This window comes from Amphibalanus amphitrite, unplaced genomic scaffold (genome assembly GCF_019059575.1).
Source record: "Amphibalanus amphitrite isolate SeventyFive unplaced genomic scaffold, NRLGWU_Aamphi_draft 000421F_arrow, whole genome shotgun sequence".
In the NCBI taxonomy this organism is placed as follows: Eukaryota; Metazoa; Arthropoda; class Thecostraca; order Balanomorpha; family Balanidae; genus Amphibalanus; species Amphibalanus amphitrite.
In genome coordinates, this window is record NW_024881915.1 from 153,026 (window position 1) to 425,343 (window position 272,318).

Below are 272,318 nucleotides of genomic sequence, written 5' to 3' on the forward strand. Positions count from 1 at the left end.
ATCGCTGCAACATGATTATAACGAAGGCCATTGCCGATACTGTTGGCGAATGGTGACCTTGACCTCACATGAAGTCTTATGTGGGGTGAAGTCAAGTCTCAATCTAAAACCGAGGGCAAGCACATAATGCGCAACCAATGTTTGAAATGCAGGTCACCTTCATCCCGCCAGAGCCAACATATACATAAAGCCGGCCGACTGGAACCGTCCATTGGTGACCAGAGCTCGTTCATTGGCGGCCAGAGGTCGCTGGGGCGGCTCGGTAAGCGGTGTCACGCTGCACAGAGGTCGCTCACTCCCCACACATCCCGGCGCGTGCTCGCGCGGCCGCTGTCGATACAGCGGCGCCGCCGGGCCTCCGACATCGACGCGCGCCACGATCAGCGGACGGCATCGATTGCGGCGCTGCGCGGCGACCGCCGCCGGCGCGCCGCCGGTGCCGCAGCCGCCGGCAGCTGGCGGGCCGGCGCGCCGCCCGTGCTGCTCAGTGCTCTCTCGGTCGCGGCCAGTGCACGCCGCTCCAGGCGAAATGAGGGTCGTGCCAAACAGCTGGAGGATGCTGCTGGTGATGTTCGCCTGGCTCGTCGGCAGAGGTAGGTTGGGGTGCGCTCGGGGGGGGGGGGGAAGGGTCAGACGGTGGGACCGGGGGGGGGGCAGTGGCTTCAGGTAAGAGGTCCATGTTTGTCTTCGACCAACGGTGTGTTTGTAGGGTCTTGTGTGGTGAGCAAACTCAGTTTGCTCCGCGTGTCCGATACCTACTCGCTGTAGTCTGCGCTCGGAAATGTCCAACAGGGCTCTGGAAATACTAACATCGGTGGATTTGGGACCCGTGCCAAATCAGCACATCATTTGCAGATCCCGTGCTACCACTGCTACCGAACATTGGCCTGTGTGGCCACCAGCCCATTGTTCGCCCCCTAACAAAGACCGCTAATGAATGAGCCACTGTCATTATGTTTGGCCTTTGTCCGGCGACAATATGCCTCGTAATAGAGAACAACGCTATCAATTATGAAAGGACCAAGACAGGGAAGCAACATCTATTCTGATCGATATATTCTCATAGCATGCGTATTGCGTAAGCGTAAGTTTGGTTTGCCATAATCGTCATTATTAAATATACTTTTCTTTTCTTTTCTGTGACGGGAACATAAAGACAGTTGGTAACCAGCGAGCGCAAAGCGCGAAGCGAGCCTCTTCAATATCACGTAGCAACTCTCAGTATGAGCGGCCCAGCCCGGCCCGGCCCGACCCAGCCCAACCCGGCCTGTAACGCTTTTGAGAGGCTTATTTTAACTCAGCAACCGCTAGGCCGATTGACCTGCGGTCTTTTTTGTTCGGTAGCCCATCCCTTCTACCCCGTAACTGACTATTCTTGATGCATCTAGGTGACCGTCCCGGCACATGCCACGTGGAAAGCTAAGGGTGTTCAAGCTGTTCTGCTGGAGTAGCGATTTTGAGAGGCCCATATCTCGGCAGCCGCTGGGGTGATTGACTTGCGGTAATTTTTGCATGGTAGTTGCGTCCCTTCTGCCAAACATCGGATACTCTCGAGGCATGTGGGTCACCCCCACTGCACGTGCAAAATGCAAAAAGATGTGTCAAATTTGTTCCCATTACAATAACTCGGGATTATTGGGGCAATTCGCTGAAACTTGGCATGTGGGTACTGCCCTGGGTAGGCACCCACCAGGTAATGCATTCTAATGTGTTATGGATAAGGTGCTACTGCACGTGCGCACGTGCAGAGGGCGTTTCTAGATCTCGAGAGCGGCTGGGCCGATTGCGCTCAAATTTGGTAAGCGGTTAGGGACCGGTTTATCTCTTTGGGCCCAGTTTGCACGTGCGCACGTTCAGGGTGCCACTTCCAGATCTTGGGAACGGCTGGGCCGATTGTTTTCACCGCTAGTGACCGGTTAGTAGGGTGCAGTGCACAAGCCAGTTGGAAGTATCCCTCGCGCCCTTCCGTATGTGCAGGACACTGTCTCGCACGCTCGTTCTTCGCCCAACTAAGGCGTTTGACTGGTATAATAGATATATGGGATAGGCGGCGATTGAAAGCTCTCACCGATAAAATTTAAAGACAAGCTCAAGTTTCTCCCACTGTTGTGACGTTCGGTGCCAACCGCATCGTGCGAGAGAGTGTTGGGGGGGGGGGGGGGAGCTCGCGACGCTGCAGAACTCTTATGAAATTAATTTCGAAACTGACGAATCATTTTTAAGATTTGTTCGAAGTAAGGTTATTGTCATCTTTAATGCCAGCGACTTTCTTTCTTTTCAGCGATTTTAATGCCAACGGCTTTCGGACTTTCGGATTCAGCGCTCCCGAAAAATGGCTTCATTTAAATTTGACCACAGATCAAGGCCATGATAAGGTTTGAAATATTGCGTTATCGATGAAATTATGCCTTACCGTTCTCGCTGTTTTTATATGATCGCAAGAAACTGGATTGGAATGTTAAAATGTTTCCCAGCGGCTCAAACACTGACTGCAAAAAAGGCATATTATCCGCGGCCAGTTAACTCTCGCCGTACGTATTGTTTTGCTACCTAATATCCAGCCAAGTGAGAGATAAGAGGAGGAGCGGGTTAGATATATGCGCCCCCCCCTCCCCCACCGTTTTTGCTCCTTATTAAGCCAAAGCTTTGCAGAAGAAACTAGAGAGTAGGCTGTCACGAGACGCTGCAAATGGTACCAAATTTTAAGTTCAGACGTCAACCTGTAAGTTCAGTGCGGTTTTTTATTCAGATAATGACCTCTTAGGTCAGATCAATGACCCAAACTGCAGCACACCGGTCCAACTGGGAATGTCTAACCCCGCACCTGCAGTTAAGAGTGCGTGGTGCCGCCCTTGATTCTTTTTTTCTCGTGAAGCTTAACATACTAAAGCTGGCATATACGACTTTTGATTTAACTCAACCTTTTCTCGCTTCAACTGCATTTTTCAGAACCTAATGTCGTCATGCATAAGCTATTATAAGCATTGGTTAATGTTTCAAACTTTCAATTTAAGCATTCTCTTTGCTCGCAGTGCCAATATTTTGCAGGGACATTAAAATAAATTTTCAGGAACGATAGAGCTCTCAGGCTGCTACAACTTGTTTATCACGTATTTAGTATACCTACCTATTTGTATAACAGCCAGATGAGATTAGGTCTATTACGGGACCTCCTCATTGTAACTCAATAAGAGAAATAAAAAACTTCTCTTAAATAAATTGGTAATAGGGAGGCCCGTGGTAGGTAAGAATAAATCTATCTACCTGATTTGTTCTTACCTAGGTAAGAATAAATCTAAATCTAATAACATGGAAGTGTAATAAAAAACGTGAACAATAATTTACAAGTTTCGATGCTCACCTAGCTAGTTTTTTCCTCATTTTTGCCGTTCGATGACGTCACTGTGTATCGTTCGACGCGGATGGACATGATAAGCACGATGGTAGCAAAATTGTTGCTTCGTGATCATCTTTGCCGAGGTCATTTACCAAAACAGTAAATGCACCGGTGCTGCATGCCCTTTTACTGTAACACATAAACAAAACAGATAGGTCCGGCGAGGCTTACACCACACTGCATATTAGACAAGGGTGTGCAATACATTGCATGAGTGCATCGTCGAAATGTCGCCGCTGCCAGCGTGACTCTCAGTTCGCTCGTAGTTTTAGTATTTATGCCGCGATCGCCATCACTGCCTTTTAAAGAAATGATTTTCCGATCCGTCGGATGGGATCATGAGTTGAAGAGGCTATTCGAGGGAGCGGCAAAGTGGCCGGAAAACTGATCGGACCGTCCGTCAGTCAGGGCTAGTGAAGCGTTATCGGAACTATTTGTAACCGAATATTGGCCACATAAGCTGACTATAATCGGGCAGCTTCACTGGCTTTGGACTCTCACATAGAGCAGCGGTTTGGCGGGACGACTGTCTCCGCGGCTGCACCGGTGCCGATCAACGTCACAGCCATTGAGATCAGTTCGGTCAGACAATGCGTGTTGTGGCGTGTTGTTTGCCATCGCTCGTTTCCAAAGTTTGCCAGTTGCCTAATCAGAGCTCATCTGGACTGCTTTTGTTATCGTTAGATCCTGCGCAACAGGCTGTTTCTGGTAATGTTCGTTCTGTAACACCAGTAAAACGCCTTTTGGGCGAAGAACGAGCGAGCGAGATAGTGAGCCCTGCACGTGCAGAAGGGCGAGAGGCTACTTCCAACGGGCTTGTGCAAAGCACCCTTCTAACCGGTCGCTAGCGGTGTACCAAATTTGAACGCAATCGGCCCAGCCGTTCCTGAGATCTGGAAGCGGCATTCTGCACGTGCGCACGTGCAAACGGGGTCCAAAATGACTTTTGCACGGCACCCTACTAACCGGTCCCCAACCGTGTACCAAATTTGAGCGCAATCGGCCCAGCCGTTCTCGAGATCTGGAAACGCCCCCTGCACGTGCGCACGTGCAGTAGCACCCTAACCGCAACACATGGGAATGCATTGCCTGGTGGGTGCCTACCTGTATGCCAAGTTTCAGCGAAATCGCCCCAGTAATTACCGAGTTACTGAAATGGGAACAAATTCAGCACCTCTTATTGTTGTATTTTGCACGTGCAGTGGGGGTCACTCACATAGATCAAGAATATCCGACCTTTGGTAGAAGGGATGCAGCTACCCTATAAAAATGACCGCAAGACAATCGCTCAACCCGCTGCTGAGATATGGGCCTCTCAAAATCATTACTTTTGCAAAACTGCTTGAACACCCTTGACTTTTCACGTGGCACGTGCCACGGCGGTCACTGAGATGCATCAAAAGTAGTCAATTACGGGGTAGAAGGGATGGGGCTACCCAGTAAAAAAGACCGCAGGCCAATCGGTCCAGCGGTTGCTGAGATATAAGCCTCTCAAAAGCGTTACAGGCCGGGCCGGGCCGCTCATACTGAGATTTTTCTGTTATATTGAAAAGACTCACTTCGCTCGCTGCGCTCGCTCGCTCGTAACTACCACACAGTCACCGAATGCTACTCGAATATAAACTTACATGTATGATATAATACTGAACTTAGATTTAATACTGAACCATATATTGCAAGTTTTTTTTTTCTTAGCAGCGGAGCACTGCACCAACATGAATCCAAAAGAAATTTAGAAAAGATGGCTAAAAGTATAAGATGTATAAAACAGAACGAAATGTAAGGAAGAAAAGAATATAAAAGCATGCATATAAGAGTTACACAATATCCTTCCAACCCCAGTCATCAAGGAAGCCTGGATACAGCCCTTCTCGATAGAGCAATCGTTTTCTTTCTGACCGCCGGCGTCCAATATCCGCCGGCGCTCGCTCGCCACTCTGGCCGGCGCGCGGCCTCGTCGTTAGCCGGCGCGCTGCGCGCCCAACTGGGGGCGTCGCTCATTTCCTCGTCTGTCTCGACGGGACCGCCCAGCTCCGACGGGTGGCCACCGCTCGTCGCGATGGACCATCGGCGCCGAGAGCGGCCGGCTCAGTGTGGCCCAGTCAACCGAGAACGTCCGCCGCCCGCCCGCCGTCTGCATCCGTCTGCCGTCTGCACCATCCGTCTGCCGTCTGCAGCATCCGTCTGCCGTCGGCACCATCCGTCTGCCGTCTATCTTCCTGCAGTATATCCGTCGCCGTCTGCATCCCTCTATCCGTCTGCATTCGTCTGTCGTCTATCTGTCTGAGTCTGCATCCGTCTTTCCGTCTATATCGGTTTGACGTCTATCTGTCTTCTGTCTATCCGTCTGCCATCTACCCGTCTGCCGTCTATACGTCGTCTATACGTCCGCCACCTATCCGTCTGCCGTCTTCTCGTCTATCGTTTATCAGCTTGTTGTCTACGGGCCTGCTGTTTGCCCGCCTGCCGTCTATACTTCATTGACCACTACTTACCTCCACCGTCCACCGTCCACCGTCCACCATCCACCGTCCACCGTCTACCCCTCACTGTCCACCGTCCACCGTCTATCCCTCACCGTCTACTGCTCGCAGCTTGCCGGCGTCTTCTGTCACCTCATGTCTATCCCTCTGCCGGCTTCCCTTCTACCGTCTCCGGTCTATCCGTCTGCCGTCTATACGCCTGCCGTCTATACGCCTGCCGTCTATACGCCTACCGTCTATACGCCTGCCGTCTATACGCCTGCCGTCTATACGCCTGCCGTCTATACGCCTGCCGTCTATACGCCTGCTGTGTATACGCCTGCTGTGTATACGCCTGCCGTCTATACGCCTGCTTTGTATGCTTCTTTCGGCCGTCTCTCCGTCTGTCCTTCTGTCGTCTATCGGTCCGTCCATCTGTCCTCTATTCGTTTGCCGCCCACCACTCACCATCCATCGCCCACCGTCCCCACGCTCTGTCCCCGTTCCCCGTCCTTGGTCGGCTGGGTGGACAAGCCTCCTATGATGAACACTCACAGATGTCATTCCGGCCGGAGAAATCCCGGGGAAGACGGCTCGCCGGGCCCGCCGGCCCGCAGCACGCCTGATTACGGCCTATGCGGACGTCGATTGAAGGAAATCTGACCGGCTCCACGGCCCAGAAATAATGAAATCCCCCGTCAGAGAGGACAGTGACAACCATTTAGGGACGTCTTGGCTGCCAAACGGAATGATTTATGGAGTTTTGTCTTGAGCCGTCCATAACATTCCACTCAATCAGGCTTAGTGATATTAGAACTGGATTTTGATAGTGTTCAGAAAGGCTCTTGCTGCTCCACAACTATTTGGCAGGGCATGTCGTTATGATGGTGCTACTGGGCTACTGCAAAGTTACCGCCAATCCTGCTCAAATCTCAAGAATAAGTAGAGGAGGTGGCTATACGGTGCTTTTCTTGTTGTGTTGTGGTAGTGTTTATTTCTGTCGTCTTTTTTGCCGTTTTTTTTTTAGGGTCTCGCTGCTCATCGTTGGCATATGATTATGCTGCATACTCATTACTCTCCTCGTTATTTTTATTGTAAATTGAGTCGAAATAACTACCTGGGTGGGTGGTAGTTCATGCATGAAAAATCATAACGAGGAATGTATTAAAAAACTCGTCCACCGGCCACTGATTTGAAGTCGTGGCATGGTCAGCCTTGAGTCGGTCCCCGGGGGATGCGCTGGCCGCTCGGCCCCGGACAATCTCTGTGAACGGCCGCCGCGACCGGTGACAGAGTGGCCAAGTGGCCGCCGATTTGGAGTCGGATGGCCGGCTGGCGTCTGCTGGACGCGAGCCGACCCCAGATGGGTGGCCGCTCCGACCGGCAGACAGCTGCGACGATGGACGCCGTTCGACGCGTCGACAGTCCATTGTGGCAGTGATATTACACGTCGACTGCGGCATTTGGCAGGCCGTGAATATAAATGGAATGTAACGAAACGAACTGATATGACTTGTGGTTCATTTTAATTCCGTTACTATGAGCGTTTGTAAATGTACCAATGAGAGCGTGACTGCTGAAGTGCTGAGTCCATACTCCATGAATCAAAGTCCATACTCCGTGTTTGAAATTTCGGGTTTAGAAATGATCATGCCTTCGAGCATTATGAAATGGTGTACCTACTGAGCAAGCACCTTTTATCACATAGCAGGAAAAGCTTTCATTTGACACAATATTTTGAAGTTCGTGACGCGCTGTGCTAAATTGCATCTGTCTTCAGAGTTTCAATTAAGTTATGTAACTGCATTGATCGAAAGACGTCGAAGCGTCATGGATAAAATGCGGTGTTTTGCAATGCACAGTTGCGAAATTACAAACTCGTTATCGACTGCAAATTGTATATTGTAATGATTGAATTTGAACAACAAGCATCTACCGGGTTTTCAGCCGGAGCGAATAGTTTCTGTATCGTCTAACTGTATTCCACCGTTCTGCCGTTCTGCGAAAAAAATGAGCTTGTTGCTGTCCCGACTAACGTCGTGTCTCCGTCCGCAGGCCTGTGCTCAGAGGACGAGGAGCGGCTAGTGTCGGACCTGTTTTTCGGCTACAACAAGCTTATCCGGCCAGTGGCCAATATGAACCGGACCGTTACCGTCCAGTTCGGACTGGCCTTCATTCAGCTCATCCACGTGGTAAGTGGCCGTGATTGGCCTTAACTGGGGCTATGAGGGTGCGTATGAAAGGGTTAAAATTGTATTGATGCAAGTGGTTTCACAAATAATTCAAGTGGTGGTCATTGAGCAGGCTAGCACAAGGCCCGAGACACTGTGTTGGATGTGTGGTGATAGGATTAGAGTGGAACTGATGCGTCGTTGCTGCAAGTGGGCGGAGATGAGGTTTGCAAGTCTATTGCCCAAGAAGTCGGACAGTTAATAAAGGAGTTTGCAGCTCATAAAACCGACTCACAATTCATCATTTTATACCAGTTTGCCGTTTGACTGTTTGCCCGAAAAGGAACATGACATTTCATGAATATGTGGACGAGCTGGGCTCACCGCCGGGCCCCTGTGCTGGCTATTCGCCGGCCGCTCTCCGCCGCGCCGCCTAGCAACAGCGGGACAGCCTACCTCCCGGGGGTAGTTCGTCAGCAGTGACCTTGACCTTCCGGTCGGCCCCGCGGGCGAGGTGCAGACAGAGGGACGGGAGAGAGAGGGTCGCGGTCTGGCCGTGACGACGTGGGGAATGAGGTCACATGTTGTTATGTTTCAGCTTATACTTTTACGATAATTACAAAACGCTTGCTACGCTGTATACGATAAGTATTGATGATGAAAGATAGTTTGAAATGCTTCATATGGGGTCTGTAATGATCAAAACTTATTCTCATGCCATTAGAGCGAAATACCTTCCAGCATCAACAAATAATGGGTTAAGTTTTAACTGAACTATGCTGATGCTGACAGTTCTGCCATGAGCTAGCTGAAAATCATCTTGACTGATGCGGCTCGTTTTAGATAGATTATTGATGTTAATGATCTCGCTGATGACGATGGCGACGCAGATGACGCAATGACGCATGTGAAATGGATGATGTCGCAGTCCTTTCGGACACCATCGTCGAATGTCAAATCAAGCGTGCAGACACCATTCACTTATTTATGAGCTGACTTCGCCCTGTCGAAAACCAGATGCGAAAGCCAGATGTTACGGACGAGTCAGACTTTACTTTTCTCGCAGCGCTTGAGCGCCGGTCTGAGTTAGTCACAGGTCGAATTGAAGATGTGTTTCAGACAGAAGGTCGGCTTGCTAGCCGACGTCGGGGGGGGGGGGGGGTGGCCGCCCTGGGCGGATGATGGCGGAGCTGACCGACCGGGGGGAGGGAAGGGGAAGAGGGTGAGAGCGCGTTTCATTTCCCGAGCGACCAATGAGGGCGATGATGTGCTGGTGTAGACTGCCGTGACCCCCATTTCACGGCACGGCTCCGGGCGTGGGGGGGGGGGGGGGGGCGGTGTCTGCAGACAGACCCCACGTTCGGTCAACAGACTGCTCAGTGAGACTCGGGACGGCAAACATTGGGAACGTGCCGGCGCTGCCGACACTTCCTCCGTTACACTGGAGGCAGAGGAATGGTCGCGGAGGCACGGCTGGAGGAACTGCTATGTGTCTACCGGCAGCAGCCACTCCCGATCGAATGGCAAATGTTCCATAGGTATTAAATCGCATCAAATATTCTTTCGAAATTAAAAAGACAATATGGAAGCAGGAATAAGAGAAAAGATTATCAGAAAAAGATGAATTTATCCTTATTAACCCGCGCCCGGCTGGGGGTCCTGGATTTCCACGCCCTGCTGGGGGGGGGGGGTGTTTGAACACCCCCCCTTGTAACTCGGCTCCTGGGCCACGTAGCGATACGCGGAAGGCGGCGTTCGAAAGAGCGTCAAAAATAATGACGAAATCACTACGGTCAATTTTTTTGGTCAGGTCAAAGGTCAGTTCACCAGAGGTCATTGGAGGCAAAATTTCGCCGATTTCCAGGTCGAATGTCGAAAATTTCCAAGAAGCCAACGCATAACTCGAGAACCAATAGAGCTACAGCGCCGCGGAAAAGCGCATTCGATAGCCCTATTTAAGCCCTTTCTGAATAATTCTCTCAGATTTGACCTAACGTCAACGGTTTTGCCTGCAGGGGGCAAAAATTGCAAAAATAGCCGATTTTTTCGGAAACAGTTTTTCTGCAATAACTTTTGACCCAAGCCTTGTACGAGCTTACTTTTACCGGCATTGTGTTCCTCTCGTCAAGACGCATCAAATGAACTATAAGTTGACCTTGAAAGGTCAACTTGAAAATTTGACCTCAGGTCAAGGTCATGACCTGACCGGAAAGGGTCATGTTGCATATCAGTCGATCCGTATCGTCGAGCTGAACACATCTAAGGCGTTTTCATCGCTCTAGCATGCCTCTATCAAAAGTTATTTGCGAAAAACTGTTAGATACCATTCGTGACCTAAGATGACCTCAGGGCATAAACAAGGGTCACGGACACCATTTTCATGTTCAGTGTGTCTAAACCACTTGTAATGCGGTATTTGGGAGTGTTTATAATGGCTTTTGTCCAAAAGAGGCGCATTTCAATTTTCTCCCATTGACTTATAATGGGGAGGTCGCAAAATTGACATGACCTTAGGTCATCGATATCAAAATTCTGAGATATACATTTTGTACATGCTATTGCTCTTAGCAATCGCTGAAAGTTTCAAAGCGATCGGTCACTCGGTGTAGCTATGACAGACATTGAAACTTTTTATGAGGTGAGGTCACTTCAAGTGACCTGGTGACCTGACCTTGAATGACCTTGGTCTGAAATGTTCACAACATGTGTAGAATTGATGTACGATAAGGTTTACCAAAAACGGCGGCGCTCCGCGCCGCCGTTTTTGAGATATTTGCGAAAAACCACAAGGGGGGTGTTCAAACACCCCCCCAGCAGGGCGCGGGTTAACCCTCGCCGGACCTATTGGTTTTCTACATACGCGCCGGCCGAGGGGGGGGAGCGGGTACGACCCCCCCCCTCGCCGTTTCGCCCCTGGTGGAGCTAGCGCGTCGCGGAAAAAACGAGCGTGTGCGCCGTTACGAGACGCAGAGATTGGTACCCGATTTTAAGGTCCTAGGTCAACCGGTGACCTCTGAGGTCAGGTCAAGTGCCCCAAGGTACGGTTCAGTTTTTGGCGAATAACTTCGCAAAAAACGGCCGCAGAGCGCCGATTTTGGCAGCATCGTGTTCGTCTCGTTCAGGCGCGTCGAATGATATACTTTTTGTCCGGGTCAGGTCAACTTGGGGTTTTGACCTCAGGTCAAGGTCAGGTCAGCACCCCCAGGTCACGAAGTTGGTCGAAAGAGGTCATGTCGCATATCATTCGATTCGGCAGGTCTTCCTGAGTCCATTGGTGGCTTTCCCCGACTCGCTAGCTCAATTTGATCAAGAGTTATTGACGAAAAACTAATATGACCTTGATGACGTCATAAATGACGTCACCCAAGGTCAACATGGCAAAAGTGACGCATCTAACCTTGCAAGGAGTGCATCAAATCACGATTCTGTGTGCTTGAGATAGTTGGAGATCGTTCCCGGCGCCAGAATAGCAGTTTTCATTTTTCCCCATTGACTTATAATGGTGGGGTCACGAAAATGACCTGACCTCATATGACCTTTAGGAAAAATCCGAGATATACAAGTTGTGGGACTCATAATGGATACTAGATCCTGCAAGTTTCATTTCCCTGTGACATCTCCTCTGGCAGTGAGGGCGTTGCGAAGTTGCGACATCTGAAGACCGTGCAGAGGTTCACTTATGACGTCATAGGTCAGTGACCTGACCTGACCCAAAAATGCGGTTGGTGTCAAAAGATGCGGCTTGGATCAAAGGTCAGGTATGCCAAGTTTCAGCACTCTATCGCCAGCGTGTTCGGAGCTATCGCGAAAAAACCCTATGGGGGGGCGGCACCCGCCCCCCCCCCTCGGCCGGCGAGGGTTAAATCTGTGAGAGTGTTGACATGCAGTAATTACGTATTAACATTTTTCCTTTCTTTTCAGAACGAGAAGAATCAAATTATGAAGTCAAACGTATGGTTACGGCTGGTCAGTACCAATTTATTATTTCAGTGTTACACGACATACCACTCCCGGGTGACCGACTGCATGCGTTGCAACAATGTGCATGCGATGACATGTACAAAAGCCGCCATTCTTTTACCTCTACGAGTATATTTTGAATTTGTTGTTCTTTTACTGTGGACCTTTTGCTGTTTGCTGTGCTTCTACGACCGGCATGTGTACTTGTGTGCTTTCTTTTCTGGGTATCGGATGGTCTCCCCATCTGGGACTGCTGCTGGGAGGGCACCAGGCTGCGAACGGACAGACTGCTAATTAGGTGTGAGGTGCGGCCTCGGCTATACCGTGCACTCTGGTAACGAGCATGTAACGAATCGTTTCTCAATAATGAAATATCGGGACCATTGGAAAACGACGTGTGCCAATATTCATTATTTGATTTTTTTAGCTACTAACAAACCTTCTTGAACACTCACAAAAAGAAATATAGAGCAAGCCTGAGGTTAGGAGATAGAATTACGAAAGACAGAAGAGAGAGAGAGAGAGAGAGAGAGAGAGAGAGTGAGAGAGAGGAGAGAAAAGGTGAGAGAGAGAGAGAGAGAGAGAGAGAGAGAGAGAGAGAGAGAGAGAGAGAGCGAGAGAGAGAGAGAGAGAGAGAGAGAGAGAGAGAGAGAGAGAGAGAGAGAGAGAGAGAGAGAGAGAGAGAGAGAGAGAGAGAGAGAGAGAGAGAGAGAGAGAGAGAGAGAGAGAGAGAGAGAGAGAGAGAGAGAGAGAGAGAGAGAGAGAGAGAGAGAGAGAGAGAGAGAGAGAGAGAGAGAGAGAGAGAGAGAGAGAGAGAGAGAGAGAGAGAGAGAGAGAGAGAGAGAGAGAGAGAGAGAGAGAGAGAGAGAGAGAGAGAGAGAGAGATTGTGTGTCGGAAACGGTGAAACGGTGTAAAAGCTATTCGATGATGTTAAAACAAAACGGGCCTCTCTGAAAACGATTGCCTAGCATGTAATCCGATTGGCGTTATTAAGATGACTACCGTGATGCCCAGTGGGTCATCATTTCGAGCGCTGGCGCAGTCACCTCACCAGTGCGCTGAGAGTCTCCGTTAAGAAACTGTGCCTCGTCCGCTCCTCAGCGCTGCCATTGACACCGTGTGCGTCCAAGAGGTGTTTATTTCAGTTTCTCCGACGTCCCCGCTGACAGTCGGAGCCACTCTCTGGCTGTTTGTCGTGACACAGACTACTCGAGGACGTTGGGGATTAGTCTACTGAGTATATAATTAGTCCATGGTTGTGATTATATGTAGACGCTGTGTTCCAATTCGCCTGCAGTAAATCGCTTATGACTATAAAACCGTGAGCAGACGGGCTTATCTAACTCCAATATCCGTTCAGAAGTTTGCTTTTTCCTGAAATCATGTGCTAACTTTCGAATAGAAGTCATAACACTCACATATTCATATGATGGACAGGATGTTCTTCAATTCAATTAAGCTGGCTATTTTTTATTCATGCCAGAGAGATCCCTTTACAAATGGTTCAGCCCATTCTATTTTCAGGCCTGGTTCTTTCATAAGCCCATCCAGCTCCTGCAAGTTTCTTTGTTCGCTGTTCCGGTACCGAGGCCTTTCCACCGAACTATGTATGCTCTGCTTACCGCACTGAGTACCATATCTGTATCAATGCGTCCATTTTTACTCATCAGAATGTGAGTAATGCGGAGCTCGAGGAACGCGCCTGGCGAGTTGCGCAGGTCACGCACGAGCGCAATGGCAATGTGGGGAATTTGAGCCTGCAGTGCTCATGACTTGTCCGGCTCGATTTCGTGATCAAATCTGATCAAAAGCATCAGTGATGGACATACGATTTCCATACTCAAAGAAGACAAAGGAGAGACATAGGGACCGATCCAGCTACTCGTGGTTGCGAGCGGACATTTGTGCCACCTGTTGTTAAAGCACCCTTCATTTCCCTCCTTCCACATGTGCTTTATTCGGCCTGGTTACCCGGTGATTTCCTTGCAACGTTTAATCTTGCTCACTCTACGCTTAATAACGTAGATCAAGCTTGTGCAAGGCAAACAAATCAGGCCAGAGTCTCAGCCGCATTGCTCGTACCAAGTGAAATTAAATCCATTTAAACATGGATCTGAGATGACAAATGTCGGAAGTAGCTTTAGGCAAGAAGGTGCGGTGTTCTGACACTAAGAAGGATTTGTTTTCCTTTCGTGGCTCCTGACGGCACGCCAAGCATGGACAAACATCTATTTAGATGGTGTGTGATTAAAAACGCATGCAGCATTTTTGCATGTGATATCATGTTTAACATGTGTTATATTTATATGTAGTACTTTGTCGTACTCTCTGCTTGAAAAAATGCGTCGTTGCCGTTTCTCTCGAGTTTAAAATGCACTGTCATTCGCTGTGTTTCAGAAATGGCGAGATTATCAGCTGATGTGGGACCAGTCCGACTACCGAGGAATCCAGGTCCTTCGGCTACCGCCGGACAAAGTCTGGAAACCAGACATAGTACTTTTTAATAAGTAAGTTCTTAACGCTGATGCCAGTTTTTCATTTGTGTTCCAATGTCACCAAGCTTTATTGTAATCAGTTGTCACCTTAGGCTTGGACGCCGGGCTGGTAACTATATCAATTATTGTGATTTATGCGCATGTTGTACCGTATCATAGGTGATGCTGTACAGTATACAGTGATCTATTGATCATGCACTGATAGTCGATATGATTTGGTATTAATTGCTCTGCTGTCTCATGTCTGTTTGGACAGTGCTGATGGTAACTACGAGGTACGCTACAAGTGCAACGTGCTTGTGCACTCGAACGGCGACGTCCTGTGGATCCCGCCGGCCATATACCAGGTGAGACGTGGTCGGGGAATGAAGAAAACCATTCAGGGAATGACACATGAACAGAGAGATAATAGGATACACTCTACATAATTCCCATAGGATGTTCAGGGATATAGGATAAGCACTGCTTTGAAGTTTGAACCTTGCCTTGGAATTCAAGCGACACGAGAGGAACAAGTTCGTACTTAGCATCGAAAAAGCTGATTCAACGTGACATTAGTTTTCAGCCGGGCTCAAACCAAAGATCAATCTCAAACTTAAGGCTTTCTGTTTGCATTCTCAAGAAGTTACAACTGAATCGATTCACCGCCGTCGCGTTCCAAAGCTACTCTTGAGACCGGCGCTCGTCTCCGGCGGCGGCGGCGCTGCCGTAACTGCACTGGTAGGCTGCGCCGCCGCGCCGGGCCGGACGCCTGCGATAGTAGGCTGTACCGCCGGGCACCGACGTCTCGCGCGGCCGGCCGGCCGGCCGGGGCTCGTCGGTGGCGGTTTGACGACGAGGGGAGGGGAGGGGTCGGGTGAGCAGGCCGGTCACGTCTGTCGGCCGCCGTGCCGATCCGTCGGGGCGGTGTCACGGCTCCGACGAGCGCCGTCGTCCCACGCCGGGGCCGTTGGAGCCCTGACCCCACCCCGCCCCTTCCTCAGCCACCCCGGTACGCCGGGCACGTCGTCGACCTCAATCGGAAGGCACTGAAAAGTGAACCCTTTGACTAAAAGTGCTTTCGTGAGGATTCTATGCTGAATGTTACATCGAGGCCCTGTAAAATGTTTAAGCAGAAGCGGTCACTGGACTGGGTGGCCTTCCCCGTACTGTCACCTATACGATATAGCTAGGAAGCGACGACGTCTTTGCTGCTTTGAATATGTGATATTCAAAGTCGCTCTTAAGGGTGCGATGTTAATCAGTCTAGTCAGTCTAGTCTAGTGGATCCAAAGAAGTGTCTAGTGGATCCAAAGAAAATGTCTTTAGAAATTCTAGCGTCTGCCGCGTAGATGAAAATCTTCATGTAATTATTATTTTTTATATGCACCAGTTACCAATTAATCGTTGTTTCTGAAATAGACTTGAAGTCTTGAGGATATTGCCAAGTTGAGTTTTGATGATGATCTGGTTTGTTAAAACGTCTATGGAAGTCATCGAATATAGCTCTGAATTCCTCTACTTCTGTTACCAGTAGCAGTCGCTGAATTACCTTCATTTACATAATCGGGCATTTATGCAAATCTGCTTTAGCCAAAGGTGTCCTAATGACATGCTAAATGTTGACAAAAGACGCCCAAATGTTAACAAACAGCGCACAATAGCATTAGTTAATATGATGTCTTGAATATTTTTTACCATTAGAAAGATGCTAACGATTCAAGTTGTTGATATTTCATATTTTTCACACATCACTGCTGCTTATCGTGTTAGCGCAATCCTTAACCTATTCACATTACGTCCAAATGAAAAGCTTCCCTCCTATCTTTTTCTCAAAATTTCTGACAATTGGTGGTTATTTCCTAGAACAAAACAACACACATCCGGCTGTGTACTTACTCTACCATGGATAATGGATACCACATGTATACCACATGGATACCACATCAGACTGTGCAGCAATTTAGAAAACATTTATCGGCGCACTTAATCAAATGTCAGATAAGCTGGCCAAAGATGTTTTTAATCGGAAAACTTTTTCGATTACGTCCTGGGGGCAGCGGTGAAGACAAATTGCTGGCGCACATTGGAGATACAGCGTCCCTTAGGTGCCATTCTCGTCTGTTACATAACAGTGGCTGATGTCGCCCTGAAGCATTCCAATGATTCCGCTCGGCTGTGTCCACAGTCTGAGAGGCTTTGGATTCGGCGGCGTTTGCCCATCGAATTGACCTTGTCCGGACAGGGGCCGCGCACGGGCCGGCGGCGCGGGGGACAGGGATGGGGTGCGGCGGCAGACGGGACGGCCGCGGCCGCAGGCGGACGTCGGCCTGTGGCAGCGCCGGAGCACTCTCTATCAATGGCAGCGGGCCTTCTCCGGACGCGGGCCGAGACCGAGAGCGTCGTTGTCATGGATACGGTCGTCGCCGGCGGTGGCCGGCTCGGAGAGAGGAGGAGCTATTGATCTGGCAGCGGGCCGGCCGTGCCGCGCCGCGCCGCGCCGTGCGCTCCAGTGCCGCGGCGCCGGCTCCGGCCGCCGGCGGCGGGCCGTTGTCGGCCGGCCGCGGCCCAGACACCATTAATAGTCGGCGCCGACCACTCGGGCCGGCAGCACATGGTCCCAATTAACGGGGGAGCCGGCGGCGATCAGCAGACGCCCCGCGCAGAATCAGCCGGCAATCACAGACACACAGACACACACATACGCACAAACACACCGACAAACAGACACACGTGGATAGACACAGTCCATAAAAACATCCAGGGTTACCTGTACAAATTTCTAACCAAAGGCAAACATATGTAAGTAACTGTATGTGCGCCCTTCAGGTATTAAGTTGTTGGTTTCCAGCATCACAATTATCGATCTGTATTGCTGAATAAGTCTAAGGGCTGTTTAACTTTTCCGAAGTGTCCGCACAAAACCTATTCTCATTTCTACGTCATTGTACTTGAGTGCGTTATTCGAAGTTATTATTCCAAAAACACATAGGCTGGCCAACCACTCTTGCTGGACGGTCGTACGTAACCACCGAGCCTCTGAACTTATGAGCATTTGGGCTTGCTGTTTAAATTGACTTACAAACTGTGGAATGTGTTTGTTTGCGCGGCGTGTTTACACAGGCGGTAACGCTAAATTGAACACTGGACTTCTCATTGGCCGTCAGGGCAGCACTGAATGCAATCCACCAGCCACAACTTGTTCTTTGAACTTCAATAAATCTTGGAGGTCTCTCCCTCGTCCAATACAACTAAAATTACTGCTGTTTTTGCGTGCTAATTGATGCTATCCATCCGCGTCAGATTTGCACGTTTGTCGGAGGATTATAAGAAATTGATTTTCTTTCGACTCTTATTTGTAAGTCACGACCTATCAACAAGCAATGTGAGCATTAATATTGCATTATATATATCTTCATAGTTATCAGGTCAATTTTTTAAGTAATGGAAGGAGATCTATATGCATCGACCTCTTTTGTGTAAATCTCATCTCTATCGTTCTGTAGCGGTTACTTAGAGCCACAGTGTATATAAATACTTAGAGCAAGGTTATTCCACCTTAACGTTTCTGCACCTTATTAATTATTGTCCCGATATATCGGGACTATATTTCTGAACGCATGTTTGAGTGAGTGATTTATATATGTTGAGTTCATAGGGCATGGCAGAGTGATTATACTATCGCGATAGTATTATCACTCTGCCATGCCCTATGAACTCAACATATATAAATCACTCACTCAAACATGCGTTCAGAAATATAGTAATATGTGAGTGAGAGTGTGAGCGACTAGCGACTAGCGAGTGAGTGGTTCAGTAAGCGAGCGAGCGAGTAAGCAGCGCATATTGCCGGTATGTGCTGAGCTAACGGCTGTTACCATGGACTATCCGTTATCCAGGAGCGGGGAATTGCCCATAAAGTGGGGCTCATGGCGATTATGGAGATTCAATTCCGACCGCACACCAGTAATAACACAAGGACCATATCAGTAATTCTATTTCCTTCTAATGGAGAAATAGCTGCAGAAAAGTACTTTGAAAGTAGAAAAAACTGACGCCATTGCGAAGGATATTGTCATAAATAACATGATTGTGGCATATCTGGGAGCATTACTTTGCTCTATATATAGTCATTTATGGCCCCGTATGAACGTAAGCGACGCATTGATGAATAGGGATGTGGATGGCTGGTCAGAAGTGACAGCCAAGTGGGGCGGCGCTGTCCTGTGCGTATGCCAAGATGAGACTCGGGCAGAATTGTCCGAGTCCGATCACTGGCGATAACTGCGCTCAGGCGTTCGGTCGATTGCTACCGAGGACCATCGTCCGCTGGATAAATTAGTTGGCTAACATCGATCAGTGCTATTCGCCATACTCATAAGGTAGTGAGACTCTTAGCACAAAATCATAATCAGTTCTTAATTCGACTGCCTGGCTACGATGAGCGATACCTATTTCAGCCGGACTGGGACAACACGCTAACGTGTCGAAGAGGCGATATACTTTGCTCCTTTTCAGACAACGGCAACTTGTGTTCACTGCGCGACAGGCCATCTGGTCAGCCGAGTGGCAAATCCAGCTGACAATAACAGTGGCCGCAGAGCTCGGGTGGCATGACTGCCGACATTCGTAAGCATAAAATCGATACGGCCGGCGCCAGTGGCTCCCTATCCAGCAATCAGTGCCATGAACCATGGCTGATGGTGTCATAACATGGCCAATACGAGTCATGTCACATTATTTGAACGCTTTGGTGTGATAAGCGATTAGTTAGACTGTGTCCGCTTTAGAATTTTTCCAGTGTCTGCCGCAGTATCCCCATGTGTTTTATTGCCTCTACTTTTACTGCTGCATGATTAATTTCCCCTATCAATCTTACATGCCACATCTATTGTATAGGATTCCTGTGCAGCATTGGCGACTTTATTATTTATATCACCATGCGTCGTAGCGAATTTCTTGGATTTATGTATGCATAATTCACAGAACTCGACCCATTTGTGAACACGGAATTCTTTGATCACTCCAAGAAAGACTTCAATAGCACCCGATTTAGGTGACGAGTGATTTGCACTTCTCTGAAATGTGAGACGTTTCAAAATGAAACACGTTGGTTTCTCCTTTTACTGAAAATTTTTCTAGCTGTGAGAACTTAGTTTCATTTAGTTCGTCAATTAGCAAAAACGTTGATAACCTAACCGGTCGAACGCCGTATCCCAGATAGACGTAGAGCCAACTACAACTGTATAAGCTCATCGAATGCATGTAATAGCTAATAGTCATTTTATACATATATCCCTAGCCCTTGGACAGTGGACATGTCTCAGCACAATTTTTTGCAAATAACCAGGCTTATTTTATCATAACGATTTCGCTTGTCGAATTCATTCTAACTTTGAGACTGACTTGCCACACCAACCGCGTTGTTCGGCGCGGCAAATCACAGGCATATGCAGCCATTATGAATGGTGCTTGTTCATCCTCGTTCTGCGCTCACTGAGTTATCATAACAGATGGGTGGTGTGAGACAAAGGCGTGCTCTGGCCCGGTGGCAGCCGTAATTAATCACACGCTCCTGCCTTTATACGATGAGCGATGGGCGGGGCGCGCCGGCCCTGCTCGCCGGCACTGCGTTCCCACGCTGATCGGAGCGGGCGACGCCGGGGCCAATCTGTCCCACTGTGATCAATGTGACGTCAGACTGGCCCGCAGGTAAGCAGATTATTTGCACTAAATTTGCTGAGGATAAACGGCGAGTAGCGGTTATTTTGCCTGCAGCTATTGTGGTGCCAGTGCGTTCCAACATAAAACTGAATTCTCAAGCATCAATATGACGACGCCCATATATCGATTGTTTCAAGACTAGCAATTATTCTCACTTCATTTGATGACGAACACTACCAGTGAGATCCTACCTAGCTTAATTGGTATTCTAATAGGCTAATATTTGGTAGTAGTTAGGTCTGCATAATGTTGTTCAGGAAAGAGACTTACATATAGGTAGGCATGCAAATGAAAAGGTAAAGTGTTCTTGAACTTCAATTCTTAAGGTCATGGTCACCCATAGCTGCCGCGCCGTATTCATTTTCAAAAGGTCGAGCTGCCTGGAAAACAGAATGTTCCCCGCGCTCCTCCGGTCGATATGCTGCAGGCTGCAGTACGAGCATGTGACCTGTGGCAGACCTGTTCGGGTGCTGCTATCGGAACATGCGTTCAGAGCAACCGCGTGGTATATTTCGTTCTCCTAAAACAATCTTGATATAGTAAAGCACAACAGCTTAAATCAATTGCTCCGAGCTTCTTTGCTGTTTAAACTTAGAAAGTAACATGTAGCTTACAGCTATACAACGCATGAGGTCTGTGCAAGTCCAAATCTTTTCTAAGCTGACGTCTTTTTCTTTGAACTAGAAAAGGGCGAAGCAAATTGCACTGCTACAGAAGATTGGTGCGCTCAGAGAGCAGCATTACTCAGTCTTCAATGGTCAGAGACTAGGACGCAGTAGTCCTCTTTGAGGGACAGTACCAGGCATCGATGGATTCAGCCGCAGCCTGGCCCCGACTCAGCCCATTCGGAGCCCGCAGAATCGCCTGACCCTTCTCCGAGCCGATAAAGCTGGAACAAAGCCGGAAAATATCGCTGTCAATAGCAGAAGGCTGAGAGCTCGGGCCAGATAAAATTATTCCGAATGGTATTGCTGTCAATAAATCTCTGATGAAAGCCAGACAGTGTTACCAATTTATTGATGGTCGAAAATTAAGCCGGCTCACGGCCAGCTGCTGCTCCGTAACAGTAATTCTCTTAAGCCGCGCTTTATCGACGTTGCCCAGACGCCGTTCTCAGCTTTATAGGATGCCAAAGGAAAAACGAGTAGGCGCGCCATGCCAGCGGAGTAGTGGAAGGCAACAGCGACTGCGGCGCAGTCTCATTGAGTAGCAGCTAGGAAAACAGTTGACACAATGACTGTGAGCCTGGCTAATTGTGAACATGCCGTGGGAGCTGTGTTCCTTCCTGAAAAGTGTACTAAAAAAGCTGCGATAAGCCGCTTTCTTTTTTCTTATACTGACTGCAACAGCAGCATAAATGATCTCACCGCGCTGATAGGATTTAGTTTCTTACTAACGCTCAACATATATAAGATCACCTCTAATGCAACTATATAGAATAAGACTCGAACAGGCTAACCATCATTGTGCTCATTTATAATAAAACTAGGCCTTAATATATTAAATAGCCTGGCATCAAGTTTCTAAGGAAGCTCTAAAAATATCGCAGTGTGCCTAACTAAAGCACAAACGATCGTGTCACGGAATGTTCCAGGGAAGTTATATCCACACCATTCTGAATGTTCAAAAATCGTCCAGCGTGAGATAAGAATGCAGTGAAAATGTACATCATTTCCGCAGTTGTTGCAGCTCCTATAAAAATAAGGAAATGGCTTTTCATGTTATTCAGTTTTTTTTTTTACCGGAAAGCATGTATTGTTCTCAATCTCTCAAAATTAGTACGTCTTATTATAAGACGATCGCGACAGTTAATAACCACGTAACAAGGCAACAAATATGAATTATATAAGTGGGGAGCACGTCTCAAGTCCCAACACCCCAATCCCCCGACATTGTGAGACCGGTGAGACCCACCCATGCATCGGGAAAGCTACGGGAGGCAGCTGTTTCCTGGACCGAGCTACTCAGCGACCGACACGCGCCGAATGTTTGTAAAATTTACACCCGAGGTCACACCTTGGTGTCCTTCTGGGAAGCTGGCGACTAACGCCCGGCCCGTTCGTTTTCAGAGCTCGTGCACGATCGACGTCACGTACTTCCCGTTCGACCAGCAGACGTGTGTGATGAAGTTCGGCAGCTGGACTTTCAACGGCGACCAGGTGTCTCTGGAGCTCTACGACCGCAAAGAGTTCGTCGACCTCTCCGACTACTGGAAGTCGGGCACCTGGGACATCGTCGAGGTGCCCGCCTACCTCAACTACGAGAACCAGACGTCGCCCAAGGAGACGGACATCACCTTCTGGATCACGATCCGGCGCAAGACGCTGTTCTACACGGTGAACTTGATCCTGCCGACGGTGCTCATCTCGTTCCTGTGCGTGCTGGTGTTCTATCTACCTGCAGAGGCCGGCGAGAAGGTGACGCTCGGAATCAGCATCCTGCTGTCGCTGGTGGTGTTCCTGCTGCTCGTCTCCAAGATCCTGCCGCCCACGTCGCTGGTGCTGCCACTGATCGCCAAGTACCTGCTCTTCACCTTCGTCATGAACACGGTGTCCATCCTGGTGACGGTGGTCATCATCAACTGGAACTTCCGCGGGCCGCGCACCCACCACATGCCCAACTGGGTGCGCGTTGTCTTCCTCCGCTACATGCCCATCTTCCTGTTCATGAAGCGGCCCAAGAAGACGCGCCTGCGCTGGATGATGGAGGGTCCGAGCGGGGTGAGCGGTCGGCCCGGCGGCGGACCGGCGCCCTCGTTCGCCGGCCCCTGTCTCTCCACCGAGTTCGTGCCGCCCAAGATGGACTCGATGGAGCTGTCGGACCTGCACCACCCCAACTGCGCGGCCAGCCACGAGCCGGCGCCGACGCCGACGGCGCAGCTGCACCGCGCCGAGAGTGACGCCTCCGACTCGGTGCTGCTCACCGCCGAGGCTTACAAGGCCACCGAGGCCGTCGAGTTCATAGCCGAGCACCTCAGAAATGAGAACGAGTATATACAGGTGAGAAGGGGTAGAATGGAGGAAGAGGGTGAGGGAGAGGGAGAGGGAGACGCAGAAGGAGAGGGAGAGGGAGAGGGAGAGGGAGAGGGACAGAGAGAAGGAGATGTCTGGAAAGGCAAGGCTGGAGAGAGAAGAAAGAGAGGCACCCACGGGTCCACTCCGGTTTACAATATTGATAGTCATGTCGCATGGGCATCGATTAGCTGTAGGGACCAGGATCCGAGCTGAAAACTAAACATGCAACAAGGTTCAAAGGGTCCATTTCTGCTGTCGATAACTCATTTTGAATGCAGTGTGACTGGAGGCCTTGACAACTGGATTGGCTCGATGATCAATTCGCAGCATGGCTGTGGGTCGTCTATTATGGGCGGTCGGACTATGCATAATGACGAGCGCTCGAGAAAAGCCACCGAATCGATTTGGCTTCATTTTCATTTCAGTGTCAGGGTGGAGCTTTTGCCGACGATATTCATTGACTTCATTATTCTTAGTCGTACCTTGGCGGCTGCTATTTATCGGAAGCTTAGAGCTGAATACAAAAGTAGGTAGCGTTGGATGACCGATTGACGTTATGGATAAGGCTGGCTTACGAACTATCACGATGTCTCCCTGTTTCAGATCCGCGAAGATTGGAAGTACGTGGCCATGGTGATCGACCGGTTACAGTTGTATCTCTTCTTCGTGGTGACCACGGCCGGCACGATTGGCATCCTCATGGACGCGCCGTACATCTTCGAGTACGTCGACCAGGAAACCATCATAAAGACGTACCAGGGCCGGTAGGGCCTGCCGACCGAGGCCGGTCCCGTCACTGCCGGCAGGGGACGCGGCCGGCGGCGCCGCACTAGCAGAGGTCGATAGTGTCGAGAGGGGCCTACCCCGGAGACGGGGGCGCAAACTCGGCTGTCCTGCGGCAAGACGGGACAGGGACGCACAGGGGCTGGTGTCCGCTGCCCTATGGCAAAACGGACATAGGACGTCCAATGGCTGGTGCTGGAATCTGACTGTGTCAAAACTCCGTGGTTCAGAGTGCAGCATCGGATGGGAAGCGGGCTAGACAAAAGACAGAGCTGGATGATCCCATGAAGCCCGAACTGTGCTTACAACTGGGATGGTGATGAGTCGTGGCGTATGCATGAGAGGTTCCCCGTCTGTTGTTACGTGAGAGCATTTAATACCGAATCTATGTAAGTAAGCCCACTTGTTTTCTTGCCGTTTTGCTAAGAAACGGCTACGTTTATCGGAAAATTGTGTGCTCTTCGGGCATTGATCAATGACCGCCTTAAGTTCACTGTAAAGGCACTCATACAGTTATACCAATCGAGCAGCACACAAATTCTTTAACAGTAAACCCTGCCAGTCTCATGCAGCATGGTTCTCATATGGCACTTGTGGCGCCTGGGTTACCTGAGTCTATGTCGGAATTAGACGGTTGTAGAGCTATTAGGAGGAACTGCTCAATGATGCTGATGCACGGACGGTGAGCGCCGTGGCACGGCAGCCAGCAAACGTCACGGACACGTGCTGTTCCGTGCCGTACCGTGCTGCTGTGGCGTTCCGTGCCGTGCCCTGTCACTCCGTTTTGTATCGCATTGTTTTGCGGGCGGGCGTTGGGTGCCGGCGGGATGCGCCCCGTGGGTCGTAGAGGCTAGGAGCAGCGGAGCGCACGACGACGTCTGTGTCTGTGTCCGTTCAAGCAGCCACTGACGGCGGACGTAGCGCAGTCGAGTGGCTGTTCACTCCGTGCTGGCGCTGCTCGCGCTGGCTAACGGCGGTCAGTGGTGTGAAGTGCGCGCATGCGATCACCGCGTCTCTGCGTGTCGTGGAGCGGCTGATATGATGTTTGTACCGAGATGAGTCCCATCCTCCTGTTCCTACAGCTCTGTCGAACTGCTCCCTATCTGTGCGGGCGCAGCTGGTAAAGCGTCCGTCTGAACGGAAAGGGTGGAGCTTTTGTTTGGTAACGTTTGTGAAAAGCTGTGTCTTTTTAAAAACGGGGCTTATCCAAGGTTTATCCGTTTAAAGTTCTAAATTGGATGCGTTGGCATGGAAAAGCTAATGCCATGTGCGCCTGTTGCGAGTAAAACGAACGTCACGCATTGTTATTTAGATGAAAACGTCACTCTTAGTTCTAAATTGAGTTTTGACGTAAGCAACCTAAGCATTAAAAGATATTTAGTTTTATTTCAAACAATGAGTTTCAATTAGCTCAGTTGCCCCTTTCAAAATTTTATGATTGTACACATTCCTTTGTAAAATGTGCGTTAAGGTGTTTCGCCGCTTGAAGGATTTGTTCGAATGTTTAGCTCTTGTGATCATCTTGACACGCATGGCCGATGATAAAAACTCAAAAGTAGAATTCTCAGTGTTGACAATTTTCTTGCTAGTTCCAATTGCTTCGCCCCGTTATTTGGTCCAAAAATGTGCCAAGGCAACCTATAGCAACTTGTCGAAAAACGTTTTGCTTTAATTCTGTCTCTAACGATCTCCGATCTTCTTTCAACATCGATCTAAATAGGTATTTGACAGAAATCTCCAAATCTCCATATCTGATGGAATTAGAGCTAACGGAAAAGTGCATAAGCAATTTCAACTTATTTTCGGTATTTAGCTCTTTTAGGCTAGGTATAGGGTCTACATCAGTGTCTAATAAAATGCCGTTTTAAATATTAAATCGCAAATTACGAAATTTGGCATAGGTTTGCCATAAGTAAGTCAGTTGCTTTTTCGACTTATTACGTTACAAAACTTTGGTGGTATTTTAATTGTTTGGATTTTGTCCTTACCGGAGGCGGCTTTTTCGTAGATCGTCTATGAGTTGAGAGCGAGAGAAATTAGGAACGTTGACAACCGCACCCAAAGTGGGTGGAAATTCATCAGCCTTGACGGGCACGGGTTGAGACAAAACACTATCTCATGCAACTACTGGCTAGTTACCAGCCTATCTGTCAATATCAATAGCATAGGCTATCACAGTATAGTGTGCTTTGTGACATTTCATTCTTCACAAGATGCAAATTCAAAGAGAATCACGTGTTTACGAGGAGTTCAGAAGCAATGCAATGGGCCTAACTTGTTTATTGTTTTCGGCATCGAAGATTTTCATCACCTTTATTGTGCTGTGGTTAAACAGAGAAATGCTGTTCCATGATCAATTCCAAGTAGTTTGGTCATTCTGAGCGGAATCGAGCCAGTTTGTCATTGTAAAGCCATGTCCATCCCGCAGCGTTTTAGCTGCAGTGATGTCACAACAGAGGGCTAGCCTGCGTGTAAACTGTTGTTACCGGTTGGTGCCAAATGTTGTCGTTCAGACTCAGGTCTGGTTCTCTGCGGTCAGCCTGCGCGCTGACCACCTACCCTAGTGAGCAGATGCGTGTAGCGGTTAGCCTCGTGGACGGGTCCGGCCTCCAAGCGCACGTTGCTCAAGTACCACACCTGAACACTCGCCTGAACCGGGCGTCGGTCTGTCGCCCCGTGTCGACTGTCCTGTCGGCAGTCGGCGGCCGCACCGCCGCCCGCTGCTTCAGCCTCTGTTGCCGCTCGGACCGACTATACATGCACCGTAAACATGTGAATGCTGTGTTTATCGTTGATCTGATATTGTTGCGGTGGTTGAGTTAGCTGTTTTTGTTTATTCTTTGTTCTGCTTAGCAATAAATGATAGAAAATGATTCGTGTAAGGTGCTGTGACGACGTGTTCTGCATTTTTAAAGGACGCGCTACGGAAGATGTTTTACCGTTAATGGTAAAGGTGTCTATGTAAGTTCTGTAGGGATTGATTGGGGAAGTGTCGGGGACTTCAACACTTTGCTGTTATACCAGTCAGGATATCGACGTAGCTGTTCCGTCTCCATCCAGCCTCCGACATAAACTGCTGTCCAATTTCGGCATCTTTTCTTGCGCAACATTAAGAGAAACCCTCGTTATTCATAAAACCATGGACATTCAAAGTCTAAGAACAATGCTGATATACTCGGAAGAACTTTCGCTGAAATGAGCCCAACTCTACTCTTAGCATGAAAGCGACACGGCTCTGTATAAATCCCTTGACAAGTATGTCACTGACGAGAATCATGATCAACCACGACCAATATCAAAACTGGGCTCTGTCAGGCATCTCTCTCACTCTCTCTTTCGCACATGCGCGCCTCGGTCACACACCTAAAACGTGAACCACTCTGCGCCATTGTCTGAATCGATATGACTGGAAATAAAACATCACAGAAGGCAAGGATTCCAGCGAGGCAGAGCACGCCTCTGAGGGGAATACGGACTCAGCCTTTAATACTATCGCGAATCACAGAGCACTCTCGTCAGGACGAAGGATAACGATTGCATACTCTGGCCGGCGCTCCAGTAGGGGCCGGGCTGACCTACGTCGGTATTTGGCACCTGGCCTTCGCCGGCTCAGGTATGAAGGAAGAGTGTCACTCGCACAGACTACCCGTAATGCTAAAAAATACTGAGTTGGCCAACGTGAGCGGGTAGGGTGGAAAGTGGGATGAGAACGGGCCTCTGGAGCTACAGGGTAACGAGACGGTGCGAGCGCCGCCGTGTCGAAGTCCGACGCGGCGGCCGGTGAGCAGACGGCGCGCCGGGCCGCCGGCTGGCACGTCCCGGCTCGCGCCGGCGGCCCCAGTCCGAGCGCGGCACGTCACGGCACGATGATGTGCGGCGCCGAGAGCAGCACGGCCACCGTGGCCACCACAGTGAACAGCGTGAACACTATGAGACACAGGCGGTCGACCACCATGGCGGCGAACTTCCAGTCGCTGGTCACCACGGCCTCCTCGTCGTCCTGGCGCAGCCGGTCGGTGACGGTGCGCAGCTCGCGCAGGATCAGCTGCAGCTCGCGCGCGCAGCCGGCCAGGCAGCCGGGCGCCGCCAGGTCGTCCACCGACTGGCCCGGCGGTAGGCGCGTGTAGTTGGCGCTGTTGGCGGCCAGTGTGAGCGGCCCCGGCGCCAGGCCGCCCCGGTAGTCGTCGTCCATGTCCAGCACGTTGGCCAGCAGCGACTTGGACGAGCGCTCCTTCAGCTCCAGCTCCTTCATCTTGTTGTTCATGATGATGTTTTTGCGTGTGATTTTCTCGCCGGGCCGTGACATGCGTAACAGCCACGGCATCCATTGCAGAAAGACGCTCCGAACCTGGCGGAATAGAAATGGGTATGAGAGGAGCGCCGCTACGGGAAGTGGCTCAGGGTCACGGCTACAGAGGGCGTCACTGGATCTGGGAGCTGCTGAAGAAGCACGCAGAGAGGGCGCCACTAGGTCTGAGAGCGGACAAAGCAGCACTCTCGGAACGGGCGCCATCAGACCTCAGAGCTGACACACAAGCACGGTTAGAAAGGTGCCATAGGAGGTGGTGGGTGAGGCAAGAGGTTTGTTTGTGAGAGTGCCACTAGTTTGAACCGTGCTGGAGGAACAAGGCAGGAAGAGCGCCTCCGGATTCGATCGTGCGTCGTATGCGGAGATGAAACTATAACGTGTGTCGAAATATGCTAAAATAAACGCGTACGATGTATTGACGTCTGTCAATGGTCATCCATCGACGGCTAAGGACTGTACATATAACGACACAAGTCTCAAGTAACAGGCTGAGTCGAGTCGTGACACTTATAAAAGACGAGAAGGATAGACAGTGTGCTTCTCACTTAGGGACTGTTTGGGCATCCAGGGGGAGGAAAGGGACTGTGTGCTCACTGCTCACCCAGGGTGCCATCTCGTGCGTCTCGCCGGAACGGTGGTGGTAGTTGAGGATGGGGAAGGGCAGTGTGCTCCCTCAAGGGCAGTGTGCTCCCTCAGGGGCAGGGCGCCATCTCGTGCGTTTCGCCGGAGCGGTGGTGGTAGTTGAGGATGGGGGAAGGGCAGTGTGCTCCCTCAGGAGCAGTGTGCTCACCCAGGGCGCCATCTCGTGCGTTTCACCGGAGCGGTGGTGGTAGTTGAGGATGAGCACCGTGCTCACCACCGATGACGCCACCATGAACATGATACAGTTAAAGTAGGTCCCTGGTGGTACGGAGGGCGTCAGACTGGGCGGCGGCGGCGCTCGCGGCGGCTGCGGTCAGAAATAGACCTGCGCCCCGCTGGACGGCAGCGGTCTGAACAGGGACCGAGCCCGAGCCGCGCCGACGACTGACGGCCACTAACGGCACACGGCCCTTGTCAACACAGGTGATTATTGATTCAGACGAAAACGTAATGGATGTAAGCTTTGCAAACAGCTCGTGCGCCGGTTACATTTAACTGGGCTCAGTTCCAGGTCCGGGAGCATAGTCAAACAAGCTTCAGTGGCTTAGTTTAGGCTTAATCGTATGCACATAGATAACAGCGGACCTGATTTGGTCCTATACTGCTGGGCTGGACCCGTTGTTACCGACCTGTCTATACATAGCAATACACGAGTCTGTTGCAAGCTGTATAATTCACCATATCATCCGTAATCTACAGTTGATTATTCTAATTTAGTGATCAGTTGTAGATTAACTGTGAGTCTGCGACGTTCAGTTGCTTCTTCACTGAATAAATATTGAAATATTGAAATTGAAACGTTTTTTTTTCATTTTACATCAAAACTTGGGAGAACTTTGTTTACATGAAGATACTGTCAGCAAAATCTTACTTATTGATTCAGTGCTTGGAAACTGAATGAATGTTCAAATAAGCATAGCTAATTGGTTAGTGCCTAACAAGTTAAAAAGATACACAGTTTACTTAAACAAAAATTAATTATTAGTAGGCTGCAATGTTGCCTCTGCCTCGAATTGCTCAATGCTTAAAAACTACCCTTACTTTACCAAAACAAAAGTCATACACACACATATTGAACACTGATAACACATTTAGCGACATTACACTTATGTGAAACAAGTTTTCACTTGGAAAAGCGACACGGTCAAATATGCATGCTTCAAACACGGTGAATGACAGGAGCCATGCAATAGCAATAGGCTTGTCATTTTAAAAGTGTTTTAGTCGGATCGTTTATCAGTTTAACGGAGTGCCTTAAGCATCCCTGTGGTTAATTGTCCGGTTTAATGCATGCATATTTTAGTTACATCTTTAACATATTTATGTGAGTTATGCAAAGCATATTTCCATCTGCAAACAAAGTGACGTGTAATCTATGCAAGCTCCATGGATAGATGCGAATGCTTTATGGCGCATCAGATGGGACATCACGGATCTCAGTGAGAAATTCCGCAGGGGATTGGACGGCAACAGCATCCTTTCAATGAATTCCGTCAAAGCCGGCGAGGGAGGCATGATTGGCTATTACCGCGTTCTGTTTAGGCAGGTCACAAGTGCGCCAGTTACCAAATTTAGACACATCTCTGTGCTGACTCAGAGGTATTGCACATACCTATTTTGGCAATAGGTATGTGTAAAGATAGCCAGAAACAGCTATCAATAGGCTGAAGTTTGCAAGGGAGGTGGGAATTGAACCGAAAATGTTTGTTATAGAAAGCCAATTGATCACGAAGCAAGAAGAAATAGTGCTTTGAAATTAAAAACAAATTAAATATTTTGAAAGCGGACCTGATTGGATGGCGCCCTTGTGCCTGGCTGGTTTAGTGTCACGTATCAGATACATTGCCCGTTATAACACGCGCGCCACGGTCACACTGCGGAGCGGGGTCACACCGACACAGAGGGGGGAGGGGGGGGCGTCGGCCGCAGACAGACACACAGACACAGAGAGGCGCCGCTGCAGCGTGCAGTGCAGCGGCGCTGACGCTGACACAGACCGGTGGCAGTGCTCGAAGTCACGGTTATCAAATGAGCCTGAGACATCAGTAGAAATAAGCTGCAGTGTAATGATCTTCGCATTGCAGGCTGTCTACGTGCTGATAATGTTGCTCTCTTGGTATTTGAATAAGGCAACTGTCAGATCCAGTTACGCCAGAATGGATTGCACGCCCGGGAAAGCAAGACTTCTTTGTCTACAAGATAAAATAGTTAAACACTTATTACGGAGCGAGCGAAGCGAGCGTAGTCTTTCCTTAGATTAACGGAAATTTCTGAGAATGAGCGGCCGGCCGGCCGGCCGGCCGGCCGTGGTCACGGTTTTGCGACGCTTATATCTCAGCAACCACTTGACCGATTTACACGCGGTAATTTTTTTAGGGTAGCTTCATTCCTTCTACCAAGTATTGGACTATTCCCGATGCATGTAGGTAACCCCTTATGCACGTGCCACGTGCAAAACGAAGAGGTGTCACTTTTGTAATTGTTGCAATATCTCGGTAACTACTTGGCCGATTGCGCTGAAAGTTGGCATGTAGGTAGGCACCCACTAGGCAATGCATATCCATGTGCCAGAGTTGGGGTGCTGCTGCACGTGCGCACGTGCAGGGGTCGATTCCAGATCTCGAGAACGGCTGGACCGATTGCGCTCAAATTTGGTACACGGTTACGGAGCAGTTAGTAGGGTGCAGTGCACAAGTCAGTTGGGACCCATTTTGCACGTGCGCACGTGCAGGGTGCCGCTTCCAGATCTCGAGAACGGCTGGGCCGATTGTGCTCAAATTCGGCACATCGCTAGAGACCGGTTAGTAGGGTGCCGTGCACAAGTCAGTTGGAGGTACCCCCTCGCAATTTCGCACGTGCAAGGCCCACCCTCTCGCTCGCTCCGTTAGTCGCCCCATAAGGCGCTATACTGGTTTATGTGAACGGATCTATTCGCTCTTTGCACCATACTCTTGTCAAGCAATATAAACTTACAAATTACGAATGTCGATGTGCTAATCTGAACGGTAGGTACGCAGAATTTCGTCTGCTAATTTCCTCTCTCCCATATGGCTCGGTCGGGTATAGGTCCAGCCATTTCCACTCTGAGTCAGTTTCTCATCTGCGCTGTCCCACGGGGAATTTATAGCACCGAGAAGCCAGTGATGGTTCGGTGACATTACGACATAAGTCATAGTTGCCGGCAGTATATCCGTGTAAATTACGGCCGGATAAAGGCACGCCGCGCCGCCAATACCTACAGCTCTCTGTCGGCAGTGGCGCACGGCCGGTCGCGGCTCGTAGCAGCGGCGCCGGTCAATAGAGCTCGCTCGGCCGGCAGCTCGCCGCAGCTCGCACAGAGCTGGCAAAGCTCAGTCGGCAGACGCGGCTGCACCGTCTGCCCGGATCGTGCGGGCAGCGCGCGCTCACAGAAAGGTAGCACTATCCTTTTCTGCACCTGCTGTCTGATCGCGCTCGCAAAACAAAACCCTAGCGACAAGGATGTTGTTTTTCAGATGATTGATGAATATCACTTGAAACAGTAATTAACGACCATATGTGAAGAGGCGGTGTGTATTCCCAAAATAAGGTAAAAATTCGGCAACTGATCAACAGAGCGCAAGTAAGAAATGACAGGGAGGCTCAGCAGACTCAAACTGAAGTACCGCCAGACAAGTGAAATTTTTGTGTCTGCCTTTCCCTTTACTTTTCGCCTCACCTCCTCATCGTCACACGATCCCTACGACTTTTTGTGTTTTCTGGAAACCCTATTAGTTGCATCTGACACAATTTACTGGCGAGTCAAAACGTCCTGATTGCAACGTTATTGCGCCATAAAAGGTCGTATAGTATAAGTTATGGGCAGCCCGTGATAAAACTCACCTTAGCTGCCGGTTTTATGCCAAGGGAAATAGATCGCGCTTTGCATGCAATCACTGTCATGTTTTGTGAGACATTTACGGGTATTCATAGCTGGTTGTTGCCAGAAAAGATAAATTTCCGATTTTTCAAATAGGTTAAACTCAAAGCCCGTAATGTCACGTCAAGCTACAAAAAGAAGCTTATTGACAAATGGAGAGAGTTCTATCGATTGAATTCCCGCCAACTCATTGCCTTTGCGGTCCTCGCTTGGTCTGAATCGTATTTTTCGTACACTGCAGTCTTGCAATCTGGACAACTATAGCGATCCTGATCTTTTCATCAACTCCCGCGGTAAACCATCAAAATCGTACTATCAGATTTTCTCAGAGCGTTCATCTGACGAGGAACAGGTAAGTGACGATGTGAGAGCGTTATGTATTTATCGATGTATGTAATGGTCAACTGCCATGCTACAGGGCGACTTGGTGTCGAAACATACGTCATCCTTCGCTCATCATGCGGAGTAGCCTCCTGTTGAGTGCTGGCCTATGATGTAGAGATCACAGCGCTTGGAGGGAGAGAGAGTGTGAAACGTAATGAGAATATCACAGAGTTGATGGAGAGAGAGGGCTGGGAGGAGCGCGACACGTTCTGACGGAGCGTGATGGAGGCACATCGAACACACATGCCAGCCCGGACAAATGCAGCCGAGTTGGGGTGGCGACTGTAGAACACAACGGGACGGAGGGCACACCGGGGCGGGGCACAGTGAACACGGACAGAATGGCCAGAGAACCGGCACACCAGCCGCTCAACAGCGGAGGGCAGGGCGCACACCGACACACAAACAAAGAAAGATGGAGAGAGACAGAGCGACGACCGTGCGGGGCGGGAGGGCCGGCGGTATACGCGGGGCGGCGGAGGCGGCGCCGGTCGCGGCTTCATCCACCCCTGGCTCTCTACCTAATACAGGCATTGCATCTGACACTTGCGGAAGTGTCTCCGCGACTAGATTGTGGAACACGGTCAGGGAAAGAAGAATGGTGACGCCTGAAATCACAGACAGACATGATGTGACCGTCACCGAGCTCATTGGGGCGCTCTGTGCGTCATACCTCCTCTCGCCGGGTAATTTTGAGATCGGGCTTTTGTGATGTCACCTCTGATGTGCCACAGTATTATTAGATAGTGGGCACGCAAAGGTTTTTACCTATCAGTGGGACTGCGTCGGATGTAGTGGGCATACTCTCTGCCACCATATTTAGAAAGACAGTGAGCGATAGCAAAATGGTAACACCTAAAACAGGAATGGGAGCAGTGAGTGGGAGCCGGAGCGGGCACGGGCACGGGGGACGAACGGGCCACACCAGCGCCGACGCCGGACACCAGTCTGAAAGAGAGAGACAGAGCGCGGCGGGTGAGACAGAGAGACGAGCAGCGAGAGACGGCGGCGGCGCGAGCGCGCGCGGCGCGGGCGGCGGGGACAAGCCAGGGCGGCGCCGGGGCCAGCAGGGACACCGAGAAAGACCGTGCAACATCGTCTGCAGTGCTGAAAGCGAACAGCTATCAAGCACAAAATTTAGGTGGTTTGATTTAGATGACATTGGTGGGGTTCGAGATCAGCTTTTATTGATTTATCCGACGCAAGTTAGGCACATCGAGTCGAGCAGAGACTCTAGCGGCGTCGCCGGCCAGCCGGCGGGTCGGCCGGCGGGTCGCCGTGCTCTGTGTTACCTAGTAGGGGCACAGCCTCTGAGGTCTCTGGCATATTTGCAGCGACTTGGTTCAGAAACACTGTCAGAGAGAGGAGCACTGTGACGCCTGGCGGGAGAGAAGACGCGGTCATCAGGCTGCGGCGCAGAGCTCCCAGATCAAACAGAGCACCTGCCTCCAGCCAGCCAGACAGACAGACAGACAGAACGAGAAGAGATTGAGATAGATAGGGCAAGAAAGAGCGCGCAGAGAAGAGCGACAGAGCGCTGCGGCAAGCGACGCGGAGAGGCTACCGGCCTCCGCGGCTCTGTGTCTAATGCCGCAGAGGCCCCACTGAAGCGGTTAATGGTAAACGAAAAGAAATAATTGTGAGCGAGTAAACGAAGCCTAACTCAGATTGGGAGACAGGCGGTGCAAGAGGAGACGACACCGATCAGCGGAGGACAGGGTCGGTGGCCATGCGGGCTCGGCGGCGGATGGGGGGGGGGGGGGGCGTGCGGCCCGCGGCCAGGGCAGGTCCCTCGGGGCAGGCCGGACCGGCCAGCGCTCGTGGCCTGCAACAGGTGCCGGTGTTAACCACACAACGTCTGCGCAGCACGCCAGCGGCCGCTGAGCGGTGGCCAGCAGGCGACACGCGCGCAACAACACTCGGACGCTCGGACACGCGCGTACAAACACACACATAAACGCGAGCGCGCCTGCGCCATTTCAGGTGTAGTGGTGGGATAAACGAGAAAAGCATGCTCTGGCGGAGGTTACCTCGCGCGGCCTGGAGAGCTGGGACGGATGGAGGCGGGATGGACCAGTCCCCGGGAGTGACACAGAGAGCTCGACAGACAGAGAGAGCGGGCGACTCGCGCGGCCTGGGGCCGCCGAGCGCTGCCCACCGGCGGTGGAGGTATCACGGCGACAGAGGCAGATAGAGACAAACCAAACATCACCAAAGCCTCTTCTGTGCTCTTGTTTGAACTGGGTTTCACACGTACCAAACATCCCTAGCATTGATTACGTTACATCAGCACTTTGTCAGAGTTGCAAAGTGGTGCACTCATGAGAACGCACCACTTCTCATGATTATAACAACCACGAGAGCGTGGACTATTATCACTAAACTGAGTAATCACAAAGCTGCAAGTAAATACTAGTTCCTGAATATGCCAGTAGGCTGCTCACAATAACTGGTGCCTAATGGACCAAAACAGAGGCCTCATGAGCCAGAGTGGCGGCCTGAAGGACCCAAGTGCCATCTGGGAGCCATAGTGGCTGCCTGAAGGGCCTGGTGGCTGCCTGAAGGGCAGCTATGTCGGCGAGCCCGTCCTACCTAGAGTCAGCTTCTCGCCCGAGTCAGGCGGCAGAGTGAAGGCCAGTAGAACCATGGTGGATATCAGGATACCGGGAAGGACCAGGTTGTGAAGGTAGTAGAGCGTTCGCCGACGGATTCTGACTGAGTACGTGATGTCGATGTAGGGTTGAGGGCAACAGGCGTACGATAGCTCATTGCGCTTCCCCGGAATACCTGCAAAACGTCACACATGTGAGCATGCGAGCGATACTTCAGTCGCGCGAACGGTTCGGACTAGCACTGCAGGCGAGGAGGGTGCCAAGGAGGACTTTTGATAATCAGCCATCCATCCGCAGTTTCAGCTGCGGCTGTTCCGATTTACGCAAGCCGCCACTGGGCTTTCAACTTGATCCTGTCGCCGAACCAGGATCACTGTCAAATGGTATCCGTTTGAGACGAGCCTTAGCCCTCGGAGAAGCTCTGATCATGTCTGAGGCTGATGAGTTCCCTGGCACCCTCCTTCACCCGGGACATACACTCGAGAGGGGCGCGCTCCGGCCAGGCCCGACAGCCGGCCGGGCGCCTGTTTACCTAGGCTGAGTTTTTCTCCGCTGTCGGGCGGCAGAGTGAAGCCCAGCACGGCCATGGAGGCGATCAGCACACATGGTACTATTAGGTTGGAGAAATAGTACAACGTCCGTCTTCGGATCAGTATTGTGTACGTTATATCAATATATGGTTGTGGACAACAGGCGTACGAGATTTCGTTACGCTTTCCAGGTACACCTAAAACAGAGGAGAGGTAACAAAACAGAGCATACGTTCAAACACTGGCTCTTAGTTATTCTCGGTTATTTATTGCAGAGCTCTAATTGAACATGCAATTATTGATCATTTTTAGAGCTATATTAGTTAATACTGAAACAAAACGAATAGGAAAGTTACGGTTTCTTCCACTAGCTTAGCAGAACATGTGCACGTACAACATTCAGTGTTCCGATAGTACGCAATTATCACAGCAGGTTTAACGGAGGCACACTTTTCACTTTATGCTAACGTCGTTAAACAATATCCAGGCTAGGAAGTTGCTAGTTAGCATACCTGTTGATACCTGCAACAGGTGAATTCCTGATCAGTGATCATATGGACTGTGCTTGTGAGCTTCTCTGCGTGTTTGTGCCTTACGTATACTCTGATTTACGAGTGATAGGAGTGCTAGATAATCGGATTAAATATCTTTTACTTTGCTCGTTGGAAGACGTGATGCTTTTGAGCTAAGCGTGGTACGGACAAAATGGCAATGTTTTGTCATCTGCTGCTCGGAAAGTGTCATAAAGACATAAACTGTGGAATGTTGAAATAGTGGTAGGCGAGACATCATAGCCATGATAGGCGAGACAGGTTAGAGTGCATATGGGTGTCGTACGAATACATATGTGTATCACTACATGTATGTCGTGACTCGTGTGCGCTTCATCATCTGTTTGCTATGTCGAGGCGGCGGTGTGCGGTGGGGTGACGCCCGCCCCGCATGGACTGCGATCTCACCGAGCAGGGTCCACTCCCCATTGGGGATGAAGTTGCTGGCATCCCCCTCGTCCGACGGCAGGATCAGGTCCAGCTGGTGACGCAAAACAAGACACACAGACACGCACACAGGGCGTTATGTTTGGTAGTGGTGGATCTCACGCATGGTGACAAGCTGTTGCACCCAAATAAATGTGCTTCCTTGCGTTACCTATGCGAATAATTTTCGCTACGGCCTTGGACATCCCTTTGTGACTGATTGGCGAATGGCAAGATGATAAAATCAGCATTCAAAATAACTTCAGTCAAGATCATTTGATGCTACACCTGTATAATTAATCTCGGATCATTTCCTGACAAAAATGGCGTTGAGAATATGAAGAGCAGTGGGATGCAATTAATCCTCCAAGCCCTGCTCCAAAGCAACTGATAGGAGAGGGGGCGAGTACTTACCTGCCAACCGTCGTACGTCCACGAACCGAATTTCATTTTACACTCCTGGTCATCGAACGGAAACCAGGTGATGTCGATTTTGCATGTCGACTTGAAAATACCAGGAGGTACATATAGACAGCTCCCGTTGTTTTTTAATACCACATTGGTGGGATACGTACTGTCGAACTTCTCGTCCGCACTGAAAGCCACACAAGACAAAGAAACATAGAAATGAAACTGGCAAACATGATCTCAAGCGTCACCCAAAACGTTACTTAGGCTTGGCTCGAAGTAATCGCATACAGTATTTAAGTCCTATAACTTGACTTAGAGAGCTTTAGTGTTCCCAGTCCAGAATATCACCAAAAATCGTTCCAAGAAGGTTCAGTGGGATGTGAGGATTGAGCATGTTCAAATTAGTTGCCAAAATTCTAAAAATGCATGTCACACCTCGGTCACAATAGAACGTACCTGTTGTACATTAGAACATCTGGTTTCCAGATGTTTTTCGGTGGTATCCGGAGGTCCTGAACGCCCCCGTACTCCGAGGCGTTCCACCTCAGATTCACATCATTCCATTCCTGGGTCACACAACAACAGCTGTAAATGACGTACGGGCAGCCTTCCATTGGCAAAGTTGTCAACTGTAGGTTCCTTATTTCTCAAAAGCGCACTTATATGAAGACAACAAACACTGACTGGTGCATAGTTGGTAAGAGGAGATGGCTGCAAGGGTTATTTCGTCTAAAGCATTTCAACTCGCAAAGGCCATGACAAGACCTAATGAAAATGGATTCAATACCCAATCTGTCTCATACCTTTTACTTGTAATGGAAGGAAAACGACAGTAAAAAGCTTCGAGTACGTATTCAAATTGGAACCAAAATATGCAAATCACCTAAGAGCGAAGATGAGACGGAGAGCAATATGAAGCAAGAAGGGATAAGAGCGGAGGGAGAAAAATACGAAAGTGAAGGTAAATTGGTTTCAATATTCCTCAGACGTGGAACATTGCAATGAAATACACAGCAGAATCTCGTGGGGAAAGCCATCCCATGCATGCTAAACAAGCATATGTGCTTGTACTATTCACACCTTGTATACCCTGACTGGCCAAAGTCAGGCGATAAAAGTGGTAGGTATAGTGGTGCAGCTAGCAGGGGTGCCTTGAACATCAAAAATCACAACCGCATTACCATTCACATTATTTACTAAATGCACTGAACAATCTGCTGACGAAATAACGGATAGCGTGGGTGGCCTGAGACATGCAAAATGTGATGTTGATGCATGCGGGTCTGATGAAGCGACAAGTGCAGGTATGGACTGTTATGAGAACTCACTGCCCACATATGTCAGGTAGTCGCTGCCAAAGAGAGTATTGCCCAACAGAGAAAAGCGATAGCAAAGCTTTTGATAGAAAGCTATTGATCGTGCCACCGGCAGCTGACTTTGAGAAGTCGTTCAAGCTGACAGGTGCGGACGGTCCCGACATGAGCAGACAGCGGTTCCATCTAGTTATCGGCAGGCCAGTCACTTACCAAATTTAACCACACATTCGTAATTAGCAGCTGATTCTTCTCATCCTACGGCGGCGAATCGGAAACAAACAGCAACAGTTTAGAGGACGGTGCGTCAGATGACAGAGGACTGCAGCCTCCCAACCCACACACCATCATAATCAACAAATAAACCTGTCACACCCCACCCACATGGCACACACGTGAAGTCTCCTACAGGTCCTTGGAAACAAAAACTGCCATTTAATAATTGTTTTAAAGCTGCCCTCTCATGATTTTAGTCATCGGTGCTTGCCAGTTGCGGCACTGTATAATAGACAGAACGTCAGCCGCCCTTACATCTGCCCGCAGGGCTGTAAATAATCTGCTCACGGCGACGACCAAATGACGAGTTCCACCCAGCACAATATGGGAAGCCGCGCGGCATTCACTGGTATTATACGGAGGCACGAGAAAATCGCTACTTCATATCTGACAGCTATGCGATCATAAAAGCCTTTCCTAAGGATAACTGCCAAGAGGATTTACCGCATCAAATAGCTATTCGTGCATAGAATCTCTCCGGAGGTGGGATCTACCCAACAGCAAAAGATGAGCTCAGCCACGCTTCACGCAGAAGTCGCTACACCACCGCTAACGATATTATCCAGATCATGAACTTTACCTAAGCTTTGTGCTATTCTTTGTGCTCTCTGAACAAATACACAGGTGGCTCACTTCTGCTACACCCGTCACAGGCACGCCCGGCCGTGTCAGGAGAGCTGGCCGGCCCGGGCCGCGGCCTGTTTCGGCGTGGCGCTCGTGCGCTGATCCCAATAAGCCCATCGTCAGCCAGGAGGTATGGAGCCATCCGGCGGTGGATTGGGCGCCTGCTCCGGCCGGCCGGCATATATCGCCGACCGCGCGCCGGCCGACAGCTCGGAACGCTGAGCGGAGCAGCGGTGGAACGGCGGGCTGAGCAGCCCTGGATCGGCGGGCGTAGTGGAGAGGGGCCGCCGCGCCGGGCGCAGCGGGCCTGAAACGTCGGGTGCAGGAGTGGCTGCGGAACCCTGAGCTGAGCGGTGGTGCTATGTGGACTGGCCAACGGCTCCGAAAGGCCTGCTCCCACTCGGAGGAGCAGTACAGCAATTATAGCATCCCACACTCGCAGAGAGAAATGACAGGATGTGAATAAGAGTCACAGAGAACCGACCAACAGGCTAGCTCCCACTTATCTCACTGAGCAGCCACAGTAGGTACACGTAGCGACCACCTGCAGCACAGTAAGCGGGCCAGAAGGCCCCCACACTCTCACAGAGGAGTAGCGTAAAAAGACTGACCACCGACTCCCTATACAGTATACATACATCGGCTACCATACACGGAAACGGCACCCATGAATGGCTCATACACCCACTGAACAATGACGGAAAGGACAACAACCGCAGCAGTCGTACAAAGAGGCGTGACAGGACGCGAGCCGACCGCAGGCTCTCGACACAAAGAAGCGGCAATATGTGGAGAGACCGACGATTGTGCACGTTTGACTGTCATTATGGGTGATGTAATTAGAGTTCTACTGCAGCTCACTCATTTACGCGATGTACGCTGTCTGTTAAAAATGTTGGCAATATTTTACACCGAATCGCTAGACTACCTGTACATTATCTTCCCAAGACCCAAATTAGATACAAGATTAATCGGATTTGGTTAGTTCCGTGTAGAAGCGGATCATATGATATTTATATTTGATTGCTAGTTGCTGTGATCCCGGATCCAGTGCTGTGCTCGTCGTTTATTGGCTCGGCGTCTGCACATGTGATCTCCGTTCATTTATTACATTATTTATATACGACACACGAGCCGCCACATGGCGAGCTGTATTTCCCGGTACATTGCTACCCTCCGCTGTGTGCCAAATTTGGGCTACCTATGCGGCATTCCCCTGTTTGATCTATTTGGCATTAGATTTATCATGTGGCCTGCGTGGCCGATTCTGTGAGAGCTGTCAAAAAGCAATCCCATCACATCCATTAGCTCTCTTAGCAGTAGCACTACAACACTTCTTGTGAGGTCTTAGTCCCCCGCCAACTCCTGTCGGCCTGCATCGGCCTATGTTGGCCTGTATCGGCCTGCACCGGCCTGTATCGGCCTTTTTTGGTCTGTGTCGGTCTGTATCGGCCTGTGTCGGCCAGTGCAGCTCTCAGGGAGCGGGGTCGGCCTGTGTCGGCCTGTATCGGCCTATACTGGCCTATGTCGGGCAGTGTCGGCTGTGCAGCTCTCGGGGAGCAGTGTCGGCCTGTGCAGCTCTCAGAGAGCGGTGGCGGTATGTGTCGACGTGTATCAGCATGTGTCGGCCTATATTGTATTGTATTGAACAATCATGAGCGATCCACATTCTGACAGTGCGTGGCGATTGTGCAGCCTCTCAGGGAGCGGTGTCGGCCTGTGCAGCTCTCAGAGAGCGGTGTCGGTCTGTGTCGACGTGTATCAGCCTGTGTCGGCCTGTGCAGCCTCTCAGGCAGAGGTGCAAAAACCTGCCAACTCGCCAACCAGAGTATGTGCCAGAGGTAGCACTTTTAGCCCATGAAACGTGACAGATTACGGTCAAGTAGACACCAATTAGAGTGTCAGTTTCTATATTCCATATAAATGCGAATAGTAAGATAGCTAGCTACTACGGGGCTCCACTTCTACTCATTTGTCATTTTGCAGTAAGTTTACTTTTTGCAGTAAATTAGCTGTGGATTATAATCGTAACGGCTGCGTCATAACTGTACGCATTTACGGGGGGCTGCAAAAAGCCGGCGGATTCTGTCACGCGGCGGCTGTCTCCATTGTAAATCCCCATTGCCTGGCCGTGGAGTTGGCGAGAGGCCGGCGGATTGTCACGCCGGCTGTGACAGTTTGTGACAGTGTGTTTTGAGTGTCTTAGCCGGGCTAGGGAGGTGAGGTGAGGCAGTATGGGATCCAACAGCATTACTACGGCTGCGCGGGCAAGATGTGCGGGCTGTTTGTATGCCCCCAGCACAAGATGTATGCTGTGGATAGTATTATTTATAGTTCAATCAGTCTTGAAGCATGTGGATGTAAGATGAAGACGAGCAATAGCCAATAACCCCTGAGGTGAGATTCAGCTAAAACTGTCAGCATACAAAAACTCAGTCAGAAAATTTGGCATAAGTGTATATTGATATGGGAATCCAATTTTGGCTGTCTACCCTGCTGTCAAAATTGAAATAGATGAGTATTCAATTAGGATGCATTCACATTTTTATTTGAATCATATGAATGAAATATTTTAGATTAAGGCTGGCATCACCATTTTTGTGTGCAAAACCTTGGGAGGAAAATTGATAAAATGTTGGGCAGCTCAAATGCTGCCCCTCCGTCGACCTTCAGGTTATGTTTGCATAATAACCTGCTTTTGTTTGTGCCGCAGCCTACACGTTTTACATAATCCAAGTTTTTCTAATGATTTTCAGTACCTATCCAAAATGTGCTTACCTTCTTTCAACTAGGCCATAGCTTTGACAATACCTGGCCTCTAGTTAGAAAATTGACAATGTTTTTGGTTTGCAGCATATAGGCACTTACCCATTTTCATGCTTTCTATTGTGTAGGGTGCCGTTGTGTACCAGGCTGTGTGTCATTTCTGCCTCTAAACCAACTTAATTTTATTTATCTCAAGTGAATTATCATAATAGTTAGTCTTATAAAAGTACTAACTATAGTTAATGCACACCTACTTACTGCATTTGCATAATCAGAGTCCGAAGGCAGGTGTTTTAAGGGTTTCAATATTTGAATATTGTTGAGAAAAGAACAGTAGAAATAAATGTCAGGTCTCAAGGAACTCAATAAGAAGAGTGCCTTATTATTGGAACCTGTCCTAAAATATGTTAAAATTCAAGAAATGATTAAAATTTCATAGATCAGGGAAAAGTAACATCCAGTCATCTCAACGTAAACTCCGTCAGCTGACATCACCTGGTGGATGGAAGCTGCGTGACAGATTCCGTGTGCCACTGGCAAAGTATGTGACAGCTGAAGAGGTTTTTGCACCTCTGCAGTCTCAGGGAGCGGTGTCAGCCTGTGTCGGCCTGTGCAGCTCTCAGGGAGCGGTGTCGGCCTGTGTCGGGGCCTATACTGGCCTATGTCGGGCAGTGTCGGCTGTGCAGCTCTCGGGGAGCAGTGTCGGCTGTGCAGCTCTCGGGGAGCAGTGTCGGCTGTGCAGCTCTCGGGGAGCAGTGTCGGCTGTGCAGCTCTCGGGGAGCGGTGTCGGCCTCTGCAGCTCTCAGGGAGCGGTGCCGGCCTGTGTCGGCCTGTATCGGCCTTTATTGGCCTATGTCGGGCAGTGTCGGCTGTGCAGCCTCTCAGGGAGCGGTGTCGGCCTCTGCAGGCTCTCCGTCGGGAGGCAGTCCCCGCGGACCGGGGAGGAGGAGGCGGCAGCGCGGCCCGGCCCGGTCCGGAGCCACCGTCGCCGGCTCGGACAGGTCGATGGAGGCAGCGGCGTCGGACGGCGCCGCGAGCCGAACCGAGCGGCTGACCGGTGCTCTCAGAGCCGGAGTGCCAACACGACACGACCGAAACCGGCCGGTAACACGCTATCTGACATCAACGCTCAGTCTTCGGCACAATGGGCACCACCGGACGGAATGCGAAGCGGTGAGAAGGTTGTTAGTTGAATATTTGAAAGAGACTTTTTTAATTAATAAGGAAAAGAAGCCGCTGTAAATACATGAATCTACGGTCATCACGCTAAAAATATGCATGGTAACATTAACGATATTCATGAGCTGAGTGCCGACTTATCCTGTGTTTTCCAGCGACTTTTCCTCACTTAATTACAACATAAATTGCATGCACGGTATGATCATTATTACCAATTGTGAAATACAAAAGTAATATATAGTGCACCATGTATAATGATCGTAATGAATGCCTGTGGAGGGGAAACAGCATGGAAAATTGATAAAAAATATAATGTCAGTGAAATAGAAACGTGTCAAAGGATGCGGCTTGATGTCTCAATCCGTCTGCCGTCCATCTGTCTACTGATCTGTTTCCATGCTGCAATTTTATTCGTTACGCTCGCTGCCATTTTACGTCATGTGCTTTAGCCAGCCCCGGTGTCATTCTCTCCGCCGAACACCCCCGCCGACTTGGGCCGTTGGTTCCTCGTTTGTTGAACGTAATGAAACGGCAAATCTGTCTCACACAGCCCTGTCGCAGCCATTATTGTGTAGTTTATGCCACACATGTGACTGCTCCCGGGGAAAATGGCCGCTCCAGCTGCTAACGGCGCAAAAAACGGTCCCGCGTGGGTGTAGATTAGACGGTGTTGGGAGGAGAAAAGAAAAGGAATATTGTTAGACGTTCACGAATGAAATGTCCAGGAAACGGTTATTTTGAAATTTAAAAAATGAAAAGTCCTTGCTTGTGCGATATAGGTAAGTCGTATTCAATGGATGGGCCAGAATTGTCTTGATTATTGGTCGGATTCTCTTGCAAGCATAATATCATTTAGCACTCTATTCTATTTATTTCATTCTGATGCTACCAAAAGAGATGACACTTTATAGTCTCCTTCACGTCATGAATCTGGAAGATCAGCTATTTATGAACCATACGCGTTCATGTCTCCCTGACAACACATGCGTCTCCTCATACGCCTCGCCCATGCACGGACTGTGAGTGTGCATCACGGGAGGGAACCCTTGACCCGGGGTCAGACCCTCTGCGCGGTCCTGCCGTCCGATCGTCACTCACCACGTCAATGATCTGCTGTAGTGTGAGCCCGAAGCTGACCACCAGCGGTTCGGACTCGTTGGCCACCGGCCGCTCCAGCACATTGTAGTTTTTGAGCAGGTCGTTGAGGATGCGCTTCTCATGCGGCCCCTGGACCGTACCTGAGGTCAGAGGTCAAGGTCAGCGTCATGGGTTGTGTCTAAGGCCTCTAAGGTGTCTGAGGTATCTAAGGTGGGCTGGTTGGGGTATAGTGTTACTGTGTCAGTAGGGGATGAGGGGTGGGCTGTGGGATGGGATGGTATGATACGGACAACACGGGGTTGGACTGTTTGGTGTGGGCAGAGCCACCACGCTATCGTCGGAAATTCGCTGCGACAGTTTAGTTTGAGACTCTGTGTCATGGTGGACCACTTCAGCAAATAACATCATGATGTAATAGCTTGTTAAAGCACTGATACACAGTCAAGCACACGACACTATTGCCGAAATGCGGCTCGCAAACAGAGCCTAAGAACACACGACATTTTTGCTATACTTTTCAAACACAAAGTACCCTAATTATTGCCTTTTTATATCATCTGTTTATTTAGCACTCGACATTTCAAAGCAGCTGGCTTTGGTATGCTTGAGAAATTATCATCAACTTCGTCAACAGCTGTTCGGCCTGCATTTAGAAGAAGCAGAAATTGTCAGCCAGACTCATATATTTACAATGGAAATTAGACTACAGCTGGAGCCGTCATAGCAAAACAAAAATTATTGTCTCATCAAATCACTCTGACACTGATTTCCCTCCCCTCGCACACAAACACACACCGTTCAGCTGCACATATCTCTCCGTCGGTGTCGACAGCCTAGACTGCCGTACTCTCAGCTCTGACCTCCCTGAGCAGCCCTCGTACCATGGCATGGCGCTCCCTGAGCCGACGGACGTGACAGCCATTCATATTTGGCGGCGTGTCGACTGAACCGACTCCTGGGCACCCCGCTCTCCGGCGGCGTGACGTCATGAATGATAAATGCACCGGTGCCTGACGCGCCCCTGAGAGCGCTATCAACGACCACACTCCGAGCTAGATCCACCGGGAGCCCGCTGCTTAGAGCGGTCACGTTTCAGATTTGGACTCCAGTGAGTGATTCTGGAACTACGCTTTAGGTGGTTTGTTCGGTTATAGGGGTTGTTTGGAAAACGGTATCCATCATAGTGTGCAGTGTTGAGTCTGCCAACATAATTTATTCGTGGTTTGATGCATGCATAGGCATGGACGAGCGATGAAAAATGCATTGTCTTCTGTAAAATGATTTACCTTTTCCATTGCAATTCGACTGATTCGCATCGAGCCATCCTGATCCATCAAATCCTATCTTTCCCTGACGCGCCGGTCCACACTGCAGCTTTCGTCGCTGGAGTATAGGCTGCGCCGCAGTACCAGCGTGTTGTGCGGTACAGTCTACCCTCCCGTTTCGAACGCTGTGAGCTGCCGGCGGATAGCGACATTACAAAAAGGGAGAAAGCGGGGCCAGCAGAAGTGGTGAGTGGGAGCCGGGAGGGAGACACGAATAGACAGCAACAGCAAAGAGGGAGCGGCATGGGGAAGCGACGGGGGAGAAGGCACGACGCGTGAGGCAATCGGAAGTTCGCGTGAGCATCTGGCCCTGTCAGTATGTAATCACCGCCCGTCAGGCATGGCGTGCTGTCTGTGACAGACTCTGCTGTGAGGCGAGCGTCGATAATTGGATCTTGACGTCGACTGAAGTCGTCCGAGCTCAATATCAGCGTCTGTTGTGACACCGTTCAGAAATTACGTGTAGAAAAATAACACCGTGTAGGCGTGTAGCCTACATCCAAGCTAGCAGCACTCCTCCCCTATGCAGAGAGTGGCTATAAAATCTGTGCTGCGGCGAAGATAATGACGGCGATGAGGACGTCGGTGATGATTTCGCCAAGCCCGCTCTCAGACCGGCGGCGGCAGCTATCAGCCAGTTAATGCCGGCAGCCTGAGAGGGCGCTCCGACTAAAGCTCCACCTCCCCGCTCCTCTCAGAACGCCCCGTGCCGGCTATCGGCCGTCGGTGCAGAGTCTCCAAACTAGCCCAGATGGAACTGTATGTACTCCTGGTGGCCCTATCACTTCTGATATCAGCTCCCATGAACGTGTATACGCGAACTGTTAATTATACCTGAGACATCTCACATTACCGAACAGCAACTACGCACCTCGGTTCTAATGACGTCACGGCCTCAGGTGACGTCAGCCAGCGTCCAAGAAGTTTCGCGCAAGGAATCCAGAGAGAAATAGTTATCGTCTCCTTTCAGCCAGACGTTCAACGTGACAGAAGGCACTTTTAAAGGTAGTGTGCCAGCTTTCTTGGACCGTATGGAGTTAACCCTAGAACGCCTAGGGGGGGGGGGGGTTGTATCAACCCCCCCCCTGAGTTTTTTTCGAAGTGCACGCTAAACGGCTTGTCGTAGCGGGCTGAAATTTTCAATACCCTCTGGGGCAACCTTTGCGCATCTTTTGCCGAAAAAAAATTGGTCGGGTCATGTCAGGTCACGGAGTTATGACGTCATAAGAGGTACAGCCTCCGGCCGGATTTTCACAAACTGAGTGCCAACGCCCGAGGTTTCCTGCCGGTGGTACGGACATCGGTTGATGGATCGTGATGAAACTTCCCATGCATGTTGGGGCAAGTATTGGCTATCATATGGTATAAAAAATTTGACCGGGTCAGGTCAGGTCACGGAGCTATGACGTCACAAGAGGAACAGCGTCCGGTACTATTTTTGAAAAGCGCCCGAACCACTATTTTGCTAATTCTTGTCACCTCAATGGGAATATGCAGCAATATTAGCTTCTATAGGGAGCAAATGGACCTCCCAAATCCAAAAATACAATCAGATTTCAAAAATTTAAATTGTGATTTTTCGAATTTCTGCCGCCAACTGTGACCTTGCCGACTTCCGGCGCTCCCAACGCGCCATTTTTAGAGCTAGGGAAACGAAATACATACCAAACGATAGAGAATTGATCAAGAAACACGATAGTGAAGGTTTCAAGTCGATATCTCCCACCGTTTTGCCGCAATCGCCGCCGAAAGTTGAAAAAAGTCTATTTTTCCGAAAATTTGACCTTTGACCGGTCAAAAGTAGGTCAAATGTTGATCTAGGACCAAAAAATATACCACCAATCGCGAGATCTCGTTGAGAGCAATCCGTTGGTTTTTTCCGCTAAGCTCTACGACCTTCCGTTTCGAAACGCCAGGGGGGGGTCGTAACAACCCCCCCCCTGGTCGTTCGTGTTATGAGAAATGGCCTGGTCGTGCGAGGGTTAATGGCCCAGGTAAGGAGAACCGGATTTTTAGAACTTATCCATACCTTCAAAACTCATGGAAACGTCTTAAATTCTTCAAATTTTGAGTACCCCAGTGCGAAATTCGCCCCGACGGGTTGTCGGTCGTACCCCAACCACATTTCACACCACTATGAACAATAAATGCACACACTGAAATCGCTATTACCGATATGCTCATCCAATCAAGTTTCGATAAACCCGTTCATCATCATCTCCTGCGGTTTCGAACACGCCTGTTAGGTGGCTTCTGATGCTCGTCGAGGTCGGAATTTCCAAATACGCGTGGTGCGTCGGGCCGCGCGCTCTGACTTCGGCCAAGAAAAATGCGTCAGCTGATCATTGTCATTTCTGCCACTTGCGTGTGGTGAAATGGGGTCATAACTTATAAGACGGCTTTTTCATATCAATTATTTTACATAAAAGTCATATTTCAAACCATAAATAATGTTCGACAGCCAAATAAAAGAAACAATACCAATACGGGCTTACAGTTTAAGGCTCGACATTGTGTTGTCTACGATTAGACAGCTGATAACTCATTCCCGTACGTCGTATGGTCGTAACACTATAATGACCTTTGCTTATTGTCACAAGTGCGCCGCATTCGCGATTGTTGCCCGACGCCTGTTTGCAGGTGAGCCCACTACAGTTGTTATACATATCTAAAAACCGAAAAACTTTTAGGCGAAAAAGGCACTATTCCAGGCCCATTTTTGATTTTTTTGCGATATTAGGTAAAAACAGAAGCTTCTTATCCTAGGAAAAATAAAATGGGAAATCTTTCAAAGGTGGCACACTACCTTTAAGCATAAAGGAAATGTGTAATTTTCATATCGTTTTAAGCTACGTGTGCTAACATGATATTTCTAGCGTGATACCTACGCTGGCGAAAAAAAGTTGCACATGCATGTGAAAAAGTTGCATGCATTAAGACGATAATTGTGCCTTTTGTCAATTAAATATTGACACTACAATTTGCATATTGATACGAATAATATTTGCTTCGATGTAAAAAAAAATTGATATGCACCATTATTGCTTCAATGCAAGTGTTGTATTGTTCCATCTGCCTAATAAGGAATCCCTTATTGAAATCCCGGGTAGCTTGCCGAGCCAAGCCGGAGGACGCAAACGTATTCAGGCTTCAATGCCCAATAATGCTGATGATATGAGTCACGAACTTCATAACTTTGGCTTAGTTCTGTGAAACTTGGAGCTTAAATTGCTAGTGTGACGGAAATGTCTCAAATTGCATCGGAGACTCGACCGCAAGTTAGGCCGAACTTATTCATGAGTTGACCTCACAATGGTTATGCGATTGCTTCCCGACCAGCCGCAGTCAGCATAAGGAAATGTTTGATAGATTATGAGACTTTCTGCTGTGCTCATGGTCGTTAGAATCATTTATACTTCTACACGACTGACATTGATCAGATATCATTATCTAATATCTTATAATCATATCGTATAATTATATAATCATAACTTATACTGGCCATTTATCACGACTCTCGCAACCGTAAGGAAAGGTAAAAATGTATGTAACATGAATATGTTCCTACCAACTTCAATCCACTGTGTTGCGGAGAATCAGTCTCAGGTTGCATTAGCCAGATGATGCACGTAACCGAGAGCCGTCACGTACGTGAGCTAGTTCGGTCGATGTCTATTATTAGCAGGTAGGCTGTGCTGGGCTTAGAGAGCCGGACCGACTCTAGAATGCTTGCACCACGGGCGTGAAGTTGCTGAAAAGAAACGGTGCACTCTAGTCATTGTCTGTTATTGCTCATTTCTGGCGACTGTTGAAGAGGCATGCCTGTTGCATGCTCATGGCTGGCTGATGCATGTGCCTTTGATGTATGCGCGCGTATGTAGTTGGCCTGTGCGCCAGTGTCTGTATGTGACGGCTGCTGCTGATGACCAGACCTCCCCCAGCCCCGCCCCGCCGGGGTCAGCGCTGATGGTCCGGGGCGCGCGGACAGACGGTCCGGTCGGCCCGGAGACCGCGGGGCGGAACGATCACCAGTCACCGGCGGCGGCCATTACTGCAGAGCGGCCATCAGCGGCACACAGAACCCTTTCTGCGTCTGCCGGCCGCCAGCGGAGCAGCGCAGGTCACCTCAGAGCGGTACGGCGGACGAAAACTGCAGACCCCACCAGACCTGACGGCGGCTCCAAACCGTGCCGTTGCTCGGCAGACCAGCAGCGGCGGCGCGCCGGGTCGTTTCCGCTCGGCGGGCGGCTCCGTTGTCTGGCGGCCGCTCTCGGCCGACCGACGGCCGCCGGAAGTGACCGACGGTGCCGGTCGAACGGCAATGGGTTGTCCGGCCGGTCGGAGCCGAGCCGTCCGCGCTCCGCCGGCCGCCGGCCGGTCCTTCCGGCGGGCGGGGCACCGCGCCAGGGGAGCTGCGCTATTATCGCCGCGCCGGTCAGCAGCGGTGGCCACTGTGCCGCTGACCCCCGCCGGTTACAGGGGTAAGCCGACCGGCGCCCGACTGCCGGCCACAGCAGCCGAGCGTGACCAATCGGCTCCGCGCCGAGCCGACACCAGCCGTGACGGTTCCGCGCACGAGCGCCGTGACGCCGCCGCGGCACATCTCTGACAGCTGGATGGCAGTGTCTGTGTCGGGCGATGGCCTGAATGGGCCGCGGGTGGCGGCTGGCAGCCGACCGTGCCTGTGGTTCCCGCACTGCGCCAGTTGTAAATAACGAGATGGGAAGTTTGTGAGGAGATTGCTAAGGAGCCTGCACCTGCCGCCAGTGCCTACAAAAATGGCGTGACAACTGACAGACAAGTCAGCTTAGCTGAAGAGGCGCACATCCACACAGTCTTCTTAAATAGCTTCACGGACGATTTCAAGAGTTTAGGGAAGAATGACATATAAAGGATGCCCATAAAAATACAAACGAAACAACATGCGTTTATTTGCCGTGTTTAGTCAGCCTGCTTGGTCCATGCCCATAAAAACTGAGAGCCAATGATCATTGTTTGAATTTAACGACAGATTACAATAGCTGCTGAAATCACATAACACACACAAAATGCTACCGATGGTGCTCGTACATAAACGGAATGATTTTCATTTGGAAACTAGCGCGTAGCTTGGGCAATTGACATATTTTACCCCTTACACCAAAATAACTTTCTATTTTAGGAGCTTTCATTGTGTTTCCTACCGGTGCCATTCATCATGTCTTTTTGGACGTTGAAATTTCCGAAAATCTCGTGACAGTGGGATTTGTATTCTGATACCCTGGCTTACACGAGCCGGGCCACTAAATTTTCGGCTGAACTGAATGAGTTATCAGGCTCGATTGGTGCGGTCGTCGGGCAGACAGCGTGATAGGCTTTGGGAGATTTCGGGCTCAGCATCGCGCAGTAAATCTATTTGGACGAGGCCTCCAGGCATTCGATATGCAAATTATGCTGATCTAACCATTTCATTGAGAAGCTCACAAGTCCTCTCAGTTTAAACGACGAGCAGTGATTTGTCCTTTTCAAAACAAAATGCAGATCAAAGAATTACGAGCCAAGTCAAAGGTTTCGAAACATTGGGTTGTCATGTTTGCAGTTCATCGTTTCATCCCAAGTCACACACCCTTAAGGCCACCGCACACTATCCATTCGGCCGGTTCATTCGGCCGTTACAGCGGCGATTTTCTCGCGCAAGTGTTTATATGGGCCGAATGACCGACACAACGACTGTGCATTCGGCCAATATTATGGAGGCATTCGGCCCAAACGATGTTCACGCGACGACCGAAAAAAAGTTCGACCGGTTGAACTTTATCGCGCGTGGCAGTCATTTAGCGACCGAAAATCAGCAGCCGCCATATTGTTTTTAGACAACCTTGACAATTCTTGTTTACATTCCAATCATTTTCGACGCGAGGGGCTCATGTGGTGTGGGGGTGTTTGCGATGGAAATGAAGTAAGTATTCGAAATGATATTCGTGTTGTGTTTTGTGTTAATTGCCTGTGTGATTTAGATTGAAATGTTGTTTAAATATTCGTTTCAACCATCTCTGCTCCACTTTTCATTTCCATTTCCCCATTTTCTCCATTTGCCATGATTATACAGTCAGTGGGCATACATTTGTCTACTACTAAATGCCACAGTAGGTGTTCTTGGAAAATGGCCATTTATTATTCATATCAATATAAGCAAATATTTTCTGTTTTTGCCAGTTAACTTGAAATGTTGGACACGAGTTCTAAGTTTCAAAGAGCTATTCTTAAATTATTCCATTAAAATTCAAACCTTGCAAGTCAGAGTCATTGAAAGTATAATGTTATTATATAATGTTCTTACCATCAGGGGCGCGGGAACTACGTTCAGACTGGGGGGAGGGGGCACACCATAATAGAGATCAACCTAGGGTAGGTACCCCCAAATCTGGTTTTCTCACTGGTTTTAGGCCACTTATTTTTCATCCCTTGGCTTTTTCAACAAAAAAAGAAAACATTTGCAAAAAAGTGTGGTATTCCGTCTCAAAGCTGTGGGGGCATCGTCCCCACGGCCCCAGAGTTGGGGGGGGGGGGGGAGGGCAAGCTGCTCCCCCGGCTCCCGCGCCTATGCTTACCATGCAATCTTTCTCATTGGTTTTCATTTATCATTTCATTCACATTGCCTCCCAACAGGCCACTGTCGCACTAATGTGTCACATCTTATACATATATGTAGGTACTTCATTGCATGGTTGGTGAAAGCGTTGAGCACAACTCTTTCTTATGGTACCAATACCATGAATCATAATACAAAATCTGAGTTATCAAAATTGAAATATAATAGAAATTGCATTTCTCAGAGTATTTTTCCTTTTTCTGTGTTTCTGCCAGATGTTGGTTGTGTCAAACGCAGGGCCATGAATGAAAAGTCTGGAGTAGTGTTAAGGCTTTATGGGATGCACACAAACACTTGCATGCAATTTTGCATTGAAAGAGTTTTGTGAGATCAGCATGCTGAATGTTTTTTTTTTTTGTCTGCTCTGTACAGGAGCTCATTTTATGTTAAATAAAATGTAATGGCACTGAACAAATATAAAAATAGCCACCTGTCCTTTCTGTAGTAACTATTCGCCATTTAATACTGTTGTGTGTGTCAGTTATTCCCCAGAGATCTGTCACAATAGTGATAGTTTTCTTCTCTGCCGGGTCAATGAACCAGGTAGATTTGTCCACTCCAACCAGTGCAGATCCACCTTTGTGTACAGTTGTACTATTGGTCTCAAGATAAGGGTCCAGGCGGCCTGTAGGTTTGATGCGGTGAATACCCTCACCCTCGCCACAGCTGGAGTGGGGGGTAGGGGAGGGGGTGCGTTCGGCCGGAGTCTGACAGCGGGGTCGCTCGCCGCAGTGTGGTGTCCAGCGGTGCAGTCGGAATTAGGCGGAATTATGCCGGCGGCGGTAACCGGTCGAAGGGCCTGGCTCAGTCGCGTCTCGAGACGAGTTACCGAGGAAGGTGTCAGCGATAGATGGGAGGGGTGTGGTCAGGGCGCTGTTTGATCACCAAATCAGCATGCTGTCAGTTTGCTGGCGTTTCTCATCTTCTCATTGGTCGTTGATGAACCACACGTGGTGTGTGCGATTGACCAATGAGAGAGTAAGAGACGCCTGTAACTGGCTTCCATATATTGGAAAACCGACAGCAAGCTGAAAACACGACAGTGCATGGGGCGCACTGGCTTTGAAGGTCGCTCCGCAAAAGCATAACTTTCCATAGATGAGGGTGACGGGTGTTACCTACCCCAGACTTCTTGCGATTGCTCTCAACAAGGAAACCTGAAAGCTGAAAAATAGCACACCTGACTTGATTCAAGCCGGTTCTTTGGTGACACCAACGACCAATTACATTTTCAATTCTTGTTGAGTCACTGACCTATGACGTCATAAAAGACTTCACTCGGTCCCAAAATATTCGGCGGCTTGGCAACTCCGCCATCGCTAGGTCAACTTATGCAGATAAATAAAACTCATAGGACTTCATATTCTTCCGAGACCTTGCAACTTTTATGTCTCGTAATTTCTAGAAGTTCACGTAAAGCTAGGTCAATGACGTGACCTCCCTCACCATCATAATTCAACAAGGGAAATATTAAAATTTATGTTGATGACAAAAAAAGATTTAAGACTATCGTTTGCACATGGAGTCGTGCTCGTGTCGCTTCACTCCTTGCAAGATCGATGCTCAACTTTTGCGTTGTGAACCATATGCAACGTCATAAACGACGTTACATAGATATTGGAGTTTTTTTGTCATTATCCCGCTCCGTAGACAGCGTTTACAATTGCTTCACGTGCAAAGAGAGAAAATTGTCAAATGTCGTTTACCTGATTTAATAAACGTCTAGACGTTTAACAAACTGTTAAACGTCTAGTAGACATTTCGTCTAGCCGGAAATATGCTGTATTTTACATTAAATGTATTTTTTAACTTAAGTGACCGAAAGATGCCGGCGGTACGGGATAGAATTATTAAACCACTCGTAGGTAGAAAAATATTTTAAACGTCTCGCCTATCGGCTCGACGTTTAAAAAATTTGTTATACCTACTCGCGGTTTAATATATATTAACTACCGTTCCAACTTCCAACTGAAATACAAGGTGATTATATATTAAACCGCTAGTAGGTAGAACAAATATTTTAAACGTCGAGCGGTTAGGCGAGACGTTTAAAATATTTTTCTACCTACGAGCGGTTAAATAATTTTATCCCCTACCGCCGATATCTTTCGGGCGCTTAATGGTAAAGAATACATTTTATATAAAAATACGACATATTTCAGACTAGACGAAATGTCTACTAGACGTTTAACAGTTTGTTAATCGTCTAGACGTTTAAAAAATCAGTTACACGACACCTGATAATTTTATCTCTTTGCACGTGAGGCAATTGTAAACACTGTCTACGGTGCGTGATAATTCCGCATTTAAACATCCACGCGCTTTCCTCCAAATTACAGGGCCATCAATAAAAGATGACATAAAGTCAGCCCCGCCAGCGGCGTAAGACATATTACATTAACAGCTCACCGTTGGAATGATAAATCTTAGACATTTTACATAGCACATACAGAAATCAGTTATGTCGCTCGAAGAAAGCTTGCTTCTCCGTGCGGCAGACCTCGGCCAAGACCTTCGCTCCGTGCACATCCATGTATGGAATCAACCTTTGTGGATTCTTCGGCGAAGGAGCCTGTATTATTCTTGCGGGCGCTTGCTGTAGCGCGAGCCACTTTTCGTCACTCAATATCACCCTTTCGAACCATTCTTCCGCTTCACTGAGCCGTGAGCCAAAAGGTGCACGCTTCCAGCCTCGACACCATGCTGTCAGGGGAGATGACGGTCATTAGGATCGGACGATAATGTTTCCAGTTCAGTTTCTTCTTGTGGAGGATTGTCCATAATCATATATTTAAAAATGCCTTCCCAGGTTTCTTAAGCCATTGCGAACGTGAATACTGGACAGATTACTGAAGAATTGCTAGACTCTCTTCACCTTCGAGCAATTGAACAGGATCCCAGCACCCCTGGTCACTCTGCAGTCTGGATTTTTCCTGCTTGGACTTCACCGTTTAACCTCAAGCAACTCAAATTGCGGAGCGAACTCAAGAGTCCAAGACCCTTGATGAACTGAACGCTGCCGTGAGTCGTCGAAGTTTTCGCCTGCACGATGGCCGGCGATCATTTGGGGCTCCAGCGGTGAGCGGGGGCTTACTTTACGCCATTCGCTAATGAACACCCTGCACTTGTGCACGTGACCTGACCTCAGAGCTGACCTCATGCTGATCTGACACTTTTAACTTGATTGTGAATCGCTGGGTGTTGTTTTTGTTTGCAAGGCTTTTAGCTTAATAATGGGCGAAACGGCGGCGCCTCCCCCCCCCCCCACACACACACTCTAGACCCCTCTCGATATTCAGAAAGCCGATAGGTCCGACGAGGAATAATGGATACAACGACAACGAGATACGTGCACTCTTGAATTATGTTTGTTACGTGTGGATTTGATTTTTGAGAACATTTCCTTGTCTTGTCTACAAGCTGAAATTCGCCAATCAGCCTTATGCATTACCTAGCTGCATCGCTTCGAGTCCCATCAGTGGGAATGGCTTCTACACTCTGCACTATTAGTGCTTTCTTGGAATGATATCACGTTTGATAGAATTATTAAGCGAACACATAGCGAACGGGGCTAGAGTAACACTTAACATCTTGTTTAATGGTTAACCCTACCGGAGGTTTAACAATGCAGTTATTGAAATGAACTGTTCAACACTTGTTCAGCGCCATAAATGAAATTATATGAAACAGTAGGAAATTAAAAGTTATGAAGGTTGAAATATGCAACCGTTAACCCGCGCCCCACTGGGGGGGGGGCTATAAATAGCCCCCCCCCTCCCGTTTTTCTGCAATAACTTCCAAACTGCTTGACGTATCGACGGCAAACTTTCAGTACCTTCGGCTGCATCAATTTGACACCTTGTGTCAAAATTTGAACTTCGTACCTACCATAGGTCGGCCAGAAATGACGTCAGAGTGACGTCATGTTCGGCCGATTTCGACGCAAAACATTGAACCACGGCAATCGCTCCCAAGAGCTCAGTTTTTAAGCTAGATCCAATTTCTTTGCATGAGACGACTCAGAATAGACTGCGCTATCAAACTGCTATCTCGGATTTTCGAAATTTTGAAAATTTCGAAAATTGTAAATAGTAAAATTCAAAATTTATATTTTTACATTTTTTCAAAAAGTCTTTGACTTTTCGAAAAAACCGGAATATATGTGATAGAACGCATTATTATGACTACCTCTAGCAAGTTTTAGCTAAATATCTTCAAAAATGGCCAAGTTATACGCATCATGCAAAAAATTAGCAATTATTGATTTTTCAAGTCAATTTTTCAGCACGAATTTGACATCGTACGCCAATATAAATAGCACCATCGTGTTCCTGTGCTCAAACGGCATCGGAACATCAAACGGAATAGACACCTTTTTTGTTGAAAAATTTTAACTTCAAAATTTGATCTTTTTTGACCTGAAAGTGACCTGACCTAAGCTAAATTTGACTCAAAATGACCTCGCATGACACAGACGACATCAAATTCGAAATGTTTGGCCTAAATGGACCATAAAACATGTGTCACGTGACCGACGGATGATATAATATTTTCGTGACCTGTGATGACCTGACCTTGACCTGAAAATCAAAGTACAAGTTTGGTACCCTCAGAGTATCTAGAGCATCTGTTCACGAGTGTGTGAACCAAAAATGAGCCTGATCTGACTTGTAAGACGGCGGCCAGAGCCCAAAACGTGAAGAAGCCAAAATGCTAATAATTTTTACTTTGACCTGACCTGTGACGTCATGAATGACCTCGAGGTCAATAAAATTAGGTTTCGCTCGACAGTTTTTCCGGGGCTATCAGACGCCGTTTTTATTTTGACGATCGGCCCAGTAGTTTCGGAGTTAGGAGGGGGGGGGGGCTATGAATAGCCCCCCCCCCCCCCAGTAGGGCGTGTTATACGCAGACCCCAGTGGGGCGCGGGTTAAGATAATGATACGAGTATAGATAGTGACGCACTCGGCGGTATGCCGATCATGACAACATTATTTGCTATGTCCTAAACAAATTGCCACGTCTTGCAGTCTAAGGTGAAACTGCAATGAATGATGCGTGAGCTACATGGTCCGGCAAAGTTTTATCCTTAAAGAAAAAAATGTTCTCTCTAAGTTACCACATAGGGGACAGCGATTCTCTTTAGCGTTCAGTTTATTCCCCACGAACAGGGACTTACATACGAACGCAAATTTGCATGTTGGCAACTAGGTTATGCAGTAAGTACGGATGGACTTTTTATCATGACCGTTTGAGCTGTAACGACAAGGCGCCGAGGTTGGCCGCCGGCTTCTGTTTGTCCAGGTCCTGCTGGACGACAGCCCGAAGTTAGTCGATCAGGATGAGGTCCGGAGGGCAGCCGGCTAGCATCTCTTTCCTTCAGAAGTCTGGCACGTTCAATTCGCACTACCGCTAGGCCTTGGCAGAGCGATGAGCTGGCGCGCCGTCCTGATTGAAAATGCATGTCAACATGTCATTGACCATGCGTTGGCTTAGTATTGGCCCGAAGGTAGGTAATGAGCCTTGGAGCTCTTCCAATAGCGTCTCACGGTCCTGTTTGGAGATGTGATGGCGCTTCAGCGCGAGCCGCTTGGCCAATTTTGTCACCAACTATTGGCCCCTCTTCCCGGTCGCCTTTTTCAATGCGATTTCTGTAACGTTTGAAATGGTAGGCGCACGCCGGCAAACTGGAACGATCAGCAACACTGCCAGCAGCCGTATGCTTATCCCACCAACACCGGACTGTGCAGACAGTTCGTCTATAATTAAGACTTGCAAACAAAAACAACAGGCAGATGTCCCAACCAATCAGCAATGACACGCTGTGTCATTTCGGCCTGGAGCATGCGGACTGTCTGGTTCAGCTCCCTTGATAGAAATTTCAGACATTCACGTAGCGACGCAGCCGTTCAGGTGGACAATCTCTGTGAAACTGGCCGTAGCTCGGTGATCCGTGACCCGAGATCCGTTCGTCACCTCATGTTCTGCGGCCAAGGACCGTGCAATGCAGGAGTGCAGCCTGAATCGTCATCCCTCAGGTGTGGACACGATTAGGAACAGGAAAGTGTTGTCATAGGTAGTGGACATAACTTTTGCCGAACCCTATATTGTCGTCCTGTAGTGTCTTTCATTGTCAGCCAGACGCTACATGGAGTTAAAATGGCGAGCGGCCCTACCGCCGGAATGGTGAGCGTCCTTCGAGCTGTCAAGCGCGGCGCTAGTTTCCGCCTAAGCTCCGCTGGCCCGCTCGACTGCTATGTCATGCGGCACAGTCTACAAGTACAGGTGACCGGTCGCGAGATCGGAGCTCCGTAGCACCGAGCGAGTGTGGCGAAGGCGGGGGTATTCACCGCATCAAACCTACAGGTCGCCTGGACCCTTATCTTGAGACCAATAGTACACATTTCAGTGTAACGACTGATGAGTGGACCTTTGGTAGCTGTTCCACCAACCCGCCTTTAGATGGCGCGCGCGTCTCCCAGCAGAGGCGACATCTATGTACTGTCGGCTCAGCCGGTGTTTAGGGTGTACTGAGTGTCATTACCAATATACCTATAAACACGCCATTGCAGTGGCCTCACTCGAGGTGGGCTGGACCCAAGAGGATGGATGACTCGGGCTAAAACGATGACGCTGGTCGTGGGCCCAGCAGCACAACAGGTGGCGTTCAAAATTAACAAATTTTCTATGTTTTCAGTCGGGTCGGAGAAGTGGATCTCATTCAAGCGGTACATAACAAGCCAGTTTCATGAAACACGAGTCTTCCTGGACGATGAGGCACCACCTGAACCGCAAACGGCCGGCGCACCAGCTCTGTCCCCGGGGCCGGCGCCCCGGCAAGCAGCACCAGCTCCAAGGCCGGCGCTCGGGCCAGCCCCGTCTCCGGAGCGGTCGGTGCCGGCATCACCAGTACCACAAGGAGCAGCCGTGCCCATGTCGAAACGCTCGCAGCACTTCAAAGTGTACAACAGGTGGCTAAACCGTTGAACGATGCCGACCTGGCTTTCGGTCAGTGTGTAAAACTCAAACTGAAAAAGCGGTTCGAAAAAGTCATCGCTCCCGAAACTTCCGCTCACTGGCGCGCAACGTCTCTTCCGTCGGCTCCGGCAGGTACACTGAACCGCGAACGTTCACGATCGCGCGACAGATGTACACCAACGCGCGCGTGGTCGACTCCGCGAGCCGGTAGCTCGGCGCCAGAGCGGAAAACTCCGCTCCCGGCGCCAGATAGTGTAGTGTCATCGCCAGCCGCAGCGGTGCGCTCACCGTCTGGAGGAAGGTGGTGGCCGAGCGGGTGATCTGACCCTCAATCCGTACTACGAGGAGGTTGAAGGCTCCCTAGCTCAGTTGGAAATACTGAAGGCGTCGCTGGGAGTCGTTGAGCCGAAGTTCCTGCTCTCGGTTGGCGTGCTCGTCCAGCTCGTCTCGGCGCTGCAGCACGTCGCTGACCCCATGCGCCGGACCAGGGGTCTGCGTCTCTCCTGCACCCTCTGGAGTGCCAGCTTGAGGTGCAGTATCGCGGTGCTAGTTGAAGTGTGTACGGGTTGTTTGGTGGCTCAGCATGCAAACAAGTCTCAGAGCACCAAGACAATGCAAATTAATGTTGCTCAGTTTGGAAGCCGCTTGCGACATGCTCAGACTATTCAGATATCAATAGTCGGTGTAATTTGCTCAATGTTTGTTTTTAACATCCAATTTGTTTTCATTATCAAGCAAGTTACCTGCTCAAACTGTACTTAGCCTATAATTTTGTTTCTTTTTTGACCGATGCAATAAATATGGAAGCTGGATTCTATTTACTCTTTTCAAATATTCGTTATAAAACATTCATTACCTGCGCTCTTGAAATTCGGTTACAACAGTTCAGGCGATATTTTAACGACGATATTTCTGCTCTAAGCGATTCGGCCATTCGGCCGATATAAACGCTTGCGCGAGAAAATCGCCGCTGTAACGACCGAATGATCCGGCCGAATGGATAGTGTGCGGTGGCCTTTATTGAACTCGTCACCTTTTATCACGATATGGGTGGATTTTTCGCTGCCTCCGTGTCAGTGAGTATCGGCACTTCATCCTCCCGACGCGCCGTGTGGTGGCAGCGCCAAAAACGTCGCCCAGCCAACCGGAAAGCCAATGAATCGTATGCATACTGCCAAGTCTAGAAGAAAATAGCGACTTTACTGGGAAGAGAGAAGACGATAATAAATATCTATTGTAACTGAACACCGCGAACTCGTAACAGCTTCGGCGCTGGACATATTTGATAGTTTTTCAGTCTGTGTTGTGGACTGGAGAATAATGAATTTTCTACATGAATGTTAATTGTAAAATTAAGCCAGGACACCCAATTACGTTTAATGTAATGCTCAAAGCACTATGTAGTTGATGGTAGATATATGGTCCAACGCTTGGTAGTTTGTCCAATGCCATCCTCCGTTTTCCGTCGTTTGGTCATGCCTGCATGGCATCGCATGCGCTAAATCTGTGTTTTAATATTTGAGGAAAAGGAAAATAAAATGATATGAAAATGTATCAGTAATACATATATAACCATAATATAAACGTTATTCGATTTCGAAGCACATCATCACAATGCGAATCGCCAGCAAACTAGTCTATTGCAAAAGGAAATCAATTATTTCCAGCTTACCTACATCACTTTGGGACTGTTGTGTGGTTGTATAGATAGCCTTTCTCGGGTGATTTCTCGACACCATTTGTTTGCTTCCGGTGCCGTGGCTCAAGTGTGCTCTCTAAATCAGGCTATGGGTTGATCTGGCGCGGACGACAGCGCGGCGCCATCCAGTCCAAGGTCAAGTGGGAGCTCCATTCTCTTGAGTCAGTGGTAAATCAATCCCACTTGGATGTAGTACAGGGCTGTCAAACGGCCGGCGACATGCCAATTTACACAGCCTTGACCGAAATATTCCAAAGGTCTCTAGGTCAGTATGTCTGTTGGTAAGTGGCTCAATCATCTTATTGATTTTCTGCAATTCAGTAGAAGCATGGCGGCATCCAGTGCGAGTATAGCTATTACAGCGAATTTAATGAATATAAACGAGGCTATCTTGAAACAGTTTTTTTGTGAATGCATCTTAGAAAGGTATAGTTTTAACCCTCGCCGGCACAGGCCATTTTGAGTCCTTCGTCGGCACAAGGGGGGGGGGGGCTGGTACGACCCCCCCCCCTCGCGTTTGGCCCCTGATCGAGCTAGAGCTTCGCGGAAAAAACGAGCGTGTTGCCCGTCACGAAAGGAAGCCGATGATACCCTATTTTAAGGTCCTAGGTCATCGGGTGACCTTCCAGGTCAGGTCAATGACCCAAAAATCGGGAAAATCGGGACCTGTTAGAAAGTCGTAAAGTGTGGCTGCTATGTGGTTTACCGGGGTGCTGATCACGAATATCGTGTTAGTTTTGATCATAGATGATGTCTTTAAGCATTTAGACCAGGTCGGGTCAGGTCAGGTCAGGTCAACCGGTAGGGGCTGTGACGGGTATTCGTAATACGTGTCAACCACCTCGGACAGCTTCGTTACATGTTACGAAGGCACCAAAACCACTTCGTAAATGTTCAAATGGTTGCTAAATTTGAATTCAGCTCCAAAAACTAGCCTAGAAACATGTAAAACTCGAAAAAGTGAACCGAGGTCACCCGAGGTCACCAAAGGTCAATGACCTGACCTGACCTTCAGGTGACCTTGACACCCACCCTAATGCATGGGAGCAACATCAAATCACATGTTTGAACGTTTGAAACCACGAAAAGCTTGCAAACGCGCGGCTAATGCGAGCCGACATGCGCCGAACCGCGATTTCGGCCAAACATGGTCACAGAAAAGAGGTCACAGGTCAAAGGTCATTGGGGTCAGGGTCATGAAATTTTCAGGGTAGGTGTAAAATTGATCAATGCGAGGGTACTGAAAGTTTCGTCGCGATCGTCCGCTTGTTACGCGAGTTATTCGCGAAAAACCTTAGGGGGGTTGCATCACCCCCCCTGTGCCGGCGAGGGTTAAGGATTATATGCCATACGCAGGAATCCTATGCAATTAGGAAAAAAACAAATCGAAAAAGGGTGAAATGATATGTGCATTTAATGCTCAAAGCAACAAATTAGTGTCTGTCACTTTTGCCGATGTCTGGTACGCATTAGTATATTATTTGATGACAATATTTGATAGATGGCATGACATTGAGCAATCATGGACAATGGACACCGACGAGTGGGAATGGTTAGAAGTTGTGTTGTCCTGATATAGCTCGTATGGCGACAAAACGGTAATCTTACGCCACCACTTCCCTGCGACCGAAACCAAGAAAGAGAACTGCTATGACTTGCAGTAAATGTCCTGAATAGCGTAATATAATCTTCATGGACGCTTCGACCTCGGAAGTAGCTCATGAATATCAAGCGACTGACGCTCATCCGGTAAACATCAACGCTAACTCCATTTTATGTGATCCCAAGTAAAAAATAAATATCCGATTGCAAAGGTTTTACGGGCCACTACCACGGAAATGACTACTACTCTACGTATTCCAAGCATACTACCGACTCATCTCATTGCTATTTTGCTTTAGTTATCTGTACTTTTGTAGGATATCAGGAGTTTTTGCTCTTGCATCTATAATTACTTCTCTATCATACCCATCAACTGTCAAACGTCAATGAATTAACTGTCAAAAATAATTTGAATGTTTACAACGAAAATAATAAGGGTTTAAAAATACTTAATGAACGCAAAGAAAATGGCAATTGAACCAAATACAAATAACTGCGCGATACTCGTTTCATAAGCTTCGTGAAATCATCTTAATTCGTGCTCTGAATGATAAAAGTTGACACAGGCACTATCTTGGGAAAAGACTATCCGCTCATTTCATGTTATGTAGGCTACTTTTTTATAAGCTGTCTGCAAAAGTCACTCCCCTTTCCAGCAATGGTATTGCTATTGTCTCACATAACATGAATGCCATTAAGCGAAATACGAGAGCCTAGCTGGCATGCAGATTGCGTCTCAGTATCGCTAGAGGAGAATCCCTCTGGTCCCGTGTGCCAGAGAGACCCGAGATAACCTGATCTGGCGCGCTGGCATCAGGAATCTCATCAACCGGCCCAGCGCCGCGGCTAAGTCAACAACAGTGGCATTCAAGCGCCGAACTTCGGACCAATCACCATAAAAGGCAGTCGTTTGAATACATCCCTAGCAAAATTGTTTAAATCAAGCACGCTCCAGCGGTCTGATGTATCAGCCCCTCCCCGACCAGCTGGCTGGCAGCCACTGCGAGTCTGTTGTCAGGCTGGACGGTGGACAGAGCCGACTCCCGATCCAATGTCCGGTCGGCCCGAGCTGCTGACGGCTGACGGCCGGTCAACACAGCAACCATCCGCACTACCGTCAGTCGCCTGTCCCACCGAGCGACCCGTCAGCAAACCCTTCCGAGCAAGCGACCCGTCAATAACCCCGCTCTGGGTGAGCCGTAAACAAACCGGCATCGCCCGATTTAATTAAAGCCGTAAGCCACCCGGCCATTTCGTGCTCTCTGATTTGATGACGGCCGGAGAATGAAAAGGAAGGCGAATAGGAGAGGAAAATGGCGCCGAGAAGGGTAAAGGAAGGAAGTGGATGATGAAAGGAAGAAGATAAGGGAAGTAAGCGAGCCTACAACTGGTACGCCATTGGAACACTCTTGATGTTGATCCGTTGATGCAGACATGAATTCAATAAGAGGGAAAAAGGAGAAGAAAGGCAGAAATGAGGAAAAAGAAAAGCAGAATAAAGAGGGATGAGAGGATGAGAAGAAAGATGACGAAAGGGAGAAGAGTGGAGTAGGAGGAAAGTGAGGAAGGGCTGAGGAGAGCGAGGTCGAGGAAGGGCTGAGGAGCAGATTAAGATGCAGAAGACGACGAGGAGTTGTTGTCACTGTGACTGCCCCGGGTCGGTCTCCGCGGCCCGCCGAGCCGCGTATGTAGCCGTGTCGGCCGCTGATGGAGCGCTCCTCGTGCTAACACGGTTAGTAGGGGAGCTGATCCCGTCAGATAGAGATGCCGCCGGCGGTGGCGACACATTGAGGCCAGACGCCAGTTAGTGGGCCCTCTCCGGACCCGAGCTCATCAAGCATTTATGCAAAACCTACTCTAGCAAGCATCAATATAATGAATAACAATGCAATATTGCTGGTATAGGCATATGAAATCGCGTGCCTTCATCCTTCTATTTATTCATTAAGTTCAGGTGTCTTGCTGTTGTTATAATAATTTTCATTCGATACAGATGCCACTGGAACAATCATTAATATCTCGACTACTCTTAGAAATCCGGTGAGTGGGAACAAATAGAAAACAAAAGCTGTCTGTGCGTTCGTTCAAACAAACAGCCCGTATTCAGTACAAAATATTTAAGTGGTCTCTCTACTTCAGGGCACCAGATGCGGTATTTCTCGTAAACGAGCAACCGGGCACATCACTTCTGAAGAGCCACCCATTCCATTTCTGAATAAAGGACCGGTGGGTATGACTTTCCAGCACCCGATCCCGCCACATCTCCTCTCCGACAATCAAGCGGTTTCTGACAGGCGCTGAAATTGTCCCATGTCACCGTCTGAGAGAGCCGCTCGGTGGCTGTTCGGGGCGGTACGCCGTCTCGGTCCTGGGCGACTCTCTTTAGTGGCTGATGGAACAGGGCCGGTTACAGCCGCGTCGCCGGCGGCGCTGCGAACCGATCCCGCTGGCCGATACCGGAGACGGACGGCCGCCGGAGCGGTGTCATTTGCCGGGATGGCCGACATGGTGTCGGCCGGGCCGCCGAAGGTCGCCCGCAGACTGACTGGGCCAGCGGGCCGCCAGCAACCGGAACTCGGCTGCAGTTGCACACGTGAAATGGGCCGCAGACCAGTGTCGGTCTGCTCATCTGTGTTCACGCATAGATGGTGGCCAGTTCTCAGGTAGGTATGCTGCTAAGACATAGCGCAAGGAAATTATTGAAATAATTGAGTAAACATTATATTGACCAAATAAATCGCTCAAAACAAAATTTTGTTACTCGCTCAAAACATACTACGGCAAATATTCGACCTAACAGAATGTCCTACCAACTATTATTGTCGCTCATAGTTCATTAGTTTCACGGTTTCAATGAATGGATCTCTTTGATGAACGTTTCCGAAACATGCAGCTGGTTCATTCGGGCACTTATATTTATCCTACATGCTGATGTAAATGCTATCATTTTGTCCGTTCAACCCATAAACACTCAACACTTTTCATAAATTGGTATCAGATTGCAGTTTTCCTTGAACTGTCTTCGATTGCTCAGGTGAGCTAGCTCGAAACATCCGACATTACTCTGCTCTTCGTCGGTTTCTCTCTTCAGAATGATCATTCCTCTCGGCTCTCACTCCCCGATCTGTGTCACAAACTTCATATGGTCTTCCCCGAAATCACGCGCATTGACAGGTGCCCCAAAAGGGAGCTATTAAAAGCAGATCTCTCTCAGCTGGGTTGAGCACGAATCTCGGAAATCGTGGTGCGTTCCTAGAATCGGGCTGAGTGCAGATGGGTTTCCGTCGCCCCGTGACAGCGTTTGATGCCGGTAGGGGTTTCCCAGCCGCCAATGGGCAGTCATCTATCACTGTCAGCCGACCCTCTTTGTTCGACGGCCGCCGGAGAAAAGCTGTTCTCTGCGCTAAAATAACGCCTCTCAACGGCCAAAAACGTTTGCTACCTCCCACGAAAAACGAAGTGACACCACCCAAAGCCATACCGAGATTGGGGACAGTTCCGGTGTCGCGCCGCGCTCCAATTTCTGTGAGACCCAGTGACCAAAAAATGAATCGAGGTCAGTGGTTGACGCGGGACGGTGGTCGCGACTCGCGCGTACTCCACAGAGGCGTGCTCTGCTTCCTGAAGTGCAGCCGAACCGCCCCTGCCGGAGCCCACGGCCAGTCGCTGCAGTCTGCTCACCTTTTGGAAGACAGAGGAGGACGCAGCAGAAGAGGGCGCCGAGATGGGATGTGGCCGGCGTGTCCGACATGGTGTGCACTAGCTGCTCGCCATGCTGGCTGGCGGAGGCGGCCCGGCCGACTGCCGCTGCACGTCCGATCGATGTCCGAGAGCGGCGGAGGGGGCGCAGGCGCCGCGCGGCCAGCCTCCGGCCGCCGCCGACCGCCGGCGCCGCTAACTCGGCCCGAATATGACGGCTGCAGGCCGTATTTCGCCGGCCATTCGCGGCCGATGGGACGGCGCCGGCCGCCGCCACCGACCCGGACAGAGGTGCAGCTGCAGACGGCTCGAGCTCTGCCAGGCCGACCGTGAGCCGACCGCACCGGTCCGCTGCACGGACCGCCGCCGCCGGCCTCCGAAACGGCCATAAAAACGGCCAACAAATAGCGCCGCAGCTGATCGCCAAACGCAGTTATCGGGATGGCAGTCACAACATAACCACAGCACTGATCGCTGAATATCAAAAGCCTAAGAGCTGATAAATCTGGTTACTGAAAAGGCCCATCAAATGATCAGCAGAATAAAAAGTAAAATAGCCCGGAGGCTTACAAAAGGACTGGGCGACAGGTGACATAAGAAACTACAAGACAAGTGAATCAGCAGCGGAAAGGGTTTTAATGGATAACAAAGGTATAACAAATGGTTAACAAAGGTAAATCGTGAAATCTGATAACTTTTATCTCAGTAACTTCTCATCACTTCAAAAACTTCTCGTGTAAGTAACCCGTAAGCCATGCGTCTAACAGTGTCGAGTTTTCAGCTGGAGGCTACATCATACACATAATATACAGAACTGATCATTTGAAAACTGCTTCAAACTGCGCTGAGCCTGGTTTGATAGCAATACTGGCTCAACGACACAGGAGATGAGAAAATGGCGGACAAAGACACCGACAAAGACAGCACGGGTGGAGATAAAAGTCAGTGACGCGCCCGGATAAAAAGGTCAGATGAAAGTCACCTCTGCAGCAGCGGTGACACCCATCCATCCGGCTGCAGGAATGCTGTCGTCGGAACTGTAGAGCCGTGGTGGATCCATGTAGCTGCCGACAGAGCATGGTTAATGCGCTGCCGAGAGAACAAGTGTAAAAATACTTCGAGTGAGGTGAGTTTTAGAATTTATTTTTGTCTGTGGCGAATAAAAATCAGATTAATGTAGGCTTTTGTTTAAAGCATTCAAACGAGACAAAGTATTCACGCTATAATCCTCAGCTTAGATAACAACTCGTGCACATATCTAAAAGCGGATAACTCTAAGCCCCGTTGCAAAAAAAAAAAAAACGGGGATCGCATCATCACCGAATAAGAAGGGGCTGCGGCTTATGTTTGCCGAGACAACATAACATTTTTCTTTATAGGTTTCATATTACATATGCGCTTAAAAGATGCTTCAATAGGCTTAGATTAACTGAAACAGGCCATATTTTAACAAATTTTTACTGCGTCCCAAAGTTGAGCAGAGGGCACGTGCTACGACTAAGGACACAGGGCAAGGAACAGATTAGGGCACTGAGGAGGGCAGAAAGTAGGACACGGCAGGTTACAGGGCATGACACAGGACATTTTAGAGGGAAGGGTACAGGTCAGCGCACACAGCAGGGCACAGGTCAGGGAACCGGACAGGGCACAGGGCAGGGACGCAGTGGGTCAAATCAGCAGGGGCTACGTCCCAAGGCGAGGGGCTGCGTCCCAGAATGGGACGCAGTAAGTGCCTTAAAATATGCCCTGAACTGAAATGTTTAAATGAAATTAAATAATCGTAGTCTCTTAATTACGTGCATTCTTCAAACATGATGTTAACAAAACGAGACAGTGTTTTCAGGCCATACTACTGCGGACCTGTAAACCAAAATCTGTTTCATATAGGTATACGTAGCTTTTTATGGCCAGCCGACGAGCAGTTCGCACGGGCAAAAGTCAGGATATCTTAGCAATCTACAGTGGCGGGGCGAGCGGTAGGGCGCGCAGCTGGATTTCTGGAGCTGCTTTACGAGAGTCAGCATGACAAATTGTCCCATTTAGAGCGATTCGCATTCATCCGGCGTTCGATATTAGTCCGATATGCATCTGCCGCTGCGCGAAAAACACGAGGCCGAGTTTTTATCTGATATTTCCGGCGAATTGAAAACAAACAGTCCGGGCCGATGTGCATATTTCCGCTCGGCTGCGTGCGCTGAAACGCTGACTCCTGGCAGAGCTATCGCAGCGGCTGCCGTCCGATACCTCGGCAGAGCGTCTTGTAGACTCTGTAAGCTCGACGGCCGGCTCAGCGGCGGGTCAGCATAGACTCGTGGTGCAGTGAAGGATCAGATAGAGATAAAAGGAGGTCTATAGTATGCTCTGCGTTTCAGTTGGTGTAAGAAACTAATGCTGCGCAGCGCAGAGAGTAGCGCTGGACACTCGGACGGCAGGCATTGTCACATAGAATGTGAAGACACGCTATAGCCTTCTGTCCCGGGCCCAGTAATCAAATAACACTGGAGGTGATTTGTTCCCGAGCCGAGTAGATTGGATGTCGCAGGTGCCGGCCGAGCCGACCAATGAGTCTCTTTCGGCGCTCCTATCGGCTTGTATACAACGCCTCACACAAAGGCAGAAGGTGAGGAGCGAGCCAGACCGATCATTGGCACCAGGCTGTGTTTGCCGTGGTCTCCGGCGAAAGGAATTGATGCAAATGACCGGATATTGTGCGGTGAGCCGATGGGCCGCCTGTATCGAAGGTCGCAGGCGGGTCGAGCACGGGTCAGGCCTCCAGTCGCCATAGAAGGACACAAAAGGTAATCTCGCACAGCACATTGGCGTCTCGCTGTGATGGCTACGTAGAGGGGGAGAGAAAGAGAAAGAGAAAGAGAGAGAGAGAGAGAGAGAGAGAGAGAGAGAGAGAGAGAGAGAGAGAGAGAGAGAGAGAGAGAGAGAGAGAGAGAGAGAGAGAGAGAGAGAGAGAGAGAGAGAGAGAGAGAGAGAGAGAGAGTGGAGGGGGATAGGGAGAGCTATATCATCCAATGGAACGCCCATAACGTTGTTCATTTTTAGATAAGATCTATGTAAATCTTACTTTAAAATTGAGGCATTTGAAATGTTGACAAACGCATTGCATCGGTTCTCGCTTAACCTTTAATCAGCAACCTTTAATCAGCAGACGTTAAAACACTAGAGATAGACAATTACCTAATGCAAACATATTCTGCATTTTGTTTCCTCTCTTTCCCATTCAGATGGACAGTTTTGGGATCTTTGTGACCAACCATATTCATAAGTCCAAGCGAGCCACAAACTTCAAGCGTGCTGGACCTTCCTGAAAGAGTTGAAAGAACAGATGACAGTTGATATCCGCTTTTTCAGTTTCCTTTGTTATGTGTTTTGATACAGACTCTAGACGAAAACGTCTATGGTGAAGCAATTCAGGAGAATTGGGTATATCAACAGGCAGTGTTTTGATATTCAGATAGAAATGTGTATTCTGTGCAGCAGGATCAAGGATGCCCATAAAAATCGTTCGGCCCTTGCTTTTTAAGTTTGCTGGAATTTAAACTAATTAAAAGTTACAAATTGTATCGTAGAGTAAAAAAAAATTAACTGATGTCATGGTGTCACTCAGCAGCATTTACCAAGTAGGTACTTATACTGGAAAAATAAGAAATAGGCACAACAAATAGAAGAGTATTGGCATTTCCCGTTACATATCACCTGACACCCCTGCTGCAAATTACAATCACGACTCATGCACACCCGGTGAGCGAGATCCATTCTGATGGGCTGTTATGAAACGTCTGCAATATAGTGGCGCGGTGTACGTGTACGGCGGCAATATCGGCGCGCGCGCTGCACCACCATCGACGCTCATCTATCAGCCGGGCAGGGCCGCTGTCGCGCGCCGCATTCGTCGCCGGTGCCGCTGGGAGCGTCGCATTCGTCTGCGCCACGACGCGCCGATCGCCGCCGCTGAGAAATGATGATGGTGGCGCGGTGGCCGCGCCGGAACTGCCGCCGAACGGTGGTCAGCGCCGCGGCCGCAGCTGAGGGTGAGGGGGTAGTGCGGCCGCGGGAGCAGCTGAGGGTGAGGGGGTGGTGGGCCGCCGGCGCAGCTGAGGGTGAGGGGGTGGTGGGCCGCCGGTGCAGCTGAGGGTGAGGGGTGGTGGGCCGCGGGAGCAGCTGAGGGTGAAGGGTGGTGGGCCGCGGGCGCAGCTGAGGGTGAGGGGGTGGTGGGCCGCCGGTGCAGCTGAGGGTGAGGGGTGGTGGGCCGCGGGAGCAGCTGAGGGTGAGGGTGGTGGGCCGCGGGAGCAGCTGAGGGTGAGGGGTGGTGGGCCGCCGGCGCAGCTGAGGGTGAGGGGTGGTGGGCCGCGGGTGCAGCTGAGGATGTAGCAGTGGGCCGAGACCCTCAGAGACCGCAGCTGGAGGGCATGGGTGAGCCCGGAGCTGTCTGACACCGCAGCTGAGGGTGAGGGGTGAGCCGAGACCGCAGCTGAGGGGTTGATGGGCCGCCTGACACTGCAGACTGCGGCTGAGGGCACGGCGACGGTTGTTGGACCTGAGGAGCTGACTGAAAAGGGTCGATGTTTTTAAGAACGGGTGTAACCGATTTGCCCACATACCGACTGATGAGCACGGATCGGGACTTGCTAGTTTTGGGCTCTAGATCTGGCTGTTTGGTCCAGGGGTCATGAGTGACAAGATGAAACGGAATTAGCGTAGGTCAAGGACTGCACTGGCTGGGGAATCCTTTTGAACAGCGATGGGTCTAGGACTGTAGCTGACAAAAATTTCAGTCGGCTGGTGCGTCCTCCAGTCGTTATATAACACCTTCAAAGCCTGTGAGCTGACTATAATTAGTTAGGTATTTTCGCTCAAATAATTATCACAAATAAAACCAGCTCACTTTGTTAGAACAGTAATAAAACGGTATTAGATTATTTTATGCTGCCCCAAACCCTTACAAGTTACAATCTTGTAGCCCTGAGACAATTAGCTAGAAAGAAGGCATGGCAGTAAGCATGATGGCCGTGTATCATCTCGCAATAGTCGGGACTGACTGGTGCATCCGGTTTTGACTGGTAAAAGAAAGCAGCACGGTTTGCTCAGTGAGTTGTTACTGGCGCTGTGGTTCACACTCAGTGCTCTGGGCCGCAGCGTGTCCCCCAATAGGTTTCTTGGACGCCCTATGTCACGGCGGCGCCCGCCCGGTTTCCTGCAGACCGTCCTCCGCTGCGGCAGCCGACAGCTGCAGACTTTACGGCCGCGGGCGTATATATCAGCGGGCGATCGGACGGGCCGAGAGCGGCCGACTTGGCCGGCCATTGAGGCGGCGGCCGACACAGCTGGGACCACCAAACGGCTGTCGGCCCGAGACTAAAGAGGGCCGCCTCTTCCCGACCGGTGAACGGAGAGGAGTGAGCCACGACCCGCCTCCGATGGTCGAGGAGAAGTGAGCCGCAGCCCCACTGCACCCCAGTGACTGGGGTATGGCGAGTCACCACCCGATCCCAGTGACCGAAATAAGCGAGCCACAGCCCGGTTCCACTGACCACGGAGTAGGGCTACCCGTGGCGCGGCCCAGTAATCGGAGAGAGCCTTTTCCAGAGGCGCCAGAAGCTTAGCCATGAAGCGGCATGCTATTCCCAGCCAGGGATAAGACCCCTCCTGGTCACGTAGTGGCTTAGAGACGTGATCACAAACCTTGGTATTGAACAGCTGAAACATATGTCTGCAAGTCCATTGGCTTGTTGCGCCTCAGCTGAAGCTCTTGGGAAGTCAATGATAAAAATGGTGGGGACTTATGCATGCTGTGCAAATAATGCAATGCTAGAAGGCATGGAACTCTTCATAACAATTAATATGAATATGTATGCGAATTGAATTTAAAAGTCGACTTCACCCACGGATATCGCCTTATGAAATTTATTGGTGGGCCTTAAATGGCTAATTTAGGATACCAGAGCCATCGTTTTGATACACCGTAAGAGGGCTAATGTTAAAATGCCGAAATAATTTAGATGGATTGGGCCCTAAATTTGTTTTAAAACATGACAGTCATGCCGTCACCTGAAAACGGTTTCTATGCACTCTCCAGAAAGCAGTGTCATGCCATCAAATGCGTCAAGCGTAATCCATGGAATAAAGCAAATGACACTGATCTCAATATCGATTTAAATGACAAATACCACCGACGAGCCTCGAAAACCGAAAACATAGGTTTGTATTGTATCGACATGTGTATCGACACGTCTGTTTTTAAATTTTGTCAAAACAAACTTCAATTAATTCCCTACAGGTATAGGTGTTAGGTATAGGTAAAGGTATAATAGGTTACAGGTATAGGTACAGGTAGGTATAGGTATAGGTGTTTATGTTTTGTAAAAAAATAAAATTAAGTTCACAGATTTACATGGAACTTATATTATGTTGCATGTATGATGTAATACGATTGTCTTTTCTACAGTTTCACAAGTGTCTATGTAAAGAAAGCTGAACTAGAGCTGTATCAGTTTCGCAAGCATTGAATGTATGGTCGACCTTGCTCTACATGATACTGCTCTGCAGGGCCACTCATCGTAATTGGGTACGACAAAAAAGTGTTCCCCAATCCGTTATGACTGATGCGGTCCGAGCACAAGAGTACACACACTGCCGAGATGCTATACCGTCGGCGGCGCCAGACCGCGCTGACCGGCAATGTCCCTCGCCGACGCCGCCTATTGAGGTTACCGATACAAACTCGGTCCGACGGGGCTATCAGGATAATTCGCCTGGATACTGAGGGCCACTTCTCCATTCACCGTGCTCGTTACGATGATTAGGTAGCACAGCTCGGCAATAGGATCGCGGCAGTAGCGGTAATGTATATGTCGCCCACAAAGGCACTTCCCAACTGTTGTTTAGTGTTCAGTCTCCAACGCACGCTTCTTTGTGTGGTGGGTAACGAATAACGATTCCCTGATTAGGCCCTGTTGGCTCTGGAGAGGCTGCAAGCCGCCGCCTGTCCGCCGCGGGTCGCCGTTAAGCGCGACACCAAAGCGCTGCTAATGAGAGGAGTGGCGGCGGGTGGCGAGTGCGCTCTGACTGCTCACAGACCGGGGAGAGCCGAGCCGTCAGCCGCCGGCCGGCCGCGCGGCGGGAGGGCGAGCAGCCGCCAGAGCCGGCCAGGTGGCGGCGTCTGGAGAGGCGGCCGCCGGGGCGACCGAGACCGACTGGCGGCCGGAGATCAATACAGCTCACTGGCGGACGCTCTGCCCGCCGCTCCCCGGCCAGCCGGCCGCTCTGCCGAGCTCGCCGCTCATTCAGCCGCCGCGAAGCCGGCGCCGCCGGGCCAATAGTGCGGAGATCGCAGAACAGCGGCGCGCGGGCGGGCCGACCCCGCGCCGCCGCCGCCGCTACCGCAGGGTCGGGGTCACGGCCTCCTCAGCGGGCCGGTCATGTGTCCGCCGGCTGCCGGAGCCGAGCTGAGGGCACCGAGAACACCCGCATCAACGCCGGACCCGGCCGGAGGGTTAGCTGGCGTGTATTGGGATCGATTACTGGCGCCTGGGCTCGGAGCTATTTGATGGCACAGTGTCTTATCGGGTGAATTAGATCTGGTTACCAAGTTAACAGGGAACAGTTCAGCCCTACTGTATTTATTTACACAGGGTAAACCCATTTAGTGGAACCATAGTGTATATAATTGTGCATCCAGTGACCACTGATCGGTTCAGACTAGCGCAGCATTAGGCACCTGACTATACTGTGACCAGCAGAGCCACCCTGCCCCCATATCCCACCGGCCGTGTCCGGCGGCGCCGCCAGAGGACGGACCGGGCCGTGATAGATGTGCGACGGTGCCGTGTCGCACTCCGTCATGTGTCTTGTTTATGCAGATATACAGGGTGTCCCATAAGTTCGTTCTCACATTATGTTTGCATGTGAAACAGAGTACATTGCGTTTTGGTATATTTATGACCCCTCAATGTGCTCCCCATTTAATAGGCAAACACATGAATACATGCTGCGGCATGCCAACCGGCATGTTTGGCTGCATAGCAGGCTTAAAGTTAACCCAGACTGACTTGACATGCGCCGTGAGCTCCTCGAGGCTGGAACAGCGCTACGCTTCAACGAGCCTCAACTTCAGCATAACCAACAAATTTTTATGAAATTTTGATCCGATGAGGTGCCTGGCATGTGATCTTGCCACAAACGCCTGTCACAGTCTCCTTGCACCTCTTTTAAGCTTTGCTTGACCTGTGCACTGATGCACTGTCTTGCCTGAAGATGGGCCTACGACCTCCCGGATGCCATTTTCTCCTCTATAAATGTGTTCATACTCGCGGTTCGAGTTCAGCTTGAGGGCTGAAATTCCTCCTAGATGTTCTTGGAAAAGCATTCTGCTTCCCAAAACTGTTTCCGGGTTGCCACTTGTAACTTGATCAACTCCAGAACGCCTATAACCCCACTACACAGTGACCCTGGCCTTTTGCATAGGAACATAACGGGACGAAATGAAGGCCTCCTCCTTCGCCCTTATGGGGTTGTTTTCGGGTTTGGACGGGTGTTTCATCTCGAAAGTGGACTAGTTAGTCCAGATGACCTGGTTGATGTCATCAGCCCTCTAGTTTTGTTTAGCCTCAGGCATAACGAAACTCATGTTTGGCCATTTTAAGACGTTTTTGACTGTTTTGAGCCCTCCGGTAAGCAAAGCTTAAGTCACCTTGAGTTATGTACCCCGAAAGAACACTCTTAGACAGCTGGTAATCCATCCTGAAAAGTCTGTTTACCAACTTTCTAACCCTTTGACCTTTTTGATGGCCACTTTGGCGCCACACAGTTTTGGCCACTTGGCTCATTCCTGAGGGCTGGCTAGAAAGAGGATAAACTTGCAGTTATTGACTCCCAACAAATCATCGGCGTCACTTGCTGACTGTGCGTCCAGTTAGCGATGGATATTGGCTACAGACTGGTAGGCCTCAATCACCCTCAATCGTCGCGAATGGTCACGTGCTGACTAAATACTGAGACGTACCCGTATCGGCGACCTCTATGTTGCGGCGTTAGCCGTCTCTGTAGGAAGCGGGCTCTCTAGCAAAAACTATTTTGTCTACAGAAATTAGCTACTGTGGAGCATATTTCTACCAGCCATGGCAACCATGTAAGCTCAGTTACGAACCAATTTCAGCGTGCCTTTAAGCAAGAAAGCCTAAAAACGTAAAATTTAGGTGAGAACGAACTTATGGGACACCCTGTAGTCCCCGACGCCTGAACGATGTAGTTGAGCGCAGATTGATGGCCAGACTGCAGGCCTGTGGCTTCCGCTGTGTCCTGGTTATTACAGGCGGGGACAGGCTTGTCGGCCATGCGGTGGCAGAGAAAGGTGATGTTTTTATCGTGCATAAACGTGCATATGACGTGTCATAAGCCTATGCATTAAGAACATCAAATAAACGGCAACCTAAGTGTAACCGGTAACGTTGCATGTGTTGCTGGGACTATACTTTAAAGCCTAACCATATGAATGTATCAAATATCAAGCTAAGATCTTAGATGAATGCTAAGTATTGATGGCTGACATAGCTCGATGCAGGTATGTATTTCTTCTAAAAGAGCGCTGACGTTTGCAAAAGTTTTCAGAGCCACTTAGCCAAGCGATATTTTAGGATTTATAATCAATCGCACGCGCGGGGCCAGCGCCAGCTGAATACGGTTTGAGTAGGTTCAGGTAAAGGTATGGAGTTCGGAGATGTCAGGTAAAGGTACGGACACAGAGAACTCGGAGAGCGAAGGGAAGAGGCAGGGTGAATTACAAGAAAACAAAGAGATCTTTAAAACATTGTGAGCTGCTTTCTGCGAGCTTAGAATTGCATACATATCAGTTTTGTGCAAGGCAATAATATCACTCGAGTCAGACTTCCAATTAGGGGAGAGTGGGGTGGGTTGTATCAGTTTTTACTCCGAGACCCATAACCTCGTAACTATCCATGATAAACTCATTAGGTATTTTCATACTATCCCCTTCCTTGATTCTTCTGCTTTTTTGTGCAAAGTAACTTTTCCGCTACCTCTACCAGTTTTTCTTCTACGGTCTCCCGAATAGAACAATGTTTTTGATACAACTTGCCCCATGGCTTGGGTGAGTTGTATCACATGGTGGGGTAATTTGTATCACTATTTCACGTTTCAGGGAGTGTGCTTGCTACTGGTTTTGAACATAACAACAACATTAAATGGGGTTAATAAAATGTATAGGTATGCTCAAAGGCTTCACTTTATTAGACCAAACTTAGGTCAATGCAATCCGAACGAAATATCAACAGACTAGGCGCAAAAGTGGCCCGTTAAGAGCACAAAGAAGCCAACACATTGTGCCGAAATGGAACGAGCATTGACTAGCTACCTACAAACGCGAGCCAGGGCTTAGCTTTCGCGATCAAAAGCAACATACCCATACATGCATACATACATACATACATACATGTTACAACATACCCCACCTGGCTCTGATACAACATGTACCTAGCCGCCATCTTGGAAAAAACCTCGTGCTAAAAAAAACAGCGGACAGCTGGAGAAATCCGTTTTCACTCACGCAGCCTTAGAACCTACCCTCACCACCGCTACGGAGATCTTTCAAATTCGTGCACATCTAAATGCCCAGAACACACATTTTCTTGCAACTTATTTTTTTTAGAATGACATTTTAAAAAAACTTAAAATCGGCTCTCACCTCAAGACGCGTCCACTCAGCCACAAGACAGAACAGGGAAAGATGGCGCCCGGAAAACCTCGTCGGCTGGTCGTGTCACGAGCGCCATCCATTGGATAAGTTTGGCACAATTCGCCCTGATACAACTTGGACATGATACAACTCTCCCCGCTCTCCCCTACCTTCATTACACCTACAGACGTTACGAATTGAGTGACAAATGCTGGATTACTGAGCATCTGTTATAAGCATCTTTTATAACATGCTGCTGCGCCATGCGCTCCGAACTAATCAAAGCTGCGGTACATTGCATAATGCATAACATGCCATCCCTATGCCTGTTCAATATTTATAAAGAACACGCTTGCAACAATGCCTATAGGTACAAGCCGCAGTCGATTACTTTTATTGCGCTATTTAGCATATCGCATGACTATCTTCATGATCTTAGAGGCTGAGATTCGGACAAAAATCTGCACATGTATGTACAACTGATCCTGCATTCGCCATTCGTTCACAAATCATCAAACAGTGGCGCTCACATCGCAAGTAATTTCAATAGCCGAGAGACCACAAAGACAACTTTTAATGATTAAGCCGTCAAATGTACGACGAGCCCTAGGGACAACTAACTTTGGCACAATAGCGTCAGCGAGTTGAGAAACTTTGCGGGATAGAACGTGTCAGCCGCTGGCTATCCGCCCAATTATTTTCCGGTGCCAAGGGCACTGCTGCTGTGTAACAGCTGGAGCACAACAGAGCAGCCACGGTCACTTTTATTTTGTCATTATATATGCCACTAATTAGGCGAGAAACATGTACTTACAATCTAGATTCAAGCCATAGGCCTTTCATTCACCTATGTATAATTATATAAACAATATGGTTTATCTTTTCACCATTCGCCCATAATTATCTACATAATCCATTCCGAATCTCCTTATTTGTCCCCCAGCATCAGCCGTGTTTCGGTGTGGGACCGGTCCGGGTCGGCCGCGCTGCACTGTGACCGTCTCATCGTCTCTCGACAATGAAGCCGAGTGGGGCGGCTCCCCCGGGCGCTGTCCGATCCGGACACCTTTCCCTGAATTGGGTGGTGACTCTCGCGGGGGCTGACTGCCGACAGGCCCGGCCCCCCCCCCTCCCCCAGCTCAGCCACCGCCTGGCCTCTGTCGCGCCACTGTGTCATGATCTCATGCCGCCGGGTTGTCAGCTGTCGTCATTTATCTTCCACTTCCGGCGACTAGTAGCTGCAATGTTTCCGCCTGACCAGTGTATCAATAGGGAGCCCCCAAAGTCCATCGATTCCTGCAGCTGACACCGCCATCATCGATGTTTGTAAGTGCTTACCTACCCCAGCGGCCGCCATCAATACTGTGTGACAACGGCAACGAGTCAACACCGCCCGTTGGCGCCCCTGACAGCACACTTCAATAATGCACCGGTCGGGCCGAGTTACAGCCGGTATCGACGAACCTCAGTCTGAAACGGAGCACTTGCAACAGTCAGCAGTGACCACCGAATCTCGTCGATACCTGTCTCTTGCCGTCTCAATTTATGTGCGTAATTCAGTGGCTGGCACACCTGACCTGTGCTCCGTCTCTAACGGCTCCACTCTGGCCAGATCATCGCGAGCGGACCGGCCGGCCTGCTGGCAAGGCCGGGCCGACCAGCAGCCATCTGTGCCGGCCGGTCCGGACATGCAGTATGCATGGCCGCGAGTAAGTGAATTTGGCGGTGCCTCGTGGGCCTGAGTGGCCCCAGTGCGACGAGCCGACGGACGCCATTAGATGTTGGAGGCACGCAGCCCCGACAAGTCGCCATCGCGGCCAGATCTCCACACAACTCAAACTGCAGGCTCTACCATACCCTGGCTGTAGAGAGCCAAAAGCTTTGTAGCATGTCATGTTCTTAGACGTTCACTGTGCCTTTTTTCAGTGATGATTATGCTTACCTACTTAGTCCTCGAATAGATGCGCCGTTACATCGTGAACGAAGTTAATATCAACTTACAAACTAATGGTAAGCTAATAGAGCCTGTTGCTTGGTGTCTATGTATTTATTAGATCAGTTGAACTACTTTCTTCTCGGAACTCAAGACTGGAATATATAATAATGAAATTATGCTGGGTCCATAACATAGGGTACCTGTATTACTGCGAACTATTTTCATCAAGCAATTAAGTTGAAGTAAATAAGGAAACGTGGCTATACCGAGTTACTTCCACAAGCTGAGACTAATGGATGCAATGCTAGGCAATGCCACTAAGAAGATTAACACGATAATCTGAACAATGGATGCATTGCACTTAAATCGACATTTGCCCAGGCGATAGCTGTCATTATGTCAGGTTCCTCGATAATCTTTACCAAACGGGTACTTCTAATAAACAGGATCTATTTCAATTGCTTGCTTGTTTTGTAAGTACGGTAACGTTGCTTCTTTATAGCAGGCCATTTCAGAGGCAAAAGACTACCAAACGAGGTACTAGGAAACGGTGTTCTAAGATTACAAACACTTGCTATCAAACCAGCTCAATTCAAACAAACATCAAACCGGGATAAGTTCTCCCCCAAACAGCTCAAATTCGCCGAGCAGTCAAGGTCGCTGTGTGGCGTGCCGGTGGCTGCGGCGGCCGTGTGCGGGTCCGGGCCCGCGGACGCCGTGGTCGCCGTGTACTGGAGACGTGTCGACAGCGGCCTGCTGCCAGGAACAGCGGCGGCGCCGACTGCACCAGGAATAGCGAGCGACGCTCTCTCGCCGCCACCGGCGCCGCATCGATCGCGCCAGACCGCTGCCCGTGTACGCTGCAGCCGGCGGAGATCAACAGTAACAATGGCACGCCGACCACCGGGTTGCGGCGACCGAACAGGCCAGCTGGCCCACCGGATGTCGAGATTCGATCAAACCATGCGCCGAGCGGCGGTGGTGATACCCGCGAGCCGCGGGGCGGGGGCGGTGGTCAGGAGACGCTTAGCTCGGCTCAGCCAGCTGCTGCAGTGCCTCCGTCGGCTGCAACTGCTGCTCCTCTCTTGCACATTTTGCTCTGTATGGAAGGCTACCGACAGACATCCTGTACCGTTCTTCACTATAGCTGCGATTGCATACCATACCCACCAACCAACTGCGACACACTATCAGATCATCTGAGTGCGAAATATTGGCTCTGTGTATATCGGCCGTATTTACCCATTTATCTGTCACATAATTTGGCTTCTCGCGTGCACCATTGAGCCCGCCTCCTCCCGTCCCGTTTCATTTTGTCTTATCTCGTGCTGCCTGGTTTCGTATGATCCCGTTTGCTCCACTTCTGGCGGACCCCGACTGGGCCTGCTCTGCTCGGACCGGCACCGGGTCTCACCAGCGTGCGCTGTGAGAGAGCCGGCACGGCGGGCGCACGGTGCGTCAATACCTGCGTCAGACCGGCGCGGCGGGCCGGGCGAGCCTGCAACACGGCAGCTGGGGCCGACGCCCGCCTTAGCACAGCGCGATAGCTGAGGCCGCCTCTACCAAATACGGCAGCTAAGACCAGGGCCCGCTTTAGCGCAGCGCGGTAGTTAGGAACCGGGACCTGCTTCCACTGGAGACAGGGCTGCAGTGTCCACCTCAGTACAACACGGCAGCTGGAAGTGGGACCAACGCTCGCCTCAGTATGTATAACATCTGGAGCCACCGCCCGTTATAGCACAGCGCGGTAGCCGAGGCCGCCGCCTCTACCAGACAGGGCTGCTGGGACTAGGGCTCGCCTCCATCAAGCACGGCAGCTGACCCAGCGCCCGCCTCAGCACAAGGCAGCTGGGCCAGCGCCCGCCCCAGTGCGACACAGCAGCTAGGACAACACCCGCCTCAGTGCAGCACGGCAATAGAGGCCCGCATCAGTACAGTACGGCATCTGGGGCCAGTGCCCGCCTCCACCAATCACAGCATCAGTGTCAAGCGCCCGCCTCTGTACAGGGCGGCAGCTGCGTCAACGCCCGCCTCCACTGAACGCAGCAGCTGGGTCAGCGTCAAGCGCCCGCCTCTGTACAGGGCGGCAGCTGCGTCAACGCCCGCCTCCACTGAACGCAGCAGCTGGGTCAGTGTCAAGCGCCCGCCTCTGTACAGGGTGGCAGCTGCGCTAACGCCCGCCTCCACTGAACGCAGCAGCTGGGTCAGTGTCCGCCTCCACCAAACATGGCAGCTGGGACCAGTGCACGCCTCAGTAAAACATGGCAATTGAGACCCGCCTCCACTGAACACGGCCACAGTGGAACGAAATATCCAATACATTTCCTCGATGGGCACGAATTTTGATTCTTCTTCCATCAAATATTGTAAAAAAAAATATTTATCAGAATTGTATGCACGCAAAATGAGTAGTCATAATAACCTAACATTAAACTGTTATTTTTTATTCCATTTTTTTTTGTGATAATATCTAAACTTTTTTGCATTGGAATCTACGGAGAAACCATTAGGTATTTCAGACACTCGCGAGCCCAAGTAGCTTTCTAAAACTTCCGATTGGTACCCTTCCCACTTGCTTGCGTAAGCCCGGGACCCGTTTATCAGCTGGATATCTTTCCAAAATCCAAGTATCTAACCATATGATATAGTGCAAAATAACTATTTGTAGTTCGGATCGTGTGACAGCCAATGGGGTTTGAACTTTGATTGCACTCTGTTCTGTGCAATGCAATATACTCGTGTGCTTGCAGCTCCGCAGAGGCTGCGAGCATCTGGTTTCCTGAGAATTGTATGTCGCTATATACGTGCCGAGCCACTTCAACGAGCTGGTGATAATCGCCTCCTGTCGGCTGTAAAGTCAAAGGTCACAAGGCGCCGCTCGCTAGCTATAGACAAGCTCGCAACTCAGCAATTAGATATATTGCTGACGTGTTGACAGGTGGTGGAGTATTCAAAGTTTTCGATATGTCCACTGCTCATTTTCTTCTTTTTCCGATTCCGTGCAAATTTAGTTATAAGGGGGGGGGGGGAGGGGCGTATGAAGTTTTTCCCGTTCCAAGTTAAAGCTTTTCCAACTGTGAGTAAACATTCAACTAAATGTTTCTTAACGATGTAGCAGGTATGCCGCCTCCACTCGGTGTAAATGTTTATTTTTCTCTAGGCAGTCATCTTCATAAAGACTAACGAAAAATACGAACCGAGAGTAGGCATGCGACCCAGAATAGGCAAATAAGGAAGCCATCTGTATCTTTTTCTTTTTTAATTCATCAATAATATTAAGAATGAGGTCATTTATGTCTATGATTATTGGCGATGCTTTACAAAAACACAGTTCCTAAAGCAATGACTAGATAAGGGAAACTTTTTTAAATATACAGGTACTGTATTATAGAAAGCCTTCGCAAACGCGTTTCGATTATATCATCTTCAGTGCTAGCTTCCCATAATACAAAAAGAAAATGGTACAAAAGTTCACAACACATCGCAAATACACACGCTGCAATTTTTTCTCTCACAATATCACGGGTAGAATGTTTTTATATACTTCTGGAATGCAAGACCGCAAATCGCCCCTCCTAAGGTGTAAAAGCCCCCCTTATGGTTCGTACATGGCACACTTTGAATTAATGCCGACTCAAGAATTTTTCTGTGCGATCTCTTCAGACCTGATTTCACCGCACTGGCTTTATCCCACTTAGGTAGGTGACCCTCTGTTTCGGCATGTAACGTAATTGAGTTAGACAAATTATGATTTATCAAATCACGCTTGTGTTCAGTTACTCTGGTTTTAAGCCCTCTGTAAGTTTCACCGATATATACTTTTGGGCAGCCCCCACAAGGAATTTGGTAGACTACGCTGTTCGCCCTTCGCTGTCCTTCAGTTCCTCCCTTAATCCTAAAGCAACGTGAAAGATTATACAATATTTGTTTTCTGAGTCAGACGAGCTCGTCGCCCTCTCCTTTCAGCAGGCACAGTTCCTCGAGTTGCAGCTGGTTACAATTAACGCGCCACAGCCGAACACCCAAAGTCAGACCCCAGCCAAGAGCTTCAATGGGATTGATCTGAGGGCTTAGACGGCTTCGGTCTAATTAAAGTCGGCCTGTGCCGTCCTACCTCACATCAACATTCCTCCGCCCGTAAAAAGAAAACTGAAAATAGCAGCTGATTCAGAATCATCTACATTTGAAGCATAACGAACACCGTCACCTCCCTGACTGTGGTTCGGTCGTCACCTCGGCTGGCCGGCCGGTGCGAACGGCCTCCTCTTGCAGCTGGCGCCGCGTGGTGTGACGCTCCGTCCACCTCAGATCAATGCGCCGCGCGCCGCGCCTCCCGCCGGCCGTGAGCGGCACAGCCACTTGATCCCAGAAGGCAGCAAACAGCCCCTCATCACGGCGCGGAGGTGGGAGCATCGCGCCGGGGAGCTCGCGCGATATGGGCGGACGATAAAAACGACTGGCAAAAAAACGCTGGAGAAAACGTCTTGCATGAGAGCAATTACTATATCTGCGTGATTGGTAGGCAGCTCACCTGTGTCCCAAATATTGACTCATAAAAATATTTTCAATTCGAAATCAAGTCTATGCTAGGTGAAAGTCACGTGTCAGGCGTAGCTGTTCGTTTCACATACATGTTTTATTTTAAAATGTTTCACCAACTTATCTTATCTTTGAAGCTCTGATATTATTGATCAATGACTACCATTCAAAGATGGGGTTTTGACTTTTAAGGTCACATTTTACGAAAGGTCTTTCGGGGTCTCGTCCAAGGTAATGAATGATAATTTTTTTGAGTGACGTCTTATTTTGCCACAAAAAAGTTCAAGGTTCTCCATAAAAAAGCCCATTTCCCCATAAAAAAGCCAAACAAGATGTTCGGTTCCCTCAAAAACGTTAAAGTCTGAGTTTTGTCTGAATTCCCACAAGAAAAAACGTGAGCAGCAGTTCATTCTTAACTTTACTAGACTCATAATCTCAGCTGGCGAGGAATTTAGATTGACTTGTATCCAACAGACTGTTCTCTAGCACAAACATTTACTGTTGTTTCGAATCATTTCATTGTTTCAGTTATTTCACTTATGAGTCGACGCAATACACCTGAGCATTCTGACCTAGAAATCTTTATTTACCTATAAATGAAAACTAGAAATTAAGGCCAAAAATAAAGTTAACGTATCGTGTGCAATCTATGGACAAACAAAACATAATTGTGCTAGAAATAACAAATATGAATGCCAATGTGCGCGAAAATTGAATTCTACCAAGCGTTAATTGCACAGATAATTACACACCCCGTACCAAGATATTGGTACTGACATTTTGAGTGGTACCTAGAATTCTTTTCGGATCATTTGAGGGAAAACTGCCTCCTTTGTCTGCCTAACGTTGCCTGATTTCAAATGTTTTTCTATGTTAAATATTCAACAAACGATATATACTCACACGGACTTGGTTAAAAAGCATAACTGATACCATGTTGTTTAAACTCACTGTCAATATGAACACTAAGACCTTTTCCATTAAAAGGTATTGGGCCAAAACACATCCCTGAAATTATCCCTGACGTTTATGTATCTGTTTACCAGAGAACGATACAGATGAACAGACGAGGAAGAAATTGAAGGGAGAATCCGATACGTAAGTGGTATATTTACGAAGAAAGCTACTCCGATGATTATCTGTGCCGCCGTAAATGTGGATGTTTTCCCTGAGCCGGGGGTGATTAGTCATCTGAATGGCCGGCCAGTTTACGCTGATGGCTGCTGAGGCGATCTCCCTCGCTTCCCTCTCAGAGGAACGCTGAACGCTGATGGTGAGGCTGGCTGGCTGCCTGGCTTTGATGAAACGTGCAGTCGCTGGATGGGTAAGCCGGCAGCCAAATGAATAAATGAGCGATCATCACCACTGAGCTAGTAGTCCGTGAGCTAGGCCAGCTAGGTCTTACCCGTTTATGGCGTACCATAACGTTCAACCGAGTGCAGCGCCCCGACCCCCCCCCTCCCCACCTTGGTGAGGACTGAGGACATAGGCAATAAAAAAGGCAGATGGCTAGCAAAAGTGCTGTGACGAGTTTGGTCAAGATGCTAAATATTTATTTTTTTACAGAACAAAACGTTAAGCCCGCGTTACAACAGTGCTGTGAGGAAGCGAGTGGATGCGAGTAACCTCGTGATGCACACCCGCGGACTGCCCTGTTGTGACGGCTGCCGTTTTTCTCCGGTGTGACACCGGCCAGCTGGCGACAGGTCCCTGCCCCCCCCCCGCTCCCCGCCCCGGTACGTCTTCTGTAAACATTGCCAGCGGGCCAGATACAGGTCGCACCGCGCGGCTCGCGCAGTCAGGCGCCGGCGGCGGTCCGCCTGGTGGCACCGGTGCAGCCACTCCCACACGTCGGCCTCTTATCTGCACCACACCCCGGCATCGCAGCTCTGCAGTGCCTTCAGACAGCCTCCACAGACTGCCGTCAGCGTCAGGATGTCTCCCCGCCTGCTGCTGATGCTGGCGATCCTGCCGGTCACCCTGCCGGCAGGCCGCGGCGCCGCGCAGCACTTCTCAGCGGCGCCCAGCTTCGGCATCGACTACGAGAACAACACGTTCACGCTGGACGGCGTTCCGTTCCGCTACGTGTCCGGCACGGTGCACTACTTCCGCGTGCCGCGCGCCTACTGGTCGGACCGGCTGCTGCGGCTGCGGGCGCTGGGAGCCAACGTGCTGGAGACCTACGTCGAGTGGAACAGCCATGAGCCGGAGCCGGGAGAGTACCAGTTTACAGGTGAGGATACCAGTTCAAAGGCGAGGATACCAGTTCAAAGGCGAGGATACAGTTCAAAGGTGAGAATACTAGCTCACGGGCTAGAATACCAGTTCGCAAATGAGAAATTAGCTCACACGTGAGATTGCCAGTGGCCATCACAATTGTGAGGCTGTCTCACGCCACAGGTATTTGCCGGTTTTCATGAATTGCTACCATCAAAACCTTTCCCGTTAGAGTAGTCCTATAGTTTATTCAACTCCGGGGCATCGTCATTGACGCTCCAATTTGAAATATGACCGCTGAGTGCTGACTGCTGAACGCTGATGCTCCATCATTGGATTACGTACATTTTTCGCGCAAAGTAACAGAACGCTGACACGTTTTACGACAATTCTATGAATGTGGGAGTATAAAACAAGCTTCTATCCCCTATAACTCCCTGGAATACAGAATACCAAAGTATTTTACATGCGTATCCAATTGAGTGAATTGACCATGCATTTTCACTGCTTATATTATCTGAAAAGAAGGATGAGAGCAAGAGAGATAAGGAAAGAAGGATAGAGAGAGAGAGAGTGAGAGAGAGATAGAGAGAGAGAGAGAAAGAGAGAGAGAGGGAGAGAGAGAGAGAAAGAGAGGGAGAGAGAGAGAGAGAGAGAGAGAGAGAGAGAGAGAGAGAGAGAGAGAGAGAGAGAGAGAGAGAGAGAGAGAGAGAGAGAGAGAGAGAGAGAGAGAGAGAGAGAAGGAGAGCTAGAGAGAGGGGAGAGAGACGCAAATAAAATAGTTTTCCGGAATGCTAAAATAAAGTATAGTTTCACTATAGCACGTAATCTGGCTACAAAAGTTCATTGCCGATTTGTTGACACACATTCATATTCGTCGATGATCAATTCCCGCTAAACATCTTTAAGTGAGTGTGTTTGTTTGACGAGCGTGCACATCTCAGAATGTTGCAAAAAGAAGTATCCGGTGCGCAAACGTTTTTGCTGGAATCCGGTCAATAACACGTCAATGCTATTTCGGGCGATAACGCGTCAATGTTTTTTTCCGGGTTTTGATCAAAAATGTTGGGTGAGCTTATCAAACGGAAATTATCCTCATGATACAACGCTATAATTTTGCTCGTGAGACTGTATCTGTCAAGTTGTGACGAATAATGAGAACGTTGATACTAAACGTGCACCTTTGTTCTTCAAGCAGCGCTTCTGTTCCAAATCGAGATGGCCAGTGACCCTGAGTTACCTACTGCCAAAACATAGAGCGCCGTCTGATCCGGGCAAACAGTGAACTATGAACTCCATTACTCAGGGACCAGCCTGGCCCGCTGAAAGGCCGGTTACCACGACCGTGTAACTCCGTCACTTCCCCGTCAACTCTAAACAGATACCGGTATAACTCCTTCTCCCGTCAACTCGTGACAGATGTCCGTAACTCCTCCCTGTCAGCCAGCGACAGATGTCCGTAACTCCTTCCTCCGTCAATTCACGACGGATGTCCGTAACTCCTCCCTGTCAGCCAGCGACATATGGTAACCATTCGCACGGCGCCGCGCTCGCATTGTTCCGTCTAAATTAGCGCGCCTCATAAAATATTGCGTGCCATTCCCAGATCTCCGTTTATGTGTTTCAGAGACAGTGAAGTACGCAAGAGATAAGTGTGGTTAATAGCCGCAGAACATTGTTCCCTCGGGTGGGTCCGGGCAGCTTGGGATTCCTTTGTTTCCGCTGACAAAGAAATGCTTCAGTGACGTTGCTGAACCAATTCCATCGCCTCAGCGAAAGGATAAAGGACAGCGATTGCGCCCAGCCGTGTCTAAGTTCAAATTAAAGCTGCCCAGCACTGACCAAGTGCGTGTTCACAAAATGGCCAAACTGAGAATTTGAGGAGTAGCTTGAGCCTGCTACTTTCTCGAGATAAATAAACTTGTCGCATTAGTTTCTAAGTCGTTCTGTCTGTGTCTGCTGCTGCTCCGCCACGCTATCCCAAGCACACTCGCCCGTCCGACCAACTCGTCCGAAAGTTCAGCTAGCTACCGGCCCATTCGAGACTCCGCAGCAGCGTTTTTGGCGGGCGGTTTTCGGTTTTCCTCGCGGACAGCTGCGGAGGCCGGCCATTCGTTCTGCGGTGGGGTGGAGGTCGGCGCTGGATCTGAGGCCGCACCGGCCGGCTCAGAGAGGGCCGTTTGAGCGCCGTGAGCCGGGCCCGGGCCGTGGGGTCCAGCTTTAACGGCCGCGCCGCCGCAGCTGCTTGCTATGCCCGGCGCGGCGGGCGGCCATTTCTGCTGAGCCGGCCCGTGCCGTGTGTGAGAGGCCGCCTTTATTTGGTGATCTGTCGGACGGGCCGCCGGCCAATGTCGCGCCGTCTTTGGTATGCTCCGAGGCCCAAAGCCTCTCCGTCATACGACCCGTTTCCAGTTAGCAATATCTCTGGAAAATGACAGCCGGTGAGCCGTCCGAAGTGCGGCGCTAAGAATTTACCGCGCCTGGTTATTGGGGGCTATTCTTCCTTTCTGTCGACCTGTCTGGCACCGAGCTCTGCAGATACAAGTGACCATTTCAGGCAAAAAATATCCTCTGGAGCCGCCGCGTCTGCACGTCAAACGAACCACATGAAACACATCAGCTATGCTTACGGCTTCCGCTAACTATTTCTTTGCAACACGATATCATATTATTTTGCTGTATCTATACACAATAATAATTACATTCTGTAGATGTTTATTTTGCATTGAGTCATTCATGGTCTAACAAATAGTTCAATTATCTGGCAATATCAACCAAAGTAGGTAATTTCATCAACATTAGCTATGCATCTCGATTATATCGCAAGCGTATTAAATCGGATGTGCTCGCCGTTTGAAGCAAGTATGTAGATCAAAGCTCCGAGTGCTAAGTATGTATGGAGCTGAAAATGTATGTTTCCGAGCTCAGCAGCTATTATGGCATTACCAGATGACATAGCCGTAAATTGCCCTGTGCCCGCCTACAGGGATGTCTCAGTCACAACAACCCGGTCGCAAAGCGGATTGCGTTCACTGTCACAGCAGCAAAACTTAATCCCCATATAATCTCACCCTGACGAGAAAGTAAACTGCGCAGTTCTGAGGTCACTGAGCCAAAATCAGCCGGGTTTGTTCACTTCGTGACAATGATGAAGTGATATAAAGTAACTAAGTAATCTATTCCCATGTTAACTTGACGTAAAAAGCTCGGAGGAATGCAAAACACACCACGTTATGTTGCTGGCATTACTGCATAAAATCCTGTCTTTATTGTCATGCTAAGCCAGGATGCGACATCTCACCCGTTACCATGACCCACCCGTCAGCCATTTTGCCTTAGCAATGCCCATGCATTATGATCATATGGGTATGCAATATGCATGTATGTGCTAGCGCCAGGCATTTAAACTACCTTGGGACATCTTCACCCCTAAGGTCTGGAATAGTTGACCCGTAGATCATCCTGTCTGGTTCACGGCCCAATCTCGCCCTGTTCCATGGTCTGTAATCTGTGACCTCGCCATCGCCCCACGGTCTGTGTGGTGTGAGCTGTGACCTTACCCCCCCGTCCATGTGTTTAACCACACCGGCCGCCTCGCAGGTCAGCAGGACCTGGTGGCGTTCCTGCAGGAGGCGCAGCGCCAGGGCCTGCTGGTGATCCTGCGCACCGGGCCGTTCATCGACGCTGAGCGGGAGTTCGGTGGCCTACCCTACTGGCTGCTGTCCGCCGACCCGCAGACCCCACTGCGCACCAGCGACCCGCGCTTCCTCCAGCCGCTCGACCGCTGGTTCGACGTGCTGCTGCCCAAGCTGAAGCCGCTGCTGTACGAGAACGGAGGACCCATCATCATGCTTCAGGTGAGAGGGGAGGGAAGAGGTGAACTTGGTTCTAAGAACAATGCGGCGAAAACATCTATCAAACATGAAGCCAGTGGAAATGTTAACAATGGCAAGAAATATCAAAATGCCATTCATCACCATCAGCAAGGGCAAAATCAACCTAACCATAATCAGGCATATTTTGATATATTTTTGCTCCTGAAGGAAAATCCCCGAAAAAAATATTTCCATTCGTAATTCGAAAACCTTTTCATTCGATTTTCTGCTAAGGTGCAAGAACGTGGACGCGAGGATTCGAGCAATTAGCGCTTTACCTCAGTCAGCCTTCAGCGCTATCGGTACCTCTATGCATAAGAGTGTAACGACGATGGTCATGCGCACCGATCTCAACCGATGCGAAGGACACTGCATTCACTGCTGTCAGACGTGTTTACAACCATACAATGATAGTATGAAAGCTACTGTCGCCCTCCGGACAATGGTCCAGTGACAGACGCAAGGGCTGAATTCAACAAAGGAGGAGACGAGCGTATCACATTCGCTGGGCGGCAGAGTAGCGTCAAGTAAATTCCCTTATCCTTTCATACCAGAACAAACATAGGTGTAGTAGGCCGGGCTTTTCTTCTGCCGCACACAATGTGGGCGAGGCAGAGTGGAGCGTCGATCCGACAAAAACGGCTGCCGTCTCGCGGCGACCGACGATAAATAGCCGGTGCTGCGGTCGAGTCTTCGGCTGGGTGGTCGGTGGCCGGTGGCCCGTGCAGAGGCCATTAGGGACGGGACGGCAACATCAGAGCGCGGCGCGGTGTCCCCCGACCGCAGCCGGCCGATCGACAGAGGCGATCGGCACCGAGCGACACGGCCCGGCCACCAGAGAGCGCGGGAGTGGGAGGGAAGGAGAGGTAGGGGAAGATGGAGGTGAAGAGGTAGGAAGGAAAGGAATAAAATAAAAGGAGATTGAAAGAGAGGAGAGAGAGAGAGAGAGAGAGAGAGAGGGAGAGGAAGAGAGAGAGAGAGGGAGAGAGAGAGAGAGAGAGACCCACGGAGAAAAAGAACAAAATAATAGTTAGGAAAAGAAGAAAAAAAAATCGTCAGAAAAACAAGCTGAAGAAAGAATAAACGTCATATGTGAGCAAATAAGACGAAAAGGTTTTTCAACCAATTAATGGATGAGGTAGGACGGTCAGGGATACACTTCTGCATCTCAATAGTCAGTAACTACGCAACCTTCTTACGGAATGGTTCACAAATCGCTACATTTTTTATATGTAGTTTCCCACAAGCTTCTGACGGGCCTCTATGTTGATTGTTGATGTTTACCGTTTAAGGCTAGACTTGGATATTGCCCACAAAGCTATGGTTTTGCTACTTCGCAGTTCAAGCCATTAGGAACAAAAAGACCAGCTCAATGAGCATGTCAGGCAACCCGTTAGCCTTTGATACTGAAGCGTCCCGGAAACGCGACCACTTCACCCAGCTCAATAACGCTAATTTCCGTTCTCTGTTTGTCAAAATGATGTCGCAGTCGCAATTCGCTGCCGGCGATCTCCAGTCTCTGTCGCTGAAGCATCACGGTGGCTAATTCGGCCCGGCATGAGTGGTGGCCGCCACAATTTGAGCTGGTTCGGAGGCGGAACGTATAACGTAATATTTCAGTATGTTGTTCGTGGCTCATCGCCGGGAAGTTATGGCGCCGTTTCATTTGCGATTTGTCGGCGCTCGGACGATATATGCACGGACACCGACACGTGGTGGCTCCATTCCGGCGGCGTGCGCCGCCTTAATTGTCCATCGCGGTGAGAGACGCCGGCATAAGCTGACTTGTCCCCGTCTAATATCTTCATGGCAGCCACGGCCGACGGATAGCAGACTATATGTGTTGGGTTCAAGGTCGCTTTACAGCTCTGTTGTAGATGGATGAAGGCAGTTAGCTGCTGGAAGCTATTGCCTAATGAGGCTGCTATGCGACATAACGGAGCTCAATTGTACTACACAATTAACAAGACAATAGGTGGCTGTGTGAGCTTGCTCCGTGGTTCTATCGAATTAAAATTTGCTGTTGATAACATGCGAATATGGAAAACGGTCTATGATTTTTTACTAAAAACATCTCCACTTTAGGGGCCAGCAATGTGTTGAGACGCTGCGCCGCGTTTGTCGCTGGCCTTTCGCGTGTGACCGGTCCATCTGTCACCAGGTGGAGAACGAGTACGGCAGTTTCCACGCGTGCGACTACGTCTACCTGCAGCACCTGGCCGACAGGCTGCGCCAGCACCTGGGCGAGTCGGCCGTGCTGTTCACCACGGACGGCGACAGCCAGAGCCTGCTGCACTGCGGCACCACGCCCGCCGCCTACGCCACCGTCGACTTCGGGTCCGGCACGGACGTGGCGGCCGCGTTCGGTGTGCAGCGCCTGTTCGAGTCGAGCGGGCCTCTGGTGAACTCGGAGTACTACCCCGGCTGGCTGGACCACTGGGGCTATCCGCACTCGACCCGATCCACAGAGGACGTGGTGCGCACAATGAATGAGATGTTCGACATGCAGGCCAATGTCAACGTGTACGTGGCTCACGGTGGGACGTCGTTTGGTTTCTCAGCCGGTAGTAACCTGGGTAACAACTTCCAGGCCTGCCCCACCTCATACGACTACGATGCGCCGATTGCTGAGAACGGTTACCTCACCGACAAGTTTTACGCGATGCGGAACGCCACTCTCTCGGTGGCGACGTGGTCGGTGCCAGAGCCGCCGCCGCAGCCGGCGGTGCTCGCCTACGGCGCCGTGCAGATGACGGCCTCCGAGGGACTGCTGGCAGCCGTGCGCGGCCTCGCAGACGACCCGGTCACCTCGGACGACCCTCTGACTTTTGAGCAGCTCCGTCAGGCGTACGGCTTTGTGCTGTACTCGCACAATGTGACCGGCGTGCAGCCGGACCCCGTCCTGCTGAACGTCACCGGTCTCAGAGACAGGGGCTACGTGTTCGTGGACGGCGCTCAGGTGGGCATTCTCAGTCGCGGGGAGAACATCTACCAGCTGCCCGTCTCCGTCCAGGAGGGCAGCCGGCTTCAGATCCTCGCCGAGAATCAGGGGCGCATCTGCTTCGGCAACTTTCTTAACGACATCAAGGGCATCGTGTCGCCGGTGTTCCTGGGCTCCGGCCGGCTCAGCGGCTGGGAGCAGCTCTCTGTTCCCCTGAATAGCACCCAGCTGGGGAGGGTGGAGCGGCTGCTGGCCGGCCGGGCCACCAACCGGTTGACCGCGGCCGCGGCGCCGGCCTTCTTCACTGGCGAGTTTGACCTCCCCGCCGGCGTAGATGCCGACTCACCCACGGACACCTTCCTCCGACTGGACGGCTGGCGGCGCGGCGTGGCCTTCGTCAACGGCTTCAACCTGGGCAGGTACTGGCCGGCGCAGGGGCCGCAGGTGACGCTCTACGTGCCCGGGACGCTGCTCAAGGCCGCCTCCAACCGACTGACGCTGCTGGAGCTGGAGGAGGCGCCGTGCCTCGCGACCGACACGTGCCGCGTGACGCTGACCGACACACCGGAGCTGGACGGGCCCACGCCGCACTGACGCAGTGGGAGGAGATGAGGACAGCTCTATTATACCACACGGCACTGGACGCGGCCTTTACCGAAATATTTGGTGCAGAAAACTGATATCTATATATCTATTGTCAAGTTGTTAGCATTCTCTGAATACATATATGCATGCATGGCATGCACATTGCCCAGTGCGCACTCATATTATCTACATAGATCTGTTAGACCTTTATGAAGATGCCGGGAAATCATACACGGATAAGGCAACTACGAAGAAGGGCACCCTTTGCCATGATGATCGGTGATAGCGTTTAGGCTTAGAAACAATGATCTCTTTATGTACCAAATTGGAAAGATGAACGACAACCTGTGGCAGCAATCGTTTTTCAATCAAGGACAGGTGCTGTCACAAAGTGCAGCAAGCCTCTGAGCGCAATTCATACATTTTGATCAACTGATTTTTTTTCTTCTCTCGGACGAATACCTATATTCGCAACATCTTCGCCGCACGAATCAAAACTAATGTGTAGTGGAACACCAAACGTTGCGATATTTCCTTTAACATTACAAAGCCAAACATTCAAACTAAATAAAAAGACAGCTGCATAATGCATCCAGTCAGCGATAACCATTTGCAGTTGCAAGCTGCAGCGGCCGAACGAAAAAGCACAGCGTAAAATGGCAGAGATGATGAATACATACCTACGAGCCGTGAAGCTATGAAGCTCCCGGTTGTCATTTATCTATGACATGGCGATAATCTTGGGCGAAATAGCCCGTATCCAGAGCCATCGCAAAAGGAAAGTACATTTTTCTCGATTGGTGAGGTGTGAAGTATGAATAAATTGACTGCTGAAATGCATAAAGCCTCTCGGATATGAGGGTGACTCAAAGCATTGAATGGTATGCTGCGCCGCACAGCAGGGTAGCTTCTTTATAATTTCATCGCTAGATGGCGGGGCGGACGGGCGCCTGGATTCATACTGTGCCGCAATGCTGATAATCGTGTCGCGTCCGTGGCCAGAGCGGTGGGGCTGGCACTGTATTGAAACGTTCTCGTCAGTTGTCTGGGCCACTTCTGCTTCAATCCGGCGTCGGTGTTTAAGCCTTGCGGAGAGGTCGGAGTTGGAAGGTCGAGACCTTTTGGGCGAGCGGAGTTCTGACCACCAGCTGACATTACTCAAACACTAGCATCAAACGAGCGTGGGGTGCCAGCGAGGTGCCTCAGCCAGACTCCCGATACAGCTTCACATGGTAGCCGCTGTTCATGGTCAAGTTATCCATATTGCCAATAAAGTAGGACATACAACCAACCGCTATTGGATGGCAATCATTATTTATTTTGTCGTCACCGAGCGATTTTTGATAAGACAGCATCACGGCCGTCGTTCAGCCGCCACGGGCGGTGCAGGAGGAAACAATGACGCCAATCACTGGCTTGGGACTGTTCTCACAGAACTCATTACAAAACCGCTCCATATGCTACTCGTCCGCGCATCGCTGCTCATATGAGCTCCCTTATCTAAGGTCAAAGGTCTCCAGACTCTCCACTGTCAAAGTTTAGAATCCTATTTGACTAGCTTCTATCCAAATGGACCGACAAAATGGCGAGAACTATGACGTCCGTCTCGCCTCTCATTCGGTTCACACCTGTCAATAGTTTGGGTATTCACCTCATGACATCAAAGGGCCACATTCAGACTGTTCTCAAGAGGTTCTCAGGGCATATCGACGTGAACGGCCACGCAAAACGAGTGAAGTACCTACACATGCTGAGCGGGACATACCCGCATCGCCAAAGTGCGAGCTGAGATGTGATGACGCAGTTAGCGCTGAGGAGATTGACGCATGAAATAAACTCGCTTAGCAGCCGGAAGTGGTTCGTTGGTAGCCGGTACCTTTACTCCCGCCTGCAACCGGAGCCCGGAGCCGCTACTAATGCGAGTGGAGAGCCTGTGCCCCCTGTTGCCGGAGCCTCTGCTCGCGACTGCTGCGCGCCGCGCCTGCGCTCGCGACTGCTTCCGGAGCCTGCGCTCGCGACTGCTCCTGAATCCTGGAGCCTCTACTAGCGACTGCGACTGACCGGTCGGCTCCGGTGGACCGTGGCGGGGTGACAGAGCCAGCTGCAGTGTGTGCCGTGTCCCGACTGCGCCAGCCGCGGACGTCTGATTAACGGCCCCCGGCCGGACGGAGTCGGAACGGCAGCGCCAGGGTGTGTCCGAGGCGGTGGAGTTTGTTTTACCGATAACAAAGTGCGTGTCAAGTGAGGCTGTCAAGTGTCATAAAACTACATTACACATATCTTTTTCTTGGAAAGGGTGTTTAAACAATGTCAGAATAAAGGTGACACAAAAAGGCCAAGTATACAGTGACTACTGAGTACTGGGCCATCAGTAGTCTGCATTTTATCAGCCTGTTTCTGTCAAATTCGTGCCGTGCTGTGAACTTAGCAACTTTTGTGGAAAAGTACTCAGCAACGTCGGCGGTTCGTCCTGATCGTCAAACCAAGCCGCCAGCCAGAGCCAGCGTCAGCATGACGACAACGCAACATGTGCCAATACAAAACACACACCCATGAACCGACGCCGGCTCACCTTTGTCGACACCCGCTTCAGGGTCGCCAGCTACCGGATCAGGCAGCTGTCGGTCGATATACTGATACAGAAACATGACTAGCCGAAGCTGCGGGACGTGGAAGAACACTTGGTGGCGGGGGGACCGAGGACGCGGCCGTCAGCAGCCGCCGAGTACCTACATCACGGTCAAGCAGAAGGCGAGGACTTTGCCTTCTATCGTGCTGCGCCCGCAGCTGCCGAATCAGCTGCAACCGCGCCTTTTACGTGACGAGACATGATCGGAATACCACTGCCGGCGCGGAAAAAGTCCGTCGCCACCATATCAACGGTGTGTGCGCGACGGTGCAGGCAGAGAAGCCCCCAGTCTGGGAGCAGAAGTCACCAGTCTGCGGCAGCCACGACCCAGTCGACCCGGGCAGACCGAGCCTCTGACGGAGGGGCGCTCGGCGACCCGAAATAGGGGAGAGTGGGACAACTAAGCGGCCACCTTAACGCTTCTTACGATGCCGACACTTGATTTTTAAACTTGGAAAGCATCCTTCTATTCTATACCAATGTGATCCCTGTTAACCCTATTAGTGGCAGGGGGGGGCTGTTTTCATCCACCCCTCAGGTTTTTCGGGAATATCTCCGAAACCGCTGAAGCTACGATGCTGAAACTTTCTGACTTTTCCTTAAACTAAATTGGGCACATTCACTGAAAATTTCAAGTTCATAACTTTAGCAGGGGCGGCTCCAGAGCACTGGGAATTGGGGGGTCCTATTCGTGAAGCGAGTCATTTGGGCGAAGATCACGATGCTGATGTACATAATGTATTGTACATGTACACTGATGCATTATAACTGTATGCACCAGTTTTACGAACAGTGAATGAAAGGTATCATGTGATAGCATATACAAAGTTATTGTGCATCCTCTTTTGACACCTTTTTGCTATAATAGGCGGATCCAGGCGTCCAAAAAGGGGGGTTATGTTTTTTCCCATACCTGCTACATTGCCAGGGCTGCGGAGTCGATGGATTTTCGGCGACTCCGACTCCGACTCCGAATCCGGCTTTCAAAAACCAGCTCCGACTCCGACTCCGACTCCGGGCAGAATTGTCGACTCCGACCGACTCCAACTCCCGACTCCGACTCCGCAGACCTAGCAGGGCTGCGGAGTCGACAGATTTTCGGTGACTCCGACTTCGACTCCGGCTCGGGTTTCTAAAATCGACTCCGACTCCGACTCCGACTCCGGTCACAACTGTCGACTCCGACCGACTCCGACTCCGACTCCGACTCCGACTCCGCAGCCCTGTACATTGCATGATTAAATCGAGACATCCAGGCATTTTAATGGCACGTGCACTGTACCACACTTTTCAAAGTTTAATGCAGTGCTTTAAAGGAAAAGGGCCACCTTTAACATGGGGATTGAAACTGAGATAGCCATCTTGTAGCCCGTGTCCGAAAACCTGTCTGTCTACCTCCTTACGGCCGATTTCGGCCTCCATTCGTAGTTATCGGCAATTTTAAAAGAAAATACGCCAGGAATGCGTCCTTATCCCAGGAATGCGTTCTTATCCGACAATACAGCCACCCGCGGCGAGGCTTTGGTTTTTTACCAATCAGCTCCAACCAGCTCAGCTTTAACCAATCAGCTTATCTGACACAATCCGACGAGTCTGTCTTCTGAACGCTGATTGGCTTGAGTGTGACGTCATCGCTATGCCATCATACAGTAGGTGCCGTAGAGAGTATCAACATAGTACCAATATGTTAAATAGTTTTAAATACTTTTTCGCGAATTGTGCACTTCTGGCACCAGTTTTAAAAAGAAAATTAAAAATAATAATGTCAAAATGAAAAACAACGATATCTTCATATTTCACGAAGGTGGCCCTTTTCCTTTAACCCTCGCCGGACCTATTGGTTTTCTACATACGCGCCGGCCGAGGGGAGGGGGGGGGGGCGGGTACGACCCCCCCCCCCTCGCCGTTTCGCCCCTGGTGGAGTTAGCGCGTCGCGGAAAAAACGAGCGTGTGCGCCGTTACGAGACGCAGAGATTGGTACCCGATTTTAAGGTCCTAGGTCAACCGGTGACCTCTGAGGTCAGGTCAAGTGCCCCAAGGTACGGTTCAGTTTTTGGTGAATAACTTCGCAAAAAAACGGCCGCAGAGCGCCGATTTTGGCAGCATCGTGTTCGTCTCGCTCAGGCGCGTCGAATGATATACTTTTTGTCCGGGTCAGGTCAACTTGGGGTGTTGACCTCAGGTCAAGGTCAGGTCAGCACCCCCAGGTCACGAAGTTGGTCGAAAGAGGTCATGTCGCATATCAATCGATTCGGCAGGTCTTCCTGAGTCCATTGGTGGCATTCCCGACTCGCTAGCTCAATTTGATCAAGAGTTATTGACGAAAAACTAATATGACCTTGATGACGTCATAAATGACGTCACGCAAGGTCAACATTGCAAAAGTGACGCATCTCACCTTGCAAGGAGTGTATCAAATCACGATTATGTGTGCTTGAGATAGTTGGAGATCGTTCCCGGCGCCAGAATAGCAGTTTTCATTTTTCCCCATTGACTTATAATGGTGAGGTCACGAAAATGACCTGACCTCATATGACCTTTAGGAAAAATCCGAGATATACAAGTTGTGGGATTCATAATGGATACTAGATCCTGCAAGTTTCATTTCCCTGTGACATCTCCTCTGGCAGTGAGGGCGTTGCGAAGTTGCGACATCTGAAGACCGTGCAGAGGTTCACTTATGACGTCATAGGTCAGTGACCTGACCTGACCCAAAAATGCGGTTGGTGTCAAAAGATCCGGCTTGGATCAAAGGTCAGGTATGCCAAGTTTCAGCTCTCTATCGCCAGCGTGTTCGGAGCTATCGCGAAAAACCCTATGGGGGGGGGGGCGGCACCCGCCCCCCCCCCCCTCGGCCGGCGAGGGTTAATATTGCCAGCCGTGTGGTTCAAGGGGTGTGGTTAAACGCGTTGAACCACACGGCTGCTGACGTCACTATCAATTATAGTTGTGAGCTTTTTGGCAGGTATGGGAAACACCTTCCAGCCCTAAGGCCGGGAATTCAATAAATGTCACCTCGCTTTTTTAGCGAAAAGCACCTCGGGCCTAACGGCCCTCGGAGTTTTCGCTAAAAAACCTCGGTGACATTTATTGAATCATCCCGGCCCCGGGCAGGAATATATTACCTCCCAACATAGGTGCCCTGACACCGCCTATGCATGACCAATACAATTGTAGTCGTTCTCTCATAAGAAAATTGTAACATAACAAGACCATTACCACCCTTTTTAGAAACAGTACCAAAAAAATCTTATTTACTATACTTTTTGAGTACCCCCAATCTCAATGATCTGTATCCGCCTATGATTTTTGAAAATGCATATTTTAGGATCCATGTTAATTCCTGGTTCATTCTCTATCGATCGGCAAAAGTTGCGTTAAGATTGGTTCAGAAACCTGGCCGTGATAAACAGTCTAAAATGTATCTGCAATTTGCCCGTTTTTACCCCCCTCTACCCCCCCCCCCTATTGACATTTTTTAATTTTTATTTTTTAGAAATGTAGATCACGTTGAGCGAAATCGAATGCCGTTTGAATTTTGAAAATCGGCCCGTTAGATCTCGAGATATCAGGGGGGGGGGTCGTAAACAGCCCCCCTGCCACTACGAGTAATAGGGGTAGCCAGGAGCCTGCCACTAATAGGGTTAAATCGCCTTTTATTTCAACTGCGTTTCATGTCCAAAGGCGTTCACATATGGGAGACATTGACAAAACTAGAACATTTAATTGCATTACTTGGAAACTCATGTAACCAACATGAATAATGTTTTTTATCCGGATGGAAACAACTTATGGCCAATTTGGGCTGGCCACTTTGCTCCGCGCATACGAGGGGGTATCGAAAAGTTCTGATCATCACCATGAATTAGATGTGATAGAAATTTGATTTTTTTACATGATGTTCATTACTCCCTTACAAGTCACCACACACGACCGCAAACTTATTGCATCGTTTCTTGAGATGCCTCAGGCGGTCATTGTAGGACCTTCGCCTTGTCCCGTAAATCACTGCTCCACCTCATCAATGACGTCATTTCTGGGCCTTTAATCACCGGCCATACTGTGGATTCTTCATGTCCTGTAACAATCAAGAGTCAGTTAATACCCAGTCAGGTGAATTTCTTAGATGCGGTAGGATTTAATGTCCACATCATGTTGATTCTTAAATCGCAGCTCAGGACGAATGGGCGGGGCGCTGTCGGTGCGGATAAAACATCTTTCTTGGGCTTTTTTGCGGCGATTCTGCTTGAGGCCATCTCGCAACTTCTTCAAAAGTGTGCAGTAGTGCTTGCTTATCATTATCCGACCATCATCAAGACAGTCGGTAATGACTATCCTACGCCAGATCCAGAACACTGATAGCATTGACCTTCCATATCGGCTTCTGCATCTTCACCTTTTATGAAGAACAGATGTGCCGTGCTTAAACTTCTTGATCATCTTTTTGTCTCTGGATCATACACATAGACCCAGCATTCGTCACAAGTCATTAAATGATCGAAGATGTCTTCAATATCCTAAAAAAAGCCTAGTTTTCATTTCGAAAGGCCAAGACGCATTTTTCTCTTGAACAAAGTAGACACACGAACTTCTAAGCGGGCTGACTCCTTTATCGTCTGTCGTTCTTCGCCGATAATATTTTCAGGCACTGCCAGCATTGAGACCTTTCTGTTGCACAATCATTTGAAAGGTCACACGACGATCTGTAAGGATGAGGTCCTCCACTTCCTTCACAGTCACCACCTTGTCAGTCACTGGTAGTCACTCACTTCTTGACTCCCCTGCAAGGGTCATGCAACCAAGTTGAAAATTGTTTCTTCATTTTCGGTAAGTGCATTAGATGGGCTTTCCTAGCTATAAACTAATTTCACGTTCTTGATGTATTTTCTCAGTGTGATACCGTTTCAAATGCATTAGTTGGATGACGGTTCGGTCCTCAATGGGCCCAATACTCATCTTTTTTACTTCTAAGTCTCTCCTACATAAGATAAAACCACTTCTCAGGATTCTCTTTGCGGGAACATTGTTCTTAAGAACCAAATATAATACCAACCAAAAATCATCAAAATCGGTCTAAATCTTCTATGTGATGATCAGAACTTTTCGATACCCCCTCGTACCGTCCGATACAAGAATATTCCAGCTCAGCTATTTGGGGGTAAACATCATTAAAACTGGTAGAAGACATGTACGATAACCAAGCAATGCATGAACAAGAACGCTTATGAACATTCCATACGGTTATGGAATATAATAACATCTAAAAATTGTAAACATAGTTGGTAACCTAGCAAGACATGCTTTTCCGTGTTTCACAGAACAATGGCGATGGGCCTGAAACCCCGGCCTGGCTCATTCGAACGACCGCGAAGAGAAATATAATTGGAAACCATAAATTGGAACTGACGCCAGCTGTGGAGGGCTAGATAGGTGGCCACTTTGCCCCACTCTCCCCTACAGTCGATTTTGTAGGCTGTTGAAAGCGCAGATTATAACCACAACATTCATCTCCCAGGGCATTTTGTTAACACGTGTTTAGTTTAGTACGATTATGCTTTTGTCTGGTGGTCGAGTCCTGGATATTGCATATACCTACTCGCGCTGGATATACGCACTTTACCGGTCTACATGCCTTGCTGTTACGAGTCGTACAAACGTCCCCATTCCCAGGGGCGCGGGAACTACTTTCCGACTGGGGGGGGGGGGGGGGCACACCATAATAGAGATCAACCTAGGGTACCCCCAAATCTAGTTTTCTCACCGGTCTTAGGCCACTTATTTTTCACCCCTCGGCTTTTTCAACAAAAAAAGAAAACAATTGCAAAAAAGTGTGGTATTCCGTCTCAAAGCTGTGGGGGCACCGCCCCCACGGCCCCAGAGTTGGGGGGGGGGGGGGCAAGCTGCCCCCACTGCCCCCCGGCTCCCGCGCCTATGCCCATTCCAGTCCTGCGTGGCGCGTCTTCCCAGTCTCGGCGCTCTAACGGCGCGGCGCTGATGGCCTCGGCTCAGTGACGTCATCGGATCTTTGTCCGCCTGATCCCCTCCGTCGCCGTTTCACGGGCATTTGGCCGCGTGAGGGCCCTTTCGGTGACATCCATATTGCCTGCACCGTTACCCGCCGGCTTTGTGAGCCAATAAAATATAATTAAGTCGTATATCACACATTCGCACGAACCGCACGAGCCATTCAACATAAAGTCACAATTGAATAAATTCATTTTGAATGCAGTGGGCAGGTTGTAAAATACGCATGATTTTAGCATAAAAACGGATATCGCATAAACTGCAGAAAATGGCTGGGCCATCGTATGCTGCCTTTCACGGAATCACCTGGCATACAAATGTCACAGATGTCAGATGCCAAAGCATCGACAACAAAAAGCGTGGCCAAGAAAATGTCAAGAAGGTCATCGGGTTATATAATGCACAAAACTGAAAGCGCTTTCCACCAAAAAGGAAGCCGTTGCTCGGCCCCAGGCAGGACTCAGGACTCTTTTTAAGATAGGTGTCAGATACACCGACCGCGTTTGGCGTCATAAGCCGACCGAAGACGTCACCAAATGAATATGCTATGGCGCATAAGCACATCACAGGTAAAAGGCTATTTATGAGTCACGTTATATGATCACCAATGACCCTGAGCTGAATGTTACCTACTGCCTGCCTTTGAAGTATTTATAGATTACACACTTCACCGGAGGAAAAGCACCGCTGAGCGGTCTGTCAGTATCGCTCTGCGCCTTTTTCGTCCATTAGCCGACAGAACCCAGCGACTTTACTATACATGATATGGATCGGATATCCAAACATCAGAAATAACCATCGCGTGCCCGCTGGCCGACTTCAGCCGCCCGTCCGCACGTAACTTGGACAGTTATAACCCCGAGACGACGAAACCCAATGAAAAAACTGACGTTCGTGCCGAGCGGCACAGCATCACTTCAGGCGCACACTGCTAGCGCCATCTAGGAGCGTTATTGTAAGCATGCACGAGTTATGCGAGCTCCAGGTGCAACTACTACTGTTATCAGAGACTCGCGGCGCAGCATCCCAGCTCCAGCCTCTCCCGGTGGCGTATATTGACGAAATTATAATATCCCGCAATGTTCCTTCAGCAGCTTGTCATCAACATCCCAATAAGGTATTCGATTAGAAACAAGATGGCTGATTTTCGGTATATTTTCAGAAGCGGAGCAGATCGCGGCACCCGGACTAACGCGCAGATGCAGTGAGTCTAGCTACGGGAGTACACGGAGCACGAGCGGCCCAATGTCGCCCCATGAAACGGGACTGGGAGTCGTCCGTAGCAAAATGATATCCAAAGGTCGGACAATGAAAACAACCGATGAAGTGCCGATGGTTTCCGAGCGTTTCTCGATAAACTGGATGACCGCGTGACAAACGCATCTAAAACCGCTCTCATACGGATGCAGAAACTGGATGACACCTATTCGAGCGCACGCACCCGCTCTCATACAAACACTCACACTCTGACAGACACACAGCTCAGACACTCTGACACTCGCACTCCTCCGGTGCAGCGGGTCTGCTCAGCCCGCGCCGTGGCCTCCTCCTGTCTCCATCTCTCCGTGTACCCGAGCGGCCATCCTCCGGCCCGCCTCTCCGCCCCGCTGCCGCCGCGCGCCCCGCCAGTCGGCACTTACAGCACGCGCGGGCGCTTGTTGGGGAAGTCCATGCCCATTCCCTCCTCCATGGGTCGTCCGCGTCCGCCGGCGGCACCTCCGCGCGGAGGTCCTCCGCGGAATCCGCCGCGGCCGCCGCGGAAACCGGGCGGGGGCGCGCCGCGACCGCGAGCGCCGAAGCCGCCCATCTCCATGCCGCCCACCTGCCGATGGAGGGTCAGAGCTCAGTCTCGACAAGGGTACCACCCGCGGCAACCGACAAATGCATCGCACCCAGATCGGTGGTCACAATGAACGACATAAGCCAGTCGTCGGGTAAAATACTTCAAGTGTGGAAAAAAATGCCTCCCTCTGACACTCATAGTCTCACACACCGATTCGAACGATTTTGCATGAGCAAGATTACGAGACAATATCACAAAGGAAGCAGATTAGTCAGCTTACCTGGCCGGCTCCACGTCCTCCGCGACCAGCCATACCCGGCGGCGGTCCACCTGGCGAAGAGAAACAGACACTCAGTTTCACGGAGCGGCCACCCGATCGGCGCGCCAGCACATCGGTCTCTGGGGTACTCGAGTCATTACCTAGCCCCGGAGGACGGGATCAGTAATCACGTGGCATGTAGAAAATAGCCTCTCCAGCCAACAGGTCAAGCATTATGGGGTCTTGTTTTATTCATCGCTGCTGATAGTGACAGACAACCACAACATCGTTTAGGTATACAGAACGGGGTCAGATCAGTCAGATGTAACGTGCTTTCTGAATGCTGATCTTGAAATAAGCACCATTCTGCGACAGTACTCCGAAGTGAGCCACATGCCTCTTACGATCGTTCCCACCATAGAACTCTATCCCTTTATCGCCAATCCTCCTGAACCCCCCCCCCCCTCCTCGTGCTATAACTCGCCCCTCCACCCCATCACCAATCACACACAGCAGCTTTTCCGGTCCATACTGCCCGGCCCACCACTAAACGAAGCCCCTCTCAGCTACTCAGCTATTCGATTACCACACATCCCCTCCCACACCCTCACGTCTCCCTCCCCTCCTTACCGCAGGGCGGCTGCTCCTGCCCTGTCCCGTCCCTCTGCTTACCGTAGGGCGACTGCTCCTGCACGGCTCCGGTCCACAAGTCCCCCTTCTTACCGTAGGGCGACTGCTCCTGCCCGGCTCCCGTCCCTCTGCTTACCGTAGGGCGACTGCTCCTGCCCGGCTCCGGTCCACACGTCGCTGCCGTAGCCGGCGTCGGGCGCCGCACCCGGGGGCGGCGCGCCCGCTCCTCCAGCGCCGCCGTCCCAGATGGCCTGCTCCTGCTGGTCCAGAAGGCTGTTCAGCTCGTTGGCCTGCCGCACAGAGCCGGGCCGGGGCGTCACTCACCGGCTCCGCACGGCGGGCGGTGCAGATAAGGATAGTGCACTTACAGGATTAGCATATAATGCAGGCGTTTCCCGACAAAAAGGAAGGTGCGTTACGACGCCACCTCGTTAAAGCTTATAGCCATTATGGTAGAATATGCGATAAATCATTGGTGGTTACTTTGTGAAAAAGCAAGCGGGAAATAACATTTTTGAAGCTGCTGGGCAATGAACATGACCAATGATCGGCAGACGCATCGCGCATGCAAGGTGCATACTCCTTTCAGGTATTTCACCCAGTTACGTTACCTGTTTTATGAAGCTAAGCAAGCGGGAAACAAAACAGCAGTCAATAAGCGACCGACATCACAGTCAATACCAGCACGCATAAACATGCGCTAAGCGAGCAGCTGCACTGACTTTAGCCAGGTGGCATCATTCCCGTTAGTCCCTCGCTACCCGCGCTACCGCTCGCTCGCAACTAACCTGCATGAACAGCTGGTTCTCCTGCTGGCGGCGCTTCAGGTCGTCCTCGGACTGGCGCATGCGCGACTGCATCGACTCCTGGCGGCGCTGCATCTCCTCCTCCATGCGGCGTCGCTCCTGCTCGCGCTGCGCCTGGCGCACGTCCCAGTCACTCTTGGTGCGCTCCTGCTCCATCTCTCTGCGGCGCAGCTGTTCGCGCAGCATCTCCGTCTCGTGCTCGCGGCGCGCAAAGTCCATCTGGTCGCGCAGCTTCTCCATTTCCATCTTCATCTCCTGGTCGAGCTGTTCGCGGCGCTGCTTCTCCAGCTCGTACAGCTGCTTCCAGCGGTTACCGTACTCGGCTTCGAACGAGCCGGGCATGGCCAGACGGGGCCCCACCTGTCACGACGGGACGGTGTCAGCGGCGGTGTATAGCGCAGAGGGGACGGACCAGTATCCATAGATTAAGCTAACTATACCAACAGAAACGTGTTCTCACGTCAGTTCTCCTGAAACCTCTGATCACATTTCTCTGATTAATGAATATGCCCGCACATACTTCCTGAAACTGTCAATCGACCACAAAACCGCAGTGAAAACATTCACCCATCACAGCCTCATGGCCGCCAGTATGGACGTCCATGGACTCACCGATCGTTCGCGCATGTACTCGTGGTTCTTCTTGGGCAGCACTTGTTCGGAGAGGCCGTCCTCCAGATCTTCTTCGTTCATCGGCTCCACCTCGACCGGACAGAGGCCCCTATCGAACGGTCAGACACACGGTCAGAGGCGGAACGATCGCAACCAATGTTTCACACTATTGTAATGCAATTGGCAAACGAGAAACATTGGCAGTCTTCATAATCAAGATACCCAAGCATTGTTCCGTAAAGACATACATTTTTTAACGTGCAACACAATATTTTTTCGACATATTTGAGTAGGAGGAACAGCTTATGGCTGCTGGGAGCCGTATGAATCGGTACTGACTCTGTGAGGAAGAAGCTGCTCTCGGTGCACTTCTTCAGACAGAAGAGGGCGCACGGCTTCTTAGCGAACTCGATGATGCCGACGCCGGTGGACTTTCCGCGCTCGTCGACCACCACGGTGGCGCGCTCCAGCTCGCCGAAGATGGAGAAGGCCAGCTCGAGCAGCTCGTTGCTGACCCAGGGCGAGAGCCGCTTCACCTTCAGCGTGCAGCCCATGGCCGAGAAGCGCACCTTCAGCATCCGGCCGTTACGCATGGTGCCGTTCAGGGCCTGGCGTGCCTTTTCCGCGTTGGCGCGGTAATCCTGTCCGCAGAAATAAATGTTATTAGGCCTCATTGAGATGTCAGGGCGGTATGGTAGGAACCTGTTGTGCCACATGTTTGGCGGCGTTTTGGCCATAGGTTTTGGCTCCATTTTTACAGAACGATATACCGGGTGGCCCAGAAAAAACGTTTCCAACTTTAAATCAATATTTCTCAGAAAGTGATAAAGATACAACCTTGAAACTTCGAATAGTCAATGCGGCACACATTTTCAGTAAATGGTGTGATTTTCATGGTGTTCGGTAAATAACTTTTTAAATGGTTCGTGTTTCAAGCATGCCATGTAAAAATTACTTTTTTGCTCCGATGTTTACTAAAAAATGTGAGTGAACGGGTCACTTTCACCCCGCGGCACCGCGGCCTAGAGCCATGACTTCTACTGGCAGCTAGTCTCATTGATGGTTCGGGTCTCAGGATGACACATTCCCTCAGGCAACCACGATGGCTCTGTGCCAGCGGCATCGGAAGAAATTTCCAGTTTTCTAACCATCTTGTGGCTCAAATGCTTTCCTGGCTGACATTCCTGGGAAAAGGTAGCTTTTCAACCATATTGTTTTGGCATCTGCTGGCAATGTTGTTTTTCATAAGCTATTCTGTGGTCTTCTGGCACAGGAACCAGTCTGCTTTAGTTTGTTTTCCTTATCCGGTCGATTTACTGTTTGATCTACTGAAAGGAGAGTAATCAGCAGTAATCCATGCATCGTGCCACTCCTGCTCGAAACATGATTTGGTGTTGAAACGAATGACATCCATGAGCACCATTTTGGTTCAGTATTTGAATATTTGGCACATAAGTGAGACAAAAATATTTAAAATAAGAACATACGTGTTGGTTTCATTCACGTGCTCTATTTTTTATTCTTTTTTTTATAACATGGGACGTCTAACCCAATCATCACTATCGTTTCACATTGGCAAAAAAGCAAAAAGGTCTTGCTTAATTCAACTCAAGATTGCCAGCTTGAAAATGATGGTATAGTGTTATAAATTGGCATACCAATGCGCAAAGAAATGACGCAAACTTGATGAAAATTTTGGCTCGCTATTTGTACTCGTATTTGATATACAGGCCTCCAAAGTTCGGAACGTTTTTTCTGGGCCACCCGGTAGAGCACTACGTCACGCTTATTGCAGCACCATGAAGAATACTATCATACCGATATTATACTATCAAAACGCATTAAAATATTTAAGAAGAAGAATTACTGATATGAGTTAAGTTCAGAATTACTATAAATTCAGTTCAAATAGCTAACCAGCACATTTAACAACCATGCCATCATATTCCATTTACAGGTAGAAGACCACCTACCAGCTTGACGAATCCGAACGCCTTCTCGAGGTTGATGTACGGTTCGGCGATCTCTCCGAAGACGGAGAACATCTCCTGGAACTCGTCCATGGTGGTGTCGTCGGTCAGGTTGCCGACGAACAGGCGGCACTTGTTGGTGAACTTCTTGGGCTCCTTGTTGTCATTGACGGGCAGGTCGTAGGTGGGGCCGCCGATCTGCTGCAGCTTGTCGTTCAGCCGGTCCTGACAGCAGGCAGACACCGGACGTCAGTAAACTCACCGAGCCGCTGCACCCGAGAGTCCGTCCGAGCGGCCAGGGGACCGGATACAATTATCCAAAGTTCGACCTCAAATACGAAAACTTACCTGCAACACGTCATTCATTCCCAATAATTATACTTTTGTCATTAAAAAGCTCTAGTGTTTTGATTGGTGGAGTGATAAGGCCAGACTGTAAGTGCTAAGCTCACTTAGCATAGACCCTGAGCTGCATTGCTGTTCTGACTGCTTAGTATGTAAACTTCCGCTCATGTTGAGTACTGGGTGCTGGGTCCACTCTGGTAAAATGTTTCACTTCACTGCCGCTCCTCATGACAACGAAATATTAGGAGTTCGGTCACTGAACAATCATACTTTACATTTCACTTTTTACATCTACAAATACATAATCCCTAATTCTGTAGTGCCAATTCAAGGATTGTTTGACTGTCGCTGGCTGGTGCAGAATTTCAGCCTAGTTTGGTGTAAGCACGGTTTAGCCTAGGTTCGGCCGCCGCTTTGCATCAACAGGCTGCCACCTTGCTGGCATTTCTTTGCTTTTCATCATGTGGTCTGAGCGATGGGCTAATCAGAGACCAAGAAAAAATAGCAATGAGTTTCCATATATAAGAAAACTAGCACCATGCTGATAAAAATCCAACAGCAAAGATTACCCTGGTGTGGGTTCATTTCTTGGGCGATTTACATTGCTGCCTCTATTGCCATATTTCTGGGCTACTCTGCCGCGTATCACGATTTCGATGATATATCGTCGGTCTCGATGAAGGCCTGGCCCTGATAAGTGCTGATTTTCCACGCGGTGCTACGTGAACTTTTTCCGTGTGGTGCAGATTTTCCAAGAGCATGCAGGCATAATTGTGGAAGAGTGCTGCACTACACTACAGCACCTGTACAACACCACCCAGAACGATTATATTATGTAATGGAGACCTGGCAGGGAGCGCCAGTGGGCCATTGGTCCACAGCTGGGTTCACTTATCACTATAACAGCTCACGAACATTTTGATCAATCAATGCTCAGAGGCCAGAGCCAAGATTCTGGTTGACTTCGAGCCTGACTTATCACTATCCAGTCAGAGCTTGAAGGGTATCACAACAAACTTGTTTAATGTTTATTGCACGCATTGCACCCAGCATTATGGGTTGATTGGCTTACGTCATCTTTTAAGCTAAAGGATTGCTTAGATTATATATTCAATTTCAAATCAAATAATGCATACCAATTATAATTGACACACATTTTTAAATACCTTCAATGGTATCCTTCAGTGGTATACTCCCTGGGAATGCAACAGCCAAATAGGCATTTCCAACTATTACCCCTGAATATTCAGCCTGTCATATGCAGCCTTGCACTGGTCCATTTATTAGTTTCTGGAGCAATACAAGTGTAGGAACACTTCCAAATACCAAGGGATAATTTTTGTCATTTTTTCAGTGTTTGCAGTTGCAGATTCCAAGTCTCAGTGTGGGATGTTGCACGTTTTCCTCAGAGCTGGGAGCAGCAACTCTACTGCCATTCTTTGCAGTCTAGAGCCTAGACTGAAGTTAGAGTCTGGGGTAGAGTATCAGAGGCCACCTAAGTGCCTTCAGCTTCAGTGGCAGGCAAGGGCCTAGCAGGCAGGAGCACCTGAAAGGTCATAAGTGTTTGACTCAGGGCCCTAAATAGCAAGCACTAGTCCCTGAAGCTCAGGTACAAAAATGAGTCCTTAGCCTTAAGGCATCCAATGCTCCTTTTGAGAGCATCATAAAGACCCTCCAGAAGCTTTCCTGCTGGTCTGGTGGGCCCAAACCTGCCAAAAGGGTGAAAATCCCCACCAGCTCACACAAAAGTCTGAAAGTTGTGCCACAGGACTTAAATTGTTTTCTGTGGCTACACTGCACCACTGAAGCCCCCAGTACCATGATGGAATTAACTGAAACAGGGTCATAACATCATTCAGTTCATCATTAATTTGCACATGTCTGGTGCATCTGTGCATAAAGTTCCTCTTCCTTCATCTTCCTTCTCTCAAAGGAAACAAAAAAGGGAACTTGACCAGCTTAGGCTGGCAGAAAAGCCAGTTTTAGCACTGTACCTACTACATTTTCTCTTGCACCACTTCATGTAACTCAAAATCATAAAATCAAAATCATAGGACAGCAGGCACATCAGTAGAGGACCTCCATGTCAACAAGAACATGCCAAAACTGTGACTCTACGAATCTTGCCTAAAGCAGGATAAAAGCAACTGAACAGCCTGAAATGTCACAAGCAGACCACTGGGCCCCATTTCACTGCCATGACAGGACAGTGCGCCAAATGCATCAGTGTATTGGGTTTCCATGGAAACATCAACAAACTCAAGATGCTCACAACGCCGGATCATTGAGGCAAATTTATCTCAAACGCTGCACCAATACCTTAGCGCAGCGCACTGTAGTGTCGTGTCATAGAACAGGGCCCTGATCTTACATCTGAGCACGTACCTCTGGGTTCCTGGGGCCTCCCATGCCCCCTCGTCCTCCACGGCCTCCACGTCCCCGGAACTCTCCGCCGCCGCGTCCGCGGAACTCTCCACCTCCACGCCCCCGGTCGCCACCGCCATGGCCCCCTCTTCCCCTGTATTCGCCACCACCGCCACGTCCACGGTCTCCACCACCTCGGCCTCTGAATCCTCCACGGCCACGGCCTTCACCGCGTCCACGGCCATCGAATCCGCCGCGACCCCTTCCCCTGAAACCACCGGGACTCCCTGAACCACCATCGCCCATAAGTGGCGGTGGACCCCCATTATGGGGAGACGGTGCTTCATCCCCCATATTAGGTTATACAAATAAAACGCAATATATCGTAATTTTCGAGAAATTGGGAGCCGGGCGCCTCCTGCGACCACGCGGCGGAAGCCAAAGGAAATGGACGCCGGTCGAATTTGTAGAAATTGGTTTGGCTCAAGCATGAGGTGTATTGACTCCTAATGGTAACAAACGCTCATTGTTATAAATGACGTCAGATTAAATAAAACACGCATTTTCTGTTTCAATTATGTTTTTTTGTGAAATTTAAGCTGCCTAATAATATTTTTTTACTAAAATTAAACAAAATTTACTTATATTTGCTTTTTTTATTCACATATTTAGGATATTGACATCATTCTAATAAAGTGCTTTTGAGGGGCCTTGCTTTTGAGTCACATTCTTTCAAAAAACGAGCAAATCCAATACTATTCTCGTTAGGTCTTCGAGATAATCTTATTTTACATAATCTTTTATTTTTAAATTACCTAAATGAATTTATTTGGCCTATTTAAAAGGCAATTGACGTGATCAATTGAAACAAAAATTTAAAAGTCTGAAATAGGGATGTAAAAATATTGCCTACGTTCATGCCGCGAATGCTACATTTCTGAAAAAACAACGCATCTCATGCTCAAGGCTATAGAACTCCCTCATTCCAGTCGGGGAAACTATGGTAAAATCTGCTATTTTTAGCAGTCTGCTATTTTAGCAGAAATCTGCTAAAATGGGTACGCATGTGACGTCATCGTACCCAAATATAGCAGATTTGGGTACGGCCCCATACAAAAGCAGATCTGCACCCTAATTGAAGCAAATGCGCATCAAATGCCTGGCAGATTCATGATTAGAATAGTGCTGAGAATGTCCTCTGATATTTTGTTCAGATCCGACTATTTTCAAATAATGAATTTGAAAATAGTCTGATCTGAACAAAAATAGCAGAGATCACTCTCAGCACTATTCTCATCATGAATCTGCCAGGCATTTGATGCGCATTTGCTTCAATTAGGGTGCAGATCTGCTTTTGAATGGGGCCGTACCCAAATCTGCTATATTTGGGTACGATGACGTCACATGCGTACCCATTTTTAGCAGATTTCTGCTAAAAATAGCAGACTGCTAAAAATAGCAGATTTTACCATAGTTTCCCCGACTGATTCTTATAATTTATTAAAAAATGAAAATTATGAGTTTAGGTCACACTAAGGTTCAGATATAAATTGAATATGTTAGAGGATTGGGACAACGTGAAATAAGGCATTACAAGCTCGTATATCATCAGTTATGAGTGTTATTTATAACTACAGAGCAATACTGTTGTACATATTTGAAAGGAACAGTCGAAGATTAGCATCATTCAAGGACTGCATCTTGGATCAATTTGGCTATAAGGATGTGAATGGACTAGTTGCAATTAAACAAGACATTGCAGCTGATTCAATTCTTATTTGCAAAGCATCATGTAAGTTTAAAATAAATATTTTTATTTGTGTGATGAGGTATTTATTGGGTAAATCCGTGAGTCTATGCTGCCTTTGCAATTGCGATGGTAGGTTTGTCAGTGTTGGGGTAGGTAATGTGTAAATTAGGTACCTTTACCATTACGTGTGGGTTTTATTCACATTGCATAAATTTGTTCTATTTCAATGTGTATGTCATTATATTGTTAATCTTTGTACATGCAATGGACTTTTGAATTCAATTTTTCTGCTGAAACTCTGAAAGGGTACGAAAGGACTTCTTCTCAATGTTTGCCTGGCTTCTTACGATTGTGTTTTTTTATTGAGATCATTTATTTTTTGATGTTCTGTTGAAGCTTTTGATCATTTGTTATGTTTAACTTTCTCAAACTTTTGCTTTGCTCTTTGTTCTTTGTTATTTTATTTATTTTGGCATGAAACATGCTCTCTTACTGATGTATATTTGGTTTGAGAACAGTTAACTGAATGGAATGCCTCAATATTACACCTTGAATAAGAATGAACATTGCAAATCCAAATACAAGAAACTGCACATGAATTCTTGCTAGGGTAAGGCATGTTAACTGCTGCTTTTTTGCAATGTGATTGTAATACTCAAAATTGTATTCTTTTTGTGCTCAATGCCATATTTTGGGCTTAGCTATGATTGAATTGCTTGCTTCCATTTTCAGCATCAGAAACTGAAGCACTGAGGAAAGATGGATGGACTGTATCACTTCTTCAGGTTAGTTGCTGCTGTGAATTGTGATGTCTTAGCTTGTAAAGTTGTGTTGTTGTTTTGACATGTTACCTGTATCTGTATCTTGTACTCAGACCAGTGGTCATGTGATGGTGGTTATTTGTTTGCTGTTCTTTTTATTGGTGACAAGGTGGTTGTTCCATCATTGAATAAAATCTCATGGGATAATAGCAACAGACAATATTTGATTTTACCCAACCAGCTGCAAAGCCATATTTTGGAACATATGGGCATTTGGTTTCATGAAAGCATGACTTTCATGCTCCTTACATGTTTGTTTCTTAACTCTCTCCCGTATTGGTGTTTAAGCCAGCCTCAAATGTATACGGGGGGGGGGAGGGGTGTTGCCCGTGACAAGAGGAAGCCGATGATACCCAATTTTAAGATCCTAGGTCGTTGGTTGACCTTCCAGGTCAGGTCAGTGACCCAAAAGCCGTAATCGCCACGCTTTTTGTGGGAGGCTTTTGATGTCCATACATACATACATATTACATACATACATACATATTACATACATACATACATACATACATACATACATACATACATACATACATACATACACAAAAAGTCGGGTAAAATCGGGACCTGGTAGAACGTCGTAAAGCGTGGCTGTTATGAGGTTGTTTTTGGGGTGCTGATCACAAATATCATGTTAGTTTTGATCACAGATGTCTTCATGCATTTAGGCCAGGTCAGGTCAACCAGTAGGGGTCCTGCTGGGTAAACATAGTACGTGTCAGCCACCTCTGACAGCTTCGTAACATTTTACGAATACACCAAAACTACTTCGTAAATGTTCATATGGTTGCTAAATTCGAATTCAGCTCCATAAACTAGCCTAGAAACATGTAAAATTAGAATAAGTGAACCGAGGTCACCAAAGGTCAATGACCCGACCTGACCTTCAGGTGGCCTTGACATATACACTGTGACCTTGACACCCACCCTAATGCATGGGACCAACATCATATCACATGTTTGAACGCTTGAAACCATGAAATGACGGCAAACGCGCGGCTAATGCGAGCTGACATACGCCGAATCGCGATACCGGCCAAACATGGTCTCGGCAAATAGGTCACAGGTTAAAGGGCATTGGGGTCAGGGTCATGAAATTATCAAGGTAGGTGTAAAATTGATCAACTAGAAGGTTCTGAAAGTTGAGTGGCGATCGGCCGCTTTTTACGCGATTTATTCGCGAAAAACCGAGGGGTCCGTTAGACCCCCCCCTTCATACGGATACGGGCGAGGGTTAAGAAAACAGGATCTGCCTGGGACCTTTGACACTCATACTTGTTGGGGGTCAGATGGAGCTCCTTCGGCTTTCTGCAAATAACCCGTGAAAAACGCGGCCGATTGCGACGAAACTTTCAGTGTCCATCAGATCATCAATTTTACACATACCCTGAAAATTTAATGAACCTGACCCACATTACCCTGACTTGTGACATGTTTCCCGGGAACACGTCAGGCCGGCCGCCGAAATCGCGATTCTTTGTGTCGGGGCATGATATCCAATATCCATGTCTTTCCAGACTTTTTGTGGCTGGATACTTGCCAACATGGGAAATGATGTTTGTCTCGTGCATTATGGTGGATGCTTAGGTTACTTGAGGGTCAGGTCAACGTCATTGCCCTTTGGTGACCTCCTGCGATTTAATCGAGTTTTACGATTTTTAGGGAAGTGTTTGGAGCTGATTTTGATTTTTACACTCATGTGGACATTTGAGAAATGGTTTTGGTACCTACACCACATGTGACGAAACTGTCAGTGGCATTGTACGCGTATTTTGCAACGATGTTCCGTCCTCTATCTCATCGACATGCCTGATGTACGTACGCTGATGACGTGAAACTGCTGAGGCGGATTCGCTCTCCCGACGATGCTGTCACCCTTCAGGCCGATTTAGACATCCTATCTTCTTGGTCCACCGTTTGGAAACTAAAACTTGACCCAGCAAAATGCACCTTTGCTCTGCGTAAAAAGCTTGTCATGACGTCATACTCCATTGGCAATGTCACCCTGGATCGCGTATCTGAGATGCGTGATTTAGGCGTTATTCTGGACTCAAAATTGAACTCCGCTTCTCACATCGATGACGTCGTCGGGAGGGCGAATCGTGCCTTGGGGACTTACCTGCGATCGCTCCAAATCTCACGTGCGCGGACATGGCGCAGGTTCGAGCCAGCACCCCTTATTACGGCATTCAACGCTCACGTTCGTTCTGTTTTGGAGTTTGGCAGCATTATTTGGTCGGGCGCCGCAGTGTCTCACATGGCGCGACTGGACAGGGTCCAGCATAAGTTTTTAATTTGGATAGCTGTTAACTCTAATCGCCCTTCAAACTCATTTGACTACGCACAGCTATTGCTCCACTTCGCCGTTCTAACCACAAAACAGCGCCTGGCGAAACATGACCTCGCCTTCCTACATGGCGTCTTCGGGGGTCGTGTTGACTCCGTGGAAATTCTGGGCAGCTTCGGACTTGCTGTCCCAGCCAGGGCAACTCGCGCGCAACCTTGTCTTAAAGGTAGTGTGCCACCTTTGAAAGATTTCCCATTTTATTTTTCCTAGGATAAGAAGCTTCTGTTTTTACCTAATATCGCAAAAAAAATCAAAAATGGGCCTGGAATAGTGCCTTTTTCGCCTAAAAGTTTTTCGGTTTTTAGATATGTATAACAACTGTAGTGGGCTCACCTGCAAACAGGCGTCGGGCAACAATCGCGAATGCGGCGCACTTGTGACAATAAGCAAAGGTCATTATAGTGTTACGACCATACGACGTACGGGAATGAGTTATCAGCTGTCTAATCGTAGACAACACAATGTCGAGCCTTAAACTGTAAGCCCGTATTGGTATTGTTTCTTTTATTTGGCTGTCGAACATTATTTATGGTTTGAAATATGATTTTATGTAAAATAATTGATATGAAAAAGCCGTCTTATAAGTTATGACCCCATTTCACCACACGCAAGTGGCAGAAATGACAATGATCAGCTGACGCATTTTCTTGGCCGAAGTCAGAGCGCGCGGCCCGACGCACCACGCGTATTTGGAAATTCCGACCTCGACGAGCATCAGAAGCCACCTAACAGGCGTGTTCGAAACCGCAGGAGATGATGATGAACGGGTTTATCGAAACTTGATTGGATGAGCATATCGGTAATAGCGATTTCAGTGTGTGCATTTATTGTTCATAGTGGTGTGAAATGTGGTTGGGGTACGACCGACAACCCGTCGGGGCGAATTTCGCACTGGGGTAGGTACTCAAAATTTGAAGAATTTAAGACGTTTCCATGAGTTTTGAAGGTATGGATAAGTTCTAAAAATCCGGTTCTCCTTATCTGGGCCATTAACTCCATACGGTCCAAGAAAGCTGGCACACTACCTTTAATGTCCCAGCCGCCAGAGTAGGCACCATCAAAGGTGGATTGTTTTGCCGTCTACCACGTCGGATTAATAGCCTGTAACAGGTGACTCCTGGAGCGGATATTTTTGGAAGGTGCTCTCGGTTTATGAAGTGGTTGTCTGTGTTCGTTCGCCATACAGTGTGAAGTTTTAACAATGTGTGTCGTATTTATTGTTTTTATATGTCTGACTCCGTCTATTATTGGGTTTCCGGACCTGTTGATGGTATGCAATAAATACAATACAAATACAAATAATGTGGATAGCTGGCGTTACACCCTCTGGTCGACCTGACCTGACCTGAGCCAACATACGCTAAATGATGTATAAATACTTTATCTTTGATCAAACAAAAGCAAATACCTACCAAAGACGAAATCAGGACCCCAAAACCCGCCACAACTTCCCTTAAAGAAGTTGTAGCAGCTGGTCCCAGTGTTTTCGACTTTGGGTCATTGACCTGACCTGGAACTTTGGAAGATCAACCAATGGTTTGGGACCGTATAAGTGGATATCATCAGGTTTTTTCGTCTCGGGCAGCACACTCGTTTTTTTTTTCGTGAAGATCCAGCTCGACCAGGCGCCGAACGGCTGAGGGGGGTGGGGGTGGGGAGGGGGACGGGCCCTCTCCCGCACCCAGTGGCGCAGCCAGGATTTCGTTTCGGGGGGGTCATCGCCTCCAAAGCGGGCCCCCTAGTGTGCGGGCCCCCCACCCATTTTTCAGAATCTTTCCATATTTCATACGCATTCTGCTGAGCGGGCCCCCTTTACCTGCATGATAACCGTGAGCGAGTTTGAATCGGAAAATTTTGATAGAACAATAGCTCGGTAATCACCCGGTGTTCAATTTCCACGTGAATTGACCATGACAGAAATATGTTACTATGACGTATGAATTCGTATCTTTCGAGGCCGAAATGTGCCCCTTCCGCAATATGCATAGCATATATGCAAACGGAACTGTTGTCTGCTTCTGCCGGACAAGATTTAAGCAGTCCTACGTGCCTGTCCTAACTCAGTCATCTATTGGCTGCTGTAGTAGATTGTGCTTTATTCTTCTTCATTACGTGAATTCGCTCACAAGCAGTTTTAACCCTCGCCGGCACAGGGGGGGAGGGGATGATGCAACCTCCCCCCTAAGGTTTTTCGCGAATAACTCGGGTAAAAATCGGCCGATCGCAACCAAACTTTCAGTACCCTCGCGTTGATCAGTTTTACACCTACCCTAGAAATTTCATGACCCTGACCCAAATGGCCTTTGACCTGTGACCTACTTTCCGAGACCATGTTTGGCCAGAATCGCGATTCGGCGTATGCCGGCTCGCACTAGCCGCGCGTTTGCAGTCTTTCCGTGGTTTCAAGCATTCAAACATGTGAGTTGATGCTGCTCCCATGCATTAGGGTGGATGTCAAGGTCACCTGAAGGTCAGGTCAGGTCATTGACCTATGATGACCTCGGTACTTTTTTCGAATTATGCATGTTTCCAGGCTAGTTTTTGGAGCTGAATCCGAATTTAGCAACCATTTGAACATTTACGAAGTAGTTTTGGTGCCTTCGTAACATGTTACGAAGCTGCCAGAGGCGGCTGGCACGTAGGTACTACGAATACCCGGCAGGACCCCTACTGGTTGACCTGACCTGACCTGACCCGACCTGGCTTAAATGCATAAAGACCTCATCTGTTATCAAAACTAACATGATAACTATTCATGATCAGTACCCCGAAAAACCCTATAGCAGCCACAATTAACGACGTTCTAACAGGTCCCGATTTTCCCGATTTTTCGGTCATTGACCTGACCTGGAAGGTCAACCAATGACCAAGAACCTTAAAATTGGGTATCGTCGGCTTCCTCTCGTCACGGGGAACACGCTCGTATTTCCCGCGAAGCTCTAGCTCGATCATGGGCCAAACACGAAGGGGTCGTACCACCCCCCCCCCCCCTCTTGTGCCGTCGAAGGACGCAAAATGGCCGGAATGGCCTGTGCCGGCGAGAGTTAACGCGCTCATATGGGACATGTATTGCCATGGGCCGGGTTTGTTGTGGCGTGGTGATGTGGTGACGTACAGGGTGTCCCATAAGTTCGTTCTCACCTACATTTTACGTTTTTAGGCTCTCTTGCTTAAAGACACGCTGAAATTGGTTCGTTACTGAGCTTACGTGGTTGCCATGGCTGGTAGAAATATGCTCCACAGTAACTAATTTCTGTAGACAAAATAGTTTTTGGTAGAGAGCCCGTTTCCTACACAGACGGCTAACGCCGCAACATAGAGGTCTCCAATACGGGTACGTCTCGGTATTTAGTCAGCACGTGACCATTCGCGACGATTGAGGGTGATTGAGGCCTACCAGTCTGTAGACAATGTCCATCGCTAACTGGACGCACAGTCAGCAAGTGACACCGATGATTTGTCGGGAGTCAATCATTGCAAGTTTATCCTCTTTTTTGTCAGCTCTCAGGAGTGAGCCATGTGGCCAAAACTGTGTAGCGCCAAAGTGGCCATCAAAAAGGTCAAGGGGTTAGAAAGTTGGTAAGCAGACTTTTCAAGATGGATTACCAGCTGTCTAAAATTGTTCTTACGGGGTACATAACTCAAGGTGACTAAAGCTTTGCTTACCGGAGGGCTCAAAACAGTCAAAAACGTCTTAAAATGGCCAAACATGAGTTTCGTTATGCCTGAGGCTAAAAAAACTAAGGGGCTGAGGACATCAACCAGGTCATCTGGACTAACTAGTCCACGTTCGAGATGAAACACCCGTCCAAACCCGAAAACAACCCCATAAGGGCGAAGGAGGAGGCCTCCGTTTCGTCCCGTTATGTTCCTATGCGAAAGGCCAAGATCACGGTATTGTGGGGTTATAGGCGTCCAGACGCTGACCAGGTTGCGATTGGTGTCCCAGAAACAGCTTTGGGAAGCATAATGCTTTTCCAAGAAAATCTAGGAGGAGTTTCAGCCCTCAAGCTGAACTCGAACCGCGAGTATGAACACATTTATAGAGGAGAAAATGGCATCCGAGAGGTCGTAGGCCCATCTTCAGGCAAGACAGTGCATCAGTGCACAGGCCAAGCAAAGCTTAAAAGCGGTGGAAGGAGACTGTGACAGGCGTTTGTGGCAAGACCACATGCCAGGCACCTCATCGGATCAAAATTTCATAAAAAATTGTTGGTTATGCTGAAATTTAGGCTCGTCGAAGCGTAGCGCTGTTCCAGCCTCGAGGAGCTCACGGCGCATGTCAAGTCAGTCTGGGTTAACTTTAAGCCTGCTATGCAGCCAAACATGCCGGTTAGCATGCCGCAGCATGTGTTCATGTGTTTGCCTATTAAATGGGGAGCACATTGAGGGGTCATAAATATATCAAAACGCAAAGTACTCTGTTTCACATGCAAATAAAATGTGAGAACGAACTTATGGGACACCCTGTAGATTCTGTCTGCTATCGAGGTCCCGGCATGGTGTTACTTAGCGCGGGGTACGGGCCCGACCGTTGCGCCAAGTGCGCTGAAATTTGCGCAACTTATAGATTAAGGATGGGCAACGTGCCTTTGAGGGTCTCAGCTCGATCGGATTGATAGCGAGCACATGACGCGTGCTCAAAAAGTGCAAATTCGCGTTATGGACTTTACATGTATGTATAAATCGGCTTGCAAAATCGGGCGAAAATGACTAAATTTGCCAGACACTGGTCCGGTCCCCGTGCAGTATCTCGGTAACCGTGGGCCCAATCGCCACGGGGTATCGTGTAGAGAATCGAAAGGGCTATCGAATGGTGTGCGGTGCAGGGATGGCACGCGCCACGTGCACCCGTGAGGGCACTTATGCTGGGAAATTTACGTTTCGGACAGATTTGGGACTTAATGCTATTTTCGGGTGACTGTTTGACGGAGCGGGTTCAAACAACGCCTGTTGGCAAAAGAAATGTACCGCCTCTCATGGAAAAATTGTGAAAAGCTAATTGATCAAAAACAAGGTGGAACAAATCGCTGGAGAGAATGGTATTTGTTAATGACTTACTTAATTACACGGGTTTTACTGCATAACCTGGTACGGTTGACAGTTGAAAATGGCATAGTTGGGAAGACCATTCAATTTTGTCCAAAATCCAATCATCGCTTTTGCATGACGAGCAACAGTATTCTTAAAAATATAAATGTTAGAAACCTCTACATAGGAATTCATCGATGGCTGTCATTTTTCAATAACCTACGTCAACCGTTGTTATAAACTACACATGACATGTTCTATAGTAGAACGCATGCTTATCAGACACGAGCACCTCGATGCAATGGATATTTTTTCCCAATCCAAAATGCTTAGCCGTCAAAAAGCAATCAACCGAAATGGATACATCACCCACGGACACAAGACCAACCAAACGCCCACCGATCGAAAATACCCCTTATTCGCTTTGCGGAGCAAGCGGGTCACCCTAGCGGGCCCCATTCAACCAGGGGCCCGGGCCCTATCCATACGGGGGCCCGGGCCACGTCCACCTGGGGCTCCGGGCCCCGTCCACCCGGGGCTCCGGGGCCCGTCCACCAGGGGGCCCGGGCCCCATCCATCCGGGGGCCGGGCCCCGTTCTCCCGGGGGCCGGGCCCCGTTCTCCCGGGGGCCGGGCCCCGTTCTCCCGGGGGCCGGGCCCCATTCACCCGGGGGTCCGACGTCCACCCGGGGCCCGGGGCCCGTTCTACCGGGGGCCCAGACCTATCCACGGGGGTCCCGGGCCCCATCCACCCAGGGGGCCCGGGCCCATTCTCCCAGGGGCCCGGGTCAATTCTCCCGGGGGCCCGGGCCCGTTCTCCAATCTCCCGGGGCCCCGGGCCCGTTCTCCCTGGGGCCCGGGCCCCATCCACCCAGGAGGCCCAGGCCCGTTCTCCCAGGGGTCCAGATCAATTCTCCCGGGGGCCCGGGCCCGTTCTCCGGGAGGCCCGGGTCCGTTCTCCAATCTCCCGGGGCCCGGGGCCCGTTCTCCCGGGGGCCCGGACCCATCAACGGGGGGGGGGGGGGGTCGGGCCCCATCCACCCAGGAGGCCCGGGCCCGTTCTCCCAGGGGCCCGGGTCAATTCTCCCGGGGGCCCGGGCCCGTTCTCCGGGAGGCCCGGGTCCGTTCTCCAATCTCCCGGGGCCCGGGGCCCGTTCTCCCGGGGGTCCGGACCCATCAACGGGGGGGGGGGGGCCGGCCCCATCCACCCAGGAGGCCCGGGCCCGTTCTCCCGGGGGCCTGGGCCCCGTCCACCTGGGCCCTAGGCCGGCCCCATCCACCCAGGAGGCCCGGGCCCGTTCTCCCAGGGGCCGGGCCCGTTCTCCCGGGGGCCCGGGCCCCGTCCACCTGGGGCCCCAGGCCGACCCCTCACCCGTGGTGTCCCAGTAGGCATTTCTCGAAGCGGGCTCGTCCGATTAGATTAGGGCCTCTCTCCTCCCTCTCTCTCTCTCTCTCTCTCTCTCTCTCTCTCTCTCTCTCTCTCTCTCTCCTCTCTCTCTCTCTCTCTCTCTCTCTCTCTCTCTCTCTCTCTCTCTCTCTCTCTCTCGAGCGGGCCCCTGACAAAAATTTCGGGGGGGGGTCAGCTGACCCTCTGACCCCCCCCTGGCTGCGCCACTGCCCGCACCCTACGTTAGTGGCTGTTTAAACACCAATACGGGCGAGGTTAAAGGACCTTATTTTCAAAATTGCCCCATGGTATTCGGCTGCACAGTATCGTATCGTCGGTGGACACAATTGAACGCACTGTCAGTATCACCGGCAGAGCGCGTCTATTTGTGGACAACGGTCATGTGACCGACCTAGGTCAGGTCGCTAACTGACAGCATACCAGGCATCACCTGTCACCGGGTGGCGTTTTCCGGGGCCCGGGTTGGAGTTCCGGCGCGGACCGTTCACCTGCCTGCCGTGCTCCTCAGCACAACACCTGCTGTCCGGTGCTGTACATGACGCCGCGCGTGCGCGACTCCCTGCCGCCGGAGATCGCCGGCCGAGGCGTCAACGTCGGCATCTGCGTGATGGTGGAGAGCGCCGACCGGGCCGTGCTGCTCACCTGCCGGTCGGCGCACATGCGCACCTTCGCCGGCGCCTGGGTGCCGCCCGGCGGTCACATAGGTCAGTGGGTGCCGCCCGGAGGTCACATAGGTCAGTGGGTGCCGCCCGGAGGTCACATAGCCAGGTCAGTGAATCGGGCCCGGAGGTCACATAGATCAGTGGGTGCCGACGGACGGTCACATAGGTCAGTGGGTGCCGCCCGACGGTCACATAGGTCGGTGGGTGCCGACTGGCGGCCTCATAAGTCGATAGATAGGGGGTAACGGTCAGTGGGGAAAATAGTGGGAGGGAAGACCGGTCATTTGTCAGTGGGGCGATAATGATTCCCGGATGAAAAGTCAAAACGTTAAAAGTAAACGGATAAAAAGTCAAAGGACATAAAGTCAACAGACAGAAAGTCAACATCGCAAGAAGTCAAAGGACAAAATGTCAAATGAACAAAAAGTCAACCTGCCAAAAAGTCAACACGCCAGAAGTCAACAAGCTAAAAGTCAACACGCAAGAAGTCAAAAGACATAATGTCGAAGAGACAAAAAGCCGACATGTCAAAAAGTCAACGCGCTAAAAGTCAACACGCTAAAAGTCAACACGCATAAAGTCAACACGCAAAATGTCAACGCGCAAAAAGTCAACACGCAAAAAGTCAACACGCTAAAAGTCAACACGCCTAAAAGTCAACCCGCTAAAAGTCAACACGCGAAAGGTCAACATGCTAAAAGTCAACAGGCTAAAAGTCAACATGCTTAAAAGTCAACACGCTAAAAGTTAACACACAAAAAGTCAAGTTCAAGCAAATAGTTCATAGGTGGGCGAAAAGTTGATGCACAAAATGTAGTCAACAGCAAAAAGTAGTCTTTAACAGCAGTCGTTAACTAAGTCGGTACAAGTACGCCGCAGCCCGCGTCTCCGGTCGGCGACTGACCCGCGCCGGGCCACCTGATCCCCGGCCGCCGCCCGCTGGGCGCCGGCTGCACCGCATAGCGCGTCTCGGCGCGTCCCCGTGCGTGCCCCGACACTACCGATAAGAACGCTCCTACCTATTTTTATTTTGCTTTAAAAAGTATATTGGGAATGTGAACTTATCTATATAAAGTTAGCGTACTGTGCCTGCTGGTGGCGGGGGGGGGGGGGGGGGCAGTTCCGATAAGGAGACGTAGGGCGGAGGCGAAGATGAAGGAGAGGGACAGTAACTGGTGGCCACAATGCGCTATACTTGTCACCTCTCTTTGGACGTCACAGCTCCGAGGTCCTAAAAAATTGTGTTTTTAGCAATCGCATCTTTCGATGAAAATTGGTCTCCCACCTCGAAAGTCAGTAACTTTCGATGAAAATTGGTCACCTTAATTGTATGCAGTCCGTGAATATTAACAGGTTGTTGTCTGTTGATGCTGATATGAGCGTTCCTTTCAAGGCAGGACAATCCGACAATCACACAATTGCCTCTCGTTCCAACTTCCACCTATCTTAAAGAAACGACGCGCTTTACTATTGTACCAATTGTACCATACAATACGCTTGAACTATAATAAAAGTGTGAAATCGCTTATAGAGCCCGTGACGGAATCAATTGATGAGAAACGTCTCCCTACACAATATAGGAAATTTGAACAAGCGAACTTTTCGTATCGGTTACATTCCGGGTTACTATATTTGTTGAAATAATTCCAGTAAACTGCGCCTGGGACAGCCAGTTGTCTCGAAGGATCATGTAACGCCGCCTCATGACAACCTTACCATGCGAGCGAGCTCCCACCTAGCACGTAAGTGTCAACGTTTGTGTGTCAGATTTCAGCCAAGCATGCCCGTGTGACCAGCTGAGTCGCGGTTGCGGGCCATGGGAATCCCCATCAGTCGCGCAATGGAGACAGTCTCGCTTCAATGTCCAATGATGCAGGTTATATTGTGCAGCATCCTGCTTAATTGTGTACAGCTGTTTGTAAATGTTATCTCATGTATGTAATGACTGATGATCCAGGGGTCATTGACTTTGTCTCTTTGACTTGTCCTTTTGAGTTTTTGGATTTTGGATTTTTTCCTTTGGATTTTTTGTAATTTGACTTTATGTCCTGTTGACTTTTCGTCTTTTGACCTTTTGTCCTCTTCACTTTTTGTCCTTTTGACTTTTTGTCCCTTTGATTTTTTGTCCTTTTGACTTTTTGGACTTTGACTATATGTCTTTTTGACTTTTTGACCTTTTGACTTTTTATTTTGACTTCATGCCCGGTTGACTTGTTGTTTTTTGACTTTTTGTCCTTTTGGTTTTTTGGATTTTGACTTTATGTCCTGTTTACCTTTTGTCTTTCGACTTTTGTCCTTTTTACTTTTTGGCAATTTGACTTTTTGCCGTTTTTACTTTTTGTCTTTTGACCTTATGTCCATTTGACTTTTTGTCTTTTGACTTCTATGCTAGTTGACTTTTTGTTCACTGACTTTTTCGCAATTTCACTTTTTATCTTTTGACGTTTTATCCTTTTTGACTTTTTGCCTTTTGACTTTCCTCTTTGTTGACCTTTTACCTGTTGACTTTTAAGATTTTTGACTTCTTGCTTTTGACGTAATGTCTGTTGACTTATCATCCTTTTACCTTTTATCATTTGACTTTTTGTCCGGAACCCGGCGGTAATAGTGGCCAGTGGGGCATTAGATGTTCCGGGCTGACAGTGTGGGAAATGGAAACAGCATTTTTAACGTTTCATTGGGGTGCGCTTTGCGGAGCATTGCTGGTCTTTTTGTTTGCTTTAGAGTGGGTCTGTTGCTCATTGCAGCGATGGTTTCGTTTGCATCTACTCTGTGTTTGCCGATATGTCGCCTGCGCGGCTCACCGGCCTGCGCCCACTGTGCCGGCACCCCGGCCGACCAGGCCGCTCTCCGTGGGGTGTCGGCGGGCGCGGGCCGGCACACTAACACAGGTGTCTCAGGGCTTGCCGGGACGGAGACAGCTCGGATCAGTAGTATATGCACCTGACAAACGATTGACGGTGGTGACAGCTTACTATATCAGCCAGTCAGCCACCGTGTTTGATTTGATGGCTGATCCTGACCTGACCCGACTTTGACTCGTCCTGACGATCCGCTTGGGCTCGGCAGAGGCGGGTGAGACAATTGTCGAGGCGGGGCTGCGGGAGCTGTTCGAGGAGACGGGTCTGGACCTCCGCGACTCCCGGCTGGTGGTGGAGACACTCGGTCTCTGGGAGTCGGTATACCCACACCTGCTGAGTGCCGGTGACCCGCGCCGACACCACCTGGTCGTCTACCTGCACGTGCTGGTGCCGCAGCCGGCCGACCAGATCCTCCGGCGGCTGAAGGTGAGAACCGGGGGTATTAACTGCCGTGGGTAACTGCGTGGAGTTCGATGCGGACAGTTATGTGGAAACCGACATGCTGACAGAGTAGACACTAACCGGATATTTTAGACAGAATGTATGAAAGCTGACTGTGCCCGTCCGTTGTCCTATTAGCTGGACCCCGAGGAGGTGCAGGCGGCCATGTTCCTGACGAGCGAGCTGGTCTCCAGCATCGTGGCCAGCAGCGCCACCCTGCAGCAGGGACCGGCCTCCTCCTACGAGGTTCTGGTCGTCGACGAACAAAGAGGTCAGTGCTGGCTCCGATTGGCTAGTTAGGTGGTTACCTGGTTGCGTGTACCGTGCCACAGACTGTGCTAGAGGGGCGCCGATGGTTGCTCATATTCCTGCTGTTCGGTGAGCAGGGCAAAATATCGGGTTATTCGTTCAACGGCGCTTTAGCAATGATTGCTGATAACATGGCTCTACCGTTCTTTCCGCACCTCTGCGCGTGAGTCGTGAGTGACCCCATCTGACCTCCCCCCCCCTCTTCCCGTCGGTAGACTCCGGTCAGACCGTGGTGCAGATCGACTCTACCTCCGTGTACCAGCGCACGACCGCCTGTCGGCCGCGCGACATCGCGCTCCGCTCGGAGCGCATCACCTTCGGCACCCACTTCGCACTGGAGCGCTGGCTGCAGCGGGCGCAGCAGCGCAGCTCTCTGTGACGTGCCGCCCGGGGCCCGCCCGGTCTGGTGGCCGGCCCGCCCTGGCTGTGAGGCGGCGCCGGCCGACCGACGGTGGACCCCGGGCAGACGGCGCCAACGGGCAGAATGTGGGCGACTATCAAAACTGGGGAGGTGTGTGCAGTGCCTTAGATGTGATATTTGTGGGAGTAGTGCTGTGTGTTTGTGTATGTGTTTGTGTGGGGGGGAAGGAGGGGGAATAAGGGCAAGATGATGGAGATTTCTACAACACACGATTTAGGAAGCACCTACATCCAGTGCTCACTTTGCTATATGTCGTTCGACGTTCGTTATTAAAAGGGTCGCCATTTCCCGTAAACAGCTCAGTTATTGATGAACAATCTACGAGATTTTGCATTACCGGCTTTTTGGCAATGCTTATATGGTTATCATGATAATCAGAGTCGTATCTATTCGCAACTGATGCTTCTGCATCAGCTTGAGCGAGACTCTTGTTGCGTGCCCTGAAATTTGTCACATAGCCGTTGGTATTTTTGCTTGTAGCGGCCGGGGCATTCGTGCTTGAACAGTTTTGATGTGTTATTTTGCGCTTATGTCGCTTTTATTTTGAATGTCCATGTTTCGTGGCCATTCGTGTTTGTTGTATATTTCGTTTTTGTCGAATGATATCGCGATACCTGGACGATATCGCGTATTTTACCTTTTTAACTTGGTCCGTGACAGGAGCTTATGTTACATCAATGCACATAATTAAATGCGCAAATGCAATAGCAAGATGATTTTATAATCGGGTGATGTTGATTGTTTTAGGTGCTGCTAGTTTTGTTTCACCGCAACTGAAAACCATTGGGCAATTCCACGACAAATCACCTAATTTTTTTTCCAATTGTTCACCATGACCTCTCCGATTTTGCTCAAATTTGGCATGTAAGTTGACCTATGGGCACTACTTCGTCCCAGTGAATTTTTAGTCTCTAGGTCACAGGGGTCATGAGATATGGGTCATGCAAATTTTTAGGTTTTCCGGAACATTGAAATATAAAGTATTTTTTATCTCTACAACGGTTCACCGGATCAAAAAAAGTTATATATGAAATAAGAAGCGCAAAGGCTGGTGCGTCTAGCAAAAATGTGAACGAAACCCCAGGGCCATTTTTTGACCCTTTGACCTCGTGACCTTTTCTTGACCCCGTGACCTTTCAAATTTGTCCTATTTTAAAAATTCCGATTTTTTCTATCAGAGATGCCTTATCCATGCTCTTAATAGTGGTATGTGATTTGGTTGGTATATCGGACCCGTTGACCTCAAACTGAGGCCAACAATGTGGTCATGACCTGACATGAAAATGACATCTGCCGAGAACGTCGAGAATTATAGGCAATATGGGTGTCATATGAAAGCTTACTTCACGGAGAATACATTGGTGGTGTTTTTGAGTAGGTATGGGCCGGGTCAAGGTCACATTAGGTCAGTGACCTAACACAGCATTGTGTTCTTTGAAGGTGGCGTATTTTATTTGTTTGGTAAGCCCAGTGATCAGCACACAATAAAAAGGAAACAAAACGTCATAAAACACCGTCTGTCTTTATTCGAAAAGCACAGATAAAATGCATTCACCCATATACACACACTTGCACAAACACACACACACATACATACACCTTATTCGAGGAAGATCTTTCAAACAAACCTCAGTAACACACGCGGTGTGAAGAACGAGTCTCAGAAGACTAGGAGAGCTTGAAGGCTGCTATGGTGTGGGAGTCGAGCGGTACAAAGCGGTGAAACGTCCTGGTACCTACTACCTACCCTTCACCGTGCGGGCACTTGTGAACCGTTCTCTTTATTTTCGTCTTCGTTCCTGCTATTTGCGTTGCCGAAACGAAGAAGAAATGCATTTTATCGGTAAGGTGGTCCTCACAGTATTATCAATACCATCGCATGCGCTTTTGCCATGCGAGGTGGCAAAACATCCACTCACATTGTACACCGAAATCCTCGGCATGATGACATATATTTGCAAAATTGTATTTGTTCTTGTACTGGGACGCTGCTCCGTCAGAGAAGTAGTGCATTTTTTAGTCTTGGGCATTCATTTCAAATGTGGGGAATAACCACTGCCTGAAATGCCGCTTCAGCTCCCGCGTCAGCTCCCGCAACGCAAATAGCAGAAACGAAGACAAAAATGAAAGAACGCTTCACAAGTGCCCGCATGGTGAAGGGTACCAGGACGTTTCACCGCTTTGTACTGCTCGACTCCAATACCATAGCAGCCTTCAAGCTGTCCGAGTCTTCTGAGACTCGTTCTTCACAGCGCGTGTGTCACTGGGGTTTGTTTGAAAGAACTTCCTCGAATGAGGTATATGAATGTGTGTGTTTTTGCGAGTGTGTTTATATGGGTATGTGTGCATTTTATTTCTGCTTTTTGAATAAAAAAGACGTTTTATGACGTTTTGTTTCCTTTTTATTGTATGCTGATCACTGGACTTACCAAACAAATAAAATACGCCACCTTCAAAGAACACAATGCTGTGTTAGGTCACTGACCTAATGTGACCTTGACCCGGCCCATACCTACTCAAAAACACCACCAATGTATTCTCCGTGAAGTTAGCTTTCATATGACACCCATATTGCCTATGATTCATGATGTTCTCGGCAGATGTCATTTTCATGTCAGGTCATGGCCACATTGTTGACCTCAGTTTGAGGTCAACAGGTCCGATATACCAACCAAATCACATACCACTATTAAGAGCATGGATAAGACATCTCTGATAGAAAAAATCAGAATTTTTAAAATAGGACAAATTTGAAAGGTCACGGGGTCAAGAAAAGGTCACAAGGTCATAAGGTAAAAAAAATGACCCTGAGGTTTCGTTCACATTTTTGCTAGATGCACCAGCCTGTGCGCTTATTATTTCATATATAACTTTTTTTGATACGGTGAACCGTTGCAGAGATAAAAAATACTTTATATTTCAATATTCCGGGAAACCTTAAAATTTGTATGACCCATATCTCATGACCCCTGTGACCTAGAGACTAAAAATTCACTGGGACGTAGTAGTGCCCATAGGTCAACTTGCATGCCAAATTTGAGCAAAATCGGAGAGGTCATGGTGAACATGCCTAGGTGATCTGTCATGGAATCACCCCATTTCCAATATTGACATGGACTTTTTGTTGCGACCATTATTTTGAACGTTTGTACTTTGTTTTAATTATGCTGTCTTTGTTTATGGAATCACATTTTTGACCCGGATGGATTTATATCATCTCGGTTTTATGTAACATGTATGTTATATTGAAATCTGATGGCCCTTTTGTGGACCCTCCTGCGCTGCGGCCAAGCTGCGGCTAGGGTTGGCGTTACCTACGTGTTCGTGTATGTCTGTGTGATGTACGTCAGCACAGCTGGCGGCTGTGCGTAGGCCACTGGCGTTTCGTATCACGTGATCACCCGCAGCCGTCGATGTCCTATACCACGTGTTCGGCCCGGGCTGTCGTGTTGTTACATCAGCCCAGCTGCGTAACTACGGGCGGGAATTAACGCCATCGGCTTTGCGCTGTGTCCGGGCTGCCTGTCACTTCTCAGGGATTGCGTTTGTGGGGAGGGGAGCTAGTTCAATGACACTCATCTGTGAGCTACGTTTTTACACGTGTGAGAGTGTGAAGGGTGTGACGCACAAACAATGTACAAATACAAAGTGTTTCTGGAGCCTGACGGGCGTTTTGCGATATTATTGGCTAATGGTTCAGGTTGTCATATCCTCCCGAAGACGACCTGTACTGAATGAATGTTGGAAAATTTGCTCTCGAGTTGCAAGAACAACTGCAAAAATAAATTATACTATATAGCCGGTGTATAATTTGTCAGAGTATTGTTGCTCTATCACTTCGGAATAAGGAGCATGTAGTCCTCCCCCCTTTTCTCCATGTCGAAAATTATACGGATTAATGATTATCCAGAGGAGTTTTGAACTAATGAGATTTTGGGGGGGGGGGGAGATGGCGTTAAGCCTTTAAAAACAGTTAAAACAAAAATGAAACAAGAGGGGCTGCGGAAACATCAGCCGCGATGGAAAACGAACGTCGGGCATGCGGTCTGATTTCTGTGAGTAAGTGGCTGCTCTAACTCCTACTTTCTCGAGGTTTCCCGTGTGTTCGAAAGCGTTCAAGACCAACTGCCATTGCATCAGCCTCGTTTTGATGTCTTGTCTCGCCACCAATCACAGACGGCGTCGTCAGGTGAAGCATTGTTCAGCCAATGAGAGTATCAGAAGTGTCCTGACGTCATAGCTCACAGCCAATCAGACTTCGGGTAGTGTGCTTGAGGGTAATCGACGTCGAACATGTGCTAGAAAACGCGTGACGTTTGTTTACGTTAGGCTGCCGGCGAATTCTCTGAGGGGTGTTCACGGGCACCGCACACTGCTGCGTGCGGTGTGTGCGGAGCGTCCAGCAGGCGTGGGGGTAGGGCAGGGGCGTCGCCACGGATTTTTGACTGGGGGGGACGGATTGGCTGACTAAAAACCCAAAAGCTAGTTACCGTACAATTTCAGGCCTATGCACTACTTATAACGCATACACAATACACATGTTCTCATGTTCTCGCGTGGAGGCGTTATTAGTCACACTCTTTTCTATCTGTGCATGAATTGGCGGCGCGAAGCGCCGCGAAAATTGGCAAAAACTCTTGGCAAAACAGTCCCAAAACGCATAAATTTTGCATCCCGAGTAATAACTTTGATACCAGGACAGTTAGGATCTGGTCACCAAGTCCAGCAGCCCTGCCTCTAAAAAATCGTGTGGTCCTCTGTCAACCATAGGTACAGCTTATTTCCAAGAAGTTTGAAACTCTGTGCAGTGTAGCTGCAGGACCGCGGGGTCGGAGTCGACTTCGGTCGTAGTCGACGGTTTTGGTCGGATACGGAGTTGGAGTCACCAAAGTCGTACCAGACTTCAACTCTGAAGTCAGAGTCAACGTCATCCCCGAGGATGGGTCGGATAAAAGCTGGAGATTCTGTTGGCTGTGGTGATTGAAGGCCGGGTCATGGTAAGACCAATGTAGGACCATACTGAGTATTACATCCTCCTGGGCTCTCTCAGACCAGGACGAGGTCCTCTCACCCTCAAGCATCAAGCGTTCAAAGGACATGGTGAGACCTTCTGCTGTCGGATGGCCTTGAACGGGAAGAGGGCCGTTTGAGAGTGAGCTGAAGGTCTTGACTATTACGAATATCCTACATAAAATGTGTGGTCTTTGCAAGCTTGAGACTTTGGGACAGATCTTCAGCCCTTGTTGAATATGGTCGCCTCTACAACTGGAGCTTTGGCTCCCTATCGAGGACCTGGGACGGACAGTCCAGAGCTGCACCTCGTAGGTAATGTTATCTTTTAACGTGCCAAGAAATGTTCAAAGAGACAAAAGCATCACATCACATGTTTTTCACTCCGATGCGGGCCGAGGGATGCCGTGATCGGAGATGGGGTGGGGACTCCGAGCGATTTTTTAAAAGCCGGAGTCAGAGCTACCAAAATCAATCTACTCCGCAGCCCTGCAAGCAAGTGCAGTGTCAGCAATTCGCATGATTCAATTTGTATACGAGTAGGTATCCGCAATTTCATCCCAAAACGACAATACACCAATTTCGTTGATCACTTTTTTAATCATTCATGAGGATATTTTTGCGGGGGACGTCCCCCCCGGATTCCTCGACTGGGGGGGACGCGTCCCCCCCGTCCCCCCCGGTTTCGACGCCCATGGGGTAGGGGATGGGTAGAAGGCTCTGACGTCACGGCTGCGTGCGGTGGACGGTCCGCTGTGGCCAGTCCCGACCGGCCACAGCGATCGCTGTGTGCGGTGACGGAAGGCTGACGTAGGGACGCAGTGGGCGGAGCTTGGAGGCTGTGTGCGGTCCGACCGCACACAGGGCCCGTGAACAGCCCTCTGGGCTGTATGGGAGTCGTGCATTAGTTAGATTGGTTTCGTCAATTGGTGTTCGAGTACAAGTATAAAGCCGGTCGTTGCTGTGTAGTGGCATTCAATCCGAGCCCCAGAGTCGACACAGTGAGTTCATCGTGGAGTGAAGCCTTTGCTTGCAAGCGGTTCAATTCAGCGGTGCTCTGCCACAAAGTTGAAGTCGACAGCTCTCAAGCTTGATCGTCCAAGTCAACCGGTGTTGTTCATTTATCTGAGGTTGAGAAGAGACATTTGGTATTCCTGCCTAGGGCAGTTTGCTGCAGCATTGACCAAGTTATAATCTGGGTAAGTGATTAGACAGTGTCATTTTGCACTTATTCATTGCAATTCAGTTGGGCAAACTACGGGGAGGTAATCAAGAACTTGATTAATCAAGTTCATGATTATTTTATGCCCATATTTGGTCATGTTTGCAGCCCGTCACGAAAACGGCCGAATCTCGATTCAGGGTCTACGGAGATGCACGAAAATTTTAAGACCGATAGAGAAGAAGTCACTCTACAAGTGTAATCTTTGAATGATTCAAGTTGAAAATCGTGAGGCGGTAGATTGCAACCAAAACGTAATCAACAACTTGATTACGAGGCGTCGTCCCGGGAGTCCGATGATCAACTTCTTGATTACGCAGCCAGCTGGCTAATCATGATCTTGATTTCGCATTCAGCTGGCTAATCACGATTTTGATCGCGCTGATCGTGCTACTGGCGAGCGTTGAACAATGCAGCTAATTAAAAGATACAATGATAATGGTGTATATAAGAGACAAAATCAATCAGTTTTGGTGGGATGGAATTTATGTTGCAGTTAATGTTTCTCATGAATGACTTTACCGAGCCTGTTCAAATTTTGTGTGTGGCTGGAACTTGGAAGCGGATTAGCTATAAGCTTTGGACGAATCGGGGATAAGATATATTTGCACACGCGCACCTTATTTCTGTATCTCCAGAACGGCGTCACCGATTGTTTTTCAATTTTGGTGGGTGGCTAGAGACTCAATAGCTGTAAGCTTTAGACGAGTTAGGGATGTGGCACACACATGTGAACTTGTGCACGAGCACACGTCTTCTCGCGCTTGCTCGCTCACATTGCCGAACACGGAGCTGAAAAAAGACCACCCCGAGCAAGAACACCGCTGTCCGCGATAAGCGGCCTGACCATAAGTCAGCTCAAATGATAAGCTGCATACGACCGTCGACCACATATATTGGACGAATAGCGTCACAACCCAGAGCCCGTGTAACCAAGCACAGATCAAAGATATATTTCAAGAAATGTGTATTTATAGTCCTGCCGGTGGAAGGCTCATAGAATTGGCAAACGCTTCCGACACCCCGCAGCGGCATGCTCTACGGGGATCTCACTCTACTTGCTTCACGGTCGCAATGGCCGCCGCTGATGGCGGCACATCGGCCTTCACCCCACCAAACACTTTGGTTCTCAGAAACTAATTCAGATTGACCATATTTTTAGGAGTTTTGATGTTAAAAATCCAAAATGCGGCCTGCCACAGCAGGAATGCTTGGTCTGGTGGCGCCGATACCACCTCCTGGGCCTCGACGAATACCGCGTCTTCCCCGCCCAGCTCTCCATTCACGATTATGGGATGGAAAGTTTTGCGGGCCTCCGTTGGCTTCCGTCGTCTCTTGGAGAATGCGCTGCAGGTTCTCCAGCTCATCCCCTGCAAAATGTTCATAACCAAATTATAGGTACACTTAACATTGCGTGGGAGAAAATGGAGGAGAAAGAATATGAGAGAAGGAGGGAAAGAGTAAAGGAGAGAGAGAGAGAGAGAGAGAGAGAGAGAGAGAGAGAGAGAGAGAGAGAGAGAGAGAGAGAGAGAGAGAGAGAGAGAGAGAGAGAGAGAGAGAGAGAGAGAGAGAGAGAGAGAGAGAGAGAGAGAGAGAGAGAGAGAGAGGGAGGGGAGGGGAGGGGAGGGGAGGGGAGGGGAGGGGAGGGGAGGGGAGGGGAGGGGAGAGAGGAGAGGAGACGAGGAGACGAGAGGAGAGGGAGTGAGGAAGGAAGCAAGGAAAGATGGAAGGAAGAAATGATGGAGGAGAGGTAGGCGGATGTAACAAGGCGAACAAGACAAGACATGGACCTGATGAGTTGGCGCAGGGCACTGATAGGTACTACATTTCGGCACATGATGTGAAAATAATGTACAATGCCTCAGACTCAGCAGTCTGGAAAATGTAGGTACAAATTACACATGCATTAGTGAAGAAGTTTCTGCATTTAGATTAGAATGAATTGTTTTGAAAACATTAGACAATGCCTGTATCTTGAAAAAGGATTAGATTGGGCTGTGTCAGGACAAAACTGGGGATGAGTCATGTGAGCTCGCAAAGTTCCAAAGTTGTGCCAGGCAACTTCATGAGATCACACTGAAGGAGCTCCAGCGAATTATTTTCAGCATGCCCAGCTTGAGTGTGCAAAATGTACACTGGACTGGACCACTGTAGTGTCTGAACGTGATGCATTAAACTGAACGTGACACACCAGCGACAAAACAAAACACTACAACCATCTATTGCAAAAACAATTCATACATACCTGCAGCTGTATGAATTCAGCAGCATCCTGGCCTGCTGTCTTGCATGAGCGATGCACATAATACAAATGTAGCTGTACTTAGTCCGCTTAATTCCAAAGAAGTTCATCATATCATTTTTTGATTGAGCGTTCCTCAACATAGGACGATAGGTACCATTATCACGAGCTTCCTGAGCAATACTGAGGTGACGGTGATGCCCACTGCTACAGCGAGGAGGTGGTACTTTGATGAGCTGTGGAAAAACACACATTTGCAGTCACCACTTCTATTATTGTTCTATGAATCCATGACAAAGCCACTTAGAATGCAAGTATGAATAACCTAGCATAAGCCCAAATTTAACTTTTCATTAAAAACTAAAAGATATATCCTATCGGTCCCTGCTTGCACAGACAATTGACTGAATAAATGATATGGCCACACTGCAAACTTTTGCACAACCTGCCAGGCCATAACATTTCTAGCTACTGTGGGCAGTTAAATGTGTCTCTCTAATCAACAATTGCCCCAAACAACAAAATAGGCCTATTATTTACTTTAAGATAAACTATAACCCTGTAAATAGCATTACATTTCGTAAATAATTAAAATATTATACCGCGGAAAGCATGCGCCATGATAGCCTACAAAATCATCATAAATTCTATCGCGATATTTCAACATTTATACCGACGCACATGAACGTTGAGGCTATTCAAATTTACAAACATGATCTAAATTATTTAAAAAATGCTAATTTTTACCTATAAGAACCAAATTACCAATAATTCGGCGTTAATTTCCGGCCTCACCAACACACCGACAACACACAAATGGCGGCGTGCTAACAGGCGACGGTGCCTTTTGGAAGAAATGTTTATTACGACCAATTTAAGACGTGTGTAAAATGAATGTTCAATTATTTATTTTTAAATTAGAAACGTAAAAATGTGGATAAAAGAATAATATCCGCCTAAAAAGGGCTTTAAGAAATATCACTTTTCTGAAAAAGTTAGGCTAGCAGTTTATCTTTCGCCATATGAGCTAAAGTACATATCCCACTGCTACCGGTCCATATCATTTCGGGAGAATAGAATATTGCGTTTCACCTGGTAAAAAATCGTGTCGATATGGACATTATAACAATCGAAACGAAACACTTGAATAGTTTGGTGCACGAAAAGTAATCAAAATCTTGATTACAACTCCTTATATGGTCATGCCACGCCCCATTTTCATGACGTCATAATCATGAACTTGATTAATCAAGTTCGTGATTACCTCCCCGTAGTTTGCCCAACTGAATTGGACATTGGTGATTAAAATGGCACTTTTTCAACGCCAACTCCATGCCTATTATTAAAGTACATTTATCACTTAAGATTTTGCAAAGTTTGGAGGTGAGCAATCTTGCGAGTATGTAATGTGTGGTGCTTACGTTTGCTCTATGTCCAGTTCAAAATTGTGGGATGGTGCCCCACAAGTGAGCTCAAAGTTGGCTCAAAGATTGCCCAATGTTCACAATGTTTCACCTCCTTTATTGCTATGAAACTCCGGCTCAAGGTATATCTCCGGCTTAAGGGTGTGCCCTTGCCAATAGCCATAACTTGGTTTGGTTTTATTTCAGTTGAAACTGTTGAAACCTAGCTGAAGAAGAGGTGAATGTCAAAACCAAGCATGAGGACTCTTCTGCTTCTGTGCCTTGTTGGTGCTGCTTTTGCAGCCCAGAAGTCTTCAGAAGCTGAAGATGTTGGGACAGTCATTGGCATTGATCTTGGAACAACCTATTCATGGTAAGTTAATTGCAATTTTCTTTTAAAAAGGTTAGAATTTATAGCAGGCATTAATTTTTGCGAGATGCTAGTACAAATTCAGTGGCTTTTATTGCTCATTTTAAAATTGAATTACAGTGATTTACCAAAGTAAATAAGTTAAATAGTTACAGGGTTGCAAGTTCTTCAGTTACAGATACTGTTCAGTTCAAGCGCTTCTAGAGATGTAACTATATTTTATAGTGAGACAATCATCACAACCTATTTCTAAATAGACACATCTTTCTTTCAGTGTTGGTGTATTCAAGAATGGGAGAGTGGAGATCATAGCAAATGACCAGGGCAACCGCATCACTCCATCCTATGTGGCGTTCACCAAGGAGGGTGAGCGTCTCATTGGTGATGCCGCAAAGAATCAGCTGACCAGTAATCCAGAGAACACCATCTTTGATGTGAAGAGGCTGATTGGAAGGGACTGGAATGACCAGAATGTTCAGAAGGATGTCAAACTTCTGCCATTCAAGGTATGTGCAACAATAAGTTCAATATTTCTATGGAGCTCATATGCTATACCATATTGTTTATTAACCAATGCAGGCTTATAAGCTCTGCTGTAAGCTGTATCATCTCTATTTTAACATAATAAGCAAAGAGCATCACTTCATTGTCCATTGGTTGGATGATTAAAAAAAAAAAATGTTTTGCCTCAGAGTAAAAGAAGTGGAGCAACAACAAGTCAAGTCATCTCATTGTACATCACCCAGTGCTTATCGGACTGATAATTATGCAGTGTGACAGTGTATGACAGTGTTTTCACATGTTCAGTGTGTGACACATTTCTGAATCATCCACAGGTGGTGGAGAAGAACGGCAAGTCGCACATCAAGGTGACGGCCGGCGGCGAGCAGAAGGTGTTCTCCCCGGAGGAGATCTCGGCCATGGTGCTCTCCAAGATGAAGGAGACGGCCGAGTCCTACCTGGGCAAGAAGGTGACGCACGCCGTGGTCACGGTGCCGGCCTACTTCAACGACGCTCAGCGCCAGGCCACCAAGGACGCCGGCGCGATCGCCGGTCTGACCGTGATGCGTATCATCAACGAGCCGACGGCGGCCGCCATCGCCTACGGCATGGACAAGGAGGGCAGCGAGAAGAACGTGCTGGTGTTCGACCTGGGCGGCGGCACGTTCGACGTCTCGCTGCTGACCATCGACAACGGCGTGTTCGAGGTGGTGGCCACCAACGGAGACACCCACCTCGGCGGAGAGGACTTCGACCAGCGCGTCATGGAACACTTCATCAAACTCTACAAGAAGAAGTTCAACAAGGACCTGCGCACCAGCAGTCGCGCGGTACAGCGACTGCGGCGTGAGGTGGAGAAGGCCAAACGCACGCTGAGCGCGCAGCACCAGGTGAAAATCGAGATCGAGAACCTGTTCGAGGGCCAGAGCTTCTCCGAGACGCTGACCCGTGCCAAGTTCGAGGAGCTCAACATGGACCTGTTCCGCGCCACCATGAAGCCGGTGCAGCAAGTGCTGAAGGACGCTGGACTGCAGAAGAAAGACATCGACGAGATTGTGCTGGTCGGAGGCTCAACCCGCATCCCTAAGATCCAGCAGCTGGTGAAGGAGTTCTTCAACGGCAAGGAGCCTAGCCGCGGCATCAACCCGGACGAGGCGGTGGCCTACGGCGCCGCTGTGCAGGCAGGCATCCTGAGCGGCGACAAGAGTACCGGCAACCTGGTGCTGCTCGACGTGAACCCGCTGACGCTCGGCATCGAGACGGTCGGCGGCGTCATGGCCAAGCTGATCCCGCGCAACACGGCCATCCCCACCAAGAAGTCGCAGATCTTCTCGACGGCAGCCGACAACCAGGACACAGTCACCATCCAGGTGTTCGAGGGCGAGCGGCCGATGACCAAGGACAACCACGAGCTGGGCCGGTTCGACCTGACCGGCATCCCGCCAGCCGCGCGCGGCGTGCCCAAGATCGAGGTGACGTTCGAGATTGACGCCAACGGCATCCTGCAGGTGTCGGCCGAGGACAAGGGCACCCAGACTAAGAAGCAGATCACCATCACTAATGACCAGCAGCGACTGACGCCAGAGGACATCGAGCGCATGATCGAGGAGTCGGAGCGCTTCGCCGAGGAGGACCGACTCGTCAAGGAGCGCGTGGAGGCCAGGAACGACCTCGAGGCCTACGTCTACAACCTGAAGAACCAGCTGAGCGACGAAAAGCTGGCCGGCAAGCTGTCCAGCGACGAGAAGACCGAGATCGAGACGGCCATCGAGGAGCAGCTCAAGTGGCTGGAAGACCACCAGGACGCCGAGACGGCCGAGTTCCGCGCCCAGAAGAAGGCGGTCGAGGACACCGTGCAGCCCATCATCGCCAAGCTGTACCAGGGCGCGGGCGGCGCGCCGCCCCCGGGCGGACCCGACTCGGACCGGGAGGAGCTGTAGACGTCCGCGGCGGCCGCCGCACACCGCCGAGTCTCGGCGTACTCATGTGATATGGACTGAAGGACTCGAGGACATGGTCAGTGAAGGAAATGGATGGAGTAGAGCTTTCAGAGTGTGGTCCACGGGAGGGGTTTCATTCGGGTATTGCACGATTGATGTAGAAAATAGTCTGTTAGATTTGCTGCATTATCAGCAGTGGCTTGATTGTGTTTAGGTTTACAGTCTTTCTTTGTGTTGCCGTGGGATTAAAGACATTATTTTATTGGATGCGTGCGTGTGCGCGTTGTATCGTTACGGCAGAGCGGTAATTTCGTTCAAGTTCGTCACTGGTTCCTAGAGTTACAGATAGAGGAAATATTTCGTGATACCTCCAGTTGCTGCGTGTTTTGTACAAATAAAGAAAATGAACTCAAAATAATATGTTTGATTGGCCTGACGAGACTCGAGGACGGTAGTCAACATGCTCGGGATTTCACTGCGCTTTGTGACGCGTCCATTCTACAGAAATATTACCACAACATTTCAATGAACAGACTTCTCGGTATATCTTAAACAAATACGACGAATGTCACGGTCGTCACGTCTTGACAAGTCATCCCGCGACGCGCACAGCGCAGTTTCAACTTAACCAGGGTGTGCCAAAACCATCGTGTATTCCTCCCCGTCTTTTGTTGACAAGTTACAAAGCACTTGCAATGGAACAAACAAATGAGCCAGCGTCGGGCACGGCTCGTTCAACAGGCGACGCCCACGTCGCGTCGGAGTCGCGTTGTGGGACGGAGGGGAAGAGAGACGGAGCGAGAGGGGCGCAGGTCAGGCGGGCGGCCCCTCCCGGCCCCTGACGCCGGGCGGCGCTGCCGCCGGCCGCCGGGAGCTCACACCGTGTCCTGAGGTCACCCTGAGGGGCGCGGCGGGGCCGGCGCCGGTCACTGGCGTCCCGGCACTGGCGGAGCGCCCGGCCGGCCGGCGGCGAGCGCCGAGGGGCGGCGGCCGGCGGGCGGACGGGTTCGGTCGCACTCCGGCCGCCGCGAGCAGCACACTACGGACGCGAGTTAGAGCTACGGCGCGGGGCAGCGGTCAGTCGGTTAAAAAATGTGTCGGACCAAGCGAAGCAGAGCGTGGCGTGGCGGTCCGGGGGCCGGTCAGACCGTGCACACGCTCACAAGCGCGGGCAACAACCGGAAACAAGAACAAAAAACGGCGAGCCGCAGACGGCTCCACACAGCTCACACACACGCACACACAATCGCACGCACGAAGATGACGACTCCATCGGAGATGATTGCACACTCACCTATGCGCCGCACACTCGGTCGCATGGGAACACACGCGCACACATACACGATCGACTAGGACGTTTTGTATCACATGAACAGTTAACTCTGAGAGCGTCTTTGGGCAATGGCTCCGTTCGACTGTCCATCTCCAATCGAAGCTGAAACAAGTCGTGTTGATGTCCACTGGAGCGCACTCATGATTCAGACGGATGCCTCAGATGTCGGAAAAGGCGGGACTCAATTGTCAATGTCGTCCAAATGGAAGACGGGGACGATAGTTGTGTTGGGCGCCTCACTGATATCGCAGAAGGCAGTATTGCGCCGACCACTCGGTCAGTGTCCAGCCGCGCCACGGCGTCTCACGATTGCCACTATGGGTCATAGTCCGGGACCGGCGGGCGGCCTGCCGAGTTTGGGACAGTTCAGTTCAGTGGTGGCCGGCCGCGGCTGTATCGGGGCTCATCCAACTACACGGCCCGCTCCGCTCACCGCTGTCAGACGACCGTGGAGCGTCTCACGCCGCCTTCTGCTGGTTGCCATGGAAACAGAACACCAGGAACGTGGTGTAGCCGACAAAGGCCACTGACACGGCGCCGATGGCGTACATGAACAGGTTGAGCTCCGGGTGCTTGTAGCGGTTCTTCTGCAGCCAGTCGAGTACCTCCGTCTCGTTCAGCAGGTCGCCTGCGGGAACATCGGTCGTTAACTGCCGCCCTTGGCCGGGTGATAATCGATAAATATTGACTGAAAAATAAGCAAATTAAGCATGGCCCCCTTTCCCTATCGTATCGTACATAGAGCCAATGCGCACATCATTGCCTCACATTTGTCATGGTAATTCCTTTTGGGAGGTATTTATAACGCATCTAGTTACTTTGCGAACTGACCTCTGTAGATGCTGGGGAAGCGCCTTCTGAAATACACCATGGCCGGCAGCTTGCTGATGCCGTACTTTTTGGCGTAGCGAGTGTCTCTGATCTTGACGAAGGTGATGTCGAGGTTGTCGGCCTCGTCGTCGATGGTCTCCAGCTCGGTGAGAACCTCGTCACAGCGCGGACAGTCGTTCTCATCTGAGAGCGATGAGAGTTAGTTATCAGAGACGAACGCACCGTCACTCGTCAGTCAGCAGTCCCGTACAACGGCGGCAAAATGGGCTATTTGTTCCACTGGTGGCAAATTTTCGGGAAATCGTCTTGGCAGCCCACACAACCTACAACTCGCACAGAACAATATTCGCTCTCGTCTAAAGTATCAACACATCATAAATGATGACAAGCTAAGTGGTGTAACGTACAGAAGTAGACGGCGACGAAGTCGTTCTCGTCGAGCAGTTTGTCCAGCATCTTGCGGTTGACCTCCTCGATTTCGTCTTTGATCTCCAACACGTCCTGAGAGGTCAGCCACGAGAGCACCTTCTCGTCGTCGGTCATGTCACCTGCGGGAAAATAAACAAACGTCAACATCGTAACTACCAACAACAAACACAGTACAACGTGACGACTGACGTCAGTAGACAAGAAACATGGTAAATATGACACTTGTGGGCAACAGACACGGTTATTATAATGCCTGAGTATGTACAACAGTCACAGTTGCCGGACGACCCCACATCGATGATTTATTGAAGAGCTCCAGAGTTGAACGAGCTAAAATTAGCGAAGCCACTAGCGGCCCAAGCAGCCACCCATAACTTCGTGTGCTGCTTATGTCCTCGCTTCTCTCATCAACCGCCCCTACCTTCATAGATGATGGGGATCCTCTTCCTGAAGTAGACGAGCGCCGGCGTGTGTAAGATGTGGTACTTCTGGGCTGCCTCCTCGTCACTGATCTTCACAAAGTCAATGCCTGGTGGGAACCGGGACAAAGAAGCTGGTCAGATGCACAGCACTCCGAGCGTCGTCGTTTAAGTACTCTGCAAACAATATTGCAAGCTAAGTAGAATCTTTGACTATGCAAGTTCCAGTAATGAACGCTCAAGAAGTGTTCGCTTGATAAAACTTCCAATGATGCATGATCCCTCTCCTCTCCTGGTTAAATACCCTCGCAACATTGCCAGTGCTGTCTACGCCCGACCCTGGCGGCTGCAAGTTCACGACCCGTGATCCCGTGATCGCGTGACCGGCCTGTAGTGACCCAAAGCGTGGGTCTAGCAGCGCCCACCGTCACTCACCATACATGTCAGCCTCGTCGTCGATGTTCTCAAGCTCCTCCAGGATGGCTCCGCAGTCACTACACTCCTCGTCATCTGTCACCACGGGGCAGAGGTCAGGGTAGGGGTCAGGGCAGGTCACGGACAGAGGTGTCACCAAAGAGCCTGCAAACGCGGTAACGGGGGTTCAGAGCATTGACAAAAATGATTGTATCTATCAAGATCCGTCCAATGACCGGTCTTTGGGAAGATTCAGGTGATCTGTAAAGTAAATTCACAAACCCAAACCATGTCATCATCAGTCGACTGAGATGCGCAAAAAAAAAATCACGAATGAATGGGAGCTTAGGTAGGTGAGATGATATTTTACGTTAGATTAGACTGGAATGGAAACTAAATCATCATTCACCAAGCTAACTCGAGTACGAAATGGTTTACCATGAAATAATTAAGTGGGTATTCACAATAAACAATAAACACAGTTATAAACCGCTAGTGAGGACACTGGCGAGAGGCGCCTGATAAGCGCATGATTTTGATAAGTTACTTCAGTCTACAAATATACATGTCGGAAACTAAGATATACCTAAACTCAACGTCATGCGAATGCGTTGATCTCATTAGTAGATAGTAGTACCGTACTTGGACCATCCGTCACTAACTAAACAAAACTACCGAGTACCAAATGGACGGGAGAGGGAGGGTGAGCGGACAGCGCCCGACATATAACACAGAGACGGTACGTTAATTCCTCCGAACTAAGCCATTCCCACTGACTGACTCGCGAACGATCAGAGTAACAGTAAAAGCAGGGCAGTGGCAAACACAAAGACAAGCATCTAACAGTGACTGTGCCCAGGCGTTGTACTGAAGCGCTTAGTGGCGGAGAGGTCGGGCCACAGGCACAGACCTACAGGGTGTGTCTGTGGGTCACGTGGGTCAGTGCGGTCAACTTACAGAGGTCCTTTCCGCCGGCTGCAATGCACAAATGTAGCGTTGTATAAGCATATAACGCTGGATCCTAGCAGCAAATAATCCGCTATCCATAAGCTGCTATCTAAAAGTTCACTGGCGCCCTTCATACACTATACAGCACACATACCTACATATGCATCAATCGAGCTTACACTATATGGCCTGCCAAAGCGATGGCAAACAGGCTTGAGGCTAATATCGGATTCGTTCGCGCCTAACTGCGGTAGTGATTGTAATGCAGCCCGAGTCGTAACTATTTGGCTTTCTGCTAAGCAACCGAAATCCGCTATTTGCTATTCCCCGTAGCCGCACGAAAAGCCCAATGACATACGAGAAGCACGCTACATGAAGTAGTCAGCCCCACAAATTGATATAGATCCCCGTACAAGAAACAACTATGCATACTACATAGTAAGTAGGCACTAAGCTCACTTTTGGTGACGTAATGGTGACGTTTTGCTAGCAAAACATGCCCGCCTATTCGGGAGCCTAGGAATGGTAGTCCAATACAAGGAAATTATACGCTATCAAAAATTACCAAAGGTTCCAACGCTGACGTCGACAATTCAGACGAAATAGCCATCCCCGGGAAAATTAGCCAGAAACTTATAAACTACATGCATCACATAAAAACAGCCGGCAATGCGCACACCTCTATCCCTGCCCTCCCCTATCCACCCGCCTGCACCACTCGCCGCCCGCGCCTCCTCCTACTCCCCAGTCCCCCGGAGACCACTCACAGAAGAAGACGGCCACGAACGGCGACTCGTCCAGCAGGCGCTCCAGCATGCGCGCGTTGATCTCCTCGATCTCGCCGACCAGCTCTCGGTTCTCGTCATCCAGCAGCCACTCGAGCACACCGGCGGCGTTCCGAGGGTCTCCTGCCGGTCGCCGGCAGCGGCCACATGCACACAGAGTCCGACCGAGCGCGGTCTCCCCACAGGGGAGGGCAAGGGAACCAGCCGCGGCCCCGCCGGACCACCCACCCGGGACCGCCGCCGTCCGCTGGATGGCACTGAACAGACACCGAACTCGTGCAGAATGGTCTGTGGTTTTTTGTTTGTTTTGTTGGGTTAGGCCCTTTCGGTCCAATGAGACCATTTCAGAGCCGGGAGGATGATAGGATATAGGGGGAGACATTGGTCTGGGCAGGCACCCTAGTGAGTCGCCGGGGCTAAGCCCGTCCAGAGGACAGGCCACCCAGCCCCAAGGCACTCACTGCACCCGGCTACGTGGTGCACTCCCTCAGGAGCAGCGGTGCCGCTCCAAGGGAGCAGCCCGCATGAGATAAAGTTGCCTGTCCAGCCCGGAGGAGGGTTGCGGCGTGGAGAAGGATTTCAGTATCCTGAGGATAGAAGCACGGAACGGTGGACTGTGGTTTGACGGACAGATGTAATGAGAAAGTGGTTAGAAAGTGTATCGAATATCGATATTATTTAGTAAATATCCGTGCGAGCCCGGTGACTGACAGTGCCTTTCATGGACCAGTTGACGTTCACCGGGGGAGAAGGGAAGTGCGGCCCACACACACTAGGTGGCAGGCCTGTCGATAACTAGGCCAATGTTTAGTCACAGATGAGTAAATTCGTCTCAGACGAAAGGGCAGTAGTCTATGTCAAGTCCGACTTCACTGCCACCTAGTGGAGAGCGCCGCAGACTCGGGTCCGGCTGAGCTCGACTGGTGAGGTCCAGAGTTCAGGTCAGGTCAGGTCAGGTCGGAGCGGGTGTTAGACCGGCTAAGGTGCGGATAGAGAGCACAGAGAGAGCACGCCGTAGGGTGAGAGGGCGGGAGCGGCGCACGGTGGGTCCGGAGGTGTGCGCCGACCGGCCCCGTTCGCGGTCCGGCCGGTGCAGCGGGTCGCCAGGGTCACCAGTCACCAGCAGAGGACGCCACCACAGCACGACACCGACGCGCCACGGCCGCGGCGCACTCACAAAACAGCGCGCACAGAAACGGCGACACCTCCATCAGACGCTCGAGCATGGCCCGGTTAACGGTCTCAATCTCTCCGAACAGCTCTCGGCTGTCCTCGTCAAAGAGCCACTCCATCAGCTGGTCGGCCGAGCGGAGGTCGCCTGCGGGCCGGGCGGCGCCAGCGGTCACCACAGGCACGAGCTCACCGACCCGTCCGGGACAACCCGGCACCAGCCGCCGGTAGTACCTGCAGCACCCTGTATAATCTGCAGCATATGGCGATCGGAATTTAGCTGGTGTGACATTCGTAGTGTCTTCTCGCTATGTCCGTGCGAAGTTTTCGGACACAAATGCATGGATAATAAAAGAATCATCAACAATGCAATGAATTAAAAATGTGTGTGTGCATGTTGATGTCTGAGCAAGCATCATAAAAGATTTACATTGGCGAATGTGCGTAGCATACACTATTCTAAACGAGCAAGCAATGCAGCCGATATGATGTTCTCTTCAAAATTATTTAAGGAAACGTTTCAAAGCAAAACTGATACTATTTACAGCGATATTTATGCGATACTATTACAGCGATACTGTTTATTTACAGCGATATTCAAATGAACATTATGTATCTGTAATAAAAGGTATGCTGGAAAGCTCGTATGCGAATGCAAATTAGTGTCAACTGTTGCATTAGTTAATCTCAAAATTACAATAATTAAAATGAATACGTCGCCAAAGAATAACTTTAAATGCGTACCGTCGCTGATATATTAACCTTTACCTAGGTATATGGGCTTATATTTCCGACTATGTAAGACATACGGGATAAGCTTATTAATCATCAACAAGAGTTTGAAATAAAAGTGAAACATATCATAGCGAGTATCCACGCCACATGATTATGCGACAAAACTTTATCAATAAAACCTAATACTTTATTCCTATCTTAGATTTGAAGCATCTAATGGTACCCAGCAACACTTAACTATCACCTTATCGAACTGAATAATATGAAAGTAGTTCACTCAGCCCAAGCTCAGCCGAAAGAAAGCTCTACGTGGCAATAACATCAAGAGGCGAACAGCACCAAACATCATACTTTAAATTTCGCCTAACAGCACAGACGTGAATCATGTTCTTATTTCGAGCATAACTTAAAATCGTCACTTATGCCAGCATGCTTATGATGCAATACCAAAAAATGCAAACAAAACAAGCGAATGCAAATCTCAACTGAGTGGTTAACGCATGCAACAAACCAAAGCAAACCGAGGAGGTTGAATTAATCGAAAGTAAGTGTAAAAAGAAATAAACAGGCAGAGTTATGTGCGATTTAAAAGACCAAAACGCAAGCGAAACTTGCTTTGGGACGGCAAGCATAGCGCATGTATGTTCCTAATGTCTTGGCATTTGCATGAGGAAGCCGATGCCGACCAGACCAGCAGGCAGCAGCCGACATCCTAGAAAGATGGTGCAGCTTCCCACCAATATGGTGAAGGGAAAAGAAGTCTTCAAATCCCTCTGCAGCAGCTGGAACGGACTCCAAGGCTGGTGCGATCTCTAAGAGTAAGGATGCCCTCCGAAAGACGCAGTGAGAGAACAAAATAGTGTTGAAACAGCTAAGCCAGGTAACCGCAGTAAAGAGGAAGGAAGGCATCAGAATGCGGTAAGAAGGCCACCTGTTACAAAACTAGTTTATTCAAAATTGCGACACGTTTTATGAAAACCACACATCGAATAATGCAATTATTGTCTCCGCAAAAATGTCAGAAGCTTTACTCGAGCATATTAAGGCGAAAGGGCCCCAAACATAATGCGTCATTCTGCATGTCAGCTAAGGAGCCTCAATGGAAATAAAAATGGAGACCAGCAAAACACTTTTCCATTCGGTAAACAAGCTATAATTGCAGCCTGCGAAAAAAAGTAGCCGGCAGCGACAGACGACTGAAGTCATAACTCTGTTGATGAAATCGATGGTCCAACAGCATCCTTTCTGTTTAAGCTGAGAGCCGAGAATCGACGACGAAATGGCAGCTGGAAAGACGAGCCAACAACGTACAGCAACTGTATGTCGACGATACAACCAAAAGTAGAACGAGATCACGGCGGCGCCCAGTGCTGATGAAACAGGACGACACAGGAAAGAAGTGGACGCACGAAAGGAAAGAAGCGGACATGAGGAGAACAGAACATTACAAAGAAAAACAAAACAGTAAAGCTATTCACTAAAAACGAACAGAAAGAGATCAATTTTAATTGAGTCATAAAACATTATTAAACGTTCATTGACGAAAAATATCAAGTTATCACAAAAAAGAGCGTAAAACATTAGTACATTAGCACAAAAGACATCAAGACGTACAAAACATCACGTACATCCCTTGAGTAATGAATATGACGTCTCATACATTACACTCTACACTATGATTGAACTTCAGTAAATCATTGTTCCTTAATAAAATGCAAATACTTCACCGCGACGGCATTGAATGACCCTTCAAGACACGTGTGTTCCGAGTTCATCATGCTAGCCCCGGCGGCTCACCCTCGTAGATGAGCGGGTTTCCGTTCCGGAAATAGACTAGCGCCGGCAGAGTCTTGATGCCGTAGCGCTTGGCCAGCTGCGGGTCCTGGATCTTGACCATGTGGATGCCGTAGAGGTCGCACTCGTCGTCAATCGTCTCCAGCTCAGACAGCGCCACGTCGCACGCCTTGCAGTTCGGCTTGTCTGAGGAGCAGTAAAGAAAGTGGAAACGTAACAAACTATGTAAATATACGGGTAGAAGGGTAGAATATCGATTCTTGGCAGTGAACACCATCGAATCAAAGCGCAAACTATCTACCTGACTTTACAGTACTTACAGAAGAAGACGGCGAGGTACTGGGTGTCCTCCAACATCTGCTCCAGCACGCCCCGGTTCACGGTCTCGATCCTGTCCTCGGTCTTCTGCAGGACCAGCCACTGGAGCACGTCCTCCTCGGCTCGGAGGTCGCCTGTCGGACAGGGTCGGAGAGGTTAAAGACGGGACAGACCTCGGTCGGGGTGGGGTCACGGTGAGGCGAGAGTCATGTAATGTGGTAGGCGGTGCCTAGGTAGAACCGCATAAGAATTAAATCCGTTGAAGCCAGCTCAACTTGGAAGGCTTTAATGGATGTCACATTTCTATATGGATCTTTAATAGCATAGAACTGTAGAGGCAGGCTTCAGCTTACCTTCGAAGACGCTAGGCGTTTGTTTCTCGAAGTAGATAAGTGCGGGGAACTCTGTCACGCCGAACGAGTTGGCCATCTCCATATCCTGGAAAGGCACACAGTCGAGAGTTTAGCCATAAACATCCACAGAACAGGGGAAGATACCTATCAACGCATTTGAATATTTAATTAGGTATATGATCGGATGCTTTCTAACCGGAAACCCAGGAGCAGCACCCACCACGACAAAAGGCTAAAGCGCCATAAAGCTAAAGAACGTCATTCGTTCGGTCCATTTCTGCAGACTATGACCACTCACCTGTGTTTTGACGAACTTGATGCCGTGCCGGTCGGTGTCGTCATCAATGTTCTCCAGCTCCTGCAGAATGATGGCGCAGTCGGCGCACGAGTCGTTGTCTGCGGGGAACGGACCGTCAGTGAGGTGTAGGTATGTACAGCGGAGTACGGCCGGAGCAGTGGGGGCTGGTCTGGTGAGGGGGGGGGGGGGGGGTCTCGAGGAACAGGCGCAAAGACTGGGGTTACATAAAGGCACACATAGTGACATGAAAACGTCTCAGATATACACAAAACACTTTTTTTGAGAGAGATCGATCGATTGTAAAATGAAATATAATGGTTGTGTGTATCAGTGTACTGAAGTCTTCAACAATTTACAGAAAAATATACCAAAAGAAAGTGCATGAGCTCAAATCATTTCTGAAGAAGTAGGGAGATGTAAAGCAATTCATAAAATAAAGTGGGTGTTGCAAGAGGTGTGTATATCGGTAGCAAAAATAATCAGCGAAAAATATGCAAATGAGAATGTAAAATGGACTGAAAATAGAGCAGAAAAGAGAGTATTGGTATGGCGAAAAAAACTTCGTAGCATACAGGGATGAGGGGCGAATAAGCAGCTACGCCAGGCAAACACCTGAAATACCTGAAATAACGACAGGTCAACCGAATCGAACCACGCGCAGGATTACACTGCAATTCACGCGGTACCGCCCAGGAAAGGCAACGCAAAGTCAACTGAGTGGGCGGCATCAGGTGCAACTGAGGCTGGGTCAGACTCGGGTGAGGCGTGCTCATCTACCGTCAGCCTCTTCAGCGGCCGCTTCAGCTGGCTCTCCATCATCGTCTACCGGCTCACAGTCCGGAGTTTCTTCATCATCGTCATCGTCTTGGTCATCATCTGGCCCGGCGGCCGGCGCCGCCTTACGGCCGAGTTTGGCAGGAGCGGGGGATTTGTACAGAGCCGCTAGATATTTGTCCAGCTGCTGCATGTCACAGCCGTCGCAGACTGAAGCGTTCCCTAAAAGGCGCATGCACTGTAAGCTAGACAATGGACTGAAAGCTTGAACACCCATAGTCAAACGTACTAGCAGGCAGCTAGCGTCGCACGGGGAAACATGAAGTTGCGAGCATGAACGATCGACACACAAAGGCCGCACAAAATCAGTATCGGTCACATATATACACATACAAACATGTAAGTACTTTGTCCTGTACTGTCCCACCTTGGTGTTGGAAGTAGCGCAGAATCGAGGGCGAGCAAAATTGAGCATTAGTGGGTGGATCTGTTTCGTGATGTTCCGTTGTTTTATTTTATGACATAAGCCATTTACAATTAGTTCTTAGAGTGATCAAACGTCGTTGCACACTTTTCGTTACGCTCTCAGTCAATCTTCCCTGCTCATTTTTTCCCAACAACTCACAGAAGTAGACGGCGATGGCGTCCGAGATGTCGATCTGTTTCTGCAGTTCCTGGCCGGACAGTTCTTCGATCACCTCCGAGCCGGGGTTCTTCTCGACCAGCAGCCACTCCAGGATCCGCTCCTCGTTCTTCAGGTCACCTGTGGACACAGAGGAGACAAGAGAGGTTAAACATCAGAAAACGACCGGCTCCAAGCTTAGCCACGACTGTTTCAGTTCAAAAACATCCACGAGTTTTCGTTAAAATCGGTCAACACTCATTACAGCCATATTATCGTTAGCAGCTAATGTGGAATGATTCTCTTTCTAAGACGTACGGCGAAAATTTTGCGAGGCTGGGGGTATGAGACTGTAAATTTTAACAAATTAACCAGTGTAGTCGAATGGTTCAGTAAATCCCAAAGATAAGCCGAGCAGTCGAAGCTAGGCACTATATTTACCGGCGTAGATGACTGGATCGGCCTCGTCGCCGCGGAAGAGCACCACGGCAGGCAGCGCGAACACGCCGTATTGCCGCGCCAGCTCCATGTCGTCGATCTTGACGAAGTCGATGCCGGCCGCGCCCGCCTCGTCGTCAATGTGCTCCAGCTCCTGCAGCACCTTCTCACACTGCTTACAGTTCTTCTCAGTGTCTGACGGGTGAAACAATGGGGATGCGTAATCGTCACGTACGGGAGGGGCCTGACGCAGCACAGTGAATTACACAGGATACTTCAGCAGGAGAAACGCACCACAGCTTTGGCTGTTTCACTTCATTATCAAACTTTGCAGTGCGAAACTATTATAATGGTTCGTTTACCATTCAATTTAATTCCGATTTTACTACTCCATTATAATATAGAAAATGAAAATGGACTGGTAGGCACATATTAACAACCGTTGAGCAGAAATCCTGATAGGTTACAAAAAGCACCATTAGGCGTAATATAGGAGTAACTTTGAGTTGCGGTTGCGCACAGTCCATCCCTGCCCTCGGGCCTTACAGAAGAACACGGCGAAATAGTGGTCGGTTCGCTCCACCAGGCGGGCGAACATCTTGCGGTTGATCTTCTCGATCGCGTCGGTGAGCTCCATATTATCGGGGTTCGTTAGCCAGTCGAGAATTTCCTCCTCGTCGTAAAGATCACCTGCGAAGTGTGGCGGGGTGCGAGTGTGGTTTACAAAACCCAGTTGTACAACGTTTAAGAAGAGAACGTACCACATAACGGTGAGAGCCTATGTTTCGCGGACAAGCGCACACATTTATTCCTGGCAAGAAGTTATGTAGAATACTTCGTTGCCAATTTCACCTCTTGACGCGAGAACTGTGCGACAATTTTATCAGTACCTAACTATGCAACAAGGAATGTGAAACGTACGTCCAGATTAACGTCGTGTTGCTTTTACCAATATGATGTCACTAAGTTAAACACTAAATTCAATGCCAATGTAACCGAATGAAGTCAGACAAAGGCTCCGTTTGTTGAATTCTCACGAAATGTGTTGAAAAACGGATATTATGAAATAACGTCAACAAATGATAATGATAGGCGATAAGGCTGCACATGCCCGATCCCACGCAGCCACACGGAAGCAGATGCCCATACACCGGCGTCAGTGTCACATGAGCGCCGAGCGGGCTGCAGGGCGCAGCGCCTACCGTCAAACTTGATGTGCTTTCCCTTCCTGAAGTAGGCCAGGCCGGGCGGGTCGCGGAAGCCGTACTTCTTGGCCATCAGTTTGTCGTTGATTTTCACGAACCGGATTCCGTACTCGGCTGCCTCGTCATCAATCATTTCCATGTATTTGAGCACACTGGAACTCTCAGAGTTATCTACGTCTGCAATAAAGTGAGAATACAATATCAGTTCTACTGTATTTTGCTCCATGAACACTGCAAATAATGAAATAAAAGAACATCCCAAATGGAGTTCTGAGAAGATACGGAACAACAAAAAATCACTTCAAGATTGCAACAGAAATATATCATTTTAGCTTGCAATTGAAGAGCCGACCAGGTTCACACTCAACATACACTTCAAGTAGGTGAGGTGATCAACTCACAAAAATAGACGGCTAAATAGTCCTCGCTGTCGATCAGGGACAAGAGGGTAGGGCGATCAATCTCTTCAATGGAGTCGTCATCTTTCACTTTGATGGCCCAGTCTAGGACCGAATTTTCGTCCGTGAGTTCGCCTACCGGAGCAGCGGGGGGACTTATCAGGGGTGTCGGGGGAGGGGGGAGGGACACGTGCAGGGTGGCACGTGACCAGCTGGGCCCTCCCACGGGAGTCGGCGGCGCGCGTCAGCTCCCACTGATAGCCGTGGGGAAGTCGCACAACAGTGCCGTGCGACTCGGGCAGACACAGGCGAGCCGCGCAGACATAGTCGGATCCATGGCCTCGAAAGCTGCCTTAATATAGTCACCACAACAGCAGATGTTCACTCGAAACATATTAGTCTAAATGGCAAAAGTTGTCTTTAAATGACAATTATTTAAAGCAGCAGAATGATATACTCATTATTTTCTTACATTAGGGTAAAATTTATTGTGCTATGTTTCAAGTAATTCATTTCTTTTACAATGATCCTCGCTTTAATGTGTACAAGGGTAAAAAAAGAAAAGTCACAGCAAGAGAGGGTATGAAATAAAGAAGGGTAACAATGTGGGAAAGGGCTGGGGTAAAACGTGCTATGAAAATAAGTTTGAAGAATAAAATACTGCATTCAAACCTGAAATAGAATAAAGAGGGGGCACTGCATCCACCTGGTCTTGGGAGGAAAAGGATTCATATTTAGCCATCTAGAGTGACTAGACCTCGACATGATATATTCTGCAGGGGATACCAAGGAAATAGAACACGTCACGCAAACGAATATCAGCTGAGGTAACGGGACTCACTGGCTATTGAAACAAATGAGTATCGCAGCAGAAGTGTGTTAGAACAAACGAATACGACGGACAACGATGAGAAGAGACGCGGACAAGGTGTTAGGCCATCCTCAAAGACTGTAGCTAGAGCACCCAGCCTATACTGGCCAGGTCTCGAAAATTTGCCTAGAAAATCTGCGCACCCGGTCCAAAAATATCCCAGCCACCAACTGGACCAAAAGTGCGCACCGAGAGTCGAGCGCGCCGATTAGTTTGCCTTGTACCAGACGCTGGTCGCTCAGACCAGCGGCGACCCGTCTGCGCTTCCAAAGACCAATCCAAAGGTGGCCGCCCTCGTTCCCATGGCGACAACCACGCCACAACGAGAGATAGAACAGAAAGACCTCGTCTGACCGCATGCAGGAAAGCACTGCCGCGCCCTGGCTCCTCACTGCGCTCGAGGCACACACCTACACCCACAACAGGCCAAAGCGATACAAAAGTGCACGGGAAAAAATAGCAGGGAAGAGAGTAATAGACAGAACGAAGAAGAGAAGTGAGTGTGTGAGTTCCAAGAGAAGATAGAGCACAACGACAGAGAGCGAGGGTGAGCGGAGTGAGCGGCGGGCTGACTGGGGAGACGCCGGCCGCCGCCGCCGCCGTGCGCGCGCGCTGGCGCTGAGCCAGCCCGGTGCGGCGCGGCCGGCCGCCAGACGACACTGCACACCATGTACGCACGAGGGCGGCGGCGGCGGCGGCGGCGGGCGGCGCTCAGAGGCGGCGCAGCAGAGCCCAGCAGACCACGGCACAGAAGGCATGCACGCGGCCCGGAGTCGGCGGAGCACTAACACTGTTCGGTCGGCCTGACCCCTGCTTGCCTTGCCGTCTGTCCGGCGGCGGGCAGCATTGGTACGCGTTGCCGCCGTCCACCTTCATCGAGAAACACTGCTCCTTCGAGAAGGGCGCTGTGGCTGTGGTGTCGGAGTCGCCTGCAGGCACACACACCGCCCGGTCAGCGGTCTCCGGCGCCGGGCCGGGCGCGGCCACACCAACGGCGAGACTGAGACCAGCAGCTCGTGCCACCACAAGACTCCAGCGAGTCCTTGAGGCCTAGTGAAGCAGCCAAATGCCGAAAACGACACAGCCCGAGGCGAGTTACAACCGAGGATTGAGCCACCAGCGGGCCAGAGTGAGCATCGGCAGTGCTTTCCCACAATTTATCTCGACGTTAATGTTCTCTGGTTCGCGCCGAATTTTCGCAGTTATACGCGCCGGATAGCGAGTCGAATAGCGGAGAAAGAGTGAAGAGAGGTGCTTACTTTTTTGGGTCAAAACCCACTGTAGCACGGCTTCTTCTTTCTTTAGGTCACCTAGAATGTTCGGGATGGCATTGGGTCAGAGATGGGCGTGCGAAAACAGAGTTCGCTCAGGGGTCAGGAACGAAAACACGCTGGGTTACAGTGTGTCTAAAAAATAAACGGTAAACTAGCTAGACAAAAAAACAGCAAGTTGCGACTAAAACATCATCAGTTACCGGTGGTCGGATACTAAAGACGTCACAAAGGCACACACATGGTAAATGACACAGACCAACAAGGCGTTGTGTCGTGTGGTTTGCGTCAGAAACGAGCATGTTGCTGGCTGCTGCTATGCGCAGCAGCATTGATGAAGCATAGAGCCGTGAAGCCTATCCTAAAACTATCCCTGCCTTCTTTTAGGTGGAACTAGCAGGCACATAATGAACACCCGCATGCCTATCAAATGGGAATATCCAAGCAATAAGTGACAGTTAAAATCTGGCCTGACCTAAGAACGCAATGACAGATTCTTAGATGGCAGAACCCAGTAACGAAACCCTCCCCATTTAACAGCTAACTTGCCATCAGCTCAACGCCATGCACATTATACCATCCTAACAAACCAATCACTGACGACATTACTCCGGTATCCCATATCCGGTACCGGTCAGTTTTTAAAGCCCCTACAATACGCTAACCTAGTCCCTCCTCTACCGACTACAGCTTGCCCTTTGACCCCCACCCGACCCCGGGCCGGGTCATCAGACCGGCCTCCCTCACCGTTGTAGACGATCGGGACCGAGTCCTCAAAGTAGACCACCGTGGGGAACGTGTGGATGCCCAGGCTCTTGGCGAACGCCGTGTCCATGGTCTTGACGAAGTGGATGCCAGCGTCGTCGGCCTCGTCGTCAATGTTCTCCAGCTCGGCCAGAATCGCGTCACAGTTCTTACACTTGTCGTCATCTGCCGAACAGCCGCAACGTTATGATATAAACAGAGGAGCATACAGGACATTCTGTTACATGAATGGCTTAGGAACGTTCGACTAGAATATTCAAACGTCGCACAAATATTATGCATAAATATATGTCACAATAAGAAAATTATCTGGGCTTTCGTACAGAAGAAGACGACCAGGTAGTCGAGCTCGTCGACCATCTTCTGCAGCTGGGCGCCCTTGACCTCCTCGATGACGTCATCGGCGACCGTGTCCTTCATCTCCATCAGCCACTCCAGCAGCTTGTCCTCGTCCTTCAGGTCGCCTGAAAACGACAAAATAGGAGCATTAGACCGGCAGCGAAACGAGATAAAACCCGAAACTAAAGCCAAAAATGATGATAGTTATTGAGAGTTTAGATTCAATATAATATCGAAAAACAAGAACGAACACAGATTTTGCGTTAATGAATATTTTACTTCAGATAACTTACGAAAGGAAAACATGGAATCCTTCCGAAAGCGATTTTTAATTCACGCAACCCGATCCTTACGCATGTTTGTTTACCTTTGTAGAAGACCGGCTTGTCGTTGTGGAAGAAGACGATGGCCGGCCGGGTGACCTGGTACTGCTTGGCGGCCAGCGAGTCGGAGCACTTGACGAACGTGATGCCGGCCCTCTCCGTGTCGTCGTCAATGTGCTCCAGCTCTGCCAGGATCGCGTCCGCGTTCTTGTCCTTCTTCTTGTCTGAGGAGAGAAAGAGAGCGATATAACATAGCCGAATCGACATTGGCCTGGCCTGGCTCCGTCTCAGACGAGATATTTCACATCGAATCCTTAAGATCACTGGAAAAGTATAATGGTGAATAAATGTACGCAACTTTCAATGACAAATTTCGGTTGCAGAATCAGTTTGATCAAGGGAAACATTCAAATGTCAACTATCAAATCGATCACGTAGGAAAAAGTTGAATCCAAGAGCGCACGATAGCAGATGACGAACCAACTACCTCCCCTTTCACTCACAGAAGAAGGCGACAACGTCGTCACTGTCGTCGTCGATGAACTTCTTGAGCATGCGTCCGTTGACTTCCTCGATCTGGTCGGGCAGCTCCAGAGTCTTGTCGTCGGTCAGCCATTTCAGCACGGCCTCCTCGTCTGCGATCTTACCTGCAGAAAATACCACCCAGGCGTGTACACACGGTTAGATAGATGTGGTGGTGGATTTGCATTTTGCGTCGTAACGTCGTGTCTCAAGTGCTGCTGGTGCTTGAACGAGTAACCTTAAAATGATAATAAAATGTAACACTTGTTCATTGAATTCAAGCTGACAGCAATTTCCGGATATTCACACGTAATCAAACCTTTGCACTATCTGCAAACAATCCACTTACCCGGATAGGCCAGAGGGTGACCATTCTTGTACAAGACGAGCGCGGGGAACTTTTTGATGCCCGCCGAGCTCTTGGCGAAGCCTGTGTCCTCGGTGGTGACGAAGATGATGCCGTGCTCGTCGGTCTCGTCGTCAATGTTCTCCAACTCGTCCAGCAGCCGGCTGCACTGATCGCCCTTCTTGCATGGACCGCCTGAGAGCGATGGGAGGGAGCGGGAGAGGGGTGTGATGGTAGTGGACCGCAACGGAGAGAGAGAGAGAGAGAGAGAGAGAGAGAGAGAGAGAGAGAGAGAGAGAGAGAGAGAGAGAGAGAGGAGAGAGGAGAGAGAGGGGAGAGAGGGGAGAGAGAGGAGAGAGGAGAGAGGAGAGGAGAGGAGAGGAGAGAGGAGAGAGAGAGAGAGAGAGAGAGAGAGAGAGAGAGAGAGAGAGAGAGAGAGAGAGAGAGAGAGAGAGAGAGAGAGAAAGAGAGAGAGAGAGAGAGAGAGAGAGAGAGAGAGAGAGAGAGAGAGAGAGAGAGAGAGAGAGAGAGAGAGAGAGAGAGAGAGAGAGAGAGAGAGAGAGAGAGAGAGAGAGAGAGAGAGAGAGAGAGAGAGAGAGAGAGAGAGAGAGAGAGAGAGAGAGAGAGAGAGAGAGAGAGAGAGAGAGAGAGAGAGAGAGAGAGAGTGAAGATAGAATGACCTGGGTGTGGGTCGAGGGTCTATGCTAAGAGCCAAACATTTTTTAGCAAGCAATTTATGCACAATCATACAATGCCGATAGTCATTCACTTATGTAAAAAGCAAATAAAGGTTCAGCTCAAGAGTAGGAATAGAAGGCAGCATACCTGTAACAAATCATTTAATAAATGAATTAGATCATAGCACAAACCATATGGATATCGATTAAAATAAAACAACCTCATGACCGTGGGATAGAATGAAAGCAACGAAAAACAGCCGTTTAATTTTTACAAACATAATCGTTTATTTATGCAAATAGTGATCGAGCAGAGCATTAACTGAGAAAGTGGTGCGCATGCCAACTGAAATAACTCATTTGAAGCGGCTCATACGGGGAACACTGTAACACTCGCGTACTCACGACCTCCAGGAAAACCTACCGACTGAAAATCAAGTAAAAATATGGCGTTATCCAAAGTTGTTAGACACTGCATTTGTATTTGTATTACTGACCATGTATTGCATTATACAAGTGTGCGAGCGTAATACAAAAATGTGCACCAGTGCCTTGATATTCACAGATGAGTCGGTAAAAAAAAAAACATTTAACAATCAAATGTTAGAACCATGTAAAAAGTCAAATGTTAAGGATAGGCTTCGACTAGTGGAGCGGCATGTTCACATTAAAGCAATCATTCGACCTTTTTTAGCTACTTTATACAGAAAGTGACCAGAATACGTCATGACCATCACGATGAATTTCAAATAAAACTAGGCACCGTATTTGAGGTACAAATAAAAAATAAAAAAATTAACTGACCCTATTACGGAACTTATATACTTATAAGTTGCACGATTATTCTTTTACTTCAGCGTGACTTAGAATTATAGTATAAATCTTCAGTTTTAAGGTGAATACAATGTTCACTGCCTATTAGAGTTGTCCGTGATCTGGATATTAGGTATGTGAATGTTTGCAAGCGACTGACAGGACATGAGCCGTGTTTGGTAGCACGCACGCCCACCCGTGCTAGCCGTGTCGCCGACTCACTGTAGTAGACAGCGACGTAGCCGTGATCCTTGACGAGGTCGTCGAGGATCTCATCGGTGACCTCCTCGATGGTGGAAGACTCCTTCTGCTCCACCAGCCACTCCAGCACCTGGTTTTCGTCGTTCAGATCACCTGGGGGCGCGGCCAGTATCGGTCAGACGGCAACAGCTCGACATGTCATCAAAACGAGATGAGCGAGTGTGTTTCATTTACCGGATAAATGCCCATACTGCACACCACTGACCTTCATAGATGCTGGGGATCTGGTTCTCGAAGTAGACCAGCGTCGGTAGCTCCTCGATGCCGTACTCCTTGGCTTCCTCGTCGTTGTCGATCTTGACGAAGACGATGCCGTGCTTGTCGCACTCGTCGTCGATGTTCTCCAGCTCGACCAGCGTGTTCAGGTCCTGCTTGTCATCCTTGTCGTCTGAAGAACAGCGGCGACTAATCAGCACACTATCTTATTCCGCTGGTAATTTGAGACGTTCGGGGTTATATAATACTGAACGAGGCCGGTGTAAATAAATTTTCAAGACCGAGGTCCTTACTGAATTTTTGAACGAGGCCGAAGGCCGAGTTCAAAAATCAGTAAGGACTGAGGTCTTGAAAATTTATCACCGGCCGAGTTTGGTATGTATTTTACTGTATGCCAACGATAAAATAATTGTCTAGACCGAAGCTCTTAGCCGTTTTTTGAACGAGGCCATCCCAAAATGTTGACTTGGTAATTCGTTTTTGACCGTGGTCAACTTGCTTACACCAGTTATTACCACACCCCTCTGGCTAATGTATTTGAATAGGCCAGGCATACAGTAACACAAGAAAAGGTGCTACTCTCAAAATGTTTTTTTTCTTTTTACACATAACTTTCTTTTTATCTACAGCCCTGCGTTTCAACAGCAGATATGACAACATTAATGTCCCAAAAATATGACCGAAGCGGTACACAACAATTGCAACGAACGATAGAGAAATGCAGTTTATTATAATAAAAACTGGGTATAACAATTGGGGTTCCACCACTGCAAACAGGGAGCGATATCAATCGTGCTTCATGGATGACCCACATAATTGAGATGGTTGCAGATCGAAAACAAAATCCATACAAAGCACTTTTATTCGATCCTGAAAAATTATAAAGTATACATTAAAATATCGGTCATGAAAGAACATAAGGAAGGTAAGAAAGGAAATAAGTAAGAGGAAGGGGAAAAAGTGTAGCTGCCTTCGGGTATTCAAAAATGTATTCCAAACTTATTTTAATAAATAATAAAGGACGCAAACGGAAGGTGAAATCTAACTACGAAACAAATATTGCACTCAGCAATGGTCCTGATATCTAAATAACCAATATGTTGACGCAAAACGCCACTTTAGTTTTCTTTCTTTTTATAACAGAAAAGCGGGAAACAAAGTTCACACAACCATGCATGCAACTCTATTATACTTCTTTTGATAAGAGAGGGCAATCTCGAAAGCTAGTACTCACGAACAAACTAACTTACCCCCTGAAAATCAGAAGGCCAGATGATAAGGTTAGACGCCGGACCATTAGCAGAATAACACATTTCAGTGTACGTACGTGTAGTGTAGTGTTATCTCATGAGATGTGGCATGCATCCAAGATATAGTAGCACCAATAATGCATACTTGTAGACAATATTTCCCCTAGTGCTTGATTAACAATCGTTGTCCATGCATTGATATTGCAACTAAGAAACAAACATACATATCATATGCATTCATATTTGTTAAACATGACGCTAAGGCGCCACGATACCCATTTACGAGTGATCAAATTGGCAATCAAGGGTTCTAGAGTATGTATGTGACCAACAGTGTGGACACAAAGAACTAGCAGGCTACCGGAAGCTGGTTCAACTGCATTCACGTACACATTTGTAACCTTGAATAGGTTTTCATGCAGCTACCTGAAACCAAATGTTCTCTGCTACCTCAAACGTGAAAGGATATGAGTCATGATGCTGTGTAAAAATCAGTCAATCGTTCTGTTGTCGTCTACTAAGAATGGCGAAACACACATCGTTTCTGCTAACTATGCGTGACTAGACTGGGAGAAAGGAGACACCTGAGACCACACCGGTAGATATACGAGCGCATTCAGTCACCATGACAAGACGTGGCCTAACCAAACGACAGAGCGGCTAAAAGAATGGAGACTAGGGACCCGGTTTCCATCCCGCCTCCAAGACCAGTATACGCGGAGCGGGCGGCGGGTACTCACAGAATACGGCCGCCACGTAGGGGTTCCTCTCGATGATCTTGTCCAGCATCTCGTCCGTCACGTCCTCGATCTCGTCCGAGGAGACCTGGCGCACCAGCCAGGCCAGCACCTCCTCCTCGTTCATCAGGTCACCTGTGCATCATCAGTTTCGTCAGGTCCAGGGGTGGAGTCTGTCAGGTCACCGGGTCTCAGGATTCGCCAGGGTAGACTTATCGAGTTATAATAGCGGATCTATCAGGATATTTGGTCACTATGGATGGTGAGCAAGTCAGGTCATCAATGTCAGAAGAGCAGACTAGTGCCAGCTGTTGAGCAGTTTGGGTCACCGAAACACATACGAGAAAAACAAAACAGACACCAGAGGTCTTCCCCTCTGATGGATGGCCATCGCCCCAATTGTTTACCATCTGGGAGTGTTTATGGTACCAAGGGCGGGCCTGCTTGCATATTCCGACTAAACTGTTACTCCCGACGAAGCAATAGAACATACAGATGAAACAAAACAAATTAGAAAACTTCGGCATCTTCGGCCCATCGATTGCCTCGTCTGACGGACATAACATCCGAGACAAAACATTGCATCATCGACAGAGCTCAGCAGCTATGGTCACCGCTAAGCTCAGTGCTCACCGTCATAGATGCTGGGGATCTCGTTCTCGAAGTAGACCAGTGTCGGCAGCTGCTCGATGCCGTATTCGATCGCCTCCTCCGTGTTGTCGATCTTAACGAAGACGATGCCGTGCTCGTCACACTCGTCGTCGATGTTCTCCAGCTCGACCAGCACCTTCTGCGACTTCTTCTGGCCCTTGTCATCTAGGGGACGGGCGAACGGTGAGGGGGCTGGTGTGGGCAGGGGTGCGCGGAGAGGGGCAGGCAGGGAGGGTCGCACGGATGGTGGAACTCGGCGGCGCAATGGAACGGTGCCAATAAAGCAAATCGTAGCTCCTTGTAACATGCAATCAGCTGCAGCTCTTTAGCGGATACTGCTCAAAGGTTCCCAGTGAGCACCTCGAGTACATGCTGAGTCATGAACCCCTCACTGAATATTTCGTGTTTTTTTATAGCTCAATCGTTTCCAGGCGGTGACAATTATGCGCAGAATGGCTTTTTCCGTTGTGAGTGAATGGCTTGTTTTATCCATCATTATTACTTTTCCACCTTCCTGCATAAAGGCGACTTAACTATGTTCTCAAACATTTCATGCATGCTTACTACTTGTGTCGACCTACGGAATCGGGAAAACAAATATTTGAGTCAGAACGACGTGGCACTGCAACTGCGCACACCTGTTTTATTAAGCTGACTATCGGGTAAAAGCCGGTAAATAAAGATAAACTTGTGTATAAAGAAAGAAAAATCACGGATAGAGGCCTAAAGACACACTCATTTTAACGTCGAAACCCTAAGAACAACTTACATGCGGATCTTCTCAACAAAATACTCTAAAAGGTCTTCGAAGGAATGTCTTGTCATGCAAAATCAAGCGACTACTGAATAAAAATGCAGCTGATTTTCGACATTAAAACTGAGATTGACGCATGCGCACTGTCGCCGTGCCCATGGGAACTAAAAAGGACGGTGAGGTACGGAGCGCTGCTGTAAGCTGTTCCACACGTGTGTGTCTGGTCCTGTGCTGATGGAATGGGGGTGGGAGTGGGGAGGGACCGAGATGTCCCGATTCGGACCTACGGGGACAGCGCTGGGAATGACTCGGCGGTACTTACAGAACAGTACAGTCACATCATCGTGTTCCGCTGGAAACAGACGACGGACGTAACGGACCACCGAGGACGCACACAGACAGACACACAGATACTGGGGGAGACAGAACGCCAGTCGGGCAGACAGGGAGAGGGACAGACGGATGGACGGGCGGCCGGTGGAAGGGTGAAGATGACAGACGAACAGGCAGACAGACAGACCGGACAGACTCAGAGAGACAGATAAGTGGCAAATAAACTACCGTGCTCTGCCATAAAATTACATTCAGCTCCAACCAATAAGAGAGCACAAGAGTCACATTTCCATTCTTATTTCACCCCATACGTTTTATAGGACGATGATCACCGCTCTTCGATGCATTATCGTAAAGTAACGTGCTTAAACGAGATACTACATTTGACAATCATATACATCGTGAACTCACAAGCTTTCTACTACATTTGAAGATGCCGCTCAAAACAAGCACAACTGATGCAGGCATATACTTAACACGCTCTTAACTGAGACATTCTATCGCCGTGACTTACGCATTCCTGACAGCCGCATTTAGGAAAATGGGTTTCCTTCGTGAAAGACCAATGAGATGACGTCCGAGCATAGTTATTTTGAGAAAACACAGTAATGCATACTCGAAATGAATGCAAGTACTATAACCTCGAAACATCATCAAATCATAATCCCTCTGCGCGCAAATGACATTGTGACTCGATTGTTTTACCAAACATGCGTGGTTTTCATAACAGTTCTACTCCCCATGAATGCTGCACATTTCGACGATCATCAAACTAAATGTCTTTCGATGAACTCTATCAAACAAAGATGTCACAATTCAACTCTTTATAGCATGGCTCTCGGCCTGAGTTCAGACGCAGACGGAACCGATCCTTCCCGCCTACCAGAATCCCTCCAAGAACCGTAGTCAGCTGTGGATTTAGTAGCTGCGAATGACGCATGAATAGCCCCGGCGACCGGCCCTGACTTCCTGGCCCGGTCGGTAAAACCCAGATAAATTGTGGCACAGCTGACGCTTTCATACCACTACCGTGTTTACAGCACAACCAAACCTAACAATAATGAAACGAATACTATCGTCTGGGTAGTCCCACGAAGAAAAACTTGGACATCGGACTTTGAGCGAAGTTCGTGTCGATTTGCTTGTTGTCGGCGGCGAACTGGGCCAGCCCGGGCCGCCAGCAGGGGATCTGAACCGGGCTCAAACTCTGAGCCTGACTGGCCGGGAGACGGCACACCTGACGGTATAACTGTGACGCAGAGGCCGTGTATGCGTGTGTGAACCGACGACTGGGTGGGGTCAGCAGAGTCTGAGCCGCATCGGAACTTGTGGTCCGACCTGACTCGAACCAGACCCGGCTGTGTTTAAGAGTAGACCTGACCCAGTCCCGAGTTCCTTACGTTTAGATAGGGTTAGCCTCTCTAGGGATATTCACTGCACCCTATCTCCGATCAGCCACATTGAGAATGGATTGATCGACGACAATTATTCACCTGAAGTGTTCTTGGCTCTGCTGATTGGTGTCCCACAATAATCCAAAAATAAGGCCACGATGCGATAAAGTCCTTTGTGTAGATGAAGCGACAAAGCGATGGTGTGGCCTGACCGTGTGTTTTTCTCTGCCTGAAAGCTGCAGCTTTCTACTGTGTTTGGGTATCCAGCCCCCGCCCAGCCCTGTCTGTCGGAGATACGTACAGAACAGAGCGGCCAGGTGTCCGGTGCCGTCAATCAGCTTGTCGAGCATCTCGTCGGTGACGTCCTCGATCATCTCGTTCTCGACCTGGTCCAGCAGCCAGGCCAGCACCTCCTCCTCCTTCATCAGGTCACCTGTTGGTCATCCGGCGCTGGCAGTCACTACCACGGTCCTAGGTCACCTACGCAATCGGCAAAAAAACGAATGGTGCATTAGCACTTCATCACACGGTATCGCCAACACCAAACCTTCATATTCTAGAGAGCAAATTTATTTTGAAATGCCCAAAAAATTACGTTAAGCATAGCAAAAAGACGTAAAGATGCAAGTCTTCAGAGCCCTGAGGTGGTCTCCATTGTTATTACTCCCACATATGCCTTCCATCACACACATAACCTGTCGTGGGTAAAAAAGACCGCGTTCTGCGAACGCACCATCGTAGACGCTGGGCACGCCGTCCTCGAAGTAGACCAGTGTCGGCGTCTCCTCGATGCCGTACTCCTTCGCCTCGTCGTCGTTGTCGATCTTGACGAAGACGATCCGGTTCTTGTCGCACTCGTCGTCAATGTTCTCCAGCTCGACCAGCACGCGCTGCGACTTCTTGTCGTTCTCATCGTCTGAAACGGGAACAGTATAGAGACATTGCAAAGGATGAAGGGAAATAATTTCTAGTACAAAATATCTGTTGTTCAACCAAATGCACTAAAAAAACTAACCATAAGCAGTCCTCGATTTCATTGCAATTACTTTCCGCATTGTGGTAGTATTCTTGCCGAAAACTGCGGCATTGCAAAGTATTTTCGATATATGATTAAACGCAGCGCTAATACACTATGAGAGAGGTAAACTCGTTACTCACAGAAGAGGACGGCCACATGGCTCTCCTCCTTGATGAGTTTGTCCAGCATCTCGTCCGTCACGTCCTCGATCTCGTCCGACTCGAGCTGGTGGATCAGCCAGGCTAGTACCTCGTCCTCATCGGTGAGGTCACCTGGGAGGTCACGTGACAGGGGTCAGGTCACTAGAGAGGTCATAGTTCTGATGCTTTCCGTGAGATTTCATATTTTAGCCAGACCTTCTGACAGGTCACAGTCGAGTCAGGTCATCTGATGTCACTGTGCTGTAGAGATGCGTACTACAAGACATATAAACAATTAAACAGCATGCCTACGTCGCTGGCACCTCACGGGGTCCATCAATCGAACCTTGGTCCCATATCCAAACTAAACAAAGGCCCCGCTCATAACCAGCCCTCCAGGCTATCGGCCGCACATGAATGTCAACCGTCGATTATTGGGACTGTTATAATCACCGCACATGAGGAGTCGAAGATGTCAACAATCGATTAAAATTGGGACTATTGTAATCATACCTACATTATACATACAACCCTCCCACCTGGGTTTAACGACATTGATAGTCTAATCAAATAATCACACATGAGAGACAACTAGGCAGGCGTGTTTGTTCGCTCTAGATAAACTAAGGAGATGCATATTTGTATACAAAGTAAACAATCATGTAACACAAATAGCTCGATGATTTCATTGGGCTAAACCTAACGCATTACTGCGCGAAAGAAAACTAAGCGAGCTGCTTCTTTGCGCGAGCTGCTTCTTTGCACGATTCAAAGCATTCATACCCAAGAGAAGCATAGTCTCACCATCGTAGATGTTTGGGATCTCCTTCTCGAAGTAGACGAGCGTGGGGAACTCCTCGATGCCGTAGGACCTGGCCGCGTCCTCGTCATCTGTCTTGACGAAGTGGATGCCGCGGTCGTCGCACTCGTCGTCGATGTTCTCCAGCTCGGCCAGCGCCGCCTCCGAGTCCTCGTCGTCCTCCTGGTCTATGGACGAGGACGGGGGAAGGGATTAGGGTCACCAATGGAAGTCCAAGAAGAGGGATTTCACATGCCTCCTGATTGATAAGTGAGGAGAGATTGCAGCAACATGATGAATCCGGTAACGAATGGGAGGGAAAACGGGCTTTAGTGAGCTTCATCGTGCTTAGTTTGCCACACGCAAGGCCGTATCCGACCCTTCACCTTCCGTGGCTCCTTCGCTAGCGGTTTTCCGGAGAGCCAATCACTTGAAAAGGACCACACAAATTATTTATGCAATGACGTCCTAACACGGATGTATCTGCCGACTGCCCAATTTGATTGCAACTAAATATGTAGACTAGTGACTAGTTAATTCGGTCAATATTTGGCCAACTGTAAAAACTGCTAAATGACCGCGCCTCAGCAGAGAGAAGTCGACCACCCGTCGTGCCGGGCACCCATTCGCCGTTTGCGGGGCAGCGGTCCGTGTTTACACACCTCCCCAGGAGCGTGACACCGCCGCGCTCGCTCCGAGAGCGTCCCGCTGCTCTCACTGTAAGCAGCCGGCGCCCGGGCGCACCTGGCCGAGAATATACCGGCGCCGGTCCCAGTGGAGACCGGGAGTATACAGAGAGCAGGCGATCCGTCGTCGGCCGCCGCCACTAGACGGCCGGCCAGACACACAGACGCGGCCGTCATCACAGCTCCGTCATCGTGCCGCCGTCATAAGCCCGTCAGCTGCACCGGTCGGGAGGGGTTAGTGAGAGGTGGTGGTGAGCTGAATCGTAACCGTCTGGGGTGATTGAAAGAGATGCGTCTTCTTCTGGAGTACGCATCGGATAACTTTTGGTGATATAACCAAGAATCTTTTAACAGGTATCTATACACATTAAGAATAATCGCTTTACACAAACAGTAATTTTTATGATTTTGCGACAATTTTTCATACAAAATCATTACGATACGTCAGCGAGGATAGACAGGAATTTCTCAATGTGTCGCCGAGGAAATCAGTGTTTTCAGCGGGCGTGTCGGTGCCAAACAGCCATCAGATGACCTCGTGAAAAGTTCGGCGTTGACCTTATCTCAGTGGGCACTTCACAGAAACAGCCACGGCCCCACAGTGAACCTCCATTATCTGTCAGAAATCGAGCTGTCGACTGGCAGGCAGACAACCCCACCGCCCGACAGTGGCGTCCCACCAACCACCAGCAGGTGACAGCTCCTGACGGTCCCACCGGCCGTCAGCTATGGAAGTTCGGAGCCCTACTAACCGTCAGGGTGACAGGCCGTTTCGACTCGGAGCGCCCAACTTAGAACGCCAACGCCTTGTGACGTCTCTCAACTTCGCGGTGGCATCGTTTGCGTGAGAACAATAGCCTGTCCTGTGCTGCTCCCTGGGAGTCTCGAGTCTCGAACTGACCTACCCCACGTGACGCGCGACAGCTCCTGGTGGCCCGAGGTGCGGCGCACCCCGCGACGGAAACTGGGCGCGGCCACCACACCCAGCGGCGATACGCCCCTCGGCGACCTCCGGCGATGGGAGAGGCCGGTCTCTCATCAGGTGCGGCCGTCTGGCGTGATCATCGCGCCACTGGAGCCACCGTGGCCGGGTGGGGTGACACCGCCGCGCCGGCACCACGCCGATAGCGGCTGACACGGCCGGAATGTGACTGCTGTCACGGCGCCGCCGGCTCCTCTCACCGGGCGCCGCGCCACCCCCGGAGACGAACCGGAAGTCGGTGGGTTCCGGCGCCACTCCGACGTGCCGTGCGCAACGGGGTGTGGGCCGCGGCACAGACAGGGTGGAGTAGCCCGAGCTTGCATGAATGGCTTCGGATCGGCGAAAATATGACTGACTTCAATGGCTAAAACCAAAACGCCGCGCATCAATGATCCTGCTTCAAAGCTCAGAAGCTCATGGAAGGGAACAGGAAAACAAACCAGGTCGACGGCTCAGCATAGCTGGCCTGGAGCTATAGGCTATTTTCCTCTTTTATAATTTACATTGCCTAAGAAATGTAATAATCCTAAAGAAAAAGATAAAACACGTCCCTCAAACTACGCAAAAGAGAAATAAAACAACCAGATCAAAACCACGCCCACCTTTTCCTCTTGCAGTTCCCCTCACAAACCGTCCCCTCCCCCACTGAACACTCACAGAAGAGGACGGCCAGGTAGTCGACCGAGTCGATCATGGCCTCCAGCATGGTCTCGCTGACGTCCTCGATCTCGTCGTCGTCGTCTCCGGTGGACTTGTTCTGCACCAGCCAGTCCAGCACGTCCTCCTCCTTCGTCAGGTCGCCTGAGGGCACAGCGGGGTGATGGAAGGTTAGAGACAACACCTCTCAGGAGCGGCTAAATCAGGCCAGCTTGAGGATCGAATGTCCCGTCAGTGTATATATATCTAGAATGTTTCAAGTCCATCTCGGTTCGGAGACAAAAACTAAGCTGCAAGTCCGGGTCTGCTCCACCCATTCCCTTCATCATTCACCATGGCTCTTCCACAGCCCTTCACTCAACACCCTGACTCGTCAATCCCCGCACTCCCCCTCCCCAGTCGCCAGCCGACACGTACCGTCGTAAACGATGGGAATCCGGTTCCGGTAGTAGACGAGCGTCGGCAGCGAGTCCAGAGAGTACTCGTCGGCCAGCGCCTCGTCGTTGATCTTGACGAACGCGATGCCCAGCTGGTCGGCCTCGTCGTCAATGTTCTCCAGCTCCTTCAGCGCGCGCTCGCACTTACGGCAGCTCGACTTGTCTGTAATATGGCCCCGGGAAGGGTTACGGGTGCTCTAAGAGGAGGGCTCGGACGGCCAGGTCGGGTACAGGGATGGAAAAGTCTCGCGTTGGTGGAGGTCTCGGAGAGGGGGGCGTCGAGTTTGCAGCAGCGGGGCTGAGTGGGGTGGGGGCATTGCAGCCGGGTCATCGAGATGAGGTGGCTATTTTAGTAACTGGGTTGGTAAGGTGAGACTGTCTGTAAAAATGGATGCAGCGGGTGAGAGGGAGCGTTTTGAGCAAACGGCTATATTGAAGCGTCATCGGTAGCATTCTCGACAATAATGAATGAGCTCAGTGGACACTGGACAGCGATTGCTTTATGGATCGCGGCATCGTTGGATGGGAGTGAAGCTCTGGTGACCTGTACCCATCGAAATACCAGTGGCCCTATACCAGACAGTCTGAAGCTGTAGCTGACTCTGCCGTGTCAAAACCATAATTTGACACACTCCAGGGTTACGCGTGGGGGCAGCGGGAGTGGCGGCATGCCGACCCCGTAACATGATACTGAGGCGGCCGGCCAGCCTACACTGGCCGGTCCGGAGCCGGCCGCGGGCGGGGCGCAGCCAGGAACGCGGCAGCGCTGACGGCAGCACCGGTGTATTTACAGCAGTGCAGCGCTGGCACCGCAGGCCGCCCTCCTCTGTACTCAGCCTTGTCCGGCCGAAATACTTCGTGCCCTGGGGACAATTTACAGGCCTGGCCACGCCTCGGCAGACGGCAGCAGCGCCGGACTGTCCTCTGTCGCGCGGAGTTAGCGCTCCAGCTCTGAGCCAAGACAGGTAGAGTCTTGGAGGGGATGAGGTACAGACTTGACCCTGCAGTACCGGCAGACCGCGACAGCCTGCAGAGGTCATGGTGCTCCACGGCACGCCGTCAAGTTTCCCACTCGCTCCTCCCCACCAGTATACGTGGCGACCGCTGCGGAGGTCGCCGTCGGACGGTCGGCAGGACCGATTTGGCCGTCGGCCGCCGTCGCCACGCGGGCCCAGACAACCGGACGGACATAGCCGGCGCGCTTACAGCCGTCACTGTCGGGCAGGCGCGCCGCACGCAGCGCTGACGCCCGCCGGGCGCGCCTGCAGGCGGCGGCGCATAGTTCAGCAGCAGACACGGCGGCCGAGAGACTATCAGAGGTGGAGTGGAGGGACGAGCAGCGTGCTATCACCGGCTCGCCACCAATCACCAAACTCTGAGCTCGCACGTCAGGTACATATGTACAGTGGATCTTATTAGGATCTCCAGACGTAACTAGATGGCGTTGAGCCTTAGTCGAGTCCATGTCAAATTCAAGGAGAGGTCACTAGCGAGCTGGGCCCGATGGGGAGGTGGGCGGGGAGGGGGGGGGGGGGCGGTTGGCGAGGTCACGGTGCGGGTGACCTGTCAAACAGCCCCGGCGCGGTGGGGCACTGCCGTAGGCAAATGGCGCACTCCAGTGTTGTTCCATATCGCGGTGGTGGGCCGGGCGGCCGGTTAGCTTGGCAGCTTGGAAGGAAAGGATAATGAGGCATGGTTTTGCTGTGGCCGGTTCACCTGCTGTTACTTATGATGCACCCAGAGTAATGCAAATGTGGCGTTGATAATGCAGCTGGCAATTGAATGCTAGCGAATGCTCCGAGCGCCTAGCTATAAGGATTAAGATTATTTATGTCTCCTGAAATTTTCATTGAATATAATTCAAGCACTAGAGAGATCGTATTCGTTCGCCAGTTTTTTGACCGGCTGGCGTTTCTTGCGTAGAGCGCCCTTGGGCAAATATTTAGGCATAACGCAGGTGATTTTTTTTTCTGGTAAGACGCCTTTAGGGTCAAATCAAGCAGTGGCGGCGGAACACCTTTAATGAAGTGGGGGCACTGCCGACTTTTGGTCCCATTCTTTCCATGCAACGCCCATAGGGCTAATGTTAAAATGCCAAAATCAAACGGGGGCACGGTGCCCCGATGCCCCCCTCCCCACCCCACCATGCCTCATTATCCGCATGAAATCAAGTCGCTAAGAGACGATGAGGAAAAGTGGACGAACGCCACATTTCTGTGCATGAAGTCTCCAGTTAAATAAAGCTAAAAGTTATTTTACGTGTAAGCTAAAAAAAACAATAAGATCAGTTAATAAAAATATTTGACCCGAAATTAACTTCTGTTTTGTCTGACCATGATTGCATGTATGACCCCGGTCCAGCCTGGTTCAACTCGGCCCAACCTGGTTCGGCTCCCCCTTTTTTAATATAAATTTGGCCCGAACCTTTTGAATGAAAGGAATCACAAGGACTGAGTCCCCGCTAAGCTGAGCTTGTTAAGCGTTGAAACCTGCCATCTACCCTCCGATCAAGCAATTCCTGGTCTATTGCAGACTATGGTTTTGAGGTTTAGTCTATGGCAAAGTGGTCTGTGGTTTAGAGTCCAAATTTTAACGTGCGCACATAGCCACGCACGGCCAGTCCCCTCGCTGACTTCGCCTGGCAGCGGCCTGCCACCAACCACAACCATACCCGTCAGGAGGCTAAAAACGTCAAGCACACGTCGTGTTTCGAACCCGGACTTTTGCAACCGGGACGTGCGCCTTCACCACATGGCACATGGAGTCCAACGCTCTACCGACCGAGCTACCGGGACGGACATTTACCTTGGGGTTTCGCCTCGTGACATTGACAGACGTCAGACACTTTGGCCGAACTTTAGCCGAAACACTGAGCATTTGAGCAAGCTGCGCAGGGCGATAGGTGCTCGTAGCGTTGAGGTTGGGTAATCTGTGAGCTGAACGCGATGTCGTGAGTTCGAGCCCCACTCCCGGGTCTGGTTTTATCTAGACACAACCAAAAACTTTCCCTCTACTGCAACACAGCTAAGCACGATGACATCTTTCCCCAATATCTTTCCCCAATATCTTCCCCAAAAGTCAAAATTATCGCTTATAAACGTTTAGCTAAGTTTAATTTTTTAGGAAAATATTTTTGGTAATTTTTCTGGAGTCATTTCAACTCTTTTTTTTCTTTTCTGATTCTTTTCGACCCGATAAAACCCACCAAAACTGAACGTGCCAAATGAAAAATATCTAACTCAAATAACAGTAGAAAAACACGGAACAAATAGTGCATGGACGCGTTTCGATTATTAAATCTTCATCAGCATGACATAATCACAGAGAAAACAAGATATATCTATGTTTTCTCTGTGATTATGTCATGCTGATGAAGATTTAATAATCGAAACGCGTCCATGCACTATTTGTTCCGTGTTTTTCTACTTGTCTCTATCAATATACATCAAATAACAGTTTAGAGAAGCCTCATCATGCATCATGAAAAGCATCATGCAACTATCGACTGAGAAGTTGCAGGCTATGAATACGTCCTAGATTGTTTCAATTAACATTGTTCAACATTTTGGCTGGAACTGACGCTGCCTCTGGCTTGCCCGTTTGTTTGAGATAATGATTCCCTTCAGTCGCGTTCTTGCCGGTTCCACATGAACAGGATACCACCATACCGGAGTGAACGCACCCGCAACCATCATCCCCTCCCCTCAGCCTCGGCGCAGTGGCGGGCGGCCCTGGGCGGCCCACTCCCGGCGCTACGCACGCCCCATGCGCCGTGATACCGCGTCACCCCCCCCCCCTCCCTCCTTCCCCCACAATGAACGGTGACCTCACTTCCCTCGGGATTTGGACTCGCCCTACCCCGACCGTAGCGCCACGTGGTGGCTCTGGAGATCTTAAATAGACCCACTGTACGTAGGCGGTTCCCCGGCCAGACGGTCTACAACCATGCATGGTGCTGAATAAACCGTCCTAACCGGGGAGAAAATAGACGTGCCGTGTGTGAAATCAGCGCTGCTGACACATTTCAGTTTCAATACAAGCAGGAGCTGCATTTGTCTATGACGAAATCGAATTCCGGCGAGCGTTGCGTGGAACGGTCTGCCAATAGGTCTAACCTATTGTTGTTCAAAGCGTTATTCTCGGTTCTGGCAGCCGGCGTGAGACACAAATGCCAAGGTCGGCTGCCAAAGGACACTGCCAAGGGGTACACTCAGATGTCTCCATTTCTGAACTTGCGAAACTCAACTGTTTGAACGAGGTTTTCAGAGCATCTGAAACTATAACGATTTTCGTTCGATAATTGGTTTGCTGGCCATCATTTGATGGTCTGGAGCAGAAACCTGAACCAGGTTGCCCACATAGATCAGAAGTGGAGTGCAAACCCAGTGGGGCGCTCAGCACTTCGGCGACCCGTGGCTCGAGCGCGACTTTTGTGTTTCGTCACCCGTTAGGTATTTGTTTTTGTGTCAAGTTACCGGCACGTCAAACTCGGTGAGCGGACCATGATTTCAGGACCCCACTGTATAGACGCATTATCAGTTTAGCCTTTTTCACACTACGCTATGCAAAATTTCCGTTGAAACAATAGGTAAGAATCTGTTCAGCTAAAAACCAATCATACCTACATTCAGGTCACCCAAAAATGCATCTTTAAACGATTCAGTCTCCATGTAAAACGGCGTCCACCGGGTCGCCGTCCACCGGGTCGCCGTCCGCGCCGCTCGCTGGGAGGACCGTTAGTAGCAGCGGGCATTCCAGCGGCTCCGCGGCGGGCGCGGCGACGGCCCGCCGCGTCTCAAGAATAGCCGTCGGCATGTGGCCGTCCGTCTCCGGGCGGGGGCGGGGGCGGCGGCGGCGGCGGCGGGGGCGGGGGCGGTCCCCGACCGGCCGCTGCCGGCCTGTCAGGTGGTGCCGGTCGCCGAGCCGAGCCGACACCGGCGGCTGCACCGTCGGCGATGACGGCGGCTCCAGCCAGCCTCGATCCCCGCCGTGACCCGAGTGTGCCAGGTGCCAAATCGCCAGCGACTAGACGGTTTGGATTTGGTGAAATGGAAACCTACAGTTGCCGAAAGCTCAAGCCGTGGTTGCGTAAGCTTACGTAGCACGACGACAGGAAGTCCAAATGCACGTCGCGCACATCTGCAAGGGTTTATTCATAACCTGAATTTAGGACTAACAAATGGCCCACCAGCCATCAAAATACATTCCAGTCATGTCTAACATTTACCTGAAGCCCAAGTTTATTTATCACCAGGGTGACGAAGAGGGCAGCGTTATATGTCACGGTACTATCTGTAATAACAGAGGGCAGAGCCATCGGCAAAATTTGAGCCGCCCGGCGGATTCCGAGGGAGCGATTTTCGGTGATAAATTCTCGCCAGTGTCGGCTGTGTCCGGTGGCCGGCTGATGGTTCTCGGCCGGCCGGTCGGCAGTCGGCCGCTGCCAGACTGGCCAGTCAGTGCCGGCAGACGCTAAAATTAGCACCCGATACAGACAGTTCGAAGCCAGTCACGCCTAAAAGCACGGCCGAGCGCGACCGGCGAGCTGGCAGTGTCATCGGCCGCCGTGGCTTCTGTCGGCGGCACTACAGGCCGGTGACCTTCCCCATACACACCGCGACTCCGCAGCGGCTCGAACGGCACCGAATGAACAAAGGAGTTTTCGAACTGAACAAGAAAGCATGGATGAAGAGAAATGAGCTAACATCACCGTGAAACAACTGTTGAAGGTTCGATCCTCAATGCAGACAGGTCATGGGACTCTGTAAATGGAATGTCACGCAGGGAGTTGCAGTTGTGTGGTGAGGGATTTGTCGGGTTCATTCACATGACTGTTCACATCACTGGTAAGCATACACTGAGCAGTGAGCATGCTGCTGACAAGCAACAGGTACGCCAACCGTGCTGAAACACCGAGACGATGACACTGTAGGTACTTACTAAATCAAATGCGCTGTTTGTGTCCGTTCTTTGTTAGTGCTAGCTCCATGCTATATACCTGTAAATGTGCACCCACACTCTTCAAGCAGGGCCCGGGTGGGCAATGAGTGGTCGTGCGAAGTATGTAATGGAAGTTGTAGAGCAGTCGCGAGGCTACTACGCTACAGGGGAGCATTGAAGGGCAGTACTGGGGCTACTGTGGTGTGGAGATGGGTCATCCATGTGTCTGAAAACTAGCAGATATAGACACGGGCCTCTAGATCAGTTGCTGCCATTGGCTGCTCGAGAAACATGGTCCGTGGGATGAAGGTAAGAAGCTGTTAAAAGCCTTTGGAGGGTCCGAAATTAAACACCGAACGCCCTAAAAGAGTTCCACACATAGGTAGAAACACCGCCTAGAAATAAAAGAACCGAAAAGAAGAGCGTTAAGTGAGCACGTTGGTCGGCGCACGGTTACTTACACTCGGACAGTCGGCAGCTCTCTACCGACGGACCTGTGGCCACAAAACGGGGGGCCGCACTCAGCCGCCGCCGCGCGACGCGGGCTTCGCCGGAATACCTAAATCGGTCTCAATACGAAAACGTCCTCCTAAATGGCCTGAATTACAGATATGTAAACGGAAGTTTCACTCTCCTTTTGCAGAGAGGGGATTCAAGGCGATCTGGATTGTTCTTGGTTTACGGAACAGATTCGTGCTTGATGACCATTTCACAGGGGTAAACACCACGTATTTGCAAAGCAAGACAAACAGCACATGTTGGACAATCACAATGAACTCACATACAAATATACATCCGAAGTCGAGATAAAGGGTGCATTGAACTCTCAAAACGCGAACCAAGAGCAACACTTTCAGCCGAATAAAACCAAGCTACAATATTTACAAACCCAATAACCAAAAACGGCGACAAAACACAAAATAAATCACTAAATGGAAATCATATGTCATCCAACTCACTCGCATTAAACCCAAACTGTGTCGAACTGGACGGACTTACAGAAAAAGACGGCCACGTAGGGCTGTTCCTCGACAATTTTATCCAGGATTTTGGCGTTGACCTCCTCGATCTGGTCTGGGAGCTCCATGGCGTCCAGACTGGTGAGAAACTCCAGCACTTCATCCTCGTTCATCAGGTCACCTGTGCACGACAGAGCAGTGAGTGTGGTTCCAAATACAGACAAACACCGACTAAGCACCATTAGACGGCATAAGGCTAATATTGGGGGACGGTCGAGTGAATGGGTGTCGGACATCTGGGTGTCGGGAGCAGTGAACAGCCAGAAGGTGCCGATGTTAGAGTGAGTTTGCGAAATCCGTGGATCCGTGGATTTCCTAGGGAATCCGCGGACCAGCACCTGGGTGCTGACACCTGCTGACTGTCAGGATGCTGACTGTCAGCACACTGACGATTGGTAAGGTGCATGGAGAGCTGGGTGCAAGACAACGGCCATCCTGAGTGCTGAACGCTGAACTGACAGACAGCCGGATAGATGCACTGCTGACTGCCATTAGGTGGATAGAAAGCTCGTTGGGTGTCCCGACGACAAGGTGCTGAACAGCAGTGGAGCGTTTTGTGACGCTCGAATACCGTCCACGACAGCAGCGTTTCGCACGTCGCGGATAGCTGGGTCAGACTAAAGAGGGGATGTGACGTGCCAACAAAGTTTTATCATGAAGACATTGAGAAATGATAAAGACCACGCTTAAAAAGAATCAATCTAGTTAAGCTAGCCTGGCCTGTGAAACAAACGCTTAGGGACTTCATAACGCTTCTTATTTTGGTTGTCAAAAAATAGCCTCTGTAAGGGTTCATAATTATTGCTCCGTTTTTGTAAATAAGCGATATAAACACATGCATTTCGACGTGATTTTCCTACTGCCGACTGTCGCAGCTACTGCCGCCAAACAGCCCTAAAGTAAGGCCAGTCCATCCATGCCACCATAAGGGCTTAGAGCACTCGTGATCGAAACTGCAGCCGTTTTCTGACCGCAACTGATGATCAGTCACTGCGCTACAGGCAGCCATTGTACTGGGTGTACATACTAACACCCTCTCACTGCAGTACCTTGATGATCGAGTGAAATGGCTTCAACGCATGCCAGCGCGCTTCCGTCGAATTAAGCATGTTTGCTGGGCTTGGCACTCTCTCTGTAAGCTGAAGGCACTGGCAATGGTTTGATGGCGTCGACAGGCGGGAAGAGACGCCCATCGCCCAGCGGCAGGTCGACAGGTGCCCTCGTTTATTTACGCTCTCTGGAGGGTCTTTGCTGACGTCACAAGACTGACAGCGTTAAATCAAACCGTCGAGAAGCATTATTTTTTAAGTTAGTAACTGAAACCCCCACGGGCCGAAACCACCGAATTTGGAGTTACGCTGGTTGAGGTAGTGAGCCAAACCAAGACCAGCAAGTAGCAATGGCCAGCAATTTTCTCAAAAGAAGCAGTGTATTAGCAAAGTGAGAAGTACTGGTCATGTTGAGCGTGAGGCACACGTTTTCCCGATGACAAATACATAGGTACATTATCTTGGAATAGCTAAGAAGCGATCGGTACAAACACATAAACAGTGACGCGAGAAACATCGCGTGGCAAGAAAGATTGGTAATCAATTGCGTTATCACGTAAATCGATAAGACTGACTTGATTATCAATTGATTAGCAAATGCTGAAAGAAAACTGCCTGGTTACTGACCGCACGACTGTACTTATTCTAGCCGCACCTCTGAGTCAGTTGATCGACACACGTACGTACCCTCGTATTTGATGGGCTCCTTGTTCCTGAAGTAGGTGAGCGCCGGGAACTCAGAGATGCCGTACTTCTTGGCCAGCTTCTTGTCGTTGATTTTGACAAACTGCACTCCGAACTTGTCCGTGTCATCGTCGATCGTTTCGAGTTCGGTCAGCACAGCGTCGCAGTCGATCTTACAGCGACGGCCGTCTGCCGGGCAAAAAAAGTGGGAGTCGGGGTTAATCGAGGATAGAAACAATGAGAGCACTCAACAAGTCATTTTCCAGCGGAATATGGCTTCAGCAGTCACCTCAGGTCACACGAACAGAAAAGAACAGAACAACATGCCTACGAGTTTTTTTTTTCTACGGCCATTCTCCTATCGCGCACAGAAAAAATTGAATCGGCGTCCGGCGATATAAAGATGGATTGTATTACTTCAAGAATAATTAAAAATAGGATGCTCGTATAAATGTTGATCGTAGAACATGTACTGGTATGCAGAAGAAATCAGTGGTAACAGAAAATATAAATGTCAAATTATCAGGTGGCACTGGGTGGCAAATCCAGTCGCCTAATAGAGTGACCATACATTACCATTGGAACGATTGCGGTATACCTAATAAAAAACTTAGGCAATATGTTCTGATTTCAATTTTAGTCGGTTACCAACAGCACACCGTGTCCGTCACCGGAGACCATATCATTTATCTCCCAGACGACATATGACCGTTCTCATCCGCCGAGCCGTAGGCCGATCCGGTACAAACCAGATATTTCTCAGCCTACATGCATGCGTATGTGTGTGTGCTTTCGGCGGGGTGGGAGCTCCGGTAGCCCAGTGACTCGTCCCCAATGCCTTTCCCCTCCCCCCGCAGCGCCGGAAGTCACGTTGTGTGTTCACAGGGCGGCGCGGCACCTGCGACACGACCCTGCAGGACTCCTCGTCAGCTGCGACTGGCGCGCGACCCTGACCACCATCCACACTTCCTGGTGACGAGATGGCCGGCTCCCACTCCCCGGTGAGAGAAGTCTCCGGGCGGCATGGGGGTTCTCACGACCCACAGGCCCCTCTCGTGCCACCGACGGAAGCTTATCGGAGGCCGCGTCGCAGGTGACTCCGACTCAGAAACGCCAGTCTCTGACTACTCAGAGTCATATCTGCTCTGTCGCTAGCACGTGGAGGGAAACCTCAAATCAGCCCCCGACAGCCAGATCACACGCTGATAGTCATACAGCTGCGGTTTAGCCGGATACGCCACGATGAGTCAATATTGAATAAATAATAAACGTGATTAAATCAAGCCTCATAAAAGTTTATTCATACCACCAAACTGGCGATTGACATAGGTCCAGCCAAACCGGCAGAAACAGATCTCAAATGCCTGCTCGCTGGTATAAACAAGCAGTTGAAGACACCAAGAAGTGAGCATCATCGGGGCTTCCAGCTTGCGCTCTCGGCTCAACGATAGCTCAGCTCTCGACTCCGGCTTTTGGCTCTTGTCTCTCAGAGCTCGTCTCTAGGCTCGGTCCTCAGCTCTCGGATGGGTTCTTGACTCGTCTCTCCGATTCCCTCTCTGCAGTTCTCAGCTCGGCTCTCAGGGCATCGCTAAGCTCTCGGTTCTCAGTCGGCTCTCGTCTCTCGGAGCTCGACTCTCGTCTTTTGGATCTCGGCTCGCAGAGCTAGTCTTTCGTCTCTTGGCTCTCGACTCGGCTCTCAGCTCTCGGCTATCGGCTCTCGACTCGGCTCTAGGCTCACCTCTCCTCTATCGGCTCGCGGCTCTCGTCTCTCGATTCGTCTCTCGCCTCTCATCTCTCGTCTCCACCCGCACCTGCCCCTCCCGTCCAGACAGGGTGTCGACGCGCCGCGGCAGAGGCGGTGGCTGGGACGGACGGACTGCCTGGTATAAATAGAGCGGGCCGCCGACTCTCGTCACTGGCACATCGCTCAGCTCTGGTCCCGCGCCGGAGCGACTGGCCGCAGATTGCTCAGATAGAGTACGCACTCACCAGCTGGGCGCACGCACAAACACAAACACGCAATAAGTCTGTGGCACCGTCGATGTCTTGACGCCGCACGGTTTTGATGAAAAATAGGCATGTCTTTTTACTTCCGCCATGCAACAGGTTAGCCCACTGCATTGTAGAGATATTTTAAAAGGAAACAATTATCATAAAGCTGCTTACACTTCCCGGTTTCTTCCTGAAAAACAGCAATTTTGCATGTGGCAGTTAAGACTGTCTGCACGCTGTTGGATGAAAGCGCGCGCGCCCAAGATCTGAGTCACAGGAGTTGACTCTGATGTCCCACATCTGACTCATGGCGGAGGTGAGACGGGGCAGCTAACGGAGAGCGAGACTGCGCGGCGAGGCGATGGAGGCGTCTCCACGGGAGGGTCGGCGCACTCCAGGTGCGTCGATCGGCAGTGTTTGTCTGACGGCCGCCGCCGACTGCTTATTTACCGACCGGCTGTGGGGCCCCGGCCTGCCAGACCCATGAGCAGCGGCTGGGTTCGGGGTGGGGAATGGGGCTTCACAATAGGTACCCATGATTTCCAACAAGTACTAGGAAAATGATTACGAAATATGATTCGTTTAACGACACATGAGTTATAAGCATGGCATGGCATGGCAAGAGCCCAACCGACTGAATTCCATTTTTGGAATTTCGTCCTTTGACACCTCCTAGTCATACAGCACTGCTCGGACGACATGCAGGCATCATGCATGTGCCAAGAAAGAGACACCGAAAGCTGACGTCCGTCAGATGATGTTGTTTATGCAAACAACTTTGACAAAATGTCAACGCCTGTTATAAATGTCACGATGAAAAATGTGTTTTTCATTGAAAAATGTGTTTTTCATTGAACCTCTCCCTCATATCACATGATAAATATACGAGAGCCGTCATCCACAGTTGACAAGTGAGAGTCTGGACGGCAGAACGTCCGTAGACCAGCAGCTCGCCCGCTCGTGCATTAAGCGAATACATCATGGCTCGGATAGCAGACTCTGCAGCCGAGAAACGACAAAAGGGCAAGCGACCAGTCTGGTCTGGTCTGCATGGTGTGGTCTCGCTGTGTCTAGCAACGCCACGGCACCTCAGTCGCACTCACGGCAGTAGCCGCGGCCTGCTGCCACGGGGACACCTGCCGTCTGACAGTCGCAGCACTGCGCGGTGACGTGACACACCAGAGAGACGGCTCAATGGGTTGGATGGACTTGGTTACCGGCCAAAATATTAAGGAAAGTAATATGAAAATTTGATGAATCATGAGAGAGCGGATATAATAGCCAATTGTTTTAATAAGAAATACAGTATAACTCACTACTTCCAAAGTTAAGTGAATAAAAGAGTGAAACGTTGAACTGAACGCCCGCATAAAAAACCGATAGAAGCGGCAGCACAGAAGATCAATATGCTTCGATTCTTGATATTCTTCCTGTCACAACGTATTGCGTCTTACAAGCTTGCGCTTCCCGAACAAATTATTTTAAAAAAAAACTATCGATGACGTGCGACTGAACGCAAACGACTAAGTCCCGCCAGGGTCATCAAGCCGTCCCGCGATGTCTCATCCAGTCGACTCCCTGCCAAAGTCGCCGTACGTCATCCTGACCCAGGTGACAGCGCCTTGGCAGTCCAGAGAGCCGGCCGAGCGGCACTGGACAGCCGTAACCCAACTGGCCAGTCCCCGGCAGTCGAGCGGCCCAATGACCCGGTTTGTCACCGTCTGACCTAGGTCCGGGGGTCGTCAGCGACCCAGAGAGGCGAGGCACAGGCGTCCTCCTAGGGAGACGTGACACGGGCATTCTAGAAAGATGCGTGGCACCGGCGTGCTCCAAGGACAAGTGGCACCGGCGTGCTCCAAGGACAAGTGGCACCGGCGTGCTCCAAGGATACGTGGCACCGGCGTCTTCCAGGACGACGTGGCACAGGTTCGCCCAAAGGTACGTGGCACTGGCGTGCTCCTTGGATACGTGGCACCGGCGTACTCCAAGGATACCTACGTGGCACCGGCGTCTTCCGCGACGACGTGGCACCAGGCACGTCCAAAGATACATGGCACCGACGTCCTCCACAGAGACGTGGCACCAGAGTCGTCGAGGACATTTCCACCGACGTGACGCAAGGATACGTGGCACAGGCGTCCTCCAAAAGATACGTGGCATTGGCGACCTCCAAAAATACGTGGCACCACAGCAGTGGCAGCGTCGGAGCGGCAGCTTGGCCGACCACCGACCAGCCGCTCATGTCTGCCACGGTCTAGACACGGCTCATCGCGCCGGGTGTCGAAACAAAGCGTTACCGCTTATACAGGAGATCCAGCTTTGAAACCCGCTTCAGAAATAGCTACACATGCCCTAAGCGCTGACCGTCGTGAGAGGGTGGTTTAGTCGACAGGAGGTAGACAAACTGGCAGTCGGAAAGGATTCGATGAAAATCGGCCTGGCACGGGAAAAGGTGATGATGCCCAAAGGATGCAACGACGCTCTACCGTGATGCGGAGCTTGTAATTGTCGGAGGTTGCATATGCACTGGGCCCAATCCGGGGCGGTGCAGTGAGTAACACTGACAGTCGGGTGGGGGCAAGGACCGGTCTGACGCGGGCAGGGGAGGGGTAGCTGCCGGCGGGGCGGGCAGGGACCGGTCCGGTTATACCCGCCCGGCTGGCAGCCGACGTGATGACGTCACCGTGTCGACACCGACGGGCAACGCGCCGGCCGGCCGCCTCTGCCAGCCACCGGCCGCTGCATGGCACGCTCGCGCCGATGGACGAAAGGGGGCGTCACTGCCAGGGCCGCGGCAGGCACCATTTAGCCCATGTAGGACATAGCTGACGATGACCTCGCCAGCATCGAAAAACGGAGAGTATAAGCTGCGTGACGTGAATAAATTACTTTTGAAAGCAATGTCAACATATATATTTTAACTTCAAAATACTTTCAGGCCAACAATAACGAGCTCTGCTATCAAACTGAAGCCCATATTCATCACGAAGAAGCACACCACATTAACAGAAAAACTATGAGGATAATGATAATCGCTGGCACGAGTCGAGTCTCCCCGGGAGGCTCGATCACCAACCACGGTCTTTACATTGAACGACCCTCTCTAGTCTCTAGTCTCGAGTATCTGCCTCACCAGTTAGTGTTTGGTTGAAATGGTAAAAAAGACGACCACAGCGTATCATGATCACACCAGAATGATGACGAAAATGACGACGACGACGAGGTTGTTGAACATGTCGCAGCATAGATAGCTATGGAAAACATAAGGAGCCCTGCCTGGCCCTTGGGATAGTTTGCGGAAATAAGCAGACAATAACTAGCAAATCGTTCAAAGCACCAACGTAAAATACAGGTCCAAAACGGACCTGGCGAGACCGAATAACCACGGACGAGATAGGCCATCTAGCAGCGTCACCAAGGGCGCACAGTGGACCTTTATCCACCCAGACTTAACAAGGGCGTCGATCATCAGGCGAGCCCCGGGCGATGGGTCATTATTCGACTGAACACACAAACAGTGTCCAAGCTATGGTCCCAGCCGACCTTTGGCCCGATCAGCGCACACAGCCCGCCAGACGAGCTGAGGAGGAAAAGAGGCAGGCCTGAACAGCACAGAGGGGCAACTGGCAACTTGAGATGAGCTGGCCAAATCACCGCGAATAGAAGCGTGGTGGCCTGTGTTGGGGTAGATGGCGCCGGTAGGAAAAGCGGAAGAAGGCCGTGAAGCAACGGAGTGGTGGAGAGGCGAAGCCGATTTAGAAAGGCGGAGGGCCGGTCCTTCAAAAGGCGGAGGACCGGTTCTTAAAAAGACGGAGAACCGGCCAGTGAAGGCCGAAGGGCAGGGGTGCCGACTACCTCGTGAAGATCCGGTGGCTAGTGGATGGATGGAGATGGGGGCGGCGGTGCGTGGAGAGGTAGAAGGGAAGGCCGACGGCCGGTGCCATCGGCTCGGAGCGGTTTGTTGCGTTTGGCCGCCGACCGAGCGGCTGCCTCTGACGCACAGCCGTGCCAAAGCGGTGGGCGCGGGTCCGCCCGCACAGCGCCAGAGCGCCAATCGGCTGTGCGATACACCAGAACCACTACAATAGGGAGACGAGAATCGCACAAGCTGGAAAAACTACTTGATGGGTGAGTCCTGGAGCCACCGCCGACCGAAACGCCGACCAGGACCTACTGCCGACCCAAGGACCAGAACCATCACAGAGGAAACCGCAAACGCAACTAGCATCGACTGGGCATGGATCTGTGAGCCATGGTGGTCCAAACATGAAGCAAAACATAACTTTTTGCCTCTCGACTCTAATTGATATTCTTACAGAATCAAAGAGACCTTCTGCTCCATGAGCCGTCGTCACCATGGCACAAGGCATCAGATTCATCACAGTTTAAATAACATCTCTTTAGAAGACCTAACTCAGCGCTCAACCGCGCTTTTCGCGAGCTCTGCGATTGTTTCTGTTGGCAGCGGCGACGCGGCGGTGGTTGTCGGGGCGGGCTGGCGGCCCGTTGCCTGGTTAGCTGGGTGCGTCCGGACGGCCGGCGCGCTGTGAGGTGTCGTGTGACGGCGCTCCGCCGCACACAGGGCAGCAACTGACCTCAGCACTCAGCAGCGGTCGGTCGAGCGGCGGTCTGCGCGGTCCTAACAGGGGCGCTGTAACCGGACTAGCCGCCGAGACAGGCGAGCAGCTGTTCTACCGACCGGCGAGGAACGGGTCTGAGGCCGCAGCAGGCAGCGCCGACCAGAAGACCGTTCGCAAAAGTCGCTATCCATTGCGAAGACCAGTTTTCATGCCTTGTAGCAGAGCTATTGGAATGATCAGCAGATGCAACGTGTTAGCAAGATGCTCCTTAGCAAGCTGCTTTTGTAACCCCAAGATAAGCAAATATGGGCAATGTAGCCGATTCTATTTGGCAGCCTGCTCAATTACATGAAAAGCAAGCAAATGTGAAATGTAATTCCCATTACTCTCTCGTTGAAGGAAAGTGTCCGTACATCTGAATAGAATGCGGTGCGGTCGGCTGTTCTGGCGGCCGCTAACCACTCCGTATGGCCGCCGGCCAGAGCCGGGTCGGCAGCTGGCAGCTCAATGTCACCGGCCAGCTGGCAGAGCATCGCTTCAGCCGACCGACGACCTCCGCTGGCCGACCGCAGAGCACCGCATCAGCCGCCGCCCACCGACCACCCTACACCGCATCAGCCGCCGCCCACCGACCGCAGAGCACCGCATCAGCCGCCGCCCACCGACCGCCCTACACCGCATCGGCCGCCGCCCACCGACCGCAGAGCACCGCATCAGCCGCCGCCCACCGACCGCAGCACATCAGCCGCCGCCCACCATCCCACTTCGCATCAGCTGCATCAACTGCCTCTGTTGGCCGCTGACCACCCCACATTGTATCAGTCGACCGCTCACCCCACCCACACCACATCAGCTGCCGCCCACCGACCGCAGCGCATCAGCCGACCTCCCTGGGCCGGCCGCCCCATATTAACCGCCTCTGTTCACATCACTTCAGCCAGTGGCTACCAGCCGTCCTGCGTCGTCCACTTCACGCCGCGACAGTCATCGCCTATCACTCTATAACTATACCTACATACATTAAATCAAATCTACAGCCACTCATCCTACATCACTTGATCATCCACATCAGCCGCCGCCATCACTCTACCCACACTGCATCAGCCGCCGACCACAGCCCACCTTTCCTCGCATTAGCCGACCTGGCCCCATCACTCGGGGGAGGCCACTGCCCTCCCCGCCCCGGTCACATCGGCAGCCGCCCCACCTTCCCGGCGCTGAACCTGGCACCGCCCATGTCACTCCTCATTCATCTTCAGTGCAGGCCGCTCTGCCAACGTTGGCCTGTCGCCTATCAGGCCGGCGCCTAACCCTTGATGTCGCCTGTCGCCTTGGAAGCCTTTTCACGCTCTGACGCTCCCGTGTCGCCTTTCATCCAAAGAGCTACCTACCCAACCGTCCTACTAATCGGAAACCCAGCTCCGCTATTTCTTATCCTACTAGCACAAAGGCACTAACCAGAGGCTCGCGGCCCACTCATGGGTGCAGTCACATTCGGCTTATAAACCTGTTACTGAATCAACCATAGGTGTTGCATCTAATGTCCACCGTTGTGCTAAGCGTTGGGCATGTGTGGCATTGATGGAGAGCATTAATGGTCTCGCGCCTCGAAACAGTTGATTCTGCGCCGATCTTTTACCACCGTTCTCAATGCCGTTCATACACTTTCTTTAGTCCTCTGCTGTCTACTGGACCTATTGGGAACTCATCTGGCCGTCCTACTGCTTCGTGCAGCTCACCGACTATGACTATCGTCTCCTTTCAATTACACTAGTTCATCCCGAGGGCTTGAATAAACGTCCATCCGTGCTACACTCATAATGTATAAGTACGCACACAGCTCTATAAATTCTTCGGGAAACATTTTTCACGACCATCTCACTATCGCCCTCATCTGTGGTTCGATTTCAGAAATTCATACCATCTTTAAAAAAAAGATTATGTCAACCGTATCTCCGCCGAATCGCAACGTTCCAGCGCAGTCCAGAAACGTGCGAGAACAGAGAGCTGTGGAGGGAGACAGTCTTGTTTGGCGCAAAGTCGTCTCTCATTACTGACTTATTCTCTATACTACGTAACTACCCACGCTAGAGGGGATATTGTGTCGGGCTGTCATAATATCTAATATTTTGAACAACCGCACAGAGGGAAAGCTAGGGCGTCTGTTATCACCTGAACCCCCGGCGCAATTAGTAAAATGGTGAGGGCTTGGAGTTTGCAATATTTCAGCGCTTCAGCGATGAAAATTATAGAAATGAGACGTGATGACAACCAGCCATTGACACACATTCTGTGTCGATATTCTTTAGAAGATTCAGCTACATGCATATGCACAGCACACGTACACAGCACGCACTTAGCACAATTTCATACGAGCTAACATACATAATATGCATGCACACCACTCATGCCTCGATTCGTCAACCCATTGTGCCATCAGCATTCAGCATGCCATTTATTCAAGATAAAGGCACTTGCCAAAAATATCCAGTCCCGTAAAAGTCTTGGCATTTAGTTTCACCAAACCCCCTCCTAACTCCCACCCCATACACTCCGCCGCAGCTTTATCCTCCTTATCGCCCCCAGCACCCGATCCCCCGCCAGCGGGGCTACTCACACCAGAAGACGGCCACGTAGTCGTGCTGCTCCACCAGCTGCTCCAGCTGCTTGGCGCCCACCTCCTCGATCACCGCCTCCTCCTTCTTCTTGGCGTCGGCCGGCGCGCCGACGGCCAGCAGCAGCAGCAGCAGCGGGACCCACATCGCGACGGACGCGACACCGAGCGACACCGCGCAGCGAGCGTCACTGACACCCGAGACCGGCCGGCCGGCCGCGTCGGCGCCGGCGCGGCGCGCTGCCAGCCGCCCGGCCGCCGATCGTCGGCGCCGACGGCCGGCCGCCTCACATGGCCCGGGGCTGGAGCGGCCCGCCGGCCGACGATCCGCCGCGCGGCGCGTCACACAGTCACACAGGCGGAGACTCATAGCAGGAGCGCAGCCCGGCAGATAACCAGCACAGGACAACATGTCATGGGTTGCATCCAGAGACTCAGGAACTAGCCGTAATTTGACCGGAGATACATGAGTTGAGTAAATGCGTTTGACAAAGGGATCACAGCGCTGAGCAAACAGGAAAATCTGTTCCACGCATTTTTTTGCTCGCATTCGGGGCCTTTAAAACCATGCCCTCAGCTTTGCGTCAATAAGGGCACGGGTTAGGGCATGGAAGGGTGTTGGTAAGCACGAACAGCGCACAACTTCGTTCTGCTCAGCATATCAGCATTACACTCGCTCGAACCAGCCCAACCGAGCCGACTATGATTAAAGTGGATCTATTATAAGCATGCCTCTACAAAATTATGAGCCATATCTTGTCATTTAGATCAAACTAGATATGAACGATGAGTAATTTTCCAACTATGACATAATTATATGAAAATTGACAATTGTATGGGGTAGGGGCAATGAAAAAAAAATAAAATTGATGAAATACTAGGACTTACTCCACAAGGAGATCGAATGGGTCGCTCGAATTTTTTTTCGACCCATTCGATCTCCTTGTGGAGTAAGTCCTAGTATTTCATCAATTTAATTCCATCTCCACATCATGTCATTACGTCGAAAAAAAAATATTTCCCGATGTGACGTCACTGTAGGCCGAGGGTGAAGAACGATACATTCTTCGGGAGACAGTTGAAAAAAGATAAAAACACCGGCGGAGTACTATTGTCGAATGTCATTAACAATAACATGTAACCCCTTAGAAGGAAATTAAAGATGAAAATAGCGGTCAACAGTAAAAATCATCACATACTCTGTTTACATACGAGACATGTAATAATATACATTTGCGTAATCAAATGTATCGACCTATCTAGATAAGGTAGGCTTGAATAAAACAATGGCTTAAAAGCAAACATATTCATTCGGCCAGTATTGGAATTATCAAACAAAGAATACCTACACATTACAAACAAAACATATGGCAAAAGCAATTGTGGCTCGTGTACAAAGTTTCCTATTTTCTCAGTATTTTATTGAGAAAAAAAAACTTCTTTAGCACCCGTCGCCATCCTGGGCCGGGGAGGGTGTGGGGGTGAGGGCGTGGGCTGTCGGCCCCACCGTCGCCCTGGGTGTGTCTCAGAGGTGCTCCGATAAGGCCGTGCCATGGGATCCCTCCACCTGGCCGGCCGCGCTGGCCGCCTATATAGCCGGCGGCGGCGCGCAGCTCTGCCGAACGGTCCCACAGCGCTCCCAAGATGCGGCTGATCGCGGTTGCCTTTCTGGCGGTCCTGGTGTCGTCGGCCACCCTGCGGCTGCCCCGTAAGTAGAGCGGCCCCCGAGCGCGCCGCGTCTACACAGTGTGTCGTGTCGGAGTGGCGGTCCGACGCGAGTGGCCCGTGGTCGCGGACGAATAGCCGCGGCAGTGTGACTGCGTGTGTGCCGCGCAGGCCCGTGGCAGTGGACTCATCTATACGGCAGGAACGGTATTTGTAAGAGCGAAAGCCACCGACCAATACGTAACTAATCGATCATTACCATCCACACATTTTTACATTCACGGAACTGAAACACAGCCACCCTGTACTAATCCATGGTCTCCTGTGTCACTTCGAACCTATCCTTGTGGTGGGGCATTTCTAATCAACGCCCATTGGCCACTCACTGATCCACGGAGCCACCCGCGCTCCGAGGCGACTCCGCTGCCGCCTGTAGCCCGTCTGTTCCGCCTGGCACCGATGTATTGCGGCACAGCCTAACCGTACAGTCAGAACACCAGCCACGGAAACAAGGACTGCTTTCATCAACTGAAATGAGTCTCTCAGTGCCTTGGGGACACTTTTAGTCAGTGTTGGTGTGATAGCGAAAAAGTAATATGATTTTATGACTTAGAAATTGGCATGAGTCCCAGGTACCAGTGCCTAAGTATGGCCCGGCTTTTTTATTCACTAACATCGGTGCTGTGTGACGACCTTTCAGTCATCTAAACGGGCTAACTGTGCCCGCTGTCTGAAAAGGCGGTCTGTGCCTGTTGTTTCGACAGGCTGTCTGTCCCAGCTGTTTGGTCAGGCTGCGCCCGCTGTCTCGACAGGCTAGCTGTGCCTGCCGTCTGCCTGCTCTCTGGATTGTCTGTCTGTGCCTGCTGTCTGAAAAGGCTGTCTGTACCTGCTGTCTCTGCCCGCTGTCTGTGCCCGCCTGGGACTGCTGTCTGATCGTCTGCCATTGTTATCTGTTCCGCAGTACCGCCGCCGCGCCAGCTGTCACACAATGTCGGAAAGCACGCCAAAACCGTCATCGACTCCATCAAGCTGATCCAGTCGCAGATCAGCAATGTCCGTCTCCGGCAGCAGAGCCACGGTAAGAACTGCGGGACGATCCAGAGCTGCTCAGCCAGGAACGACCGTGAGCGGTAAGCGCTCACACAATGGCAAAGGAATGTGTACATTTAGATCTGAATGCTTACTTGCCTGGGGTAAAAACAGATTCAACAAAGTAATAAGGACGAGTTCAGAAAAGATCATCATAACCAAACATAGGGATAGAAAGTGTCTTGTGCTTTCACAGACCATTATGCATTCAGCAAATTAAATGTTATCAGCTGCCATCTAGCCCCGGTACCTACATGTGTAGATGAATCCCGAAAGACCTTTGCCTGCATAACATCTAGGCGACCGTTGGAGCACCACAGTTGTCCAGTGTCCACACATCCCATTATTACTCTCAACTACGCTTAGAAATTTCAATTTTTGTAGATGGAACGTACTAAATATGCACAAAAATATAACATACACCAATTCACACTGCAGCCCAGCAAGAGCTCAAAAACCTCATCAGACAAGCTGAATGGCGGGTGGACCAGCTGCTGGTGAGCTATGGCAAGACCGACGCCGTGTCGACGGTCCACCAGGCGGCCCAGGCGCTGCACGCGCTGGCCGACGGCGCCACGGACGTCGAGTCCGGCCTGCAGTCGGCGCTCACTGAGATCCTGATGGTGATGCACCAGCTGGGCGCCGTCAGCAGCGACCAGCAGCTCGGCGAGACCAGTGAGTGTCCGTGCCGGCGCGGCGGCTCAGCAGTGACACGCACTCATTTTTCAGCTCGTTCTTTTGGTTGAAATAGAATACTCACGTCACTTTCCATGTAATTTTAATTGCAAATTTTTTTAAGTCAACGTCAGCGATTTCATATGAAGCTTTTTAAATCAATGATGACTCATAATACCAATCGACTAGAAATTACACACAACTTAGCGAAAAAAATACGGATCCACAACCTAGAATTAAGGTGCAAGAAATCGAGATTGCCGAGCAGTTACAGACCAATTTACCTGCAGCATTACCAGTCAATCAGTACAGCCTCTACTTTGATAGTCAGTGAACCATAAAAATAAAGATTAGATAGGGATTCAAAACATTCTAGTGTGTCGACATTTATGTCAAGGAAATGGAAAATCAGGTAGAGCCGAAAAGGTGAGACGTATAAAATTCAAGGCAATCATACTTCTAGTTATAATGCTCAAGTTCCATGAGATCACAGTAACTCCAAGTCATGTTTTCCAGGAAAGGATAACAATTGTCCATAGCCATAAAACTACTAAGGATTAACACAAAAACCGTGTGCCACCCCCAGCGCCCAAGTCTGTGATCGACGTGCTGCTGGAGGAGATCCAGGCTCTCGTCGACACCTACCTGCCCATCATCGGACCGGTGCTCGGTCTCACCGACGAACAGATCCAGGGCGTCGTCCAGAACGTCGACAAGTTTGTCGCCGACACCGAGGCTCTCGAGCACGGACAGGTGGACGTCACCGACGGACTCGAGGCCATGATCACCGACATCCTCGAGATCCTCAAGGCCCTCGGCATCGATTGGACCGCGCCCAGTAAGTCATTTAAAAACGAATACGACCGCGCAAAGGCGTCCACAAAGTACGAACATCTTTCCGTTTGCTACTAAAATTCAATCAATGGTGGATCCTGACTCTTGTTCTCTGTCTTCAGCCGACGAGACTCCGACCGAGTTTGACGCCCTGCTGAAGGAGCTCGAGGCTGCCCTGGACGCTCTGCTCGACACCCTCGGACCGCTGCTGGGCCTGACCGATGAGCAGATTCAGCAGATCGAGGCTGACATCGACACGCTCGTCCTCGACATCGAGGCCATCGAGCACGGGGAGATTGACGTCGACGGCGGCCTGGAGAAGGTGCTCGCTGATCTTATTCAGATTCTTCACGATTTCGGCGTCCAGTCCGAGAAGAAGGTCGAGGTTGAGGCCACAAGTGAGTCTACGCATTTACTGAAGCTGGATCTCATGTTAGACTAATATGTATATTAAATTTAGTCGGAGTACCTACTTCGTGCGACATTCGCACATCTCGCTATGTAGCAGAAGAAGTGCCGTTAATTAAGGAATGGATTATCTCTATCGATTAGAGCAAGAAGTGTTAGCGGGGCATCCGTCAATTGTTTTGAAAAGCAGCGCAATTCAAGTGCATACATGTAAGAAAACATCCGTTGTACCTATTTTTAAGGAATAAGACGTACATAATACTGTAATTCACGAAAACTGAATAACTTTCAGCCCCTAAATCTACTCTGGACGTGCTTCTGGAGGAGTTCCAAGCGCTCGTCGACCTGTGGCTGCCCCTCCTCGGACCTCTCTTCGGCCTCACTGAGCTGGAAGCCATCAAGATCACCAGGCAGGTTGACAAGTTTGTCGCCGACACCGAGGCTCTCGAGCACGGACAGGTGGACGTCACCGACGGACTGGCCGCCATGATCACCGATATCCTCGAGATCCTCAGGATCCTGGGAATCGACTGGACTGCGCCCAGTAAGTGGCATCTTCAACGAAAAATGCCTTACTCCTGATAACAATGCAGGTAACTTACTTATCAGGCCTTCACAGGTAAGGTGACATGATGCCAAATCCTTCAATACTAGTCATCAAGAGGCAACAAAGAAAACAGTATTTCAATAATTTCAATTAGTGCCGATGCGTATAAGAGTAGAGGACCATCACAAAAAGTGTGGTTATACAACAGAAACCTATCGTTACTGGAGATTGATGACAAAAGGATACCTTTTACAAGCGGGATGCACTGAGCGTTACAAAACAGTCAACGGCTTTCCGGGGTCTGCTAATTATCAGCATACCTAGAAGCATACATCCGCGACACTGGGTGCTCAGCACTGGCAGGTAAGTGTTCCAAGCAACTCCCTAGGTTCGCGATGATGACAGTGCTTCACCGTCTCCTACAATCCCTCCAGCGGACGAGACCCCGACCGAGTTCGACGCGCTGCTGGCGGAGCTGGAGGCCGCCCTCAACGCCTTCCTGGACATTCTCGGACCGCTCCTGGGACTCACCGCCGAACAAATCAAGACCATCGAGGGAGACATCGACGCCCTCATCAAGGACTTCGAGTCCATTGAGCACGGAGAGATCGACGTCGACAGCGGTCTGGAGCTGATCCTTCAGGACCTCATCAAGATCCTGCACGACTTCGGCGTCTACTCGCCGAACAAACTCGACGTGGAGGCCACCAGTGAGTCGATACCGTCACTAGATAAAATATTAAACCCTTCTAGATGTTTGAACAAGCAGGGGCGTCGACGCGTAAGGAAAACTGGTCCGACTTTTTCTCGGGGGCCCCCAACGGTGGGGGGCCCCCGCGAAGGGCCCCGCGAAGGCGCAGCAGGGCCCCCGCGAGCCGCAGCGGGGGGCCCCCGTTGCCGCAGCAGGGGCCCCCGTGGCCGCAGCAGGGCCCCCCGAGAGCCCCAACAGGGGCCCCCCGCGGCCGCAGAAGGGGACCCCGCGGGCCGCAGCAGGGCCCCGCAGTGTCTAGCAGGGCCCCAGAGGCGCAGCAGGGCCCCCGCGGTCTCTAGCAGGGCCCCCCGAGCCGCAGTAGGGCCCCCGCGGTCTGCAGCAGGGGCCCCCGCGAGCCACAGCAGGGCACCGCCTAGTCGAAAAAGTGGTCCGACTAGTCGGAAAAGTCGGACCGGTGTCGACGCCCCTGTGAACAAGATTCAACGAGTATCTTAGTTCCTTTGTCAAAACTTACAGCATTTTAACTAAATAACGCACAAAATGGTGAGAACATCTGAATCGCTTCCCGATCTAAATTCATTTCCAAGGACCACTACTTATTGATTGTTCTTTCATAAAAAGGAAATAACAATTTTTGACATCAGTTACATGGTCAAACATGACAGCATCGGACGATTCAAAGCTTCCTGCCGTTTCCGTAGCCCCCAAATCTACTCTGGACGTGCTTCTGGAGGAGTTCCAAGCGCTCATCGACCTGTGGCTGCCCCTCCTCGGACCTCTCTTCGGCCTCACTGAGCTGGAAGCCATCAAGATCACCAGGCAGGTCGACAAGTTTGTCGCCGACACCGAGGCTCTCGAGCACGGACAAGTGGACGTCACCGACGGACTGGCCGCCATGATCACCGACATCCTCGAGATCCTCAGGATCCTGGGAATCGACTGGACTGCGCCCAGTAAGTGGCATCTTCAACGAGAAATGCCTGTGACTCCTGATAACAATACAGACCAACTTACTTATTAGTCCTCACAGGTAAGGAGACATGATGCCAACTCCTTTAATACTAGTCATGAAGAAGCAACAAAGGAAACAGTATTTCAATAATTTCAATTAGTGCCGATGCGTATAAGAGTAGAGGACCATCACAAAAAGTGTGATTATACAACAGAAACCTATCGTTACTGGAGATTGATGACAAAAGGATACCTTTTACAAGCGGGATGCACTGAGCGTTACAAAACAGGCAACACTTTCCTGGGTCTGCTAGTTATCAGCATACCCAGAAGCATACATCCGCGACACTGGGTGCTCAGCACTGGCAGGTAAGTGTTCCAAGCAACTCCCTAGGTTCGCGATGATGCCAGTGCTTCACCGTCTCCTACAATCCCTCCAGCGGACGAGACCCCGACCGAGTTCGACGCGCTGCTGGCGGAGCTGGAGGCCGCCCTCAACGCCTTCCTGGACATTCTCGGACCGCTCCTGGGACTCACCGCCGAACAAATCAAGACCATCGAGGGAGACATCGACGCCCTCATCAAGGACTTCGAGTCCATTGAGCACGGAGAAATCGACGTCGACAGCGGTCTGGAGCTGATCCTTCAGGACCTCATCAAGATCCTGCACGACTTCGGCGTCTACTCGCCGAACAAACTCGACGTGGAGGCCACCAGTGAGTGAATTTGTCAACGATATGTTTACATTTTCACTTTAAAGCAAACAAACTAGTGTGACTGCAGCTGACTAACTTCCTAATCGAAATTTAATTTACGTGTACTGAGCGCTGCTCAGTTGATTTTCCTCAATAAAAAGCAAAAACTATAGCTCTCGGCATCAGTTAAATAGTCAAACATGACAGTATCGGATGATTCAAAGCTTCCTGCAATTTCCGTAGCCCCTAAATCTACTCTGGACGTGCTTCTGGAGGAGTTCCAAGCGCTCATCGACCTGTGGCTGCCCCTCCTCGGACCTCTCTTCGGCCTCACTGAGCTGGAAGCCATCAAGATCACCAGGCAGGTCGACAAGTTTGTCGCCGACACCGAGGCTCTCGAGCACGGACAAGTGGACGTCACCGACGGACTGGCCGCCATGATTAACGACATCCTCGAGATCCTCAGGATCCTGGGAATCGACTGGACTGCGCCCAGTAAGTGATGACCTAAGGCAAATTCTAACAACCAATTTTGACAAGAACTAGAAGTGCGTAGCGCTTCTAGTTCAAATTCCGCAGAGACGCATATGGGACACTTTGGAAACATGGCAGATCGGGCTAATCGAAAGGGGGATTCTTCGAGACCCTGGTATATAGGGTTTCCCAATTCCCATCCCAATACAGCTGCTCTACACAAAACTGCTCTGGAGCGCCTACGCAGCGAAATGAAACCAATGTAAGTGTAGCATTGGATTATGTATATCTTACTCAATACTCAAGCATCTTTCACGCAAAACGTACTAGACTTCGATACAAGCGTTCAGTTATCCATTTTACAGCCGACGAGACCCCGACGCCGTTCGACGGCCTGCTGGCTGATCTGGAGGCAGCCCTGGACGCCCTGCTCGACACCCTCGGACCGCTGCTGGGCCTGACCGATGAGCAGGTTCAAATCATCGAGGCCGACATCGACCAGCTCATCAAAGACCTCGAGGCCGTGGAGCACGGAGAGATTGACGTCGACGGAGGCCTGGAGGCCATCATCATGGACCTCATCAAGATCCTCCACGACTTCGGAGTCCACTCAACGAGGAGCCTCGAAGTGGAAGCCACCAGTGAGTCAATAACAGTGCAGCAAGAAGACTTCACTACATTCGTTATCTTGAAAAGAATCCGCGAACGTTGTAAACCTTATCCCTATGACAACATTGCGTTCGTAGATGCATGTAGCTTAAAAATATCTGAAACATTGTTTCGCTACTCGAACGAATTTCACCAGCAGCTGTTCAGGCAACATCAGTCAGCTTATGAAGCAACAATACCTATGACATCTAACTATCGTATTTAACCAGATCACTAAAATACTCAAGGCTTCCTGCCGTTTCCGTAGCCCCCAAATCTACACTGGACGTGCTTCTGGAGGAGTTCCAAGCGCTCATCGACCTGTGGCTGCCCCTCCTCGGACCTCTCTTCGGCCTCACTGAGCTGGAAGCCATCAAGATCACCAGGCAGGTCGACAAGTTTGTCGCCGACACCGAGGCTCTCGAGCACGGACAAGTGGACGTCACCGACGGACTGGCCGCCATGATTAACGACATCCTTGAGATTCTCAGGATTCTGGGAATCGACTGGACTGCGCCCAGTAAGTGTTCGTGCAATGTATCTTATGGGTGTTGCTGTTTTGCAGTGACAATATTGATCTAGCAAACAGTTCATCCAGCGAACCTCCAAGATTCAAGGTAGGTAAGGTACGCAACGCTCCGTCTCCCGCCGTTTCGCAGACACGGATTTCGATCAGATCGGATCAAAAGAACAAGCCTGATTACATCACGGAACTAACGTAACATCAAAGAAACGCTAGCTCGTTTCCGGTATGTGGTGGGAAATATTGCAGTTTGTAGCTTTATTTCAACAACACAAAGGGAGAATCACGATATACCTACACTACATTGTGTACATCATCGATGAACATCATAGTACTACATCGATGTACAGTGTACACTATACGTGCGTATGTGTAATCACGATGTGAATCTGAAAACTGGGTAATAAGCGATGTAGAATAAGGCGCATACTATGCCATTATTGTATTGAACCCTTGCCCATCCAAGCAGACCTTGGCAGACAGGGACCGCGGATTCCGGGGGGCAGGGTGTGCAATTGCACACCCTGAAAATCCTGAGGGTGTGCAAACACCTATTTTTGCACACCCACAGTTCGTTGTGGGGGCCCATGCGGCCCTGGCGCTTGAGTGTCCCAAGCCGATTCTCGAGGGCCCCAGCGCGAGCCTGATGGTCCCGCACCGGTGCCTGAAGGCGTGAACAGGCTCTAGTGTTATCTCAGGGGTTATCTCAGAACCCCACCCACGCCATTTTTAGTGCTCCCACCGGCTCTTGAGGGCCCAGGCCGATGCCCGAGGGCCCCAAGTCGATGTCTAAAGGTCCCACGCCGGTGTCTGAGTACCTACATGGCTAGCTCAGGGATCCACGCCAGTTTCTGAGGGCCCTAACCGGCTCTTGAGGGCCCCTGCCCCCTGCCCTCCTTAACCTCCTCTTGGGGCCGATGCCTAAGGGTCCCGCATCAGCACCTGAAAGCCCCCACAGTTATCTCAGGGCCCCACCCCAGTTTCTGAAGGCCCTCACCGGCTCTTGAGGGGCCCTAGACCGATATCCAAGGACCTCTGGCCAATGCCCGGGGCGCAGGCCGATGCCCGAGGGCTCCAAGCCGTTACCCGAGGGCCTTACACAGCTATCTCAGGGTATAATGCCACTTTCCGAGGGCCCTAACTGGCTCTTGAAGGCCCCAGGCCGATTCCTGAGATACCTGAGATCCTGAACCTGTTTGTCAGTGAGTGAGTATGTGAGTTTGTCCAAGCTTTTTTGGACCTGAAGTCAAAATGGGTGGACCGATCGGGACGAAAGTGGGACCGTTTGATTCGTCTCCGGCGAGGTAAACTTTTGGTGCTGGCCTCGGTTCGCTCGGTGCTTCGTGGCACATGCTATTCCGCTTCAAAGTTTCGGTGACACGAAATTTTTTGTCAAGGCTACAGGTCAACCAGAGGTCACGGGCAAAGCCATACTGGCGGGACACATCGTTAACACCTTGAACCAGTTTCCAGTGGGGTCACCGTCTGCTAGGGGTGCAGGCTGCACGTGCTGGGGGCGGAAAACCGTTTTGACGTGAGGTCCTCTGGCTCAAAGAAATTTTAAGCTATCAACCTCAAAATCGGTTCAATGGTAGTCCCAGGCAAGGCCTCCAAAATAATGCACATTTGGTTGAGCTAAACTCTGTGGTGCATGAGCTATGCACGTGCAAGCCGATTGCACCCCTTCGTACGTTGCCACGCCTGCAGGGTAAACGGCAGCTCTAACTGGTTCAAAACTTGCAGGTCATAAGAAGAATACATTTGATCACGACATTCCGGCGAGATAATATCCGAGGGGTGCAAGCTGCGCGTGCGGGGGGCGGATAACGGTTTTGACGAGGGATCCTCTGATCCCGGGAAACGTCGATCTAGCGACACAAAAGTCGGTACACTGATAGAACTAGACACACGCTACATGATGTCATGAAAATGACTGCACTGGGGTGCCTGGGGCATGAACTATGCACGTGCAGTTAATTCATATCTTACTGTAGGTAGATATCCACACCAATCTCGCGTGCTTTCAAGCATTTTTGGGATGTTTCGGTTGGTTTCAGGTTCCTGGTTCAGTCCAAGCTCAGTCTGGGTTTCGGTGGTTTTGCCCGGTGTGTGCCCTCAGCACCGTTCCTCCAATTCTGGCCCAAGGCAACGCAAGAGCGCTGCCGGCATCTAGTTCTATGTACATGAGGTATTCCAGAGGCCGTTATGGGACCTTCAAAGACCGTGTGCGGTGCGCCGGTGACCCTTAGAATTGCCGGCGTTGGGTCTCAGGAGCTGGCGTGCGGCCTTTATGGGGCCCCAAAGCCAGCGTGTGGACCGTAGAGCAAAGGGGAAGCTAAGGGGGACCGGAGGCCAGACCCCCATAGGTCATAGGGGCCAAATCGATGGGCCCAAACATCCCGCCGGCCGTGTTTTATTTTTAAACTAATTCATGTAATCCATGATAAAAAGAAGTGTGCCAACATCAACTGTGCAAAAGGTCTCTCTGAGGCCCGTAGGGGCCCTTGAAGGTCACTGTAAGCCTTTAGGGGCCTGCTTGGTAAAATCGGAGATCGATTTGGATCACGTTGCATGCATGCATGTGCATTTACTCTGCTCATGCATCTCCTGACCGTAAGATGCTCGCTCAGTCATCTTACGACCGTCAATTTTGAAGGTTTTCCCGCCCCGCTTCCTTAGAACCGGCTTATTCCGGAGCAGTGGCGGCGCTGACTTTTTGGAAGGGGCCCGGCGTGAGGTGGGGGGCCCAGTCGCCACATCTTGCACACCCTACGAGAATTTGAATCCGCGGTCCCTGTTGGCAGATGAATATCGACCTGTAGCAAGGCAATCCTACGGGTCATCGTGACATTGGTAGGTAGGTATCCATCAGATCAGCTAGTAAAACATTGGAGCTGAAAGGAGACAGAATGTGAATCAAACTGTTAATGCACAGAATTTCCGATAAGAAAATAAAGTAGAGTAGCGCAAAATCATGTAAATCTGGCAAACAATGCATTTATACATAACAATTAACCATTGGCAGCTCTCCTAGGGCTAGGGCACGGCATAAAAAAACTGTAAGCACAACCAAAGCAGCCAAATTATCCATTTCACAGCCGACGAGACCCCGACGCCGTTCGATGGCCTCCTGGCTGATCTGGAGGCAGCCCTGGACGCCCTGCTCGACACCCTCGGACCGCTGCTGGGCCTGACCGATGAGCAGGTTCAAATCATCGAGGCCGACATCGACCAGCTCATCAAGGACCTCGAGGCCGTGGAGCACGGAGAGATTGACCTCGACGGAGGCCTGGAGGCCATCATCATGGACCTCATCAAGATCCTCCACGACTTCGGAGTCCACTCAACGAGGAGCCTCGAAGTGGAGGCCACCAGTGAGTATTGATCTAATGATAACAGAGTAAAACTCCATGTGAAAGAGGCTATGTCGCGGCCCGTGTTACACGATAGGTAGTAGACTGCTCAATACAGATTCGTGGAAAAGGCAGATAAGTAATAGAGGCTAAATATATATAACTAGATAAGACACTGTCATATGCAAAGCGAAGAACTTTTTACTTGTTACGTATCAATCAAAATCATTGAAAACATAAGTCATGGGCAGAGAAACACAGATGAATTTTCCATTGTCTGTGGAAAGTCAAGCTATATGTTTTTACACAGAGCAGATACCGAGACTCTTATGCCCAATTGTTTTTCCACAGCGCCCAAGTCTGTGATCGACGTGCTGCTGGAGGAGATCCAGGCTCTCGTCGACACCTACCTGCCCATCATCGGACCGGTGCTCGGTCTCACCGACGAACAGATCCAGGGCGTCGTCCAGAACGTCGACAAGTTTGTCGCCGACACCGAGGCTCTCGAGCACGGACAGGTGGACGTCACCGACGGACTCGAGGCCATGATCACCGATATCATCGAGATCCTCAAGGCCCTCGGCATCGACTGGACCGCGCCCAGTAAGTCATTCAAAAACGAATACGACCGCGCAAAAACGTTCACAAAGTGCGAAGATCTTTCCTTTCACTAACCTTTGTAATTCAATTATGATGGACCCTGACTCTTGTTCTCTGTCTTCAGCCGACGAGACTCCGACCGAGTTTGACGCACTGCTGAAGGAGCTCGAGGCTGCCCTGGACGCTCTGCTCGACACCCTCGGACCGCTGCTGGGCCTGACCGATGAGCAGATTCAGCAGATCGAGGCTGACATCGACACGCTCATCCTCGACATCGAGGCCATCGAGCACGGAGAGATTGACGTCGACGGCGGCCTGGAGAAGGTGCTCGCCGACATCGTCAAGATCCTTCACGACTTCGGCGTCCAGTCCGAGAGGAAATCCGAGGTTGAAGTCACCAGTAAGTTCATTGCTTCGAATCAATTGTAACGTCTCTAGGTCTTTAGCAGCCCAAACTGTCAACCAAGCTGTCAACTGATAATGTGATTCGATAGCTTTATGATTTAGCATACGCCTTAAACAAAAGAAGAGAATGAGGGATTTGCATAGCACTTATCCAAAGTGTGTTCTAAGTGCAGGATTGCATGGCATTGAACGGTTTGACACATCAATCCATCCCTGACTAGAAAAGAAACTAGAAAAAAAAACACAAACACGTTCTGTTAAACCGTTCCTCGATAGCGAGAGGAGTTGGTAACTGCTTAGTTCAATTCTTACTAGTTACCGACCGATTTTTAAGAAGAATATAACCTGTAAATGCTTCCGAGTAGAGTTAGCAAGAGAAACACCCGCCGACAAATAGAAATAACAACCAAAGATTCAGCACTTATAGTCCTCAAACGTTACTGCATGGCACATGCGTGACGTCAATTTGCACCGCCCCCAGCGCCCAAGTCTGTGATCGACGTGCTGCTGGAGGAGATCCAGGCTCTCGTCGACACCTACCTGCCCATCATCGGACCGGTGCTCGGTCTCACCGACGAACAGATCCAGGGCGTCGTCCAGAACGTCGACAAGTTTGTCGCCGACACCGAGGCTCTCGAGCACGGACAGGTGGACGTCACCGACGGACTCGAGGCCATGATCACCGACATCATCGAGATCCTCAAGGCCCTCGGCATCGACTGGACCGCGCCCAGTAAGTCATTCAAAAACGAATACCACCGCGCGAAAACGTTCACAAAGTGAGAAAGGTCTTTCCTTTCACTAACCTTTGCAATTCAATTATGATGGACCCTGACTCTTGTTCTCTGTCTTCAGCCGACGAGACTCCGACCGAGTTTGACGCCCTCCTGAAGGAGCTCGAGGCAGCCCTGGACGCTCTGCTCGACACCCTCGGACCGCTGCTGGGCCTGACCGATGAGCAGATTCAGCAGATCGAGGCTGACATCGACACGCTCATCCTCGACATCGAGGCCATCGAGCACGGAGAGATTGACGTCGACGGCGGCCTGGAGAAGGTGCTCGCCGACATCGTCAAGATCCTTCACGACTTCGGCGTCCAGTCCGAGAGGAAGTCCGAGGTTGAAGTCACCAGTAAGTTCATAGTTCTAAAAAGAAAGTCATGCTGCAGCTTTTGGTATGTAGGAAGCCCAACAAAATATGTCGTCTTAATTGTCATACGATTAAGCACAGTAAAAAAGAGCTCAGGACAATGCACAAACCTTGTTAAAAAGCATTTGTGAGTGTAAGAAAGAGCTCAGGACAATGCACAAACCTTGTTAAAAAGCATTTGTCAGTGTAAGATTTCAAGATGTAGAGCCCTTTCATCACAACAATCTATATCCAGCATCTTAACTTTAAAAAGCAAAGGAGAATATGAGTGGCCAACCGTTCTTCGATGACTGACAACGGTTACAGCCGTAACAATTTAAATCGATTCTAGAGCTGTGAGAAGAATACAAGCTCCAATTAAATGTTCCTACAAATAGTTTCGTGAAAGAGAACATGACAACGCAGCGTTCAGCGTTTTACATTTGTCACACTGTTGATCCATGTGTGACGTCAATCTGCACCGCCCCCAGCGCCAAAGTCTGTGATCGACGTGCTGCTGGAGGAGATCCAGGCTCTCGTCGACACCTACCTGCCCATCATCGGACCGGTGCTCGGTCTCACCGACGAACAGATCCAGGGCGTCGTCCAGAACGTCGACAAGTTTGTCGCCGACACCGAGGCTCTCGAGCACGGACAGGTGGACGTCACCGACGGACTCGAGGCCATGATCACCGACATTATCGAGATCCTCAAGGCCCTCGGCATCGACTGGACCGCGCCCAGTAAGTCATTTAAATTAAAAAGGAATATGACCGCGCGAAGGCGTCCACATACGGGCATCTTTTCGTTTGCTACCATAATTCAATCATTGGTGGAACCTAACTCTTGTTCTCTGTCTTCAGCCGACGAGACTCCGACCGAGTTTGACGCACTGCTGAAGGAGCTCGAGGCTGCCCTGGACGCTCTGCTCGACACCCTCGGACCGCTGCTGGGCCTGACCGATGAGCAGATTCAGCAGATCGAGGCTGACATTGACACGCTTATCCTCGACATCGAGGCCATCGAGCACGGAGAGATTGACGTCGACGGTGGCCTGGAGAAGGTGCTCGCCGACATCGTCAAGATCCTTCACGACTTCGGCGTCCAGTCCGAGAGGAAATCCGAAGTTGAAGTCACCAGTAAGTCCATAGTTTTTAAAAGAAAGACATGCCGCTGCTTTTGGTATGTAAGAAACCCAACAAAATATGTCGTCTTAATTGTCGTACGATTAAGCAGAGTAAAAAAGAGCTGAGGACAAGGCATAAACCTTGTTAAAAAGCATTTGTGAGGGTAAAATTTCAAGATGTTGTACCCTTTCATCACGACAATCTATATATCCAGCATGTAAACTTCAAAAAGTAAAGGAGAATATGAGTGGCCAACCGTTCTTCGATGAAAGACAACGGTTACAGCCGTAACAATTCAAATCGATTCTAGAGCTGTGCGAAGAATACAAGCTCCAATTAAATGCTCCTACAAATAGTTTCGTGAAAGAGAACATGACAACGCAGCGTTCAGCGTTTTACATTCGTCACACTGTTTTGGAACACTGATACATGTGTGACGTCAACTTGCACCGCCCCCAGCGCCCAAGTCTGTGATCGACGTGCTGCTGGAGGAGATCCAGGCTCTCGTCGACACCTACCTGCCCATCATCGGACCGGTGCTCGGTCTCACCGACGAACAGATCCAGGGCGTCGTCCAGAACGTCGACAAGTTTGTCGCCGACACCGAGGCTCTCGAGCACGGACAGGTGGACGTCACCGATGGACTCGAGGCCATGATCACCGATATCATCGAGATCCTCAAGGCCCTCGGCATCGACTGGATCGCGCCCAGTAAGTCATTCAAAAACGAATACGACCGCGCAAAGAATTCACAAAGTACGAACATCTTTCCGTTTGCTACTAAAATTCAATCAATGGTGGATCCTGACTCTTGTTCTCTATCTTCAGCCGACGAGACTCCGACCGAGTTTGACGCCCTGCTGAAGGAGCTCGAGGCTGCCCTGGACGCTCTGCTCGACACCCTCGGACCGCTGCTGGGCCTGACCGATGAGCAGATTCAGCAGATCGAGGCTGACATCGACACGCTCATCCTCGACATCGAGGCCATCGAGCACGGAGAGATTGACGTCGACGGCGGCCTGGAGAAGGTGCTCGCCGACATCGTCAAGATCCTTCACGACTTCGGCGTCCAGTCCGAGAGGAAATCCGAGGTGGAGGCCACAAGTATGTATATTAGTATGTGATGATGGTTAGTGTCAAGACGTATTCCACGTCATCAGAAGAGTATTGAAGTTGAACTGTCAAACTATAATTGTATACTTCAAATTCTGATGCGTCTACCTATAGTCCTACGTAAGGGTAAGGCGCATAAAAGTAGACAAGCAAAATACAATTATGATTGCCTTGGAGAAGAACAGATAAACTACTAATCAAAAACAGATATAGTCGGGATCAATGATACTATTGATATGAATCGCCCCCATCATGTATAGGTACCGAACTTTGCAGATAAGCCAACATTTTTGTTTGATTTCAGCGATTCCAACGATCATCGACATGCTTCTGGACGAGCTGCAGCACATCGTGGACACTTACCTGCCCATCATTGCCATCGCGACGGATCTCACTTGGGCCCAGTCGCAGGCCATCATCGAGAACTTCGACAAGTTCGTCGCTGACGTTAAGGGCATGGAGCACGGCACTATCGAGATCGCCACTGGTGTCATCGACATCTGCATTGACATTCTGCGCGTTCTGGAGGCGTTCGGCGTCGACGTCACCCTCCCCTGTGAGTTCCACATAACCGGTCGTTTAGTGGCATGTTAAAAAGTAAAATTATCTTCAAAGACGACGTTGGCTAAATAATCAACGTGAAATATGCTGGGAAATTACCTTCAACCACTTCTAGTTCCTAAGAAAACTACGCTGTATTCATTAAATTATCATTTTTAGCGCTTTGCTAGTGTTCTTAACATATATGTAGCGCAAACGTGACGCATGGATGTCGACAATGTCACCTGGTTCGCCAGCCACGGACGTGCCGACCACCCTCGACGAGGTGCTGTTCTGGCTCGAGAACGGACTGAACGCCGTGCTCGACATCGTGGGGCCCTTCATCGGTCTCGACTACGACGCAACGAAGCAGGTCGAGGCCGACATCCATACTCTTATCAACGACATCCGCGATCTGGGCGACGGTCGCATCGATGTCGACCACGGTCTGGAGAACATCCTCACCGACCTGCTGGTCATTCTCGGCGACTTCGGAGTGCCCACCAGCCAGCGCAAGGGCGGACTCACCAGTACGTGCAAGCGCACACACATTTGCAGCTCAGTCCAATGGGGTTCACAGTTCGCTAACGAATTAATGCTGTCGTTAGGACCCATGGTCCAGGGATGCTGGGATAAAATAGTAGTGCCTGACAATTGACGCCTCCCATGAATTACAACGGTACATAATGTCATTGGCAAATAATTTAATCACATAACTAAGTTACGAAAAGGTTAAGAACGCCTTGCTTTCAGTGGTCCGGAGGCGCACGAACCCCACGTTCCTCTCCGGCTGTTCACAGCGGACACGCCGTCAACGCTGGACCAGCTGCTGGAGGAGCTGCAGGCTATCGTGGACCAGTACCTGCCCGTGCTCGGGCCGCTGTTCGGACTCACTGACGAACAGATCGCCGGCGTGGTCACCAACTTCGACAAGTTCGTGGCCGACGTGGAGGCGCTGGAGCACGGCACCGTGGACGTGTCCACCGGCGTGGAGGACATCGTCATCGACCTCATCGAGATCCTCAAGGCCCTCGGCATTGACGATACTCTCCCCAGTAAGCGCTGGTCCTGATATGACACTACAGAAGCAGAAGCGACGCAATTTGAATGATTAAATGCGAGCTTCTCGAAACTGGTTCCATTTCTCTTTATATTCTTGTACCGACGTGAGGTTTACCGATTTTGTGTGTTCGCAGCCGACGACACGCCGACCGACCTGGATGGCCTACTGGCGCAGCTGGAGAGCATGCTGAACACTCTGCTGAACACCCTGGGACCCATCCTTGGCCTGACCGACGCCCAGGTCCAGCAGGCCGAGGCCGACATCGACACACTCATCAAGGACATCGAGGCCATCGAGCACGGACACATCGACATTGACAGCGGCCTCGAGAAAATCATCGTGGATATCTTCAACATCCTCAAGGACTTCGGTCTGCCCGTGCTCAGCCCTGAAGCCGGTGAGTATTGGAGGGGGTAAACGGGATAAACGGCATGGTGAGTGAAACGGACATGCTTACCGAGCAAGGCTCAATTATGAAAACTTCTGGAGTCGAGAAGTGATATGAGGTAGAGAAACTCGAAACACCGAAGGGTTCCAATTGAGACCAAGGAGGTTCATGGACAGTTCCGGTATTTCATGGGCACACGAGCCACTGAACTCTTTTAGAAATTAGGACCTTTCAAAAAGAATATAGATTAGGGTGATATTCGACACATGTCAAGTCAACCTATGGTTTGCATTTGTATAGAGAATTAAAGCTTCCTTGTTATCATTCACGTGAAAATACATATTTGACATTGTTAAAACTGTCGTGCCAAAAACGGTGAAAAAAGGCAGGCAGTGATTGCAAAATGAATATGGAGTAACTACCCAAAGAATTCTTCAGCATCTTGGTCTTAAAAATCGAAGTTCATCAAAACGCTGCCTAAAGTGTTATCCAAGACATGGACGAAGCATTTCCCACCAAAATTCCACCATCAAAGAGGAGGTGCAGGATGATCAAGCTGTGCCTTACTGAGACCGTGTGACGCTTGCCGCGCCCTGCCGCCAACCTCTGGGTGTCTGTGCCGCAGCACACCTGAGCCTGGTCGCCCGGCTGGCCGAGCTGCGGCGGCCGCTGACGGGCCTGGTGACCTCCCTGCCGCTGGCCGCCCGCGCCACCGTCCGCGCCGACCTGCAGCACCTGGGAGCCGTGTTCCACCAGCTCGCCGTCGTAGTGCCCGTGCGCGCGTGAGCGTCACTAGCAGAGCGCTCTGTTCAACACTGATTGTACCTACTGTACTGAGTCGGAACTAGATATAAATACAGCTGTGACCGTTCTTGGTATTTAGTGTTTGAATGATGTTCGAATGCCTTGGTTGGACGTAACTTGTCGGACTATGTATGAAAGTTCCCACCTCGACGTTTGTCACCTACTTTTTTGCAACTGATGAGGTAGGCAGAATAACTAAAGAATATCAACATATCACATATCGCAGATTCATACACTGAGCACGGGCGTCATTGACCGAAAATAATTGTACGGCTAAAATGGTTAATTTCAGGATACCAATTACCAAAGCCATTCTAGCCATGCAGTGCCATAGGGTTAAAGTGACCATTCCACCTTATCATTAGTTTTGAGTTGAGATGAGATAGCCAAAATGGAGTCCCCGGCTTGCACTTACCGGTTTGAGCACTCACAAGATCGAGAAATGCCTCCAATCGAAAATATCTAATTTCAACGTTGCAGCACTTGGATTCAGAGTGGCTAATGCATTAGAATGCCCCCTCTGAATGTGTGACGTCAGCGCAGATCTAACAATTAGTTTAACTTTTAATAAAACGCTTGGTAGCATGCGATGGTATATGCTGCTTTGCGCGCAACAAGTGCCGCACTTTCAAATAAAGTCGCTAGGAACAGCGGAGATCCCAAAAAGTAAACAAAAGTCTAAAAGTAAACAAAAGGAAAAGTCTAATATCTTGAAAACCGGTGAATATTTTTCGATTAAATTTGGTATAGGTATATTCGTTTTTTGCTCTTTCTGAACTGAGCGACATCACTTTCATGCCAATTCATTAACTTTTTTGAAGGTGGGAGGGTCCCTTTAATCCGCGCCGGGACGGGGTTTGAACACCCCCCCCCCCCCACCTGCGGTTTTTCGCAGATATGTCAAAAACGGCGGCGTGGCACACCTGTTAGTGCATCTTTTCCGCACATGTTGTGAAAATGTCAGACCCAGGTCGCTTAAGGTCAGGTTACCAGGTCACGCCAAGTGACCTCACCTCAGATAAAAAAAATTAGAATGCTCGTCATAGCTACACCGACTGAACGATTACCTTGAAACTTCCAGCGATTGATAAGAGTAACAGTGTCTATAAAACGTAGGTATACCTCGGAATTTCGATATGGGTGACCTAAGGTGAGGTCAATTTTGCGGCCTCGCCATTATAAGTCAATGGGAGAAAATTGAAAAGCATCTGTTTTGCACGAACGCCATTCTAGACACTCTCAAACATCGGGATGCAGGTAAAATTGACACACTGAACCGGAAAATGGCCCCTGTGACCCCTCGTTAAGTCCCCGAGGTCATTCATCTCAGGTCACGAATAGGGGAAGATGGGGGAACACCGCCATTTGGGGAGCACCGCCCACCCCGATATCAGAAATACATATAAAAAGGTCTAGGGCGACAGATGACTGTCTTCTGGTAGCGTGACGACAAGTGACAACAGAAGTGCAGGTATGGGCAGTGCACCACATTGGTTTAGGGGATTTGCGAGTAATTCCTTACCTAATTTTATGTTTCGTAAATACGTTTTATACTTTTCTAGCATAATAAGCAGAAGAAAACTGATCTTTTCACAGACATTAGTCCTGAAGTCTGAAGTAGTATTTTTTTTGCCATAATTAGGACTCATCCAAGCATTACGTGCTACTGCTCGAGCGAAATTTTTGTCGTGCTGCCATATTGAAGGATTTTTAGAAAAATGCAGACACTTGGGTAACACCGCCCACTTGGGAAATTAGGAAAACTTGGGAAATTAGGGGGGGTGTTCAGACACCCCCCTCCCGGCCCGGCGCGGAAGTCTTGGAGCACCCTGTAAGAATTTTGGGAGCACCGGCCCGGCGCGGGTTAATGTTGAAATTATGGGATTATTGGTAGGACTCGGGCCCTACCAAGCCGGTACAAAACGACACCCATGGGCCATGATACTACTGAGATTTCAAGAGGCCTGTTGCATCGGTTTTCCCCGACACGTGCATCCGATGCATTCGTCGTCATCAAAGCCGATGCAAAGTCTAGAAACGGCTGGGACTGAAGGCTACCTATCACTCAAACACTCACTCCGCAACGATCACTCATAGTTCATACAAATTACAAAAGTCTACATCTCTGCACACGTACCGAAACGCTTATACATACATACAATGCATATGTGTAGGTGCATGGCTGCGCCAAAAACAAAACAGATAATAAAAGATAGAATTCAATTATGCTAATTTTTGAACGACTTAGGCTGAGCTTCATAGATAATAAGATAACATTTAGTATTATACGACATGACGGAAAATTTAGTAGCAGTGTTCAAAAACAATCGGCGCGCTTGGGACAATCCTGCCGCAATGTAAACATAGCCATACATAGCACAGCACCCCCTTGGCACAGCGCTCACTGCGGCAGTATCCAAGGGCAGTATCAGTCGATTATCTAAAAACACGCCTCTTGAAATTGTTCATTGTTTTCAATAGCTTATCTTAGATTCTCTCGTAAAATAACAATTTCTAACAAACGTTCGGTTCAGTATGATAAGCTGATCAAAACTGTTGTGTGATAGGGTTACATTGGGCATTGGCATGAAGTATAAGGAATTTTATCTGAAGATCAATCATCAAGACTGAGATGGAACACAAAAACTCTAAACTGATCTCAAGCAAGATATTTTCCAGTAACGTGCATTCCCTTGTATATGCTATCAACCACCATGAAGCAAAGTGTGTTCTGCCCCGAAAATATGAAAGAAGTATTGAGGAAAGCCTAGTGCATATTTTGATATGCCTGTGCAATCTTCATAAGGGAAAATTAACACACCTGAAGCCATTAACATCACATTTGCATGTAATAATCCTCAAAACACAAACATATTTTGCTCAGGAAACTGGTCAAGAAGTCATCGAAGTGTCAGGTAAAGTACCTATGTGTGCAAAGTGGGGTTAAAAATTCCCCGAACTTAATGAGTTGAAATAATGAAAACTCCCTAATACCAGTTTGTTACCTGTCATGTACGAGGCCCATTATCCAAAATGAGCATATGTACAGGTAACTTCTTTGTGGAATTCTTAGGGGGGATTAGAGATAAAATTGGTGTGGAAATGCATACAGAATGAATCTCGATCTAACAAGTGTGTCAAATGTGGCCCTAAGTTACCTCAGCTTCAGCTGAAATGAGGGAGGAGGGGAGCATTTGGTGACTATAAGGAATTACTTTTTCCACAACCTACGTCACCCCACACATTCAAACAATCAGAGCGGTTGCAGATATAGCAGTTGTAGTTATGGTGGGAACCTAACGAACATGGTGATCAAGTGAGGCAAGGATCACAATGCCCAAATATGCTAACTTGAGCACTTTAATACCACAAAAAAGTTCTCAGTTTCTCACATGTCAACAATACAGCTTGAGCACTGCAGGAGCTACTAATCAAGATAGCTACCTACTAAAAATGCTGAGAAATAGTTGACCTTTAGGCAACCTCCAACCATGAACCAGTTCTTTTCATTGAGCACAAATACCTGCCATTGTTCATTTTTGTCGCAGTAAATGCCTCTTCGATCTTGACAATCACTGGAAGCATGCACCCAATCTCCAACCAATGCATGGTTTAACGCCTCTTCTTTAACTATTGTTTTGCAGACTCGGCGGAGTCGCTGGACGACCTGCTGCGGCGGCTGGAGGAGGTTTTTGACGCGCTGGTTGTCGCCCTGGGACCGGAGGCCGGGATGACGCCGGCGCAGATTCTCCAGGCCCAGCTGGACATGCACGAGCTGATAGCGACCATCGAAGGGATCGAGCACCGCGACATTGAGGCGCAGACGGGCGCAGAGCGCATCGTCCGAGACGTCATGAAGCTGCTCGGCGACTTCGGCATCGATCCGCAGTTTCCCAGTACGTGACAGGGCGTCGACCGTCGACAGCGCGCAACAATTATTAGCCGTAGCCCGTAACGTTTTTACTTTCATGTTTGAGTCATTTTTACTGTTTATTAAAGGAAATAGTTCACTTTCACGAATTTTTTTTTGCATCGATTTATTATTTTTTATGTTCAAAATAATCAGCAAAGAAAATAAAACCTTTTTATAACAAAATATTTTTTTTCTATATTTTGATATAGGAAGAACTTTTCAGTTTATGTAAGGCACACGCGATCCAGTATGAAAAGAGCATGGGTCCCGAAAATTCTTCAGAAACAGAGAAATTATCGCAGCCACCGGCATTTGGGCGATCTGCTCGATCTGATAATGTTCCCCTGAATGTCCTAATTGATCAGTACGAGAATTTCTCTAGAGTTCTCGTAGATAATTTCTCTAGTTTCTGAAGAATTTTCGGGACCCATGCTCTTTTCATACTGGATGGAAATATATGCAAGGCACACATCCTCAACGCAAGACACCTTTTTCGGGACGAGAAATAGAATATCTTTGCCTAGGGTGATCGTTGGGCTGTAAAAGCTCCTGATTTATGCTCGTCTCAGCCCAAGCTACGGAACTGCTATTCCAGTTCAAAACCCATGTTAAAAAGTGAACTATTTCCTTTAAAATGCATACTTATAAATATTTATGGTACAGTCTTTTATTTTATCGATCAAGTAATTGGGTTTGGTGGCAGTGGAATAACTTTTACTAAGTGAAAGGACCTAGGTACTTAATAAAATAAGTTTGGTGGTGGAAGGACCCATTTAAAACCTCCAGTTTCTTCCCCAACATTTGGATGCCTCCATCCCGTGTCCGTGTGACACATGGCCGCCCTGTCTGCAGCGTCTGAGACGCCGACGGCGCTGGACGCGGCGCTGGAGGCCCTGCTCGCCACCCTGGACGGCGCGCTGGAGGTGTACGGACCGCAATACGGCCTCGACCCGTACACGGTGGCGCGCCTGGAGGACGACCTGGCCACCATACAGCAGCACATCGAGGACATCGAGCACGGCCGCGTGTCCGTCACCGACGGCCTGGTGGCCATCGTGGACGACGTGTTCAACCTGCTCCGCGACATCGGCGTGCCGGTCCTGCCCGCCGGTGAGACGTACAGAATTGCGTATAACCGAGACATGTATTGCTTATGACCGAGACATGTATATACGCGACCTATTAGCAGCAGGAGAGGCGAACGGAGCCCGCTGTGTTGAGGACACTCTGCTTCCTGTGTGCATCCTTTCGGGCAGACTAAAAAAAAGGTTAAATCATATTGCCAATTTCCGCTAATAGCAAACTCAGACTTTGGGCAACCCTAAGCTACTACACTGTTGTGAGTGTGCAAAATACGCAAACAATATTTTTTTCCGCAACCTCAGTTCGTGTTTGAAATTCCATTCATCACTCTCATGAAATATGCAAGTTTCTTGCACACCATGTTATGTTGTGCTCATTGGAACGCGAGGACCGCATCTTCATTAAAGTCCTTAGAACGAAACTTTTTTTTTTCAAATTGACTGGCTTCAAATGCCGCGTTTCGTCTTTGCAGAATCGGCTATGGGTCTGGGCGAGAAGGCGGCGTATCTGAGGCGGCAGCTAGAGACGGTGCTGGGGGTGTCTCACAGCCGCCGACCGGCGCTGCCAGAGCCATCCTACGGCCAGATCCGCAAACTCGAGTCGGACCTGCTGGCGCTCGGCGAAAGCCGCGGCGACACGACTCTTTTCCAAATCGTTTACGACCTGAACATGGTGGCCAGGCAGTTCGTTAACCTGCTCTGAGCTCTAATCTGCAGTGACGGAGTTTTGCTGTGTGTGACCTTGTGATATAAATTGGGCTGTGTCTTGGTTTGGGAACTTATCATGTTTGTTATATGAAGGGCGAAAACTCCAAAGGGTAGCATTATGAAAGCAATCGTGTGACATTTATTATGTAAGCAGCGAATCACGTAACAATGAGCAATGTGGCTCCGATCAAGGTGAATGACGAATGCCGTTGGGTCGCCGCTGCCGAGGTCTGTCTTCGTGTCTGAGCGGGATCGGTGCGCGGCCGCCCGCTCTGTTGACTGGTGCCTCGTGCAGGACGGAACCCTCCGACGGATGTCGCGGCGGCGCTTCACCTCACGCAACGGTCGGCAGAGACCCAAATGCCCGCCTAGGTGGCGCCCGGAAACCGCAGCTTCTCGTAGCAAGAGTCGGTGACGGGCAAATGCATCCAGATTTCGTTGGGATTGTTCATCACTGCCAGCGGCACCTGTCGGGGCACGAATGGCCTCACCTATCTGTCCCCTGGGAACATGCGCTCGGCAGGACCGCTCTTACAGGCTCAATGCGAACCCCGCGACCCGCACCGTCCAAAGGTTTGGAGGGCAAGATGATGCGGAAGCCGGATGATGGAAGAAGTCAAATCAGGAGAGCATCAATGTATCAGCATGGTCAAAAATCACGCTACGTCATGTGAGTGCGATGGTTCTTGTTCCTTGTAACTACATCAAAGATGCTAAAATTGTATGTAGCGTACGCTCTTCTAAATATGGTTTTCGTGAGTGATCGGTCATCCCAATACATTGTATTATTCAATAAAGATTTGGGGTTATTCGGCTGTCTTACTTAATTTCGCCACACAACGCTTAGATTGGAAACAGGAACCAGCGTTCGATTAATAGAGAAATCCTTAAATCACGGTTTAGCAATGAGAGTTGGAATATCTGACGAGCTGGAACAAAGCGAACGAAATTTCCATTACGATCATTAGACCACATCGGCTGATCAGTTCTCTATCACCACAAGTACGGTGAATCAGGTCGATGCCTTTATGGAGATCAATTGGTACGATGCTAATTGCGAGGGAGCGGTGGGAATCATTGGAAAGGGTAACGAATCTTCTGGAGCCATTGACAAGGAAAAGAATTACACAGTACAAAGAAAAGGTAGCTTTACACAATGACAACCCCCATCGCCACACATACAGCATAATGTGATGTGAATAATACTTTACCACATTTACGTTGGAAAATTATCAGCAAGATAAAATGCTGGCGAGACGTTGACAATGAAAATTCATAAAACAATAATGATACTCCTATTGTTCGCCCGTCCCTGCGACTGACCTTGAGGTCGCTGGCCAGACTCTGGCGGCTGGTGTACTCCCGGAGCATGTAGGCCTGGTCGGCCTCGTGGTACAGTCGCGTGTCGTTGACGCGCACGAGCACACCGTCCACGCGCAGGTAGAACCGCAGCAGCAGGAAGAAACTGCGCGGCATCACTCGCTGTCGGGGCGCGCCAGACGTCAGTCGGGTGACGGGGTGTGAGAGCGTAGGTGGCGGTGGGGATCGACAGATTAAAGTCTACTGAGGTCCGGCAGCCGATATCGACGTACGGGACGGCCAGCTGGTGGCCTTCACTTCACACTCACCACCACTATCACTACACAGTCATGACACCCATAAGTGGGCCATTTGCCTATGGTGACTTTTATACTAATAAAGAATAAAGAATACATGTAATAAGATTATCTAATTGTGAAAATCGAGTTCATGTCAAGTTATACTCAGCAAGCATATGTGATTTTTTTTTTTGCGGATGACAATCGTCTGCAAGGACCCTATAAGAGTTCAATCGAATAAGAGGCCTAGTCCTCCCCGTGGCCTAGTGGATAAGGCGTCCGTCTCCTAACTCGGTGGCAGCGAGTTCGCGGCCGGAAAGCTCCATGTCGTTTGACCCGCGTTCCTATATTAAGCCAGCTGACAACTGGCGACAGAGGGCCACGCTATGTAGACCCGGGAGGACCGTGCCGCCATCTACCTGCGGCAAGTTAAACTTTCAATCCAAATTATCACCGGTGAACCGGGCGCGGGCAAGGCCGTGGTGTCATTCGCAACAAGCCCTGCTTAGCGGGGCACCCGGGCCCATAGCCATCCATTCATCCATTCGGACAAAATTTCTAAAAAAAAAAAAAGTCAAAATCGATCAGCAATTCAAACTTCTTAGGTCAGTGGCATTTAGGGCGATATACAAACTAGCATGATTCGAAGTGAATCAACGGGAAGACGAATCCTGGCACCCGTTCACCTCAAACTATCTTACCACTTTGACATTGCATATGGCGCAGCCGTGATCGGCCAGCTCGTCCTCGAAGAGCAGGATGTCCTCGTAGAACATGATCTTCTCCTTTTGCTTCAGCTTCTCCATGTCGATGCGGTCGTCGGTCGGCTGCGGCGCCAGCTTCTGGTGGCCGAGCAGCGTGCCGCGGTAGTCGGTGGTGAACGTCCAGTCGAACGGACGAGACACCGAGTTGATGTGCGGCACGTCACCGCTGCCGACACCACACAGAGGCCGTGAGTAGGTGCATAACGGAAACGACACAGTGGACGGCTACGTATGCGTGCGGCCGTTAAATCGGTCGGTGTTTAAAAATGAAACGCCTTGAGTATGAAAGCCACGTAAAATAACAAAAAGACATCAAACAGGCACGCTATTGTATGGCACAGACAACGCTTAAGTTGTCGGTTCAATGACAATGTCACATCGATATCATGCATACCGTGAACTCTTCCACTCATTTGCGCAGGCCACCTTGATGAGGTCCTCGTGGTCGTTAACCCGTTTGAGCGCGTCCAGAGCGTTGAACTCGAGACCGTAGCCGGCTGTGTGCTGTATCCGCAGCGTGTTCTCTGGGAAACACATCTCCGGCAGGCCAGGCAGCGACAACTGCCGGCCGTACCTGACCAAAGACCGCAATGTCACTCAGCAGTGAGATTGACAAAAGCAGTAATGGTCATACCTGACCGTAGTAATGGTACGTCCTGACCGAAGACAGTGATGTCACAAGGCGGTGAGCCGTGATTGACGAAAGCAGTAATGATATTACGGGGAACGACATTAACGATGACCGTCTTACAAGTCACTCATGCCAAAATCCTGCTGTTAACTCATGTGAAATGAATAATAAAAGCACAGTATCTCACAAAGCATCCCCAGGGTGAACCAATGAACCATCCACTCAGTAACTATTCAGTAATTACTAACCTGCAAACTGAGCAGAGGGAGTGGCTCGTGCCGCCTTCAATCGCCTCGCACACCTCTGGCTGACGACATGTGGACTCCAGGATGTGCGACTTGGAAACAGTCAGCGTCCATGGGCCAAAGTCGAATGTTTGCACTTGAGGCTGGGACGGCCGGGCCGCCGGACTGCCTCGTACAGAGCTCATACTCTGACCTCAGGCCAGTCTCTGCGCCCTGTGGTAAGATAAAATGTTTTGTCACCACTAGTTGCGAGTCCATTAGAGCTTTAGAGTCTGAGCATCCACAGTGTTAGCAAGAATGGCATTATTAGTATCCAACCAAAAAAAAAAGAAGCAGAAAGATTAAACTGCAAAATAAAGGATGAAAAGTACATACCCAACAAATGCCAAAGCATATATTCTTTGCCGCGTTTTGGTCACACCTCAGTTTTTTTTTTTTTTGCAAGTATAAAGAAAAGCGTGGCGCGAAGTGCAGCATAACTTGATACAGTCCATGCCCTATTAATTATGGTACATCAATTTCGCATTGTGTGTAAAAATTTGACCCCAGGTCACAGAAGGCCAGGTCACCAAGTCAATTCAGCAACTTCTACAGCATACATCCCAGAAGTATGAAACTCAAGCCACAGATAACAGTAGTACTACTGTTATCTGTGCTCAAGCTAATGCATGAGAGAAACAGTACCAACAATTTGAATATCTCAGAATTATGATATCAGTGACCCAAGGTCAGGCCAATTTTGCGACCTCCCCATTATAACTCAATGGGAAAAATTGAAATACTGTTCTTTTGTTTGAAAACACCTTCAAACATTGGGAGTGGGACACAGGTGAACATGACACATTGAACCAGAAAATTGCACCTGTGGGCCGTTTTATGCCCCCATGAGGTTATCTCAGATCATGAAAAATCTCCAACAGTTTTTTTTACAATAACTTTATATAGAAACATGCTAGAATACCTAGAGAAAACACCATGAATGTTTTCAGTTCAACAACACAAATCAAATGAAATGCAACATGACCTTTTCTGTGACCTTGAACTGAGGTCAAATTTTTAAGAAGATCTTTTCAGGTTAACTTAGGGTTCAGTCAACTCAACTCAACAAGAAAAACATGATGTTGGCAAAATCAGCATAACACGAGCTTGGAGTCAAAAGTTATCACACAAATACTTCTTTTGCAAACACATCAAGTTTTGTAAGTTGTTGCCCTCTGGGGGCTAAACCATTGACCTTAGGTTAAATCAGAAAACAATTATCACTCTCAGAGACCTTTCGAAGAGCTATCAAGTGCACTTTCCTCAGTGCTGTAGCTCCATTGGTGCCTGATTACCATTACCAGACTGGGACACCAATTTATGAAGTTTTTTTTTTAATTTAGTTGAAACATTTTGAATGGAAGGATTCACAAGGACAGAGCCCCCCCCCCCCAAGGCAAAGGTTGTTGCGTTGACCCTGCCCTCTACCCTCCAATCACACAATCCTGGCTCTATGGCAGCATTTGGAGTACCGTAAACCGGGGTGACTTTGTATCACTTTTGATCAGTATGGTACAATATCTCCTATATCACTTGAGATTTCACTCTGGAAACTGTTTCATCATACCAATTGGACAATTCTCTATCTAACTGAGTACAATAAATGTCTTGAAATTTATCATAAATATTTTATTTTTTAACAAAAAAAAAAATTGATCATTCTCACCCAGAGGTCGGGGTGACTATGATCACTACATTAAAATCACCTTATATGTGCCATAGGAGCCCTCAGAAGGGGTTTGTGTGATAAACTTACATGTTTTAAATAAAAGCAAAGGCTTTGCTTGACATAAACTCAAACATTTTACAGCAAAACTATGAATCATTGAGGTATTAAAATAAAGTTGCATGCTCTGGGTCTAAACTCACATTACTGAGCTATAAGTAGCAAAATTGGCTACTTTAACCTCTGACTTCAAGATTAAGTAGCAGTCACAGATGTCCTAAGCCACAGGCTACCTGTTCTACATCACACTTTGTCTGCTGGTGGCTGTGGGACTGCTTGCCACACTGCTCATGCCCCTCCCAGTTGATTGTCTTTTTCACTTCCCATTGACGCTCCAATTACCACTGAGTAGAGCAGCTCAATGCTCATCCTCCATCATCAGTATCGAAGCCTTTCCTTTATCTTTCTTTATCTGGTTCTTTCTCATCTTTACCATTATTATTGCTGGAGATGCTAGCGAATTTATACTTCATGCCAATGACAACAAAAAACAAGCTGTGACATCAACATGATTATTCTAACTGGGACCCAAAGTGTCTGCTATAATGCTTCATTGCTTTATTTAATCATTGGCATAGCAAATACAGTTCACAGCAGCTAAATGCTCATTTGAGGCCCGAAATTGGTCTATGATCAAAGTCACCCCGGGTATCACTGTCAGCGCGGTTTATGGTATGCAAAAGGGGTAAATGTCAAGTTTAAGTCCTAAGAAGATTTCATTGATAAATTTTTCATATTTTTACATTATTTGACATCCTGAATCCAAAAATGATGCTCATATGTCTCGCAAATAAAAGAAAAAAACATAATCAAACCTGACCTAACCTTACCTACTTTTTTTTTTTTTCTATGCCGCCACCCATTATCAGGTGACCAGGAGTGCCCCCTCCCTCTATCCCAGCGACACACAGAACCTTACGTTAACACCATAATAACTTAAAATTGCAAGTCGCGGCACTCCCTGCTAGGAAATGAAATGTAACATAAAAAAGCAGAAGGGAGAAAGCCATACGAATTAGGGGAACAAAAAAGAAGCAAAGTAGTCAACACTGCAATCAGTGGTGACTGCCCACTACTGAAAGCCCCCAATTTATCAGCACACTCACACATCCATCACACTCACAACACCCACACACGCCGGGGAAAGTGTCAAAGTCCACTGGGGCAGGTTAGTTAGAGGGGGATCCACAGTCATAGCCAAGTCATCATCAAACTCTGGTCAAATTCAGCGCATGTCAGCAGCAAGGTAGCCCGGGCTCCCAGAGCACCCAACGAAGCGAGGCTTGTTGCCGGGCACTCCAAGGTCCCAGGCCGCCAAACAGATGGGGTGGCATATTACAGTATCATGCACACATCACACTTACACACTCATTTACACAAATAAATGATATCATGCAACCCAGCCAATGTAGGTATGCGCCCTAGTTTAGGCACATATTCTTACACACTTGTGTGTACTCAATTCAAACATGATAAAATGCCATGATGCACACACTTGTGTGTACTTCTGTCACACTTGTCAATTGTCACAATGTACACTGCACGGGGCGTACCTAATCAATGTAGGTACGCACCTAAGATCATAAACATTGACACCTACGTACAAATACATGCACATGCAATTATACATATACATACTACATACATTATAGACACTTGTATACGTATCTAGGCAAATATACATATTCATTACCATAGGCATGGTAGCGTAGGTATAGGATTAGAAGTCAAAAACATCTGTGAGTAATGCGTTTATCAATACTCAGTATTTATTAATTAAACGCTCTTTTACAATTCTTTTCAATGTATGTTTGGAAGGAGGTACATGTTGAATTTGAGGAAACAGGGGGGTTATAATTTCATTCCAAACTCTAGGTCCAGTCCATGCTATTGTTTGCGTTTTATACTTTTTGTAAGTAAATATTTCTTCAAAATGTCTAGCAGAGCGATTGCTTCTGCCGATGGGATGAAATCTGAACATCCGATCTATTCCATCTGGTAGATTATTGCATATTTTTCTATGCAAGATGAGTAGCATTTGCTGATTTCCAATGTCTTTTATCTTGAGAAGCTTAAGTTTTTTGAATATTGGATCAGCATGTGCCATCTTCGGCTGACCATCTATAACTCTTATAACACGTTTTTGGAGTTTTTCAATTTTTGACAAGCTTGATGAGTATGTATTACTATAAATAAAGCAACAGTAATTGACATACGATAAGAACAAAGCATTGTAAAGCAGTAACAAATGGTCACTGCTTAGAAAATATTTTACTTTGGTAATCATACCAACATTTCTACACAGCACGGTACATAGCTTGTTAATGTGTGTGTTCCACTTCATATCTTCATCAATAAACATTCCAAGGTATTTAACAGTTCCAGTCCTTTGAATTTCGACACCTCCTAGTTTCAGCATTACATCCTGTCTGTTTTTCTTGTTTGAATATATTTGGTACAAGGTTTTATCTGTGTTAACTGATAGCTGGTTTGCAGAAAACCATTCGGATATCTTGGGCATAATGGCATCGATGGAACTTTGTAAATCTGCTTCATTTTCACACTCCATGAAGACTGCTGTATCATCTGCATACAAATATGCAGTAAAATCCTTGCTAATGTTCGGAAAGTCGTTTATATATAAAATAAACAGGAGCGGTCCCAGGATAGATCCTTGCGGGACTCCCATATCTATTGATACTGTTTTAGATCTTGTTTGGTCTATTTGAACACATTGAGCTCGCTCGTTCAAATACGATGATATCATATCGTACGCCTTATCTTTTATTCCATAACACTTGATTTTATTTAATAAAATGTCTATGTTCACCGTGTCGAAGGCTTTTCGGATATCTAAATAAAGCCCACATGCAATGTGGTTTAGTTCAAGAGCACTTACAATCTTTTCTTGTAAGAGTGATATTGGCATGTACGTGCTCATACCTTTTCTAAATCCAAACTGGTGTGGATTAATAATACCATTTGTAACTAAATGATCGTTAAAACGAGTATGTAGAAGTTTTTCCAATAGTTTGGAAATCACCGGTAAAAGGGATATCGGTCTATAGTTATTAAAATGCTGATTATTGCCTGCTTTGAAAATTGGTTTAACAATAGCAAATTTTAGAAGTTTAGGAAAAGTACTTTCCTGCAGACAGAGGTTCATGAAGTGTACGATTTCTGGCATTATTGAGGCATAAGTTGCTCTAAATATTCTAGTATTTATCTTGTCATGGCCTCCACCGACCTTATTCATATTGTCTACGATGTTGGTAATTTCCTGTTCATTAGTGAGTGATAGGGAATCCAGGCTATTCCCTGTAAATACAGGTATATATTTTGTTGGATCTACATCATTTCGATGTATTTTATTTCTTAACTGCTTACCAACATTAGAAAAAAATGTGTTAAATCCATTAGCTATTTGTTGAGGCCATTCGACATTCGCATCTGCGGTATGGAAGGATTTTGGCAAAGCTGAGTGGCCAGATGAACCTTTCGTTATCTTTCTTAAGATATCCCACGTTTTCTTAGGGTTTGCATTTTTTAATTCGTTTTTGATGTACATTTTCTTTGCTTCCCTTAGAATATTATTAAGGGCATTTCTGTAATTGTTATATGTGGATATGTTTTCTCGATTGGGATATTTGTTCTTTTGTAGAAACAATACATTTTTACGGTTTATTGATGCTAAAATACCTGGACTGATCCACGGTTTAATTGGTGTATTTTTCCTAGAGGGTCTATAGGTAATGCTATACCTATCTATTCCTGTTGTGTATGCTTGTAGTAAAGTTTCACAGGCGATGTTCGGGTCTGTTACATTAGTGAATCCATGTAATGAATTTTGAAGGTGTGTTTTAAGGGCATCAATTTTCCTGTAGTCGAAAGATTTTATTTCTTCCCTTTGCAGTTTTCGCTCAACGCTTTTGATGCTGAGCGTGAGGAACACAGGAAAATGATCTGACAGATCATCATTGATCACTCCAGAGCTGTTTACAATTTCTATATTGTTACAATATATGTTGTCTAATAGTGACCACTTTTTTTCTCCATACCTTGTTGTCTTACATATGGATGGGAGGAATCCGTACGATGTAAGGAGATTAAAAAAGTCACGGGTAGAGTCATCGTTGTCAAGGTCAAAAAGGTCGAAGTTAAAATCACCTGCAATTATGCATGAGCAATTGGTTTGAGCTCGTGTAAGTGATTCTAAAATGGTGTCCATGTAGTCAATGAACTCGGATTGACATACACCTGGAGGTCTATAAATCTGTCCTATGATTAATACCTTAGAGCAAGGTAGTTCACATTTAATAAATAATGATTCTGTACCTCTCAGACCTTCTGTTTGTAACTTCACACAAGATTTGACTCGATCGTTGCGCACGTAAACGGCCACTCCTCCACCTGCCTTTCCTACTCTGCTTTCAAAGAAGGCAGAGTAACCAGCCATTGTGCGCTGTTTTTCAGTATCACGATTGAGCCAGGTTTCAGATATACAGATTACATCCCATTTGATACCAGTTGTGTGTAGAAATGTTGTGAGTGAGTCAAACTTTTCATTGTTGAGGATGGATCTGACATTCAGGTGTATAATTGACCATTGGTGAATTATTAGATCATCAGGTTTAGATCTATTGACATCAACTGAGTAGAATTTACATTTACCGATAATGTCCTCAAACATTCTTTGAGTTTCTGGTTCAAAGTTGCTTTCGACGCCATGAAATGGATCAAAAGTTTTCTGGTATAGATTATGCAAATGAGCATCATCAATAATGTGTAACGGCATTCACTAATCTCCTGGAAATTCAAGAGATTGAAAAGCTATACTCAGTATAGAAGGTAACACTAAATAACAGTGTTTGGGATGAGCAAAGAATATTGGTTTCAACCAATACACAATGTAAGAGCAACAGATGTACCTAACGAATGTAGCAGCATATGTAGATAGTTATACATAATAGTAGTGTTATGTAGTACGCATCTACACTACCGCCATCTGTAGATGTCTTGTTACGCCACCTAGCGGCAGCCGTATGGTCGAGCCAGCCTGAGCACCACCCAGCAGTGGCCCGTAAAAAAAAGCCCCGCGCGACAGCAGCGGCCCCGCGGCCGCCCCCGCCCCGGACGCCACAACCCCCCGGCGCGCCAACCCCACCCGGCGCACAGCCCCCCAGGAGCCGCCCACGGTCGGGGGCACCCCCGCAGCGCGCCAGCACCACGAGAGCGCCGCCGGCCACGGGCGGGCCGGAGAGCCCCGAGCCGGGCGGGGCCAGCCCACTCAGAAGGAAAAGACCCCGGACCGAGAGCAGCCACGACCCCACGGCCGCGCCCGTACCCAACCAGACAGCTCAGAGACCGCCAACAGGGGGAAACACATGGACCACACCCGCGACCAACGAGAGGCCAAGGGGCAGCCACTGCAGGGTCTCGCGAGAGCCACACTGGGACAGGGCAAAGGCCAGCACAATAGCATATTACAATAGTGAGTTGAAACCAATGTTTGGAGCACCACATTCAGGTTAGGACCCCCGGGCTGGCTGGGAAAAGAATGATTTGAAAGAACACAAAGCAGAACTAGGGTGAAATACAATTGAGCTTGCAAAGCCAAGCTCTTATGCTCAATAGCAATGGAGCACTTGCTCAGCTGTGCACAAAAGACAGTCAGCGGCAGGAGATCAGCATCCCAGTTATATATATGGAATTACCATTTATACTTTAAGCTAAGTAACTGAACTCTGATGAATGATATGGATGAATCTCAACAAACTCATCAGTTCATCTCAGCCCAGCCTTTGAATAGGTAGGCCTGCTACAAACATCAGGTCCACTGTAATACTTAGTAGCAGTACAGTCATCACATTCATTCTTCATTACAGCATTCATAAAAAGACCATTCTGCCTGGCCTGGGCGCAAAGCGCTCACTCATATCCCACACAGATTAAAAGGATAAAATGGCTTTTCTGCCAAGCCAGGCACTGTAGTGTCCACTCATTCTTCAGTTCACTGCAGTGCTCAGACACTCCATTCATATTAAAACTTGGTAAAACAGCCATGAAGGCTAGGCACTAGAGGTGCTCATCCATCCATCCACACAAGGTTAAAAAGGAGTCCATTGCTGGTCCTGGTGCCAAGGCACTGGTTCAACATTCATACTAGTCACAAAATACCATCAATCAATTTGCTTCATTAGGAAGCATAACATGCAAAATGTGAATGCAAAATTGCACTACACAGTTTTTTTGGGTTGCAGTCACAAGTAATACTGCATAGGCATCAGAGAATGATATTGAGTCAGCAAGTCCACTCAGTCACCCATCAGAGTCAATGTGAGTGTGAGAATCAACATCTCACATGATTAGAACACAAAGTTTTTTCATGGGATGGAGATATCCAGCACGGAGACTGAGTGATGTCACAGCTGAAAGCTATCACTCAATATCACACTAGAATCTAGATATAGGTATGATAACTTATTTGATGAAGCTTCACAAGTATGCAAATATTTAGTGGTATAGTGGCTAAGCTGAAGGGCCTGCTGTATCTGGGGCTTAGATAGAGACTAGAGAGCCTGCATTATCAAGTGAGGTTAACTGAGGCCAGTACAGTTCATAGGTAACAACTTGCACAAATTAATGACCATTGGTAGTTATTAATACCAAAATCTAGCATTTACCAAGAATAGGTAGGTATCTAATACAAGTATAAAATACACATGTGCCTATGTTGGGCAACATAGAAAACAGAAAAGACATTCCAGCCAGCCCAGAGGGACCCATTTATGAATATAGTGCAAGATTAACTGATGATTGAATGAGAGGTACGTAGAGCAGCTGATCTAGACTCTAGAGACCTTTTACTGTTGTTTCTTTGGCTGACGTTTGCTCTGCCTCTGGTTGGGCACAACAAACTCTGTCAGGTCAGACACCCGTCCTGCTACCCGCCCCTGCGGAATGTTGTCCAGGGTCTGTGACCTCATCAGGCTGTCCCGTGCTTCTGGTCCCTTGTTTCCAGCACTCTGGACCAGCTCAAGGATTTCCTGTTCTGTGTGCCAATGTTCGATGAGGGAATATCTGTTGTCCTTAGAGCTCCTGGCATATATTGATCCGTTTTTGGTGTGGTAGTTCACTATCAGATTTTTTTCTCTGAGCTGACCCAGGCGCCTGATCATGGCAGCCCTAGCCTCAGTGAGGTTTTCGTGAATAATCACTTTGTCTTTTGTATCCCGGGGCTGGTCGAACCGGGCCTGGTAGACCGCCTCCCGATCATCATGGTCCTGGAACTTGACCAGAACTCTTTTTTTGTTTTTTAGCCTGTGACAGGCCACGATGGCTCCTTGCATGTTCACATTGAGTTTGTCTTTGATGATTTTTGCTACCATGGCTCTGGTTTCAGAAGTTGGTTCCTGTTCCTTTTTTGGGAGTGGCACCCCATCTCCCCCCAGAATAAGAGTACTTTTCCGGTTGTATTGTTCATTTTTTTCTACTGCCCTCTCAGTGCTAATCACTCTTGTTTTCAGATCTATGTTTTCAGCCTTAAGGGCATCAAGTTCGGATCTCATGGCAGACATACTTTTTTCAAAGTCTGCTTTCAGAAAATCAGTGACTTTTTTAACTGCTTCTTCTATCATCTTTGACACGTCCTCCGTGCTAACACCCATCCCAAACACCCAAGATTTTTCAAGGAAGAATAAAGTTAGTGATCGGAAAAATCTCCTTATCAGCCCCACCTAGATATGGAAAGGAAATCAAAACAAATTTACCAAAATGAGGACAGGGCCCTCAACCCCTACCTCAGAAGAAAGAAAGGCAAGAGAAAATAATTAAACTATGCAGAAAACTCAGCGCCGCTTTCGTCTCAAATTCGTCCTCCGCCAAGGCACGTCCTCCCTCGACGCGCTCCACTAACGAAGTGACCTATAACCTACCAACCTACAACCTACAAACCTACCCTAACCTAACCTAACCTACAAACCTACCTACCTACAACCAAAAACCTACAAACCTACAACCTAACCTAACCTAAAACCTAAAATTATTGCTGTTTCATATTTGTATCAAAAGCGCCACAATTGTAGTTAGGACCTAAACTTGACATATACCTGCAAAAGGTGCCTTACTGAGGAATGCTTGCCTTGCAGGGTTCCCTAATCCCTAAGCCTGAGGGTTCATTTCCCTCTTATAAAACTAAAGAGTTATTCCTATATTGAAACATACAAAATAATCGCTTTCATATAAAAAGGTTCTATTTCCTTTGCTGATCATTCTGAGCACAAAAATAATAAATCCATTGCAAAAAAAACGAATTTCATGAAAGTGAACTATTCCCTTTAAGCAGCTTTTTTGACCCATACCACAGTTGCTTAAAAAGAAGCTTTGTCCTCCGTTACATCAATTAAATAAGATCTTGAGCTAAGTAAGGGTAATAAATATTTAATTACATACACCAAGGCCGTGTCCGTGACCACACTAGAACAAAAACAAAACAATCAGTACGCGGACCCGCGCAAGGCCATATGACCCGCGTGCCCGCGGCCCAAGGCTATCCCCGCGTTCGATGTCTCTCGGACGACGAAGATTCTACGTCATCCGGCCAATCACGTTCAAGGTCAGTGGGGGCTCGGCTGCGGTTATGGAAGGTGATTGGCCGGACGGCGTAGAATCTTCGCCGTCCGAGAGACATCGAACGCGGGATATATAACCGCGGCCCGCACAGACACAGACCATAAATGTCGCCAAAGCGTCATTCATTTTCTCTTGTCCACTAAATAGCTGCAATAAACATACTTATAAAAAAAGAAACTCATTGGGAAGCGTTATTACTACTTTCTTCTATATTAATACATTACTGAACCCATTGCCATACAACGAAAATTAGAACAAATTTCTTACCTCACTTATCATTCATGTAATCGTTCTTCCAACGAAATGAGCATTTCAAGCTGTGCGGTACAGTATACTTTCAGGCGTTTACTACTAATGCCATCTAGGGACAATATCTTGCCGTCGCGAAAAGGCTGATGCCTACCGGCCCGTGCTTCGGTGGTATAGATATTCAATACGGTTGGGATTGGGCAGTTGTAAATTTCAACCATGTAGGTATATAGGTACTTGTAATGTGTATTGAAGCTTTTACTAGGTAGTGAGATCAGCAACGATCATCGAAAGCTTTTTGGTAATAACTTCTAACAGAACCTACAGGGTGTCCCAGAATTGACCGAACACTGTTAATCAGCGTATAAGGGAAAAATAATTGCACTTTTCTTTTTATCGTCCGATATTGTCAACTAGCCTGGCTTCACATACTGTACCTGACTCGTGGAAACTTACGCTGGTCCATCCTATTCCCAAGGCATCAAAATCCGACGACTTTAGCAGCTACCGGCCTATCTCCATTCTCACCACTATTGGTAAAATCACCGAGCGCGTCGTCTCTGAACAGCTTTATTCCTATTTCTCTTCTCATCACCTGTTTTCTCCAAACCAGCACGGCTTCAGAACCAACCACTCCACGGACACTGCTCTACTCACCCTGACCGATCATGTTTTCCGGAGCATGGACCAGCGTGAAGTCACCGTTCTCTATCTGTTGGACTGCTCGCGCTGCTTCGACTGCATCCCACACAGCTCGCTTCTGCGTAAGCTCGAGCTCTACGGTGTAGATACCCGCTGGTTCCGGAGTTACCTTGCCAATCATTATCAGCGTGTGCAGCTTCACTCTACCGGACCGTCTCGTGCTCACACGCTCTCACAGCCGCTACTAAGCCCTATCGGTACCTACCAGGGTTCATCGCTCGGGCCATTGTTGCACAATGTGTATGCTAATGACCTGCCGCTCTACACCGACAACTCCACCGGCATCATCGCCTACGCGGACGACGTCCAACTGTACGTTTCCGGACAGCCGAGAGACATTGTTCAGCTGAAACGGTCTCTGGAAGGCAGTCTATCAGTTCTGTCGAACTGGTATGGCAAGAACGGCCTCAAGTTAAACGCTGCCAAAACTCAGCTGATCGTCCTCGGCACGCCGGAGATGACTCGTCGTCTGCCTCCCATTACCATCAACTTCTGCGGCTCCACCATCACCAGCTCTGACACTGTCATGAACCTGGGAGTATGGTTTGACAATGACATGTCGCTTGTGACGCATACCAGTGACGTGGTGCGGCGGTGCACCGGCACCTTGTGTGGCCTGAGTCACAGTAGACACAGTCTCCCAGCGACAGTCATGGTAACGTTGGTGCAGGGGCTCGTCTTGTCGATTATTAGGTACTGTCTGTCCGTTTACGGTGCCAGCAATGTAACCCAGCGCAAACGACTTCAAAAGCTGGTTAGGTTTGCTGCACGAGTCGTCTCAGGCCGTAGGAAGTATGATCGGGTGAGCGATGTTATCAACGAACTCTGCTGGCTTAACACCGAGAGCTTGTTCAGGTACCAATCCATCGTGCTGGTGAACAAAATGCTGGCCACGTCAGAGCCGCAGCAGTTCGCCACCTGTCTAGTCACCCGGCAGAGTGTACACGGGCGGGATACCAGGTACAATGACATGCTTGTGACCCCCACTGTCAGGTCAGAGTCCGGACGTCGCCGTTTTCTGTACTCTGCGGTGTCAGGGTACAACGAGCTGCCGGCGGACCTGCGCGCTCTCAGTCAGGCTCGATTCAAGCCGGCACTGAGGGAGCATTTGTTTGACCGCGAGCGAGCCACTTAGCTGTCCTAGTTAGCACACGTGATGAGGGTGAATGTGTGAATGATTGCGGTGACTGTTGTCATATCCCATTCGATTTGTATATGCACAACGACTTGGACATAGAATAGCCGTGTTTCCACGGATATGTCTGTAATGTGAAATAAATAAATAAATAAATAAGAGTAGCTTCGAAATGGCACACGCAATAGACAGTGACACGCTAGCTACAAGATTAGCCGACAATTGTAGCTAAATGCCGGACGATTCACTGGCTTCAGTTGTTTTACGGGTCTCCCGAAACTTGTTGCGCGTAAATACATCTTGTCAATGCAGGTAGTGTTGGGAGTGCATTCGTAATCTATGCGTGACCGGTACGTGAAGTCATCGTGCAGGCCACCAGAAAGTCACGGATTGCCACGGCACAGTTCGTGGCAATGCCCGCCCAAAAGTCGTGCAAGTGTCAATCTAGCTTTAATATGTGATAATATTGGAATGCCTTATAATCTTACGACAGACCAGCAGCACGGAATATATAGTCTACGACAGTCGTAGACTATATATTCCGTGCCAGCAGGTCCATGATCCCATTGCGTCCTACATGAAAAGGTAAAGGATCTATGATCTCATAGGATGAAAGTTCTGGCGATAAACCAAGAACAATGATAGGTATAGGTATGATCTCCAGCACTGCCCACGTAAACCATCATTCCAGGTCAGTTCATGCCAGTTTTAACCATACAGCAGTGACCAAATTGTAATCTGTGATCATTTGGAGGCTCTAAAGCAGAAACATTCAAAATAATAAAAATCACATTTGGTCTCGATTGAAATCATGTCTGGGTGCGTGATTTCATTTGACATCTGGATCTCTTGACAACAATGACCGGGACATGATTCCATATTCAATCCCAAGTCGATCTCTCAATAAAATGATGAGCTGGATCTATGTTCAATAGGTTTCTAGGTCAGCATTCGTGCAATATGATCCTGGTTTCATTTGGCTGTTTCATATACGTCATTCAAAAGTTATTGCGCATTAGTTGCATATAATTTGTTATACAGTACATGCGTGTCACAAAGAGTAAATGGAGCCAAACGGTTAGTGTTCACTATACTATTGTCTGATAGATCCGTGCGTGCGGCTTCTACTCGTATACACCTGTATCGTACTCGGAGGTCCGTGTCGGCCTCGTCGTCGCTGCTCTATCCCCAGTTGGTTTTTACCTCCCTCTCGACCGCCGGCTCGGAACGGCCCGGACCGGGTGCGCTGACTAGCTGTGACAGCCGTTCTCGGCTTTCGGTAAACGTATCTCCCCGCCGCCGCTGGCGCGACAGCCGAGTTCAGTCGCCGTTCCCGCTGTGGCGACGGGAAGCGGGCAATTAACCCGCGCGGGGCTGGGGTCTCCAGCCGAACGCGCGGGGCTGGGGGGGGGTAAATTTTACCCCCCCCCCCTGTTATCTCCCGAACTAATGGTCGGATTTGGAAAATTCGAACGCCAATCGAAAGATCTCATCACGAACAACTACAAACATGTAAGTACTTAATTTAAAGTTTGAGGTCAAGGTCGAGGTCAAACTGAGGTCAACTGTCAAAAGTCGGTCGGCCGAGCACTGCGCCAGCCGAGGGCACGGTAACTAGCGAGAGTTCTTCACAGCGCCGAAAATCGACATGAGTAAAATCAGTACGAACAGATCGGAGGATAAAATGACTATGCATGTTTCAGTATTGATATGAAATATAGTCGTAGTGAAACATATGAAACAAGCATAGTCGTATAGCCCCTATGACCTGCCGTGTCAATCTGTATAGTCCGCTGACCTGCCGTGTCAGTCGGTTGACCTGTGGTGCCATTCTGTGCCTATATGTAGTCCGGTGGCCTGCCGTGTAAAACGGGATTAGCTCGATGACTTGCAGCATGATTCGGTGACCTGTCGTATCAGTCGAATAATCCGGTGACCTGCCATGTCTACCGGTGTAGCTCAGTGACCTGGAAGAGTATGGTCCGATGACTCGCCGTATCCACCGGTATAGTCTGGTGAGTGTGGTCTCCGCGGACGGTCAGTGCTGACCCGGTGACCCGAGGCCGGTCCACCGCCCAGGGTCGGTGGCGACATCAGTAGTCGGCCGGCGACCGGGGTCGACCACCGGCCGGCCGCCGCCGCACATACCGAGCCGTGCACGCCGGCCCAACTGCAGGTGCCGCTGAAATACGCCGGTCCGTGTCGACTGCTCGCCGATGGGTATCGCCCCCTGGCGACCAATCCTGTAAACAAGTCGACACGCGGCGCCGCGCCCGCTGCATACAAACCGGCGCCGCGGCGGCGCGGCGCGGCGCTCCAGCGTCACCAACGACGGGTCTCCAGAGCGCGCGGCGGCGGGCGGCGGCGCACCGGCCGGCCCGGCGCCCGGCCACAAACACCGCCGTTTTTGCCGGGGAGCCGAGCAAAAGACTGGCTTTATGGGAGTGTAATGGTCCCGGCCGTCGCCGCCTCCCCATCTGAGAGAGATATAGAATGACATTGTGATCTGCATGGACACCCGGTTGATAACAAGGTCCCAGCGGTGAGAGTTGCCGGATGGAGGGTGCGCTCAGAGGGCGGGCTTACATATACAATGGATGGCATGTGTAAATGGCTAGTGAAGCCTATAAAATAAAGAGATAGATAAGTAAAACTATTTATATATAAGGGTATTGTATTACCGAAAGCCTTCGCAAACGCGTTTCGAATATATCTTCGTAAGTGCTAGCTTTCCATAATGCAAAATCTAAATTTTGATTTTGCATTATGGAAAGCTAGCACTGACGAAGATATGTTCGAAACGCGTTTGCGAAGGCTTTCTGTAATGCAGTACCTTTATATTTAGATGGTACTATATCTCTTATCTAGTCACATATGTCATAATGAACGTTCAACAAAAATAAAGAGAAGAGGCACAAAAAGGCAGCTTAACTAAAACATTGATTGATTTACACCTGATTTTATAATTTCGAGCGTGGGCTTTTCCACGTCATCGTAAATATCTATGCAATTTTCTGATAAGGCTTCAAGTACGTAGGTAATATAAGTCGATCTATGAAGCATGTACCGTCCTATGTACAGGCAGCTATTTTTGTACCCTTCCATTGGGCTAATACACTAACTGACGGCATCGCTTTATGTGCAAGGGCTGCTAATCTTTTATTTTACTGATATTCATCTGTCATAACAGTATGTTCGCTTAAAAAAAACCATGGAATAGGTAGAATTTAAATAACAGCATTTTATAGAATATATTCACTGAAATATGAATTTCAATAATGTGTATTCTTGGTGTTTTCATCTGGTGGTTTCTTGCTGTTTTCCTGCGTGGTCGCTGCCTTTTTCTGTTGTCGGCTTTCCTATCCACGGTGTTATCCCCCGTGATAAACGGTAGTGCCGCGCAGAAATCCGTGCAGACTCCCGGGGGAGAGCGGCCCGTGATCCCCACCTCCATTGGTCACGTGACCTCCCCTCCGGCTTCCCCACACGATCCGAGACGCTGAACGCTCAGTTCCCCACACTTCAAAAAAAAAAGAGGAAAAGTTCCCGTTACAATTGGGCCATGAAGAAGGGCTAGACGTTTTTTGTCATACGTCTTATTTTATGCATACAGTATAAAATAAAACGCATGAGTGCCGAGTGCGATTATTAATTTTTTACTTTTCAGAAAAGGACCGTAAGTACTTACAACCACTGCAGTTGCTTCATGCAACTTATAAACATCCTACGCACTTGCTAAATAGGCTCCCTCCCCCTCCCCAAAGTACATAAAAGCGCTGATGGAAGCACGACGATCAGCTGCGTGCTGGCTTTTATTGCCCTGTGTGTTGCTCCAGCGGTCCTTGCAGCTGGTGCCTGCCACAGCCTGTGTCTATTCTGCACTTTTTCAACAAACTAACTGAGATAATATTACTACAGGGGCACGTAAAATGTAAACGCAGTCTTGAATGTTTACCGAAAGCGACATTAAACTCAGCAAATGTCAACAGACTCGAATACCAATAGCCCCGTATGTACATAGAATGTATCCGAACTAAGGGAATCCGAACTGAGTCATTACTAATACTCTCCATTGCTATTCCTGTCGTGTTTCACTGACATTTATCAGCACATTCCTGCGATAACCATGACGGCGGAAGTGTGAGCGGAAGCACCGAGACACACCTTTACAGCGGGCTAATAGCTAACGCTGAGCGGATAGCGGCGATCAGTGCGAGACAGCGTCCAGTAATGGGACGGCGCCGTGAGCACAATTTGTCTCCGCCGCTGCCAATAGGGACGTCGGCAGTATGCCCTGGTCGGATGCCGTCTACCGCCTTCTCCCATGGCCGGTACTCGTTGGGTGTCTCACTGCTGGAGCCATCAGCCAGCGCCTCTGCTGGAGCCTGTGCCTGCAGTAAATATCTCGTGCACGCTATCACCAACCATCCATAGTCGAAATCATATTCTGCTCTTTTTATCTCACTCACTGCTGACTGCGACCGCCGACTACCCTGCTACAGGCACAGGCAGTACCCCCCCCCCCCCCCCCCCACCACTCCTTCCTACACGCAGCCCCGGTCACCGCGGTCCAGCGTCGATTGTCCGCAGACAGCTGTAAATAGGGGCCAAATCGAATGAGATCTGTCGGAATGGGCCGTTTATCGATACCCAGGGACGCCAGAAGCGGCGACCGAGGAGACGACCGCAGATGTCCTGCAGGAGACAGCGCTCTGGGACCCGGGCCGAGGGCGGCCGATTTGACGCGATGTTAAAGGGACTATCCCACCTTCAAAGGTAGTGTGCCACCTTTGAAAGATTTCCCATTTTATTTTTCCCAGGATAAGAAGCTTCTGTTTTTACCTAATATCGCAAAAAAAATCAAAAATGGGCCTGGAATAGTGCCTTTTTCGCCTAAAAGTTTTTCGGTTTTTAGATATGTATAACAACTGTAGTGGGCTCACCTGCAAACAGGCGTCGGGCAACAATCGCGAATGCGGCGCACTTGTGACAATAAGCAAAGGTCATTATAGTGCTACGACCATACGACGTACGGGAATGAGTTATCAGCTGTCTAATCGTAGACAACACAATGTCGAGCCTTAAACTGTAAGCCCGTATTGGTATTGTTTCTTTTATTTGGCTGTCGAACATTATTTATGGTTTGAAATATGATTTTATGTAAAATAATTGATATGAAAAAGCCGTCTTATAAGTTATGACCCCATTTCACCACACGCAAGTGGCAGAAATGACAATGATCAGCTGACGCATTTTTCTTGGCCGAAGTCAGAGCGCGCGGCCCGACGCACCACGCGTATTTGGAAATTCCGACCTCGACGAGCATCAGAAGCCACCTAACAGGCGTGTTCGAAACCGCAGGAGATGATGATGAACGGGTTTATCGAAACTTGATTGGATGAGCATATCGGTAATAGCGATTTCAGTGTGTGCATTTATTGTTCATAGTGGTGTGAAATGTGGTTGGGGTACGACCGACAACCCGTCGGGGCGAATTTCGCACTGGGGTACTCAAAATTTGAAGAATTTAAGACGTTTCCATGAGTTTTGAAGGTATGGATAAGTTCTAAAAATCCGGTTCTCCTTATCTGGGCCATTAACTCCATACGGTCCAAGAAAGCTGGCACACTACCTTTAACATGGGGTTTAAGTTGAGATAGCCAAGTTTGCGGCGAGGTTCAGAAACCACTATCTATCTAGGTTGCAACCCCCGCGGCCTCTTGGTGTTGAAGAAATTCGTTCCCTTCATTTGAAAATGGGCCTTGCGCAAGGCCCTATCTTCAACATGGTGCGACCGTTAGTGTGACGTCACCTCGTTTAGTCATTCTGATTTAAATGGGTTTGTTCGTTGAAAAATCGCTTAAAACTTGGTCTGAACTTTGTTGTGGTGCCTACAGAGTAAAAAGAATCAGCTTTATGACAGTAATGTGGCCTGGGGAAGGAGGTAATTTTGGGTTGTGACGTCACATATTTGAAAGTTTGTGTTTGGAATATGGGAAGCCTAAGATGTTTAATGAAAAATAAATGCCAGAACCGTGTTCCTGGTCACCCAATCTATAAAGTCGGGCACAATTTAACTGGTTTTAACAACATTTTAGAAGGTGGGATAGTTCCTTTAACGTGTATTTTTGTTTATTTTAACGATGTTATTATAACGTGTGGTGATTTGTAGAGATGGCCGGTTTGCAGCTACCTACTGCCTATCAATCGCACTAGTTCTAATTTGCATTCAGGCAAACTATAATCTAAAACAAGATATAGTTGCTCCTTTCAGGTTCATCCAAAAGCGTCTATATATTTACTAACCCCAAAAACACGCCGTTTTTGCTTTAAACAGTTAGCAATCTACCGCCGTCCCGAACCGACACCGTTATAGGCTTTCAGCACACCGGCTGCCATTCTCCCGTATATACCAGACGGATCAGACCGCCACTGGCCCGATCCGCGGCGGTGACAAACAGTCGTCCGCTGATGAGCCGATGGCTGGTGACGACCGATCGCGCCGCTCCTAGCGCCCTGCTAATGTGGACCACCATGCGGGCCGCCGATCTCCACCCGGCGAATCAGCGGGTCGGCTAAACAGCGCCTGGACGGAGCGTATACTGCCGCGGAGACCAGATGAGGGCCGGCCCGCGGCGCCGCGCCGCGCCGCTCCGCTCCACCAAGGAGGAAGGGGAGACAATAGACATGACAAGGTGAAAAGAGCTCCTGTTCCGTTGATCAGCACTGATAAGTGATGAAAGATGAAGTGACTTATTTTGATTTATCTAGTGTTAAAGCCGTTTAATTTTGGTATAGCGTTTTCAGCATCAAAAGTAAAACGGATTTTGTTTCAGCATGGAGGCGGATTAAACCGCCGTACATTTGGTTTTGCCTTTCCTCTGTCGTTTTCATTTTCCAACATTTGTACTCTGAAGCGGGCGACGACGGACGAGACAGCCGCTGCGGGCGATGTTAGTGGCCTATTCATCACCAGCTAACAGTAAACCAATAGCGGCACCTGAGACCACGCCGGAGCCCCGCCAATCCTCGCGCCGGATTTACAGCCGCATCGCCGGCGAATTAATCAAATAAGTTGAAACATTAATTTTGTGGGCTAATTCGTCGGACAGCGGCAGAGTGGGCCGGAGGTGCGAGGCAGATTTGCAGCAATTTGTGAATCGCCTTGAACCTACCAAAGCAGAGCGAATGCATCCGTTCTGCTCTGCAATATGGACATCAACGCATATCACGTCAGTAAATATGAATACAAAAGGTACAAATGATAAGTATGTAGTATAATGCGCCTACCTACATCGTTTGAGTTGCTAAAAGCTATGAGATGGAATTGAAACAAGTTTCCAAATTCGTCCCTCACTTTGATTGCCTGTCTCTAGCATGTTCTATTTCGTAGTTTTTGCTGCCAATCGGTGCTACGACAGAAAATCGGTTTTTATTATCATTGTAGAGTGTAGTTGTGTCAGACCCATTCACAGCAGCAGCTAGGCGTGGTGTTCAATTTGTCAGCCTCGGTAAGTCGGTAGCCACCTGAGTGGAGGTGGGGCGCCGCGGTGTTATTGTTTAGCGGCCGGCTGACCCTCGTCGGCCGCGGGTGGCCATCATTAACCGGGCGGAGTTGGCTCTATGCATAACTCCCGACCGGGAGGGCCGACCGGCCGGGGCGGAAGGGCCCTCGTGCGCGGCGCGCGGTATGCGCTGCCACGGCCGGCGCCGCCCGCCCTGCTCAATAGCCTATAATGTGGTGCGAGTGATCGATTGGTGTCTGCCCCGGGTGCGGCGATACCGAACCATCTGCTCCGGACTGGGCAGCTCGGACAAAGGTGGCTGTCCACTGTCCTACAACTCAGAACATTAGTGGTTGCCCGCTGTCTGATCTTCCACCTTCAGCCGGCTGATTTATTTGCGGACTCTTGCCTGCTTTCGCGCTTAAACATCTCCCAGCTTTCCCCTAATCCCCAAAGGAATCCGACATCTTTTGACACGGACCGTGCTGTTGCCTGTTCATTTACAGTCACCATAGTGACTGTTTTATGTTCCGTTTTATGTTTTTCTAACCCCACAACGGATATGAGCTGTCTCGTTTAGTCTCCATCGTCGGAATAAGTCGGCAGTCGCCTTAGTTCACTGCTGACATTGCAACGTCTATTGATTCAGTATTCACTCTTTGTTTATTTGTCGTACCTACACTTTATCTCGTTCGTTATATTTTCTTATTATATTCAGGGCATAGGTAATTCCTTTTTAATCAGCATGTTTAATGTTATGGAGGCTAGCAGGAACACTTGTATTCTTTTGTGAGCGCACTTACAGATATCATGTTCCGCTGCCAGCATGCTGGCGATGTGGTCCGGCGTTGCAGTTCCTGTTCATATGACGATGCTACCACATAAACGTTTAGTTCGAGCGGTCGAGTGAACGGTTTGCAGCTCGGGTAGGAAAAAGAATGGTCGGGCATGCTTAGCTTTAGTGGATGCTACATCGAGAACCGCAATCAAAGAAACCTGAATAGTTGCGCAGCTGAAACCGGAAGCGCAGCAGCTTAGCTGCATTCGTTTCGCAGTTGCCAGGCGTTTCCGTGAGAGTGCAAATAGCCACCTTATCCGACCAGGTGGAGTAAGTTGACCTGAACTGACCTGACCTGATATGACCTGGACTAAATGCATGAAGACATCATCTGTGATTAAAACTAACATGAAATTCATGATCAGCACCCAGAAAAACATTAGCAAACTCATTTTACGATGTTCTAACAGGTCCCAATTTTCCCGACTTTTGGGTCATTGACCTGACCTGACAGGTCAACCAGTGACCTAGGACCTTAAAATTGGGCATCACCGGCTTCCTCTCGTCGAGGGCAACAACATGCTCGTAATTGTGCTAAGCTCTAGCTCGATCGGGGGCCAAACGGCAAAGGGGGTCCAACTCTTGCCGCCCGGTTACGTTCGAGGGCCGAGGCTGTACGTTCCCCTATATGGGAGAGTACAGCCTCGGCCCTATACGTTCCCCTATATGGGAGGTATGGGCCCCCGGGAGGTATGGTATGGGCCATCGCAGTTTTGAAGAAGTGTTGCGCATTTTTACACATTTGACCACGTAAACTGGTAGCAGCCATTCCGTTATACAAGCCACGTGATTTCCAAAATCTTGCTCAGTCTTCTTTGGCAATGAGCGTTGATAAACGTTTTTGTCCTCTTCGAGTTAAATAAGGAACATACAGAAAATTCGTGATAAATTTGAGCCAGGCTTGCTTTATGATGTCAGACCATCGCAAACATAAAGTTTAAAGCATGCAAATTAACCCTCGCCGGACATATTGGTTTTCTACATACGCGCCAGCCGAAGGGGAGGGGGCGGGTACGACCCCCCTCTCGCCGTTTCGCCCCTGGTGGAGCTAGCGCGTCGCGGAAAAAAAACAAGCGTGTGCGCCGTTACGAGACGCAGAGATTGATACCCGATTTTAAGGTCCTAGTTCAACCGATGACCTCTGAGGTCAGGTCAGGTGCCCCAAGGTACGGTTCCGTTTTCGGTGAATAACTTCGCAAAAAACGGCCGCAGAGCCACGATTTCGGCAGCACCGTGCTCGCCTCGCTTAGGCGCGTCGAATGATATGCTTGTTATTTGGGTGAGGTCACCTTAGGGTGTTGACCTCAGGTCACGGTCAGGTCAGCGTCCCCAGGTCACGAAATTGGTCGAAGTAGGTCATGTCGCATACCATTCGATTCGGGAGGTCCTCCTGAGTCCATTGGCGGCTTTCCCGGCTCGCTAGCTCAATTTTGATCGGGAGTTATTGACGAAAAACTGATATTACCCTAATGACGTCATAAATGACGTCACGCAAAGTCAACATTGCAAAAGTGACGCGTCTTACCTTGCAAGGAGTGCACCAAATCACGATTCTGTGTGCTTGAGATAGTTGGAGATCGTTCCCGGCGCCAAAAGAGCAGTTTTCATTTTTCCCCATTGACTTATAATGGTGAGGTCACGAAAATGACCTGACCTCATATGACCTTTAGGAAAAATCCGAGATATAAGAGTTGTAAGACTCATAATGGATATTAGATCCTGAAAGTTTCATTTCCCTGTGAAAGCTCCTCTGGCAGTGAGGGCGTTGCGAAGTTGCGACATCTGAAGACCGTGCAGAGGTTCACTTATGACGTCATAGGTCAGTGACCTGACCTGACCCGAAAATGCGGTTGGTGTTAACCCTATTAGTGGCAGGCTCCTGGCTACCCCTATTAGTGGCAGGGGGGCTGTTTACGACCCCCTCCCCTGATATCTCGAGATCTAACGGGCCGATTTTCAAAATTCAAACGGCATTCGATTTCGCTCAACGTGATCTACATTTCTAAAAAATAAAAATTAAAAAAATGTCAATAGGGGGTAGAGGGGGGTAAAAAACGGGCAAATTGCAGATACATTTTAGACTGTTTATCACGGCCAGGTTTCTGAACCAATCTTAACGCAACTTTTGCCGATCGATAGAGAATGAACCAGGAATTCACATGGATCCTAAAAATATGCATTTTCAAAAATCCTAGGCGGATACAGATCATTGAGATTGGGGGTACACAAAAAGTATAGTAAATAAGGTTTTTGTTGATACTGTTTCTAAAAAGGGTGGTAATGGTCTTGTTATATTACAATTTTCTTATGAGAGAACGACTACAATTGTATTGGTCATGCATAGGCGGTGTCAGGGCACCTATGTTGGGAGGTAAAACATAACCCCCCTTTTTGGGCGCCTGTATCCGCCTATTATAGCAAAAACGTGTCAAAAGAGGATGCACAATAACTTTGTATATGTTATCACATGATACCTTTCATTCACTATTCGTAAAACTGGTGCATACAGTTATAATACATCAGCATCGTGATCTTCGCCCAAATGACTCGCTTCACGAATAGGACCCCCAATTCCCAGTGCTCTGGAGCCGCCCCTGGTAAAGTTATGAACTTGAAATTTTCAGGGAATGTGCCCAATTTAGTTTTAGGAAAGGTCAGAAAATTTCAGCATCGTAGCTTCAGCGGTTTTGGAGATATTCCCGAAAAACCTGAGGGGTGGATGAAAACAACCCCCCCCCCCCTGCCACTAATAGGGTTAAATGATCCAGCTTGAATCAAAGGTCAGGTATGCCAAGTTCAGCTCTCTATCGCCAGCGTGTTCGGAGCTATCGCGAAAAAAAACCTATGGGGGGCGGCACCCCCCCCCCCTCCCCTCGGCCGGCGAGGGTTAAGACTGGATAGACAATTTGAAGCTTTCTTGCAAGATTATGAGCTGAGATGCCACGCACATTCTGGCGTCCCAACCGGGTAGTTCGGGCCACCCACCTCCGGTGATCCTAAATCAACAAGAAGATGCTTTCGTTGAATTTCCTCTTCAATAACTTATTTTTGTCGCGCAAGGTCGAAAATTTAACTATAAATTTCATTCGAAGAGAAAAAACATTAGTTATCTTATTTTATGGAGCATGATTGAGTTTACCAAAATATATATGTGCCCATTGCCCACATGACCTCCATGAAGTAAGCTGTTGGCCGCTTATGCGGTTCCTGGGTTCCAAGAGAGATCAAGGTAGATCCCAGCTACGGGTATTTTTCTCAATGTCGAGAAAAGAATATGAAATATGGCACCGGCCCCTATACCTCCCGGGCCATGGCCCATACCTCCCGGTGTATTTTGATGGATCGAAAAAGCGCATAATTTATTGAAAGTTATCTCGAGACAAAATAGCTGATCCCAGATGCCTAATATCAGGCACACTTTGCAGGCGAAAGGCAATTTCACGTACACCGAGAGTGAAAAAACGGGTCTAGCCGCTGTCCACTGGAAAATTGCCTTTTCACAAAACCGGCCTATACCTCCCGGGTCTCCCCTATACGTTCAAGGCTGGCAAAACACCAATACGGGCGAGAGTTAAAAGACATGGAAAGGTAAACGGGCAGTACATGAAACTCATTCAAATCAATGTTGCATTTGGTTGTCTTTAATCCCCAGCACAAATCTACATATAGACTTAATTAAAAGTTAAAACTCATATTTTGCAGACCTTTCCCGTTCAATATGAGAAGTGCAATAAACCTATGTGTAAAAGTTACACAGACCATGTCCAGATGAATTAATATTTATTTGGAGCACAGTTTCACGTAAAATCAACGCTGTTCCCAAATAATCGATATCGCCACAAGAACATGAAAGTAATTTCCAAAGTATTTAACTTCTGTAAAATACAAAGCTTCGTCATTAAATCGAGAATCTGCCACTACCTTCGAACGTTTGATAGGAAATAATAAGTACACATTATCAAAGGCAATGCTATTTTCAGTTAATTGTTGGAGTCATACCAGGTAAGTAACGGTGGCTGATGTGTGTCTGCAGCCGCGCAGACCCCAGTCCCTGTTCCCCCTCCACTCCCCGTGTGTGCGCGCAGCGTCCCCGCCACTCGCTCCGCCCCCGCGCGCCGCCGGGCCGTGCTCGGCTCGCGGCCGGCCGGCAGGAGATGCGGCCCCGCGCGGCCGCCGCCGGCCATGGCGCTCACCGGGCTCCTGGTGACCGTGCTGACCCTACAGCTGACCGTCCGCCCCGGCAGCGTCAGCGGGAGCAGCTGGACGGGCAGCAGCGGCCCCGCAGGTGAGGACCAGTCTAACCGGGCGGCAAACGGTCCCCTGCTGCAGGTACGTACTGTCAGGTCTCCTCCGTCAGGCGCCCGTGAGACCCGCTTTTCCCCGCTGTAATGGGCAAGGACAGGAGCTCCAACAGCGTGGACATTGTGTCCGGTCCTACTAAATAGCCAGGCCAATTTTCTGAAGCATGAATGTACGAGTAGAATCACCCAAGATGCCACTGTTCAGGACAATTATGTCGCCTCTTTGCCATTATTTTAGCAATTAGCCCTTATTGCAGAAAATATCTGTTTGTTTTCAAAATATGAATCGAGTGTAACTAAAATGTAACAAAACGGCATATTTGAGTTTTCAGAGACCCATGGGTGTTAACTTGTGCTAGAATACGTTTCCATACTTAGATGGCGTATTAGGCAGCCCGTTTTTCTGCGGTACCAGCACACTATATAGGTAAGCAGGAAGAGATATCGTACAATGTGGCGATGTGGTATTAATTGGCCATCAATTTCATAAAAAGAAAGGTTACTAGCATATTGGTGCAAAATCGAAACGCAAAGCAACAACGGTGTAAAAAGTAAGCCGGCTCGAAAATCCAAGCCTTAAAAAATAGTCATATTCTTCGATGTCCTTGATAGCTTTTTATGTGCGTAAAGTAGCAGCAGTCGATTGCAATAAAGCCTGACTCGGCGCACCATACAGTATGTCACTCTGCAAGCTAAATTTCAGCAGTCTTTGGTCTATATCTGGCCATGATTGCGTGATTCGATGCAGGTTTTATTTATGGACTACGTAGATATCGCACATTTAGGCGGAAAATGTTGTAACGTCAGCGAGGTCATTTCGGGTCATTTGCTAGTGTTTTCTTTAAATTATCTCAGACACACGAGGGAAATGTTCAGCCCCCCCAGTCTGGAAGAAGTTCCCGCGCCACTGTCTCTGGGTCAAAGTCCCTACCTAACTGAATTAGGTATTGGCTCTTTACCTATACAAATTGGCTCTTTACGTCAGCACTCATAAATAACTCTTCCTCATAAAACTATACAAGTTATTTTGCATGGCTGGACATAAAAACGAGACGATATCAAACCGCTGCTCTGCAGAAATTTTACAAACGTCTCTTACAAAGACCCGAACCTGGCAGTAGATTGTAGATCTTAGGTCACCGAGTGACTTACGAGTACGACGTTTGATTTGGTATCGGCGCATTTGCTGTCTCCTCCTGACGGTCGACACGCTCCTTAACGCAGAGCACTTGCTAAATTAGGAACGAAACACTGACACAAGTCGGTTGAAACATGCTGTTGAAAAAATGTCTGATAGAATATGTCTGAATCCTATCCTATCCTCCTCCTCCTATCTAATCCTATCCTCTGTCTGAATCCTAGAATATGTCTGAGGACGCACCCAGGCTCAGCGGTGGTGGTAAAAGAAATGCGTGTGTTCATTGTCATGGAGCGGATACAAAATTTCACTTCCCCGTCAAATCAGCCTGTGTAACTGACACAAGGTTGGTGTTGAAGACGATACCTAAAATCAGAGGTCAGCCAACTAAAAAGGCAACTAATTAAAAAAAAGAGCAGATTGTCGTGTTTTTGTAAAATCTATGAAGCAAAGTGTACATGGCGGATGTTCTGTTGCACATTACGCATCCACATTTTGTACCCTTTGTTTACGGATCATATGACATTTTGACATTACGCCGTGTGGCTCATTTTACATACCTATGCAATTATAAGGCATCCGGTGGTGAGCATTATTGCCTCATTAAATGTTATATATCGAATATCGTTGATGTTGAAAGAGTTGTCTGATAAAATCTGAACACAATCCTCGAGTGCGACAGCGACAATGGTAATATAAGTTTCAGCGACAGTGGTAACTTGTATCCGTGTGTCAGTTGCGCTGAAGGGATGTAATTGTAGATACAGGTATCATAATGCTCATACCTACTTGCAATGCTCGTGTAGGTGTGAAGGCAGCTTACAAAATCACTGAAATTTAAATATAAGCAGAAAAAGTGCCTTACACAAATAGATAAGTTAGGTACGTATCATGTCATGCAGTGAACTGCAGACGTTCTATGTAACCAACTACTTTGTATCACTGCCCAGTCAATAATTACCACAAGCGCTCGGCAATCAGATGGCAGAGTAAAAACAGTCGCCTCGGACCGCCATTTCACGAGCTGTCTGCCACGGCACGGCCAAGGGTCCTGCAGGGAGGCGGCCGGCGAGCTGTGCTCAGTGACCGTGACATGACCGGTGCCGTCAGACGCGGCCGGGGCGACGACACGGCTCATACGCGGACAGCGGGCTGGGCGGAGACGGAACGAGTGCCGTTGGCGTACAAGGGGACACGCTTGATGCGAAAAAGGGATGATTTTAATCATAGATAACATGATTCATGTTATCTATGTTTTAATTTATGCCGTTCTTTGCGCTCCTTTTTCCACGTCGTACCTCGTAGGGGATCCTACAAGCACACGCTATGCAAGCCAATGCGCTCCGAGCGCCTGAATTGGTATACTGCACCGCACCACATCGGTGTTCGGCGGCACGGGCGGGGCGCGATCCAACAGCCCGGCGGTATGCTTTACGTCTCTCGGATCTACATATAATAGAGACTGTTGGGATAGTGAATGAAACTGGAGCACAAACATTTCCATGGCTTTAGTTCTCAGCTATTTTCTTATTTCAATCATTTAAGGCATTTTTAGGCTTTTGCAATTAAAGAAACAGACGCCTTTCGTATTACATTTCTACCCCATTGTTATTCCGAGTTCCGCCTTGGCAGTGAGCGCACATAGCAGAGCCGTCGATGCCTGTTGACGAACCTCGCAGTGATGACCTATGGTGGACCTGACCTTGACGTCATTCCTGAGGGCGGACGCACCTGCGCATCCTGCTGTCGGTGATGGACCTTCCTATCACCCCTTCTGATAGGTCCTCATTATTCCACTGACCACACTAGTCATAGTCATATAACTAACTCATACTGACAGCCGGAAATCTGTATGTGGGAGCTCACGCAAGTATAGACAAAAGCAAGTATAAGCGTATAAGTAAGTGCATACGCATTCCAGCGACCCTCAACTCGCGATGCCCCTGATCACCCAGTAGCTGAAGGTTAATGACGTTCGTTCAACCTCCGAACCAGCCGCCCCGGGTCACAGATCGACGGCCGGCCGTCCCGGGCCGCCCGTTCGGCCGTGATTGTTTGTGTGCGCCCCGTCGGCACCGGTTAGTTCCGGCCGGCGCGGCCGGGGATAGTGGCGGTCCGGGCGACGCGGCTAATTAGTGCCCCACGTCCCACGCCGGGACTCTACTTGGATCCATGTAAATCCAAACAGCCCGGTTAGGTTAGGTCCTGTCTCACTCCGTGGTGACGGTGCTGCACCTGTCTCTGTCCGCTCCGGGTGGCCCCGTCCCCCACGTGTCTCTATGCCTGTCTGTCGGCGTGTTCCGGCGTCACCAGCCGGTCCGAATGAGGTGGTAATCAGGCCCGTCGGCGCCCCTCGGGCAGCCGGACCGACTTATTACCGGTCCACAATGCCCCTGGGTGACGGCCACCCCAAACACGGCCGCTGAATGGAAGCCACCGACGGCACGATTGTTCACCGGCAGCAACAATATTTTCCTCCCATACGCCCGAGGAGATAATGAAAATCGTCCGATAATAAGTGTCTCCTGAGGGGACGGGCGCAGATAGCCGGATGGCGGCGGAATAAGTAAACACGCGATCGGGGCACGGCGCCGGCCCGCGCGCGATATGGATGGCGCGTCATAACTACCTCTGCGGCTAATCCGGTCGGGTGATTCGCCGGGACGGCCGCCGGTCCGCGGGGTGCCGGTCCCCCTGGGAACGCGCCGCACCGGGGAGCCGCCGCCGGCCGCGCGCCGGACAGAGAGGGCTGACCGACTGCGGCACTGCAGCTGGTCACTGCTACCATCCAGCCTGTGCTGGTGGTGTTACGGTGGCTCGTACAGGGCAGGTACTGTAGTGTAAATCCGAACCACAACGCCCAGAATGTCTAAACGGCCATTACGATGGCATTAGTTATGACCTAGTGAAGTCCCAATTCGTGGGTCCATCATCATTCGTGAATCCAGTTCGTGAGACTCATCCGTGAGCAAAGGACTTTTGTGATTTCAATATTTTCTGATTTCTCTTGTTTTGTCGGTCGTCACTTCATGGTTAGCGTCCTTTAATCGTCACATCATTATAAGACATAAATGTCACAGCATTATTTCCTTGGTTGATGGAGAAAGTGTCGGGGGAGCGGCATTTCTTGCCGCTGTTTCGCTAGGCGGCAAGCGTTGAGCGCCTGAAGTTATGCTGTGCCGCGTGACTGGCCGCTGTTTCGCTTGACGGCAAGAGTGTCGAGCGCCTGGAGTTATGCTGTGTCGCATGACTCCGTCCTCTCGCTAGATGGTAGTAACGATTAGCACATGCACATATGCTGTACCGCAATAACTACTTCTCGATTGCCCACTAGATGGCAGGAGTGATTAGCGCCTGAAGTTATGCTGTGCCGCACGACTTGTCGTTCTCTCGCTAGATGGCAGCAGTGATAAGCGCCTGAAGTTATGCTGTGCCGCACGACTTTTCAATCGCTCGCTAGATGGCAGTAGCGGTAAAGCGCCTGAAGTTATGCTGTGCCGCACAGCTTCGGGAGACCCCATTGGCTATCTCTGTGGCAGGCTCGTCGAAATGAAACTGGGGACGATCGTACTAAGCATAGATATAAAGTACTAAGCTACTTAGTTGCATTCTGCGTGTGGTTTGTAAAAACTTCTGTTTGGAATACGCAGGGTATTCAGACTACTGTTTCATACATGCCATCAATTGTAGACGGGATATTGTCGCGTTGTCCACATTCGCGAAGCGAGCTTTGACTTCCCGCTGTTATTACTCAAAAGATTCTCGAGGTTCGTGACACGAAACTACTTACAGAACACGACAGAGGCTGGTCGACGACCGGCAGCAGTCAAATATTGTCCAGAAGAGAAACGAGTTTCAGAAAATGGGCCATAAGGGATTCTCACGCCTGCCGTACCGGTCCTTTGAGACACGTTGTAAGCGCGGGAAACAATTACTACAATGGCATGATGACAATGTTAGCCAGAGTGCCGCAAGTGTCGGCTCGCAAAAAGAGCATGTTCACCAGCACTACTTCGTTTTTTTTTTTCTTGAAAACAACTTTGGTAGTAACTTCGCCTGTCATTTGCATCCCTAGGCCGTGTGCTAGCAGTTCTGTGTAACCAGTTTTCAACATCATTTCATTACATGCAAGGGTGCTAAAGGCAACTTCGGGGGCATATCTACGGATTTCGATGTCATGTCATACTTCGATGTCATAGAACGGCTCTTGTTGCGTAATGTCCAAATACGAGTAAAGCGTTTTTCTTGTTGTTTTTTTTTTGCATATGAGACCTCAGATGTCTCTCCAGGCATCAAGTTCGCCTGTTCGCTTCCTAGCGCCACAGTCGGTTTCACCATGTTCGACTGCTGTGTTCTAGGTCACGGGTATAACATGTTCGACTGCTGTGTCCTCAGGTCACGGGTTCAACATCTTCGAGGGCGTGCCGGAGCCGATGTTCGTGGGTCAGGTGCAGAACGTGACCGTGTCCCAGGGCCGGGAGGTGGTGCTCACCTGCACCGTCAAACACCTCGGACCGTACCGCGTGAGTCGCGCGTCACGGGCCTCTCTCTCCCTCCTCTCTCTCTCTCTCTCTCTCTCTCTCTCTCTCTCTCTCTCTCTCTCTCTCTCTCTCTCTCTCTCTCTCTCTCTCTCTCTTTCACTCTCCTTGTTCTCTATTAACGCCACATATCGTGTTTCACATTTCGTGTTTTCTTTTACGCGAAAGAAATTCTTATTAACGTCGCGTTTGCACGTAGTGACAATGCTACACCCGAACTCTCCACCCTTCAGTATTCTTTCTCAGTTGCAATGTCCCGGTCAGCCACCTCCAGACCACCCTTCAGAACCTACCTACTCTTCCAGCCCACCCGGCTGCCCTGACGTGTCCACCGTCGCCCTCAGGTGGGCTGGCTGAAGGCGGACACGCAGACGATCCTGTCCCTACACACGCGCACCGTCACCACCAACCAGCGTATCTCGGTGACGCACGACCAGCAGCGCGGCTGGTCGCTGCACGTGCGGCGCGCCCAGCCGGCAGACGGCGGCTGCTACATGTGCCAGATCAACACGGCAGTCATGAAGAAACAGGTCGGCTGCGTCACCGTGCAGGGTACGTTTGGGGCGGCGAGAGGCGTCGTAGAGTCTTCATGGCGCAAAGTCCGAAAAAATTGGGGTTCCGAACGGAGAGCTAACGTGCCAAGCGGAGTAAATAAGATTGCAAGGGCACAATGACCGAATTTCATTGTGCCCTTGCCCTAGAAGGGAATTCATTTTGTATTCGTGTCTTATCAAAAATAGTTCATTCATGCCAAGAGGTAGAGGTTAACGTTAGCGTTCAACTCCTCCGAATAGAGCCGAGTCACTAATCCTCCGGTAGAATTTGTTAATGCGTGAGTTTAATGCGTGTTTGTCGGTGAGCAGAGACAGCGACTCGTTATGCGCGGCTGAACTGAACTATAGCTTCCAAGACATCCCCTATTTCCATCGCAGTTCCCCCGGCGTTCGACAACAACCGCACCAGCCAGGACGTCAACGTGCGTTCCGGCGAGAACGTGACCTTGACCTGTCGCGCAGAGGGTGACCCGCCGCCTCGCATCAGCTGGCGCCGCGAGGACGACCTGCCCATCCTGCTATCTGACACCGATCCACCCGTCAAAATACGTGAGTATTAGCCACTGAATATAGAATGAAAAACGACGCGGGGATGTGCATTGTGCACGTATTTGATGTCTCATTTTGCGGCTCTAACATACATACAATTCGTTCGCAACAGCTGTGAGCTCATTTCAATCCAAAGTGCAGTGATCGGCTGACGGCTCGATAGTCTGTGACCTGTCCACTACCTCCCTAGCCGTGCACCGCGGCGCCTGGCTGGGTCTGGTGAAGGTCAGTCGGCATCACGACGGCGCCTACTACTGCATCGCCAACAACGAGGTACCGCCGGCCATCAGCAAGCGCATCATGGTCAACGTGGCCTGTGAGTAACTGCAACCGGCGGTGCAGGCCAGCGGGACGGAATGTCTGCCGCTGGGCGTGCTACAGTCCCGTCCTGTAAGGACAGCGACAGATGTAGCTTACGCAAAAATGGAGGGAAATGCGATGAGTGAGCAGTAATGAGCACGGAAAAGTAAAATGAAATCACGGAAAGGCTTGTAATTGGCTTGTCAACAATGCACTGCAACATGCAAATGTATGCTAAAAAGGTACGGATGAGCCTGAATTTATTCTGAGGAGTAGTGTTTATACTTTGCTCAATCAGATAACAAGGCACTCGGAATAAGTAACTATGCATTGTTTTAGCCAATTAAAACTAATAAGAACGATTCAGTTATTTAACCGGAAAACTGAAAAGCGCAATATAAAGCCGGGCACCCAATTAGCTGAAGTTGCTGACCGACCCCGTGCCCTCCCCAGTTGCTCCGGTGGTAAGAGTGCCCCACCAGCTGATGAGTGCCCCACGCGGCTCCGACGTCACCCTCGAGTGCCAGATCGAGTCACACCCGGTGCCGTCCACACTGTGGCTCAAGGCAGGCCAGCCGCTGCGCATGGACGGGTCAGTGGATGGGGTGGACGGGTCAGTGGACGGGGTGGACGGGTTGTGGACGGGATGGACGGGTTGTGGACGTGGTGGACGGGTCAGTGGGCGGGGTGGATGGGTCAGTGTACCGAGTGGATTAGTGGAGGGCCAGCCGCTGCGCATGGACGGGTCAGTGGACCGAGTGGACGGGCTGCGGGTGATGCGTACCAGGGACAGGGGTGTGAGGGTTGGGAGAAAGATGATGAATGAACTAGGAGTCACAGAGGAACTCGTAACGAGACGGAAAATATCGGTCTTGAACGGGCGAGGAAGAGGGAAACGTGCGCGCACGAAGGATCCGTACTACATGTAGCTGATTAGGCTTGAACGTTACGGGCAGGAATCGAGTGATGACTATTTGATTCGCCTCAGCACGGCGTGTCAGTACCGGAGACAATCTAATAGACTTGTGTCTGATGTCACACCAGCCCGGGGCATCAGTAGAGGAGCCGCCACACGTGTCACACAATACCGACGCAATTACCATGCGGAACGGCTGCAGACACATTTTCTTTTTTACTGTATCACACACAATATCACAGTACCTGGCGGTACAGTGATGTGATATTGTGCAATGATATCTGCTTTCTTAGAAAAAATGCCCTTCTTTGATATCAAAGGAACGGTGGCCCTCGGGTGAGATTATGGGGTGGGAAAAGCTGATAGGGTTGAACATCCCCCGACACGTCGGAAATGTGCATTGACTGATCGTCATCTGATCCCGCTGGCAGGAAGAAGTACGTGATGCGCGAGGTCCACAGCCACGGCCGCAAAACGCACGTGGCGCTGCAGATCCGCGACTTCCACCCCAGCGACGTGGGCCAGTACACCTGCGTGGCCAGCAACGCCATCTCTCGGGAAGAGGGCTACATAAGAGTGCACGAAACGGTCCGCGTGACGACGCCACCGTCGCCGCCGCCCGCCCGGCGGACGCGGCCGCCGCGGCGCCGGCCGACCCCGCGGCGTCGACCTCGACCGAGCACCGAGTGGCCTGAGGAGGTCACGTGGCGACCAGCGGTCACCAGCGGCCGGCCACGCCGACCAGCAGTCCGGGTGGCAGACGGGATGACGGCGACGGCCGGCCAGCGACCAGCGGCGGGGCAGGCAGCGCTGGTCACGCTCGCAGTGATCGTCACGGGTGGGAAGGTGTTCTGGGCGGGCTAACTGCCTCGCTAGCGCGAGGGGTCGGATTTGTGTCATATGGAGAGGGCCACTAACTAATGAGGGAAGCATATCACTCACAGGGAGGTTCGGCGTTACGCAAGATTTGTCGTAAAAAGGTGGATGATGTACCGAAAAGGAGAGTGGCTGGCGAGGTGCTAGGGATGTGCGCGATGGGCTGGTTGTTAATTCTACATGAATCATCATGATCATGTGCCCCTGATCATCACTCAGATACAATAATGAGAAACACTCCTATTGATAGGACAACGAAGCGAGCTTTATAAGTCAATACGTATCACATGTTTTCTGGAATCAATATATGTGTCATTATCGCAATGCCTCATTTCATTCGAAACACAATACCAAATGCAGTTGAGCCAATGAAAAAGACACAGGGGATCTTGAAACTGAAAGATCATATGGTAGAATAGCATAAAGCGTAGCAGTAATGCTACTGCGGAGGACGGAAGAAGTAAGAAGCACGCGATCCAGAAAAGGACTACGACAGGAAAGACGTTTGAGGCGTTTGAGCTTTGCGCATTTCTATTTGTTGATAATTTCATCAAAAGGGCTAACGAAAACATGTGAAATTTTCTAAGTTACACGCTGCTCAATAAAATTATAGCGACAATAAGATAACTCTGGTATTACTTATAATTCACTTGATCAATAAAATCCATACTTCCTTTTCTCCACATCACTTGAGGGTAAGTACAGCCAGTTGCAAGGCGATAAATGCCAGTTGCTTCCACTTCAAAATGATTTGTGGGCGAACAGCATCAGTGACAAGCGATCGCCTCATATTTACCCAGAGGATGTTCTAAATTATTTGTATTTAGCTAGAGAGTATTGGCAGTATTTTGTGATTTTTGAGCGCAAGGACATCAGAGAGCGCCAGCCGCTCTCAGCATTATAACGATGATGGTGAGGCCATTTGCATGTTAGCGCTGAGAGTGAAGCAGTTTTGTTCCCACTGGTCCACCTGACTGATCCAAACGCCGACGGCGGCCTCCGCGTTCCAGGACCACAATGAGCAGCAGCAGTACAGACCGAATGGGGCTGGAGCTGCAAGCGGCGCCGCCGCAGCTCCGAGAGATTCTACTCGAGTTCACACTCAACGTGCTGCTCCACCAGCCACCTGATCTACTGGACTTCGCCCTCGAGTACTTCAACAAGCTGAAGGAGAAGCGCGACCATGAGCGGGCGGTGAATGGCACGGGAAGATAGCACCACAAATGCACCGTCAAGAACGAGGGATCAAGTGTCCTCTAAGAATGAGTGCCCGAAGTCATGCTCTATTCTGATGTGTCCGATATCATTTTTTTCTTAACAGATACTTGGCAAACATTTTTTCCAGCCAGCTGCAGGTCCTCTTGTGAATTAGTTCGAATTTTCGTCTGTTTGCGTGGAAACTGACGGGAAATTTGCATCCGCTTCCCTGTTCTTCTGTCCATGCTGATTTGAAATAAAACTTAGTGTTGTCAAACTCTAAATCATGGTCTGGGGGTTTAAAAATAAGAGTTAACTGAACACTATTTACAACTCAGCCTTTCTCGTTTTAATTGTACCAGAGGGTAGCACAAATATGTTTATTGCAATGAATGTGTGAAAATGCGGGATAAGCTGAAAAAAACACTGCTCGTAATACACCACCAAAGTGATGATATATGAATTATGAAACCACGTACTAATCACAGCGTCGCCACATACAAATACAACTCACCCACACTCGAGACAAAACAAACACTCATGATCAAACAGCGCCATGGTTATCCACCCTCCGCACACAGCGACATCTCCAGACAGCCCCACTGCCCTCCCCAGCCACAGTACTCCCACTGACCGAGTTCGCCCCGCCCCGGCCACGTCACCCCACTCAGCTGCCCTGCTGGAACCGCGTGCTGAGCGGCTGGATCGGTTTGCCCGGCTGCCGGTGCTCGGGGTGGCGCAGTGCCGTGGCCGCGTGGGTCAGCTGCAGCGCACAGTCCGGGTGCGCGTTGCCCGGTAGGAGGGTACACTCACGCTCCAGGATTACGGCCACGCTCTCCAGTACCTGGTAGAAGCCGAAGGAGAGCGCCGCGCTCCGCAGGCGGTTCAGCTCCTGCAGCGGGGACGGGCGGCCGAGGGAAAGGTTAGATGAGCGACAGGAGAGGCCACCAGCAATGATCCATCACTTGAAAACGTTTCAAACAGATATGTCTATTTCAAACAACCTGCGGTTATAAAGGGAGTGCTAGCCCGCATGAAAGTCTCACATGAGTGCCATATACTCCCCCCCCCCTTGGCCAGATTTTTCGTACTCGGCTCTAAACGCAGACTTCACGCCATCTAGTCATCCCCGCTGGTCACCCGAGCTCCCACCCACCTTGTAGAAGTTCTGCGTCTTGTCTGGCAGTTTTCGGGCGTGCCGGAGCACCTTCTGTACGTCTGAGTGCAGGCCGGACTGGCGCGTCCACGTGACGCACGTCTGCTGGTAGCTGCGCTTACGGGACACCTTGATCGGGAACGGCGACGGTGCGCCCGGCACCGCGGGCCCCAGGTTCGTGAAATCGCCCAGCCAGGGAAGCACGTTCGTGCCTGAGGCCAGTATCAGGGAAGGGTGAGTCAGGCAACTTGTAAGAGGGACACTTCATGCAAACCACAGCGTTTTTAACGGTCGCAAATTCAGATAATGGACCAACGATGCTGAAGGCATTTATTACGGCAGTATTTTGACATTCGAATCAAGTTATCCACAAACTGCATTCATATATCATGTAGTTGATAATATGTCTCACCTGGTTCAAACAATGAGAGCATGAGGTTGGCCTTTTTCTTGTTATCAGCCCACGAGTAAACGATACCATACCAGTCCTCCCCGACGTTCACCAGCGCCGCCGCGTTCTCCCTCTGGCGGTACAGAACATAGGGTTTGTTCCCGTCGCTCCTCCAACCTCCTCCAAGCTCCTCTAACCTCCTCTCGTTTCAAAAAATCGTTCCCGTCGCTCCTCCAAGCTCCTCCAAGCTCATCTTGATTTCACATCTCACCACCACTATTTGCCTCCTCCCTCATCCCAAACGAAAGTTGGTTTTTTGGAGGAGGCTCTGCTGATACACATTTGGCGCACATAATACGAATGTGAATTGTTTATAAATGAGATTTGAGGGAAGTGGAAATGATTTTAGTGATTGACTAGGGTGACCCGCGTGCTCCGCAACGCGAAAAGGGATATTTTCGATCGGCGGGTGTTCGGTTGTTCTTGTGTCGGTTGGGTTATCTATCCATTTCGGTCGATTGCTTTTTGACGGCTAAACGTTTTGGTTTGTGGAAAAAATATCCACCGCATCGAGGTGCCCGTGTCTGATAAGCATGCTTTCCACTTCAGAATCTGTCAACTGTGCTTTATAATTGAGGTGCGTAGTTTTAACCCGCGCCCCGTTGGGCTCTGCCGAGCAACGCGCCCGGTTGGGGGGGCCATTTTGGCCCCCCTAAGATCTCGAGAACCACGCAACATAGCGACAAGCGGTAAACGGCGTTGGATAGCCCCAACGGGGAACTACCTTGTGACCCAATTTTATTGACCTAGGTCAAACCGATGACGTCACAGGTCAGGTCAAAGGTCCAATTTTCACCGTTTACAGGCACTTCAAGAAATGCGTTGTAAAATCGAGTAAAATGCATTTCATTGAAAATCATCGATGGGGAAATGTTCTTCAAACACATATTTTGCTATTTGAGGTCACTGATACCAGGTCAGGTCACAGAGGTCAGGTCACGGGGGGTCACAATATGAAAGTGTCGTGTGATACATGTTTTATGGTCCATTTTACATGACAAATGCGATTATATGGGTCAGGCAGCCTTTGGGGCCATTTTAGATCACGTTTTGGTCAAGGTCAGGTCAAGGTCAGGTCAAATTAGGTCAAATTTCAAAGTTAATATTTTTGCATAAAATGGGTATCGAATCGATGCAGCTCGTCACGCGAAGTTCAATGGTGGTCTTTGTTTTGCCGTACGTGGTCTAGAATTGCTAAAAATTGAGTTCAAAAATTTGACGTCATCATTTTTGAACAGTTTTTTCGCTATAACTTGGCCAAAAAACGAGATATCGATCTGAAATTTGGTATGTATATAGAAGAGCGCTGGGACTATAACATATATTCCGGTTTTTTCGAAATTCGGAAAAATTTTGGATTTTTTCAAAGTTTTTCTAAAAAAATCAATTTTTTGATTTTTTTTTGTCAAAAACCAAAAATTTCGAAAATCCGAGATAGCAGTTTTGTAGCGCCGCTTTTTGTCTACTAGACCATATAAAGAACTTTGAAATTGCTTGATAACTGTAGATTTGGTGAGCGTTTCAAGATTGCATGTTTTTTGCTCATTTTTGCTCGAACATGACCTCAGTTTGACCTCAATAACTCCTGACCTAAGGTGACCTAAGACTTGAAATTTGGTGTGAATGTGTCAAATTGATGCCCGGGAAGGTACTGAAAATTTGGCGGCGCTGCGCGCCGCCGTTTTCTTGCTATTCAGGAAAAACCACAGGGGGGGCCAAAATGGCCCCCCCCCCCAACGGGGCGAGGGTTAAGACAAATGAAAGGCGTAGATAATTTTCGCTAAAAATCGTTTTGCAGAGGTTTAAAACATTTATATTTTTAAGAATACTGTTGCTTGTCATGCAAACGTGATGATTGGATCTTGGAGAGAATTGAATGCTCTTTCTAATGATAGCATTTTCAATTGTCAAGCGTACCTATCAGGTTAAGCAGCAAATCCCGTGTATCTTTTTAGTGGCACATTATGGACAAATACCATTTTATTTCAGCGATTTTGCCACATTGTTTTTGATCAATTAGCTGTCCACAATTTTTCCATGAGAGGCGGTACATTTCTCTTGGCAATTGACGTTGTTTCAACTCTCTCAGTCTGATGGTCACGGGAAAATAAAATAAAATCCAAAATCCGTTTAAAATGGCACTTTTTGAAATGAAATTGCCCTCACACTTCCACGTGGCGCGTGCCACCCCTGCACCGCACACTATTCGATTGCCCGTTCGATTCTCTACACGATGCTGTTTTCCCCGTGCCGATCGGGCGCACGGCTACCGAGATATTGCACGGGGAACGGACCCGTGTCGGGCAAATTTAGCCATTTTCGCCCGTTTTTGCCAGCCGATTTATACATGTAAAGTCTATGACGCGAATTTGCACTTTTTGGGCACGCGCCACGCGCTCGCTATCGATCCGATCGAGCCGAGACCGCTCAAAGGCACGTTGTCCATCCTTGTTCTATAACTTGCGCAAATTTCAGCGCGGTAGGTGCAACGGTGTGATCTGTAACCCGCGCTACGTAGCACCATGTCGCGACCTTCGTAATAGACAGAAACTACGCCCTCCTCAAATAGTAATATAGATGACGATTAGAAATCTTTAAATAGTAATGTTTGATATTAATCTATGGTTATTTTATTAGAAAGCGATTATTATCTCTTGATTTATGTTTGCGCGCCATAAATCGCCGACCGTTACAGCCCGCAAACAGCTGATTTTATCGCGAAAATGTTCCCGTGGCTCCTCTAAAACGGCTCTCCTCCAAGCTCATCCAACCTCATCCGAGATTTTTTGGGAGGAGCGACGGGAACAGACCCATTATCAGCTATAAACCAAGGTGTTATATAAATGTGTCCTCATCAGAGCATCGGTCGCCAATAGCTCACTGGGAAGAAGCGCTAACGGCCGGCAGCGTATCGGGGGACGGCAATTGACACTGAACGGTAAACACATATCAGCCTGCTCACAGAGTTTCTGCTGATCTGACGGGGTCGGCGGCCGGCACTTAGGCTCACCTTCAGTCCGCCATGTAAAAGGACGCAGAAGCAGGCGGTGCGCGCGTTCTCGTCTTCCTCTGAGCACGGCTCGCCCGGAGCATCTCCGGATTCTGCCGGCGAATGTGCAAAATGTTGTTAACACATAGCCAACCAGAGCCTAAAAAAGCGTAACGTAACAGGGAAATACAAGGTTGCGGTGCCATAATTCATGAAGGAGATATTATACTGTCTTGGTAAAATGACAAAAAATCCTGCTTAAGACTGAGTTGTTTGGGACTTTGTCCTAGACCTAAAAGATACGTGCCTTCCCTAAAATATTTGAAGTCCTGAAAAGCCTGCAGATCAACAGCCAACTGTGGTTATTTAGTGATGGTTAATTGTGGTGTAACATACGAATCGCCCTTCACGGTCTATCACTGGCCCACCTGAGGGCGCTGGGAGTACCAGGTGCCGGGAGAAGGCCGGCGGACTGGCCACGTCAGCCACAGAGAGGAACCCGCAGATCCGCAGTTCCGGGGACACCGTCCGCTTCACGGCCTCAAAGTCACGTGTCCGGTTGTACGTCTGTCAGGGAAAGGTGGCGTGATCAGATGACCCTGGGATACGTTGATCGCCACGGTAACTTAGGTAAAGACCACCGGCCACATTGCAGTGTGCGTAAGCATGAGCAACAAAAAGGGGCTCACTTTTACGGAACGAAATTCGGTGGTTTCGCTAGTCGTGAGGGTGACACACATCGCTTACATAATCAGCCGTATAATCGCTGTATAATCAGCGTATAACGTATAACATCGTATAATAGCTGTATAATTAAATATAACAGCCGTATAATCAGCGACGGAGAAAGACGTCTAGCCTCCACAATTTATCATCATCAGTAGTGTGAAAACTGAACCCTCCCCAGTCCCCATCCCTACACGTGGTACAGGAGCTCCCCAGCCGTCCAGTCTCAACCCTGCTCACCTGTGGCGGGGGACAGAGCGTGACTCGCGAGGACAGTCCGCCACAATGGAGTACACCGCTGAACGGAGCGTAGTTGGTCTCAGCCAGACGACGGAACAGCGCCAGCGTCGACTGCGGGTACACAAACCATCGTCAGTCGCTGCAGACGTGTATCATATAAAACATTATCATTATACCATCACTGTCAACAGAGCAGGAAATTTCACTGTAGGTAACAGTTACTATCATGGATATTGTAATCATGAGAAACAAACGCCGCTAACATCCACCTTGGCAAAGAGAGATGCTCAGTGATCGGTGTGTACAGTTGTACATATCTAACTTGGCGAAGAAGGTGGTCACTGATCAGTGATCAGTGCGTACGCACCTTGGCGGAGAGCGGCGGCTCGGGCGTGTGCACGGCGCCCTCGCCGCCACTGAGCTCCACCAGCCGCTGGAAGGCGGCCGGCGCACCGCGCCGCTCCAGCTCCGCCCGCTCGCCGAGCAGCACCACGTCCAGCCGGCAGGGGAACGAGAAGGGCAGGTGCAGCCGGCTGCCGGCCACCAGCTGGCGCAGCGACGAGTCGCCCACGCCCAGACTGCCGTCGCTGATTATTATCACCTGGTGGACGTGATGGTGACGGTCACCGGAAAGATGCCATGGAGAAATGTCAGTCGTCTTAACGGACACCCTGGTCCCTGATAATGGTTAACCAGAATATCCACGACGAACAGACGGTGGTGTGCAAAAAAGACGTACTCGATAATTAACAATCCAATTTTATAAGTTACCAAAAGACGAAACAAGATGCGTACATTAATTAACATGTCTAATGTCAAAGTGCGTCGTCACTTAACGCCGTCACCCCATAACAATTAAGAGCAACTAGAAAAGCCGTGACCCCGATCGCTTTTAACGCTAACTGAATCTGACATCTCACACCGATCATCTAACGCACCTCACGACACAAGAAACCTCACCTGACAGGCGGTGCCGCTGCCCCACTCCTCGGCTACGACCGCCTTGACGCCGAGCAGCGCAGTCTCCACACACGACTTGTCATACTCGGCCAGCGAGGCGAGGCGGCTCTTCAGCTGGTCAAAGTCGCGTGTAAATGAACCGAGAATCTCGTACATTGAACTGTACACCGCCTGTGAAAATAGAGTAATTCAATCGACACCAATGTACATACACAAAGAAAAAAACAATATTGCATCAAGAAGATGATGATGAATGCTTCTAGAATACACAAAACAAAAACATTAAATGCTGTAAGCATATTACAGTGACCTTACCAAAGCAGCAAATTCTAGCTTGCAGTTGTGGTGAATGTGGTTAAGCAGCGCATGAATGCCCTTAATGGCCAGCTGGCGGACAGTGGGAGGTTCTTCTGAGCGGTCCTGCTGGAACACAGGTCGGCTCATAGAGAGCGACACATCCAGTGCCAGAACAGTTGGCATTACTGCTGTCAGCTGCTCACAGATTTCTAGAATGGGTGGTTATCTTCAGCCCTGAAAAATAAAGAGATCAGTGAATGCCAATGGTCATCACAAAATACATTGAAATAATTCTGATTATCAATGAAGCACCTGAGGAAATCACAATACATAACCAATACAAACCCTAAAAATGAGCCAGCAGTTCAACACATAAATAGAGCCAAATAAAACAACTCATTAATAATATCAGGTATTATAGCCTATAGGACCTAATGCATGCCCAATGTATATGCATCTTTCACCCTCTTTTTAGTTGCAAATCAGCTCAGAGGCTAGCACAGGCTAGCATTACCAACAGTAAAACTGCAAGCTGCTGGGATTTTCCCCCTAAAGCTGTCCCAGAATTTCACCATCCAAGGAAAAAGTACACTGATGTTAATAGATATCAGCCAGGCTTACTGATATTTTTCACATTGCTGGTTATTTTTTCATGAGATACGTTGAACTTGACGGCGAATCCTAGAAATAAAAAATAGCAGTCCAGTCCACATTCCGCTATTTTTCTGTTGGTAGCACTAGCCAGAGATTCAGAAATTAAACTTGCAGCCAGCGCCAATCTTATCTTATAATAAGAACCTAGGCTTCATAAGAAAAAACTATGTGCAAAAATAAGTTCATTCAAAACAATATTCATTAGAGCAAATAGAAATGAGCAAATATTAATTTTCAAAATAAGCTAACTGCGGAGGAAGTTGAAGTGGACTCGGTATTCCAATTCACTGTTTGAGCCTTGAGGAGCAATCTGCAACACCCCCCCCCCCCCCCTTGCAATGTCCTAGGCCAAACCAAGGGCCTGACAACGCTTAGAATGGGCTATTTTTACGAAAATGCGTAAAGTAATGCAATAACAGACGCCGGCCACCATCACCAATCGCATGTATCGACAGGTTGCGACATAAAATGCGCTGTTGTTTCAATGATAGTGATGCTTGCATGTTCGTAAGCTGTATTTGCGGCTTTTGAGAAACCATTTGACGAATCCGACAGGATAATGGAAATTTGTATGTACGAAAGCTGCTCGTGCTGAACATAATCAGCGAAATGAATGAAAATGGGCAAATTTTGTAAACATGTATACTGGAAGCATGTGGAACAGTGTGTGGGGATGTGGAGAAGGATAGGTGAGAAAGATTTTGACTTTTTTATTTGGTGTTGGTGTAATTGCATTTAAGTGTTTTATAGATGTGCTATGCGGCTCTAGCTTATGGTTGGTACATCAACTTGCTGCCATGGATGACTGATGGAGTACGTTGACAATTACTTAGTAGGACTAGGTACGTACTGGCTGGTCTTTTTCACCCCAATTGGCTTGCTGTCCAACTCAAATTCGAAGTCAATGTTGAAGTGATTACATTCCGGGTTGTTTTATTATAAGTCATAAACACATCTGCACTGTGCAGTGTGCATACCTATGCGAGTGATGCGACTTACAGCTGGAGACACTTGGGGATTATTGATCATGTGTCAGGGAATGCTACTTTGACATCAGCCTCACCTTACATTGTCACTTATCTCACCACATCACATTGCCACTTAGCTTTTGGATATGCCAACTAGAGTTGGCTCATGGCTGCATCATTATCATAGCTCAAGGCCAAGGCATTATTAACATGTGTGGCATAGATCATGTAAGTACAATTTCAATTTATGTTAAAATCATGCATCATTAGTGCCCAGACCATTCTGCAGCAAAATGATATTTGCTACTTTGTGTAGCTTTTCAATTTTTCAAGATGAGGGTTGGTCTCAATAATTGCTCCAACTTCGAAAAGTGAATGCATGGGCAGCAACCACCAGCTCTGCTTTCATGCTAGTGTTGAGCTTTCATGCTTGCATCCTCTCATATTTCAGGTAATATGCTGATGATTCAGCCATGAATGTCTCACGTGCAGAGATGGGAGGGGCGCCGGCTGAGGGGGACTGGCGTGAGCTCGACACGACGCCGGAGTTTCGCGAGTTTGTCGGCAAGAAGCTGGACCAGCTGGTGAGCAGCATGATCAAGGAGAAGGACCGGTGCAAGCACCTGCGGCCGGCGCCGGTCGAGGGCGATGTGCGGCTGTTCGCCGGCGCTCCGCCGCTGCAGGTGGCCGAGGAGGCCGCCCCGGAGCCCCCGCCGCCGGCCAAGCGGCCCAGACTGAGCGGCGTCGAGCTGCAGCGCTACCAGCTGAAGAAAAAGGGCCGCCGCGAGCGGCAGCCGGCCGCCCCTGGCGCGGTGCCTCCGCCGTCCGGGGGTGACGGGCTGGTGTCAGAGTCGCCAGACAGCGGCGGCGGGGCGGTGCCGGCCGCCGGGGGCAGTGGAAAGCACAGTGACAGTGACAGTGACGACGACCTGGCCAGGTTCGCCGAGGCCGCCGTGCCCGCAGACTTCATGAAGTCACTGGCAAAAAGTAAAACAGTGAAACTGGGTACAGCGTGACGATCGCAGTGTGATTTGTAGATAGGGTCTGTTTTGTATGTGTAAATATCGCGATGCGTCGTGTTTTTCCGTAAACAGTAGAGAAGTGGCGTCTTTGTTCAACGTGCATCTCCCTTTGTTCGAATATATGCATGGCCATTTTTATATTTTACGATGTACATGCGCTTTACCAACTTCTCATACCGGATCGATTTCGTCAGGTGATTGTGCTTCGAAAATGCTTCGCTCGAAGGACACAACTGATCAAAAACAGGTATAAAAAGCTAGGCTAGCGACATTCCTCATCTAACTACATATATAATTAACCGTAAGCCCTGCCTATCATCAATCGGATTAAATACACACGTTGCATGTGATGCGATATACACGGATCGTTATTCTAGGGCCGTGGATGATCTAACTACACTCACCATTACCGAGTCATTGTCATTCAGTGCACGGCTGTTTTGTGATTCCCGCTCCAGAGAGGGGCGGCCCGGTTACGAACTCCGTTCCGTCGCTATGGATTCCCGATCACCGGCCGATCCTCGCTGAAAGATGAATGCGGCCGTGACTGTGGCTCGTTACTCGCTCGTCAATAATGTGACGAGTGTCGGTGGGTCGCGATCGGTCGGCAGCGGCCGGCAGTCGCCGCGCGGAGCTGGTCGCGCTCCGTCCGCCCTGCAGCCGGCGTCATGGCCCAGGTGGCTGTGTCTGTGACGGCGGCCAGCGGGCAGCCGGTGACACCGGCGGCCGACCGGGCTCGACGGCCCCGCCGGCTGGGCTGCTGCGGCCGCCGCCGGCCGCTGGCAGACCCGGAATCTGCCGAGAAGAGCGGCTGCCGCCCGCCGCCGTGGCGCAGCTCGCTGCTGATCGGCGCCATCATCGTCACCGCGCTGGCAGTCTGCGTGCTGGTGCCGCTCACTCTGGACGAGGGCGTGCGGCCGCTCTTCTCGGGCAGCTACGCGCCGGCCACGTGTCACGTGGCCAGCGTGGTCGCCTCTAACGGCACGTGCTCGTGCCGCCTGTGCCAGACCGAGCGGAGCTCGTGTCTGGCGTTCACGGCTCACGTGGCGTACGCGTCGCACCTGATGCTGCGCCGCCGCAACGGCTGGGACGTGGAGCACGCGCTGCTCTCGGCCGGCCCGGAGCGCTGCCACGCCTGGCTGGCCTGCGAGCAGTTTCTGCGCGAGACGGCGGTGCTCGGCAGCAACCTCAGCTGCCTGGTGCGCCAGGACGAGGACGGCGCGCTGGCCGTGCCGCGCCAGCAGCACGGCCGCGCCGCCTGGCTGTTCCTCCTGCTGCTGCTGCCGCTGCTGGTGCTGGCCGCCCTGCTGGTGGCGCTCTACTGTCAGCTGTGCGGCCCGCCGGCGCGCCGCAGGCGGGCGGTGCGCGCGTGGCGCCGCGCCGCCGCCCAGGTCCGTCAGAGGCAGCGCAGCTACGGCCGGTCGGGCGGCGCGCCCACCCCCGAGGAGGCGCCGCCGCCGCCGCCAATGCCGCCCGTGGCCACCCGTCCTACCCTGCTGCCGCCCATCAACGTGGTGGCGAAACGAGAGTGAGCACTCGGAGGCAGAGCCAGCGAGCGAGAGCCAAGAACGCACCATGTCAGGGGAGAGAGTCACAAGGTGACACTGTAAATATGTACCACTTGAAGCGTCTCATGCCTTCAAGTTGTGCGCATTAGCTGGGCGGGAAACACCGTCATTGTTATTTCAGGACGCATTCTTAAGTTCCTATGTGCGTGGAAGACCCACATCGGTGTGACCCAGATGGTTCGTAAGTCGTAACCGTTTTCAACTTGTAACGTGATGTGTGCCAGCGCAACCCATAACTTACGAATAAATGTTGACATTTGACTTCTTTATTGACAAGTATTTTAAAGAGCGTTTGCTTTGTGATCGAAATGTTATCCATCAATGAGCCGTTAGTTTTCTAACGGCTGTAAACGGCTATTTTTCTGGGTGTAAAAGAACTTCCTGGCAGCCTTCTCGCGACCTGGCTTAGCTACAAAATCGAACACCAGTTTCTACATACAGCAAAGTTAACGGTATAATAAACTACAATGCAAATTGTAAAACAATACAAAACATAGGTACGCGCTAAAAGGCAAAAAGGAACAGCCATTCTAACTGCTGTTCAGCATTCAAATGTTCATTGTTCAGGTACCATCCCTAGAGGACGAACAATCTTGGCTTGTTCCTCCCGCGGACTCGTCACCCCGCCGTCTGGCGCGGTGCAGATCGTCCGCCGCCCTTCAGCGTTTGCTGGGTTTGTCCTCTCCGTCCTCCGCCGGTCGCTTCTCCGCCTTGCCCTTGCCGAGCCAGTTGGCCATGAAGCCGGCCGCCGGTGACCGTTTGGTGTCGTCCACCGGCGCGTATGTGGCGTCCCGGTTACGGACGTTGTTGATTTCAGACGAGACTGGGTGCCAGGTCAGCGAGTCTGCCGGGGTGATCTGACTCAGTGCCGTCTGCTCCGAGCTCTCGGCAGACAGCCAGTCCTGCGGGAACGGTCACGGTCACCACAAACTCACTGTTCTCCAGTCAACAACAGACACCGTCTAATGGGACGCACGAAAGGCCATGGCGGCGGAATCGAATCAATACGTCCGATGCATCGCCGATGGCACGCGACGTGCAGCGCTCGCACAGGTTCACTGTACCGCTAACGGTGCGGACGGCGGGATACACAGACGCGTGTCTCACCTGGACCGCCCGCGGTGTAGTCAGGAACACGGGCATTCGGTGGTGAATCCACGTCAGATGAGGGTTCGAGGCCTGAGTCAGGATAGTGCAGCTGTAGAGAACTTCCTCATCGTCCTGCAAACGGCGATTCACGACTCATTTGCTGCCTTTCGTCTCGTCGACTCAGGTGGATCATACGGACACTCGGTAATGACAATGACAACGAACATGCATCGAGGACCCCATCATGGATAGACGCTTCAGCCGCGTTTCCGAGCATCCACCAACTCATTTTACATATACAATGATCTAACAAACATAGATAGGTAAGGGTCTCACCATTTTCCGTGTCTCAAACAGGCCCGCCATCATGGTCAGTTTGGGTCCTTTCCAGCCTTCCTCTTCGCTCCAGAGATCCTCTTCGCTCAGCTTGTTCACGTCCGTACAAATGTCCCACTGCCGGACAACGATCAGTCAGATCATACAAATATGTACATCTGGCTTGGTAGACAACATTGGTTGTAGGACCATTACCATCCGATTTTCGTCTCACTAACTTCATACGTGGATAAACATTCGCCGATAAAATGACTAATCCTCAAGCATAATAGACAAAGCATGCCAAACATGTACCAAACGATCACCAAACAGCAACCCAAGCAACGACAAATAGTATCACCACGTGGAGGCTTATGATCGTAAATAAATAAATCACGCATAGGGAATTTACCTTTTTATCTTGTTCCGTGTAGAGGAAGTATGGCTTTTTGTTGTTCCCATCTCTTTTCCATTCGTAATAGCCATCGCACAGAATCACACATCTGAAAAAGCGAGGCATTAAAGTTCTCAGTCGATGGCGACAGGTGATGATACCTATTACCATCGGCATCGACGAAGACAAGTCAATGAAATCGATCATTTTATTCAAACCGTATTCAGAGACTCATAAAAGTTTGAGTACGACTATAAAGCTCGACTTCAATTCGATTGAAGCAATAACTATTCACCAAGGAAATCACTGACAACGTCGATTAAATTTCACTATTGCAGCGATTATCGTAACCTATCGAACGATGGTATCGGCGTCGATCGTGTGCGTATTTCATCAAGAGTAACTGGTCTATTAGCCGGGTATATAGAGAAGTCTGTGGCCGGGTCGATCGCTGCCGGGCTGTAAAGTTCCCGATGCTAGCTGATTTCGGTAGCCCATCTAATGAGGGTGCGTTTTACGTCATCAAGTAGACCGAATCACGTTCGGATTTCTTATTTGAACTGGAAGCACTGATAGGAGCAAAAGGAAAAGATTTAAAGCCCCAGATATCTGATCTTGAACAAACAGAGCACAATGCATATTACACAATGCACATCCCCATACATTTAGTACTGCATTGGTCGATGTTAGTGAAAAAATTGCAGCACAAATAAAAGATCTGCTCTTGAATGGAATGTGTGTTTCAGCAGAAGGAAGCATAGACAGAACTCGCAAATCACTGTTTTACCGAATCCAGGTTTTGAAGAGCCAAATTTAATTCAATCGGAGGCAGGTACAACTCGAGGGTTCCAAATTGCACTGGTGAACCAGACGTAGCCAGAGAAGAACGCAGATAGATTTAGCACATACAATTGCAAGTTTGTATGTTAATAACAGATAGAGGAAGCAACGTATTGATGAAGAACGAGCAAGCATACTAAATAACTAAAAAAAAAAAAACAATACCACAATAGTCGTACGTAGTGTATACCTACCTCTGCCTGCGTTTAAACGGTCCAGAGAACATGGATTTGTCGCGGAACTCTTCCGAACGGGCGTTGAACGTTGTCAGTTTCATCTCCGCAATGTCGCCCTGGAACAATAGCAAAATAGCGCGCTGTAGTGAACAACTAATTAAGCACTCAGCTGCATAGTAGCTCTTCCACTGAGACGTTCAGACCTGCAATATCATAAGTTGGTCAGATATATTTGTAGAAAGCTCAGGCCTCAGATACTATGTCTTTGAAGAATAGTACCCTTGTAAGAAATAGGTGCAAACACGCGAGCATCACTTTCAATCGTACTTCACGCACGCTCGTAAGAAATGAGAAAAAATACAATGGTACCTTACTACCTTGTGAAAGAAAGGAATGAGACCCCATCTCATCGAAACCACGATCCTCTCTTCATCAGGACATCCGGCGAAATCTCCACGGATCAGCACTGGAAGTGTGCCTGAAAAAAAAAACATCCAAATAGGGTGACGAGAGCTGGAAAAGCGAAATGAATTCTAACAGTTTCTCAACTAACTAGTACAGAAGTGCAACTGAATCATGTGCAAAGGCATTCAATCGAGAAAACAAGTAGGTAGCTCTACTTAAATTGTGCAGGGCCAGGAGTGAGGATGTTTGGAATTGGATACTCCCCTAAGGCGATTTTTGATGCATCTTTTCTGAACAGGGGAAAATTTCCGACCTAAGTCTTTGAAAGGTCAGGTCAGCAGGTCACATTGATAGACCTTACCCCGGGAAAAATTCAAATGCTCGCCATGGCAATGAACGATCGCTTAGAAACTCCGGCGATTGATGAGAGCAAAGTAGTTATGCACCATGTGCAGTCCACAGCAGAAGTAATGTGGGGTTTCAGTCATGGGTATGCAATGTCCCAAAATTTGTCGATTTGGGTGGGAAACGACTAGTGATGTCAATTTTAGAAAGCATATGTCCAATGTCTGTCCAATGTCCAATACTTACGTCGACCGTCCGTCCAAAAATGTCCAAGCCAGCCATTTGTCCAAAGATGTCCGACATCTACGCAATAGTTTACACTCAACACCGTTATTTAATTTGCTTTAAATGTATCATTACCAGCTCAAAAGTGGTAATCATATCGAAAGCTGAGCTTTCTCATAGCCAACCAATGTTAAACACGATTACTTTATAAAAATGTTGAGGTGTAGCAAGCGATTGTCCAAAGTTGTCCAAAGCCTGCTGTCATTGTCCAACCGAATTCCGAATTGGACATTGGACAAAATCGGAATTCCGAATATTCAAGTTCCGATTGACACCTCTAGAAACGACATCCAAATGAAATTTATTTCCCATTCTCACCACCAATTTCTAAGAACAATTTTCACTCCCAACCAAGAAAACCTATATTTTTTACCAATAGAAAGTGCAGTTGTGTGGATGCCCGGTTTAGCATCAAGCATCCTACACCTTAGAATAAAATGCACGTTTTTTTGTCATTTTTCACTCTTTTTGGATCTAATCGAAACAGCAGTTTTTCACTCTCTCCCCTCTTTTTGGTGGGCAATTTTCCCCTCTGACACCCAAGACAAAACTCAATTTTGGGACACTGTGGGTATGTTCTGCTTCTGAAGCTTAGGAACGATTAGCCAGACTACAATGAAACTTTGAATGTAGCTTATATGTATCGTCACCCTTGCAGCTGCAACTTTAGCTATTGACATCTTCTTTTCGATCACTCCGCATTAAACAATCGCCAGTCAAAGCCAACCGTTGAGATTGGTAAAACCCTACATTACTTTAGCGGTGGGCTGTACATATAGGATGTATATCTCTTAATTGTGATATTATTGACCTAATTTCAGGACAATTTTGTGACCAATCAATTATGATTAGAAGTAAATGTAAAAAATGAGCTGTGCCTGTTTAGGACGAATGTCATTTATGGAGAATGACAAGGGAAATGAAGGAAATGAGGAATGGAAATAGACTCTGAGGAAGTAGTACCTGTTGGAGCAATGTTCTGTGATGGCTGATAATTTCTTGATCCTGGCGTGTTCATAAATCTTGCTTTCTGGTACTTCTGGTTGTTTTGCTTTTGGTTTTGCCCACCACGAGGAACATAGGAGCACGCCCGAGACAGGTTGTCGGGCTGCAAAGTACTAAAAACAACTTGTTTTATATATCTTATATAGTTTTACACATATATTGTTTTAGACATTTCAAGGATGACATTGAAAATATAAGCCTTTGCTTGAAATTGACACCCAACAAAATGATACCTACTTTTTTTGCTAACATTGAATAAATAGACCAGCTTCTGGTATAGGTAAATTCCACGTTGACTATATATAGTATATTCATTGTAAGAATTGAAGTGTTACTCATAACTGCATGTGTTCATCCAATGAAAAATGAAAATGGATCAATTACAAATGTAAACCTAAGATGAGCATGTCAAGCATGCCACAAAGGGAACACAGGTAACCTAAACCAAAACTGCTTGACATATTTTTTCACAGCACAGTTTTAAACAGCGGCGTATTTAGAAAATCGCGAAGGGGGGGGCCAAGGGTTTGGAGGGCGCCACCTCACCCAAGGAGGGCGCCATACGGTCGCGAGATAAAAAATCGCTCAGTGGGGGTTGGGGGGTTGGGAGGCGTTTTTTACCATGCCACCAGTTTTTTTTTTTTGCGTAACCTCGTATAGGTCGTGCTGCATTGATTTTGCATCGTGTGTATTCATTATACTCCAGGTCACAAAAGGTCAAGTGTTCTTGAAATGCTGCGCCGAAGGCGCGCGAAATTTTTGAAAACAACCTTTTCCTCCGCTTTTTAGGCACGCCTTTTATACGATCACTGTTCAAAGCTCCTCTCGCTCTTTTACCAAATTTGAAGGTGTAAAAATACCTAAGGTTTGGTCGGGCCGCTGCCACACAAACTGTACAGAAAGCTTGGCTCATGGGTGTCGATGTATAAAAGTTTATTGGCGGTGGCATATCTACGCACCAGATCACCGTATCGGATTGATACCGGAGCGCGAGATGCGTAAACATCATCCAAATTACCTCAGACCAGCCTTCATAGCCTTCTCACAGATGCATACAGTGTACCCACATAACCAGTTTCAATCACCGAAACTTCAGATGCCTGCTGTTGCGCCCGAACCTGTTGACAATACTTAATCGTAATCCATATAGATGCCATGATGCACGTAAAGTAGGATCAATCCGTTAAGACCAAAGACGTGTTTTATGCATCGTAGAGCGTAGATAGTTTTGGTAGGTATAGATACTTCATTCATTGTGCTGAATGCACGTTCATTTGTGGCAGTTTTCACAGGCAAGACATCAACTATGTGCAATAGAACGACTAAGTTGAAAAACATGCCAACGGAGTAAATAAATGATAGGAGGGCAGCGATCAACGGATGTTGCCAATAGGTAGAAGGGCTGCGATCCACAGGAGGGCACTAATAGGTAGAAGAGCCCCGATCAACATCCCGAGTTTCGACAGTAGGGCACCGATAGGTAGGAAGTTGGCGAGCAGCAGGAGGGCGCCAATGGATAGAAGGGCAGCGATCAACAGGAGGGCACCAATAGGTAGGAGGGCGCCGATCAACAATCAACAGGAGGGCGCCACCAGGTAAGAGGGTGGCGAGGAACAGGAGAGCACCAATAGGAGGGTGGCGATCAACAAGAGGTCGCCAATAGGTGGGAGGGCGGTCATCAACTGGAAGTCGCCAATGAGCGGAAGGGTGACGATTAAAATGGGGGTGGCAATGGTGAGGAGGGCGCCTTTGCTCAAGAGGATGACACGAACAGGAGGGCGTCTGTGCGGAGGGCGCTGGTCAACAGGAAGGTGCCAGTGGATAGGAGGGCGGTGATCAACAGGAGGGTGCCAGTGGTTAGGAGGGCGGCGATCTACACGAGGGCGCCAATAGGAGAAGGGTCCCGATTAACATTCAACAGGAAGGACTAGGGAACCAATGGGTAGGAGGGCGGCACTGAACAAGAGGGTGCCAAAAGGGAGAAAGGCGGCCTTCAAAATTTCACATGAGGGCTCAATAGGTAGGAGAGCGCCAATAATTATGAGGACGCCGATCAGCAGAAGGGCGGCAATGTGTAGCAGGGTGGCGACCTACAGGAGGGCGCCTTCGGGTGAGAGGGCGCTTATTTACAGGACAGCGGCTTACATTGGCGACCACCGTTTCGCTTAGAGAGCTACAGCCTACAAATGTGGTTGGAGGGCGCCCGAGGGAGCCCTCCAACCGTATTTGGAGGGCGTATTTGGAATGGGCGTCCTCCGAGGGCGCCCTCCATCCGTATTTTCCCTGTAAACACATTCGCGATTGGAGGGCGCCCTCCAGTCGCGATTGTTTTTCGATTCGATTATATCACAATTGCATTTGCGATTGGAGGGCGCCTTCGGCGCCCTCCAATCGCAAAGGGCGCCTTCGGCGCCCAAGGGGGGGGGGGCCATGGCCCAGTGGCCCCCTCCCTGCCTACGCCCCTGGTTTTAAATAAATGTTAATAGTTGAAAAATAAAGAAATTTAATCTGATCTACAAAAGTATGAACGTTTTCTCTGTACCATGCAGTTCTGCCACACATTCTCCTTCCGATTCAAATTGTAATTATCTTGCGTGCTCCTGATCACAGGCCCTCGCCTCCAGCTCAGCTGCGCGGTCGTGTCACTCAGGGTATAAGTCAGACACAGTTCATTGGTTCTGAAAACAGACAAATTGAAATGAATCAAATAAAAAGCTGAAATAAAATGTTCATCTGAGCAGCAATACCTATCAGATCAGGAGCTTCCAGCAGAGGTATCAGTGCCAACCATCACCATGGCTCCTGTAAACTGAAACATGAATGGTGAGGAATGAGGATATGCTAAAATTGAAATAGCAAACTTGAAACTCAAACTGTAAAAGAGGGGAGACAATCGAATACACTGTAGTAATTTGTATTTTGTAGTTAAACGAAATATGCCACTTTTAACATGGAGTTTGAACTAGAATAGCAGTCCCAACTCCCAAGGCGGTACAGCAGTCTGACTCTGAGTCTTGTCGCTTGAACTGAGACTGGCACAATTCCAACGCTCACTGAAGTGATTTCACCCACTCTAGCTAAAGGTATATCAATTCAAATATATTCAACTTTGTGGATATGTAAACCCTCAAAAGTCAACAACCACCACCAACACCAACAACACACTTCCAACTTCTTCCAACACACTTCAAGCCTGCTGCGAGCTCAAACACGAATGCAATCAAAAGTCAAAACGCAATCGTAAACAAACGCACGTGGGCGCCCACCAAGGTCATCATGTGAAGAAGATAGGCTCTCTAAAATGCAGCTAAAATTAATTGATAGACCAGCAACAATCTGGTGCTGGCATTGATCGAAATTAAACTAAAATGCCGCTTCATGGAGACAGACTTATTTATCTTCATGAGCTTATTCGGCGGATTTCGTTTCATTAATTTCGGAATACACGGTTTGCTAGATATGCCTCAGCCAAGCAGCGGCGGAACGAGGGGGACACAGGGGCACGGTGTCCACTTTGATCACAGGCGCGGGAGCCGGGGGGGGGGGGCAGTGGGGGCGGCTTGCCCCCCCCCCCAACTCTGGGGCCGTGGGGCGATGCCCCCACAGCTCTGAGACGGAATACCACACTTTTTTGCAAATGTATTTTTTTGAAAAAGCCAAGGGATGAAAAATAAGTGGCCTAAAACCGTTTTTGTTTTTGTAAAAATATTCCAGCTCAGCTATTACTGAGGTAAAAGGTATTAAAACTGGGAAGACATACGATAACCACGCAATGCATGGACTCAGAACGCTTACCTATAGAAAATTCAAAATGGTTGTGAAATAGAATAACATTTAGAAATTGTAAGCATAGGTAGTTGGTAACCTTGCAAGAAATGTTTTTTCCGTGTTTCACAGAACAATGGCGATGGGCCTGACATCCTGGACTGGCTCATTCGAACGACCGCGAAGAGAAGCATGATTGGAAACCATAAATTGGAACTGACGCTAGCTGTGGAGAGCTAAAACGATGGGTGGCTGCTTTGCCCAGGGTGGCCGTTTTGCCCCACTCCCCCCTACTCGGGCCAAACTGCCAATTTCTAGTTCGGCAATCTCTCGGAATTGTAATCATAGACACGGGAACCGGGGGGGGGGGGCATTTGGGCCAGCTTGCCCCTCCCTCCACATCTTTGGGGCCGTGGAGGCGGTGCCCCCGGCCCTGCACAACTTTGAGACGGAATACCGCACTTTTTTGCAAATGTTTTTTTTTGTTGGAAAGCCAAGGGATGGAAAATAAGTGGCCTAAAACCGGTGATAAAACTAGACTTGTAGGTACCCTAGGTTGATCTCTATTCATGGTGTGCCCACCTCCTCCCCCCCCGGTCCCCCGTCTGAAAGAAGTTCCCGCGCCAATGATTACAATCGTACCTATTGAATGCAATTTGAAATAGTAGTTATCGTAGTTAAATTAACGAACAAGCTCATTGCCTGCCTACCATATTTACCTACTTAGATGACTTTTTTCATTCCTACCATAGACAACGATATTGATTATTCTCGCGCTTGCTCCAATGATGTTCATTGACGTAACGGAATCAGAAAAAGACGCCATCAATACGATAGTCTGTGGAAAAACGATACAAAGGAGTCCTCGATTCACATGTGCTTTTGGCACGGTTTCCGCTGTATGCTGCTCCAAGAATTACAAGGAGGATTGAAGGAGCCCGTGGTTCCTTCAATGGATGAATGATGTACCGTTCAATGAATGAATATACCGTTTGCGAGAGTCGACACTGTGCAAGGTTCACTTTTTGTTAGGGCACCCATGACTATTATATTATAAATAAATTTATGTTCCAGATTACAGATTTAGATTTGTTTCACGACTAAATGCGGGATTTTCGGGCTAAAGTAAGACGATGTATACAAAAATGTGAACTCTGATGTGTAGTGCATGACTGTACCTATTTATTGTGCTATGCATGTGAGCATATGGATTGTGTAATAGTTATGGTTGGTATATCGAGGGGTTTGTATGTGCAGGAGATGTGGACTAAAGACAATGTTCCCACTTCTTCGAATGTGATGTGTTATTGCTCTGGACTGTTACTGGGCGTCAATTTGCCTGTTGTTCCATGACATCGAATAAATAAATATAACAAATGAATGCCTAAAATTAGTAAGATAAATAATGCCGAAGTTATTGTAAAAAATGTTAATGTTGTAGAAGTTATTGTAGGATGATTATCAAATTATGTTGTAAAAATTGTAGTTTTTGTATACAATAGGAAAAAAATTG

The 272,318-nt window shown here is 49.4% G+C and overlaps 13 protein-coding genes and 2 long non-coding RNA genes across 90 annotated transcripts; 8 read left to right on the forward strand and 7 right to left on the reverse strand.

Annotated features, from left to right (window-relative positions):
• The first annotated feature begins 306 nt into the window (after positions 1-306).
• Positions 307-26,878, forward strand: LOC122391081 (acetylcholine receptor subunit beta-like 1). Its single transcript, XM_043384651.1, has 7 exons — positions 307-593; positions 7,915-8,051; positions 11,952-11,996; positions 14,389-14,498; positions 14,743-14,833; positions 22,259-23,188; positions 23,807-26,878. Exons 1-7 carry the CDS (start codon positions 530-532, stop codon positions 23,969-23,971), a joined length of 1,542 nt encoding a protein of 513 aa, XP_043240586.1. The 5' UTR covers positions 307-529; the 3' UTR covers positions 23,972-26,878.
• Positions 26,879-27,067: 189 nt separating this feature from the next.
• Positions 27,068-67,042, reverse strand: LOC122391080 (neuronal acetylcholine receptor subunit alpha-7-like). Of its 8 annotated transcripts, XM_043384642.1 has the most exons (11): positions 66,922-67,041; positions 45,006-45,145; positions 39,276-39,320; positions 38,206-38,315; positions 37,753-37,933; positions 37,321-37,393; positions 35,812-36,006; positions 34,512-34,598; positions 33,988-34,074; positions 29,086-29,195; positions 27,068-28,334 (listed from the first exon to the last, which is right to left on the reverse strand). In XM_043384642.1, the coding sequence occupies exons 1-11, from the start codon at positions 66,989-66,991 to the stop codon at positions 27,843-27,845; spliced, it is 1,590 nt and encodes a 529-aa protein (XP_043240577.1). In that variant the 5' UTR covers positions 66,992-67,041; the 3' UTR covers positions 27,068-27,842. The 8 variants fall into 8 exon arrangements, with proteins under 8 accessions (XP_043240577.1, XP_043240583.1, XP_043240581.1 ...); XM_043384648.1 differs by lacking the exon at positions 33,988-34,074 and having other exon boundaries at positions 66,922-67,042; XM_043384646.1 differs by lacking the exons at positions 34,512-34,598; positions 35,812-36,006 and adding an exon at positions 36,364-36,558 and having other exon boundaries at positions 66,922-67,042.
• Positions 67,043-85,682: 18,640 nt separating this feature from the next.
• LOC122391083 (beta-galactosidase-like) lies at positions 85,683-93,906 on the forward strand. Its single transcript, XM_043384653.1, has 3 exons — positions 85,683-86,349; positions 89,934-90,190; positions 92,370-93,906. Exons 1-3 carry the CDS (start codon positions 86,052-86,054, stop codon positions 93,741-93,743), a joined length of 1,929 nt encoding a protein of 642 aa, XP_043240588.1. The 5' UTR covers positions 85,683-86,051; the 3' UTR covers positions 93,744-93,906.
• A 9,620-nt stretch (positions 93,907-103,526) lies between these two features.
• LOC122391086 (protein no-on-transient A-like) lies at positions 103,527-111,640 on the reverse strand. 3 transcript variants are annotated; one of them, XM_043384683.1, is made up of 8 exons: positions 111,178-111,640; positions 108,451-108,672; positions 106,817-107,118; positions 106,478-106,586; positions 105,848-106,225; positions 105,196-105,349; positions 104,451-104,500; positions 103,527-104,209 (listed from the first exon to the last, which is right to left on the reverse strand). In XM_043384683.1, the coding sequence occupies exons 1-8, from the start codon at positions 111,508-111,510 to the stop codon at positions 104,024-104,026; spliced, it is 1,734 nt and encodes a 577-aa protein (XP_043240618.1). In that variant the 5' UTR covers positions 111,511-111,640; the 3' UTR covers positions 103,527-104,023. The 3 variants fall into 3 exon arrangements, with proteins under 3 accessions (XP_043240618.1, XP_043240619.1, XP_043240617.1); XM_043384684.1 differs by having other exon boundaries at positions 105,196-105,316; positions 111,178-111,626; XM_043384682.1 differs by having other exon boundaries at positions 105,196-105,319; positions 111,178-111,607.
• Positions 111,641-112,571: 931 nt separating this feature from the next.
• LOC122391087 (nucleoside diphosphate-linked moiety X motif 17-like) lies at positions 112,572-127,740 on the forward strand. 2 transcript variants are annotated; one of them, XM_043384685.1, is made up of 6 exons: positions 112,572-112,948; positions 113,639-113,691; positions 123,021-123,216; positions 126,244-126,461; positions 126,615-126,747; positions 127,001-127,740. In XM_043384685.1, the coding sequence occupies exons 1-6, from the start codon at positions 112,771-112,773 to the stop codon at positions 127,162-127,164; spliced, it is 942 nt and encodes a 313-aa protein (XP_043240620.1). In that variant the 5' UTR covers positions 112,572-112,770; the 3' UTR covers positions 127,165-127,740. The 2 variants fall into 2 exon arrangements, with proteins under 2 accessions (XP_043240620.1, XP_043240622.1); XM_043384687.1 differs by lacking the exon at positions 112,572-112,948 and adding an exon at positions 113,314-113,516.
• Positions 127,741-131,510: 3,770 nt separating this feature from the next.
• LOC122391085 (endoplasmic reticulum chaperone BiP-like) lies at positions 131,511-140,309 on the forward strand. Of its 3 annotated transcripts, XM_043384680.1 has the most exons (5): positions 131,511-131,549; positions 133,096-133,415; positions 137,291-137,456; positions 137,728-137,959; positions 138,290-140,309. In XM_043384680.1, the coding sequence occupies exons 3-5, from the start codon at positions 137,326-137,328 to the stop codon at positions 139,892-139,894; spliced, it is 1,968 nt and encodes a 655-aa protein (XP_043240615.1). In that variant the 5' UTR covers positions 131,511-131,549; positions 133,096-133,415; positions 137,291-137,325; the 3' UTR covers positions 139,895-140,309. The 3 variants fall into 3 exon arrangements, with proteins under 3 accessions (XP_043240615.1, XP_043240614.1, XP_043240616.1); XM_043384679.1 differs by lacking the exons at positions 131,511-131,549; positions 133,096-133,415 and adding an exon at positions 136,661-137,063; XM_043384681.1 differs by lacking the exons at positions 131,511-131,549; positions 133,096-133,415 and adding an exon at positions 136,911-136,978.
• On the reverse strand, positions 134,393-136,562 carry LOC122391088. 2 transcript variants are annotated; one of them, XR_006258272.1, is made up of 3 exons: positions 136,428-136,562; positions 135,684-135,916; positions 134,393-134,808 (listed from the first exon to the last, which is right to left on the reverse strand). It is a non-coding gene; the product is annotated as an uncharacterized LOC122391088 (long non-coding RNA). The 2 variants fall into 2 exon arrangements; XR_006258271.1 differs by having other exon boundaries at positions 135,684-136,562.
• Positions 140,310-140,530: 221 nt separating the features above from the next.
• Positions 140,531-187,466, reverse strand: LOC122391084. 22 transcript variants are annotated; one of them, XM_043384655.1, is made up of 41 exons: positions 187,282-187,462; positions 178,096-178,281; positions 176,340-176,480; positions 175,802-175,834; positions 169,381-169,563; positions 168,964-169,107; positions 166,644-166,826; positions 165,840-165,971; positions 165,415-165,597; positions 164,983-165,114; positions 163,277-163,306; positions 162,183-162,365; positions 161,553-161,684; positions 160,813-160,815; positions 159,552-159,734; positions 159,308-159,439; positions 158,697-158,699; positions 157,599-157,790; positions 157,231-157,374; positions 156,772-156,951; positions 156,389-156,529; positions 156,048-156,230; positions 155,289-155,339; positions 154,848-154,958; positions 153,162-153,293; positions 152,758-152,937; positions 152,102-152,245; positions 151,559-151,750; positions 151,121-151,258; positions 150,499-150,717; positions 149,722-149,819; positions 149,424-149,508; positions 149,073-149,204; positions 148,756-148,938; positions 145,036-145,176; positions 144,278-144,295; positions 143,342-143,416; positions 142,909-143,016; positions 142,466-142,606; positions 142,059-142,241; positions 140,531-141,855 (listed from the first exon to the last, which is right to left on the reverse strand). In XM_043384655.1, exons 1-41 carry the CDS (start codon positions 187,424-187,426, stop codon positions 141,686-141,688), a joined length of 5,469 nt encoding a protein of 1,822 aa, XP_043240590.1. In that variant the 5' UTR covers positions 187,427-187,462; the 3' UTR covers positions 140,531-141,685. The 22 variants fall into 22 exon arrangements, with proteins under 22 accessions (XP_043240590.1, XP_043240596.1, XP_043240595.1 ...); XM_043384661.1 differs by lacking the exon at positions 175,802-175,834 and having other exon boundaries at positions 187,282-187,466; XM_043384660.1 differs by lacking the exon at positions 163,277-163,306 and having other exon boundaries at positions 187,282-187,466.
• A 1,426-nt stretch (positions 187,467-188,892) lies between these two features.
• On the forward strand, positions 188,893-213,532 carry LOC122391089. Of its 15 annotated transcripts, XM_043384688.1 has the most exons (28): positions 188,893-188,986; positions 189,905-190,021; positions 190,471-190,707; positions 191,294-191,545; positions 191,664-191,939; positions 192,242-192,493; positions 192,931-193,206; positions 193,910-194,161; positions 194,600-194,875; positions 195,098-195,349; positions 195,694-195,969; positions 196,245-196,496; positions 199,598-199,873; positions 200,204-200,455; positions 200,577-200,852; positions 201,339-201,590; positions 201,713-201,988; positions 202,477-202,728; positions 202,849-203,124; positions 203,572-203,823; positions 203,941-204,216; positions 204,530-204,781; positions 205,023-205,295; positions 205,566-205,820; positions 205,962-206,225; positions 210,665-210,916; positions 211,786-212,043; positions 212,489-213,532. In XM_043384688.1, exons 1-28 carry the CDS (start codon positions 188,923-188,925, stop codon positions 212,716-212,718), a joined length of 6,954 nt encoding a protein of 2,317 aa, XP_043240623.1. In that variant the 5' UTR covers positions 188,893-188,922; the 3' UTR covers positions 212,719-213,532. The 15 variants fall into 15 exon arrangements, with proteins under 15 accessions (XP_043240623.1, XP_043240630.1, XP_043240632.1 ...); XM_043384690.1 differs by lacking the exons at positions 194,600-194,875; positions 195,098-195,349 and having other exon boundaries at positions 188,902-188,986; XM_043384692.1 differs by lacking the exons at positions 202,477-202,728; positions 202,849-203,124 and having other exon boundaries at positions 188,908-188,986.
• LOC122391091 (TIP41-like protein) lies at positions 212,835-226,304 on the reverse strand. Of its 8 annotated transcripts, none has more exons than XM_043384706.1 (6): positions 226,235-226,304; positions 215,965-216,174; positions 215,480-215,659; positions 215,023-215,251; positions 214,047-214,205; positions 212,835-213,190 (listed from the first exon to the last, which is right to left on the reverse strand). In XM_043384706.1, the coding sequence occupies exons 2-6, from the start codon at positions 216,144-216,146 to the stop codon at positions 213,092-213,094; spliced, it is 849 nt and encodes a 282-aa protein (XP_043240641.1). In that variant the 5' UTR covers positions 216,147-216,174; positions 226,235-226,304; the 3' UTR covers positions 212,835-213,091. The 8 variants fall into 8 exon arrangements, with proteins under 8 accessions (XP_043240641.1, XP_043240639.1, XP_043240642.1 ...); XM_043384704.1 differs by having other exon boundaries at positions 226,178-226,303; XM_043384707.1 differs by having other exon boundaries at positions 226,229-226,291.
• Positions 226,305-246,625: 20,321 nt separating this feature from the next.
• Positions 246,626-250,279, forward strand: LOC122391093 (lachesin-like). The gene is made up of 6 exons (XM_043384722.1): positions 246,626-246,748; positions 247,108-247,315; positions 247,696-247,866; positions 248,057-248,182; positions 248,620-248,758; positions 249,514-250,279. Exons 1-6 carry the CDS (start codon positions 246,659-246,661, stop codon positions 249,944-249,946), a joined length of 1,167 nt encoding a protein of 388 aa, XP_043240657.1. The 5' UTR covers positions 246,626-246,658; the 3' UTR covers positions 249,947-250,279.
• A 34-nt stretch (positions 250,280-250,313) lies between these two features.
• Positions 250,314-251,432, forward strand: LOC122391094. The gene is made up of 2 exons (XR_006258273.1): positions 250,314-250,653; positions 250,969-251,432. It is a non-coding gene; the product is annotated as an uncharacterized LOC122391094 (long non-coding RNA).
• LOC122391092 (integrator complex subunit 14-like) lies at positions 250,493-259,100 on the reverse strand. 8 transcript variants are annotated; one of them, XM_043384716.1, is made up of 11 exons: positions 258,878-258,903; positions 258,596-258,655; positions 257,993-258,208; positions 257,678-257,848; positions 257,085-257,318; positions 256,718-256,828; positions 256,180-256,318; positions 255,773-255,864; positions 252,724-252,835; positions 252,312-252,523; positions 250,493-252,047 (listed from the first exon to the last, which is right to left on the reverse strand). In XM_043384716.1, exons 3-11 carry the CDS (start codon positions 258,155-258,157, stop codon positions 251,823-251,825), a joined length of 1,461 nt encoding a protein of 486 aa, XP_043240651.1. In that variant the 5' UTR covers positions 258,158-258,208; positions 258,596-258,655; positions 258,878-258,903; the 3' UTR covers positions 250,493-251,822. The 8 variants fall into 8 exon arrangements, with proteins under 8 accessions (XP_043240651.1, XP_043240652.1, XP_043240655.1 ...); XM_043384717.1 differs by lacking the exons at positions 258,596-258,655; positions 258,878-258,903 and adding an exon at positions 259,065-259,100; XM_043384720.1 differs by lacking the exons at positions 258,596-258,655; positions 258,878-258,903 and adding an exon at positions 259,059-259,100.
• A 67-nt stretch (positions 259,101-259,167) lies between these two features.
• On the forward strand, positions 259,168-262,455 carry LOC122391097. Of its 2 annotated transcripts, none has more exons than XM_043384738.1 (2): positions 259,168-259,470; positions 260,048-262,435. In XM_043384738.1, the coding sequence occupies exon 2, from the start codon at positions 261,287-261,289 to the stop codon at positions 262,148-262,150; it is 864 nt and encodes a 287-aa protein (XP_043240673.1). In that variant the 5' UTR covers positions 259,168-259,470; positions 260,048-261,286; the 3' UTR covers positions 262,151-262,435. The 2 variants fall into 2 exon arrangements, with proteins under 2 accessions (XP_043240673.1, XP_043240672.1); XM_043384737.1 differs by having other exon boundaries at positions 259,226-259,317; positions 260,048-262,455.
• LOC122391095 (abasic site processing protein HMCES-like) lies at positions 262,435-270,294 on the reverse strand. 13 transcript variants are annotated; one of them, XM_043384724.1, is made up of 9 exons: positions 270,227-270,294; positions 269,583-269,718; positions 266,999-267,153; positions 265,378-265,478; positions 265,019-265,116; positions 264,003-264,093; positions 263,612-263,728; positions 263,294-263,407; positions 262,435-263,088 (listed from the first exon to the last, which is right to left on the reverse strand). In XM_043384724.1, exons 2-9 carry the CDS (start codon positions 269,600-269,602, stop codon positions 262,846-262,848), a joined length of 939 nt encoding a protein of 312 aa, XP_043240659.1. In that variant the 5' UTR covers positions 269,603-269,718; positions 270,227-270,294; the 3' UTR covers positions 262,435-262,845. The 13 variants fall into 13 exon arrangements, with proteins under 13 accessions (XP_043240659.1, XP_043240662.1, XP_043240664.1 ...); XM_043384727.1 differs by having other exon boundaries at positions 270,199-270,286; XM_043384729.1 differs by lacking the exon at positions 269,583-269,718 and adding an exon at positions 269,788-269,849 and having other exon boundaries at positions 270,227-270,285.
• Positions 270,295-272,318: the final 2,024 nt, after the last annotated feature.

What these genes read in the sequence shown, in the direction of transcription:
- LOC122391086 (XM_043384683.1), bottom strand. Translation starts at nt 111,510, where the DNA reads ATGGGGGATGAAGCACCGTCTCCCCATAATGGGGGTCCACCGCCACTT. An exon ending in CGTTCGGATTCGTCAAGCTG is followed by an intron (nt 107,119 to 108,450) that starts GTAGGTGGTCTT and finishes TTCTGCGGACAG; the next exon opens with GATTACCGCGCCAACGCGGA. An exon ending in GAGGACGTGGAGCCGGCCAG is followed by an intron (nt 104,210 to 104,450) that starts GTAAGCTGACTA and finishes CTCCATCGGCAG; the next exon opens with GTGGGCGGCATGGAGATGGG.
- LOC122391093 (XM_043384722.1), top strand. Translation starts at nt 246,659, where the DNA reads ATGTTCGTGGGTCAGGTGCAGAACGTGACCGTGTCCCAGGGCCGGGAG. An exon ending in CGGCTGCGTCACCGTGCAGG is followed by an intron (nt 247,316 to 247,695) that starts GTACGTTTGGGG and finishes TTTCCATCGCAG; the next exon opens with TTCCCCCGGCGTTCGACAAC. An exon ending in CGATCCACCCGTCAAAATAC is followed by an intron (nt 247,867 to 248,056) that starts GTGAGTATTAGC and finishes CTACCTCCCTAG; the next exon opens with CCGTGCACCGCGGCGCCTGG.
- LOC122391085 (XM_043384680.1), top strand. Translation starts at nt 137,326, where the DNA reads ATGTCAAAACCAAGCATGAGGACTCTTCTGCTTCTGTGCCTTGTTGGT. An exon ending in CTTGGAACAACCTATTCATG is followed by an intron (nt 137,457 to 137,727) that starts GTAAGTTAATTG and finishes TCTTTCTTTCAG; the next exon opens with TGTTGGTGTATTCAAGAATG. An exon ending in TCAAACTTCTGCCATTCAAG is followed by an intron (nt 137,960 to 138,289) that starts GTATGTGCAACA and finishes AATCATCCACAG; the next exon opens with GTGGTGGAGAAGAACGGCAA.
- LOC122391087 (XM_043384685.1), top strand. Translation starts at nt 112,771, where the DNA reads ATGAGTGTTATTTATAACTACAGAGCAATACTGTTGTACATATTTGAA. An exon ending in GCCGCCCGGCGGTCACATAG is followed by an intron (nt 123,217 to 126,243) that starts GTCAGTGGGTGC and finishes TGGGCTCGGCAG; the next exon opens with AGGCGGGTGAGACAATTGTC. An exon ending in GGTCGTCGACGAACAAAGAG is followed by an intron (nt 126,748 to 127,000) that starts GTCAGTGCTGGC and finishes TCCCGTCGGTAG; the next exon opens with ACTCCGGTCAGACCGTGGTG.
- LOC122391097 (XM_043384738.1), top strand. Translation starts at nt 261,287, where the DNA reads ATGGCCCAGGTGGCTGTGTCTGTGACGGCGGCCAGCGGGCAGCCGGTG.
- LOC122391095 (XM_043384733.1), bottom strand. Translation starts at nt 267,501, where the DNA reads ATGTCAAGCAGTTTTGGTTTAGGTTACCTGTGTTCCCTTTGTGGCATG. An exon ending in CTCATCTTAGGTTTACATTT is followed by an intron (nt 267,154 to 267,424) that starts GTAATTGATCCA and finishes AGTTGTTTTTAG; the next exon opens with TACTTTGCAGCCCGACAACC. An exon ending in ACAGAACATTGCTCCAACAG is followed by an intron (nt 265,479 to 266,998) that starts GTACTACTTCCT and finishes TTTTTTTTTCAG; the next exon opens with GCACACTTCCAGTGCTGATC.
- LOC122391080 (XM_043384642.1), bottom strand. Translation starts at nt 66,991, where the DNA reads ATGTCGGACACGCCGGCCACATCCCATCTCGGCGCCCTCTTCTGCTGC. An exon ending in CCTCCTCTGTCTTCCAAAAG is followed by an intron (nt 45,146 to 66,921) that starts GTGAGCAGACTG and finishes CTCTGACCTCAG; the next exon opens with GTACGGTCCAGGGGCCGCAT. An exon ending in GATGTTCTAATGTACAACAG is followed by an intron (nt 37,934 to 38,205) that starts GTACGTTCTATT and finishes TGTGGCTTTCAG; the next exon opens with TGCGGACGAGAAGTTCGACA.
- LOC122391081 (XM_043384651.1), top strand. Translation starts at nt 530, where the DNA reads ATGAGGGTCGTGCCAAACAGCTGGAGGATGCTGCTGGTGATGTTCGCC. An exon ending in CAAACGTATGGTTACGGCTG is followed by an intron (nt 11,997 to 14,388) that starts GTCAGTACCAAT and finishes GCTGTGTTTCAG; the next exon opens with AAATGGCGAGATTATCAGCT. An exon ending in ATGAGAACGAGTATATACAG is followed by an intron (nt 23,189 to 23,806) that starts GTGAGAAGGGGT and finishes TCCCTGTTTCAG; the next exon opens with ATCCGCGAAGATTGGAAGTA.
- LOC122391092 (XM_043384717.1), bottom strand. Translation starts at nt 258,157, where the DNA reads ATGCCAACTGTTCTGGCACTGGATGTGTCGCTCTCTATGAGCCGACCT. An exon ending in CGCTCTGTCCCCCGCCACAG is followed by an intron (nt 256,319 to 256,717) that starts GTGAGCAGGGTT and finishes TTTCCCTGACAG; the next exon opens with ACGTACAACCGGACACGTGA. An exon ending in GCTCTCATTGTTTGAACCAG is followed by an intron (nt 252,524 to 252,723) that starts GTGAGACATATT and finishes TACTGGCCTCAG; the next exon opens with GCACGAACGTGCTTCCCTGG.
- LOC122391084 (XM_043384655.1), bottom strand. Translation starts at nt 187,426, where the DNA reads ATGTGGGTCCCGCTGCTGCTGCTGCTGCTGGCCGTCGGCGCGCCGGCC. An exon ending in CTACCTGGCCGTCCTCTTCT is followed by an intron (nt 166,827 to 168,963) that starts GTGAGTGTTCAG and finishes CCTCGTCCATAG; the next exon opens with ACCAGGAGGACGACGAGGAC. An exon ending in TCACCCTCTGGCCTATCCGG is followed by an intron (nt 157,375 to 157,598) that starts GTAAGTGGATTG and finishes TATTTTCTGCAG; the next exon opens with GTAAGATCGCAGACGAGGAG.
- LOC122391089 (XM_043384688.1), top strand. Translation starts at nt 188,923, where the DNA reads ATGCGGCTGATCGCGGTTGCCTTTCTGGCGGTCCTGGTGTCGTCGGCC. An exon ending in CCTCGAAGTGGAAGCCACCA is followed by an intron (nt 195,970 to 196,244) that starts GTGAGTCAATAA and finishes CCGTTTCCGTAG; the next exon opens with CCCCCAAATCTACACTGGAC. An exon ending in CATCGACTGGACCGCGCCCA is followed by an intron (nt 201,591 to 201,712) that starts GTAAGTCATTCA and finishes CTCTGTCTTCAG; the next exon opens with CCGACGAGACTCCGACCGAG.
- LOC122391083 (XM_043384653.1), top strand. Translation starts at nt 86,052, where the DNA reads ATGTCTCCCCGCCTGCTGCTGATGCTGGCGATCCTGCCGGTCACCCTG. An exon ending in GGGAGAGTACCAGTTTACAG is followed by an intron (nt 86,350 to 89,933) that starts GTGAGGATACCA and finishes GCCGCCTCGCAG; the next exon opens with GTCAGCAGGACCTGGTGGCG. An exon ending in GACCCATCATCATGCTTCAG is followed by an intron (nt 90,191 to 92,369) that starts GTGAGAGGGGAG and finishes ATCTGTCACCAG; the next exon opens with GTGGAGAACGAGTACGGCAG.
- LOC122391091 (XM_043384706.1), bottom strand. Translation starts at nt 216,146, where the DNA reads ATGAGCTCTGTACGAGGCAGTCCGGCGGCCCGGCCGTCCCAGCCTCAA. An exon ending in TCCCTCTGCTCAGTTTGCAG is followed by an intron (nt 215,660 to 215,964) that starts GTTAGTAATTAC and finishes GTCTTTGGTCAG; the next exon opens with GTACGGCCGGCAGTTGTCGC. An exon ending in GTCTGGCCAGCGACCTCAAG is followed by an intron (nt 213,191 to 214,046) that starts GTCAGTCGCAGG and finishes GTGCCCCGACAG; the next exon opens with GTGCCGCTGGCAGTGATGAA.